This window comes from Lampetra planeri, chromosome 4 (genome assembly GCF_965212315.1).
Source record: "Lampetra planeri chromosome 4, kcLamPlan1.2.h2, whole genome shotgun sequence".
In the NCBI taxonomy this organism is placed as follows: domain Eukaryota; kingdom Metazoa; phylum Chordata; class Hyperoartia; order Petromyzontiformes; family Petromyzontidae; genus Lampetra; species Lampetra planeri.
In genome coordinates, this window is record NC_136110.1 from 6,693,772 (window position 1) to 6,982,129 (window position 288,358).

At 47.0% G+C, this 288,358-nt stretch overlaps 2 protein-coding genes across 4 annotated transcripts; one reads left to right on the forward strand and one right to left on the reverse strand.

The window, feature by feature from the left end:
* Nucleotides 1–88,288: 88,288 nt before the first annotated feature.
* LOC144717639 (uncharacterized) lies at nucleotides 88,289–191,484 on the reverse strand. 2 transcript variants are annotated; one of them, XM_078593160.1, is made up of 24 exons: nucleotides 191,451–191,484; nucleotides 190,374–190,419; nucleotides 179,953–180,069; nucleotides 177,050–177,196; nucleotides 161,986–162,088; nucleotides 160,116–160,166; nucleotides 154,756–154,890; nucleotides 147,195–147,352; nucleotides 145,843–145,931; nucleotides 144,252–144,330; nucleotides 140,552–140,670; nucleotides 136,392–136,517; nucleotides 134,231–134,291; nucleotides 131,952–132,121; nucleotides 124,270–124,388; nucleotides 119,991–120,144; nucleotides 117,039–117,119; nucleotides 111,782–111,874; nucleotides 109,585–109,689; nucleotides 108,122–108,274; nucleotides 103,678–103,803; nucleotides 97,049–97,226; nucleotides 93,313–93,508; nucleotides 88,289–88,548 (listed from the first exon to the last, which is right to left on the reverse strand). In XM_078593160.1, exons 3-24 carry the CDS (start codon nucleotides 180,020–180,022, stop codon nucleotides 88,524–88,526), a joined length of 2,538 nt encoding a protein of 845 aa, XP_078449286.1. In that variant the 5' UTR covers nucleotides 180,023–180,069; nucleotides 190,374–190,419; nucleotides 191,451–191,484; the 3' UTR covers nucleotides 88,289–88,523. The 2 variants fall into 2 exon arrangements, with proteins under 2 accessions (XP_078449286.1, XP_078449287.1); XM_078593161.1 differs by lacking the exon at nucleotides 191,451–191,484 and having other exon boundaries at nucleotides 190,374–191,437.
* Nucleotides 191,485–192,959: 1,475 nt separating this feature from the next.
* Nucleotides 192,960–221,961, forward strand: LOC144717628 (rab11 family-interacting protein 1-like). 2 transcript variants are annotated; one of them, XM_078593139.1, is made up of 8 exons: nucleotides 192,960–194,145; nucleotides 205,824–206,132; nucleotides 207,406–207,593; nucleotides 210,250–210,567; nucleotides 213,102–213,423; nucleotides 214,124–216,895; nucleotides 218,296–218,440; nucleotides 220,688–221,961. In XM_078593139.1, the coding sequence occupies exons 1-8, from the start codon at nucleotides 193,799–193,801 to the stop codon at nucleotides 220,931–220,933; spliced, it is 4,647 nt and encodes a 1,548-aa protein (XP_078449265.1). In that variant the 5' UTR covers nucleotides 192,960–193,798; the 3' UTR covers nucleotides 220,934–221,961. The 2 variants fall into 2 exon arrangements, with proteins under 2 accessions (XP_078449265.1, XP_078449267.1); XM_078593141.1 differs by lacking the exon at nucleotides 214,124–216,895 and having other exon boundaries at nucleotides 220,688–221,066.
* The last annotated feature ends 66,397 nt before the right edge of the window (nucleotides 221,962–288,358 follow it).

Below are 288,358 nucleotides of genomic sequence, written 5' to 3' on the forward strand. Positions count from 1 at the left end.
GGACAATACATATACAAAAATGCGTCTCAATTAGCAAATAACCTAACAGGAATCCTGCCATACTTTGCACGTCAAGATGACATCGCTCTTGCAAACATTCTCCACACAGCCCTGTGATGGCCACTAACCAGCAGCAGGACGAGGGAACTGTATAGTTGTTCTCTTGTTATTAGAACTCATCAGCACATCGCAGTACAGTCCAGGCACCATTGTTCACTGTTACCATGCGCCTGAGGAACTTATGTTGATCAGCTCCCCCCACCCCGCTCCCATCTTCACTGTGAGGACCAAGTAATCGCGTCGGCCAAGCCTTTTAAATACAAGACACTGCTGTGAAACGAGTCTTGAGACTCGCTGAAGCTTTCCTGGACGAAGGCATTTTTGTTGTTGTTGCAGTGCGGATTGAAGCAACGGTTACTTTGTGAACTTTTGTCGCTTGCTTAAGCGTGGAGAGGTGGGCCCCAGTGGTTATAAGGGGCCGTCCATAAATGACATCACGCGATTTTGGATGATTATTGACCCCCCCCCCCTCATCACACGGGGTCACAAAAAGTCAGACCCCCCCCTCAAATATGACGTCACAAAGATCTGCCCCCCCCCAAAAAACAACATATTTTCATTTTGAAAATAAAACATGCTTCAAATCGCTTTAAACTATTGCCATTGTAGTGCGTATTTTTTGTGGCGCTGCACTCTGATGTTGTAGGAGAAAACATTTATTAAAAAGTATATCTAATTAAGTAGAACGTGTTGTCTAGATTTATTTAAAGTTGCGCATTTTGATGTGACGTCACATTTCTCAACCCCCCCCCCCCCTCGTCACACATCGTCACAAATGTCTGACCCCCCCACCCCTCCCCCTAGGTGCGTGACGTTATTTATGGACGGTCCCTAAGCGGACCGCGTTGTCAAACGCAGCGCGCACAGTTGGATTCGCAACCGCGGCTGGAACGTCGGTGGTTCCTTTGATGCGCAACTTTGGTCATAGCATCCGTGGCGGGGTAATAGTTGAACGCAGAACCGGCCCTAGACCTTTGGGGGCCCTAAGCAAAATTTGGTTGGAGGCCCCTTTGATGTATGATTGTTTTCACCCACTAGCTAGCAGTGACTCTAGGGGGCCCTCTGCTGGCCACGGGGCCCTTTGCAATTGCAAGGGTCGCTTAGTGGCTGGGCCGGCTCTGCTTGAACGGGTCCAGGCTTGCCCACCATCCCATCAAACTTCACCACCACACACTGACCAGCATGGTGAAATATGGGGAAACGACCCCCCATGACCCACGCGACATCGAGAGGCCTGCAACAGGAGCGCGTGCTAATCACGCTAATCCGACATGAGGAAGCCGCTGGGAGCTCTTGCACTTTTACATCTGGATTGAAAACTCTTTGCTTTAGAACCGCGTCTTGTCTTTAGTTTGTTGCCCTTCCCCCAACACCTCCGATTAGCACACGGTTGGCAACGTACGGTGGTAATGAAGTTCAACATACATCAGTGTACATTATTGAGAAAGGGCATTATTAAGTGATAATTTTACAATCACTACACTAGCTTTGCATACTCTTTGATTCTTTCGGTAAAGTCACGTAGCTATAAAATAAATTAAATCAAGCAATCATCATCAGGTGGGAAAACCACAGCAAGATTTTTTTTTTTGCTGAAGTGGGAGAGAGATGCCGTGGTAAGAGGTTATATAGGTAAGAGAGGGAGGTAGTTCTAGCCATCAGGGTGGTGGACGGGCTGCCTGAAAAGTACAACCAACTTTCGTCAAAGTGCTCACAGAATTGAATTTCCATACAACTTGAGTACAGAGTTACTCTCGTTCTCATAAACACGGGAGCGCTGCCACGTCTCTACGTGTGGGAGCATCTCAATCCAACACAGACACGCGCCCTTCCATATAGGGTTTTAATTTTATTGCTTGAAGCTCTGGCAGTAGTGCACCGCAAGAGAGACAATAAAAACACGCACGCACACAAGTGACGAGTTCCATTACAATACTGTAACAGCAAAGCGTGTTCCAACAGCGCCACCCAAATGTCCCTCTCCACTCTTTAAGCTCCCTCCACCCTTCCCTCTCGCTCTACACTCTCAATGCAAACTCTACTTTCATGTGAATGTACATTGCCTTTGGATCGATGGGCACAGCGTGATTAGCACGGGCCCTGGTGGAATGGATGCTTTGAGGCCCCATGTTCTATTTTTACGTATTTTTTTTTTATTTTACCAGCTAAGGCCCACTGAGCCACATAGCTCCTTGTCAGAGACGGCCTGGCTGCCACAAATGATAGCTCAACGAAGTGGCTTATCATCGCGTGGAAATTTATAGCAGCCAAAATACTCTCAACTCGTGATGTTGATTCTAAATGTGGAGAGGGAAAAACCGGACGACCCCTCTAAGTAACCCCAGCGCCTTGGCCCCTATGGCCCGTGAGCCCTGGTGCAATTGCACTGCCTGCACGACATATATAATTAATAGTTGCTCCACAATGACCAGAGCTCTAATGCAAACAAAAATCCAGAAAACATTTGCACTGTATGGTGGTGGAAAGAGGATTGTTATTCTTTGTGTGCGAGATCTGTTTTTTAAATTAAGTACCAAAGCTGCTACGGTTCTGCAGGGAGCAGTATATTTTTATTGAGTTTGTTTTATTCTATATTGTTGATACAGAACAGAGACGCGTGGACCTGTTGTACCAATACTTTATACAGTACAATATTCCAGCTCACCTTTTAGTGCACTTCCAAAACAGTTATGTTTAATACCAAACGCATTATAAATGAAACGTGACCTTTATATTTGGCCGAATAAATGTATTTGTGTCTAAGTGAATACATTTTATTTAAAGAGTAAGCCACGTGTCATGGATTATATCAAATTACAGATAGAGTATAATCAGGACGGTACTATGAAACACAACACAAATAACATTTGTACGACACCAGTAGTGGCTGTTGCAGACAAACGATTTGCAAAAGGGTGCGATTCTCAGCTGAGCTATTTTCCCTAACTCTCAATGCAAATTGTCTGGAGGTGTTCGTGGTCATTTCACTGAACGTACTGGGACTGTGGCGATACCGATTGTAATCACACTAATCACTCAGGATACAGTGGACAACATTGTTTGTGCGCCAAGCAATACGGTCTATAGAATCATCATCATCTTTCGTAATGCCGGCTCAAAAAAAAAACTCTGCGGATTTCTCTTGGACGCTGGGATTTCATGGGAGGTTTTAGCGATGACACAAAAAGTAATCTAACGTGATTTTCTATACTTTACAGGATTTAACGGTGTAATTCATCTTCATTCATTTTTTTTTACATACACCAGCAACTTGAAGTTACTTGGCCAGCACAACAACTCCTACTCAAATAAAAATGTCCACACACACTCTTTGCATTGTTGAATTGGATTCACACTATTCTTGCCACGATTATGTAGACTAAAGAAGCCCGGTTTGGTATCCAAAGTTATCTTTCATAACCCGCCTTCCCCGCTCCTTGACGCTCAACCGTCATGAGGATTAAATGACAAGGTCTTTTAACCCCAGGGCAGAGGTCGGAAACGGGTTTTGATTCCTTACCTGTACCCGTACCCGGCCGCACCAGGGTCGCAAATGGGTACCCGTACCCGTACCCGGCCGGGTACGGGTAGCCGTTCCCTACCCGTACCCGTACCCTACCTGAAATGAGTGACAAACGGCTACTCACCAGTGAGACTCACGGCCTACCTTTACCCGTACCCGGCCGCACCAGGGTCGCAAACGGCTCATCGCAGGGCCCTCTGCTGGAATCGAGTGGAAAAATAATCTCCACAGCCCCACCTCTGCAGCCCATTTAACCTATACTCGTGACCATGATTCAAAGCAATTTGTCAACATATTGATATGTTTTGCACAAGTAGCAGAAAATGATATTATCAGAATGGAAACAGGCTCTTGCACTCGCACACTGAAAGCATATGGAAATATTTCCGTTTTCACAAAACACACACACATATATATAGGCAGGAGGTAAAATCACGTTGAGACGTTGAAACTGAGCAGATAGGTTTCTGCACGTCAGGTTTGGTGCCAGACTTCAACAGCAAGTGGTCCACGTGCACCAAATCATCGCGGTAATTAGGGCATTGAACAGATCACCTACAATTATAAAAACAGTGTGACCCCGGGATGAACACCCGCCGATGCCTTCCTTACTTGTCATGAGTAGCTATGAAAGTTCACAGTCATCAGAGAGAGAGAGAGTGAGTCCAGCACACCTCCTGTGCACCGCAATGCTTGGCATGAAGTGAATGCCCTCTCCAGGACCTACCCGAGGTCAACCCGGCCTGAAATGAGCGTGCTATTAATGATTAATTGAACATTGGGGTAGCTGTTTCATTGGCCTTTCTATTTTTTTCCTTGACGAGAGTCTGGAGTTCATCATGACATTGTTTCGCTTTTTTGAATCGCAATGAGAACAAGAGAGAACAGTTGCTTGACGTCTTGCTCAGACTAATTTATTTTTCCCCATCTTGGCACCGCTCAAACATTCGGTCGCACGAGCTGACGTCAACCCCCAAATAGAATGTCTGCAAGAATAAAGCATTCTTTAACGCAAAAAAAACAACACTCCTTGCGCCGAAGGGCAAACGCTCTATTTGCATCCTTTGAAATGAGTAGACACATTAAAAATAATACCCAAAGGCACATGGGCACGCACCTTGCGGGCTCTTTTTACAGGCACGGTGCCAGTTGGATATATTTCCTTGCACTCCGTGAGTGAGTAATGGTCGCTCATCCCCTTCATTACAAATCATTAGCGCTGCTCCTGCCAAATGCAAATGTGCAGCGCTGTTGGCTGGATGTATCGGGAGTCTTAGGGGGGGGGGGGCAACCCTCATTGATTGCGGCTAGATCTGTACATTCTCTACGAAATGACTGTGCAAAGCGAAACATTTGATAATCGAGGTCTAAATAATAGAACTGTTACAGACGCGGAGCCATTACGTGGAGAACGTGGGAGAACATAGGCGACGGGGCTGTAATCTTTTGTTTACGAAAAAAAGCTTCAATGAGATGGACATCTGTGGGTACAAATATATTCACCTTTGTCATCATCATCATCATCGTCAGACATGTTCTTTCCACTGCTGGATGAAGGCCTCCCCAAGTTGTCGCCAACCTTAATGATCTTACGATGCACTAATCCCTCAAGCCGATCTCTTTGCTCCATCTCCGTGGTGGTCACATCACCATTTCACGTTTGCGAGACGGGATTTTATCATTTTGCGACGTAATTTGAAGCAGATCTCCATAGCAAACATTATACATGCCCCAGCGTTAAAGCGGTTCAAATCCTAATCAGTGAAGCTTCCAGATGTCACACTTGACAAAGGAAACAAGCAGCCCTTTTGCTCTGTGAGTGAGATGGGAACTCTCTTGGACCGGAGGGGAATAACCGTCGACAACGGTGGAACAAAATAAGGCGCCCTATATTTTTGTTCACCATCACCGACGTGAAATACTACAGCACAATCAGAGAGGATTTCTCAATCATTAACCTCGTAAAAAAAGGGAGACAAGTCTGACTTGAAGAATCATGCGCTATGACGAAGGGCCATTGAACAAAACATCGCCAATTATATATATTCTCTTTCTAGTATTAGGTTTTAACCCTTTAAGCTGGTACAAAACTGACACTTTTATACAAGGCATCATGTTTGCAATAACCACAACACAAGCAGTCAAAATGCAAACAAAAAGAAATAACTCTGATAATGGTAATGATATGCACTGTCCTTGAAGTTGATTGGTCCACACCCGTGACAGCTTTTCTTAGAGCCTAGTCTCCATTGGTGTTGGACCAGATGACGCCAAAAGGCGTACAACTCAAAAACAGCGCACTATCAGAGTATTGAGAGCTCGGGGTAAGCATTTACACCATGAGACCTCCTTTACCAGTGGCAAATTATAGTATTAGGTTTTACCCTTTAAACTGGTACAAAACTGACACCTCTATACAAGGAATCATGTTTGCAAAGTCAGTTTTGTACCAGTCTAAAGGGTAAAAACCTAATACTATATTTTGCCACTGGTAAAGGAGGTCTCATAGTTTTCTCCTTCTGTTAATCAATTGTTATTGAAGATCATTTTAAGTATTTGTTGTTAAAGAGGCACAGGTCCATTGGCCTCCAATCGCACGTACATAAGAGTTGTCGTCTGTCATTCACGGAGGTCACGTGTCGACTGTGCAGCAGCCGCGGTCGGTAAAGTCACGTGGGTAGAAAAAATAAAATGAATTTAATCACGACGTTTCGGGCGCAACACAAGCGCCCGTCATCACGTGGGACAACCTCTAATAGCCTCTTGTTACAGCAGCCCTTTTGCCCACTTCAACAATTGTTTCCTGCTGTGGTTGTCCCACTTGATGACATACGCTTGTGTTGCGCCCGAAACGTCGTGATTACATTTATTTTATTTTTTATATCGACGTGACTTTACCGAAAGAACCAAAGAGTTTCTCGTGCCACGTTTGAATCGCCAGGAAAGGTTCATTGAATTTCAAGAACCTTGTTTTAGGAAAACTCTGTCCCTGCAATTTCACAATTGCCTATTATATTCGTACACGTCTGTCGCATATTCAATGTAATGAGCAATGTACAATGAATACATTTTTTTAAATTTCCGTGCGCAGAATAATGATTTCGAAAGGTAATTTTCCCAAGCTCTACACTGAACAATTGCTCACATGTGTCGTATAGTATTACCCTCTTTCGTGCGAGACGTTCCGATTGTGTTCCGCGCCAGAACCTAGGTGACCAGGGATTTCTTAAAGGCTGCTTCACGGTATAAATATTTTTCCAGTATAAATTAAACCCGGCGAATGGAAAACACATCTGACACAGGACAATTGTACGCACTTTTTTTGTTGCGCAATCTCAGCATTTCCTTCACCGAGGGGCCATGTGAAGAAAGGGGCTTTTTTGTGGCGTTTTACAGCCAGTAACACTGCCTACCTGACTCTTAATAAGCAAGAATTCCGCACCATCGTGATGTGCATAATAGGCATTGTGGGGTGTGTGGTGGGGAATGTTTGCTGTTGTTTTATGCCACGTTGTGCTCCTTTCCTGTTACCAAATCACCCGGAATGGGCACGGTCTCGTCAGTTCTCAGAAGATAGGTGGGGTTGAGCCGCCACTTAAATGAATGATCTTCTTGGTTCTTTCGGTAAAGTCACGTAGAAGGGAAATAATAAAATTATAAAAATAAAACATATAAAATAATTCTCACGACGTTTCGGCCACAACGCAAGCAGCCGTCCTCAGGTGAAGAACAGGTCTGTCGGAAAGACAGCGTCTGAAGACAGACCTGTTCTTCACCTGAGGACGGCTGCTTGCGTTGTGGCCGAAACGTCGTGAGAATTATTTTATTATGTTTTATTTTATTATTTCCCTTCTACGTGACTTTACCGAAAGAACCAAGAAGATGAATCCCTGCAGTCACGAAAGCTTTAAATCGAAATTTAAATGAATTACTTTCTCCGTTGTGATCACTTTTTGTTGCTGTTTGTGCCCCTTTTTTGTTTTCGTCCCAATTCTTCATTTGTTCATTCATTTTTATCTTCCGAGGGTTTTCTTTTGCTTGGTAGTTGCTATAAATAGGATTTGCCCCCATATATAATGAATGTACGGCGTTGTGGGATGCAATTTGCATGAATGACGCTATATACAATTGAATTATTATTAAATCAGGTGCTGTAGGCTCCTGCTGCTGTTGTGTTACGTTGTCAGCAGACGGAAGTGGAGAAAACGACATTGCCGTACTTTGCTATGTTCCAACATCTTTGCGCCCCCCACACCATCGCCTGCGCCTTCATAAACCCTCTCTGCCAAGCAGCAGAGTCAAGGAATGGTCAAATAACCTCATGACTCGTCCGTCGTGGGGAGGCCCTCATCCAGCAGTAGACTGACAAAAAATGTATGTACACATTACAGGTGCTACTTATTTTTCCTCTCTCCCTCCATCTAAATAAGCCCTAGTCCTGCTCAGCTGGTAACGTCCAACAAATATGTAGGAAATAGTTAATTGACCAAGTGAAAATATTTTTTTTTATCTGAAAAGAGCAAGTTATGGCCATAAAGTAAATGGTTTGCACACGTGTAGGAATCTTTTTTTAAGAAACCCACATTTTTTGTCAAGAAACCCACTTTTTTTTTTAAAGAAACCCACATTTATGGAAATAAATTAGACTTGAAGAATACTGTGTGAAAAATTCGGGTTAGTGGTTCACGTGAAATTGGAGCCCTTTCATCATCAGAAAATCCTTGGCTTGGCTAACAAACACCCTCTCACCAAGTTCGCATGCTCAATTGGCCATCAGTGAGCTCATAGGGCTAAACACAGAGGGCAGATTGTCTGCCACATGCTTCAGTCAGGTAAGAAGCTTACGGGAGGTGGGAGGTGGAATGAGAGCCGGTATACGTTTAAGCTCCAAAAGCCCGTGTTAAAGCACATCTATTTTAATTTGTTCTTTGAACTAAATCTGTATTGATACGTAGACCCATAGTGACATTGCAAGTTTCACCCCTCTCACAATTAAGGAATAGCTTGTCTTAAATCGCTTTCATTAGCGGTACATTTAATATATGTGTGTTAAGGGTCAGTGCGTTGGTTGACAGACTGCACTGTGATCGTGGTGACCTGAGTTTTATTCTCCTTTGTGGCGAAAGTGTTTAGCCCACTCTTCACAATCCTGCACTGACCAGAATGGTGAAGTATGTCTGGCTGAGCAGCCCCCATGACTGACGTTGCATCGGGTGGCCTTCATCTCGAAGTGAATTGACAAAGCAATGTAATTTTCGATTTAAAGCTTTCGTGACTGCAGGGATTCATCTTCTTGGTTCTTTCGGTAAAGTCACGTAGAAGGAAAATAATAAAATAATAAAAATAAAACATAATAAAATAATTCTCACGACGTTTCGGCCACAACGCAAGCAGCCGTCTTCAGGTGGAGAACTGGTCTGTCGAGAAGGCAGACTCTGCCTTCTCGTTATGGCCGAAACGTCGTGAGAATTATTTTATTGTTTTATTTTTATTATTTTATTATTTTCCTTCTACGTGACTTTGCCAAAAGAACCAAGAAGAAAAAAGCGATGTAAATTATTATAAATATTATACTGCGCGTATTGGAACGGGTGAGGGCTTATTAACTGCAATCTGTAAACCAGGATTTGTTCTTTATATATCTACGTAAGTCACACATACCAAAGGCAACATTTCACGTGTGATTCTGATGATGATCATCATAATATTCCCACATGAAGGTTGCCTTGATGTTCTCAGTCAAACTGCATTCCGTGGCTTTTCCTTGTCTGCGTCTTCTTTCTATAGGATGGGGCGGATGGGGAAGCAACAGTTTGTATCGATGATGTCACAGTTGAATGTTGAGGTCCTTCGACCAATTCAATGTGGCACGAGACGCTGTATGGATTGCAGCGATACCGCCGTCAGGGTACGCGTGGATGGCGCACTCGTCGGTAATGCGTTTTATGGTTTTCGGCTTCACCATAGTTGCAGTTGAGCGATTCTTTTAGTTTCCGTTTTCCATCTGTTGCCACCATGGTGTGGAATGCCCTTTTCCCAGCCAAAAGTGCCGTCAGCTCCCTGCCGCTGATCAAGTCCAAGCGCACGGTCGTCCCCCCCCCCACCCTTTCTTTTTTTCTATGACTGTCTCTTTCCGTCTATTAAACACATTTATTTCGCCATCACCTTTCCCTTGGACGCCCATGTTCCCCCACTGCTTTGTAGAGTCTTGGGATAAAGGGTGCACTTTGGATGTCATATGAACACAAATTGTATTCTAAGTGTCCCTTGCAAAGGATATATGATGCTGTGTGTCAATGCCAATTAGCCAAACAATGGCACCCAAATAAGACAAGATAATAGGCCATTGCAACATGGTATATCATTGAATCCCTGTCTACAAGCTGCGTTTTCATTAATGATCTAAAAATGCATAGATGTACAATCCATTTTAAGCTCATTTGCACGCTTTGAACCACGTGTAATAAGAATCAATGTTTTATATTCGCATTCGAGTTGTTAGTTCATTGCGTAATGAACCCAGTGACTGGAGTTTTATTTTTGGCCTTGGAAAAGCATCAGTGGTGAGAAATGGGAACCGGTCCTGTCCCCTCCCACTCTTAACAAATCCGCACTGACTATCTTGGTGAAGTATGGTCAAACACCCTCTATGATTGACACGCCATTTGCAGACTTTCATCCAGTATTGGATTGAAAGTTCTGTACATTATTTTGTTATTTATATATACAGAACTATACTTGTATTATGCCATGGGTGTATGTGACCTCTGCACCACTAGAGGTCACTACATTCACCGCAATGTTGAAAAACATATAAATCATTCAATTGTTACTGCGACCATGAATCGTGATAATTCATAGAAACACCGGTCCAAAGTCGAGCAGTGTACGAATCATAACACCCCTAAATGTAATATTGTTGGCTGGTGCGTAACTCTGCATAGAGATATATAATGCCGTAAGCACGAGCTCACATTTAACCTCTGAGCTCAGGAGCTCCAGCATGTTCACTCGATAACGATTATAATTAATTTTACTGATCCAGCCTATGATCAAATCAATCGGAGAGAGCCCCACCTAGCCAGATCTCAGAAGCTAAGCAGGCTTGAGAATGGAGAGTGCTTGGATGGGTTGACCACCAAGCACAAACGGGTTGCCAAAACGGCTTGTGTCGCAAGATGACGTAGTGGACATCAGAGGGCAGTTCAGCAAAACTAATTCCTGTACTGTGCTTCTAAGCATCTGCACTGACCAGCGTGGTGAAGTATGGTCAAATGGCCCTCACGTATGGCGTGGTGAAAGTCCTCATCCCGCAGCGGATTGAAAAAAAAATTGGCTGTACATGTATATCACCGATCAAAATGATGAGAGTACCCATTTCACAAATGACGACATTTTATATAAATAGCAACGTCTAACACACACACCCCAATTCCTCAAGAGGCACCGTTGACATGTGTATGCAATGCTCATTTGTTCTCGGTAGAGGGCATTGCTGTACGGGATTTCCAATCAACAGCCCCGGGGTTGACAAATTTCACCTGGAACTCGTCCAGAGCACGGCAGTCGACGTCAGCATAGGAATATCTCGTTCGCCCCCTCATACCATCATACTTTTTGCACAATAATACGAACGAGACCAACACTCGGGGCAATGGAGTATTGATTGCGGCCCAGAAACATCTGGCCCATTAGCACAAAGGGCCGAACGCTTAAAGTGCCCGCATTATGTTACCGGTGCAAATTAAAAGACAGCCTGATATAATAATAATAACACGCTTAATTACGTGGTAAAACAGAGTAAGGTTATCTTGGAAAATCCTGGACATGAGAAGGGGCTATTAGGCAGCAGCTGTCATTAAAAAGGGTTTACCGCGACCGTGTGTGTACTACACGAGATGGATCGCCACACAATCAAGCTCGATGAGGCACCGTTATCCCCGATACCATTTTCCCTAAACATTATCACAGAGGGCCCACTTGCCCACAGCATTCCGAAGTGAAATGGGCTCGTGTAACAAGGCACGGAAAAGTGGAAACTTGAGTCTAATCTGCGCTTTTGAGTTTTTTTTCGGAGACCGAAAATAAATATTAAAATTATTAAACGTAAAGATGTATATATATTTTTTAAACATGGCCCATTAAAAAGGCACTTGACCCACATTAATACCACACTCTTATTACTGCATTTCAAATTAAGTGAGTCTATGGTTAATGAGCAACAGCATAAGGAGCTGCCATCGGCAATAGTGCAAAGGTGCAAATGGCAACGCTTTGTCCGCCATGAACGCTGCCTCGTGAATCATGAAGGAATAGAAAAAAAAACATTTATTTGGCTGATGTTTTAGAAAATGGTCCATCTTCAGAAAGAGAAAGAAGTCACACAGGCGGATTGACTTATGCGCAATAATAATAATGGTGCCAAAATATTCCTCGCCGAGTCTCTAGGCTGTTTGTCAGAAAGCGTTCTACTTTGGGATGTTTGGCCTTTTCCAATTAGCGTCATTCGGGAGGAAAACAGAGAACCAGGAGAATTCCCACGACACGTTATACGAGGGGGTGACACTCAGCAACTACCATCGCCTGGCCAAGCGTACGGATCGCACCTCCAATCAGCACGATGGGCTACGTACATCTCGAAAGTTCAACAGACATAAATAAGTACGCATCTTGCAGCCCCATGCCGACAACACATGGAAAGCCGTGTGGTGGTCACCCATTCAAGTATTAACCAGGTTTAAACGCTGCTTAGCGTCCGAGATTTGACAAAATCAGGGAGGTTTAGGGGTGATTTGGTCGTAGGCGTGCTTAGACTTATAGTTGAAGTTAACTTTTCTGCTCTTTGTCCACTATGAATATCGAAACTGGCCTGACACAGTAGCCTGTGACGAGACAGTATTATTAATGATGTGGTGATACTTGTTTTACCCTCGGTGTTTGCATGGTCACTAATGGGAGAAAAAAAAACACATTCTTAGCTTAAAGGCCTTTACGACCAATATTCCACTCGACCAGATCTTTGTGGAGCTTGGCACTTGAGCACGAACCACAAAGCCGGGCGACACCACCGCCAAACTGCACACACAAATACAGCATTTCAGGCAAGAGACGGCACCAATACCACGGGGAGCAGCTAAAAGCAGAGCAAATTGGCCAACCGGTAAATCTAACACAATTGCCGGTGAAAAAACAGGTTCGTTTCGCACCCAGTCACATGCTAATGATTTCCAATAAAGTTTTGGATTCACACACAAAACAGCTCATTTAAGATAATGGGTCCTTGCCTTGATACTGTCATTAATTTATTTTCTTCTCATTGCAGTTCTACGCTCAATTTAATGACATTATTTTAATATAAATACGTTTATATGATGATCCCATTTAGCCAGTTGCCCGGCCACTTTGCTTGGGAGATCTGTGGTGCCGTGGGTTCAGCAACAACAAAAACCATTCTGGTTATCGCCTGATGAAGCTGGTTGCAATCACCAGTGAAGTATGGTACTCAAATTGTAAATGTTGTGGGTGTACTCTCCAACACACCGGTGTGCTGAAATTGTAACTAATTGGCACGTTTTGTTTACGTGACGAACCTTACCATTTGGCTGTGTCGGGTTTAATGACACGTCTAAATTTATGCGATATAACCCCACATTCTTTTTGGTAGAAAAATAAAATACCTCAATAATGCAGAGTACGAGTATAGGGTCCGTAATGAATATTGCACAACTAACAAATGAGGTATTTAAAGGTCTTAAACGAAACACATGTGACTCAGAACACAGTAAAAAAATGTAATACGAGAGCAAGAAATTCCAGAAAAAGGTTAGGTTCTGGTGTGCAAGTAACGCTCCATATTTTAGTCTAACAGCGACATAAACGCACGAAAAGCGAAACAGTCAGTGCAAACCTGTGGGAGCAAGATGGGCCAGAAAAACCTTAGGTACATGTGTAAGTAAGCGCTGTGTTTTGATGTAATAAGGACATAACTGGGGGGGGGGGGGGGGTCAAGGATATTCCAGAAACGTGGAGCAGCAATTCGTAACGACTTTTTGTGAACACAGTTTTAGCAAACGGAATATTTAGTAGTAATAAGGAGGCATTTCTGAGGCTATTTGAAGGCGATAGAGGAACAGAGTGGCCCTATCGGTTAATTGGCGGATTCGTTAAAGAGGACCTTAAGGATGAAGACATCCCAGTGGTGGTCTCTTAAAATATCCAGGGGGTGGGGGGGGGGGGGACACATTTGAGTTAATGTACAGGTTGAGATAACGTACGGGTTGAGTTACTTTACTTCATGTACAGGTTGCAAGTATGAGTTATACAGGGAGTGTCAAGAGGACAATGGAGAGCAGAGCGGTATAACGAAATGAGACGTTTTAAGGTATATTCAGAAGCTAGGTGGTAGATGGTCTCAAAATAATGAAATATGGGCAGGATGGTGGCTTTATATTCAGATGGAGTAGAGGTGGATTATAGTGTTTCTTTCTGCGTAGCAACATATGCTCTCAATATGTGCTAAAATAAAACATTTTGTGGGTTAATAAAAAACACGTGGTTCATTTATCAATGAATATTTTTTTGAGTTGTTTTCAGGGCCTTGCAGTGTAAAGTACGATTTGCAATTGCAAAGTGAGTCTTTCGTAGTACTTAAAATCGTAAGCCTTAGTATTGGAGTGGCCATACTTCACCACGGAGGTGGGGGGAGCGGGGATGGAATGGTTCAGATATCACTCGCCGCCGATGTTACCCATAGCCAGTCACCATTGTACTACCCTATTAGACATCTCCTTTACCAGTGGCAAAATATAGTAATAGGTTTTGACCCTTTCAACTGGTACACAACTGACACCTTTATACAAGTTCAAGTTCAAGTTCATTTATTAGGTATAGCCCTGTGAGCCATTCAGCTCTTGAATCGGGTGCAACCGCAACAAACAAAAAACAAAAACATGAACAAAAAAACATCTTAAAGTGAATATGTGACTAAGTGCAAACAGAAAATCCAAGAAAAGACAGCAAAATATTGCAGAAAAAACACCGTACACCAACGCTGTGTGCAAAAATCCCAGTGGGATGCAAGTCAAACAACAACAACAACAACCACAAGACAGCTTAAATTAAGGCCATCAGTCTAACTCTGTACTACAACAAACAAACATGGCTAAATTTCGATTTAAAGCTTTCGTGACTGCAGGGATTCATCTTCTTGGTTCTTTCGGTAAAGTCACGTAGAAGGGAAGTAATAAAATAATAAAAATAAAACATAATAAAACAATTCTCACGACGAAGGCATCATGTTTGCAATAACCACAACACAAGCAGTCAAAATGCAACACCAATGGAGACTAGGCTCTAAGAAAAGCTGTCTCGGGTGTGGATCAATCAACTTCAAGGACAGTGCATATCATAATCATCATCAGAGTTGTATCTTTTTGTTTGCATTTTGACTGCTTGTGAAGTGGTTATTGCACACATGATGCCTTGTATAAAGGTGTCAGTTGTGTACCAGTTGAAAGGGTAAAAACCTATTACTACATTGTACTACCGTTCCATTGTTCAAAATATAGACGTCAGTCGTCGAATACACGACTTGTTCATCAGGTGTACAGACGTTCATTCAATGAAGTCACAGCTTTATCTGGGCCCTGCTTGCAACTCAACTTAAAAGGCCTCTCGGACTGAAGAAACAGATTCTGTCGAAGGGCGTCACCAACTTTTCGTGGCCAATCCCCTCCTTTGGGCAACTGATGAACTTGAGCGTGCACCTGCGACAAACACCTCCTGTAGAACATTGTGTCACAACACGTACCGCATACCTTCCAAAATAGCCCGTGTCATTGGAATATGGGTGGTGGAAATTATTCAAGTCTCCAACCCATTCAATTCATGCCACATTCCGAACACGTAATAATAGTAATGGTCGTAACTTATAGCCCAGTGTCACTCCACTGTTGGCTGATGGCCACCCAACGCCGTGTCTGCTGTGGGGGCGGCTGTAACCATTCTGCAGGTAGCACGACGTGTAAACAACCCGCGCACCCACCGCTCCCCCTCCTTATCCGTGCAGGTGTCGTATTTACAAAAGTCATACCTTATGTTGCGTGCATCATGGGAATGGCATTTGTTCCAACGTTACGGCCTTGTAATTATACATATCCTGCAGCATGGGAGGCAACGTGCTCTGCATGTGTGCAATCCATTGATCTGGTTACAATAAAATAAATGTGACGTTTCACGAAATAATCTCATACTTGGGGAGCAACGTTTAAAGATCTAAGAATTGTCGTCTGCTCCTGTTGCCTGACCAGTAATGAGTGCTCAGCCCACACTTGTCGGTCTTGTGCGAAGCTCTTTTCACGTGACACCTTTTTGCCCTGCTTGATGCCAGCTCATCGGTGTCTCAAGACTCACACGAAGTCCCGCGTGCGTGTCCTTCTCTCTGGTGCCACGTGGCATGGGTAAAGGAAGAGCCCTGCAGATACTGGTGGAAGGACCTCCACGAGAGGGGCCGGTTGCAGTGGCGTCACGAGGGTTGGTGTCACCCAGTGCGGTAACTCGTGGTGTCACCCCTCATGGACCTCCGCCCGTACCAGAACATACAGAATCATCAGTAATGTTTCTTGTACTAATGTTACTCGTAAATCGTAATTCCCGGCAATCACTGACTGTAATGGCAATAGTAGGGACGTAAACAACTAGCACAATTAAAATGAAACCTTTAAATTACAATATTTCCTTTAATTACTAAATAATTATCAAAAAAGGCATTGATATAGGTTCGCAAATACTAATTACCACCATATTGTAGCTAAAACACCAGAAAATTTGACAAAATCAGCGACTATAAAGACACGAGCAGCGATAAACACAGCAGCGCGTGCTCGGAGCGCGTGCAGACGAGACCACGTGACTCGAAGCGTCACTGTAGTTTGGTAACAATGGCGGCTTTGACCGGAGCCCATTAAAAGGTTCAAAAAGTAAATTATCACAGAGTTTTAGCCCTGTAGGTATATTTATACAGTACATGTAAGCTGGGCTTACGAAAAATGTTTTTGTTGTTATAACCAACTACAGGTATATATTTTTTTTTTTACAAAAAATGATACATTTCTGCCGAAACACTGCACAAAAATTGCATAGACAATCTGGATTTGAAGCTTTGTGACTGCAGGAATCCATACTTTTTGGTTCTTTCGGTAAAGTCACGTAGGTAGAAATAAAATAATAATAGATCACGACGTTTCGATCGCAACACAGCCTGTTTCAGCGGTTTCCCTGCTGTGATTGTCTCACCTGATGAAGGTCACTTATGTTGCGATCGAAACGTCGTGATCTATTATTATTTTCTCTGCCTACGTGACTTTACCGAAAGAACCAAATAGTATTATTGTTTCGACAGTCAGTTTGGTGTCACCCCCCTCTGCTGGTGTCACACGCGGAACCGCCAATCGGCCGTTCGGATGAGGTTGAGAAAAGCCACTTGGGGGCTGTCCATAAATGACATCACGCGATTTTGGACGATTTTTGACCTCCCCCCCTCCCTTCGTCACACGGCATCACAAAAAGTTAGACCCCCCCCTAAAATATGACATCACAAAGCTCTGCCCCCCCCCACCCCAAATAACTATTGTCATTGTAGTGCGTATTTAATGTGGCGCTGCACTCTGATGTTGTAGGAGAAAACACTTATTAAAAAGTCTATCTAATTAAGTAGAACGTGTTGTCTATATTTATTTAAAGTCGCGCATTTTGATGTGACGTCACATTTCTCAAACCCCCCCCCCCCCCCTCGTCACACATCGTCACAAATGTCTGACTCCCCCCCCCCCCTTCCTAGGTGCGTGACGTCATTTATGGACGGTCCCTTGCCCGTGCTGCCGCGCCGGGTGAGCGAAACAGGCCACGTCCTTGTCCCCCAGCACAATCAGATGAGCACGATTGGCTACGTACGGTGCAGAAGACGTTCGGCATACATCCTTGCAGGCCACCTCGGGATTGCAAATCGAATGTGCTCACCGTTTCACCACGGCAGCTTCCAACGAACTACTGTGTATGTAATTGTTTTTACCCCGCAGACGCAAGACTAATAAAGCAAACACTGAATCACATTGACAGGTTTGTTTAATTACATTCTATGGGGGATTTCGTGAGATCACATGTTCCGCCACATACGTCGTCGTCATGGAAACTGATTGAACATAACAAAACATAGGCGCGTGTCTGCTAATTAAGGAACTATATGCGCACTAATGTGCACCAAATGTAAGCAAATACGAGCTCATTGCAGGGTTGACGTCACGTGTTGACAAAGCTGTAGAGGTTTATGGGGGTTATTATGTCAGGTTTTTTTTTTGGTTTTTTCTCAAATTCAGTCCCCTGGTGTCCTGTTGATGCCTTGCCCGTAAGATAAATTTTGATGCATTTGGAAATCTCACAGAGCAGTGACCCCCCCCCCCCCCCCAATTGTCCAAGAGTGGCTGTGCAAGAGGTTTTCAGAGGACTTCAGAGAAGACCTTTCAAGCTGCCTCTTAATCCTTCGTGGGGGGCGGGGCGGGAGGCACTTCGTCACGTGCTCTGCGATGAGATTGGTATTTGTGGCTTGCAAGTCGAGACAATGTAGGAGACTCGATTATCCGCGTGTGGTTTATCCGATTTGGGGATTAACCTCGCACCTGAGATTTTTACATAAATTAACAACTCAGTGATTTTTCCCTTCAGGCCAAATTAAAAATCTATAAAGTTTTACATTGTTATTCTTAGAAAATGCTTATGACAAGTCACGTGCATAGACTGAACAAATATTTTGCTCCGGTTAATCCGAAATCCACGTGATCGCCTCTACAGTCGAGTAGTTGCCATATCTTTACAACAGTGGCCGGAGTTTCACTGATGTTGGCGTGTGCTCTGCTTTCCACGTCGTGGGCCGAGTCTTCTGCGCGGGAGCAGGAAAGCGTTCTTTACTACACGTGTGTTTTCATTAACAAACTCTATTTTCTTAACTTAAACGTTAGTGTTTTTTTTTTTTTGGCATACAGATCCGCGGAAAAAGGATAATTCTGGATTATCCTCGATTTTGTCTTGTCTCAGGCCGTCCTCCCCGTCATGAGCGCGGATAATCGAGAGTCTACAGTATTTTTATTCCTCAGAGATGGAATCTAGCCAATTAAGTGGGGGGGGCCCTCCCAATTTGAATACATTTGAATAATGCACCCGCTTTTGTACTTAAACATTAATGTGAACTATAAACACGAGGCCTTTGCTTTTCCTGGGTATGCTTGGGGCAGTCTGTTGGGAGGGTTATAATTAGACACGTAACAATTCTATCCCAGGAATTCTATGCAATGTCACGAATCGGGTGTTGCGGTTTGATTTCAATAATCTAATGTTTTTCATGAAATGTTTTTACCGCCTCCTTTTCTGTCTCATTTGTGCAGTTTTTTTATTCCATCGTGTCCGTATATTGAACTTCTTTCACATCATACGCAGCCAATCACGCTAACCAGATGTGCGGGGGAAGGACAACAAAATAAATACAAAAAGCAGTTTTGAAGAAATTAGTTTTTCCATCGAGATTTAAAAGTGTATAGCTCCAGTGACTTCCTAATATTGGAAGGCAAAGCGTTCCAAACGCCGGCGGAAACGCATCTGAAAGCGTGCAACGTAGTGATCAACTTTGTTCAACTTTGTTCAATGGCTCGCCAAAATCCGCTGCGAGGATGACCGGAGTTAACGTAATGGTTTGTACTCCTTGACGATATCAGCAAGGTATTGTGATTCATTTCCACTTTGTGTGTAAACAGTGCGACCTTAAAATGTATTCGTTTGGCAACCGGAAGCCATTGCATCTCAGCGAGCACTGGACAGACATAGTCAGATCTTGCATTAGCTTCAATCTTATATTTACATAGCACAGATAGAATTAATGAAAAATGTATTTTCTGATCCACAATTCTACGCATGAGCAATTTGAAATCTATGAAACGATACATCGCTATTTTGCCTACAATGTAATCATCTACCAAAATATGTGTGTTGCCATATGGACAAAGTTTTTTTTTTATTCTTAAGTGATGGAGAATGTTTCAACTTCACTGTGATTAGTAGATGCACCAAAGGGAATTGTATTAAAATGAACACTTACTCCACTGATCACTGAAAGTAGAAACATGACTGTTCTGCCTCACGGTAGGTGTTTATCACCATGCGGTAGTGGGGGTGTGAGTACACAGGAATTTCCTGTTTTGAGGGTGCGTTTGGTCACGTGAACAGGAAGTTACGATTTGACAGCCTTTCAACCACGAGGCTGGGGTTCCGCCATTACACAGAATTCAAGATGGCGGCACACATTGCATCTCAGTGAAACCAGCTGTAATTGTCCATTGTGGGACTTTAAGAAGCATTGTCTTTTTACCTCGTTCAATTCAACAAATGACGTTTGGAGTCGGATGTTCACCCTGGCTCCGAGGGATTATTGGTTGCGAGGTTAATTACTCAGCTAGCGGTGCAACACAGCGCACAGCGAGGCCGAGACAATGACGTCAAATGTCAAGGGCACATCATGTCCAATGCTGGTGATGCCACCACACACCTCCATGTGCTAGACCTTAAGGTTCTTGTGAAGTCAACATCCGACCCTCAAGAAGCACTCTCACAAGTGTCATATCCTGGCTCACCAGGGGCATACAGTACAGCAAGGTGTGGACTAATATCATGTCCCTTCTGGATGGGATAGAGAGTTTTCCCCCTGGCATGCATGGGTTTTCTCCAGATGCCTGAGTTTGTACAAAAAAAATTATCCCCCGTACAGCCTGACCAGACTGTTGGGGTAAGTCCTATTAGCGAGCATCTATGAAGGCCGGAACGGCACACGAGGGGGTGGGTGGCCAGCACCACGCCCAGCCGCCTTTGTGTCACCAGTAGCGATGTTTACACACCGCACCAGGTACTCATTTTAGGCTGAGTCGATCTAAGCGGGGCCAGGACCAGTTCAGGTAATCGTCACTTGTGTTGGCCGTGAGCGGGAATCTAACTCGGGTCGTCAGGTTACTAGCGCAGTGCGCTAATCGCTACACCACTGCTCCCTACACACACACACGTATGAAAACGCATTCATTGGCTAAACATATCTTAAGATTTCGATTTAAAGCTTTCGTGACTGCAGGGATTCATATTCTTGGTTCTTTCGGTAAAGTCACGTAGAAGGGAAATAATAAAATAATAGAAATAATAAACAATAAAATTCTCACGACGTTTCGACTGCAACACAAGCAATCATCATCAGGTGTGAAAAAAACATAGCAAGAAAATGTTCTTGCTATGTTTTATATTTTTATTATTTTATTGTTTCCCTTCTACGTAACTTTACCGAAAGAACCAAGAATACATATCTTAAGAAGTCGACTCACCGCCTGGATGCTGCCCTCCAGCTTGTCCGTCTCGTTTGTCAGCGATTGTGAGTCGCAACGTGAACGAAAACAACTTTTAATAACTCAATCATTGTTTATTATTAGTATGTACGTGACAGAGGGGCAGGGGGGGCGGTCATTGGTGATCGGAGTTTTGAGACCATCAACTCACTTGCACCGGCTGGCTGCCTCTCTTGCCTGCGTGGATTCGGACTCAGGGAACTCAGCGGTGCCAGCTCAATGCTCTGCCCGCTGAGCCACGGTGGGCACCTCGCGACCCTGACGGGGAAATGTGCTCGTACGGCAGAGCACCGGGGGCCTGCGCGTCGCAACAGACATTGGAGCAACCCTAAACCCCCCGGGGGGGAGGGGGTAGTTGTGGCTCATCCACGGCCCTGCTAAACGGGTCTCTTCGTACAACAAATGACGTCGCCCCAGCTCGCGAGGGTGCAACCGCTGGAAATAGAGAAGAGCAGACAGCGTTGGGAGGAAAGGGACCTCGCGTGTCCGGATGGGGTAGGGCGTCTGGCCAATGTAACACCGCTGAAGTGACAGGGGATCTCCACGGCATTGGTTTTTGCAGCTTCAAGTGGAAAAAAAAGGTGGACAGTAATAACACCTGACCCGTACACTTGCAAATGAGAAGTAAAAATCGGCCAAAGTGGAGGCCCTCGCTTCCTCTCTCTCCAAAAAGCCTGCATCGATAATAGATCTTCGAGACAATCGTGAAAACCGCGCGTGGTGCACGTGGTTAATTGTTTGTTTCTTAACATAGGTCGGTTTTTTGTTCACAATTATACTCCAATTGCAAAATGTACACGTTGTGAGGAGTACTCCGATGTACTCGCGCTTAACTATTTCAGTTTAATTCTAGATTTGAAGCTTTCGTGACTGCAAGGATTCATACTCTTAGTTCTTTCGGTAAAGTCACGTAGGTAAAAAAAATGAAATAAAAATTAATAAAAATAAAACAATAAAAATCACGACGTTTCGGAGGCAACACAAGCTTGTTCTTTCGGTAAAGTCACGTAGAAGGCTTGTGTTGCCTCCGAAACGTCGTGATTTTTATTGTTTTATTTTTATTAATTTTAATTTCATTTTTTTACCTACGTGACTTTACCGAAAGAACTAAGAGTATATTTCAGTTTACTCCCCGTCCGCTGTCACGAATCGTGTTTTCTACGTTGTGCGTAACATTTGCCGTCTCCCCGCCTAGATGATGCGGGTAAAGGTGAACAAAAGGTGTTCTTGACTGCAATATGAATCCCGCAACCTGTTTTCCCGCATCCCCAAGTCCAAATAATCGCGGTCTCCGTTCGCAAAAATAACGATGACAAAACAATAGATCAGCGCGAAATACAACTTCGAGCGTAAAGCGGGACAGAGACGGCTCGTGCCGATAGCTCGTTGCCGAGACAAACACCCTCCGCCAATCGAGGCGGTGGCGACTATCCTTGACCAAAGCCCGCAGCGCCACGATGTTGCACGGCTTGCGTGGATTTTCGTTTTTCTTCCGCACGCGAATAGACCACCTCGCGGCACGAGCGCGAGTTGTTGTGTTTAAAGTTTAAAGTTCATTTATTAGGTATAGCCCTGTGAGTCATTCGGCTCTTGAATCGGGTGCAACCGCAACAAACAAAAAACAAAAACATGAACAAGAAAACACGTTAAAGTGACTATGTGCAAACAGAAAATTCAAGAAAAGACAGCAAAATATTGCAGAAAAAAATCACCGCACAACAACCCTGTGCAAATATCCCAGTGGGATGCAAGTCAAACAACAACAACAACCACAAGACAACATAGATTAAGGCCTTCAGTCTAACTCTGTACTACAACAAACAAACATGGCCAAACCAAAAAACTTTTCGAAAATCACCAAAATAAAACCATAAAAGTAGTGTGTAACAAATCTGCCCCGAGGCTTGGGGGCGAGCTCGATAACGGGGGCGATTTTTCAAGATCGCTTTTCAGACTGCCAACCCCGTGGAAGGGCACACGTGTGCGGCCACTTCATTATTATCGGAGCCCCCCCTGTTCCGGGCGGAGATCGCGTTCCCCTAGCTTTGTGCAAAAGCGGAGGGCGCTTTGGCCCAAGGAAACCAGATAAATGATCACGTGTTTTAATTACAGGGACCATTCTCCTACGTGCCCCCCCCCCCCCAGTCTCCGGTCCACTTCTGTGTCTAAGCCCCACCATGCCTGCACTTTCTTGGCATTACACTTGACATTGCTGGTCATCATTATATGGGTAATTCACTCCACATTTACGGCTCATGTTATAATACTCTTTTTTTATTCTTTGGGATTTTTTTTTTTTTACAAATTTCGTGATTTTTTTTTTACTGTTAATGTGAATCGTTTACAAAACGGTTGCTAATTGAAAAAAAAATACGTTCCTGTTGACAAAAACAGGACATTTTTTACTGGCATGGCCATAATACTGAACAGATAAATGTTGTGTGTTCTCGAACCTTAAAAAAAAGAACATGAATGTAGTTTTCATGTAGGCTTTTTGGATTTTTTGCTTTTAAAACATTCTGCCAAAAAAACATTTCAGAATGAGCAATCACCAGGATACAGACACTCTTACTTGTATTCACGAATGATTACTTGACATTACTTTTTCATAATGTGTATATTTGCGGTACACTTCGTGTATTCACTTCATGTGCACACATGCGGCTTCCAAATAAGTCTCCCAAATCGTTAGTGTGGTTTGCGGCACTGGTACATTTTCAACATCTTTTTGGTCACCCTTTACGTGTCTGTACCCATGTTTTGCACGCAACAAAGATCTCCCGTATTACCGTATAGAACAGACTTTGGGGGCAAGTGCTGTTTGCGAGCACCTATGAAGGCAGGCACAGCACACGATGGGGTGGGTGGCCACCATCACGCCCGGCCCAGTGCTAATGTTTATGCACCGCACCGGGTACCCATTTAAGGCTGAGTCAACCTAGGGGAGGCCCAGGACTGGTTCATATAATCATCATTGGTGTTGGCTCTGAGCAGGAATCGAACTCGGTAGCCGATTTCTTAGCGCAGCACTATAGACACCGCATCACCCCGACAAATAAATATATACCCCATATACCCTTTAATATGTGCTTGTACATATGCAGTATCGATGTACAACGACAAAGACCCCCCGTGTAGCCTGATGAGACTGTTGGGGCAGATGCTGTTAGTGAATAGCAGCTATGAAGGCCGGCAAGGCACACGAGGGGTTGGGTGGCGGGCACCACGCCCGACCGCCTTTGTCTCCCCAGCGGCGATGTTTACACACCGCGCCAGGTACTCATTTGAGGCTGAGTCGACCTAGGGGAGGCCCGGGACCGATTCAGACAATCGTCACTGGTGTTGGCCGTTAGCGGGAATCGAACCCGGTTCGCCTGGTTTATAGCGCAGCGTAGCGCTAACCGCTACACCACCGCTCCCCCACACACACGCGCACACAGACGCCCGCAAAATGACAAAACTTCACACAACGATGATAGACACCGCCGGCCTGACAAAGTCTGTCCGTGTGCAACGATTACAAAGCGCTCAGCTCTCGGGGGTGGGCGGTTTGAAGAGTGGTTCGGTGGGGGGTCGAATCTTAAAAGGGGGACGTCAAGTCTAAATTAGAAACCAAAGTCCTTGTCGGGGCGTTGGGTTCGGTGCAAAAAAAAAAAACCCCGCCTCTGTGTTGGCGCAGTCATCCTTAACTCCCTCCGAGACCGCGGCCGTGATTGCGCCCGGCCACTGGCGGATCAAACCGAGCGCGACGGGGCGAAGGGGGCCCCCCCAGCGGAGCTTGGAAACCCAAGACGCGGCTCGCATTTCCGATCGTAGCGGAGCGATACGCGACGAGCCACTTCCTGTGCACGCCACCTGGAACCTGGGGGTGGGGTGGTTGGTGGTGGTGGTTGGTGGTGGGTTTCTCGCTAAAAAGAAAAGGAGTCGTAAAGAAAAAGGGCCACGGTTTTGTTTTATTCTTATTATTGTTGCAGCGTTGAAGTGAGCGATGGAGGAAAACGACAACACGGGATCCCCCCCCCCCCGCCCGCCCCCTACAATGTGAACGCCAAAGCGATGCCTTTTGCTTCGGCGTTTAATTCAGCCACCGCTGCCGCGTGAACTTGAGGGTTTCACGCAGTCTCGCTGTTGACATTGAACGGCGCGATGATCTGGCCGAGCGAAAGGCGAATGCAATTTAGGGGCGGGGGGCGTGTTAACAGTTCGATGCAGCAGGAATCGTGATTTGCATATGTATAAGATGCTATCATCAGCAGTCGTGGTCAATCCACTGCTGGATGAATGCCACCGAATCAGCCGCCACCGATCACGAATCCTGTGTCGTAATAAGCTGCTGAGAACCTGCACGTGACCAGATTTCACCGCTCCATCTCCTCGGTGGACATGATTCCAAATGCATTACATTCCTTGGCTGCCACTCCAATATTGTTCTTGACCATCGGCCGTCATTCCTTTGAGAGGCATGTCTTGCCCAAGGGCCTCTTGCCCTTTGTTATTTCATGTGTACACGTATTTGTGTTGTTGTAGCTCTACTCATCATTATAATCTGCCGTGCTCATTCCACTGCCGGGTGGATGTCGATTGCTGGCACAAATGGGTACTTCTTTGGGAGAAAGATGGAACCAAGCCACGTGATGGAGATACAATCCTACTGTGAGTGGAGCAATTTGATCAAAATCTCTAAAGCAACAAATATATATATTGCAACCATCAATACATTTCTCGGAATGAAGTTCTAGATGTGACATTTGAAGACGTAGTTGTTGCTAAATGTTTTTTTAACGACTCTTGGTCAATTTTTTTGCGGCTGGGGTGGCACAGTGCTCGAGTGGTTGGCTCGTAGTTGGAAGGTCACGAGTTCAAATCTCGGTCAGCAGTCGACTCACTCGTTCCATCAAATCCGCCAAAGTTGATAAACTACTTAAACTAAACTATAGTTAGCTCAACGACAGTAAAATATTTTATTCCACCAGATAAGGCCCACTGAGCTATATACAGTAGCTATTTTGCAGAAGCGACCTGGCCACAAATGATAGCCCAATAAAGTGACTTATCACGTGGACATTTATATAAGCAGTCAAATAGTTGAAACGCGTGATGTTGATTATGCATGTGGAGGGAAAAACCGGAGGACCCGGAGAAAAATCCACACGACCACAGGGAGAGAGAGACAGAGAGACACGTAAACTCCAAATATACAGCAAGCGCCAGGGTCGGGATCGAACCCACGAACCTCCTGTATACCAGGCGAGGTAGTTAACATCTCCTAGCCACCGCGGCACTCCACCCCCCAGCTTGCCTACCTACCTACGACACACAATATTTTCCAACCTACCTTCCTACCTACATCCAAGGCTACCTGCCTATCAGCTACAATTGCTCTCTTGTGTCACTTGTGCCATGTAGTTACATTAAAATATGATTTAAAACACACGGTGCATATCTGTCGCGTCTATAGGACACCTATTTATCGAGCTAAAGCTGTTTCAAGGACACACAGACACGTGTCAGATTTTTAACATTCAATCCATTGTCCGAGGAAGTCATCAGTGGATTCATCTTCTTGGTTCTTTCGGTAAAGTCACGTAGAAGGGAAATAATAAAATAATAAAAATTAAACATAATAAAATACAATTCTCACGACGTTTCGGCCACAACGCAAGCAGCCGTCCTCAGGTGAAGAACAGGTCTGTCGGAAAGACAGCGTCTGAATGAACACCACCAAGCCTGGCAGCATATATTTGAGCTGGAAACGTCGTGAGAATTGTATTTTTATTATTATTTCCCTTCTACGTGACTTTACCGAAAGAACCAAGAAGATGAATCCCTGCGGTCACGAAAGCTTTAAATCGAAATTCATCCGTGGATTTCGTGTGAAAAGACTTTCTACTTGCCATAGCAATGTTGAATTTCCACCACTGGCTCGAGGCTGTAGACAAGAGATTAGCGCCACCCCACACACAATTGAGCAGCAGGAAACCTCTCGGACTTAACACTCGGTCCTTTTCACACGCTTGGAACTTAAAGGCGTCATGCCCGTTCTGCAAACACCATAACAAAGATGCCCCGCATAGCCTTTAAGAAGTGCAGTTCGCGAGCACCTATGAAGGCCGGCACAGCACACGAAGTGGGCGGGTGGCCAACATCACACCCGGCGGCCTTTGTCTCCCGAGTGGCGATGTTTACACGCCGCACCAGGTACTCATTTGAGGCTGAGTCGCCCTAGGGGAGGCCCAGAACCCGTTTGAGATATTTGTCGATAATGTTGGCCGTGAACCGGGAATCATACTCGGGTTGCCGGGTTCGTAGTGCAGCTCACGAACCACCGTGCCACCCATCAAATACACGCACGCACCCAGTCGCGTTTTGGTCTAAACTCTAGAGCCCTCTGCTGCAAATCTTTACTGGCTAAACAAACTTGACGCGTGTTTAGTTTGTTGTCCTTCCCCGCACCTCCGATTCGCGCGGTTGACTACGTACGGTGCGTAAGAAAGTTCAACACGCATACACGCAATTAACTCTCACAGCACCATCCTTCTTCACACGTGTCACCAACACGACCCTAAAAGGGAAGTATATATACATAATAAGCGGCATTTTGTACAATGGCCTTTCTTCAGAGGAGAGAGATCATCATTCTTCACGTTTTAAGATTATTTTGTTGAACCAGATGAGAACTCAAGAGGCCAAAATGAGTCATATTTGCAAGAGTGACCTGGGTCACTAAATTGCAGTAAGCAAAACAGATTAAAATACAAAAGTACATAGCAATGAAGCAAATGGAAATCGGCGCAAAAACAATTGCGTCATATGAGAAATCGAAAACATTACACACACATCTTCTTGGTTCTTTCGGTAAAGTCACGTAGAAGGGAAATAATAAAATAATAAAAATAAAACATAATAAAATAATTCTCACGACGTTTCGGCCACAACGCAAGCAGCCATCCTCAGGTGAAGAACAGGTCTGTCGAGAAGACAGAGTCTGAATGACACAACCCAGACTGAATGACACAACCCAGACTCTGTCTTCTCGACAGACCTGTTCTTCACCTGAGGACGGCTGCTTGCGTTGTGGCCGAAACGTCGTGAGAATTATTTTATTATGTAATTTTTTTTTATTATTTTATTATTTCCCTTCTACGTGACTTTACCGAAAGAACCAAGAAGATGAATCCCTGCAGTCACGAAAGCTTTACATCGAAATTTACACACACACACAGACGTAAATGAGTGTTCCTGGTCGCGCGAGTTTGGCTTGAGTAGATTATTTTTAGACCCACGCTTGCTCACACACGCCAAGGGTCCCGCTCTCCCGAGGTTCCTCGCAAAGATGTCCGGCAACGCTTGATTGGCCCCACGAGCCCGTCATCATGTGCGGCACAGTTTTGATTTGCGATCACCGGCACAGTTTGATTTGCGATCAACAGTTCGCGCAAATCAGGCCTCCCGTTTATCGAGTCATTACCACCACAATACAGGCGCGACTTTTCGGCAAACTGGCACCGCTACATACTTGCCACATCACGAGTGCCTGCTAATGGAAAGGGTCACCCAAGGTCAATTGACCATCAGACTTTGGTGAGACAATTCCTCCCTCGCACTTCTCATCGTGCTGGCAGCAGCAGAACAAAACAGATTCCCATGGCCCGTTGCTTTTAAAGTGAAATGACACTGAATCATTGGTTGTTGCCACACGGGGCTGTGTTTACTTTTCGTTTTCTGGTAGATATTTCTCTTTGGACTGACTTACAAGACTGGCCATAGGATGTAGGCAAACAGATGTAAGTCTTGGAATTGCCCTGCCCTCGGTGTGAATTGTTTCCACTTATAATCCACCTTCAGTTACAGGACGACTGTACCGTCCCTTCACGCACGCTGCACACAGCCTCCACGAGATTAATGACCCAGTCCAGCCCGTGCAGCATTTTCTGGGTGCTTTGTGTTCACACACAGGTAACACGAGTAAATAGAGAGAAGCCTAAATACTTGAACGAGTCAATAAGTGCTTATGGATAATTCGACCTCAATTACATATGCTCTAACCACTGGACCATCTGGCCGCCTCCTGTGAAATATTTCTTCAAACCAAGCCAGTAGATTTTGACAAGATTTAGCATCTGCCGTAGTCATCATCGTCAGCCATGAGCTATCCACTCCTGGATGAAGTTGCCGCCATCCTTCATAGTAACTTGATACAAACATTAATCTGTATTGTGGATTAATCTGGCTCCTCCACACTTGAGCCGATTTCATAGCCCCACCCTCTTAGTGAACGCACTCGCTCTCACAGTTTGCCGTCTCTTCTATGTGCCCCTCTCTCTGTCCGTGAGTGTTATTTTAAAGATGCACCTGCTTATGCTTATTTGTTCAATTTTGTTGAACGATGTTGTATCTTTTCAGTATTAACTAAGCCAATGAAGGTGAGAAATTAAACCAGAGGTTTGCACTCTCAAAGCTCTACAATCAGGGATTGATTGTCACTCGTTATTTAATGGAACGCTGCTAGGCTGGTTCAGAGTAGGGATTGCCGGCATATGGCACCACCAAAAGAGTGCAAGTTACTTCCATCCATAATAATGCAATATTTTTGTACCCCATATTCATATAATCCTATGAACATGAGGTTTCATCAAATTTTGATGCGTTGACTCACAGAATAAGGCGAGATGGATGCGGCGTGCCAACACATTCTGGAGTGTTCCGCCTAAAATGCAGCGCTGTGCAAGAGCCAAGCCTGAGCTTGAGGTTAGCAAAAGCCCCCTTTCGACCTCATACCATGAGCAGTCATCGTCTGTGGGGGTCCCAACCCCCACTCACCACCCACCTTGCTTTATAACCTTGAAGATCACTTGACAAGGCCACACTACTCCCATTGTGGCAAAAACAACTGCCCTTTGAACTCTCGCCAGCCACCGCAATGGAGACCGTAAAAAAAACATCCCACCACATCCTCTTGCAGCTGCGAGCCGGCTCTACAAGTGCAAAACAAATGAAGATTGCGCCGGTTATACGTACGTATGATGAAACATACGGACGTGTCTAATTGGTATGATAAAAATAACAATCGTTCCCGTTAGCGTGCCCTTTTATCAACGCGGTAGGGGGGGGGGGGCATACAAAAATCAGGGGGGGGGCAGGGGTGGGGGCAATACACAGACAATTTTTAAAAAAATACTTTGAACAAAAGTTCAACGCTTAAACAGACTGAGCAACGACATGATCTGCGTTTCTCTTGTCACGCATTTGGCTCTGGCTCTATGTTGTTCTTTATTCTGTCCAGCCCCCTCCAACTACTGCACAGATCTTGAATTTTCAAATCACTTGATTATAAGAATATAAGGGGGGGGGGGGGTGGGACGAAGGGGGGGGGGGGGCGCGCTAAAGTTTCAGCAGAGTGTGGTGCTCAGCCCGATTTTCCTACAATCAAACACCCCCAAACGCTACGGACCTGATAATAATGTAATCTCATTTCATAGCGGGGTTTTGTTCTTCCCAAACAGATAACAATAATCTTCTTGGTTCTTTCGGTAAAGTCACGTAGAAGGGAAATAATAAAATAATAAAAATAAAACATAATTAAATAATTCTCACGACGTTTCGGCCACAACGCAAGCAGCCGTCCTCAGGTGAAGACCAGGTCAGACGCTGTCTCCCCGACATACCTGGTCTTCACCTGAGGACGGCTGCTTGTGTTGTGGCCGAAACGTCGTGAGAATTATTTTATTATGTTTTATTTTTATTATTTTATTATTTCCCTTCTACGTGACTTTACCGAAAGAACCAAGAAGATGAATCCCTGCAGTCACGAAAGCTTTAAATCGAAAGATAACAATAAATCGAAATGAGCGTTGAGCTATCGTTGAAAGCGCACGCCGCGACCGTGAATCTGTGTCCAGCACGGCCGCGCGTGTGGCCACACACAGCAGGCGTCACGTCGGCAGTTAATTCGAGTCACTAATCGAACTCCAGACAAGGCACCAACAAGCAAACAACACTTTGGCACCTGCAGAATTGCAAGCTGACCTCACACGAAGAAGAATAAGTTACTCCAAACAGGCACACGCTTTTTACAAGACTTCCCCTTTCAACAAGACGAATTGGACTTCACAGAAACCCGCCCCGTTGAATTTCGCCCACTAAAGCCGGCGTTTCACGAGTCAATTTTGATCCTCCCATCCGAGTTTGTTTAACAGCGACGGATAGATATATAACGTCGATGTAAAACACAGCTGGGAGCGTGTGCACACTGCCAAGCTGTTGGGCAATTCTGGGCAGCACGTGACTGTGGCTGACGTCACTGAGCTTGTAAAACCGAGTGGGCTGAAAATGCTCAATCCGCGGGGACTTAATCGAGGTCTACAAAGTTTGCGAAATAATATCGACCAAGTTGATGCGGACTATGTCTTTACGTAGCCAACCGTGATAATCAGGCGTGTGGGGGAAGGGCAACAAACTAAATACAAAAAAGCAGTTTTAAAGAAATCAGTTTTCAATCAGCATCATCGGGCGAATTGCATGTTGATGCTGGATTACCAGCAAAACGTCTTACTCAAAAACTGTAAATGTTGTGGATCCACTCTTCAACACACCGGTGGGCTAAAGGAGTGCACTATTTGTCTTTTGTCAACGTGACACTTTTTTGCTGATTGGCCGTGTCGGGTGGTGGAGGGTTACGACACATTTATAAATAACGCGATCTAACCCAAAAACGTTTATTATGAATAATATTGGTCGCGAAAGCTTACGTGTTAAAATGTAGACAACAGTCGGTAGTTATTTGTTCCTGTAACTACACAGCACAACGCTGACATATACAATTCAACTGTGAGGCTTTTTTGCACTGTTCTTGACTCAGTGTCATTCTTTATCACGTCTTACAGGCTCAACATGTGAATCAAATGCTCATAATAAAATCAATTACATGTCCTGTATAAAGAAACAAATTAGTGCAATATCCCATCATCATTCATCATCAAATGTGACCTCATACACTGCAATGCTATCACGGACCACTTTAAATAAATTATTAACACGTGCGTGTGATTGAATATTCTGGAGGTCATTTCGTTGACCAGTTCTGTATATTACGTTTTTTTAATTGACTGCATTTAATAAAAAAAAAAGAAACACGTACCGATAACATTTCACGACGTGTATAAAGTCGCACACATTATAAACGTAGATGTGAAGTCCCACGAAAATGAACACAGTTCGTTAATTTATCAGGTCGACAATGTTTTTATCGATATATATACAATAATTATTTTACGAACGTAACCACAACAACACCATCATCGTCGTCGTCGTCATCATAAGCCATGTTCAATCCACCGCTGAATTAAGGCCTCCAAAGCCACCGAGATCTCCCGAGATTCTGCAATGTTATAATAACCGCTTGTATTGCCGCAGCACGATGTGGCTTTAACTTGGGAAACTCTTTAAAACATTTGCCTAAAATAATACAAACACCGTGTTGCATAAAAAAAACTGTTCATGCACTGCTGTAGAAGGGTAAACGTGACATCTCAACGTGCCGGGAATTTAAACGTCTCAAACAAAAAAACATTCCACCAAAAGGTGACAGAGAGAAAGTCCCGCCACGGAATGGATGAATGGAGGCCACACTGATCAAAGCTGCCGAGTTAATGTGCCCATTCTCACCCAGGAGCTTGGGGCTGCTCGAAGTTGGTGGGGTGTGGGGGGCGAAGGGCGTCTACGGCATTCTAATCGGTTTAAAGTAGAGTAATTTGTCCACTTTACTGGATTGTTCTCTGCTCAAACACAGCTGTGTAAAGGGGGAGCTGGCACGGCGCAGATTATACACCAGGAAATGGCCTCTCCTCCCTCTCTCTTTTTTTCCTCTCTCCCCCCCCCCCCGGCAAAACTTCAAAAACACAACAGGGGAGCGAGACGGCGGCCCTAATCGCTGTAAACAGGGGACAAAAGGACGACTTCGCTGCGGTGCACATGATGAAACGTCACCACCCAGTCGCTCTACGTTTGCCACCTGTCCCGGGCTTTCTAACTAGAGAGTTGTCCTCTTTTTGAGGTAGCTTCTCTTGGGGGGGGGGGACAGCAATATTATGCAGAGCCGTTCATAGGATACGGCGAAACGGGGCGAACGCCCCAGGCCCTGCGCTTTGGGGGTCCCCCGCGCTTTGATGCCACGGTGTCAGTTGTAGGTCGGGGAGACGGGGGCAGTGGGATTTACCCCGGGCCCCGCATCCGCCTCGGGACGGCCCTGCTTCCGAGAACATTAAAAGTCCGAGTTTTTGTAAGTTGTGTAAAAATACTAATAATTCTAATTATTAGTATTCTTAATCCCAATACTGTACACCACGATGTGTTTACATGTGATTCTGCCGTATTCGTCTTCCCATAATAAGTTTCCGTTTTTTTTTTACTCCGGGGGTGGCATCCTGATAACGGCACATTCACCCATCATCCCTGACACGGCCACCCAGGCTTGTCAATGTGGCCATCGAACCACCCACCCTGTGCACTGATGGTGGCATACGCGCAGACCGCTCCCATCTGCTCATCATGTAGACAATGCGTCCGTGCGCATATGCTCGCTACTCCCGCAGAGAAAGAAGACATACGCTGCTGCTGCTGCTGCTACCACATGTTGCACTCGATTGTGTGACCCTAATTTACGGGCATGTACTTTGTCTTGCTTTTAAAGGACCCGATGGCTCAAGATTCAGCACGCGGAGCCAGCAAACTCCGAGTATCCTGGGTTCGAATCTGGGCCTCCACTCGCAATGACAAAACAAGCGTCGTGTGAACTTGGCTTCTCGCTTCCATCGACAAAAATCCTGCTCGCGATTGAAAATACTCGGCTTGAACATCGCCGCAGCAGCGCGGATTGAAAAATGACAGAGCCCCGAGAATGTGAATAAGATGTCACTCGTGTGGACGTCATTTGTTGACCCATGTTTCCCTTGCAAAAAAGAGACAATGTCTCAATGTGTCCTCATCACGTTCAATAAAGCCTGCAACTCCTACTACCACTACTCATTGAGGGGAGCTCAGAAATAATCCAATGCTCTCACCTTTCACAGGCCCGATGTCTCACTCGGACGATACACTTGCTGTGAGAGCTGCGAAATTGACCTTCCTTCGTCCCATGATACGAAGCCGACAGCACAATAGGAATACAATTTGGGTAAAGGCAAAAAAAAAACCGTAAACATGCCAGGCCTACCCACGCCATGTCAGTTATAAGCGTCGTTCGACCATACTTCCCCCATTTTGCTCAGTGCGTGTTGGCGAAGAGCACAAACGTGGGAGCCCAGATCGAATTAAACAAAAAATCACCAACCTACTGGTGGTTATAGCCTTGGCCGCCAATGAAACTCAGATGCCCAGCTTCATATCGCAGTTCATAACAACTGCACCACAGCGCCCGCTGTTACTTGCTCAAGCATCAGTGCAGAAATGCAGTGATGAAACGTGTAACGTGGCTTCATTTGTGCGAAAAAGCTGTAGATCAGCGCTTCACATTTTACAAAACTGTACTGTATTGAGACTCGGAGATGTGTTACGGCCTAAAATTGTTATTACTCTATTATTACGTATGATGTAAAACACCCCATTGAATTGCCATTATCCAATAATGATATTGAATTGAATGCTCCGGGCGAGTAATTACCACTCACACGAATAATATACTACAATTGTAGAATTGATTCATAAGTTACACTTATCGTACCACGGTTTCTTTCCCCCGTTCATTATCAAATTACCCTTGAACGTGCCCGATCTTGTCAAAAAAAGCAAAACAGCGTTGAGGCCGATTCGTACTTGAACGCGAAACTGCCTGGAAATACCAGATGCTGTAGGCTGAGGGCTGCGAGGTGAACAAGAGATGGGAGCACAAGCAATGGGTTGTTGACAGTAGATGTAATACCCCTCAATGTGTTGTAGGCGTTCTCTGGGAACATCGTCTCCTGCCGCGAGATAAGCACTCGCAAACGTCCCGATCAAGGACCCCCCCCCTGCAACAGAGATATGGAGACTCAGTAAGGGCATCTCCGGTTGGCAGGGTTGGCTATGTACAGTGTGACAAAAGTTCAACATAGATACATACAGGGGGGGATTTGGCTAACGGCGTTTTTTTGTTTCGTTCTTTTTCCAGTACGGAGAGGGCTGCATCGGTAATCATCACGTGATAATTACCGTGTTTTTTCTGGTACAATGCCAAGAACAAAAATTATTTGTATGGAAACCGTACAAAGAAACACGGAGGGATGCATGATTGTAATTATACTGAGGAACATATATAGGAACAACATTTTCGCGAGTTCATGCAATGTTAGAGGGATCATATTGACCGTTCAGAAAAGTGAGCGGGCTTGGACCGGACACGTCACTCGAAGGGGACTTCGGCCGATGGTCGAGATTGACGAAGGAGCGACAGCCAAAGGAGGGAAAAACACGCTCCGTGAAATCATCCACCGAGGGGATGGAGCGATGAAATCAGCTGTGTGTGCAGGAGCTGCATTGATTGGTGTCCTTTCCCCGCACCTCCGATTAGCACGGTTGGCTACGTACGGTGCGAAAGAAGTTCAACGTCCATACATACATCGCAGGATTGAGAGATGGCAACATCTTGGGGTTGCCTCCACCCAGCCGCTGATCATGATGACGGTGCAACACTCAGGCTATAATAGGTGGGTGCGCCAAAATCAGAACAGTTAAGCAGTTTGCTGTTACACCATTGGAACCTCATTTGCCAGTAAAAAATATGATAATTGGTTTTTTACCCTTCCATCTGGCAACAAAACTGACACCTTTTTTTTTACAAGGAGTCATGTTTGCATAGACCACAATACCTGCAGTCATAATGCAAAAAAAAACATAACTCTGATCATGTATGCACTGTCCTTGAAGTTGATTGATGGCGTCATCTGGTCCAACCCATGTGAGACTAGGCTCTAAGGAAAGCTGTCTCGGGTGTGGACCAATCAACTTCAAGGACAGTGCGCACATTATCAGAGTTATGTTTTTTGTTTGCATTATGACTGCAGGTATTGTGGTCTATGCAAACATGACTCCTTGTAAAAAAGGTGTCAGCTTTGTTGCCAGATGGAAGGGTAAAAAAACAATTATCAGTTTGCTGTTGTGATTTTTTTTTGTTTTAACAAATATATATCACAGGAGGTGCAATTCCCCAAATATACACAAGAGCCCATGGGAAGTAGCCCCCGACACACCACCCCCCTCCCCCTTCACCTTGGCTTCCACCTGGGAATTGAGCTCGCGTTGTGCTCCTGCAACTCGAGTCGCCTTGGATTAGTTTCACCCGTAAAGGCCTCCGGTAAAAAGCAAATTGTCCCTTTTGGGGGCACTTGATGCCAGATACGGCGATCGTTAAGGGGGTGGGAGCTCTGCTTTGCGATTCCCATCCCCCCCCCACACACACACACCGCCCAGTGTCACGACGCGCGCCCCGCGTGTGCACCCCAGGCAATCGAGGTCCACATCGTGTCAACCACTTTCCCCTACGGTGTATCCCCACTCCCCTTCAACCCCCCCCCCCTCCCCCAACTACCGTGCTCCAACCTTCCCCGTTCTTCCCCCTTTTTAAATCCTTTATATTAAGTTCACTTGCTTGCTTGCTTAGGACCGTGCAAATCTTTCGGTCGTTTTTTAACCCACTTCCCGTGATCCAATCGAGCTGACATTTTCCACACAGACTCGTTGTGCGTGACAATTAATGTTCGTGAAAATTTATTTCCAAAATGTTACACTTTTTAGGACAAAAATATTATATTTAATTACCAATTGCTTAATGCTGCCATGCAATCATCTGACCCATAGGTGGCAGCCATCTCAAGCCAGAGGACGAGAGGACTCTAGCCGCCACGCATATAAAGGATTTATAGTGAAAAACTTTGTTTTTACGGCTTATACTTATTATCGGACTGATTTAGTAATTATACTGCGAGCGATGTTTGCACAGACGCGTGGTGGTGTTGACAATTGTTGCGTACGAAATAAATAATACTCACGATAAACACGATGTATTACGCTCACATATTTCGCGAATCAGATGCAATGATCGATCGAGAACACGGAGGCATGGAGTCAGCGCTCAAAGTATCTCGTACGTCAACAGCCTGGACAGGTGAGAGCCCGGACAGGTGAGAGCCCCAACAGGTGAAAATCGAGCTGCTGATCGAAGGTGGATTGTGCTTGGAAATCAGAATTATAATATTTATAAATACTGGCGGAATCCGATGAGCCGTAAAGCTCTTTTAGGTAGCTCTCCAGTTTGGGGCACGTCAGAAAGTTACAACAACACTATAAAAACACGATTGGAGTGCAAACCACAGGAACGGTAAACGAATCCCTATAAAAAAACGATACACGTAAAAATAAAACAATGTTGTATCTTACCAAGTAAGGCCCACTGAGCTATTAGCTTCCTTTTCAGAAGCAACCGGGCCACAAATGAAAGCTCAACAAAGTGGCTTATCATGTGGAACTTGATATGTTCCAGCGTATGCACCACTGCCATCACAGTATCACAACAACAGTAAAAACAATACGATATCTGGATATATTCCGCACCGTAAAGCTGCCTTCGCAGTTTAACAAAATAAATCCGTGGTTATTTCCCCCCTACTTATAATAAAAAAGGATTGCAAAATATCACGTGTACTTTAATCGTTTCGGTTGTTTTTGGTAATTTGTTGACGCAGATAACAATGCACAAAGTCTTGTAGAAGCTGTCGGAGTGAATGGGCGTTCACAAGGGTCGCTAATTGTCATAACATCTCAAATTTGACCATTTACGAACAAGTGATACGTTGTAAAAACAAGCATCCCCTTAGGATCTTGTATAACATAAACCTCTTCCAGTATCAGCCGGCTTGTCATAACATAACGGTGGAACTGGTCCCATCACGTGCTCGCTAAACGCAATGCCATTCACAATAAACGTGACGCCATTCTTATACTTTGGGATCTCAGCAGAATAATAATAAGAAGGCAAAAAAGAGCCGATCAAAGGTTTTCGCAAAGTCATCAAATTATGTGTGTTGTTGTTTGCTTGTTGCGTGTGTGGCCCACGCGAGAGACCGCACAAGACAAAGTCGTTGAACGACACACACACAAAAGGCTCGCCGCTAAAACGAATCCAATCTTGGGAGAGAAACGCGATCGAACCCACGTGGGCTCTAGCCCGGGCCGCCCTTGATCACTCCCCCTCCTCCTCCACTGGAGTTTCACAGGAATCTTCACGCTCAGTTGGAGCTAAACAAACTAATAAATTAATAAATGAACGAGGGTGCTACCACACGGGGGAAATGGGGGAGGCAGACGCGGGGGGGGGGGGGGGGCTTTGGGTGAGGGTGGTGGGGTTGGTGGGGGGGGCCTTTGGGGGAGGGTGGTGAGGTTGGTGGGGGGGGAGGCCTTTGGGGGAGGGTGGTGGGGTTGGTTTGGGGGGCCCTTTGGGGGAGGGTGGTGGGGTTGGTGGTGGGGGGCTCTGGTTACCGTGACGTTGGGCAGGTGAGCTGGTGACACTTTCTCTGACTCGGCAAAGCCTCTGCCGCTGTGGGCATCCTTGACGAGCCCTCTCCAGCACTTAACGAATGCTTCGTCCATCGATGTGGTGCGGATGGGGCCGATTTGTGTACATTGCACTATCACGACCGCACGTTGATACGTGCCTACTTTAAAACAATAAGGGGTCGTCCATAAATGACGTCACGCGATTTTGGACGATTTTTTACCCCCCGCCCCCTCGTCACACGGCGTCACAAATATAACATCACAAAGCTCTGCCCCCTCCCCCCAAATAAAACATGCTTCAAATCGCTTTAAACTAGTGTCATTGTAGTGCGTATTTAATGTGGCGCTGCACTCTGATGTTGTAGGAGAAAACATTTATTTAAAAGTCTATTTAATTAAGTAGAACGTATTGTCTATATTTATGTGAAGTTGCGCATTTTTATGTGACGTCACATTTCTCACCCCGCCCCCTCGTCACACATCGTCACAAATTTTTGACCCCCCCCCCCAGGTGCGTGACGTCATTTATGGACGGCCCCTAACCCCAGACACGAGACCGCGCACCGCATGCACACAATGGACATTTCTCTAAGGCAGCGCTTCTGAACCCGGGGTGCAGGCACCACCTGGGATGCGAGATGCCCCTTTCCGGGAACCAAAGGGGTGCAGTCTGCAAGGTTAATAAAATATTTTAAAAAATATATTTTTTAAAAACTCGCTTTAATGAAATGTACTGTCCGAGCTGCCCCTCCCCCTGCCCCCTTCCCCCACAGCCCCTCCCCTCCTTCCACATCCCCCGCCCCTGGGCGTGGCTCCCCGAGGCTTGCCGTGACGTAAAGGACCGTGATGATTTACAGGCAACGTCAGTTGTGTCGATAATTATAGCCATTAAACATAAAAAATAAATGTTATTTTTTTTATTTTTAATGATAGAATATAGTATTGTCATCAGTATGAAATACCTATACGAAATTTATTTTTTATTTTTTATAAAATTAAATATTTTTAATTTTTAATTTTTAATGATAGAATATAGTATTGTCATCAGTATGACATACCTATACGAAATTTATTTTTTATTTTTTATAAAATTAAATATTTTTTTAATTTTTTATTTTTAATGATAGAATATAGTATTGTCATCATTATGACATACCTATACGAAGTTTTCAGTCGATACGACATTGGGAATACGGTTGAAATTGAGTGACAATATTTTTGGATACGAAAACACACAGTAAGTGAAATAAAAGCGTGTAAAAAGTTTTAAAATATGTTTTGGATTTTTTTATGATAGAATATAGTGTTGTCATCAGTATGACATAACTATTTCAAGTTTGCAATCGATATCACATTGGAAAGTGTGTAAAAATTGAGTTACAAGATTTTCTTTTTTGAGGATACAACAAACGAAGTGAGTTAAATAAAAGCGTGTAATTAAAAAGCGACTGCTCTCACGTCTGATACAGTTACCAAAAGTAAAACGTACGTCATGCAAGTCGTAATTTACGATCCAATGTCAACTCAATGCCTCATCGCCATGCTGTGTGTAGGTGTGACTTTATTAAGCCACGCCACTCATTGCGGATTGTTGAATGTCATTTAGACCCAGGGACCGGTTGCAGATATCACATGGAATCGAACTCGAGTCGCTGGGTTCATCGTGAAGTGTTATAACCACTGTGCCACCACTCTCCCCACCACCCTCTGTAATACAACAATGTGTTTATTTTTGTTAAATAGGGAACCTCAATGAAATGTTCAAACACACGGCCTCTTAAGGGAGAATACATTTTGCTCTGCAAAAAAAAAACCCCATCGGACTCCCTTCATACATATGCAAAAGAGTTTGGTTAAAGGTGCATTAATCGTCTTCATCTTTGGGGCGGCAGTGAGCAAACCTCGGGGCAATCATCTTTTTGACCTCTGCTCATCACGAGAACGATGTGTACCCACGTACGTGGCTATCTCTCTCTGGGCAGTTTGAAAAAAGAACCCACCCACCACACAGTCTCTCGTGTAAAACGCATTAAATAATAATAGAACCCGTTTGCTAAATAAATAAATAAGCAGCGTCGAGAGTCGTCTTGCCTTGTAAATCTAAAAGTAAAGTCAACACGTAGAAGGGAAATAATAAAATAATAAAAAGAAAACATAATAAAATAATTCTCACGACGTTTCGGCCACAACGCAAGCAGCCGTCCTAAGGTGAAGAACAGGTCTGTCGGGAAGACAGCGTCTGTTTTATTTTTATTATTTTATTATGTTTTATTTTTATTATTTTATTATTTCCCTTCTACGTGACTTTACCGAAAGAACCAAGAAGATGAATCCCTGCAGTCACGAAAGCTTTAAATCGAAATTTAATCTAATAGTATTTAAGAGGAACGGGGGGGGGGAGAGAGAGGCGGGGAATTCAAAGTGTGTTTGAATAAAAAAAAACACCGAAAGACGCAATTTGTCGCTTCACTACAAACACAGCTGACACGAACTGTTAAGTGTCACAAATTATTTTTATAAACCGCCAGTTAAATTTCACAACGTGGGTCCCCCCCCACCCCCCCCGGTAGAGGTTAAGAAAAGGGGGGCAAAGGGCGATTAGCATAAAGATTGCGGTGCGGATGCGGAGAAGCAGCTGTTTGAAGATTTTTTTTTTGGTGCGCGTGCGTGAACGCGCGCGCACGGCTATGAATGTTGAGAAGATGACAAGAGGCAAGGGGGGGGGGCTTATCTGAGTGCATTAGGCAACGTCTAATCCACGAGCCGAGCCGGAACCTTTATCCCCGGAACACTCTCATTCCAAAATCCGCTCGCTCGGATAATCTGCACAGAAAAAAAATAATTTGCATCCCATCCAAACACGGAACGAAATGTAAATGGGCGATAAAAGGTGAACGGGGGGGGGCTAGGGGAGGGCGTTTACATTTTAATTCGAAGCCCCGGCCAGCCCACGTGCCCGTGTCGTGTGTGTGTGTGTACCCGTGTGCTTTAATGCCTTTAAGTGCACATAGCCTGGCACAAGCGCCGTGGTGACATCACCGCGACTTGTGGTTGTTGTGGCCGTGTTAAAATTGTTGTGCGGAGGGGGAGGGGTGGGGAAGAGAACAACAGGCATAGAAGTGTTTATTTTGTAAACAATTGTGTTTTATAAAGTTGCTACGTGGTGCTCCGCGGACTCATAGAGACGTCGTTTTTTTTTGTAAAGAGTCACCGTGGACCGTGTGGGCCTTATTCTTATTATTTGGGTCTTTAGGTAAAGTCACGTAGATAGGTTCAAAGAAAATAACAAAAAAACACGACGTCATCAGGATGACGACCGCTTGTCTTGCGATCGAAACGTCGTAGTTTTTTTTGTTATTTTTGTTATTTTCTTTGAACCTATCTACGTGACTTTACCGAAATACCCAAAGAATATGAATTCCTGCAGTCACGAAAGCTTTAAGTCAAGATTCAGTGTGGGCCTTACCGTTGACACTGTGGTGATGGCATTTATCCGAAATTACCGAGTTAACACAAAGGACCTCCCCCCCTCGTTGTATTAAAAGCTCCATTGAGTCACTTAATGAGTGTTAACCATGTGCCATTAAGCAGATGAATCATGGACACATTCACGCATTAAAGGGAAAAAATATATTAACACCGGACAATAACCAAACACTGCTTCTTGTTCCACTTCGTTAAGCAAATAGAGAGTTTAAAATTAAGTAAAACTATAAAAAGTGGAGCACACATCGGGCTCATGTTTTATTAATGACTCACCTCTCCACTCCAGAAATTCGGTGAATTTTCTCAATTTGTTGTTACGACTCGATCACGAATCGATCACGAATTTTCTTTTGGAAGTCATAGCCGTCTCCTTTGTGTCGTAGAGCATTCCATTGTAGTCATTTGCACACATTGTAAAATGATTGATGATCACGCGTAAGATTAGATCGGTTATTTTGTTAACATGCCTACATTGGCAATACTCTCTCTCCGGTGCCCAATTCGCATTTCTTATTTGCTCATCCGGAGTTCTCTGCTCAGGAGCGCGTCCGAGACGACGCGGTGACATCGTCTCGGCGCTGTGACATCAGCTCGTCGTGGTGTGTCGGTGCTCGGTGGCTAGTGGCGTCGCACATTAGCGAGACGTGGCGACTGACCTTTGGGGAAGCTTCCATCCAGCAGCAGATTGGTCGTTGTTGTTGTTGGTGGTGGTGGTGATGATGACGATTCTCTTCTGCCCACAGTGTGGCTGCTTTGACAACTTTGCACGTGCATGATATATTATTTTTTTTATCTTATTTGTCTACCTACGTGACTTTACCGAAAGAACCAAAGAGTATGGATTCCTGCAGTCACGAAAGCTTCAAATCAAGATCGTATATTACTGTCAGTGTTTTCTTCGAATGTACAACATTGGATCGCATTCATTCACGTTGGCTCAGACGTGATTTAATCGAGAGGTGATCTATTGGTGCCAGCAGTGTCTCACAACAAAGCCGGGAGATTTCAGGTGGACAGATTCGTTTCACTTACATATCTGCTCATGTAAGCGTATCAACCAGAGTTGAGTCTTCAAGATAGTCGGAGCATTGTCCGTGCCAATGGTGAAATTAAGAAGGCAACCTGTTCCTACCCAGCGATTCCGAACAGCGCTTTACACCTACATCTGCATTAATGAAAGCAGGTCATATCCTTTTGTAAGTAAAGGAACACATTTTTTCACGGAGCGAATAAAGGATTCCATGCGATACCGAATATCCAAGTAGGGAAACGCTTTCACTCAAAACACGGTGCAGCATTTGAAAATGCGTTCAGAGTCCAAAGATTTTCGTGAAAACGAATAATGAAGTATTGATGATCACAGAACTTGTGTAACCTGTCCTATTATGCTTAATTTGAGACGCGTTAATGTGAGCCCTTCATTAAAACAAAATACCGAATAACTTACCTAGAGGCAAATATGCAAAATTGTCCTGTGTTAAAAAAATGCAATAAAACACTGCAAATATTCACCTGGGCAGTGCCTAAGGTGACCCGAGGCAGTGTGTTTATTGCGTTGTGAATACAGGACAATTTTGCATATCTGCCCCTAGGTAGCTATTAGGTGTTTATTCAATAAAGGGCTCACGTAAATATAATCTCCCGAGAAGGGATGATGGACCAGGTTCAAGAAGAGTAATGGAGTGACAGCCGAGAAATGGACGTCCCCCACCGTGGAGATGGAGCCGTGAAATCAGTTCGTGTGTAGGTACTCGGTGGAGTATTACATCGCAGTATCATTAGAGATGGCAATGGCTTAATGAGGGCAGGCCTCCATCCAGCAGTGGATCGGCCGACGCTGACAATAATGAACGTTACCCTGTACAACCTTTTTTTTTTCAATTAATAAAAATAAATAAGGGATACATTTCCATAAATAGGGAGGATACATTGGATGTTGTAATTTACAATATCTGATGACATTGCATATAACCGCTTACATTTGGAGCATCACTGTCTTGGCTAAATATAGAAACAAATTGGTGTTTGGTAAACAAGGCAACCCCTACCTCTATCTACCACGATGCCCATCCACTGTTTTCACACTGCCAGCCACCATCAACATCACCGTCATCCACGAATCAACTGCTGGACGAAGGACTCCCAAAGCCAGTCCCTTCCCTCGAGATCCTACGGTGCGATGATCCACCTAGTACATTCACACGAACTGATTTCATTATTCCATCTCCCTGGCGGGCGTAACATCGTTGCACTGTAATGCAATGCTCCCGCGTCTGCGCTCCACCGCCTTCGCCGATCCGCACTACTGATTAGCCAGTGTGGTGAAGTATGGTCACTCCGAACCTAGCCCCATGACCGCTACACCTAAACCAACATAGTCCGTGAACGTCATCAACCAAGACCTGAACGATGTACATTGCCACCGGCACACGTCTTGTTCTCCCTACTGGAATCACGCTGTCACCATCGTAGGGCTTCACCCATATTCAAAAGAACGTTGGTGAACAGAGTCCAGAATCAACGCCTTGTGCCAGACCCAAACATCACACCTCCTGGCTTCGACATTCCCTGAAGGCACCGGTGGAACGATCAGCGGCATCGGAATATCGACAGGACGATGTGCACATCTCCTTCATGCATGGAAAATTAAAAACAAGCCACAGTGGTGCGATTGTGGCCATGAAACCCAACCTCTGGACCATATAGTGAACCACTGTAGTCTGCACTCCTTCTACGGAGGAGGAGGAGGGGGAATAATAAAATTACACGAACTCTGTTTCCTGAAGCCCTCTTGTCGTGGCAAGGAGACCTCGACATTGGCATTTAGTGCCTGAACATCTTGCTGCCATCACGCGCAAGAACAGAATTAAATTAAATGGCATGCACACACACACCGCCCTTCAGCACAGCAATTCAAATCTACTCAAAAATGATGGCTTAAAACCATCATGAGAGTTATTCCTCTCACTCCCGGCCATCGTTCAGAAAGCAAACAGTAAGGATAGAGTGTTTGCAGATGGCAGGGCAATGACCGTCCCATTTGCTGATCTTTTTTTCCTGGAACGGGTCCTTGTGGGGGGAAGCGAAAGGAATTGCTCACAAGATAAATTCAGCACGAGTGCAGCTTCTTTCTTTAATCAAAGCAAGATGTGACATCTCATATTCGCAGTGCGGTATCCATCATGGTGTAGCCAAAGTCATTCTCTTGCATTTTTTCCATATGCACGCACGCCACTGTGAACCGTTAATGCGAAGACTTGAAAATAAAATGAACGACGCGCCACATTGAACACAATCAAACTCTGGACCGGTTTCAACATTCAGCATCGCGTCAGCAGAGTAAGGCTTTCTTAAAGCGATGGTACAACATAACCAAACAACACCTCCTTATAGCAGAAACATATTTCGTGAGGCTGACGTTTCAGGCAACGGCCCTTGCAGAAACAAGAGCCATTGCTAGAAGCGTCAGCCTGGGACCTATTTTCCAGATAATAAAAACGAAGCACATTTCCTGATGTATAATAAATATAGTTGGGGGTGCGTTTCAGAATCCAGATATGTGAGCAGACTTGGATAACTTTATTGACACTGGACGCGAGTTATGGGTGCGTTTTACTTTCTGGAGCTACTTATAACTCAGAGAATACGGCGCTGTATATACACATATTCTGCCATGAGGCCACGTTAATAGCAAATCTGCTGGGATTATTTAAATTCACGCTTGCACACCATTGCCAGCGCAGTCCAATATTTATTTGATAAATGACAGAGGCCGTGTTATCTAACGAACGGTGCCGAACGAATACACTAACTACATTTGGAAGCGGGAAGTGTAAATGTTATAACGGCGAGTAAACGACACAATCCTGTGACTTGTCGGCCGGAATGCTCCCGATCTCGTCTGATCTCGGAAGCTCAGCAGGGTTTTTCAGCCTGGATTGTGCTGGGATTTGGTGACCACACAGTGCATAATGACAGGTGCTATAGGCTGCTGCGGGGCTACGTGATGGGCAACAGAGGGCAGTGCACAAACGCCACTGTTGTCCTGTACGTCTATGCTCCCCGCCTTCGCCAGTCCGCACTGACCAGGGTGGTTGAAGTGTGGTTAAATAATCACCACGATCCGCAACGGCGTCGGGAACAGTCCTCATCCAGCCGTGGATTGATATCGGGGGCTGTACGTGTCCATGTACCTTCAATAACAGACAACACGGCCATCTTCTTGGTTCTTTCGGTAAAGTCACGTAGAAGGGAAGTAATAAAATAAAAAAAATAAAACATAATAAAATAATTCTCACGACGTTTCGGCCACAACGCAAGCAGCCGTCTTCAGGTGAAAACCAGGTCTGTCGAGGCGACAGCGTCTGAATGAAACAGCACACGTGCTTGGAGCATATATATAAGCTGGGTTGGAAGGGGGGGGGGAAGGGCGCCTTGACAAAATAATTTGCATATCAAGAGGAATTCAGCATATTTATGGGAAATGCAGGTATATGATTAGTACTACGTATGCCCGTGCATTATGCAGGATTAGCAGCATCAACACGACCATGCCAAGGGCACACCAGTCCTCTCACGTGTGAGTAGAGCAGAAAACCACTAGAGGGCGAACGAGACCAAGTAATGAGCAATGGCGTAGCAGGCGCAAGGGGTTTGCTGTTACTCATCGTTACGTAGTTCCAGTGCTCTGGAAGTAAATGCATGGACAGGTATTTTGTCAATCCACTGCTGGATGAGGGCTTCCCGACGCCTTACGGATTTGTGGGGGTTATTTGACAGTACTTCACCACTCCGGACAATGCGGATCTTTGCTGTCGGCAAGGAATGTTTTTTTTTATGTGAATGACCCATGCTCCCATTCTCAAACTAACATTGTGTGATGTGTATCTCCAGTGCGAGTGTAAGTCTTGAATTAGTGGTGGAAATTCCATATTTCTATGGCAAAGCATAGTCTACCCTGATCAGAACCGGCAATGTCACCATCATGCTTGTGCCAGGCTAGGTGCACTTTGAAGCCTTAAGGAATTTTGAAGTCTTGCTTGGCACAACAACTGACTGCCTTTCGCCAATAATTTGTGGTATTCTCACCACGGTGTTGTGCCAGGCTAGGTGCACCTTGAGACCACGTCAAATTCTGAAGGTTCACTGACAGGGTGTCATCGGAGAGGCCTATGTGTTGTGGGATAACTGACTTAATGTTTTGACAGATGCTGGCACACACGCAAACAATTATATAACATGGTAATATGAATTCATGTTAATAGTGTCAGTCCATTGAAGCCAGATTAAGTTCAGCAATGTTACAATGCAACCAATTATAGACTTTAAAACCATTCACAAATAAGCACGTGGTCAATTCTATGGTAAAGGAAGGGCAGCATGAGACAACTCACGTGATAATCACAGAATTAAATGTAATCGTGATTTCGGCTTTAAGGAGACTCTAAATGTTTTGAGACAGCAAGATGGTGCTGTACATGCAACAAACCCCATTACATGGCTCTGCCTGATAGTTCAACATTGTTCTTGTCATTCCGTTACCGTGGAACAGACCATATATGTACAATATATTACAGCACGGTATGGATATATGGTTCAACTTCAACAGGGTTTGAGCGGGCGAATCTAAAAAAAATCCAAAACAAAATCTTGAATTCATTGAAAACCCATTAGAAAATTATATCTTGCCGTAAAAGGCCTATGTATTACAGACAACTATGCATCATAGTGCCCCCACGTAATCATTCCCAGGTCTCTGAAAAATCAATGCCTGATTAAGTGAAATGATCGTGCGGTGAAGTCACTGCAAGAGAGTTCCAGCATCCTTCTTCTCATCCACACAGCGAGCTACCTTGACGTGCGACACGTGCGACACGGACTTCGCATGGCATTGATCTGCATGGAGAGGCCCCCATTCAGCAGTGGATTCGTAAAAAGGGCTTACATTGCAGTTCACACCAGGTCACCTCTGTGCAAGGCTGTGTTCATGTTTGGCCGCCACGGTGGCTAGATGACACCTCGGCTTGGTGTACAGGAAGTTGTGGGCTCGATCCCAACTCTGACGCCTGCTGTGTATTTGGAGTTTGCATGTCTCTCCCCGTGGTCGCATCGATTTTTCTCTGGCTCCTCCGGTTTTTTTCCTCCACATTGAGAATCATGCGTTGAGAGTATTTGGCTGCTATGAATGTCCACTTGATAAGCCAATTTTGTTGGGCCATTATTTGTGGCCAGGTCGCTTCTGGGAAAGAGCGGTAAGGCTCAGCGGACCTTACCTGGTAAAATAAACTAAAACATTTTTTATCCCAGGTAAGGCCCACTGAGCTGCATAGCTCTTTTTCCATAACGTGGTGCTCTTCAGGAACGCAACTACCGCGTTATAGGAGAACAGGCTGCTGTTCTTTACCATGCTGGTCAGTGCTGGATGGAGGAGGGCAGCTGAGAGAGGATTGGTTCGGATATCACTTACCGCTGATACTAGCTGTGGCCGAGGAAACGATTGCATTACTTGCAACAGGAATGGAGGACATACGCAGACCATGTGTTCACACCAATGAATTAACAAAAATCTTGTAATACTACTAGTTATCATATTTGCGGGTGATTTGAGATGGCTCGCTGCCATAGAACGACGGATTACAATCTGCCTGCACGGCATTGCAGGATTGTGCGGTCCTAAATTAAAATCCACTTTTATCTTTGAGGCGCTCAGCAATTAAAGATATAAGCAAATCAATGAAGATATGCTCAGTGTGAGTGCAACCACGTCATAGGGTGAGTGGGCATCCTCTGAAGAGACTGGACTCAGGTTACCAGGTTTATAGCACAGTGGTGACCACCGTGCCGCACCTCTCCATCCTCGCTTGTCGTCGCTTGGGTCAATTAAGAATTGGCACTTCTTTTGGTTATTTGAAGAGGCGAGGAATATTGCACTGGTTATCGTGAATGTGTCACAATCTGCCAGATTACCAAATTTTGACAATGGACACGTACGGTGGATGTACTGTACCTTGAACTTCTTTCGCACCGTACATAGTTAACCGTGCTAATCGGCGGTGCGGGGGGGAAGGATAACAAACTAAACACACAAAGCAGTTCTAAAGCAATGAGTTTGTCAATCTAGATGATGATTACAACGTGCACAGCTCCAGCGGCTTCCTAATATCGGAAGGAAGAGCGCGTTCCAGACGGCCGCAGAAGCGCAATCTGAAAGCGCGCGATGGCCCACAGCCAGAAGCCACCGCTGCGAGGACGACCGAGGATGTGCCTGGCGGCGGTCGGCTTGGACCGACGAGGGCTTAGCCCCGTCCGACCCTTTACACGAGCCACCGCCCCCCCCCCCCCCCCGCTGCTCAAACCCGGCCCACGCTGGAGCACCCCCCCCCCCCCACTCTACGCCAGACTTCGACGTGAAGTCGCAAGGCCACCGCCAGCAGAGCGCGTTGCCCGAGACGATCGGTGGAAATCCCGTGCCCATGGGTGCCTTAAGTCGATGGCGCGCTCTTCGAACGGTGACCTGGCACTCCTGCCTAGAAATTAGACGGCAACCGATTGCGTCGTTGCACTGCGCGCTGCCTCGCCAGGACACTACTGAAGGTGGTGACAATAGTGGCGAGATGTGAACTACCTCGCCTGGTATACAGGAGGTTGTGGGTTCGATCCCAACCCTGACGCCTGCTGTATATTTAGAGTTTGCACGTTATCCCCGTGATCGCGTGGCTGTTTATCCGGATCCTCTGGTTTCTTCCCTCCACATTTAGAAGCATGCCTTTAGAATATTTGGCTGCTATGAATTGCTTCAAAACAAATCATGAATTAAAATATTTATCGTTTAAATTCAATATAATTTTTCTATCAGCCGCTTGGTCAATACACACATTCAGGGACGTTGAGGGCACGAAGCACGACATGGAGAGAGAGAGAGCTGGTGATCGCGGGTGGGCTAACAGCATCACGTATTAATTACCAGTAAACTTTCCCCCTATTGGCTGCATGAGTGTCATGTAATTAAGCCAATCTCACCTGATCAATGCCATGAGAAGTCCCAAAACTGTTTCTCTGAACGAAGTCATTAAGACAACCTATCAACCCTCCGGCACGCCAGCAAATGTAATATTCACAATGAGCATTTGTGTGTTTTTTTTTATTTTAATATACATACAAAACTGCATTCTTGTGATGTCAAATGTATCTTTGTCACCTGATTTGTTTGGCAATGATGCACTGTTTAGGGGTGGAACGACGATGCATTGCTTCGCTCAACGCAAGATAAACCCAGTGCCCTGAGTTCGATTTCCCAGACATGGAGAGGCCTTCATCCAGAAGTGGATGAACATTGGCTGATGATGATGATGATGATAAGAAGGAAAACGAGAAAATACAATTAGATACATGTGTTGTTGCTTGACTAAGGGTAGTTAAATCGTGTTCAAGTCAGATTGTGTGTCCGCCTCAAACGAGCAATAGGGCAATGTTCGTCTCTGTTGTCAGTCCTGAGCCAGTGTTGAACGACCTTTGCGATTGTACTACTTATTGATTTATTGACAGATGCTTGTTCGTCATTCCGTGTATAACTCGACAACCAAACTAACTACGAGGGTGAGCATTACAATTCACCAAAAAAAAGAATAATCTGAAATTAAATTCCCCTTTCCAGATTACCACGGTTGGCTACGTACGGTGCGAAAGAAGTTCAACATCCATGCTAACGTAAGAGAAGCGAGCAAAACTAATGTAATGGGGCGATTGTTTGGCGGTGGTTGCTGCTGTTCGCTAGAGACACGTCGAGACAGATGGCAGAATTACATGATTTTGAAAGTCCTCAATATACTTCATGTCCGATTTCAGGGCGTGCGTCCACAAACACAATTCTCTTTCAACACACGAAGCTCCCACGTGCGCGGTCTGGCGCACCGCACTTCAACTGCACAACAACAACAACAACATAGCGACACAAAACTTGAACAAAACGCGACTGAAGGCCCTTGAAGCTAAAACCACACGGCATCACGGTGCAAGCCATTACAGCCGACAAAAAAGGCCCCCCATCCCCCGCCCACAATTCTTTTAAAAAACAATTTCGAACCTTAAACAAACAAGCATGAGAGACAACTAAATTTCAAAAGCCGTGTCCGGAATGCCCCACTGTTATTTGCACTCGCGTTTAAGGTTATTTGTTTGAAAAGTGTCTTAAACGCCATGAGATTATTGCTCGCCGCTGTTGCGCCTGTCTGCAGACGACGGATTAAATATAAAAAAGCTGACTTATGCGTGTGCGTGTGTCCTGGAAACAGCTTTAGGTCGATAAATAGGTGCCCCATAGACGCACTTGACAGCGATGGATAAGGCACTGTGCGTTTTTACATCTTATTTTAATGTAGCTACATGGTGCAAGTGACACAAGAGAGCAATTGTAGCTGATAGGCAGGAAGCCTTGGATGTCGTAGGTAGGCTGGGGGGGAGGGGGGTAAAGTGCCATGGTGGCGAGATGTTAACTACCTCGCCTGGTATACAGGAAGTCGTGGGTTCGAACTCCGACCACTGACGCCTGCTGTATATTTGGAGTTTGCATGTTCTCCCCGTGGTCACGTGGATTTTTCTCCGGGTCCCTCCGTTTTTTTTCAGAAATATGAGTTTAGAGCATTTACCTGCTATGAAACTGGTGAAGCGTACTACGGCCGAACATCGGTGCTGATAAGTAAACTGGAGCTGACCAGCGTGGTGAAGTATGGTCAAACAACACGCATGAGCGACGCAGTAAGGGGAAGGCCTTCATTCAGTCGTGGATTGGGAAATGGGCTGTGCGTGAGGCATTATCATAATCAATGTGGGCAGGAATGTCGACGAGCAGACAGACTGCGATGTGGAGGTGAATTGGTTGATATATGTTTTGGTGTGCTGAGACATCGCCTCGAGGTATACATTACTTACAACAGGGTTAGAGGCTGACAGCCTAATGAGATGGGTCTATTTTGACGAATTTGGGAAATATAGCATAAAATATATATTTTTTAAAAACCTGTTTTTCGCGTTCACTCCCTGATGAAGCTCAAGGCGGTTTGAGTAAAACGTCGCCGTGTGTTGACGTTCACTTCAGCCGTGAAGAGTCTTTACGCCTCCAGTGAGCGGCAGCTTTATTGGTCAGAACTTGATCGATACATTGGTGTGTGTGTGTGTGCATATAAACACATTCCTGCGGAGGGAGCTGGTAGAAACGCTGGGTTGCTCGGTCAATGGGCAGGGTCAACGGCGGCGTGGTGTATTCCGCAAATATGCCCAACTGTGAGGGCAGGCACAAGCCGGCGTGAGTAGGTTAAACGTTGAGTTTTATAAGGGCACCACGGGGTGACCAGCCCTTCCCCACCCAGCCCCACCCCTCCCACTCCCCAACCAGCCCCACCCTCCCCATCCAGCCTCTCCCCACCCTCCCCTCCCCACCCAGCCCCACCCTCCCTCCCCAGCCCCTCCCCACCCTCCCCTCCCCACCCAGCCCCTCCCCACCCAGCCCCTCCCTCCCCACCCAGCCCCTCCCTGCACGACGGGCGGACGGACACAATAATCCCCTGTGGGCTGGTGTAACCAGGAGGTTCCTACCAGTATTAATATCTCTGTGAACGATATCATCTTGTCGGGTGGTGGCGTAAATCTGTGGCCCAAGAATACCGTGCGGTAAATAGAAACACGCGCTGTGGGCGATGGTAGAGAAACATTCCCTTCACTTCATCTTGCTCGTGAGATTGGTTGTCCTCTAATGTTGTTGTTGTTATTCTGTCTTCAATAATAATGTTGTTGTTGTTGTTATTCTGTCCTCAATGATCTTCGCGAACAGCCTCTAACCTTGTGATTGGAGCTGAACAGAAATACAGGGTGCTTCTGAAAAACATTAACACTTTTATGGGACTATCGTTTTTAATAGAAAAATAACGGATAATACACTGTAACATGAGCATAAGTGTATGTTAATAGCTGAAAATAGTCTCCACTTGTTCGCCATCCTCGTCATCACATGCCTGGAATCTTCTCCAGGTGATCTCCAGAGCCCAAAGGCACATTTCTCGTGTTATTGTTGCAAATTCTCGGAAGTGTTCACATCTTTTTGAAGCACCCTGTATTGGCAGGTGCTTACTTTATGGGCGCCACACTGGCGAGATGTTAACTACCTCACATCGTATACAGGGTCCTGGGTTCGATCCCGACGCTATTTGTAGTTTGCATGTTCTCCCCGTGGTCGCGTGGATTGTTCTCCAGTTCCTCCGGGGTTTTCCCTCCACATTTAAAATCAACGTGTGTTTAGAGTACGTGGCTGCCGTACATTTTTCCACATGATAAACCACTTTGTTGAGCTCGCATTTGACACCAATTTGCTTTCTGAAAAAAAAGTTAATAGCTCAGTTGGCCTTACCTGGTAAAATAAAATAAAACATGCTTGAGTTTAGTTTGGGAATGACACCGAGAGACGGAGTGACACGCGGATTAGAAAACAGGCAGAAATTAGAGACGTCATGAAAAGTAAGTGAAGTCTGACAGGACACGTTGCGAGAAGGGATTATGGCTATGGTTGAGACTAATGATGGAGTGGCAGCCAGACGAGGTAACACTTCTAAGATAGCGTTGACCGTGGAGATGACTTCGATGTCAGCTTGTGTGCAGGCGCTAGAAGGATTATTCCATCACGTGACCGTGATAAAAATGAAGTTGCAGCCTCGGCATGGAACGGATACGAGGTCACGTGTGCTAAGGAGATGGAGCTATTAAATATGTACATGCACAGGTGTTCCGTGGTTTATGACATCGAATGATTGTGACAGGCGGTGGCGACTTGGGGAGGACTTCATCCATCAGTGGATTGACCATGGCAGAGGATGATGAAAAAAGCAGTGACAATATATTTGTATTAAAAAACTAAAATTGAAAAAAGTCCAAATCAACCAATAAGGAATACTTTGAGTTTTGCCACACTTTATCAGTGCTGTAAGATGCCACTGTATACTTATCAATAGTATCATCTACAAATGAATAGGTCTTCACCTGTTGGTTCAGGCTCTCACCTGGTCCAGTCTCTCACCTGGTTCAGGCTCTCACCTGGTTCAGAGCCTCACCTGGTTTAGTCTCTCACCTGGTTCAGTCTCTCACTTGGTTCAGACTCTCACCTGGTTCAGACTCTCACCTGGTTCAGTCTCTCACCTGGTTCAGTCTCTCACCTGGATCAGGCTCTCACCTGGTTCAGACTCTCACCTGGTTCAGTCTCTCACCTGGTTCAGACTCTCACCTGGTTCAGTCTCTCACCTGGTTCAGACTCTCACCTGGTTCAGTCTCTCGCCTGGTTCAGGCTCTCACCTGGTTCAGTCTCTCACCTGGTTCAGACTCTCACCTGGTTCAGTCTCTCACCTGGTTCAGGCTCTCACCTGGTTCAGGCTCTCACCTGGTTCAGAGCCTCACCTGGTTCAGACTCTTACCTGGTTCAGACTCTCACCTGGTTCAGACTCTCACCTGGTTCAGTCTCTCACCTGGTTCAGGCTCTCACCTGGTTCAGGCTCACATGCTGGCTAACGAGGCACTTCGATCTTTGGCTGGACGCCTCCAAGTTCTCCATCAAATTGTGTTCATCATCATCATCGTCGTCACTGCATACTTTGTTTTAATGAACCAAAGTGGGGATTCAGAGACTTTGTCCTCTGATAAGAGTCGAGCCAAATTGCTGTGACCCAATTAACGGGTGGTGTTGTCGCCAGAGTGAACTAAACCCCGCCAATGGGCTAATGCGGTGTCGAATGACCCACTTTTCGTTTCGCTCTCTCTCTCTCTTTCTCTCTCACCTTATTTAACGCTTTAACTTCGACGAGGCGAAAATGGACAAAAGGCGGCTATGGTATATACACGGGGCTTGCGCAAGCCAATTACGCCGGTATGAATGCGCGCCGTCGAATTAGGCAGCTATAAATAGACATTCGAGTTTGTGCGGCAGCCAGCCCCATCTTAATCAGTGTGAGACTTTTTTTTGTACATGTAAATATATAAAGTGCTCGGTGTAAAAGAAATAAAAAAGACGCCTCGCCAACGTCACAACAAACGAACACAGGTGTTTAATTACGCGCACGCCGAAATACACCATCGCCACGTGTTAATTTCCATTTTACACCAGCCCCCACATGGATATGCAAACACGTCCTCAACTGCAAAACGCGAAAACAACAGCATCACAAAGTTGGGAAAAGTCACCTTCGGCCGCGAACAGACGTTAATAATAGCAACTGAAACCTCCTCCCTCCACGCAAATTTTCCACGAGCTGACGGAGACGATCAGAATCGGAATTGTTAATTTATACCGGAGAAATCCGGTAATCTATGAAGCTTTTTTCTCACATGTCCAGCAGTTAGCGGATACGGTACATTGGGGTGGGGGTTTGGGTTAGATCGCGTAAATATAAATGTGTCGTTAAACCCGCCACCACCCGACAATTAGTAAGGTTTGTCACGTAAACAAAACGTGTGAATTCGTTACTAGCACAGTCGCGAAAGCCTACCTGTTGAGCAGTAAATTTGTATTGTTTTAGAAAACCAGCGATGGTTTTACGGCCCCCTTTTGTTAAAAACGCCGATCCCTCCCAACAATGATTTGCCGTGGTTCAGTGAACCGTGATGTACGTCACTTATTGTCAGGCTCGCTTTTATATGTATCTCGGGCCCAACGTTGCAAACCTGTATCATTCATATATAAAAAGGGGTTTACGCTTCATGGCATAAATACAGGAAGTGTTAAGACGTTCAAACACCAATAAGACACCAATTACAAGGCATCAATTTTGCATTAGCTACACGGACTCGTGGTGAAACATGCAAACGAAATATATGCACTGATGCGCTTTGCATTGTTCTCGAAACTGATTGTGCCTAACCCGAGCTTTTCATGATTTGAGCGTTTGCATCGCCCGTCCACTGTTCGCCCTTTGGTGGCCTTTGGCCAATCAGTTTCAAGGACAATGCACACATATTGCCGTAGAATTGTTTTTCTTGCATGTTTGTTATAGTGTGTCAATCGTTTCCTGTACATTAGTCAATTTACGCTGGAGTGTAATAATGAGTGGATGTTTGAGAGGTAATTATAATCATTATTTAAGTCCTCTGTCAAACATAACTGGAATTGTTTGGTTACATAATTAGAGGCGCTAAAATGTAAATACTATTAGTGTCAATTTTGAATACATTTATGTACATAAGGTGCTTTCGAAGATGTCAATCTAAAACGTTTCGACTATTGTGCATATATCACAAACCTGTCAACCCACACGTTTTAACCCGTATTCTTGTGCAGGGAAATTGAGTTTTCAGGTCCATACGGCGTACGTCCGTTTCAATACGGGCAAAACTTAGTTTTTGTCTATTTGTTTGTGTTTTTCCCTTGTGATGGGACTTTGTAGGATGAACGTTGAGATTTATAAGGGCACGGGGTGACCAATAAGGTCTGAATTTGTCTGTAATAAGGTAGGGCACTGATAAGGGGTTGACAGGTATGATATATAAGTTCAAAATGTTAGTTTGATTTACACGTGTGAATACAATGTAATGCATTGTGCGGTAAAACATACTAGTTTGAAATACCATTGTTTAAGTGCGGATTTTTTTTTATAAATTTCACACCTTTGTAATTATCTCACATTATCGTGCCGTGATTAGCACACTTGTGATTCAAGGTGCATGTTGGCTACACTTGCTAATGGTTACCGCGAGCCGTTCTTGGCACGCATGCGGCAAAATGTTTTTTTTTGTTTAACCAAATAACCAAAAGTTTACCTGGGGTAAAACAGACTTCTGTTCGAGCGGTGGCGCAGTGATTAGCGCGTTGCGCCATCGTGAGCCCGGCAACCCGGGTTCAATTGAATGCAACGGCGAACATCAGCGGCGAGTGACATCTGAACTTCTCCGATGCAGTCCGCACTGACCAGCGCAGGTGAACGACCCCGATTACTGACCAGCACGCCGCGTACGGGGAGGCCTTCATCCAGCAGTGGATTGACTTTAAACAATTATACAAGGAACGAAACGGGTGGACTTCTCCGCAAATCTGGCTGTCGCCTGATGAAGCTGGTTGTAATTACTGGCGAAACGTCGTACTCAGATTGTAAATGTTGTGGCTTGGCTCTCCAACACACCGGTGTGCTGTACTAGTGACGAATTGCCACGTTCTGTTTACGTGACAACTCTTACTAGTTGGCTGTGTCGGGTGGTGGCGGATTTAACGACACACTTATATACTTATGCGATCTAACCCAAAAACAAAACCTCTATTATGAATTATATGTACTTAAAAACAGACTTGGAGGACAATCAATGATGAACTAACCCGAGCCCAATGGTCAAAACAAATGAAATGTACAATTGTTCGACATTCGAACCGACCACATAATTTAAGCGGATTGCTTGCAGGTGATGAAACACAGACTTGTGTTGGACGATTTACTTAGACCCATCCAGCGGTAAAATCAACACCCGCATAGGCCATCAACTTAACATCAGCATCTACTGTACCCGAGTCCCCCAGTGATCCAACACTCGGCAGTGAGAACCAGGCATGTTCTTTTTTTACTTACCCTGCCACGTACAGTAAATGTGACAGCCCCTTTTTTGTTGTTGTAAAATCCACTGCTGGATGAGGGCCTTCCCCCACACATCCTGCAGGTCGTGCGGCTGATCGGACCCACGCTACCCCACGCTCGACATCGCGAGTTGGTCAAGGCGGGGAGCAAAGATGCGCGGCACATGTGATGGCTGTTGCCAGAGGTGGGACAAAGTCATTGTTATGCAAGTCCAAGTCGAGTCGCAAGTCATCAAATTCATGACTCGAGTCTGACTCGAGTCCAAGTCACATGACTCGAGTCCACATCTCATAGGTGGGACAAAGTCATTGTTATGCAAGTCCAAGTCGAGTCGCAAGTCATCAAATTCATGACTCGAGTCTGACTCGAGTCCAAGTCACATGACTCGAGTCCACACCTCTGGCTGTTGCTGCCCCACCACTCAAGTGACACGTCAGCATCCTACGCCGCACGTGCGTTATGCGCGGCGGTTCTCCCCATAAGAGCCACTATCCAGGCTCAACCCCGCTTATCTTCTTCCGAGATCTAACGAGATCGGCAGCATTGTGGGTGAATTGGTCATAGGCCTATGGGCGTGCAATCACTGCCAAACGGCCTGCTCGATAAGTGGGTTATGTTTTCAGTAAATATCTGTTTATTTTCCATTTCCGTGCACACCTGCATTACTGGCAAAGTGGAACCCTAACCTCCCCGCCTCGTTCCCTCCCTCGCTCCGTCTGTCCAGTCTGTCTGTCTGTCTGTTCCAACTTGTCGCACTTTGCATGAAAGGCTAAACCTAGCAAACAAGGAAACCCTATACAAGAGGTCACTGGGCAGGTGAAAAGAGGTTGAGCTCTTAAACCTCGCCCAAGGAAGGACAAGGTAAGTGAATCCTTCGCAGATTTGCGACCGACACGGAAGTGAGATGAACGAAGATTACGTCGGATTCAGCACCGGGCTGTCAGCATGTACAACAAAGCGGCAGGCGCAATACATATTCTTAGGTTTTTTTCGGTAAAGTCACGTAGGTAAAAAAATTAAATTAATAAAAGTAAAATAATATAAAAATCACGACGTTTCCACCTGAAGACGGAAGCTTGTGTTGCCTCCGAAACGTCGTGATTTTTATTTTACTTTCATTAATTAATTTTTTTTACCTACGTGACTTTACCGAAAAAACCTAAGAATATGAATCCTTGCAGTCACGAAAGCTTCAAATCTAGAAGCACAATACACACGCACGCAGAAAAGACAAAGACCACCCCCCCCCCCCAAATGGCCATAAACACTTTTGGGGCTAGTGCTGTTAGCGAACACCTATTAAGGGCAACACGGCGCATGGTGGGTCAGCACCACGTCCGGCCACCTTTGTCTCCCCAGGTCCTCGTTTAAGGGACTCATATGAGGCTGAGTCGACGTAGAGGAGACCCAGGACCAGCTCAGACAATCACCACTAATTTTAGTTGTGGCGAGGAATCCAAGTCGGGTTTGCTGGAAATGTGTAGAGGAGTGCACTGACCCACTGCGTAACGTGCATGCAATTTTATCATCCGCTCAAACGGACAAAGTATCCCATCAGGAAAATATCCCATCGTTTTACACCGTTTCGCACTCACATAATCGTGTCATCATAACGCTTCTTCTTGGTTCTTTCGGTAAAGTCACGTAGAAGGGAAATAATAAAATAATAAAAGTAAAACATAATACAATAATTCTCACGACGTTTCGGCCACAACGCAAGCAGCCGTCCTCAGGTGAAGAACAGGTCTGTCGGAAAGACAGCGTCTACGTGACTTTACCGAAAGAACCAAGAAGATGAATCCCTGCAGTCACGAAAGCTTTAAATCGAACTCATAACGCTTGTTTACGCAGGGTCCTGCTAGGTTGCCACACAAGGGGGCGATGTTGCCATGTGTAATCGCATTCGAGAAATTTTCAGGTGCTGTAATTATTCAGCAACATTCGGTCATTACTACCCACAATGTTTATATTTTATTTAGCGATTGGACGACAGGGGGGAAATCCACGAGGAAACCGGCTGGGAGAACATCAAGTTCAAGTTCATTTATTAGGTATAGCCCTGTGAGCCATTCGGCTCTTGAATCGGGTGCAACCGCAACAAACAAAAAACATCTTAAAGTGAATATGTAACTGAGTGCAAACAGAAAATCCAAGAAAAGACAGCAAAATATTGCAGAAAAAAACACCATACACCAACGCTGTGTGCAAAAATCCCAGTGGGATGCAAGTCAAACAACCAACAACAACCACAAGACAACTTACATTAAGGCCATCAGTCTAACTCTGTACTACAACAAACAAACATGGCCAAACCAATACACTTTTCGAAATCACCAAAATAAAGCCATGGAACCAATGAAACAGTGGTCATAACATACAAAGTCCACGCAAGAAAGACGCCCGAGTCGGGAATCCAACCGAGGCTGCTTGTTGGTGTGAGGCATGAGTGTTAGTACCACTGAGCCATGCACCCTGTCTCATTAGCGAATGCGAAAGCTGCGCTGCATTAAAGGGTTCACACTGCCACGCGCGCGGTATCAAACGGCACGTTTGGTTAATTGTTACGATTCGTGTTGCGCTGGCATGTAAGTATTCCAGGCTTTAGTCAGACCTGCATGAGAAGAGATGTCTGCCCGACAGACCTGGTCTTCACCTGAGGACGGCTGCTTGCGTTGTGGCCGAAACGTCGTGAGAATTATTTTATTATGTTTTATTTTTTATTATTTTATTACTTCCCTTCTACGTGACTTTACCGAAAGAACCAAGAAGATGGTTGGAAGGGGGAGAAAGCCTTGACAAAAGAATTTGCATATCAAGAGGAATTTTGCATATTTATGGGAAATGCAGATATGTGATTAGTACTACTTGTGAAATGCGTAGGAGGTGGGCGGGGGGTTTCAAAGTCATATTATGCCCGTGCATTATGCAGGATTAGCAGCATCAAAGGGAGGGGATAGGGGTAGCATTAATAAAGGGAAGGAATGTTAATAGTATGTAGCTGCAGTAACTAAACAACCACGTAAAAAACTGAAGTATAAACTACATAGCATCATCAGCATACTAAATCTACTCTCCAATAAGCTGAGCTACTAACAGTAAGTAATACATTACAATTCTACGTCGCAAAAAATATAATATGCTTCCAGCTAAACTTTTTTCCCTTTAGAGAGTTAGAGAAACTCTAAAGTTGCCTCTGTATAGTCCTGCCGAATCCACTTCCCACGTTCAAGTTCGGTCAAATCCTCTCGCCAGCCGTTATTTAAACCGCTTGTTCGCAGCCAGGATGAGTGATGACACAATATGCTTTGTATCGTGCATTCTGCTCCAGCTCGCATCCCCTGTGTATATGAGGAAAGGCAGAAATGCCCATTGCCTAATTGTATTCAGTTACGCACCATTTGTTTTCCTTTTTGGCAAGAAGTATTTCAAGGAGGCTAAGCCTCTTCCAGCTAGGACTTATTCATGGGAATAAGATCATCTCACAATACCTGAATAGACGATGTAAGGGTGTCGCGGTGGCGAAATGTTAACTACCTCGCCTGGTACACAGGAGGCCGTGGGTTCGAACCCGACCCTGACGCCTGTATAATTGAAGTGTTCATGTCTCTCTCTCCCCGTGGTCGTGTGGGTTTTTCCTCCGGGTCCTCCGGTTTTTCCCTCCACATTTAGAATGAACGTGCGATTAGAGAATTTGGCTGCTGTACATTTCCAAAACGATGAACCACTTCGTTGAGCTATAATTTGTGGTCAGGTAGCTTCTAAAAAAGAGCCTCATAGCTCAGTGGGCCTTAACTGGTAACAAAAAGCAAAATGTTTAAGTTTAAAATGCATTGCCACGAGTGGTGCAAAAATTACACAACTGACATATTAGGCAACCATACTTACGGTAGGCCCAATCTCTGAATAATGAGCGTCCGTCAGACGTGAGCCTGTTCGTCTGTGAATGCCGCTCACAGAGACGAAGTAGCAACCCCAATCTGACCCCGCGGTGTGACCTTGTTTGAAGTGGGCGTGGGGGTGGGGGATACACAACTCACGGGGGCACAACACAGCAATGGTCAACAAACGTTAAACAAATGTTAAACGCTACATTGAATGAGTAATGACACAATCGGCGTTTGTCTATCGTGCAAGTCTGCCCTAGCTCACGCTCACTCCCTGTGCATATGATGAAAGACAGCGACTCCCGTGGGTTTAATTGCACTAATTTTTGTACCAATGCTATTTGATTTGTCTATAAGTCTATATATATATATTTAATGGGGGGGCCTGAACCTTTGACAGCCAATACCCCACCCCACCCTCGATCAGTGGAAGAATTAGAAAAGCCCTGAAACCATACCCGGAGAACCTTGGCATAGTTCAACGAGGGAAGAGCAGAGGTTAACATTGCTTCCACTCACCTCGCGGAAAAATGGGGTGAAGGGCCCTCTTGGCTCGCTTAAGCCAGGGACTCAGGAAGGTATTAAACCAAAGCAAAGCTTAGAGAAAGGAGGTCTGGAGAAGAAGAAGAGAAAAAAAAGAGAGAGAAAAACAAAACATAAAAACATGCCGCTCCTTTTTTTCTGTTTTTCGCAGGTGCGTGAAACTGTAGAAGCTCTGGCTTTAACTGCCGCTGGGAATTTGTGGAATTTTTTTTATTCGTCTTCTTCTTCCCTCCTTTCCTTTCGACCGGGACAAAAATACAGCTGTGTGTGTGTGGGGGGGTGGGGGTGATGAAGACCAGCAAATGAACTTTCCATGCCGAATTACCTAGAGAGTGCTTTAATTTATATTTCCTTCTTAATTCGTACCATCTGATCATAATTGCGTCACATCTGAGATGCGTTAGGCCGGCTATTCAGTTTTGACAGCAGATGCCGTAATTCTTTTTTTAATGATTTTGCACCGCGTCCCACCGAGCGAGCTGAAGAAAATATTAACAGAATAACAACACCGTGACAGCACAGTCGCAGGAAAGATTGCATTGATACAAATGCTGCCACGATATAAGAGCTGGGTGCCAGCTATAAACAACTGGGCAGGGTGCGGATGGTTTCGTGTTGTATTTTGTATGCCTCTGGGTGATTTGTTTACCTTTCTTGTACTTTGCACGACTATCATGGCGTTGTACTGTTTGTTGTTGTAACGTTCTTACCCGCCCCTAGAGGACATCTGTGATGAAGAGCTTTGTTGCTCATCGGATTCCTCCGGTATAAATGCATATCGTGATTCTGAACAGTGCCACCGCTGTCATCTATGAAATGAAGTGGTTCCTCTGGACGTTCATAAATCAGTGGCGTGCCCTCTTGTCCTTTCGTTTGGCATGAAGCTCCGTTGCAGATGTGATAGAAGAGAACGCGTTTGTGTGTGTGTGTGCTGCCGTGCCGCTCTCCCTGGCAGCATTCCTTTGCCTTCGTGACGTCGCTGGGTCTGAACTCTCTCCAGCTAAAGGGAGAGCTGCGGGGATGTTCGCAGGTGCGCTTCGCTTTAGGATTCTTCAGCGTTCGCTGGAAATGCCCCCCCCCCGCCCCCGAGGCTTAAGGAGAATCAAACGAAGGCATCTTTGACAGCGACGACGAGTGATAAGGCTTCGGCTTGAAGGAACACGACTGATTATTTATAATAATAAAAAACGAGCCTTAAAAGGGTCTCCCCCCCCCCTACCCCTTTGTCCTGCTTGCAAAAGGTGGAGTTTTACAACGGGGGACAGGTGTGTTCTAACAAAAAAATGGGACCTTTTTTTTGGGCCAGTATCAAAGTATGGCAATTAAACTTTTGTCGGAGCGTGATGATTGCACGTTCACCACAAGCACCGCCTGTGCGGTTAACGCAGGGAATATTTCTTTGCAAAAGGTTTCTATTTGGTGTTTGAAGATCTTAACGCCTGTTTTATTCACCAGCTAGGGCACAATCTATTCCTATTTTGTCAGGTGTGTTCTTAGATTATTCAGAAAATCGTGTAACAACCCAACGTTCGTTTTGCTTCGTTTAATAGTAATCTTGAACTTGTTTGTGTCACCGAGCGATGCTTTTTAACTCGTTTGTTTACATAACTCGCCACAAACATCAATGCCCCATTGTCAGCGGACGGCACGGGCTAATGCAAGGCGCGCTGCGGATATTTATTGCCTAATCGGGAGGGCGAATCGAAGATTTAAATTCATCTTCACGGGGGCTGGCGGGGGGGGGGGGGCAGCAGCAAAAGCAAGGCTCGAGGATGGGCGAGGCGAGCCAGGTTTGGGTGTTCTCCATCAAGATTACCATCGGATGGCATTTTTACACCAAGCGTTTTAAACGCTCTTTCTCTTTTCTTCTTCTTACAAGGGTAGAAAATAATTGCTCGGGGGGGGTGGGGGGGGGTGATGAGGGGCGTGGGGCTGGGGGAGGTTAGCGGCAGGACAACGGCGGTTGAATGGACCTCGTGATTTGAGGTGTCGCTGAACGGGAAGCCCCATCTTGACGCGGCCGTTGTCAAAACCGAAAGCCAAATCTGCTCCGCTTCTCTCCATGCCTTCTCTCGGTCAGTTGCTTCGGCGATTTGGTGGATGGTCGCGGAAAGAGTCGCCTATAATTTAAATGCTCACAATGGCCCTGTTTGCCCCTAGCGACTCGCTCGCTTCGCCGTCTGTACGAGCGGCGCGCTGACAGCACTGAGTAAAGAGCCGCCCCCCCTCCTTTGTAACCATAAACGTCAAGACCATTTTGCAGCTAAGTGCCCAGGAGGGCACACAGGTGTTTGGGTGAGCTGGGGTGCAGGGCGAGTTGGGGGGGGGGAACGGTGAGGCTGAGTGGCCTGTAGGCTTGTTGGGGGTAGATCTGGGTTGTTGCACTGAAGACGGCTGTGATGGTGGTGTCTGCAGGAGAGGGGGGGGTTGATGGGATTTAAGGCAGGGAGGGCTTTATTTTGTGCATATGTGACACGCTTAATGAGGGATGCGTGACTCACCCAAGGCAGCTTATCTTAGCGAAGGTATTCAACCGAACCCAGCTCGCTTCCAGTCATGAATCTTTCCAAGAAATAGATTCCCGCGACTTACACCGTCAAGCTGTGAATTTTTCTTCGTGACATTTATTTGTTGGCCTTTCGGGAGGCGGGGGGGGCTGCGGGGGTTGAGATAATGTGTATAGCAGCTTGACAGATTGATGAAATTAGTTTCAATGTTGCAAAGGGGGTACTCTTTTTTCGTTAAAAGGTCTCGCTGGAGTTGTAGAGAAGCACACGGATGCAGATATGCGGGCGTGTGCAGACACACAGATGCACAGGCGTGCACGCGCATACACACAAAGATCCCCCGTATAGCCTTAACAGACTGTAGGGGCAAGTGCTGTTAGCGAGCACCTATGAAGGCCGGAACGGTACACGAGGGGGTGGGTGGCCAGCACCACGCCCGACCGCCTTTGTCTCCCCAGTGGTTATGTTTACACACCGCACCAGGTACTCATTTAAGGCTGAGTCGACCTAGGGGAGGCCCAGGACCGGTTCAGATAATCGTCACTGGTGTTAGCCGTGAGCGGGAATCGAACCCGGGTCGCCAGGTTCATAGCGCAGCGCGCTAACCGCTACACTACCGCTCCCCACAGGCGTGCACGCGCATACACACACACAGGCACGCACATGCGGGAGGATGTCGCTGTGTGGGAAAAGCTGCGCTCATTCGGCGGCGATTTCCTCTCTGCGACTGGATGTTTCCTCATTAGGAGTACAACTTCGCGTTTCCTAATTGGCGGGCTCTACCCCTGTCGACAGCAAAACCTACGAAATGGATTTAGACGGACAACACCGTGGAGATGATGAAACTGCAGTACGCACCGATGATTATCATTCTTCTTCTTCTAAGAGTTATAGTTCCCCCCAACAGAAATATATTTCGTGAAAATTATCTCGTTTCAAGGTACCCTCCCTGAATATGATTACGTTTTTATCAACGTTGAAAGGTTCATAATGCAGCATTAAAACAATGGGGGGGGGGGGGGGGGCAGCAGTGGTGCAGTACGGTCCAGATGTATTGTGACCGCCAAACAATTGGCCCCTATATTTTTGTTTATCCTTTGCATATTCATTTAAGTGTTTTTATTTAATAAACGCTACTTGCACTCTGCACCTTCTTGCTGCGTGAGTGCAAGTGAAGAGCGTTTTCGGAACCACTCCAGTCTGCCCCCTAATTCAAACAAACGCGCCATGACCGGCACGGTGAAGTATAGTCAAACAACCCCCATTACTGACGCGCATGGAGGGAGACGCCTTCATCCGGGCAATCGCTCAACAAAGAGCTGCATGGAATGATTACGAATTGCATATAAAACACATTCAAGGGATTTTAAAGGCTGGAGAACTAACATACGGACGACCCTCATATATTCTACAAAGTCGGTGAGATATGCATTCATGTTCTGTGTGATTTGCAGAAGATTGACAATCTAAGTAAAACAATGGGCTTTGAAAGTGATCAAAAAGGCAATTTACAGTTCTGCAGATAAAGCCTTTCGCCTTGAGCCCTTTCGGTCGCATTTACATTTGACATCCCTCAATGGCACTTACAGCTCCATAAAATGTCCCAGAAACAACCCAACCCCCTGGTAAGGGTCGGATTGGGTCAATAAAAAACCCTCTTAATTAAAGGAGCACGCGGCTGATGATCTGTTTGTGACAATTCCTGCATTTTATGCCGCTGCTTTGGTTGCGCTCCAAATCTCACGATCTCCCAAGTTGTTTCATCGCGATTGCAAATGGGAGCGTGTGTGCACGCGTGTGCGTTCATTATTATAGCGAGCGGGCACAGGTGCTGTCATTGTTGATAGGCTAATTGATGTTTACATTTCAGAATTTTTTTTTACCCGTCAATTAATGTTGATTATAGTTACCAACACAGGTTTTCAAGATATAAAAAAATGCATATATAAATACATTTATATATTTACGCGATCTAAACCAAAAAAAAACTGTATTATGGATGATATTGCTCGCTAAAGCCTACGTGTTCAATTGATTATAGTTGTTTGCTGTCCACTACGTTTGGGAAGGAATACACTCAATTTTCTTCTAGATTTCCACTGGAGCAGCGAAGCATGTTTGTATAATGAAAACCACCGCTCTTAAAATAAGAGCACATCCCAGTTGATATAGCCGACATTATTACTAGACCATCACATAGTCTTGACAATGCATTCATCATCTTCTTCAGGCATGAGCTATCCACTGCTGGATTAAGACCTCCGCAGGTCGCCACCTTTCCACGGCCTTGTGATGCGACAATCCATCGAGCTCCTGCGCATGAGTTCACGTTGTCGCTCGAGCTCACAGGTTGATGTCCTCTCAGATGTTTTAGTGCAAAGTTTGGCCGTACATTTTATGTATATCATATTCTTGGTTCTTTCGGTAAAGTCACGTAGAAGGGATATAATGTAAAATAATTATATAATAATATTATTTCCCTTCTACGTGACTTTACCGAAAGAACCAAGAATATGAATCCCTGCAGTCACGAAAGTTTTAAATCGAAAAATGTCACGTATATCGTTTATTGTTAAATTTGAATCACAGTTCCTATGATCACTGTTACATTGTTTTTGTAGCTTTATTTTGTTTATTTTAAAAAGTTTTGGTTTAGCCATGTTTGTTTGTTATAGTACAGAGTTAGACTGATAACTTTAATCTAAATTATCTCATGGTTGTTATTGTTTGACTTGCATCCCGCTGGGATTTTTGCACACAGCGTTGATATACGGTGCTTTTTCTGGAAGATTTTGCTGTTTTTTCCTGGATTTTTCTGTCTGCGTGTAGTCACTTTAAGATGTTCCTTGTTCGTGTTTTTGTTTGTTGCGGTTGCACCCGATTCAAGAGCCGAATGGCTCACAGGGATGTGCCTAACACATGAAACTGAAACCTTCCTTTTGGCTGCTACGGCATCGTCAGTCTCGACCACTGGCCCAGCGACCTGCCTGAGCTCACTCACTTTTCTTAACGGCGAATATGGTGTCTATAGAATTGGCATATGCTCTCTGATATGTGTGTTTTGTTTCTGTAATTCCAAGCCTGCACCTTTCTATCAACATGCTTCCTGTATTTAAGGAAGTATTTGTTGTTTATTTATTTATTTACCAGGTAAGGTCCACTGAGCTATACAGCTCTTTTTCAGAAGCCACTTGGCCACAAATGATAGCTCAACGAAGTGGCTTATCACGTGGCAATGTATAGCAGCCAAGTCCTCTAACCGCACCTTTCTAGATGTGGAGGGAAAAACCGGATGATCCGGAGAAAAATCCACGCGACCACGAGGAGAACACGCAAACTCCAAATACACAGCAGGCGTCAGGGTCGGGATCGAGCCCACGACCTCCTGTATACGAGGCGAGTTAGTGAACATCTCACCACCGCAACGCCACAGAGGCGATGCATTCTCTGCCGCTTCCCATCCCACCAACAAAGCAACTCAGTTTAATTGTAGAATTGATTAATATACAGTGTATTGCTGCAATTGGCCAAACTCCGATCAACATCAACGTTCGCGCTGCACGGCTTGCGGAGTGAACACTAGGAGGTGCTTTGGCTCCACGGCTGACGCGCGGCAGGTCTCGGTGGCATTTCCCACCAGACAGAGTAAGCCCGAGCCCGTCCCCGCCTCGGCAAGGAATGCCCGTTGCCTTGCCGCAATGTGCATCGCGACCACAGGCGTGCAACGCAAGAGCTCGCCCGTCCAATGCGACCTCTCGGCGCGGCAGCTGAAACGATGGCCAAGTAGAAATCCCCGCCCACGGCCTCCGTCCACGCAGCAATATGAATGGTGCGTTGTGGGTGAGATCGCGTAAATGTATAAATGCGTCGTTAAACCCGCCACTGCCCGACGCAGCCAATCTGTAAGGTTTGTCACCCAAACAAAACGTGGCAATTCGTCACGAGTACAGCACTCTGTCGGGTGGTGGCGGGTTTAAAGACAGATTCATATTTACGCGATCTAACCTAACAAAACCTCCATTTTCTTGGTTCTTTCTACGTGACTTTACCGAAAGAACCAATAAGATGAATCCCTGCAGTCACGAAAGCTTTAAATCGAAATAAAACCTCCATTACGAAGAATATTGGTCGCGAAAGCCGACTGCGTGTTAACCTGGGCACACCACAGTTAGCCGACCGTTTGGTCGTGTGCAATCGGGAGAAGTGTGGTTCACGCACAAGCGTGGAAGAGCAGGCCAAATACCGTTCAGAGGGGTTCTTCAGAGCCCCCTCGAGCGGAGACGCGCTTCAAGCAGTGGCGTAGAGGAGGAGAAACACTGCCGAGGCTGCATCTTAAAAAAAATTGTTACCACCACCTTTCGAAACAACGCCAGATTTGCCGTCGCGCCTGAGTCGGAGCGACGAGATTGCGCAGAACCCACCACGGTGCCGTTCTAGCCAAAGCGTCCCGGTCAAATAACATCGGCGCCGCGCTCAATGTATCGCTTTTCAAAACAGGTCACCTGCCTGCCATGCTGCGTGTGAAGAGGGAGGCGCGCGGGGCCTTCCATTCGCACGGAATCCCACCGCGCGCGTTCTTTTTGTGCGTGGACAGAAGCCGCCGCTCGCAAAAAGGTACTGTTTTGTTGTTGTTGTAGTTGTTGCTGCAGCGATTGGATTATTTACGCCGCAGCATTGTTAGAGGTGGCGGGGTGGCTTTGGAGAGGCCCCCGCTCAGCAGCGGATTAACGACGGCTGATGAGGATCATCATAATGATGATGAAAATATATTCGGGGGATGGGGGGCAGTGGTGTAGCAGTGGACTGCAACGTCAGCTGATCTTGTCGCTCCGGGTACGAATCCCTGGATTGGCTGCCGTTCCGTCCCTTAGTCCAGATCACTGGCCAATGTCCCTTCTAGCAACGCACCCTGCTACCCAAGCCCCCCTTGCTTTGACGTCAAAACGACCGCTTTTTGTATTTAGTTTTGTCGGTTGGCTACGTAGGGTGCGAAAGAAGTTCAACATACGCACGCACATCTCTAGTTTGCATTTGTTCTCCCGTCTCTGCGTTCCACTTCCTGCGAATGCAGTTCCCAGCGTGCCCCTCTCACGAGCCTCTTGTTCACCTTCCTCGTTAGCGTCCGTGCTTCTCATCCGTGTGTCATGAGTAAATGTGTAGTACAGTGCATTAGGTTTTTTTTGTGTACCAGCCTTTTGGCGTCCTCTGGTCTAGCACCGTTTGAGACGAGGCTCAAATGGAAGCTGTCTCTGGTGTGGACTAATCAGTTTCAAGGACAATGCATATATTATCAGTGTGTTTTTTGTTTGCATTCTGACCACAAGCATTGTGGTTAATGCAGACGAGATTCCTTGTAAAAAGGTTTCAGTTTTGTTGCCAGAACAAAGGGGAAACCCCTATTCTTATAGCTTTATCAATATTTGTTGAAAATTTCTCGTGATTTTTCTTTTAACGTCAACGCTGCTTTGTTGATGTTTACAAAACAACAAAATTCCTGAGCTTTCCGACACTGCAAGTTCCCAGCTTACACCTCGGATCTCACTGGCAACAAGGGAGTCGCGTTAATGGGCAGTCTCCCCATTGCACGCACAGTTATTTGTGTATTCATTCAAGGCGCAGGGTGAGAATATAACGTGTCGTACAACGTCGCCTGCCCGACATGCTGGGCACCGAGATCGAGGCGTTTTTGTGGAAAAGGTCGGATATGAGAACATCTTTTTTTAGATTATGACAGCTACACCACGCACTGTCGCGGTACCGATCAACAAAACAAAATATAAAGTTGTTAATTGTTTTTTTTACCCTTCTATCTGGCAACAAAACTGACACCCAGATGACGCCAAAAGGCGTTTTGGCGTCATCTGGTCCAACACCATGTGAGACTAGGCTCTAAGGAAAGCTGTCTCGGGTGTGGACCAATCAACTTCAAGGACAGTGCACATTATCAGAGTTATGTTTTTTGTTTGCATTATGACTGCAGGTATTGTGGTCTTTGCAAACATGACTCCTTGTAAAAAGGTGTCAGTTTTGTTGCCAGATAGAAGGGTAAAAAAAAACAATTATCATATTTTTACTGGCAAATGAGGTTCCAATGGTGTAAAATTTAAAGTTGCCAAACTTCCTTCGACCGCCGGCGAACAATCATCGCCGTGCTCGAGACGCGAGCGCGTTGTACGACGCCAGATTTCTGAAGAGCGCATTGGCCGCGCGCGAGCATTTCTGTTGTTGTTCGGACATGAGAACGCTTGAAGCGGACGGCGGTCATCAACATTCGCGAAACAAACACGCTTGCTGTAACGACTGCGCAACTGCATCGCTCTTCATCCTCCGCACACACAACCCCCCAACGGCTCACCTCTCTCCCATACGAAACCCCCCCCCCCCCCAAAAATGTCGCGCGTTAAATAAACGAGCGGACAAGCAGTGACAGGAATGCACGCTCCATCTGCTTTCGCGTTGCGGTTTCAATGGCATGAAAAATGTCCGTCACCACCTCACTGCAGGCACTCTTCCTCGCTGTCACCTGTGGCTCTGTGCTCCCTAAACTGTTATTAAATGACTGTTTTATTGCAGCAGCAGCAGAGGGAGAGGCTGGGTGTGGAGCGGAGCCGGGGGGAATCGAGCATGCAAGGGGTTGAGATTTATGCCGAGGCGTTTCGGACAAAAAACTGACAAGGTGATTAATGGCAGATGTCTACTTAAAAAAAAGAAGACAAAAATGACCCGGTCTCGAAGAAACTTAAGATCGTTATCGCCCGTCGCAAACACAAAGGCCGGCATTGTTCCATCACCCGACCCCCCCTTCAAACCCCCCACCGAGCGCTCTGCTGAAGCAGCCGCGGCGAAACCACAGAGCGCATTAATCACTCAGAGCGGGGCCTTAAACCCTGCCCGATGCTTCAGCACCTTTGGAGTCCGCTAATGTGACAGCGCAGACAAATTATTGCAATTACGCCGCTCTTAAGGGCCACGTTCGGGCACGTGGACCCGAAAGTGCCGCGTGACAAGAGGACATGCTCCGTTTAAGGCGTGGTCGTCGAAGGGTTAGGGTTGAGATAGGTGGAGCGAGAGTTGGGGAGCGCGGTGGGGGGGGGTTACCGCCATCACTCCCATCATCACTCATCATCCCACCAGGAAAACCACCAGCCCCAATTCCCTGTCTCTAACACCATCACTGACCAGGAACCCGCACAGACGCTGCTCCTGCTGCCCAGCGCCCACCACGAGGAGCACGCGGAGTCGTGACGATGGCAAATGACTTCCGATTCGCACGGTTGACCACGTACGGTGCGAAAGAAGTTCAACACAATACACACAGAGACAAACGGACGCTCGCGCGAGGGGTTCAACAACTGAGATCTGGTTTCGTGGGATCCTCCCTCTTGTGGAATGTACAGAGATATGTCGTTGTCCACCCGCCCCCACCGCCCGCCCGCCCACAACACAGATGCGGTATTTAACTTTGCAATGCGCCTTGCAAAGGCCATGTTATGAGTCCAACTTCTAAGCTCAGACAAGTCCGTAGGCCGGCCGCACAACTCAGCGTGCACAAGTACTGAGCTGCTACAAAGTAATATCGGTATGCACGTGTGTACGTGTGCACGTGTGCACGTGTGCACGTGTGCACGTGTGTACGTGTGTACGTGTGTACGTGTGCACGTGTGTACGTGTGTACGTGTGTACGTGTGTACGTGTGCACGTGTGCACGTTTGCACGTGTGCACGTGTGCACGTGTGTATGTGTGTACGTGTGCACGTGTGCACGTGTGCACATTTGCACGTTTGCACGTGTGCACGTGTGCACGTGTGTACGCACGTACGGGTGGTGAACGTCTTTCGCTCCGTGCGTAGCCAACCGTGCTCATCGGAGGTGGACAAATGTGAACAGTTTCTTTCGAATAATGATATAAATGAGCTCCTTGATATTACCCAGGAAAGATTCGTGATTTGTTTTCGATTTAAAGCTTTCGTGACTGCAGGGATTCATCTTCTTGGTTCTTTCGGTAAAGTCACGTAGAAGGGAAATAATAAAATAATAAAAATAAAACATAATAAAATAATTATCACGACGTTTCGGCCACAACGCAAGCAGCCGTCCTCAGGTGAAGAACAGGTCTGTCGGAAAGACAGCGTCTGAAGACAGACCTGTTCTTCACCTGAGGACGGCTGCTTGCGTTGTGGCCGAAACGTCGTGATAATTATTTTATTATGTTTTATTTTTATTATTTTATTATTTCCCTTCTACGTGACTTTACCGAAAGAACCAAGAAGAAGATTGGTGATGTTCGTGCAAATTCCATTAATGAGTGGAATAAGAAGTAACTGTAAAAAAAACCAGAGAAAGCCCATGCACACGAGGGGATTAACATTCAAAGGTCCACCAACACAATTTCAATTCACGAATAGACTGTATACATATAAAATCAGGTGTAGAAAAACCCATTGTTTGTCGTTTGACCATACTTCACAATGCTGGCCATTGTGGGTTGCTGGAGGGTAGGGACCAGTTTCAGACGTCACACGCCTCTGATGTCTGCCGAGAATTGAACTCAGGTTCGCCAGCTTCAGAGCACCGTGCGTGAACCACTGCACCCCCCCCCTTAACATCATCGCCAGCCATGACCTTAATGAATGAAGGCCTCCCCCAATATGTCCCCATCTCTCAATGGCCTCGCAATTCAACACTCGTTCCAGCGCCTGCACATTCGCCGAATTCACCGCTCCATCTCCACGCTCGCATGCCCTCCTCCCGAGCTCTCGAGTGTTTTTTTCCCTCCTTTGGCTGCCACTCCGTTGTTAGTCTCGACCACTGGCCGTCACTCCTTTCTCGCTACGTGTCCTGGCCAAACTCCCGGAGCCATACAAATATACAAACACAGACATAATTTCAACCGTGATGATGGTTACAAACTGAGTAATCATTGGAAAGATGTGATTAACCATGCAAAAAAGATTTAACTACACTTATTTGACCAATCTTATTTATTATTTGACAGACAACTATTACAGGTTTACCATGTTTACCATGTTCACCATGTTTAGTTGTCACAAACCATAACAAAGGCTCACCCTCTTAAGCCTCACGTTACCATATGAATAAAAAGTGTGCTGTACTTGGCCCTTCCCCCCTCTCCAACCATTATATATACGGAGTGGTATCTCCTGCAATCTCTCATTTACTTGATACAGCTGTCGTGGCTGTGACGGTTCCACCTGAAGACGGAAGCTTGTGTTGCCTCCGAAACGTCGTGATTTTTATTTTATTTTACTTTTATTAATTTTAATGTTTTTCCTACGTGACTTTACCGAAAAAACCTAAGAATATGAATCCTTGCAGTCACGAAAGCTTCAAATCTAGAATTCAAATCTAGAGCTTGATGAGCAGTCGACACGATGCCTCCAGCTCGCACATGTTCTCCGATCCGGAGTGTTTCCCCCTTTCGTCTCAACGAATCTCAATGAACTTGGCCGCAGTGTGGTTTTCTAAGTATAAATCACCGGCACTGTGGGTGAAGGCACTAAGTGAGGCTTTATTCTCAGCGGGGTGGGGGGGGTGTGGAGGAAACCCCCATTCCCCTGACAAATTGAGACCCATTGTTCCATGTAGTGTTCCTCGCAGCCACTCCTTTGTAGCTGCTGTTGCGGCAGTGACATGGCAAGACATGTTGACTGTTGTAAAAGTGACACGTGACCGTATAGATTTACACGTCAACATTGCTCTAAGGTGAGCTTTTTTAACGGGCATTTATTTAAAATTGACACTTTGCCAAGGAGTATTTACAAAAGTGACGCATGGGGAGGGTTTCAGACAAGGGGAGGATGGTGAATCGCCACTTATATGTGTAAATACGTTTAGCCAACTGTGTATTTGTGCTGGAAACAAAAAAAATACCAGCGTCAATGCAACGTGGATCATTTACGTCTCATAGATAAGAAGGTTAACTGTTACGCGGACACGCATGTTCAACAATGAATCACTTCTGTCTTCAATGCATCTCAACGAGGTGATTAGTCTGAATTGCACAGATTGTCTGACTATATTCAAGATGATAGATTCCTACTTGGTTGGGGAAAAAAGGCACACAACATTTTACAACTTCTTCTGTTTCAGCCACACATTCCATTACTCCGTGGGGTAAGCTGCTCCGAGTGTCTATCTTCATGCGCTCTGTTGACATCCACTGTGCTCATATCTGCTGGACATCTCTGAAAACTACTGGACATCTTTGAAAAAGAGGCGTATAGTTAATCGGATTCCTCCAGTAAAAATACATATTCTGATTCTAATATCATTTCACTGCATCTTTAAATTTCACCCTCGGTCTCCCTCTACCCTTTCTGCCCTGCACCAGTGTCATCTCTGTGTGAGTCTATGGGTTTTTCTGTGAGTCTATGGGTCGCTGTGTGGGTCTATGGGGTTCTCTCTGAGTCTAAGGGTCTCTCCGTGAGTCTATAGATCACTGTGTGAGTCTATGGGTTTATCTGTGAGTCTATGGGTCGCTGTGTGGGTCTATGGGTTTCTCTGTGAGTCTAAGGGTCTCTCCGTGAGTCTATAGATCACTGTGTGAGTCTATGGGTTTATCTGTGAGTCTATGGGTCGCTGTGTGGGTCTATGGGTTTCTCTGTGAGTCTATGGGTCTCTCCGTGAGTCTATAGATCACTGTGTGAGTCTATGGGTTTATCTGTGAGTCTATGGGTCGCTGTGTGGGTCTATGGGGTTATCTCTGAGTCTATGGGTCTCTCCGTGAGTCTATAGACCACTGTGTGAGTCTATGGGTTTCTCTGTGAGTCTATGGGTTTCTCTGTGAGTCTATGGATCACTGTGTGGGTCTATATGTGTATCTGTAGGTCTCTAATCTCCATTGCCCTTCTCATGCTATCTTCTTTATCGCTTCTCAACATGTGCCCAAACCATCCCAGTCTCCAGAATATCAAAGGCCCCCCCACAAAGGCAGTAGTAGTAATGTCTTCATTCTACCTCTCCGCTCCCTCGGAGGAATTTTAAAACAAACGTGACTCTTTTTTTTCAATCCAGCGTTGTGTATTTCCCACATTTAATAACCATCACATTGTACGCAATGCCTTTGAAATGCTGCAGCAAATGCTCTAATGATATCATACAAAAAAGTAATTATCACACATCTGTCTTTTTTCGCGACTACTAATATGTTTATGCATGCACACTATTAATACACACAATGCCCACGATGACGTTTCACCCCCCCCCACCCCCCCCCCCCGAGTGACTGGATTTGATTGGAACGATTCGGGGACACGATTGGATTGAGCAAAATTATAATCGCTCGTTTTTTTTAATCCTTTATATTAAGTTCACTTGCTTGCGCGCTTACGACCGTGCAAATCTTTCGGTCGTTTTTTAACCCACTTCCCGTGATCCAATCGAGCTGACATTTTGCACACAGACTCGTTGTGCGTGACAATTTATTTTCGTGAAAAAAGAATTCCTAAATTTTCCACTTTTTAGGATTTTTTTTTTATATTTTATTTAAAATACCAATGTGATAAAAATGAAACTCTTACTCAAGAAAAACAGAAATGAATAATAAAATAAAACCGATGCCACGCATATAAAGGATTTATAGTGAAAAACGTAGTTTTTACGGGTTAATTTTTTACCCTCTCGTTCGTATTGTTTCTCTAGCACATCATCTGCGTACGGTGTCACGAATTGATTGTCACGCGCGCGATTTGTGCGTGTATTGCGTGCATCACAGTTGATCGCATTGATTTGATTAATTGTGCTTCGTTGTGCCTATTAATCAACGCGAACTGCGTTTTCACTGAACATATCCAAAACTGGGTAACGAACAGAGAACCCCTCGAAATCTCTGTGTACTTGCACACGACAGTTTGAATAAACTCACGCAAATTAGCGAGTAACAAAACCTTAATACATTGGATGTGACTTCTTTGGATATAATTAAGGAGTTTAAAAGGCCCCAGGGTGGAGCAGTTTATTTTAATTTTTTACAATTTTCTTTTTTACAAAACACGTCAATCTTTTCTGTTTGTAACGAGAAACAGAAATCGGGTCGCTCACAGCAGACCACGAGGCATTAACCTGGCAGGAGGACGTAATAACGTGCAATTACCAAAGGATGGGATTAATGCCTGACCTCTCGTTGATAGCTGAGCGCCGTGGCTCTATTTTGTTTTGAGAGCACATTGTGGCATCAGTCGTATGAAATATGAAGAGCAATTACAATCTTCTTGGTTCTTTCGGTAAAGTCACGTAGAAGGGAAATAATAAAATAATACAAATAAAACATAATAAAATAATTCTCACGACGTCTCGGCCACAACGCAAGCAGCGGCCCGTTATTATTTCCCTTCTACGTGACTTTACCGAAAGAACCAAGAAGATGAATCCCTGCAGTCACGAAAGCTTTAAATAGCAATAACAATCACGGTTTCTCACACACTAAAAAAACACAACGTATTTCTATAAAACGCCAACATGTGCACAAATTATTGAATGTTTCCCCCCCCCTTCTTCTTAAACCGTAAAAAGAACGCGTGTATAAGCAGCAGAGCGTTACGTGGGAGTCATACGACAGTGGCAGAGCTGTCGTGCGTTGCAAGCTGTACAGGGGCCACACGGAGCTGGAGGGACTGCACATCCACTGGTATATACAAATACAAAGACAAAGACCCCCCGTATAGCCTTAAAGTAATGTAGGGGCAAGTGCTGTTAGCGTGCACCGATGAAGGCCAGAACGCTACACGAGGGGGTGGGTGGCCAGCACCACGCCCGGCCGCCTTTGTCTCCCCAGTGGCGATGTTTACACGCCGCACCAGGTATACTCATTTGAGGCTGAGTCGACCTAGGGGAGGCCCAGGACCGGTTCAGATAATCGTCATCGGTGTTGGCCGTGAGCGGGAATCGAACTCGGGTCGCCGGGTTCGTAGTGCAGCGTGCTAACCGCTACACCACCGCTCCCCACACTTGTACACACACACACACGTTACATTAGACAACACAACAGTTAAACAGCTCTTATGTTGTAGCCACACGCATCGAGTGTGTGTGTGTGCCCTGTCTGAACTGTCTGAAGTGAGGCTGAAGCTTAATTATTGAGGGGCGGGGGAAATAATTTTAAAATACATTGAAGTCCATAATACAGGTTTTTTGGGGTTAGATCTCGTAAGTATATAATTGTGACGTTAAACCCAGCCAATTAGTAATGTGTGTCAGGTCAACAGAACGTGCCAATTCGTCACGAGTACAGCACACCGGTGTGTTGGAGAGCCAAGCCACAACATTTACAATCTGAGTACGACGTTCCACCGGTAAATCAGGCGACAGCCAGATTTGCGGAGAAGTCCTCCCGTTTCGTTCCTTAAATAGAAGAGGGCTAGATGCGATGACATCACTTGTGCGCTCTTCTCGCTCGAGGTGCAATGCCACAGCACCGCCGTGACGTGCCGACACGGACCTATTGTGACGTACGCGAGTGACGTCTCGATGGCACAGCTAGAGCGACGTTGTAAGGATGGTGCGTCTGGGTGTAACGCGAGTGTGCCGGGTGGGGTAGACCGCATTCAAACATCTCCTAACTCGTGCCAGACAGCGTGGAACACACCGCCCAGATGATCGGAGTGAAGAGACGCGAGACTGCCTGAGAGACACCGACGGATTTGAGGTGACATCGTTCCAGCAGTGGACAGATCTTTGCGCGCGATTATACGCTTGCAGATGTTGCGTTGCAATACGTTACGATCGATGCACAATTTGTCTCGGATCAGAGTCGGGGCGTCGTGGTTTACGCACCGCAGTATAAACCCGGAGCAGCCGAGTTCGAATCGCGGACACGGCTAACATCGATGGTGACAATTGTCTGGACCGGTCATGGGCAGTCCCGCTTTACCGACGCGCACGCGCCAGCTTGGTGAAGTATGGTCAAACAACCCCCGTGACTGACGTGACACGGAGAGGCCCTTATCCGGCAGGTGGATTAACCTCGGCGAGACCACACCGTATAAATAGCGTACACCTTCTTAATTTTGGAGCTTTCGTGACTGCAGGAATTATTCTTTGGTTATTTCGGTAAAGTCACGTATAAAGATAAAATAATAAATTAAATATCTTTATACGTGGCTTTACCGAAAGAACCAAAGAATAATCGTACACCTTGATTTGAAGCGATGGATTTGGTTGGGATTCGGTATCAGGATGTGTTTCGAATACAATTCCCTTTAACACGTAGGCTTTCACGACCAATATTACCCATAATAGAGGGGGTTTTTTGGGGGGTTAGATCGAGTAAATATATAAATGTGTCGTTAAAACCCGCCAGAGTGTAAATGTTGTGGCTTGGCTCTCCAACACACCGGTGTGCTGTACTAGTGACGAATTGTGGTACGTTCTGTTTACGTGACAACCCTTGCAAGTTGGCTGTGTCGGGTGGTGGCGGGTTTTAACGACACAGTTGTATATTTACGCGATCTAACCCACAAAAAAAAACTCTTATGGACCATTCCCTTTGTTTACGCTGCTTCGCGAATGTAGCAAGTGAGGGGCTCTGCAGTGGTGAGGTGACCCCAACGGCAGCACGTGCACCATAGACGAATCAAGAGGTCAACTCTCACACGCGCGCACGTGACTCCACGTGGGTATCGCGAGATGAAGAATCGCTATTGATTTGAAGCACTGTTACACCCCCTAGCATGGCCAAAAGCGGTTGTGATTTCGTGGTACGCAGATTTACTGAAGCAAACGTCATAAGTAAACAAGACTAAGTTAGAGTTTCAAAAGGCATGGATTTGGTGGGGGGGGGGTGTGACTTGAAAAGAATGAACACCGATTTGCAGCACTGTGAGACAATCTATGCAGATACCTCCAAATTAAACTCCACGTCACTACTTTACCTAAACACAGTTCATTGAACCGCAAAAACATTTTAACCGATGATACGCATGGATATGTTTGTAAACCAAAAAAAAACTACATTATTTTAATTCAACCTTCATTCGTGAAGAAAAAAAAAAACTCCGCAGCCATTAAAATAGATTTGCAAAACAGCATTTACCCAATTATCGTACTGCATCATTACTTGATTACATATAATGCGGTAATACATGGCCCTCCACCGCTGACTGAGTGCAATTGTGGCTAATCGTACATCACTTGTGTGGCCGCTTGCATTCAATCCGTGGTGAAATTTTTTTTTTCTCTTCGGATTACCGCCTTCCAATCGACGATTGCTGTTATTAGGCTCTCACGTAATCTCTTCAGACGTATCGCTGTGTCCCGTGGAATGTTTTCAACGACGGTCTTTTTAAATCCTTTATATTAAGTTCACTTGCTTGCTTGCTTGCGCGCTTACGACCGTGCAAATCTTTCGGTCGTTTTTTGAACCCACTTCCCGTGATCCAATCGAGCGGACATTTTGCACACAGACTCGTTGTGCGTGACAATTTATTTTCGTGAAATTTTTTCCCCCAAAATTGTACACTTTTTAGGGAAAAAATAAATTATATTTAATTACCAATTGCTTAATGGTGGCAAGCAATCATCTGACCCATAGGTGGCAGCCATCTCAAGCCAGAGGACGAGAGGACTCTAGCCGCAACGCATATAAAGGATTTATAGTGAAAAACTTTGTTTTTACGGGTTAATTTTTTTTAATGGGGAGGTGGGGGGGACGGGGGTTGTTCCCTATGTCGCATGCCTCTGGCTTTGCGCGCGCGCGCCGTGGTGTACGCACGCGCGCGCGCGAGTGGACGGTCCCTCGTCGTGAGCACGTGCGCGTCCCCAGCTCTTCTTGGGTGTCGGCTCGTGCAGCGAGCGCCACGCGCCACGTGGGATCGTCGCGAGCCAGCCAGCCGAGAGGCGCGGATGGACTTGAGGTGGCACATCTTTCCTTGGAGTGGACGGATCGTGGCGCGCGATTATTTGCTTAGTGCGTCGCGTTCGTGCGTGCACATGTTGCGTGCAATACGTTACGGTTGACGCATACTTTGTGTCGGAGCGTAGTGGTTTACGCACCGCAGTAGAAACCGGCGGCAGCCGAGTTCGATGCCCAGACACGACTAACTTCGGTGACGAGAAATATCTGAACCGGGCATGGGCAGTCCCGCTTTTACCGACGCACACGAACTAGCTTGGTGAAGTATGGTCAAACAACCCCCACGACTGACATGACATGAAGAGGACGTTATCCAGCGGTGGATTAACCCTCAGCGAGACTACACCATGTACATCCAGCTCAACTGCCCGCAAGTTATGTATCTGTACTCGGAAAACTCTGTGTGCCCCGTACGTTTAATTCGTACCGTTATTTTGCGCAAACAAGTCCATTTCGCCACGGAAGTCATCATTATAATTCAGCAATGCTCCATCGATTGATTGATGAAGGCCTCCCCAAGATGCCCGCCAGCATTCAATGGTATCGCCAACCACCTCCGTGAACACATGCGCGCACACCCCTTGCGATGGGATGACGCGCAGCTCCGCTCCAGGAGTCCAGTCCATCTCCGTGGGCTCCACGTCCGGCTTTGGTGGCAGCACGCCGACACATTTTATTTGTCATGCACAAATTCATAACAGTCATTTTCACTCGCTTCCAAATTAGCACTATTTTTTTTTCCTCTCTTCCCCCACCACCCACCACCCCCCCCCCCCCCCTATTAAAAAAAACCCTAAGAGATAAGTGGCTTACCAGCTGTGTGTATCAGCATGGGACAAGTGCGTGATAGAGGCCAGACAGCATTCTAACCGTTCTTTTGAGGCATGTTTATGGCTGTCAAAATGCGGGGGGCTATGAGGCGTTTCAATGCCAGAAAACTGTGGAGTTTTTTGTTTCTCCCACAGCACAATTTGAGGTGATTAATAAAGAATGGGCCACCAGGGTCCCTAAACTGTAATTAAACACCTTCTTAATTGATCTTAAACATAGCATATTGTTTAAAATGACACGGTTGTAACTTGTAACGATTTTTTTACGTGTTTACTTGATAGATTACTGCAACGAATGGATAAGTACGTTTAAAACGCTTAAGACATCGCGCCAAAACTGGATAGAGAGAAGAAAAAAGAATCCCTTCATGATTTGAACACAAACACACTCATCGTCAAGTAGCCAGCCGGCTACTGCGCACTGCCACTTGAACACACCGCCACCACACCCATCATTGCCTCGCAAGAATAGAAGCGAGAAGGACCACTCAAGTGCGTGTGTCGGTGTGCTCGCACAAACGTTGTTGTCATATGTCTCACTTAACGACGTCAAATCAACCTGAACTCGGTCGCGATCATCTCCCCGTGCATCGGTGGTCAATTCAGGCAACAGGGACGGCACAGGACCAGAGCGACCGCGATTGGGATTGGGCGCACACGCCACCCGACTCGAGCATGATTATTCCTTTATACTGCCATCCACTGCCTCTCTCTTTCTCTCTCGAGAGAGAATTTAGAAATCCGCAGAAGCTCAAAAGTCCACTTTGCCCAGGATTCTAATCTTACCGCGCGAGCCCCAACAGATCTGCCGCCCACATCCAAGACTTAAGCTTAACCGTGTTTCATGTTTCTTTTTTGTAAATCATAAACTAGGTCATACATGGAGGCATCGCTGGGTGATTTGGTTTGTTTGTTTAGTTGGTTTGCTAGGCACATACACTTAAGTGTTGTAAATATCACGCCTGTTTTCGGGTCGCATTATTGTTCCCCAAGACGTGGGAAGAGACTGCAGGATTATTTACGAATATATTCCAACTCGAATTCCACAACTAAATCACAAAAGATACGTTGGTCCAGTAGAATTTCTGAAGGGAGAAAAAAATAGCAATAACGTAGCTTGTTAGATCTTATTTTTAACAAAACTCTTATTTTAACGTGGCAAGGAAATATTCATTTTAATTGGCTGCAATTATGGACATCGGGTGTTAGTGTTTAAAATGTAATAGACCGTCAGCAGATGTCAAAATATGCCAACAAATATGATTGCATAGATAAACAATGATATATTTTCAATAAGCACTGATCCTATTAAAGTGGGTTTCGGCTAAGGTTCCATATTATAATCATTAGTTTCAACGTCCACCATGGATTTTAATTCTGAGGTTGGGGGGGGTCGGTGTTTTTTTGTAGTTGTTAATTGTTCGTTGAGGCCACGCTTTTGAGACAGATGCCTTCAGACGTGCAGACGTGGTGGGAAACGCGTAGTAATGTGAGAAGTGAGAAACAGATCGAGACGAATGTGGCGAGTGATTAGGCAGGCAGGGGGGGTCGACCCAAGTATTTGCCTCACCGCGGTCGATCAGATTGATTGTGAATGGATGCGTCAATTAAACCTCGTGCCCTTTCTTGTTACTGTATTAGTGGGTGCCACATCACAGCGTTAAAAATCAATACGCAATACCGTGGTGGGCCGTGTTGGAGCGGTGTTTGATTCACGACCGCGGCTAACATCAGCGGTGAGTGATATTTGAACCGGTCCAGAGCTTCCCACTTCACCAACTCAGACTGACCAGTGTGGTGAAGTATGGTAAGAAAAAAAAACTAAAAATGAAGGCAGTGCAGGGAGGCCTTCATACAGCAGTTTTTTGTTTTGTTTTACAAAAGGCTGTGAATATTTGTAAGACCATAGCACTCTCATAGCAGTGAACGAGCACACCTTAACGTGCAGATGATGGCAGGCCAATTTATGTACTTCCCTTGACATGATGACAGCACAGCATTTTGGAATTAAATGGAATTCCTACATGCTGTATGTAATTGGTTAACAATACCGCTGCAGCCATGAGCGCTGTCACCACAATGTCGACGAAAATTATAATCCGTTGCAAATTATGAGCCCATTATTTCATCAAATCCTGAACCCATGATTTGTTTTTTCGCTATCAAATCCAATCGAATTATTTTACATATCATATCCAATGCATTTATCAAACAGAGAAATTGACCCAAAGAATATAAAAATTTGCAGTACCTTGCAAATTCTGTCCGATTCTCTCTTTGGAAGAAAAACCGAAGTAATGGGATTTCACACGGTTTTCAACAAAGGACTCATCTATCATCTGGCAGTGGATGGAGCACGGATGCTGCTGATTGTGATGATGCTGATGACGAAACTCCTGTGGATTTCAGCAAAACTGCCGGCCAACAGCATCGCAAGACAGCCACATTCCGCTTCGCGTCCCCCGCCGTTCATAGCCCCGCGTCTCTCTCTCCATCGCTCTCTCTCCATCGCTCTCTCTTCATCGCACTCTCTCCATCGCTCTCTCTCCATCGCTCTCTCTTCATCGCACTCTCTCCATCGCTCTCTCTCCATCGCTCTCTCTTCATCGCTTTCTCTCCATCGCTCTCTCACCATCGTTCTCTCTCCATCGCTCTCTCTCCATCGCTCTCTCGCGCGCGCGCATTAACAGCCTCGTCGTACAACAAGGGATTAGGGAGCGCGCACATGCCGTTCACGGCACGCCGCTCGGATGCTTTCATTATGACAGCAGTAAATCCTCCACACCAAAGCATTGACAAATCAAACTTGAAACAACATCAAAGGATTCTGGCCAGATAAGGCACCTCTTCCGTGGCAGCGGCCAACAAAGGAATGCATTGATAACGTAGTGAGGAAAATGGATGGAACAGATTAAAGCCCGCTCGGTGCACGTTACCAAAAACATGGTATTTGCGGGAAACTGTGGGGAAAATGACAAACGCTGACGGTGCGTGGCGCATGCATCTGGCTCACGTCAAAGGATCAACATCGCAAAGCTGATCCGACAACCCAAGGAAGACACCGCCGAATGGTAACAATGAGAATCGCTGTGGTGATTACCATCGGTCGATAATTATCGATATTATGATTGATTATAATCATAATATCCATTGATCATTAATCAAATAAATGTCAGAACGGAAGATGTGTTTGATTTCGCATTCAAGGGTGCCACGGATAATGACTCGTTCGCTCCGATCTGTTGTGTGTATTGTCTGTATTCTATTGTTTTTAAACGATAAAATGCATTGCGTTCGGTTTATCCGAAGTAATTATCTCGAGTGCAGTAACCTTTTTTGTTCTGCCGCTTTAGGATGTGCTGCACGGGTGGTACGGTGCACATTAAATGACGATGGTGATATGGTTATCGCAAACAACACTCGAGAGTTTCGCTCAAACGATAATGATGACTAATGGACATTCGCTCCTCCTGCACATGTTTTTGTTAAGTATCGTGCACGATTCAGTGTCATGTGATTCATTTCGATAATCTATCATCTTTCGTCTTGCTTTGTACCATCTCGTTTGGATCGTTTTGTTTCATTTCCATTTGCTCCGTTGGCATAAAGGTAACGTTCGCAAATTATCTGCAGGAAAGTTGAATGAATTGCAAGAAATACATTTTCGCCTTGTACGCATTGATCTCAACGATCGATTTCTAACCGACGAATCGAAGCAATTGAATACTTGCCTCGTGGCTAGCGCAAGACAGGCGTGTGCGTGCGTGCGTGCTTGCCACCATGATTCGTACTTAATTTACACTACTTTTAAACAACAAGCGGGTGTTGATGGCATCTGGTGCCTGCAAGAATGGGGGTGGAGAAAGGAGTGGAGAGTGAGCAGACACGGGGAGGAGGGGGAGGAGGGGGGGGAGGTTCGGTAGTTCTCGCTGGGCGTTAGAACACGCAGCGGAAACACCTTGTACAAGACGAGACACCTCCACCCGTCAGTCAGGATTGCTGGAATTAACGTCCAAATGACATAATTAAAACCATTTTGACAAGAGACGGCGTCGGAACGCCCATTATGCCCCGTTCGGTCTCTGCTCAAATGAAGGGCGAATGTGTGCGTCACGTACATCTTGCTGCCAGCCAGACGGCCGGACTGCTTCCTCAAGAGGGCTTTTTTTTTTCAAACTGCCGGGTGATTAATACCCATTCCCTCCTGGTTTCAACACATAGCTTTAAGTGGCGATGTGTTTAATTAAAGTGCCAGCACTTTTTTCCCCCTTCTTCTGAACAGCATTTTGTTTTTAATTCCCTTCCTGAAATACGGATGCTTTGAAAAGTGGGGACGCGCTTTCGTAGAGATCTGAAGGTTTGTCGCGAAGTTATCGTGCCCTGTGGACACCGTTTTTCATATTCATTGAACTCCGTTTTAAAAATGGCAAACATAACATAACATAAATTATCCCTGGAAATTAATAACGCTCTATATTGGCCCGCAATTTAAATCCTTAATTTTATCTTTTTTAAACTTTTTCCTCCCAATTTTTTTCTTCCGATTGTGCTATTGTTGTCGGGTCGCGAGACCAAGTATCCGCGGGGAACTCTGACACTGAGCCGTCTAAGAGAGTGGCCCACGGAAGAATATGTTACAGACTTACTTCTGAAATTCCATCAAGTGGCATTTTTTGTTGTATCCACAAGCTAGGGAGCACATGTCCCCACATGCACCGCTGCAGATGTGTTTGTCATGTGACAGACAATGAAATATTTGATTAATTTTCAGAGATGTAATTTTGCTCGTGTGAAAAATCTAATTTAATTTGATGGCGATATTTTTTTGAATGTGTGTGTGCAGTCACTTGGTAGCTGGGCTGAGATCATGCATTCACTGCATTGGTGGCTGAAACCTGGATTTCAACCCAGGGCTTTCGTGGTGCCAACTCAGTGCCTCTGACCTTTGAAGCACCCAGCCACATTAATGCAAAATAATAATTTTAACATTTGTTTACATAATCATTTCCCGGAGAGATTGCAAAATGTCCTGTTTTAATGTTAAATGTTCATGACAATGTTTGACTTTCATGTTTAATTCAGATCTGCTCGCACCATTAAACCGACATAACACACGCACAGAAATAACAGCGCACAATATTATTAGGGAATTCGGTGACTGCCACGGATTTATTCTAAGACCCGTGGCAGGTTCCACTCGCCACTGATTCTAACCACGGCTGGCAAACTCGGGTGGCTGGGTTTACAACGCAGTGGATAAGGTACGTATGCTTAACTTATTTCGCGCAAAGCCAATCGTGCTAAACCACTGTGCGACCGCTCACCCATGCTAAGGTTAGGGACGAGAGGAATCGATGTAAAAGTCGTCGGTGCTGATTTACCGGGTACAGAAGAGACCCCCTCCTACTCGCCCCCCTTCCCCCAACTCCCCTCCCAAGAAAGAGTGAGTGGGAGAGCCGGCACAGGATTAAGACTGGACAAATCGCTCGCACCTGGGGTTCGTTTGTCAGCGAACCCACGAAGGCTTGTAAATGCCTCGTGGTGTTAATCACACGGACAACTCGGCCACAGGGGGCAAACGCTTGCTTCTTAAGCAAGAGAGGCGATTATTTTTGTATATTTGAAAAGACGAGATTAGCAGGTTTTCTCCACGTGTCTTTTTCGTGCGCGTTTATTAAAATGCATCCTTCAAAAGGCTGACAGTTTAATGTCCATAAACGTCCCCGGGCTGACTTGCATGTAAAGGTATCTACTCAGAGCGGTGACAGCCTGTGCCTGCAATCCTCTTCAGTCTTAGACGGCCCTGAAAACAGCAAATTAGACATCTACACACACACAGCGTGTTTGTTTGGAAACAAAATAAAATTGTGTCCTTTTCATCGATGTTAATTAGTTTTCGTTCGGCAAAAACAACTGTTTGCATGCAGTCATGTAACGTGGCATTGTGATGTCGCCGTGGCCGCTTATTTTGTGATAATATTCTGCTCGCCAACTGCAGTCATAAATCACGAACACTTTTACTGGCACGAACAAAATGCTACATATTTCGGCAGGGCTTTACAGAAATAGCAAATAGGCCATTGTCAACCCATCCATTACTGCTTATCCGAATCGCTACTAAGTCAAAGGGGAACAGGGTCAGGTTTGTCATCTCCGACCCTATTTTTAGCAAAACATCCTGAGAATGCTATAACGATGACACAGCAATGACACTCATCATCCAAAGTACAAATTGGGCAACTCCACCACCACGTGCAAGGAGCGGCCATTAGCGTGGTTGGCACAGGCGCTGGTGCAAGGTATGAAATGGGCAGCCCCCCCCCCTCCCCCCAAATAAAATACTTTCCCCCTCTATCCATAGTCCCGTGCCTGTGCCCCTCCATCCTGTGGACCTCCAGCGCAGTTGCACCGCCTGCACACTCGATGGCTGAGCCACCCGAACGTCAAATAGCTTGACCGCGCGTACGCGTTTACGGTTACAACTCGGATAAGTGCACGAGGCTGAAGCGAAACGGGAGCGCGTGGAGTTTGAGCGGGGTGGGTGGGTGGGTGGGTCGGGCTAACGAACTGTGTTCACCCAAAAAACTTTTGGGAGATTATTACAAAAGCGACTGTATACGTGAGCGCATGTTTGCGCTCGTGCGTGTGTGTGCGTGCACTCGAGCAAGCTTGCGTGCGCGTGGCTGGAAGGACACACAAACACAAAGACAAAGATCCACGGTATAGCCTTACAGACTGTAGGGGCAAGTGCTGTTAGTGAGCACCTATGAAGGCCGGAACGGTACACGAGGGGGTGGGTGGCCAGCACCATGCCCTACCGCCTTTGTCTCCCCAGTGGCGATGTTTACACACCTCACCAGGTTCTTATTTAAGGCTGAGTCGAACTAGGGGAGGCCCAGAACCTGTTCAGATAATCGTCACTGGTGTTGGCCGTGAGCGGGAATCGAACCCGGGTCGCCAGGTTCATAGCGCAGCGTGCTAACCGCTACACTACCGCTCTGCACAAACACACACACGCGCTCGCACACACACGGGCGAACAAAACGTCTTCAAATATCTTGAAATCTTTATTAATTAATCAAAATTATGTATTTTCCTCTGCACGGCAAATGTAAACACCCACCTCCCCAGATCCATCACTTGATAGAATGTGTGTTTACAGACAATCTTCCTGGCACGTTACATGGCGAAAACACGATCGTTGTTTTTATTTGCATCTCCGTAATTTCGTTTTTTTCTCTTGAACGTGTGTGTTCGGTGCAGCCATTCGTTCGGTAATCCTCCTACGTCTGGATAGCTTCCCTTTGCCTGATTAGGATTAGGGTGGGGAACCAAGGGAGGGGGTGAGGGGGGCAGGGACAGTGAATAAGAGAGAGATGCAAAAAAACACAAAGACATCAATGCAGAAAATTTTATCAAAAATGTAAAAGAAAATTGTGCAAATAAGCTTTCTCGCGTAAATAACGAAATATATATTTTTTGTTTTATTATATTTAAGCATGGGCAATCACACAATCATAATCAACCCCACTTCGTACGTGCAACGCCTTTTTTAAAATCACTTGCATGAAAAGTTCACACAGACGGCATGGGAAGACGCAGGGTTGGAATTACACCGAGACAAAAAAGAAGAACACGCGGATTAAGAGAATGGACGCAGGAGGGTTAGAGACATCATTTTCACTGTCAAAAAAAAGAAATACGTGGGCTTTGGCAAGGCGTGACAGGTGGTCGCGAGAGGGGACATGAGCCGGTGATCGAGACTAACGATGGAGTGTCAGCCAAGGGAGGAACAACGAGCCCCAAAGAGGACATCCATCGTGGAGATTGAGCGATGAAACCGGCGAGTGGGCAGGTGCTAAGCGGATTGCGGTGCTGGCTAAACCACCTCTTCGTGTGCCGTACCGCCCTTAATAGGTGCTCGCTAACCGTCTGGTGGAGGGGGGGGGCATATTTGCCTTTGTTATATCGCTGAACGGTGACAAATGGCAATTGTTTTCAACCAGCAGTGGGTAGATCACGGCTTACGATAACGATGATCATCATGACGCATAAAAAAAGCATCGAGCTTTAAACCAAGCAACAGGTGTGACCCGGCCTCACTGGGTTTTTATTGCTTTGTTAGGCTGGAGATGGGCACTTAGCGAGATTCGCCCTCAGGGCCTCAATAAATCAGGCTAATGGCCCCGTTAATGGCTTGCCCGCACCCAGCACACAGGCGCATACTTGTACGGGAGAAGAAGGGGGGGGAAAAACTTAGAAGAAATGGGGGAGAGAGAAAAAAAACCCGCAGAGAAGTGTAATTTTCTTCCTAAAACGTCAGCGTACACGATGAGATAATTGGCAGGCCTCATTAAGGTCAGATTATTGCAAGGTAATAATGGTCGAGGTTATGACTTTGAAGCGCACAATGCAGCCCTCTCCACGTTTCCAACGGGTTTCGATGAATCTGGTCCATTCCGTTTCGTTTTTTGCAGATGTGGAATGCGAAAGTCTATCTGTAACAGTAGTCCCCCCCCTCGCCCCCCCCCCCCCCCCCCGGAGCCTGGAGGCTTGAGTTACACAACTGCCATCTGGGAAGTCGGTTATCAAAATTGGTGCGGTAATTACGGTATTTATAATGTCAACGTGATGGCCTGGCTGAGACCTCCCTGGTTAACTTTCAGCAATTTTGACGACTACAAACAACAACAGGTAAAGCCTATCTATTGTACACGTAACATGCGCAGTCATATTTTGGCAATCCACTGCTGGATGATGCCCCCCCCAACCCCCCTCAACTTACTGATAGTAGGGGGGGGGGTTTGTTTGACCATACTTCCCCCTCGCTGGTCATTTGCGGGTTTGTGGAGACAGAGAGTGAAGAGACGTGGGAGCATAGAAGTACAGCTGAACGATGGATTTTTTTTTTACACACGGCCCAGCACATAGCCCTGCAAGCCCTATCATAACCTTTTCGGGTGCGTCGTGGTCGCACATCCAAGCACTATCCAGGCTCAATATCTGCTTAGCTTCCGAGATCGAATGTGATCGATCGGGTGCATACCAGGTGATTTGGTCATAGGCAGGGCCGGATCAACCCATAGGCTTATAAGCCTTAGGCCCTCGTATTTTATAGACCCTGCTATCGTGCCTCCATTCCACAATGAGCGATGGTCGCGTGGCCATCGGAACATTCTTTGTCTTTGAATTACGATGACAGCATTCATGACGTGTGCCACAGCTAAAGCTAAGAAAAAAAACAAGTAGCTGCATTTGTTTTTTTTCTTCTTGGTTCTTTCCGTAAAGTCACGTAGAAGGGAAATAATAAAATAAAAACATAGTAAAATAATTCTCACGACGTGTCAAGGCGCTCTTCCCCCTCCAACCCAGCTTAAATAAATGCTCCAAGCCTGGTGGTGTTCATTCAGACGCTGTCTTTCAGACAGACATGTTCTTCACCTGAGGACGGCTGCTTGCGTTGTGGCCGAAACTTCGTGAGAATTATATTTTATTATGTTGTATTTTTATCATTTTATTATTTCCCTTCTACGTGACTTTACCGAAAGAACCAATAAGATGAATCCCTGCAGTCACGAAAGCTTTAAATCGAAAAAATGCATTTGTTTTAAGAAAAGAGTGCGGTGAGTGATTTACGTTTCATGAATTTACCTTGAGTCGAATGCATTTGTCAATTTTCCATAGGAAAGTAAATACATATCGTTGATGACTTCATCATTTTTGTTTGCAATATTTACTACAAACGTATGCCCTTACTTCCTATTAGCCTTTGGGCACTCGTAACCTTATGTTCTCTCAGTGGTCACGTGGATTTTTCTCCGGGTCCTCCAGTTTTTCCCTCCACATTTAGAAACGTGCGTTTACCGTATTTGGCTGCTATAAATTTGCACACGATAAGCCACTTCGTTGAGCTATCATTTGTGGCCAGGTCACTTCTTAAAAAGAGCTGTATAGCTCAGTGGGCTTTACCTGGGAAAAAAAAATCCAGTTTAGTTACATTTTTAATCCGGCCCTGGTCATACGTAAGACTTAATCATTTGATTCAAATTCCTCTCTAATGGAGCTACTTTAATGGATAGCAACAGACGTTACGTGAGCATACTGAACTCTTTGTCACCACGCCTTGCCCTCTTAGCTGCTGCCGAGGCATTTCCCCAAAAAGTTTGGAGGCTCACAAAAGGTGGCTCTGTTGACCGCGGCGCTGGCAACGACGAGGAGTCACTCTCGTGCACATCGGAGCCCCGATTACGAGAGGCTTGAGCAGTATCGCGTTACACGATTGGCTGACGGAGCAGACACAATTGTTTATTAACTCCTCGAACATTCGCCATTGGGTTTTTTTTTGTAATCCCCCCAATTATTCGCATTTTATTAAGTGACCAACCTGTCCAATGTTACGCGCTGGCGAAGTGGTGGACTTACGGACGGAATGAAATGCAATTTACCACTTATCCCAACACATTGCATGTAAACATTGGTGTAAATCCCCAAAGGCAAGCCTGTGATGGCTTTTAAGGTTACAAACTGCAACAACAACAACAACTATATTTACATTGCCAAGGAATCTAAATGGGAATGGGCGGGACGCATCGTCAGATGCAATGATGGCCGATTGGACAAGACTGGTGGCAGACTGGCAAGCCACAGGATGGAGGTGGACAACCACCGTGGAGATGAAGCGGTGAGATCAGTGCAGACGCGAGACGGATGGTCGGGCCGGAGTGTGAGTTCCCGGCCACAGCTAATATCGGTGGAAAGTGATATCTGAAGCAGTCCGGCCGAGCCCACCTCCTCCCCCTTGACAAACTCGCATGAACCAGCATGGTGAAGTTTCGATTTAAAGCTTTCGTGACTGCAGGGATTCATCTTCTTGGTGCTTTCGGTAAAGTCGTCACGTAGAAGGGAAATAATAAAATAATAAAAATAAAACATAATAAAATAATTCTCACGACGTTTGACAGCGTCTGTCTTCCCGACAGACCTGTTCTTCACCTGAGAACGGCTGCTTGCGTTGTGGCCGAAACGTCGTGAGAATTATTTTATTATGTTTTATTTTTATTATTTTATTATTTCCCTTCTACGTGACTTTACCGAAAGAACCAAGAAGACAGCATGGTGAAGTCTGGCTAAACAACCCTGATGAAACGTCATCAGGAGCAGTGCCGGATTATCCGATTAGCAAAAGTAGCTACATGTGTAGCTACATGTGTAGTAGCTACATGTGTAGTAGCTACTACATATGTAGTAGCTACGGGCCCCGCACTTTCAAGGGGCCCGCGCTAAATGTTTTCAAGCTATCAATTCCGGTTCAATGATTCTGCACTTGCTCGATTACTATAGTACTATACCACCTTCAACTTTTATGAACGACTGGGTGTTTAAGGTGATCGATTTGTCGTATTATCTGGCTGTATATGAAATGAAAAAAATACAATTACTTTACTATGCAAGTGAAAAATTGGTGTTTTAATATTTACGTGTTTTTTTATTTAGGGCCCCTTTATAGCACATGCTACAGGCCCCGGCACTAGCTTCATCCGGCACTGATTGACAGGGAGTCGGAGATTCATTAATTCCCCCCCCCCCCCCCCCCAATTTTCGCAAGAAAAGCGCACAAGTGTTGTCACCACCACTACACCTCTATTTAAGGAACGAAACAGGTGGACTTCTCTGTATATGAAATGAAAAAAATACAATTACTTTACTATGCAAGTTACAAATTTGTGTTTTAATGTTTGTTTTAATTTAGGTTCCCCTTTATAACATATCCTACAGGCCCCGCACTAGCTTCATCCGGCACTGATCAGGAGGCCTCCATCCAGCAGTGGACTGACAAAAGAGTTGTAAATTATTGCATTAATCAGCAGCATCGCATGGCTGGCGCGGGGTCCCTTGCCCAATTCTCTTTTCCCTCCACCTGGGCCCTCCTCTGGCCCATGCCCGCACATGCCCCCCTACCCCCAGTGCAGTTGCACCGCCTGTACACTTCACGGCTGCGCCACCGACGCGGACACACATCTGTGACAGCACCCAGCAATATGCAACTCGTGAGGTGTCATACGATGCGCTGACCTGGCCAGGTGAAGCCCGATACGCCGAAGGCGAGAATAGGTCATAGGATGACCCCTGTCTTGTTCCAAGGAAAACAGGGTCGCCTTTTCACCTTCCACCGTCCTCTCCGCCTCCACCCCGGCACCAGGGTGTTGCTGCTTAAACCTCCCTCTCAGCGTCGGGATTTCTTGCAGCAGGGAGAGATACGTCATGATTTCTGGCGAACGCTTGTCAAGGGAACGCCCTTGCCGAGGCCACGGAGCGCGACAGCAAACGAAAGTTCGCGACGGCGGCGCTGTCGAAGGTTCTCGGCGACAAGAATCGTCGGTGAACGAGAGGCCCATTCACATCGAATCCGTGTCCTCGTTGTAATAACAGGGCACCACGGTGGCGAGATGTTAACTACCTCTCCTGGTATACAGGAGGTTGTGGGTTCGATCCCGACTCTGACGCCTGCTGCTGTATATTTGGAGTTTGCATGTCTCCCTGTGGTAGCATGGATTTTTCTCCGGGTCTTCTGGTTTTTCCCTCCCCATTTAGAATCAACATCACGCGTCCAGAGCAGTGGTTCTTAACCAGGGGTGCACGCACCCCTTGGGGATGCGAATTGCCCTTTCTGAGAAGCAAAGAGGTGCGTGCCGGTTGCAGTAAAGGTCAAGAAACATGCGTTTAAAAGTATTTGGCTGCTATACATTTCCACATGATAAGCCACTTCGTTGGCCAGGACGCTTCTGAAAAAGAGCCATACAGCTCAGTGGGCCTTTCCTGGTAAAATAAAAATAGTTTAGTTTCGGTCGCACATTGTACTTGCAATGTCGACGGTTTAATGTTCCGGCGGAACAGTAGTGAGGTGAAGTGTGGACACTCCCACCTCTTCCAAGACGTCTGGCCAGTCGTGGAAGAGTAGGCCAAATAACCTTTCGAGGGGCTCTCTAAATCTCTCTCTGTAGCGGAGGCCATTCTGCTAGCCAAGTACTTTCAGGGCTACACCCTTGTCATTTTGAGCCACTTACTGCGCACGCATGTAAATTGCTCAAGAAGATCATTCGGAACAAAATAATGGGCATATTTTGGGTTAACCACCCACACGATTGTGCTGGGTTTAGGAAAGGTTAATCTACCTTTGGACACACATCAATACTATAAATTGTATTCTGGAAAGGACTAATAGTGAATTAAAATGCGATTATGGCGGGTCTTTGTCGACATTGAAGAGGCGTTTGATGTGGTGGAAAGTCTTCCCTGACCTCACAAAGCAAATTAATAGCCTAAATACTAAATTTATTTTAAAAAATTTAAGTAACGACGCAGCACAATGGAAGGGGAGTCGGACCTGCAGATGCTTCGTTGCCAAAAGTGTTTTTCACAGCGACATCATAACATGATATTAGAATATATGATCGGAGGGGAAAAAATAATATACAAACATAAACAAGTAAAATGTTAACCATCTCAGGTTTGATGATGATATAGTCATTATGAAAACAAGCAGGCCACATTCATATATATATAGCTCAGTGGGCCTTACCTGGTGAAATAAAAAAAACAAGTTTAGTTTAGTAAATGCTAAATACTACCTCACTAGCACCAGTATGACGCTGAAAATATACGTGCCCACTTATTTCCTTACATTTCATCATCATCAAAATAAGAAAACCAGAAAGCTGCTTGCCTCACTAGGCTGACGAGTTTTATTCTCAAAACTTTTCGACAGCTCCTCCCGATGTATACTGATTGTTATACCGTTTACAAGAAAAAGTTGACGCTTGGATGTTTTCATCGTCGTATCAATTGTTGTCTAAAATTAGTCTGGACGCGCTGTCTTATTCGCTTCGCTGCGTGCTGCAGGACTTGCGCTTGTGAGTGAAAATACGCGCGCCGTTTAATTTGCCACGATAATAATGCGGTGCGTTTTCATGCCGGAGCCCAACCCTCTCTCTTTTGCTGTTTACTTCTGCCGGGATCGACGCAGCTCTTCACACCTCCTCCGGCAGACGGAGGGTTTTGTCACCACATTCGCACCTCCTCTCAGGCGGCGGCCTAACGATTACATCCGTGCGGATTCTACGGCCCGCTTTTGCAACTGGCGTGCAAAATATGTAAAAGCAATAACAAAAAAAACAATACACCGGCCGAGGCAATAAGCCACAAAACAAAGTAGCCACAACAATTCTAGATTTGAAGCTTTCGTGACTGCAAGGATTCATACTCTTAAGTTTTTTCGGTAAAGTCACGTAGGTAAAAAATGAAATTAAAATTAATAAAAAGAATAATAATAAATTATAAATTTATTTTAGTTTATTTTAATTTAATTTTTTACCTACGTGATTTTACCGAAAAAACTAAGAGTATATAGCCACAACAAGCCGCGTTTGCTGTCTAACTTGTGCCGAGCGACTGTCAAAAAACATTCCGGGAAGGAAATTAAAGGTGTATGAAACCTCGCACTTGTTATACATTTTTTTCAATACACTCACCGGTCAACATCAACGCGTGCGCGTTCGATTATATCATTACCACGTATATTTGGGGCTTCAAAATAAAGCAAACGTTATATTGGTGTCGACCTGTTTATAGACCTCGCGCTAAAACCGTGTTCATTGCTCTGCCGTCAAACTCAACAACGCCGCTCGCGCAGTCCTACCATTCGCGAACTCTGCTGCGGAAAAACCTTTCAGAGAAAAAAAAGGCAGTTAAGTGTTGGTGGCATATTTATGAATTGTTTAGCAATTGGAATAAAGCTGGTAGAGAAACCTACACCAGCTTGTTTTGCTTTTGAGAAGCTGAATCTGATCACGAATTGTGGCGTAGCAATGTGCTCGAGGGAGAAAGGTTTCAATCAGTGCATATAGCCAACCTATTAAATATGGATCAGAGCACATGGTACAACTCGACATGGGAAAGGGAACAAAGCGTATGAATGTTGAACGTCTTTTGCACCTACATAGCCAACCGTGCTAATAAAAAAAAGGCTCGTAGAGATACGTACCGTGGGCGCCATGGTGGTGAGATGTTAACTACCTCACCCGGTATACATGAGGTTGCAGGTTTCATCCCAACCCTGACGCCTGTATATTTGGACTTTCCATGTTCTCCCCGTCATAGCGTGGAATTTTTTCTGGGTCCTCCGGTTTTTCCCTCCGCATTTAGAAACATGCGTTTAGAGAATTCGACTGCGATATATTTCCACGTGATAAGCCACTTTGTTGAGCTATCATTTGAAATAAAACTACATAACTCAGTGGGCCTTACCTGGTAGCATATATATTTTTTAATAGTTTAAATACACCGAGAGGCATAAAGAGGAACATGTGGGCTAGTTTGTTGTCCTTCCCCCGCACCTCCGATTAGCACAGTTGGCTTTGTACGGTGTGAAAGAAGTTGAACATACAAACATATATATCGGAGATGGTAAGTGGGCTTGAGCAAGACACACGACGCGGACACACGTGTCTCCCGAGCACCAATGTCTGCACACCCTGCCCCAGGTACTTTTCATTTTGTCACCGCAGTGGGGATGAAGATGACGGTGACGATGGCGGTGATTACGATGATGTTTTTTATTCATTCCAATGACGGTGGCAATGGTGAAAATGACAGGGAAATAACGACGGTGTTTGTTGTAAAAACGATTCTCATAATGGTGACGATTCGGGTTATTGTAATGATGATGACAGTGACGATGACAACGATAAGAATATCAAGGTTACCGTTCGCGCACGTGTGTACGCGTGATTATAATCTGCGGCCAGGATACGAGCCACGTTCTGCAGGGGGATGTTCCCGCTGTGCAGCCGGGCGGCCGTCTGCTGCATCAGGTGGCGCCACAGCTCTTCCCCGCCAGCCAATGGGGAGCCCTCCAGGGCACCTGCCAGCTCCGCCACCGTCATGTGACCCACCCCCTTCCCAGCATGCACCGCAAGCCTGGACTCCCACTGGGAGGCGCTCACACACAGACGGGCGACAGGTCGCACAGATTAAATCAACTTACATCGACCCAATTAAAGCAATCATCCGTCCCTTACAGCAGCTCATTAGTGATGACGGCTCCAAACAAATGTCCGCCTTTGTCCTCTTTCTTTAGCCGTATTACGGCTTCATTCAGTCTCAATCCTCTCTTTTCTAGGCGTTCTGCCGCTGCATTTATCCACTTAGTTTGGTTTTGTCTTCCCCCTTACACTCCTCTTTCCCTTCCACTCATGTGTGCATCGCCAGGTCAGGGGGTCCTGTCTGGGCTCGTGACGCAGGATGCTGTTTGCACGCGGAAGCATCTGAAGCAACGCACGAGCACAATAAGACGTTTTGGAGGGAAGTGTTCATCTTAAAGCCCAAGAGCGAGCAGGCGCACTGCTCTGCAATGAAGTCAAATTTTAAACGCAATCACATTGTCAAATTAACACGTAGGCTTTCGCGACCAACATCATCCAGAATATAGGTGTTTTGGGTTAGGTCGCGTAAATGTGTCGTTAAACCCGCCACCACCCGACACAGCCAATTAGTAAGGTTTGTCAAGTAAACAGAACGTGACAATTCGTTACTAGTACAGCACACCGGTAGTGTGTTCGGGAGCAAAACCACAACATTTACAATCTGAGTACGACGTTTCGCCAGGAATTACCACAAGGATCATCATGAGGCGGACAGCCAGATTTGTGGAGAAATCCTATTTCGTTTCTTAAATAGAGGGATATATGTGATGACGTCACTTGTGAGCCCTTCACATGCGAATGGGGGGGGGGGATTAGTGAATGCATATGAATGACAATGGATATACATTGCTGGTTGGGTTATTCATATGGTAATCAGCGTGCATTATGCAATCATATTGTGCTCGCCAATTTCTCAAGTCTGAAGCCACTTTCTGCAATGAGTGAACACAGGATTGTCAAGGGGTTCCTGGATCGTCGATGCTGCAAGTATTTGGGTGCAAAATCATCATGCACTTGGCAAGCAAGAGGGGGGCAGCGGTTAGCCTTGCTGAGTATCATAAAACGTCAGGAGGGAGAAAATAGAATGATATGTTTATTATATAATATATTCCTACACCTCCGATTCGCACGGTTGGCTACGTACGGTGCGAAAGAAGTTCAACATACGTTAATAATATAATGTTCTAAATATATCATGACGTTATGTATCGACAAATGATTGTATCTTCTGATGAAGCGAGCTACTCAACGCCGTGCTCAACTATAGGCTGTACGACCAGGAAATGCATCGCAGAGCTCGATTAAATTATAATAAGAATAAAAATAATATACTAATAGGGTTTTTCCCCTTTTTTCTGGCAACAAAAACTGACACCTTTTGCAAGGAATCATGCTTACCTTAACCACAATACTTGCAGTCAAATGCAAACAAAAAACAATACTCTGATAATTTATGCATTGTCTTTGAAACACACCAGAGACAGCTTTATTTAGAGCCTAGTCTCATATGGTGTTCGACCAGATGACGCCAAAAGGCGCCTTTTGGCGTCATCTGGTCGAACACCATATGAGACTAGGCTCTAAAGAAAGCTGTCTCTGGTGTGGACCAATCCGTTTCAAAGACAATGCGTACATTATCAGAGTAATGTTTTTTGTTTGCATTTGACTGCAAGTATTGTGGTTAATGTAAGCATGATTCCTTGCAAACGGTGTCAGTTTTTGTTGCCAGAAAAAAGGGGAAAAACCCTATTAGTATATTTTGATACTGGCAAAGGAGGTCCCATGATGAAATAAAAATAATAGTTAAGACACCGAACAGAAGTGAGAAACACTGGCGGGTACAATCCAGCTGTGCGTAAAAGTGACCCAGCGACTCACAGGTGCTGGGATGTTTGTTGGTCATGCGTACGGCGGGGTATTATATTCCTGCACTCGCTCGAATTATAAGGTGTGGCGGAGAACGAATGGGAGGGGACGGTGGAATATTTATTTTGTTGCCGCACTTATTAAACAGGTGAAAAACAAATTTTAGGTCAAATAAACTTAAACGCGCGGTTTTGTATTTCATCGTTTTGTGGTGTTCATAAGAGAGAAGCGGATACGGAGAAAAGGGGGCGGCTTTGAAATGTAAGAGCCGCTGTACTGATTCAAACAAAACAAACACAAATTGGCCACGATAAATAACAAAGCAATCATACGGTGTTACACAACAATAGCGGCGGGGGAGGAGGGGGTGGCACCCTGCACATTTCAAACCGTATCGTCTTTAAGAGATCGCTTTCACACCGCTGCCTGTTAACCGCACAATACTCCGAGTGACGGCCACGCACACTCGACCGCCGTACGATTGCGGAGAGCATCCTGACCAACGCCCTCGTCCGTGCGACGTGGACGCGATATGCCATTTGGTGCGATGAACGGTGCAATCCCTGATTCGCCGGTTGAATCAACCCATCATTGCTTCCCGGTTGATACAATGACAACCACTATGTCGGGAAGTCAACAGTGGGCCGTCCTATGGATATACTGGCCCCGCCATAGCAATGCGGAATTTCAACACTGGCTCAGGGATGGTAAAAAAAAAAACCTCAATGCTCATTTGAGTAAGAAAATAATTATAATGCAATATAATTCACGTCAATCAACTACTGGCTGAAGGCCACCCACACCGTGTCCGTGTCTGCTGTGGGAATCATTTCACCCATACTTCACCACGCTGGTAAGTTCAGGTTGGTGAAGCTGAGTGGGGGGGGGGGGGGGCAGAGGGGGGTCCTATACTGTTAGGCAGAGGTGGGACAAAGTCATTGTTATGCAAGTCCAAGTCGAGTCGCAAGTCATCAAATTCATGACTCGAGTCTGACTCGAGTCCAAGTCACATGACTCGAGTCCACATCTCATAGGTGGGACAAAGTCATTGTTATGCAAGTCCAAGTCGAGTCGCAAGTCATCAAATTCATGACTCGAGTCTGACTCGAGTCCAAGTCACATGACTCGAGTCCACACCTCTGCTGTTAGGTATCACTCGACGCTGATGTTATCCCTGGCCGGGAATTGGAATTCAGGTGGAAAGGTCGATTGCATCCATGCGCTAACCACCACACCGCCTGCTCGTAACGTGAGGAATGTCACGACTATGAATATGCAACGAGCGTGGTCAATCGCAGAAAGGAGCTCTGCGTGAAGAAGACAAACGTTTCAACCAAAAATGCATCGTGAAGTTATAACAATTACTCTCCACGTTTGCAACTTTTGGATGACAATTCAATAAATGGGACCTCGGTTGCCAGTACCAAAATATGATAATAGGTTTTTCCCCTTTTTTCTGCCAACAAAACAGGTGTTAAGATGTTAAAACACCAAACTGAAACCTTTTACAAGGAAACTGATTGGTCCACACCAGAGACAGCATTCTTTGAGCCTCGTCTCAAACAGTGTTAGACCTTTTGGCTGTCTCTGGTGTGGACCAATCAGTTTCAAAGACAATGCATATATTATCAGAGTATGTTTCTAGATTTGAAGCTGATGACGGAGACTTGTGTTGCCTCCGAAACGTCGTGATTTTTATTTTATTTTATTAATTTTAATTTCATTTTTTACCTACGTGACTTTACCGAAAGAACTAAGAGTATATCAGAGTATGTGTTTTTGTTTGCATTCTGACCACAAGCATTGTGGTCAATGCAGACATGATTCCTTGTAAAAAGGTTTCAGTTTGGTGTTTCAACATCTTAACACCTGTTTTGTTGCCAGAAAAAGGGGAAAACCCATTATCAACTTCAATAAATGTTTTGGAAATTCCCCACCACCACCGCCACCACCGACAACCACGGTATACAAAACAACGTGCTTGTAATGAGATAGGACAAAGCATGACAATTAGAAATACGTTAGGCCGAAGATTTCAACGTCTGCTTCTGTGGAGCTCGATATGTGTTCGTTCAGTCTATTAAATTGTTATCGTCTTGAGTTCTAAACAAACAAACAAAACTTATGCCATTTTGTCAAATAATTTACGCGAGCATCCTGGACAAACGCAGCCGGCTCAACAACAGCGGAGTGTCGTTATACATTCTCAGACCAGGAACACATAAACCTTGGTCTTGTTACGTAAACATTTAAGAAAGGTAGCATTTCCAGCTGCTCCCCCTTGTTTTTTTTCATCCGCCGACCTCCTGTGTGTTTAGTAAAGTGTCACGCGTGATTAATATTAAGCCTTCTGTCTTTACACCGTAACTAACACCCGCGTATTATTTTGTCCCTGGCGCGGTCGTTTATTGTTACGCTGTTTATACAGTGTGTCCACAAGGCGCCAACTGATATCAAAAGCCAAGTGTCTTTTCGGCAGAGTCAATATCGAGAATAGTGTAATTACAATCAAAGGTTTGCCTGATTTTTAACACTTCATCACATACATACAAGGTTGTCTGTGGCCCCCGCCTGAACGATGTAAATTGTAAACAGTCATAAGCCATTTAGTTTCGCGCAGTAGACAAAGCTCGAAGCTCTCTCACTGCATGGTCCTTGATCCATTTGCCCAGAAGTGCCTTATGGGTACCCCATGGGGTGGCAAATACGAACTATTATTTCTCTAGAACCTTGTTTTATCTTATTCTTGGGTCTTTCGGTAAAGTCACGTAGATACGCTTGCGTTGCGATCGAAACGCTCGTGTTGCGATCGAAACGTCGTAGTTTTCTGTTATTTTTTAAATTAATTTATTTGAACCTATCTACGTGACTTTACCGAAAGATCCAAGAATAAGAATTCCTGCAGTCACGAAATCTTTAAGTCATGTTTTATCTTCATCACAATTATCTATGAGAGCAAGGTCCCCATGGTAGCGTTATAACAGATAACGTTTATTAAATTAAATCATGTGTTTGATAGAGAATGTTGTTTTAACAAGCTAAACAACGTGATATGAAATGTCCACGGATTTTGAAAATAAACAGAATGAATTCTAGATTTGAAGATTTCGTGACTGCAAGTATTCATATTTTTAGGTTTTTTCGGTAAAGTCACGTAGGTAAAACATAAAAATTAATAAAAGTAAAATAAAAATAAAATAAAAATCACGACGTTTCAGAGGCAACACAAGCTTCCGTCTTCAGGTGGAAGACGGAAGCTTGTGTTGCCTCCGAAACGTCGTGATTTTTATTTCATTTTAATTTTACTTTTATTAATTTTAATTTTAATTTTTTACCTACGTGACTTTACCGAAAAAACCTAAGAATAAGACAGCATGAAAACGTACTAAATGTCATGCCCAGAGTGGACAGTGCCAAGGGTGGACACTTACCATGGCGGATATTTGCCACCCCAGGTGTCACGAGCACTGTGCGTAAAGAACCACATCTGCACCCGCGGTCTGCTCACCCATACGAGAGGGTTTCGCATTCATATCTCAATGGATAGAATTTCAAGTTTGGCCGGGAGTGATCTCTGGCTCGGAATTCAACAGAGACGATTGTGAGTGGGAAGCACTGCTGCCAGACCAGTCGTGCTACATTGCAGCGTTGACCTATTTCGCCTCCAAATTCATGCTCACACGATGATCCGATGTGAACTTTCTCAGCTGCTCTTGCTCGGCTTGACTGCTGAAGGACATTGCACTTTGGTCATCTGCCAATCAACGCAGCACCGTACAAGGTGCACAAACTGTAAGAAGCTGAACAAATGTGCATCATTTGTTTACAAGGTAAAGTACTCTAAATAGCAATTACAACGTTCATAGCCCGTTGTCATTCCAATGCTGGATGAAGACCTTCCCAACGCCATATCAGTTATAGGGGTTCTTTGACCATACTTCACCATAGTGCCCAGTGTGGTCCGGAAAAGGGGGGACCCTGGACCCATGCGTATGCCACTCGCCACTGATGTTAGTCGTGGCCATAAATCGAACTCGGGTCTCCGAGTTCGCAGTGCATTGTGGTAATCACTGCACCACCGCTGCACCTCCACAGTTATAAATGACCCTTATGTCATCATCATCATCATCGTCATCAGCCATGATCTATCCACTGCTGTATTAAGGCCTTGGGACAGGGGACCCTAATGTGTTAATTCCCCTATTAAGATTGCCCTGGTGCCTGTTTGATTAGGCAGGAATGGATTCACACATCCAGATTTTTGATGGATTATCACGATTCTATTAAAAACAAATGGATACTTTTGAGTAAAGAAATTTACATCTCACAGCGACAGTTGTATTCGGTGCATTAGTCGATACGTACACATCGCATATAACGTGCATACCAGTTCGAGGAACTCAGAAATAAACCATTCTCGTGCGGATGATTTTACGTGCGGCACATCGAAACAATTTATCCGCGGGAACCGACGTCCCGGTCGTAGTCGTATCGCCAAAGTCGATATCCGCGCATCGCATCGTGAAACACGATGTCGCGGCCAACCCCCGTGTCTGCAGAGGCGGTGTTGGTTTGGGTTTGCGAACGCTACCTCCGCGAAGGCCGGATCCGCGTTCCCAATGACGCGCTGCAGCAGGAACTCCAGCACGAGCCGCTCGGTGAAGGAGTTTTCGCTGAACGCGGCAAATCCCATCGCCAGCTCGTCCAAATCCTCCTCCTGCGGGAGGGTCGACGGGAATAACGGCGGACGCACGCTCATGGAACGTTCATCCATCCAAACGCGCCCCACTCATTCTTTCATTCATCTCCGCATCGCGAACGTAGTACACTTGCGATGTACGGTCACGCGCGTTACCTGCTGCGTAACACGTACCCCCACACCCCCCCCCCCCCATCGCCAGCGATTCCACATCCTCCTCCTGCTGAGCGAGCATCGGCGCACGCGCTCGTAACGCCGTGTCCCCTCGCGTTCGTTAGAGCACGGCGAACGAAGGCGGCGCTCCACCGGTACTTGTTTGCGAGCGGTTTAAAGCGGCGTTGCAGTCGGCTTCACCGCTCGGGCAATTGTGGCCACGAGTGGCATGGCAACGAGCGTCCGCTACGCGTGTGTAACTACCTTGCTCGAATTGCGCAAAATAGCGCGCCGTCACTTAACCCATTTTGGCAATTTAACTACCAAACGGCCTTGGCCACGTGATTGACCCGCACCTCTGTTGAGCACGGTTGGCTACGTACGGCGGGAGAGAAGTTCAACGGTACACGCAAAAAATTTCGATTTAAAGCTTTCGTGACTGCAGGGATTCATCTTCTTGGTTATTTCCGTAAAGTCCCCGACAGACCTGGTCTTCACCTGAGGACGGCTGCTTGCTTTGTGGCCGAAACGTCGTGAGAATTATTTTATTATGTTTTATTTTTATTATTTTATTACTTCCCTTCTACGTGACTTTACCGAAAGAACCAAGAAGGTACATGCATACACATGTCGTTTTATTCTTTTGTGACAGATTTTTGGTTTTCGATTTTTGGATCTTAGGTTGTGGCTAAATATGAACGCTGCCGAGATGCTGGGCTTGCATGCGCATTTCAGCCACCCATGCTTAACCCGGGTTCTCAGGCGTGGCGGACTGATGATGGTCGTACTAAATTAGTTTGTTCACTTAATCTGGTAAATCCTCAATTCTCAGAATGAACGCGTTTCAGTTTGACTGCCACGTGGCAAACACCGGCATAGCATTGCACAACCCTTGGCGATTTGATGATTTCTCACAATTCAGGTGTTTTATGTTACAGAAATTTAAATGGTGGTGAATGTAGCAACCTCTAGCAGTAGCAGGGGTTACACGATCTGGTTACGTACAAAGTACGTAAGTAAAAAGTAATCCATTTGTCCTATGCAAGGTTCAATTCACACGTCGGAAAGTGCAAAGATCGATTTCATTGATGTTTTTGCCTTCGTAAGTTGTGTGACCCAGGTCACTCTTGCAAATGAGACTTAGCCTGGTCTCTTCGAGTTCTCACCTGATTAAACAAATAAATTGAAGAATCGATGTAACGGCACACCCACATTCATCAGTGTGCGCTTACGCACGTAACAAAAAAAACACTTAGTTCGCTCTGTTAATTCTCTCTACATTTGAATGACCGATTTACGGACCGACATTCGGGTCTCTAGATTTTAACTCCGCTGTTGAAAACAATGCACGAGGCTGCGAACGCGCACCTCCTGCGTAAAGCCTCGCTACAGCGATAACAACGACGCAAATTAATATCGCGATAAAACAGATGGCCGCAAGCATCATCGAGTGAATAGCAGCTGCATTGCTTCAAATACACCGCGTGAGAAACGCAAAATATAACTATGGCAAGAGTGATATTGACAAAATGCGAAACGCCAATTTAGCATTGTATCCCTGTACACACAAAAGCACAGCTGACACGTAGCTGTGCTGGCACAACAAGCTCTTCCAAGGAGAGCGCACACAGCACAGGGCAGTGTACACACCAGGTGATGGCGAGTGCGCGACAACGCCTCGGTGAATTTCGATTTAAAGCTTTCGTGACTGCAGGGATTCATCTTCTTGGTTCTTTCGGTAAAGTCACGTAGAAGGGAAATAATGAAATAATTAAAATAAAACATAATAAAATAATTATCACGGCCACAACGCAAGCAGCCGTCCTCAGGTGAAGAACAGGTCTGTCTTTCCGACAGACAAAATAAAACATAATAAAATAATTCTCACGTCTGTCTTTCCGACAGACCTGTTCTTCACCTGAGGACGGCTGCTTGCGTTGTGGCCGAAACGTCGTGAGAATGATTTTATTATGTTTTACTTTTATTATTTTATTATTTCCCTTCTACGTGACTTTATCGAAAGAACCAAGAAGATGAACGCCTCGGTGGACAAATAATTATCACCCCCGCGATGAAGGGACCCAACCTCTTCGCTCGTTCACTCGTTCATCCCAGCTGGTGAAAAAATATATCGACACGTGACTCGCGAGGGGTTGGTGGCCGTCGGAACGGACCGCCTATGTGCTGGATCGCTGCGATTCAGGGGTTGCCATCCGATGCAAGGCTCCGTTCTACCCTTTAAAAGCACAGCGGCGGAATTAGCGGCCTCCAGCGAGTGCGTGGGTCACGTGAACCCATTCCACACAGCATGTACGAATATTGCGAGCTCAAAGAATCGATGTCAATCGATTATTAGACGCATCCTTACACCACCGAAGTTACATTTCCTCCGAGTAGTTTGTCTGAGCAGTTAACCTGTCGTAATAAATGTGAATGAGGTGGCACGCTGTGGCAAGAACGTGGTGGCCTCAGTTTGATTCCTAGTCAAAGCAAAGTCAAATATTAGGCGATCACTGGGTTAGACTCTTCACCAACCCACACCGATTGGTGTGGTGAAGTATTTTTATCGGTAAAAAATAACCTCTACCCAAATCACAAGCGTCGAGGCTTTCCACCAGCAGTGGATTTACTTGGCACCCTGGTGTCTTTCTCTCGCAGACACGGCCACTCGCCATCGTACGCGGTGAGACTACGAACGGAGTCGGAGCCGACGCCAAGAAGTGTTAAGGGGGGGGGGGGGGGAATGAGGAAAAAAAAGGGAGAAAAAAAACTGGTGCAAATTTTCTAAATCAAATTGGTCTGGCACCAATGAGCAGGTGATGTGAAGACTCCGTGTCAGCTCAGGCTCACCAGCAGTTGGCGTAAACAAGCGCCGCTCCCCGCTCGCGATAATTGAGGAACAGTTTCTGTTTGCCGTGCCTTGGTGTGGCCGCAGGGACCGCGGGCTTCGCAATTTTAACGATGAGATCTGCGTCCGCACAATTAACAGGATGCGGATTCCTATTTCAGGAGACGGAGTCCGCGGATCGCCTCGCGCTGCGCTTTGTTCTGCCGACAAGCGGCGGGCGGGCGAGCGAGTGAGCGTTGTCGCGTTCGCTTTGCGATGATTGTATTGCTTTCTGGGTAATTGCACGGCTGGTCACGTGACATAAGTGACAATTGCACCGTGCTTACGACCGTGGGCACCGGAGTTCAATTCCCAACCATGGCTAACATCGGCGGCATGCAGTCATATCTACACTGAGCAGCGTGGTGAAGTGTGGTTTAAAGAACAATACATGATCAACACAGAATGAGACCTTCATCTAGCAGTGGATTGGCAAGGCACTGTACACGTGAGCACACGTGCACATGTACGCAACGCAGTTTGAGATTCAGGTCAATGCGAGACAAGACAATTTTTGCATTGTGACCGGAACATACATCAGTTCAGCGTGTAGATGAATTAACTTAAACAAATATATATGTCATACATCCAGAAGCCATGTGAAGAACAAAACCTTCGGTAAATCGAAATGATGATGTCATACAAAATGATTCACATACAAAGCAATGCATTGCGCCGTAACAATGCTTCCAATATACGACACACATTGTAAACTTTGTTGGGCTCACGCATGTGTACGTGTGTGTACAGCCCTCTGTCATTCCTGCTGGAAGAGTGCCTCCTCCATGCCAAGAGGATCGTGGGGTTTATTCGACCAAATGGACGTGGGGACCATGGACGTGGGGACAAAGAAGTTGAGGACAACAATTGATTTTGCTTCACTGCTCTCCGTGGCTCGTGACGCAGCGCCGTAGCCGCACGTGCGACGTCATCCTGGTCGCATCTTTAAAAAATCGTAAAACGCCTGCCTTCCATCCCCATGATGCGGACGCTCCGGCTTATAGAAGCGTGTGTTTTCGAGTATTTGGCAGCTGTACATTTCCACGTGATGAGCCATTTCGTCCGACTATCATTTGTGGCCAGGAAAAAGAAGTAAAGCGGTGGGCTTTACCTGGTATGATAAAAAAAATATTTTTATAGTTTCAATAGTAATGGTAAAAAAAAAAAATTTCTGTGCAGTGCCTCGAGCTGCTGACCTGATGCTCCTTTTTGGCGCTGCCACGCAAATTCCGAACCGTGCCGCACTGCAACCGATGCTCGCGCGGCGTGCGCGGCGTGCGCGACGCGCGGCCGTACCTGCAGGAAGGGGTAGAGCTCGGACGCGAGCTCGTAGAAATCCACGACGCCGCCCCACGTCACGCAGCCCGCCGCCTCGGCGAGGAGGCTCGCGTAGCGCACGGCGGCTCCGTCCAGAGCGCCGCTCAGCGTCAGCGCGAAAACCCTGCACAGCTGCGACGACGGCCACCGCGGTTTGCCAAGTTCCGACACAACGGCGACGATCGCTTAGGCGCTCAGCCACGGGCACCAGGAACGGCACAACGATGGCACGACTCTTTGCCTGGGACCAGGCTGCGTGGTGGTCGGACGATGGCGGAACAGCAATGGATCGTGTTGAATCTATCGGCGCTCTGGAGATTGATCTCCTCGTACGTGCTGCGGGCTTTCTCTGGGGCTCTCCGGTTTCGGCCCACACGCCGAACGCTCGTTTACGCTGTTGGTCAATCACCCTGATGCATGGCCGTCCTCCCGTTAAGCATTGAGGCTCAGTGAGGCTTTCCTGGATAATTATTAAATGGCATTATTATTCTTAGTTCTGTGCATCTCATTTTGTTGTTTCATACCCAGCCACTTGACAGTTACGAACAGGACACAGCAAAACAAACCGGGATTTGTTTCTCACTGCGGGCGATTGAGTGCTCATGCATGCGTGTGCGTGCATGTGTGTGCGTGCGTTTGGAAGTATTTGCTTGCGTTTTTGCAGCCTGGGGAGGGGTTGTGTCATGGTTAGTGTGCTGCGCTACAAACCAGGTGACCCGAGTTCGATTCCCACTCATGGCCAATACCATTGACGATTATCTGAACCGGTCCTGAGCCTCCCCTAGGTCGACTCGGCTTCAAATGAGGAGACAAAGGCGGCCTGGCGTGGTGTTGGCCACCCACCGCCCTCGTGTGCCGTGCCAGCCTTCATAGGTGCTACTCGCTAACAGCACTTGCCCCAACAGTCTGTTGAGGCCAATGGCGGAGCCAGGATTTTCAGGTAGGGGGGGGCAACCCCTCCAGCAATGAAAAATGATAGAGTTGTTAGTAAGTAAGGACTTGTACTTTACTTTTTATTCGACGCGTGTGCGGTGTTGGCGCAGCCATCGATCGAGGGTCAAATTCGAACCGCGTTGTGTGATCGGCATCGCGCTCGCTGAAGGTGTTTGCCTTCAGGGAAGTCGTGTCCTGTATACGCAACTGCGCACAATTCTCTGTGAGTCACTGACAACTGCTTTACCGTTACTTATTGCCGATTATGGACTCAGACTATTGTCCTATCATCTCATAGAGTCCCTGGCACGTAATAATATGCTTCACAGTGGCAGTGGGCGTCGCAAAATGCCGATTTATTACAAATAAACCCCAATGATCCGATCGAAATTAGGGATTTCGATCAGATCATTGGGGGGGGGGGGCACGTGCCACACCCCCCCCCCCACTTGCCCCGCCAGTGGTTAAGGCTAGACGGGGGATCTTTGTCTTTGTTGTTGTTGTGGTACCTTGTTGGATGCGCCGTGCTTCGTAACCGCGCTGAGGAAATGGTGGGCGGCCTCTCCCTCCAACTCGTCCGTGTAGCGCTCAGCGATGAACTTCCACAGGCAGCCCTGGAGCAGCCACACGAGGGGAGAGCACCCGGCAATGGTCACGACACTACCACTGCACCCCGAGTGTGCTCAATCTCGCAAGCTAAGCAGGGTTTGAGCCTGCTTCGTGCTTGGTGTATGTGCGGCGCCCGTGAGATGTTGCTAAGGAGATGGTAGCAGCAGCAGCGGTGGCAGCAGCGATGGATTAAATCCATCAGCAAAACAATTATTAAAATTGCAAGAGAAAATATTAAACAAATTTAATGTCAATTTTACATGGCCGGGAGATGTAAATGCGGCAATAGATTCTGGAATCTTTCAGCAAAGAGCTCTCAGTGTTATCCCCGTTCACGTGTAGTTATTATTTGGGTAGTCTGGTTTCTGACAAGACGAAGGCAAATAATGATGAATTAAATTGGTCATCCCAATGCAGGACCCTCCGGAAAAGTTACTCGGTGAGGCTTTTGCTGGTGCACTCTTCATATGCACATTCTTTTTTGTTAAGGCGCTCTTCCACCTCCAACCCAGTTTATATATAAGCTCCTAGCTTGGTAGTGTCTCATTCTTCACCTGAAGATGGCTGCTTGCGTTGTAGCCGAAACGTCGTGAGAATTATTTCATTTTATTATGTTTTATTTTTATTATTTTATTACTTCCCTTCTACGTGACTTTACCGAAAGAACCAAGAAGATGAATCCCTGCAGTCACACAAAGGTTGTTATTAAAATAATTCTTACAGCATTTCTAGTTTTCTAATTCATTTTTTGAGTGGGAAGAAACCGCAGTACCAAGGACAAAGCCACACGTTGCCGGTCTCGAGCACTCCCAACATCCATGTGGATAGGTCAACGCCTTTCTGAGCCCATTGTTCAGGCCACGTCATAGATATGGAAGTTTGTGTCACGTGCAGATGAGTGGTCAAATAACGATGCCGCTAAAGGCTATAGGCATGTGGCACTATGCAAGCAGTAGTCTGATTATAAATATGCCTGTGCCACTATGCCCGGATAGTATTAGTGTGAGTATTAAACATGCAAATAAGAATCATGCATCAAGTTTATACAGCAGCTTAGCTGAATGAGACTTCAATGTCAATTTCACAAACACAGTTTTGCTTCCAATTACCAGTTTGTTTGTTACAAATTGCTTGTGATTTTTTTTTGCTGCCAATAAAGAAAGTGTTGCATTGATGTATCCAGTGTTCTCATTTGCCTTGCTTTCTGGGTAACACACGATCACGTGACTTGGCAATAACATCCGTGACTCCAACTTCGCACAAAGGCAATTTGAGCTTTAATTAAATTAGTATTCATTAAGCAGTTGAATTCGCTCACTTAAAATGTATTTAACATCCAGCATGACATGAACAAACACTGCTTTAACCAGAAATAATGTCGCAAAAACAACAAAACTGCGTCCAAAGTCGCGATGCGTTGCTGCGGGACATGATAGAAACTATAACATTCTAAATTTCTACCTTGTAAATGAAAATACGATTTATTTCACCAGCAAATGGGCTTTGCGGACGTAATATTATCCAGCAGAATTCGTTTTCGCGAACAAAGTCTGCTCCGACAAAACGGGTGGATATCGAGTCAATGCGTCGGGATGGATAGCTGTGTGTACGCATTATATATTCTTGGGTTTTTTCGGTAAAGTCACGCTCAGTCCTTTGTTATGTAGACTAACCGTAGTTTTAGCCGCACCAACCTTACCATAATAATAAAAAAAGGGGGCCTGTCCTGGCTCCTTCCCCCTCAACCAGTATATATACGGGGTTGGATCTCTTGGAATTTCTCATTTACTTGATACAGCAAGCGTGCTGTGACGGTTCCACCTGAAGACGGAAGCTTGTGTTGCCTCCGAAATGTCGTGATTTTTATTTTATTTTTATTTTATTTTACTTTTTTAAATTTTAATTTTTTTATCTACGTGACTTTACCGAAAAAACCCAAGAATATGAATCCTTGCAGTGACGAAAGCTTCAATCTAGAATACGCATTATATGTTGAGCGTCTTTCACATCGTACGTAGCCGACCGTGCTAATCGGAGGTGCGGGACAAAAAGATGCCTCCGTTGCGCACGTTGCTCTGCAAGGGCCCGGTGACTCACCAGGACAGACGGACTGGGAGCACAGGCCCGGCCCGCGTCGTCATTCCACAGCAACGTGGCCACAAACTGCTCCACCAGAAACAAGCAGCGCTCCTGAGCAAAACAAACAAAAACAACGCTCAGAAAACAACGACGAAAGACTCAAGCCACAGGGGTCTGGGAACCCGCCGCTGCGGAGTCACATTGCGGCTCTTTAAGGCCCGTTCAAGTTCAAGTTCAAGTTAATTTATTAGGTATAGCCCTGTGAGCCATTCGGCTCTTGAATCGGGTGCAACCGCAACAAACAAAAAACAAAAACATGAACAAAAAACATCTTAAAGTGAAATTGTGACTGAGTGCAAACAGAAAATCCAAGCAAAGACATCAAAATATTGCAGAAAAAAACACCGTACACCAACGCTGTGTGCAAAAATCCCAGTGGGATGCAAGTCAAACAACAACAACCACAAGACAACTTAGATTGGCCTCGTGACGTCGTTTATTCAGGACCCCCGCCGTCTCGTGTTCACGTGCATTGCGGCTCTCGAAATATTGTTTACCGAATTCGAAAAAAAATGTGTCTCTGCTTGTTATTTTTGGTTGCCGACCCCTGAATCGGGTCAACACATTATCCTTACGCCAAGGATGCAAGCAAAATATATGAAAACGCTCTGTATTTAAGCATTTAACAACAAAAAAATCACAGCCCTTTGTCAATCCACTGATGGATGAAGAAATCCCCCATGCCATGTCAGTCATGGGGGTTTAATTGGCCATACTTCACCATGCTGGTGAGTATAGGTTCGTGAAGGAGGGGACGGCCCAGTACTGGTTCAGACATCACCCGTTCGCCACTAATGTTAGCAGTGGCTGGAATTCGAAAAGTCACTGGTTTTGTAGAGCAGTGCGCTAACCACTGTGCCACCACTCCCCCCCCACCCCACCTGCCACCTCCATTATGCCTTTTACAAAAAATTAAATGTAATCATCCTCCAAGTCATTTGGAACAAAACCAAAATGCACGTGGTGAAGATGATTATTAATAACATCCAAACATTCGTGAACATCAAGGTACTGTATCGTCTTAAAATGTTTTGCCCTGAGGGGATTATTACCCCCACGCATGTGTAAGTCTTAATTTGTGTAATTGCCCACATTATTAATGTGCCGTATTGGGTTATCCGTGGTGATGGAGGGGAGGGGTGGAGCGGATTAATAAAAAAAAACATTCATAAAGCAAGACATCTACTTGAGGATATAAACACGAGTATTTATTCATCCCACGCACCAAGACATCAAGATACGGCCCCCCGCAGTCTTGCAGTGTCCGGCCCATCTACTCACCTACCTACTCATCCCCTCGCTCACCTACTCACACACCCACTTGCTCACATTAGCAGTGTCCGGCCCTTCTCGCCTACCCACTCACTCACCCAATCAATCAAATCACGTTCGTAGTGTCCAGCCCATCTACTCACCTACCGACTCACTCACCCACGTGCACATGTCAGTCGTTTGCCGGCCATCTCCTCCCATGTTTTACTCACCCATTCAATCACCCACTGACTCCCTCACCCACTCACGCATGTCAGTAGTGTCCGGGCCCTCTCCGTGAAACTCAATGCTGGTCACCGTTCGCGATTTGTCTGCAAGTCCCAACCAGTTCTGCAGTATCGTCAAGTCAAGACAGAACTCTTCAGTAAAGCTTATAATCAAAATGAGAATCTGTATTCATCCTGGAGAAATCCAATGAGCTTTGAAGGCCCCTTTCACAGCTTACGAATACCACACGTATTGATTCATCATGTACTTTCTTTACCTACGCGTGACGGGGGAGGGAGGTGACGATGTAGAATGTGTAATCTTAAATTGGTTTACTTGCCAATTCGTTTGTGGTCACGTGGACAAATGAGTCACTGTCTGCAACCGGTGTTAATTCACAGCCCAGATAATCCCCCCGCAGTTGATCGACAGTGACCTGCACTCTATTCCCATGTTTGCCAGTTTTTTGTTGTTGTTGCTCAAATTGGACTAAAGTGCTGATTGTGCGGAAGGAATTTCGGTCGGATGGCAGTAAAGATTTACAGGCGTAGCCCTGCTTTCATAATCAACGTTTTTGGGTTTAGATCGCGTTATTTATAAATGTGTCGTAACCCTCCACCACCCGACACGGCCAATCAGTAAAAAAGTGTCACGTTGACAAAAGACAAATAGTTCACTGCAATTGCCCGATGATGCTGGATGCAATTACCAGCGAAACGTTGTACTCAAATTGTAAATGTTGTGGTTTCACGCTTCAACACACCGGTGGGCTAAAGCAGTGAACTATTTGTCTTTTGTCAACGTGACACTTTTTTACTGATTGGCCGTGTCGGGTGGTGGAGGGTTACGACACATTTATAAATAACGCGATCTAAACCCAAAAACGTTGATTATGAATAATATTGGTCGCGAAAGCCTACGTGTTAAGTAGCCCTGCTCATTCCTCGACTGTGGCGCCTTCAGTGAGCTTCTAACGACAGACGGAACGGACACACCTGAGCACGGCATTGCGCTCCGCGACTTCTTACGTGTCACCGAAAACGCCGTGGCCGACATCGTGATCGCTTATTCACATTCCGGCGTGTGCGAAATCAGTCGTGTGACATTTTTAATAAACCGTCATCACGGACAGCTCTTTCTCAATGTCCCTGCTGGATGAAGGTATCCAAGCATCGTGTCGGCCACGCGGAATGTTTGACCATACTTCACCATGCTGGTGAGCGCGGGTTGTTGGGGGGGGGGGGGAGGGTGTCACTGACGTTTGCCACGGCCGGAAATCGAACTCCGTTCCCCAGGTTCGTAGCACAAGGGATGCTAAGGCACTGTCCCACTGACTTTTGAGCCACTACAAATGGTTGTAGTGATATTAAAACAAAGCCCGAAGGGTACGTCACTCCGCGGAGACGGAGCGATGGAATTGACTCGTGTGCAGGAGCCAGATTAACACATGGTGACGGCCGGCCGTGGGAGGGGGGTGAGACGTTAATCCAATGGTGGATAGATCACAACGGAGTTTGGTCATGGTGAGACCTATGACACCGCAGCAAGGATCATGATGACACTGATTGCTGCGTCCTTTCCAGCGCGGTTTGCTTCTCCCATCCCCTCCAAACGCAATTCGATGCTCGGGACACTTGAAGGCAGCGGGTGACCTTCGCGTTGCACCTGTAATTGGATCAATTACGTGCACACCCTTCTCTGCAAGCAACATTTGCCTCGTGTGTGCCCCCTTTTGTGCAGTAAACGGGCAACAACACACGGGCGATGGAGACTGTTTGAGCTCTAAATAGAAGCATCCCCAATGGCAAATCAATGGTGCCTCTCATCCACCAGCGCCACCGCAGAATGTATCCTATCCAGTGAATCTTGCCCTCTGCTGCTACAGCTACGCGACTGATCCCGAAATACGTAAGTCGGGAATCAAACTCAGGTCTCGCAAATCATTGTTCCACCCACTCCCCCCGCTGCCGTCATTGGCATTAAATCAGTCCCATTTACACGCACCTTTACATCCGCCGCACCTTAACAACTCTTGGAACCTCCGAGTTCAACGAGTCTACACAACAAAGGCCCATTCCTAACAGCGTGCTTCAACCGCACCGAACCTCACAATAATAATATCCAAGGCCTACCTTGGCTCCTCCCACCCTCAACCAGTATATATACAAGGACTGTTTTCTTGGAATTTCTCTCACTTGATACAGCTATCGTGCTGTGACGGTTCCACCTGAAGACGGAAGCTTGTGTTGCCTCCGAAACGTCGTGATTTTTATTTTATTTTACTTTCATTAATTAAAATTTAATTTTTTTTACCTACGTGACTTTACCGAAAAAACCTAAGAATACGAATATTAAATCATCGTTTGTTACGCGCAACGGCGATTGGATGTGCTGCATCGCGAGCGGCAATAATCACGATAATCAATCGACGCGTCGCTCGCTCGCTCGCCGGCTCGCGCCGAGACTCCAGCTCACGATGATCACCTCTAGACTTTAATTCTATCGAATCAAGTAATGTGCAAATAATATTTTTAAGCGTTAATTGAGTCTCGGAGGCACGTCTATAATGGGTTTTCGGCAAACAAAACTATAAAGTTAATTTCCTCTAATGGAAAGGCCCCCCGCGGTTTCCCAAAGACTGTGGGAGATGAGCTGTCACGCCACAAAGTGACGGCGGTATTTATAAACACAACAGAGCGAAACGTCACCGGCAGACTCGCACATGCAGGAAGCGGGTTAATCAAGAGGGTTTCATGGAGGCGTGTGGTTTCTTTTTTTGTTACTGGCATAATAATAATAATAAACAGCACGTCAACGCATGTGTTCGAGAATATTCGCAGCAGGTTAAATAACACCATCGATCTGTTAGGAAGAACCGAGAAACAAGCCGATGCCACAAACAAAATCTGTTGACTTTTTTTTTTGGGTCCAAAGTGTGAATCAAGCTCAGCTGGAAACAAACCGCAATAAATGATTCCGCGGAAATTACCGTGTAATGACTGCAACGCGCAACTAATATGTGCCAATTGAAAAGTACGAAGGTATTTTTGTCGCTTGCGATGATTACAAAGACGGTCCCACAAACTGGCTTCTTTGCGAGCGCAATTTCTTAAATTATTTTTTCATCTGCGAGGCAATAAAAATAAAAATGGTCGCGCGACGACATGTCTCGCGGGAGAGTTTGGGCCGACCGTCTGCGCGCGTTCAGGTGTCTGACCGTGGGGGTTCGTTCAACGCAGCAACACTTCATTCTGTCGCGCGCTACCCCACGGTGAAATTACCTCCTTTGCATTGCTCACACAAACAAACAAACCACAAAGATCTCCCCCCCCCCCCCCCGTGTGGCCTTTGAATAGACTGTTGGGGCAATTGCTGTTCGCGAGCACCTATGAAGGCCGGCACGCCGCACGAGGGGGTGGGTGACCAACACCACGCCCGGCCGCCTTTGTTTCCCCAGTGGCAATAATTATACACCGCACCAGGTACTCATTTGAGGCTGAGTCAACCTCGGCGAAGCCCAGGACTGGCTCCGATAATCATCACTGGTGTTGGTGGCCGTGAGCGGGAATCGAACTCGGGTCGCCAGGTTCGTTGTGCAGCGCACGATCCGCTGCACTACCGCTCTCCTTACTAGCAGAAACACACACATGCACGCACGCACACGTGCACGCTGGATACGTAAAAGGAACTGACGTGCTTGAATGACGGTGGAAACAGGACAGATCACGGTACGTACCAAAGTTATGTTTCTTGGAAGCTCGTTAATTTCTTCGTGCCTTTTCTTGAATTCCTTCCAGATACACTCAAACGATTCATCCTGTTTGGGAAAGGAAATGTTAGAATCGTATGAAAACACGAATGAAAATCTAATTGGGCTAAACCTAAACCGTCATCGCCATATCCTGTGGAGTAGCTAACGGGTTTGCAGGCGGTGCAACTGCACTGATGGCCCATGGTTCGGAGAGGCCCAGGTGGCGGGCGACAGGACCCATGCCAACCACGCTACGCCGCTGGTTCCGTCACCCGGCAACCCTTGGTCCCAAGCGCAAGTTCAGTTGAGGAGGAAACCTATGGGAATTATTATAATCCTCCACAGGACAATACACTGATTTTGTTGCACATTTTTCCATTGCCAGCCGAGACACATTTAAGTCTTGCACGCATTCTCAAGTGAACTGTGCCCAGACTCCAGTTCACCCGATTGCGGTGGAGTTTTTAAAAGATCGAGCAAAAGTCGTAGCGGGAGGACACCTTCTGCAGTTCGGTATTGGGGAAGGAGAGTGCCGTGGTAGCAACGCAAAATCTAAACGAGCCTCCTTCCCCTCGTACATATGGCTATTCTCCCGGGCACTCACTCCAGTTTCCTCGCAGGCGTAATCAAAAATAAAATCCTCAACAACGGTGCTCAGCTTCTTGGTTCTTTCGGTAAAGTCACGTAGAATGGAAATAATAAAATAATCAAAATAAAACATAATAAAATAATTCTCACGACGTTTCGGCCACAACGCAAGTAGCCGTCCTCAGGTGGAGAACAGGTCTGTCGAGGAGACAGAGTCTGAACAGGTCTGTCTATTATTTCCATTCTACGTGACTTTACCGAAAGAACCAAGAAGATGAATCCCTGCAGTCACGAAAGCTTTAAATCGAAACGGTGCTCAGCGACCACTGGCCGAGGTTTTTTGCGGTTGTGCTGCTGCTGTTGCTGCTGCTGCTGCATCTCTCCGGTGTGTTTTCGGGTCGTGCCGCGTGGTATGCGGCATGGTGTCCGACCTTCCTCTCCGTCGGACATCATGTCGAACAACACGCGGCAACTCGAGAAACAAAACGGATTTTATTTATTTATGAACATATATACATGAATATTGAACTTCTTACATAGCCAACCAGCTGATTGGAGGTGCGAAATATATCACGGTTGCTTTAACAGAGACTCAAAGTGCAAAGCCGCCAGCAATAATAACATTATGAAAGTTATCATAGACGAGACTTCACACAATAAGGGATTACTTCTTGAATCATTGCCTCACTTGATGCAGCTAATTCGGCTGTGACGGTCCCACCTGATGACGGAGACTTGTGTTGCCTCCGAAACGTCGTGATTTTTGTTTTTATTTTATTTTATTTTCATTAATTTTGATGTTTTACCTACGTGACTTTACCGAAAAACCCTAAGAATATGACCCCTAGCAAGACCATCCAGAAAGAAACAAGAATCCTGCGATTCGCCTCAATAAATCCAGCCTTCCCGTATAAATGACGGGATAATGAAAACACCGTTATTACAAGACGCCGGCGCGGGTGAAATGTGCGGATTTGCATTTCCGACGAGCGCAAAAGACTCTGAGCGCAATCGTGCCCCGTGGCACCGCACGGCCTGGGAAACGGGCACCACACTGTCAGAACCAAAACAGCCACTGCGCTTGCGCTCCAGTGGGCATCAGAGAGCAGGGGTTAAGCATACCCTTCCCGGGTGGTTAACTACACAGATTTTGGCACAACGGGGGACATGGGGTGGAGGGGGGGGAGTGAGCGGCTGGAGAAGCAGCCGTTGCGACCGTAGGACGCAGGGGAGGAGATGGTAAATGAGAGTGCGTGGAGAGAAGAGCGGGCGGCGGGGGGATAGGCAGAGGTCAAGACTCCGTGGGGGTGCGTTATTCTGGCTCCCAGACGCGCTCTTCCGAACGGATCAAAGTGGCTACAACGGGTGAGTGGCCAGGGACACTGTGTGGAAAAACGATGCCGTCCCCGCGGACAGACCCCTTGCCACGCTGCAGACAATTGTCCCGTTCCGCGACCCACCCCCCTCCCCCACGCCGCCCCCCGCCCATCACCCCCCCCCCTCTCCGCTACCCCCCCCCGCCTCTCCTCTCTCGCCTTCAGCCAACGCTCAAGGGATAATGTATGTCGTAATGAGACGACCAGATTACGCTGAAAGTATGCGCGTTTTCGTTGTTGTGAATATATTATTATTAATGAAATCTAATTTGCCGCTCTGAACTAATGAAATGTTCACGCGAGCTCACGCGCGCGGAGATAAATACCAAAAAACCTGAGCGAGCCGTCGCGAGTATATTATTTGTGCGCGCGTGCGTGGGTGTGTGCCGTAGCTGACGGCGTGACGATGGCGAGAATTCAATGAAACATTTGGTCCACGAGAGCAGGAGTGCAGGTTGTGATCGCCGTGCCGTGCGACTAACCCAGACCGCAGCCGGGTGGCATCCGATCTGGTCCCGGGCATCGTTTGCCACCCGCCCGGTTGACCCAGCACGCACTGAGCTCTGTGCGGTAAAAGCACGGGAACGAAATGAGCGCGTAATTTCAGTTCCAGCGTCATTTGAACCTTATGGCGGGACCTCGGGGTCCCGAATAAACAGAAGTCAAAATCGTAATAAATTCTTTTAGGCGACTCCGTCCCACCGCGCACATAAACGCCGTGACCCACCTGCCGCGGATCATTCTGTTGTCGTGTCGTCCAAGCGCAACTAGGATGAATGCCGTAGTCATAAACAAAACTTTGAAACTTTGATTAGCGTATCGTGTAGAGCTCATCGAGAGGAAAAGATTGCCGTATCGTTCGCCTTCAACAGACATAAAATGACGTCGCAACGCAGTTTATGAAAGAGCCGGGGGCTTATGTGACCCCGGGGTCCTGCCATGAGGTTCATGTCACCGACCACGTGATTGCTACCTGGTGGTCTTCCAAGGGGCAGTGCGTGAGGCCAGGTACCGGCGGTCGATCTTCGGAGGGCGCTGCCACATCAGCGGTGGCAAGGCCTGCGCCTTGGCCTGGCAGCGACCGACCGGTGGGAGACCCGTCTCTCTTGCCGCCACCGCCACCACCACTTTTGTCAGAGGAGGAAAACAAGGAGAACAATATTAATAAAAAATAAAATCTAAATTTTTTTTAAATAAAAATAAACACGTTATTTGGTTTGCAAGTCTTGTCTGCACAACACGTATTTCTGGTGTTGTTGTTCGCACGCATGTTTAGTACATTCCTCGTCCTATTTGCCATCAGATTAACACAACAAAGAACACGCATGTTAACAGGATCATTGAGTGAATCGGTTTTTTTTTTATGAACTCCACCAAATGTCCCGCTGAATTATTTTTTCTAATTGACTTGACTACCGCCACCGCACATCTGCGGGATGCAACACAGGCGCGCGCTAAAACGTAATAAAATGGTTTTAAGGATGCGTCAATTCTTGCACAACGCTGGCACGGGAATACTTGTGGTTGCCGTGTGCCTCGACAGATTAATGGTGATGTCGCGTGCAGGTGTCGGGAATGCTTGAGACGCGTTGGGGAGGGGAGAGGAGTTTGCCGAGGAGGAAGAAGTGGGGTGGGGGTGGAGTATTTTACGTCGGCAGGAGGCCAAGCCAGAGAGCCAGAGGGTGGTAACTGTCGAAACACCAGAAGGGAAATAGGTGAGACCCATGCACAGGTGCTAAAAGTGGAAGAATCCAGAGCACGCTGCCGCTCAAATGAGCATCAATACAGTGGGACATGTCTACAGCCCTGAGCCATCGGTGAAAATGTCACGTTTCTGGCGAGTCTAGCTGTTGCACAACAAACCGTGTGTTTATGTAAGTATGTTGAACTTCTTTTGCGCCGTACGTGGCCAAACCGTGCTAACCGGAGGTGAGACTACCGACTTATTGGGAGCATGGGCTCAATCAACGGCCCACGCAACCCCACGACCATGAGCTGATCTCGCAACCTTCTGATTGCGAGCTTCTCGCTCTACAGCCGAGCCACCTGGCCGGATTAAAATATAATGATATACTTATATTATTTATATATCTCACGGCACCTGAACGTGCCTCGGCGCGCGCGCGCGCGTGTGTGTGCGTGTGTGCGTCGCGGTGGAAGAACCGCTGGCGGGGGCCTCGGGGAAATTATCCGCTTAATAAGCGGCGGTTTTTTACTCCCGGCGCAGCGGGCCCTAAGAGCAGAGCATGTCACCTACGGCGTAGTCGTCTGCACAAAGACAAAATCCCCCCGCCCGTATGTAGCCTCAACAGGCTGATGGGGCAAGTGCTGTGAGTAGCGCCAATGAAAGCCGGCACGGCACACGAGGGGATTTATATTCTTAGGTTTTTTCGATAAAGTCACGTAGGTAAAAAAATTAAAATTAATAAAGTAAAATAAAAATAAAATAAAAGTGATTTTTTTATTAATAAAAGTAAAATTAAAATAAAATAAAAAGTGATTTTTATTTTATTTTTATTTTACTTTTATTAATTTTAATTTTTTTACCTACGTGACTTTACCGAAAAAACCTAAGAATCTGAATCCTTGCAGTCACGAAAGCTTCAAATCTAGAAGAGGGGATTGGGTGGCCAGGACTAAGCCCGGCCACCTTTATGACTCGCACATTGTTTACACGTTGCACCAGGTGTCCTCATTTGAGGCCGAGTCGACTCAGGGGAGGCCCAGGAGCGGTTCAGATAATCTTTATTGGTGTTGGCTGTGAGCGGGAATCGAACTCGGGTTGCCAGATTCCCAGCACAGCGTGCAAAACCGCAAAACCACCGCTCCCCACGTCTGCACGCACACTCCCGCACGCACGCACGCGCACTGTATGCAGGAAATTCGCTATTTAGTGCCGGTCACACGAAAAACAAACGTAGCCCTGATGGGACGCTTCCACGAGGGTGTAAAACTTCTGGCCAAGATTTTGGCGCGACGGTTTGCGTGGACGGGTTTAACGGAATCTTTTATCGTAATATTTCGGGGCAGAATTATCGTCGTTAATATATATGCATATATACGATTCGATGTGTATCCGTGTGTTTGGTGTTGCGTCAGTTACGTTTGGGCTACCAGGGCACCTCGCGTTAGCCGTTTTCAGTGCACTGCTAGATGAAAGCCTCTGCAAGCCGATGTCACAGTCTGCTACGCAAAATATTTTGTGATGCTGCATTGGTAGTGGTACACAAGTATTGCAAACAAAAAAAGAATCAACACAATCATCCATACCACTATATTAAAATAAAATAAAAATATAAAATAGGTGATGTTGCAGGCAATAGCCCTTCTTCATAGCACATAACTAGCCCAGAGAGAGTGAATTAGGTTTGGTACTACACTTAACAACACCATGAGGGCCTGTTGAGATTTACATTTTAAATATGCTCTCTGATGACCAGTTTTTTAATTCGCATATCAAGAAACCTCATAGTAGCTACTGAGTACCATAAAACCCTTCAATAATAAAAAAAATATTCCGGAATAAACTCATTTGTAATCAAAGTAAAATGACAAAATGTTGCTGGCACATTGCATTGTCATGAAGAGCCATTGCCCTAAACATTGCCTGTTATATAAACTCAACTATTTTTTTTTATTTGACCAGGTAAGGCCCACTGAGCTACATAGCTCTTTTTCAGTAGCGACCTGCACACAAATGATAGCTCACAGAAGTGGCTTATCGTGTGGCTCGAAATAAATTTCCCTTTCAAGGCCACACATGCGATGTTGTTATTTTCGCGGAACGTGTCGAGTGGTTTCGTTGGCTGTGCCTGTGCACCACTGCCAACGTTGCGTCACCCAATAAAATCTTGCCGTTGGATCAGCAACCGATTTGCCGCCGCCACCGCCACCACCACAATATTAATACAAATATATAGTTTATTTTTTATATTTAAAGAAACACGTTATTTAGTTTGCCACAATGTCTTGTCTAGACAACAAGTATTTCTGGTGTTGTTGTTCGCACGCATGTTTTGTAAATTCCTCGTCCTACTTGCCATCAGATTAACACAACAAAGAACACGCGTGTTAACAGGATCATTGCGTGAATCGTTTAATTTATGAACTCCACCAAATGTCCCGCTGCATTATTTGTTTTAATTTATTGGACTGCCACCACCGCACATCTGCGGAATGCAACACAGGCGCGCGCTAGAATGTGGGATACCTATTAGCCCCCGCAGGTGCATATATTTGTGTGTGAGGAGCGGTAGCGTAGTGGTTAGCGCACTGCGCTACGAACCTCAGCGACCCGAGTTCGATTCACCGTCAACACCGGTGACGATTATCTGAACCGGTTCTGGACTTCTCCTAGGTCGACTTAGCCTCAAATGAGTACCTGGTGTAGTTTGTAAAAATCGCCACTACGGAGACAAAGGCGGCCGGGCGTGGTGCTGGCAACCCACTTGTCACAACAGTCTATTACGGCTCTACAAGGGGATATTAATGTGTGTGACACACATACGTCTAAACATCACTCAATTACCGGCGCATAGCCGCCACACGCTCCATACGTGCGCGTGTGCATACAAAAAAAACACACGGACGAGCGCACGTATGAAAACATAATTACCGTTGATGGCTTACGAAACACCGCCACTTAATTTTAATACGAGCGCTAAATACTCAACGCCGAAGGGGCACGAATGGCGCAGGCTGGCCCAAAACTGATTTCGAGCATGGCGCAGAGATGATAACAATAATACAAACCACAGATGAGCTCTTTATCTGTGCCGACTCCACCCCCTCTGCTGCTTTTGCAAAGTGGGGGGCGGGTTTTTAAAGGGCGGGATTAGCGGGGGGCCCCGTGAAAGGGCCTAATTAATCCCCCTTCACGCACGCACAAATCGGCCGGCTAGGGGGACGAAAGCGAGCAGTCAACCGGAAGGGCGGTGGGGCGTGTCGTCTGCTCGAGAACGACTGTTGTGACAACAAAGGATGCAAAGCAGATGTCTGGGGGGCGGGGGGTGCCCATCGGGGCAATCAATGTGCCCTCCTCCTCCATCCCCACCCACCCACCCCGCCGCGCCCGTTCTCTCAGCCGCTCCTCACTCCGCTGGGGCCTTCTCAGCCGCCGCCGTCGCCGTCATAATCATCTCCGGGGATTTGTAATCAGCGGGGAGAGTGTAGAAACGACTCCCAGGCAGCCCCCCCACACCCCACCCAACGCCCCCGCCCATCATCTCCGCCGTAGGACCCCGTCAACTCACGCGGTCGAGCGGGCCGCAGGGATGAGGGCGGACGGTCGAGCTATCATGATGCAGCGGCAGTTTTCAGGTAGCTGGATGACGCGGTGGTCGGGCATCAGTTTGTGCGGGCAGAAGAGTGTCTGTGGGTAGAAGAGGCGAGCGTGAGGTCGTCAATTGCTTTGTTTGCTCCATTTGAGCCGCAAGCCTCTTTTATTCGGCACGCAGGCAAGCTTCGATGTGGGATGTTCAGACAGTTATATGATTGGGCGTTTAAAAAATAATCGTACAACTAACCCAACCGATAATAGGTACTGCATATTCTCAGATTAACATCATCCATTGTTGTACGATCTAGGTCTCCGCACCTCACAGTGATGACATCACCTTTACTCTGTTTCATACCGGAGCAGGAGGACTTCTTCACAATTCTGGCAAATCGCCTGATGAAGGTGGTTGTAATCACCAGCGAAACGTCGTAATCAAATTGTCAATCTTGTGCGTTTACTATCCAACACAACGGTTTTTTTCGACGTGACAAACCTTACTAATTGGCTGCGTCGGGTGGTGATGGATTAACGACACATTTATATTTACGCGATCTAACCGAAAAAACCTTTATTATGGGGAATCTTACAAATTGGTCGAAATATATATTTATTCACATGAGCGTTATTCAAAAATGACTTTGCCTAAGAGACGTGTTACAGTACATAATTGGGGCTTACACAGAAGGTTGAGATGATGGTGTATTTAGATGTTTAATGTTCAATTGTATTGTGGCAAGATGCATTATAATAATATCTACTTAAGAGCTGTGAAACTTTGTATGTCAATTAAACAATATACGTGTTTGGAGTGTGTACGACCGTGCACTGTTTGGTGTATTTATTAGGCAGCACTTAGCAAAAAATTGCAATTATCAAACACAGCTCTCGGTGAAAGCCACCTCACCGTGTCGGTGACAAGAGTTGCTTCACCATACTTCACCACAATGTCCAGTGCGGCCTGGTGATGCTCATTTTGCAATTCATGTGAAAACGAACGAAGACTCAAATTTAGATTTAAAGCTTTCGTGACTGCAGGGATTCATATTCTTGGTTCTTTCGGTAAAGTCACGTAGAAGGTAAATAATAAAATAATATAAATATAAAACAATAAAAAAAATTCACATCAAGTACATTTACTTGCTGTGGATTTCACACCTTCTGATGATTGCTTGTGTTGCAGTCGAAACGTTATGAGAATTTGTATTGTTTTATATTTATATAATTTTATTATTTACCTTGTCCGTGACTTTACCGAAAGAACCAAGAATATGAAGACTCAAATGTTTCACAATCAACTCCAATGCAAATACAGTGTTGGTACTTACTCAATACTACATCAGCGTTGGCACGAACAAGCCTGCAGTGAAAATGTCACCTCATCCCTGCATCATCAACCATACGTTATCCTGCCACTCAAAAGACAACCTCACGTACGTCTGTTGAACTTCTTTCACACCATACGTAGCCAACCGTGCTAATCGGAGATGTGCAGTGGGAAGGACAACAGACTCAAATTTCGATTTAAAGCTTTCGTGACTGCAGGGATTCATCTTCTTGGTTCTTTCGGTAAAGTCACGTAGAAGGGAAGTAATAAAATAATAAAAATAAAACATTTTTATGTTTCGATTTAAAGCTTTCGTGACTGCAGGGATTCATCTTCTTGGTTCTTTCGGTAAAGTCACGTAGAAGGGAAGAAATAAAATAATAAAAATAAAACATAATAAAATAATTCTCATGACGTTTCGGCCACAACGCAAGCAGCCGTCCTCAGGTGAAAACCAGGTCTATCGAGGCGACAGCGTCTGTCCTGGTTTTCACCTGAGGACGGCTGCTTGCGTTGTGGCCGAAACGTCGTGAGAATGATTTTATTATGTTTTATTTTTATTATTTAATTACTTCCCTTCTACGTGACTTTACCGAAAGAACCAAGAAGACAACGGACTCAACACAAAAATCAGTTAGAAAAAAATGCGTTTTCAATCAAGATCCAAAAGACGGCCGCACAGGCGCATCTGAAAGTTCGCGATGCATTGGCCATCAATGTTCGAAGGATAGCCAAAAGCCGCCGCTGCTGCTGCTGCTGCTGCGACGGTGACCGGAGGATTGCGTGATGGTTTATGCTCCTTGACAAGATCGGAAAGGTATTGTGGTTCATTTGTGGCGAGCGCTTTGTGTGTAATGAGTGCCACCTCATGCTGGAATCTAAAGAATCCATCAAACTTCGTAAAAACACTCGCACCCAGAAAGCGCCGCTTAATACACCCCAACACCATATTAGCGGCGGAGAATGTTTATGCACACACACACACGCGCGCGCGCGCGCATGGGAAAGGAATTAAAACGCCGTAATAAAAAGGGGGGGGGGGAGGTAAAACGCGCGGACAAAGGCGCTAATCTGATCACCAGTGGTGGGGAGCGGCGGCACACAAAGCGTGTAATGGAGTGAGACCGCACGCGGATCAACGCGAGCGCCGGGGAGACAAAGGCAACGCGAGCGGGACACGAAAGCGCGGACAAAACCGGGAGATCAAAAAGCACTTGGCTGTGGCAAGGGGGGCGAGGGGGGGCGGGTGGAGGACTCCACTGGCAGGTTCGGCTCGTTCACGTGCGTGCGTGAGAAGCGCAGACATCGCCCGTGCCAATGATCCACAATGCAATGGGCGAGCACACGTTGCTTTAGGAGCCATGGGCCCAAAGCCAGTGGTTCTCAAACGTTTCGGTAAGGCCCCCCCCCCACCACCCCACCCCTCTCCCAAGATTAAGACGACTTGTTCTCTGGCCACAACACCACAACTGAGGTCGCCGTCTTCCTTCCCATATGGATATCAACCGAGGAGCAAGTAGCGCGGCTGGTTTGCGAGGACAGCGAATGTGGGTCAGAATCATGACCATCATTTACACTGGGAGGAATCCGATGAGCTACGGAGCTCTTTCTCGCAGATGTCGCCACCCGTGGCAGTGCACACGAGTGCGCGAAGCGTCCCGCCGTGGTTTGTTGCGCGACGCGGTCGCAATCTGGTCGGAGCAGAGGTGATTATTATCGGCTTAACGCACGACCGCTGGAGTACAAAGCGGCGCCTATCCATAAGCAAACCGATATTCTTATCGCGATTACTTAATGGGCGCGGGAGCATGTGGACACTGCGGTTACGTTTACGCAGGTCACAGCACAGAGACAGCAACGAGTCGACGCCTCGAAGTCAACGCCGTGGTGGGAAGGTGTCGCTGGGCTTGTCGTGGGTGCGCGGTGTTGTCGCCGAAACGTGGTGCCGACGTTTCACACCCACATCCGAAATTGCTCCCTCGCGGAATCCATTCCGCAGCACGAGCCAAACCTCTCGCCACCTCCAACAAAGGTGACCCGTGGGTTAGGAACCGCTGGCCTTACTGATCACTCACCTGGAAAGGCAGCGCTCTTGGCATTTATTGTGTTTCCCATGGGCAAATGTGCAGCCCTTCGCCAGTGCAAGGCTGGATGAGGGCCTCCCCACGCTGTCCAGGTCGCAATATGACCGTATTTCACGACGACGCTGGTGAGGGCTTGTCGGTGACTTTCGATCATACAGTCATTGGGAGATGCATATCAGTGCGATACAACAACGGAATTGTTTCGTTTAAGATCCACCCTCCCCCCCCAGGTTTTGTGTCGATCGTGCTTTTTAACATTTTGCTCTTAATGTTGGTGATGGTTGTGGATTACTGAAATTTCGGTAGCTGCAAAGCGACTGAAATTAAAATTGGTACATTTACGACTCCCAAACACGTGCTGCCTCATCATGATGTTGTGTTTGCGAGTTGCCTAAATGTGGGTATAACTGGGCCTGTGACACTGTTTCCATGTTGAGAATTGGCCTGTTTTATTTTGATATTTCACGAAATGTTAATGACATAACTGAAATGTTTATTATTCAAAGTGAAAATAAATATGCATTTGACTTGTTCCATTTAAACAAACAGGCAAAATCTGTTTTGAAGCCATGTAATAAATGGCGTTTTACAGTGAACATTAATTAAGGGGAATATTAATTGACTATTAGCTGTAATTACTCTATTTATATAATTATTTCACAAATTAGTGAGGCTTTTGAGTAGCAACGCTTACAGTAAAAGGTAATCAATTCAAGCTGTCAATCACGCAAGGAAATAAATAACAATTTTGTAAACAGGAGAAATTACGAGTGCACTGACAAATACGGCACCGTAATTAGGGGTAAATTTGTCCATTAAAATGTGGCGGATTTACGACAAAATCACATCGATAGAATTCACTACAGATCTCCAAACGGCTCCGATCGAAACACGGAATTACTTTGCACTTTGCCAAGGATTGCAGAAATGACAGTTTTTATAAGCCGTTTCACACAATTATCAAATGGGAATTAAATAAACATTGTCGACGAATGTACAGCGGCTTCATCTGGTTTCACACATTTTCTTTAAATGTGAAACCTTCATTTTCAGTTCAACGTGGCGGTAATAACGCTCGCCCAAGCTCCAAGCTCAGCAGTCGACGATACGACGAGAGAATTAATCCCAACAAACCACTGCCTTTCGTAAGGGAAGAGGAATGCAAACGTGCGGCTTTCTTTGTCATGAAACAACGTCCCAGGTTTAATCCGACCGATTTTGTGGTAATCCGTGAGCGAGGTTGAAAATTATATTGCTCATAGCGATGATAATAATAAACAAAACAGATTTAAAATATTTGCTGGCTTTCAGCGTTCAGCCACTTGACGTGTTCAGTCACTCGATTGCAAGTCGAAGTTGCGTTCGAGAGGTCGAGCGTGAGCAAATCAACACCGTGGTTACACGGGAAAACGAGAACTAATGGTGCAACACCACGTGAATTTTATACCAAGAATGTTTTTCAAAGTCAAATAAAAGTCAAAGTGGTTTCCTACTTACGCGAGCATCAAGGTGGCGCTTATCTCCTCGTTACAGCCCTGAACCAGTAGGGGAAACTCCTCATTCATATGGCGGGGGCAATCTCTCTGTGGGGCAACCGACTGTTGACCACGCCACAAAGTGGCACTTAATTTATCGACCCCAGAGAGATGATGGGCTGATTCAAACCCAGATCTAGATTTGAACTCGCAACCTTCCAGTATGCAAGCCGGCTTGCACTACCACTGGGCGACCGTCTGAAAAGTGAGAATTGGCCTATTTCCCTGGCATAAGGTATTCCAACGGTCTTAAGGTAAGTTTGGGGTGCTGATTCCAAATCTGGCATCAGTTTTTGTCTATCACATGAGGTTTTTGAGAAATCAAATTTTGCATTTTCAAAAAAACTGCAGAAGAAAAATATTAAATAAATGTGGATATCTACATAAAATTATATTATAAACACACTATCCTAAAAATACAGCACCATATTTTAACACTAAAGCAGTCACTGACTCGCAACAACTTGCAATCATAAGTGACAGAGTTTAATTCTGGTAAAATCAATGAAAATGGGGTATGCCGATAGCATAAAAATGATGTGATAGAGCAAATCTGAGATCAAATTTGGAATCAGCACCTTGAAATTAGTCTAAAACAGCTGCAAAAGTCCAGGCCAGAAAAAGTGTTTTTTTTTTGTTGACCAGTGTATTAAATCTGTAGGCGTTACGCTTTCATGCCGACTCAAGTTAACGTCTACTCCGATATTTGTATGACGTGATAAAAAATACAAACGACGACAACAACAACAACGACAACCGTGCGTTGTTAACGAGCGCTGGTTTGCCGATTAGCACTGCAGCCGAAATGCGGGGAATATGCGTGCATACGTGAGTGTATCGTGTGAGTGGAATTAACAGTGGACACGAGTGGCAGCTCCAATGGACAGCATGCCAGACATGTAATGGGAAATAAAACGATACGGGAAACACATCCAACATATCGTGATGTTACGGTAAAAAAACGTGAATAGACACGGACACTAATTATGGAGATGCGTAAGTGATCCCGTTTTTTGCTGCCAAGCGCTCTCAAGCACTTTCGTTCATAAACCGGTGATCATGCTGTGTGCACAATCATCAGGATCGGCAATTAATGCATTGTCCGTTTCAGAGTAGTCGATACGTTTACAGCACACGCATTGCAGCTGTGCCACTTCTCACTGCGGCAGCTTAATAGTCACAATTAATCATTCTATTCTGTGCTGATGTATCACTGCAGCCCCCCCCACCCCATTCCTTGTCAACGATGAAGGTCGTTTGACCATAATTCACCATGCCGGTCAATGTGGGTTGGTGAAAAGTTGTGCCCAGGATTGATTCACCCATCACTCGTGGCTGACACGTATATGTATATGTCTCATGGCTTCGTATCGAACTCAGCACGCTAACCCCTGTTTCACCGACGACAAAGACTGTAAGCGCCAGCAATTACTTCTTGCTGGGCACCTGGAAAGGAGGGTTGGGTGACCATCACTCGATCCAGCTGCAAAGCCCTGGGATTTTTATTCCCCAAGTTCTTCCAGCTCAAGATGCACATTCCATGACACAAATCCCATGATGCGCGCATCACCAATTGACCTCGAGCTGGCATCTCTCCTTCTTTAATCCACCGATGGATGAAGGCCTCTGCACGTCGCGTCGGTCATGGGGGTTGGTTCGCCGTATAGAATCAGAATGAGAATATTTATTTATTCATACTGGAGGCATCCGGTGAGCTATAAAGCTGTTTTTTCATAAATGTCTAGTAGGGGCAGGTCAGAAAGTTACAACAACAAACAATACGAAACACGATAGGAGTGCAAAGTATAGAAACGTTAAGCAAATCACACAACAAATTTAAGTAAATTTGTTGAATAAACTGTGTTTATTTTACCAGGTAAACCTTCCTGAGCAATACACTTCTTTCTTCAGAAGCGACCTTGCCACAAATGATAGCTCAACGAAGTGGCTTATCATGTGGGAATTTATGGCAACCAAATAATTTAAATAATCAAAATAATATAATATAACCTCACTATGCTGACCAGTGCAGGTTGGTGAAGAGAGGGCCCGAAGATCAGTTCAGACATCACTCGCCACTGATGTAATCCACAACGGGAAATCAAACTCAGGTCGCACACTTGCAGAACGCAGTGACCTAACTACTGATGACACTGCTCCCCGGTGGTCATGAACCCACTGGAATTGAGAAGCACCTCCTCACACCCAGTCACCTCCCTCCACTCACACATCACTACGGGACGGACGGAGATACTGACAAAACGTATACACACAATGGGCTGATGGACGAACAAACTTACAGATGGACAGAGTCCACTGACTGATGGACAGAATCAGGGACAGACACTGAGGGACTGATGGATGGAGTGTCAGACTGACGAACTGACACACAGAGTTGATGGACAGATACACTGATGGACTGACCGATCGGCCCACATACTGCACGTACTAAATTTTGATTTAAAGCTTTCGTGACTGCAGGGATTCATATTCTTGGTTCTTTCAATAAAGTCACTTTTTTTTTTATTTTCTTTCCGTGGATTGCACACCTAATGACGATTGCTTGTGTTGCAGTCGAAACGTCGTGAGAATTTTTATTGTTTTATATTTACATTATTTTATTATTTCCCTTCTACGTGACTTTACCGAAAGAACCAAGAATATACTGCACCTACTGATTAACAGACGGACGGATGGACGAGCGCGCGCGTACCCGTTGAGCACAGGAGCGGCAGTGCGTCGCCTGGGGCAGCTCGCGGAAGGTGAGCCCTCCATCCGGCGACACGAGCACAGTGCCGGCGTATCGACTCAGCGGCCGCTCCTCGGCGCACAGCGGGTCGGCAAACAGCTCCACGGGGCTTCCCGTCTCCACCACGCCAGCGCCTAAGGTCATCACGAGCACGCCAGGGGCGAGCGAGCACGGCTGACATCGTCGGGCTTGGAGCCGCAGGACGCGACTTGCTGACCCGCCCACACTGGACGTATGTGAAGAAGAGATTCGTAGCTCATCGGATTCCTCCTAGTATAAATAAAGATTCTGATGTTTGTTGTTGTTGTTTTCGGGGCCGTACCGCGGGGTTGGGCACGATGTCTGAAGTTTCGCTGTGCGTGCTGGGAGCTTCTTCAGGAACCGAACAATACGGTCGAATAATTCAGAACTCAAGAAGCTCCCGGAGCGAAACGTCGCGACATCGTGCTGAACAGCACGCGGCACGAGCCGGGAACGCGTCGGAGAGCTAACGCAGCAGCGCAACCTCGAAAACCTACGTCGTAGCCACTAGATGTCACCGGAGATCTTATCGTGAGCTCCGCTTGATGGGAGCCGTGAGCGGGGGGGGGGCATCTAGTCAGTGGCGCTTGCGCTGGGATTTTAAAACATTTCTCTAATTTCCACAAGCCGCGCTTCGCTCTGCACACCAATAATCGAGCGCTTCCGAGGCTGGGTTGGTGAATCGAGCAAACATAGCCACGTGCAGGACAGCAAGCCGGCCATCGACCTTTCTGTTCTGATTTTTGAGAGTTATCGCTGATTATCTTTGGGCACGACTTTTTTTTTCTTTGCGCGAGCAAAACAGCGCATGTTTGTCTGGAAACACATTTGAAAATGTGTCTTAATTTAATAATTTCACTTGAACTCATCCGAGCGTATCATGTTTGTTTTGTTTTTGTGCATGAAGCCCTGACAGCGAGGCAACCCTCATGGATGCCACGGCAGCGAGATGTTAACTACCTCGCCTCGTATGCAGGGGGTCGAGGGTTCAATCCCGACCCTGACACCTGTATATTTGGAGTTTGCATGTTCTTCCCCTGGTCGCGTGGATTTTTCTCCGGGTCCTCCGGTTTTTCCCCTTCACATTTAGAATCAACATTCATTTGGAGTGTATGGATGCTATACATTTCTACGTGACAAGATAATTCATTGAGCTATCATTTGTGACAAGGTCGCTTCTGAAAAAGAGCTATGTAGCCCAGTGGTCCTTACCTGAAAAAATAAAAAGTTTAAGCTTAGTTTTAGTTTAATGTCATTCAGGTTACACGCGTCACCCACTGTGCTTATTATCACACTAAACGTGACATCTGGAAATGATCCTTTGTTGAATAAACACCGTCTCATGTTGCTGGCGTGCGGCAGTGTTGCGCACTTATGTCATCCTAGCAGACTCCGATTCGGGAACTGTGTACGATTAGGGGGTGGAATTCACAGATTACTGGTTTATTTGTCTATACATCAAGTATAGTGACATTTAAATTGAAATAATAACATGTTTTCGAAAGTGTGCTTTAACCACACCCATCATATATTTTCTCTTATTCATTCGTAACTACGCGATGCATTTGGCTTTCGCCTACAAATATAACGACTATGCATGTCCGGTTACACTTGTTAAAAGGATGGGCCATCGACTAAATTCTCAAGAGCGTGGGGACATTTTTAACTTTAATAATCCGAGCGAGCAGTCAGTGGGGAGTTCTGCCCTGGGTTTTGAGATTTTATTCAGTGGGAATTTATCCAGGAGGCAGGGGTCAATGCTCCAGGCCTTTATCAAAGAGCCCCGCAGAATCTCCAAGGTCCATATGGTTGAGAGGGCTTAGATTTACCATCTCATCCCATAAAGCAGCTAAAGCACGTTCAGCGAATGTTCTGAGTAGGCATTACGATTTAAGTTGATGTTAAAATTAATTTGCTTAATGCCGTATTTGAGATTTATATTTTCTGTTATGTGGTCTTTTTTTTGTACTACAAAAGATTGCGCTGAGAGAATTGTTCGTCAAATGCTGACAGCTGAATGTCACAAAAACTAGCTCCATCGCACACGCCTGTGACAATAACGCCGGCACCAATCACGGTAATGCATCACGGTACAACGCTTTAATTATTCATTTTCGTTTTAATTGTAATTATCCTCATTTTCAAAGACCGCCCCCCCCCCCAATAAATCTTATTAAAAGTAATGAGTAACAATTTAAAAAAAATGAAGCCGTGCAACTTACCTGGGTTTAAATTTCCAACGCTGTCAGTTGCCCTCAGCTTCATAATGTGTTTCTGTCGTTCCTGAAAAGTTATTTAAAAAGCTGTCAATTCTGAGACACTCGAATTCGGGATGAGGCAGTGATTAATTTGTTGCGGTGAAATTAAAATCCATTGCACATGGAAAGGTTGTTATAGCCGCTAATTCGCGAGGCGTGTTTGCCGAAAATGATTTTAGCGCACGCCAAAAAAGTGACTGAGTATGCCACTTTGGACTTTTGTCACATCTTCAGCGGGCCATTTTAAAATAAACATTTGAAAGTGTGATCCTTTTCATTAAGTGAGAATATTCAAATTACGCAAATGGAACGTGTGATCGAACAAAGAGCAGTAACGGCAGAGAGAAAGAGCTGTCCTTGTGATATTAAAATATTCTTGAGGGTCCCATTAGAGGCGTAAGGATTCAGTGGAAATCTTTACATCTCTAAGAGAGAAAACGACGTTTTAAATAAGATAAATCAACGGCTAAGGGCCACGAAAAGCAGGAAACACATTCCACGGTGAACTCATTTTTCCAAAATCAACCTCTCTTACAATTCACATTAAATATCCTGTAAAAAAGTGATTTCTAGAACTATTAACAGTGGTGGCGATATGCGGTTAGTATGTGTAATGTAAATTATATTTTAAAGCTTGAACCTTCATGTTAAAGGTCATGTGCTGCATCGAGGCTACAATCTACTTTAACAGCGGGACTACATCTCAATTACACCTACGATCGCTGATCATGTACTTTGTATTTTTTTATGGCAGTGTTATTGAGATATTCTTAGGTTTTTTCGGTAAAGTCACGTAAGTAAAAAAAAATTAATAAAAGTAAAATAAAAATAAAATATTTTACTTTTATTAATTTGAATTTTTTTACCTACGTGACTTTATCGAAAAAACCTAAGAATATGAATCCTTGCAGTCACGAAAGCTTCAAATCTAGAATTATTGAAATATGTGTTGCGTTTGTTCAAATCCCCATCGGAGGGGGGGGGGGGTGGTTGGTCCAATCAGACCTTCAGCGTCACTCCAGGGTCGATAAAACGAGTACCACAATGGGGGAAGTCAGCAAGTGGTTGCTCTAAAGAGTGGATCACCCCTGCCACCGAAATGTGGTGTTTCCAACGCTGGCTCAGGGCTGTAATAGCGGGAGACGGGGACCGCCAACGCCCACCCGAGCAGCAAACCATCTTTGACTTTCACTTGACTTTTCCCGCCGGTAAATAAATCAGCCTGAATGCGCCCGATCGTGTGAGCCAAGCAGGTGTGAGCCTGGTTATGAATGTACATGTGCAGGAGGATGCCTGGGAATGGCCAGGTGGTGATCTAAACTTGGACTTGGCAGTACCGCAGTGGATTATTGAAGCTCTGTACGAGTTTGAGCGTTTTGCCCTCCCCCCCACCCTGATGTGGGATTTCTCCGGTTGATCCAGTTTCTTTGCACAAGCCAAACATTCTCAAGACGGAATTGGCCGAGCATCCTCAGGCAGGACTGTCCTGAAAGAGTTTTACATCCCAGTTCGGCATTCCCAGGTAAATAAAGGCTATTGTTAAACTGCTAAAGCCATTCGCAAAAGCGCAGCTGAACCAACCTCATCCCAACATCCGGATGGCGGCACGCAGTGGCCTAGCTTTCGAGTGTGCAGGCCGGTGCAACTGCACGAGGCCTACGGGCCACAGGGGCCAAGGAAGCAGCTGGGCTACAAATAGACGGGAGGGAAAAAAATATAAACGAAATTCTATTTTATTTTACAAGGTAAGGCCCACTGAGCCTAATAGCTCTTTTTCAGAAGCGACCTCGCCACAAATGATAGCCCAACGAAGTGGCTTATCACGTGGAAATGTATAGCAGCCAAATACTCTAAACGCACGTTTCTAAATGTGGTGCGAAAAACCGGAGGACTTGGAGAAAAATCCACGCGAGCGCGGGGAGAACGTGCAAACTCCAAATATACAGCAGGCGTCAGGGTTGGGATCGAACCCACGACTTCCTGTATACCAGGCGAGGTAGTTCACATCTCGCCACCGTGGACACGTGGTGGCCCCACCATTTCATTACCAGCACCGTGATGCACGCCAGCCCACGGCTAAGCCACTGGCGGCGGTGGTCGTGGTGGAGTGAGCGTGGATCGTCACCTGCTCCGCGCAATCCTCCAGGATGCTCAGCTCCTGCTCCAGGCTCTCGCGGTGCCGCCTCAGGAGGCTGCGCTCCAGGCTCAGTTCCGCCGCCGTGCCGCGGAACGCGCCGCGTTTGCGTGCGCCCTGCACGCCGCACGCACCAGGGTTTCACTCGGGCAGTTTGTCCGGGGTTGGTGAACCAGAAAAGATTTCGCGTACCACAACACAACCAACACAACCACCACATCCAGGGCATACTTTCTCATGGAATATTTTTCTGGGGCCACGGCAATACCCCCCCCCCCCACTCCCCCTCCACCACACTACGACCCGCGCGGACGATGGTGCAGAGAAATATTTTCCTGAGCTTAGCCCCGGGACAGCTCCGGACTGAAATGAAGCCCTGCCTCGAGCATTGACCGTGGCTACTAGACAATGTGCCACCTACTCAAGAATTGTTCTGCATCCCCGCACGCCACATCCAGTACACTTCTCGCTACGGCACGTGGCTACTCTTAGCCACGTGCCTACTCTTAGCCACGTGCCACCTCGTGAACTCCCGACAGTCTACCAGCGACTGAAAATATTCAATGAGAAATGAAGAGCCCTGGCAAGAACGCGCGCACGCACGGGCGCACGTGGCAGCACCTGCGATGAGCACGGTTTGCTAAGCACGATGCCGAAGAAGTTGGACATCGGCGCATTAGCATGACCGGTGAGGCTCTGCCTCTCTCTCGCCTGCAGCACCATGTGCGTTGCGTGATGGCAGTGAGTCCGGACTCATGCGCCCGTTGGTTCTGTTATGGAAAATTGTGTGCGGGTTTTGTTTTTTTGGTGTTTGGGTGGGTGGCGTTCAATACTGACCCGCCCATACTGGGGGTCAAGTGTGACAAAGCGCTTCACAGCTCATTGGATTCCTCCAGTCTACAATAACGATTCTGATTACGAATGTACAGGGTACATTCAAGTGTTACTCCTGCGTCGGTTTTGACCGTTGTGCCGTGCTGCGCTTTCGGGTTGTTCGGCACGACGATTTCCATGAGCATTCATTTTAGGGCAGCTTCCTCGGGACGAATAACTTCTTGCCGCGCGCTATTTGCTTTTGCGAGCGATGTGGAACGCTTGCTCAGATGCTGTGAAAGTTTAAATAGCAATTTAAAAAAAAAAAAATTCCCATTTCACCAGAAAAGCATTTGTAAGTAGGGCCGTACGTTGGAGCGTTTGACCAGTTCCTCAAACGAGCGTTTGGCATCCGAGAGAAAACTGAGCTGCTGCCCAGAGAAATCCGAATGCACACGAGGGGGTGATGCTCGGAGCTCCGATTCAATACTCCATTGCTCCACTGTCATTTCCTGCCCAACTCGAATAGAAACCGCAAAAAAACCCTGCAGTTTAGTTTAATTGTCCTTCCCCCGCACTTCCGATTAGCACGGTTGGCTACGTACGGTGCGAAACAAGTTCAACATTCATACATACAGCGGTATTTACAAATATGGTCATTTACAACCCGCTTTGTCAACCCGCTGCTGGATGGCATCCCGTGTCAGGCGTCGAGGGTTTTTCTTATTGAGATTACATCTATTTTATTACATTGGGTGCAATTGTGAACAACAGCCGTATCAGATATTAGTACATCTAATCGGCGTGACCATTGGTTCACTGCAGCTCAAAGACTCGGTCCTACACGGCGTGCGGCGAAGTCAGGAGATGTCCAGGTGCTCAGCATTTGAAGGCCCGAAAACCAGAATCGGTGATCTCGCCGACAATGTGTCGGAGGAGGTAGTAGCAGACTAAAGGGAGCTTCCGTGCAGGGAGCATTGTTTGACCAAACCTCAGCCATGCCGGTCAGTGTGGGTTGACGTAGGGGCAGACACCCAGAACGGGGTCGGACATCACCCGCCGCTGGTGTTTAGCCGCGGTCGGGAATGGGAGCGTGGCGGTCGGATTTGCAGGCGCGGTGCTCAAACCACCGCACCACCATTCCTCCCAGCGTGAGCAGGTTTAACATTTACAATTACCCTTGTGTACAACAAAAGGCAGCGCCGAGCACCGATCGCTAATTTGACAGTAAACATCGTGGAGCAGATTAAAAATTACGTTAATTGTGTTTCTGACACGCGCAATAAATATCGATTATCGAGAATATCACCGCACCACCAATTAAGCCAAATGCATGAGATTATTTTTTCTCCATATAAATGCTAACGGCACTATTACATGAAATATGTTGCACAGTCAATTTAGATAATACATGATTTCCTCCTTTAAAAGTATATTTAAAAGTCCCATTTATTAAAAATCACACTTTGGCAGCGACATAGGCCCAATAATGAACAAAAACCATCTCATTTATTATAAATGAGGTAATTCAATACAAATGTCGAAACACAGTAACGTGTTTGAATGAAGAAAATGAATAAACCTTCCACCGAACAGTAAGAATATTATACAGGGTGTTCATACGAAAATGTACGTTTTGCTTATAGCCTGTACTCATAAAGGTGAAATAACAGCGACCACTCGGAGCTCATCTCCTCCCCTCGTGCTTTTCCCCCCACTTTTATCCTTCACGACCCCCCTTTCTCGAATCTTCCATCGCTGTTTTTTTTCTTCCCCGCAGCCAATCCCCGTCCCTTCACCGCCAACGGTCCCCAAACCGTCGCCTCCTGGTTCCGCTCCGTTTCCCCGCTTTTTCCCCCTTTCATATTTTCCTCCAGTCACTCCGAACCCTGCCAATCATCGTGGAGGCCTCTTTCCGCCAACGGGACGCCTTGGCCTACGTTTTGAATAACAGTTTGGCTGCACATCGGCTTGGGGCGAGTGCCTCTTAATTTCGGCCATCACAAAGGTATTGCTCATCATTAGATAATGAGTTTATCATCGCACAGCAGGGTTGAACCCGATGGTCGAATGTTGGATGCGCGTGCGCGGTAAAGCACGTTGCCAAAGGAATTAAAATCTTGAGTGACCTTCATCGGTACAATTGAAAACGGAAGCATTTGAGTGACAGTCGCACAGCTGGGATGGTGGCCAACACCTGGGACTCGCTCCCTCTCGCTCCCTCCCTCTCAAAGCTCGACGTGACGCGCGTCGCCAACGCCCTGGTCGACACGTGGAGGTTGAGAGAGGAATGGGACTCATACGATGAGATATTTCACCACGACTGCCGGTGTGTGTGGGCATGCATAGCTCTATTGATCTAGCTCCAACTGGTGGGGAGCGGTGGTGTAGCGGTTAGCACGCTGCACTCCGGACAAGGTCACCTGGGTTTGATTCCCACTCACGGCCAACACCGGTGACAATTATCTGAACCGGTCCTGGGCCTCCCCTCGGTAGACTCAGTCTCAAATGAGTACCTGCTTGCAGTGTGCAAACATCGCCACTGGGGAGACAAAGGCGGCCAGGCGTGGTGCTGGCCACCCAATTCCTCGTGTGCTGTTCCGGCCTTCATAGGTGCTCGCAAACAGCACTCGCCCCAACATTCTGTTAAGGCTTCACAAGGGATCTCCGCATAGCTCTATCGACCAAGCTCATACTGTTGTTGAATTCGAATTCTTTAATAAACGATAATAACTTCATGGCGGAGAAGGGGGGGGGGAAATCCCATGTGGGTCACATACAGTCACGTTATTTAATTTCTCGAGGCTCTGACACGTTTAGGCCTTCCGTTTCGACCGGCTCCACAAAATTGATATTCATACTCTTAGTTTTTTTCGGAAAAGTTACGTAGGTAAAAAAATGAAATTAAAATTAATAAAAATAAAATAGTAATAATTATTATTTTATTTTGATTAATTTCATTTGTTTACCTACGTGACTTTACCGAAAAAACTAAGAGTATGAATCCTTGCGGTCACGAAAGCTTCAAATCTAGAATTGATATTTATCTTCTGCCACTGCGAGCATCTTAGCTGCACCAATCGTACACTTTGACCCAGCGGGGCTATGCTTCTCATCTTAGCACGCTCATTCACATGTAAAAGAGGACCATCGTTATTTGTTGTGACGTTATTGATAACGCTAAGCCGCGTGTTAAAGTGTGGTGGCCCGCCCCAAAGGTATCCGAAAGTCACCACTCTGCCCTTGGTATGTTAAAGGGTCACTTCGGCCCCGCTTTATGAATGCCCTGTATATGGATCATGAGAAGCGTGTGTGTGTGTCTTTGCTCTTTACCCAACCTCATCATCGTCGGGCAACGGAGGAAGAACTTTGGCCAGATTTTCTGGGAGCGCTTCCACGTCTTGAGCTCCCGGCATCAGCCACTGTCGAAGTCGACTGTCCAGGTATTCTTCGTATTCTAGTAGACATTCCACGCAGCCTTAGAAAGAGTTTACACCATTGGAACCTCATTTGCCAGTAAAAAATATGATAATTGTTTTTTTACCCTTCTATCTGGCAACAAAACTGACACATTTTTTTTACAAGGAGTCATGTTTGCATAGACCACAATACCTGCAGTCATAATGCAAACAAAAAACATAACTCTGATAATGTATGCACTGTCCTTGAAGTTGATTGGTCCACACCCGAGACAGCTTTCCTTAGAGCCTAGTCTCATCTGGTCCAACCCATGTGAGACTAGGCACGAAGGAAAGCTGTCTCAGGTGTGGACCAATCAACTTCAAGGACAGTGCATACATTATCAGAGTTATGTTTTTTGTTTGCATTATGACTGCAGGTATTGTGGTCTATGCAAACATGACTCCTCGTAAAAAAGGTGTCAGTTTTGTTGCTAGATAGAAGGGTAAAAAAAACAAATTATCTTAAAAAGAGTTGTTGATGTGCTATGCAAACACAAGCCTTCTGGGGAGACAAAAGCAGCCGGGTGGCGTGGTGCTGGCCACGCTACCGCCTCGCGCGAGGTGCCGGCCTAAATTGAGTGCTCACCAAAAGCCCTTGCACTCCCGCGCGACCAGCCTGTGAAAGGCTACACGGGGGGTCGCTGTCTTTGTGCGTACGACAGCCTAACGGCGTGCTAACAAGGGGGCTCGTATTTGGACCTTTCGAAAAGGCTTTGTCTGTCACACAAAACGCCTCGCGGTGTGAGAGCGTCGCAAGATGTTTTAGGCGTCCGCGGACCAATTCGCTTACCGCTGTGCACGGGGAGGGGTGGTGGAGGGGTTGCAGCCTCGCCGTGCAAGTTGGGCGGGTGTCCTGCCAGTGAACGGCTCCCGGCGGCTTTTATAATCATTATTACTCAGGACAGCCTCAGCGAGTCTCATAGCTCTTTTTCAGGAGGGTCCTGCCAAGTTTGCCGCGCGAAGCGGGCGACGATTGCTATGTATGACCCTCGAATGAGTCAATATGTACGTATACGTATGTTGAACTTCTTTCGCGCCATACATAGCCAACCGTGCTAAGTGGAGGTGGGTTAGGCGACAGATACGATCCGCAAAGTTCGCCTCGCACTTCGTCGCAGATCGAAGAGGGAGTTCTATTGCACCACGATTATGTTACATTTACGCAACCGCTGGCTAAGCACGCTGTGCCGAACCGGCTGCGCGAGTGCCACTGCGCACTTAAAGGTTCCGTCGTCAGCACAGTCAGCATTTACGTCGCCTCGTCGGATGCAGAGAAGAAAAAAAAATACGGCATTTTTTTTTTTGGTCAAAAAATGCTGTGGGTGACCTTTTGCAAGATCCAAAACAATTTTGGAGGCATCCGAACGCCCCGAGAGACCAAGACCAATAGCGACTGTGCACGCTGCTTTATAAATACGACGACGGAGATGGTGGGGGGGGGGGGCTCGAGACTAAGGGGGAGGGGGGCGTTGGTGGGGGTTAAAACACAGGAACCCCGAACCCGGAGGGACACAACTCACTTGAGAACCGCGCAATCTGACAACCTCATTACATGAGAGACCAACACTCCTTGGGGCAAAAAACCCCTTCGGCAAATACCTGGCCGAGTTGCAAGCACCGTCGGGCATTACTTGACGAGGAAGTTGAGGGATGGAGGGGATAGGTTACCTGCGAGGTAGCTCAGCAAAAAATATAGAACAATTGGCCGTCGGCATTCACACGCCCCTTGCAGCAAGGCCTCTGATTTAGTGGAGTCCATTGCTCAACGTTAAGAAATCGTCGGTCTTGCAAGGCCGCACGCTAAAGCTAGCCGTCCCAAATAATAATTATTCACGTGGCACATGCGCCAAAAGGTACCCGTCTCGGGACGAATTTTGCCAACCTCATCCGCCACGAGCAAATACGTCTCTGCAAATGACTTCTAGGCTCCCTTTGAACCCGGTGGAAGATCTGGGCCAAGCCATGAATAACTCTTCAGCCGCTAATCTAAAGCACTTGCAAAGACCTGAGAAGCACGTGTGAGCACACATCGACGGTCGCGACGACGATGATGAATCGGGCGGTCGCGACGCAGAGAACTGTTTTCGCTTTCCACGCATTCCCAAAAGTATGCGGCTTTCAAACGAAGTAATTGTTGCGCCATTGATCTCGGAGGCAGACCCCCCTTAAAGTGTAAATGTTTCTCATATTAGTACGGGTGATATTAATGGCCTGCCCAATTGTATTTGAGAATAACAACATATTTTGTGGATGAATAATACATTGAACAATTCGGTTTATTTTATTTTACATTCTTCTAGCCGTCTACGATCGACACGTCCATATATCACGTAATTGATTATTTAACCAATATATATTTAAACGGGAATGACAAAATGCATTACAGATGTCATGCCTTACTTTAAGACAATGCGGCAATTGTTCACGAAGCGTAATTATTGCTCCCGGCTTCGCGTGCCAAAAAACGTGTACACAATAGCAACAAAACATCATGGGAGAGCTCCACAATTTGCGCATAGCGCATTTCTTGTGTGTGTTTCGTTTGTTGTCCTTCACCCGCACCTCCCATGAGCACGGTTCGCTATGTACGGTGCGAAAGAAGTTCAACAACTGGAAATGTGCACAGCATGTGCGCCATGTCTATTATGTGAACCCCAAGACTAATTCAATTATTCAACACGTGTGGCTTGGCTGCACATTTATAACATAATAAAAAAAAACTAGATGTCCTCTTACGCAGCGGAATATAGATTCATGAAATGTACGTATGGTATTTGAAGACGCTAGGGGAAAAGGAAAAAAAACATTAACTTCAATACGTAATTAAAACAATATGAAAATAAACGCAACAGGACTAAAAGTTAGGGTTGTCCAAGGACACTCTGGGTCATTGGATGAGAGGGTGAGGTTCAGCAATGTGCCAGTGCATATGTGGTACACATGTGGTCATCATTCACAAATGTTACCAAGACGTTGTGTTCATCACATTAGCTATTATCTTAGACGCAGCAGCTAATGGACTGGAGTACGCCTCTTACGGTCACGATGCCTGCACTGCGCTGCGTCACGTGCGTGTAAGAATCGATTAAGAATTCACAGTTTAATGCAGACGTTGCGCTGAGCAAACGGACCGAACAAAACTGTGCAAACAAGACAGAGAAACAAGAAAAGCGATACAAAACGAGACAGATAACAAATAATGCGACAGCAAATTATTGTTGAATTGAATCGCGAGCCCTGAATCATGATGGTCTCTCTAATCACTGGAGTAATGAAGTGTTACATGCCTATTCGTCACAATAATCATCATCATCATCATAGCGACACTCTTGAGAACCAAACATCAATGTCCGTCGAGCCATTGACTCATTGATTGATCTAATTTCTGGGAGAAGTGGGAAAGTGACAGCTGGATTATCGCATTCTTACATCGTACAAACTTTACGTGCTCTCGGTGAACATTCACCAACTGGCACAATTGCATTGAAATTTGGGTTTCCATGAATGCCTAAAACACAGCCGCCTCTGCAGGACCAACACGTTCAGACCCGCACACAAACGCACGGCTTACACTCACCGTCCATAAGTTGGTGATGAGTTGATAATATTTGATGTTCCAACTGCCGGTTCATCTCAATATCACTCAGCAGATGGTTCTGACGGTCGGAAAAGAGTAGTGGGAAAAAAACAACACCAAACCTGTGATGTATTACTGCTCCGAGTCTTTTGATTCATTGCCTGTTCCAATGTGCAACGGACATCGTTTTGCGCTTTGCATTCACGTTACTTTTATGTAAACGTTTTGATAAAGCTTGAAAGCATAACTGGACGTCTAAGCCATATGTCATTGTAGTAATCTTCACAGAGCAGCATAACCAGCTGCAGAAGCTTACACAATGTGCATTAGACATTTGAGAAGCACCAACGTATTTTGTATGCAGTAACGTGGCAGATTAAGCGTTGAGAGAAAATATTACATGAAGAGCCAGGCATTGACAGAGGAGTTAGAATAGAATAATCGTGCGTGCGTGCATGCATGCGTGCGCGGGCATGTATGTAAAAATGAGTTTGCAAAGCCCCTCTCGGCACGGTGTATAAATCGCACGACGCACATTAAAAATTATACAACTTCCTTCCCTTGCGCAGAACCGGTGTGGTGTAAGAGGATCAACAGCGATGGCAGTGTTGTTGGCCGGCCCCATAATGGGGACCTGTACACAGTCTGCTAAAGCTGTGTAGTTGGGTGTTAGGGCAGTGGCGGTGGGGTGTGGGAGCTGTACAATTGAACCCAGAAAAATGCCCCCCAACCCTAACGCAACCTGCACCATCCCCCCCCCCCACCCCACACGTAAAAAATCCGCCCACACTCAAGGGATCCCCAGACGATGCGTCGTGCAGTAATCCACTGGCTAAGGTTATGTTGAACTTCTTTCGCACCATACGTAACCCAACCATTATAATCAGAGGTGCCGGCGAAGGGCAAGGCTAGGACACGCCACGCTCGGCACACCACATCTTTAATAACTCTCCCAATGGCGAGGATCGATTAAGCTCCTTAATCGCCTAAAAATATAAATGGGCCGATTTTTTGTTGTCAGTTACTCGGGCCCATTTAAAAACGGGGGGGGGGGGGGGTCACTCCCAAAAGGCAGGAAACCCCCGGTAAGCCACGCCCAGCGTGATGCAGGCGATGACATCGCCAGACTGCGCCCATCACCTCCCATCCAGCGGCACACGTGGGAACAGAGGTGAAACCGTATTTCCAGCTATTTTCTTGCTATCCGTTTCGTCAAGTAATTCAACCTGTGGTATAATCGGTCGGGTAATTGGTTACTAATATGAATCGGATAGCCCGGCTCTAAAAACACTATTACCGATCCGTGCATAATTTTGGTCGACACAAGCTAAGAGGGCAATGAACGCACGCTCCCCCCAATCCCCCCCCCCCGCCCGCCATCTCACAAACAGATTTGCTATAATTGCCCGCACTTATACACGGAGCGAGGGTGCAATTGTCAAATGTGAAGAATTTATATATGTATATAAAAAAAAACTCCCGTAGGCAATTCACCAGAGCACGGTTGGCTGTACACGGTTCGACATACACCCACGTGCACACAACTCGGGAGTGGGAGCACGCTGGATGGTGACGGACGCGCTGACTCTACCTTCTTAGACGCCAGCACAGCTTGTCTGCTGCTGGTGGGCTGCTCGCAGCTTGAGCTCCCATTGTTCTCTTCTGCAGGAAATTGAAATGCTGAAACCGACACGATGATTAAAGTCAATTATCTGAATGCTTGCGAGGGTAAACAACGACACTAATTACATTACTTAATAGGCAAACAGCAACGTGGCCAATTTAGCCTGCGTTTATTATCAGTTAATGCCTATTAATTCCACATTGCGTCTTAGGAGGATGGCTCCATTCCAAAGTCATAAACACGGTAAAGCTGACGCTTTTCGAGTACCTCTTACCAGGTGGAGCAATTAATTGGAACAAAAACGTCTTCGGCGATCAGCCAATTAATTACAACCTTCATCTGGACAAACTTGGCATGAGTAATGCTGCTTTCCCTTTGGGGGAGATTGTTTCATGTACGTAAGTCGAACTTCTTTTGCGCCGTACGTAGCCAACTGCACTAGTCGGAGGTGTGGGGGGGAAGGGCAACAAACGAATTGAGATTTAAAATGCAGATCTCCAATGACTTCTGAATATCGTAAGGAAGAGTGTTCCAGACGGCCGCAGAAGCGCATCTGAACGCGCGTGATGCGGTGACCGCCTTTGCTCGAAGGCTAGCCCAAAAGCTGCTGCGTGCTCGTGCGATGGTTTATTTGTGGCATGGGAATGTGGAACTGCCACCACTGGCTCGGGACCATGAGCGCGGCTCATTTGAGCTGGGGGAAGCGTTCGCGTGAACTCGGACAACAATCGTGGGACTGTAAAAGTGCGTCGAGGCTGGAAACAAATAAGGACACAATAATTCAGTACTCACAAAATGTGAATTATAGACAGCAAAAGGCGAACATGTGACCGTAGGATTATTCTTCCCAGCGTGCTCTCCCATTGTTACAGATTCTAGGGACACAGTCGCATTTTAGCCATCTAGAAATAACTTTTTACATGCATTAATATTCTTTTTATCCGTGTCGAACCTACAATCTTTTTTTCTGACACGCAACGCATGATGGAAGGGCTGCTCCTACGGCGGTGACCAGATTGTACAGGAGCCAACTGGACCCGTGGATTGCAGTTTCTTGCATTTGCGATTTACAAAGTCAAGTAGTACAGAAAAAAAGCCATGGCACCTATTGCTGTCGAAAATCGCCTTCTCCTCTAAATCATCAGACTATCCAACGAAGGCGGACTGACAGACTGATACAGAGCACAGAAGTGTCAGTGCAAACACACGCAAGTGAATTTAAAAGCAACAAGACGCGACCAGGCTGGCCTAGGAAGGCAAACCACGGAAGGTCCTGTGCCGTGTGTGTGTGCAGCGCGTCACCGCGGACAGCCGCTGACCGGCTTCCAGCTTGCTGAAGCCCTCCCGGTACTGCAGAAGCGACCGTCTCTCTCCCAGCAGCCTCTGCATCTGCCCGTTGGCCTCACGCAGGAAATCGCGGCACTGCCCAGTGTCGGCCCTGCTCTCCTCCAGCTCCGACTCGAAGCGCTCACGTGAGCTGTACGACAACAGAGAGAGCGAGAGAGAAAGGGAAAACAAACGGGGAAATGCAAGGCTTCAAATTTTTTTTTTTTACACCACCAAGGAAAGGAAGGAAGCTGCCCGGAGTCTCTGGAACAAACGCCAGGGCAGTGCGTTTGCCGCATAAACCTCGCGAGCGCTGGAGACACGGCGCCTGTGCAAACACGCCCGCTCGCAGTCCCGTGCAAGCCCGAGATGAACGCACGCGCGCGCACGCACGCACACACACAGCGAGCACAGCTGTACGCGCGTGATAATGGGCGTGCAGGTATAGCTTTATCGCGGATTTGCAAACCCGGTCGGCTGATTGAAGTTGCCGGAGCGGCATCCCCTACGAGGGGTGTTAGCCGGATAAGAACCCGGCCCCTGTTCTCTGGCACCGCGAGCGCTGAGCTGCCCCCAATTCCCTTTACTCTTTATAATGGGGGGGGGGGGGGGGGGGGAGAGTTCTGCCGCTTTTCTCTTTGGCACTTTGGCTTTGCCCCGAGAGTTCAAACCCACGAGTTTTCCTATTCTGTGCTCTTTAATCAGCTGATTAAGCCATAATTAAAGGGAAATCCAAGTCTTTTTGGTGTAATGCAGCCACATTTTTTTTTCTAACAATATCCTTTTAAAGAAAGCCACCAAAGGAATATGCCCTCATTAAAATTACCCTGGGCGCGCGCGCTTATGTTTGCGTGTGCGCGCGCATGCAGCAATTCGAGATCCATTAGAGCAATTCGCAGACAATCATTTGTAAAGGTCATCGGTAAGATAAGTGAGCACGGATGGTCCGCTTAGTTGTTGGGGGCGGTCATGCTGTTGCTCTGTATTGTGGTAATTTCAATCGGCATTCACCCATGCATAGACAAATACGTTGTATAATGTCTGGTATCAACGTGCAGAATACACACGTGCAATAAGACAAAGATCCCGGTATAGCCTTAACAGACTGTTGGAGCAAATGCTGTTAGCGAGCACCAATACACATGTTACCGCACTTGTACACACATACACACCCCTCGTCCAGAAGTGCAAATGTCAAAAGGGCTCCACATGTGCACATACACGTGTAGTGTAATAGCCAGGGCTGGTGGCCAGCAGCGGCAACTGTGGTGGACAGACAGGACTCACGCCGGTGAGCGCGTGCACGGTGTGTTGGCAGGGCGGAGGAACTGGGGCAAGGGTCATTGAGGACCCCATCTGGAAGCCCCTGGAACCTGCTAGCGGGTTCGAGAAGGGAGGCGCGGCCAGGGCGGAGCCAGTCCACGCTGGGAGCATAAAAGGAGCTGAGAGCGGGGGCTCGAGGCTGCCGGTTCTGGGATTGGATTCGTCTCGTCGTCGCTGTCGTCTCGTCGCCGTCGTCACTGCCGTCTTCGCTGGATATTGCGCTGCTAGACAGTTGTTGGCCGTCTCCGTCAGCGCCGTCGGCGTTAGACGGCTCGTGTTGTGTACAGGCTAAGCGACTGTAGAGAGTGTGCAGACGAGACCGTGAATGTTCAAATAAAAGAAGGTGTTTCCTACAAACCTCGTCTCCAAAACACTGACATCTACATATGCCGTAAACGCACGTGCTCGTGTATGAAGAGCAAACAATCGCATACGTTATGGGGAGTGATAGGGTAGTGGTTTCCGAACTGCGTTACAAACCCAGCGATCCGCTGTCAGAATAATGGTGACAGCGGATATTTGAACCGGTCCTCAGCCTCCCCTAGGTCAACTCAGACTTAAATGCGTATCTCATACAAGTGTGTTAACATCAGCACTGGAAAGACAAAAGCAGCTAGGCGTGGTGTTGGCCACCCACCCCCTCGTGCTCTGTGCCGTCCTTCATAAGTTCTCGCTAAAAGCACTTTCCTCAAAAGGCTGTTCAAGGCTATACGGGGAATATTTGTATTTTGCGGTAAACATAATGACCCATCTGTTAATTAGCATGCCTGCACATAGAGTTATCGTCAGATAATAAAACACCAATCAGTCCCAATGAAGCCCTATTTTGCTCTCGTGTGAGTAATTCTTGGGTTGTTACCAAATCGACGTGAGCACCTGGTTCGAGAGTAAAAGGTCCAGGAAATTTCTGTCTGGGAATTATTTGTTTTCCATGCACCCAGGATGAACGATAACTTTTCATAATTTTTGTTTGCTCACAGGGTTTATAGATATATATCTCAGTAGATGTATGTGTACTGGGGTCCGTGACTCTGCAGACATATACTCATCACAGACTTGGGTTTCGATAACCGTGTCATCCGTCGACCCCGAAACAAACGTTTTTTTTTAAACAATCAACAAAGGGGAGCGCCTCCCCGCGTGTGCCAGAGCCTTCGTCTAACGGCAGACAATTAACGCAAATTACCACTGGGTAAAAAATCCCGTTAATTTCATCTCTTTGGCGTAATTAACAAAAACAGCCACTGTGCGAGGCAATTATCATAAATAAACAAAAGCTTGGAGCGGTTAGCAAATACAGCGCCCGGCTTGGATGTAATTATCACATTAATGCACTGGGGATTGTTTACATCTTTACTCATCTTCCCCCCCACCCCCAACATCCAGCCTTAACAACAGCACAACTTCAAAATTGCACACTCCATATCTTTAGCGCGCACAGCGCTTACGGAAAAGCAAATAATACTCTTCACAAACAGATGGACGCTTTATGATGTTATACATATAATTTTTATATGTTGTGTTTTTTTCTTCAGAAACCCGATTCTCACATCATTATTCAATAATTTTGAAAGAGAAAGGCGGGAAGTGGGGGGCAAATCGAGGCGGGCATTGCTTTTACAACAGGGGCCCCAATGAGAGTTTGCTTAATCCATCCGTGCAGAAGGCTCTGAGCACGTGGTCTACACATTACTTTGTCATCTTCGGAACAAAACCTTCAAGTGGCTTCACTTCTGGTCAAGGTTGTAGGGGACATAGTGAAGAAGCTGTTTGCTGTTTTGAACTCGTTGCCAAAACACATTTTTCGTCTCGCACAAACGGGGCACTATGTTCCTCGTGACTCTGAGATAAGCATTTTAAATATATATATAAATATACGCCTATTACAGCAACTAACCGTACCAATGTACCAAAAACACACACAATTGATTTATACAGCATCTAGATGCAGTGGCGTCTCAAGATGCTGTCCAGAAACAGTGGACATGTGTGCTTTGACACGTGTCGTGACGGGTACTGCAAGATCTGACTATGTCTGTCAATTGGCTTCCAGTTTCCGAAAGAATACATACGATCGCACTCATTACACACTGCAACGTGCTTGCCACAAATGAACCACAATACCTTGCGGATCTCATCAAGGAACATAAACCATCACGCGAACTCCGGTCATCCTCACAGCAGTGGCTTGTGGCTGGCCATCGAACAAAGACGGTCACTGCATCGCGCTCTCGCAGATGTGCTTCTGTTTCCGTCTGGAACGCTCTTCCTTACGATATTAGGAAGCCACTGGACCTATACACTTTAAAATCTAGATTGAAAACTAATTTCTTTAGAACTGATTTTTGTGTTTAGTTTGTTATCCTTCGCCCACACTTCGGATTAGCAAGGTTAGCTATGTATGGTGCGAAAGTTCAACATACATACATACGTGAGGTTGTCTTTTGAGTGGCAAGATAATGTATGGTTGATGATACAGCATTGAGGTGAAATATTCACTGCAGGCTCTTCGTTCCAGCGGTAATTGTAATATTGACTAAGTACCTTTCTTTACATTTGAGTTGATTATGAAACATTCGAGTCTATGTTCGTTTTCACATGAATTGCAAAATACAATCGTCACCAGACCACACTGACCATCGTGGTGAAGTATGGTGAAGCAACCCCCATGACCGACACGGTGTGGTAGGTCTTACCGTTTCGCACGGTTGGCTACGTACGGTGCGAAAGAGTTCAACGCACGTACACACAAGTGCGTGCGTACAGAGGGGGAGAGAAATGTGTGGAGCATTGGCCTGAACAAGGGCTAGGCATCGAAGCGTGGACTGTTGGTAGGAGGGAGTTCTAGAACGCATGGATAGCAGAGGAGAGTGGAGCTTGATTCGGGCTTCGACGCAAGGCCTAGGATGCCCGAGTGGTGATCCATGTCAAGTGAGTTCTAGGCCAAGAATGGTTGAGATTGAATGAACAAAGCAACTCTTTTCGTTGGAGTACGGAGAGCGCCCAGCCATTGAGCGGATATGTCTGATGGTGTTATTATGCTGCCAAATGATCAAGTGTTCAAGTTAATTTTTTTTAAACCAAACTGAGAACTCAAGAGTTCGAGGACAGTCTAAATTGCCGTCCAAAGTGAGTGTTAACCGGGGTCCTGAACACAACAAGAGTTCAACTTTTCACCACACTCAAAAGACGCGAGGCCTAAACATCGTGGCTCACCTCCAAAATCAATCACACATCACCATATAAGATCATTTTTCACAACAAGAACCATGACCAAAGAGGGTGATCCATTTGAATTTAATGCCTCCTTTGTGTTCTCTTAATTACATTTTCATTGAACTGACACGCATCTTTAAATGTTAATTGATGGGAATCGTCAGGAGCGCTATAATCATAATCGCAGCAGATTTTGCTGTCGTGTCTGAGACCCCTGCAGTTTCTAAGACAATCAACGGTGATTAGCCACCAAACATCCAGGGGGCCTAAATTATTTACGTCCATTTGTCAGATGGCAGGGGCTCCCTCCTCTGATACGACATCGCCAGACCACGCACAAGCCTAAGGACATCAGAGGTCATTGTCGAGTTCAGGTGAACTGTGCTGCCCCCATCCACCGCGCCTGTATATTTTGAGTTTGCATGTCCCTCTCCCCGTGGTCGCGTGGATTTTTCTCCAGATCTTCCGGTTTTTCCCTCCACATTTATAATCAGCGTGCGTTTAGAGTATTTGCCTGCAATAGTTTCCACGTGATAAGCCACTTTGTTCAACTACCATTTGTAGCCAGGTCGCTTCTGATAAAGAGCTGTAAAATAAAATTGCTCAGTGGGCCTTACCTGGTAAAATAAAAATAGCTTTTAGTATTTATAGCCCAGATCTGGCACGCCTCATGTCTCATCGTACCCTATTTTAATTTATATCGCACCTTCACCAAGGTGCTGAACAAAGAATTAAGCTATTTGTACAGCGGAATAGTGTGATGAGATGAGTTGATGAGAAGGATGGTTGGACATGGATATGACGATGCGTGAAATAAACGGTGATGAAAGTGGCAATGAGTGGTCAATGATGAGAGAGTGTGATGAATGGGAAGGGAAATTGGGAAGACGGATGGTGTTCGCGATGGGGAAGGGAGGGGGACGAGGAGTTTGGGTAAGCGAGGGAAAATAAGTGAGTTTTAAGGGAAGAATGAAAAACAAAGAGTGAGCTGATTATTTGACGTGTAGGGGCAGCTTGTTCCAGTGTAAGGGGGCCAGAGGTGAGATAGAGTGGAACAGTGATGAGGCACAGACAGAGAGACAAGCTGGGATTGTGAACAGAGAGGACGAGCAAGTGGATAGAATGAAACGCGGGAGGCCAGACACTTTGGGGTAAGACCATGGACAGACTTTTAAACTAGGGTTCACCTGATTTAAAGCTTTCGTGACTGCAGGGATTCATATTCTTGGTTCTTTCGGTAAAGTCATGTAGAAGGGAAACAATAAAATAATACAAACATAAAACAATAAAATTCTCACGACGTTTCGACTGCAGCACAACCTGATGATGATTGCTTGTGTTGCAGTCGAAACGTCGTGAGAATTTTATTGTTTTATATGTTTTTATTTTATTGTTTCCCTTCTACGTGATGATTGCGTGTGTTGCAGTCGAAACGTCGTGATAATTTTATTGTTTTATAATTTTTTATTTTATTGTTTCCCTTCTACGTGACTTTACCGAAAGAACCAAGAATATAGGGGTCACCTGTTCGCCCTATTGAATAAGTATAACCCGTAAAAACAAAGTTTTTCCAATATAAATCCTTTATATGCGTGGCAGCGAACTTAATATAAAGGATTTAAAAATATATTCGCCTGTGGAGGACGCGGGGATCGATCCCGCGACCTTTGGCATGGGAAGCGAGGGCGCTACCAACTGCGCTACTCCGCCACAGCCTGTGGAGGGGTTACGCTCGGGGCTCTTACACTGTGCGTTCTATTTGAATATATGTAAAATATTTTTTTTTGCCTAAAAAGTGTAAAATGTTGGAAAAAATTTTTCACGAACATTAATTGTCTCGCACAACGAGTCTGTGTGGAAAATGTCAGCTCGATTGGATCACGGGAAGTGGGTTAAAAAACGACCGAAAGATTTGCACGGTCGTAAGCAAGCAAGCAAGCACGCAAGCAAGCACGCAAGCAAGCAAGCGAACTTAATATAAAGGATTTAAACAATTAACCCGTAAAAACAAAGTTTTTCACTCTAAATCCTTTATATGCGTAGCGGCTAGAGTCCTCTCGTCCTCTGGCTTGAGATGGCTGCCACCTATGGGTCAGATGATTGTCTGCCAGCATTAAGCAATTGGTAATTACATATTAAAAAAATTTCCCTAAACAGTGTAAAATTTTGGGAAAAATTTTTTCACTAAAATTAATTGTCACGCACAACGAGTCTGTGTGGAAAATGTCAGCTCGATTGGATCACGGGAAGTGGGTTCAAAAACGACCGAAAGATTTGCACGGTCGTAAGCAAGCAAGCAAGCACGCAAGCACGCAAGCAAGCAAGCGAACTTAATATAAAGGATTTAAAAAATTAACCCGTAAAAACAAAGTTTTTCACTATAAATCCTTTATATGCGTGGCGGCTAGAGTCCTCTCGTCCTCTGGCTTGAGATGGCTGCCACCTATGGGTCAGATGATTGTCTGCCAGCATTAAGCAATTGGTAATTAAATATTTTAAAAAAAAATCCTAAAAAGTGTTACATTTTGGAAAAAAATGTTCACGAAAATTAATTGTCACGCACAACGAGTCTGTGTGGAAAATGTCAGCTCGATTGGGTCACGGGAAGTGGGTTAAAAAACGACCGAAAGATTTGCACGGTCGTAAGCAAGCAAGCAAGCACACAAGCACGCAAGCAAGCAAGCAAGCGAACTTAATATAAAGGATTTTAAAATGGCCTCCGCGGGGCGGAAGTTTAAAAATCACACTGCTGTATACAACAACAGGACGCTGTTCACTCGTGGTCACGTGACTCTGATAGAATGGCAGCCGTGGCTGCACAAAAAAGTAAGGTGATTTCACCTTCACGGAATTCCTATGAATGAATATGTAACATGCTGTATCAGCTAAACATAGAGTTATCGAGAGCAGACAAACGGGAGGAAATACTTTAGCGGTGTCCCTCGTAGTAAATGCCCCTGCTGCACTTGCGTTCGCTGTGTCGCCGTGTGGCGCAAGGCACCAGGTACCACTCACCTCCGCATGCACTTCTCTCTTTCCGCCAGCTCGCCCTCCAGTTGCGTAATCCTTGCTGTCAAACACTCCTCCTTCTTTGCGAAATCCCCAACCACAAGCTGCAGATTTCTGATTTCATTGCATTTCTCTCCAAGTCTGCGAGAGAGATATTAAAAAAGAGCTTTCATTGTACGGTAGCGACACGGTGGCAAGATGTTAACTCCCTCGCCTGGTATCCAGGAGGTCGCGGGTTCGATCCTGACCCTGACGCCTGTATATATGGAGCTTGCATGTCTTTCTCCCACTGGTTCACGTGTATATTTTTCTCCGGGTCCCTCCGGTTTTTTCCTCCACATTTAGAAACATGCGTTTCGAGTATTTGGCTGCGATAAATATCCACACGATGATATGCCACTTCGTTGAGCTATCATTTGTGGCCAGGTCACTTCTATAAAAGAGCTGTAAAATAAAATAAAAGTTTAGTTTTAGTATAAAGAAATCAATAGGTCGCCAGTTCCATCTCCTGTCATTTCAGTTGCGACAATGGTGCACGTTTCTTAAATCCTTCCTACCACTAGGCTTGCCAAGCCTGACTAAAGCTATTCTGGGAGATAGAACGTATCTTCTTATTCTCTTAAAATATCCTCTTCTTAAAACTCCCGGATTGCTTTTAATAATTAACAGGAGATCGATACTAATTCCGGGAGGGTTGGCAACCCTACCCACCTCCTCTGACCACCGAGCAGCGTCAATGGGTAACACCCGCGGGCAAGTCACGTGTGGTGCAGCAAGGTGTTGTCTGGCCAGTGTGGTAGTAGGCCAAGCTGTCCCCCACTAGCAGAGGTCGCAACCGGGTACCCGATACCCGTACCCTACCCGGTACCCGGCTACCCGTACCCGGCCGGGTACGGGTACCCATTTGCGACCCTGGTGCAGCCGGGTACGGGTACGGGTAGGCCGTGAGTCACTGGTGAGTAGCCGTTTGTCACTCATTTCGGGTAGGGTACGGGTACGGGTAGGGAACGGCTACCCGTACCCGGCCGGGTACGGGTATGGGTACCCATTTGCGACCCTGGTGCGGCCGGGTACGGGTAAGGAATCAAACCCCGTTTGCGACCTCTGCCCACTAGAGAGGCCTCTAGTCGAGAGCTCCCTCGAGTGCAGGCACTTGCACCAGCAGGCCTGCGCATTTTCCATGTTTGTTATCATAGCGGCAGATGTTTACGTGATTTCGGAGACTCCTGCGGCTTGAAAATAGTGAAAAGTGAGAGACCACCAAACATCCAGAGACCTAAACTATTGTAATAAAAAAAAGTCAAACGAGCATTAGGCAGTGCTTATCTCTGTGCAAACAGTCATCACAACAGCAGGCATATGACGCTACCCACGGCAGATTAAAATGTGGTCAGCCTCAGTCACAATTGCTAAAATCATCCTAATAATGCGTATGGAGTGTAATTTCGAAGGTAATTATCTACAGTTTTATAAACTGGCTGATTTTTGGAAAAAGTGAGGGGTGACCACAGTCGCACACGGGAGAGTTTTTTTTTTATGGAAAATTAGAAGATTAACAGACCACGTGATGTATAACAGACTCAATGGCCGATTCACAAATACAAATGAGGCATCGCCACAGCGATACGCTCCGCTACTCTTGATGCAACCATCTGGGTCAACCACCTCAAAGTACAATTATGATTGTTGATCTGTATGTATGTTGAACTTCTTTCGCACAGTACATAGCCAACTGTGCTAATCGGAGGCGCGGTGAAAGGTCAACAAATCAAGCACAAAAAAGCAGTTCTAAAGAAATTAGTTGTCAATCTAGAAACATCCGTACGAAGAAGAAGACAAAGGCTTGACATATTCTTAGTTTTTTCGGTAAAGTCACGTAGGTAAAAAAATGAAATTAAAATTAATACAAATAAAATAATAAAAAATCACGACGTTTCGGAGGCAACACAAGTCTCCGTCATCAGGTGGGACCGTCACAGCCAGATTTGCTGTATCAAGTGATATCAAGTGATACAGCAAATCTGGCTGTGACGGTCCCACCTGATGACGGAGACTTGTGTTGCCTCCGAAACGTCATGATTGTTATTCTTTATTTTTATTAATTTCATTTTTTTACATACGTGACTTTACCAAAAAAACTAAGAGTATGAATCCTTGCAGTCACGAAAGCTTCAAATCTAGAAAGGCTTGACAAATGAAACTTAGTGCACCACCAACTGCCGATCCCAGCGTGGATAAAAACAAAAGTTTATCTGAGTACATCGGACACCGTGGAATTTTACGAGCAAGATCGGCGGACAATTGATCTCCATCCCAATGGTTGGTGCACTGTTGCCAAAGTGAAATGCCACCTCACGATTACATCAATGGTTTACCCAACATCTTTGAAGTGTCTGCAATGCACGTCCCAAAACTTCGGAACTACCCATGCCATTCTATTTGCGCTGTGTTGGACTAGTTTATAAGACCTACACGTTATTGGCTGCGTGAGAAGCATACGTTCATCAGGCACACACTGACCGACTGATGCTGCTAATGCATTGTAGGGAATACATTCCTACCATGTACCATACGTACAGTTAAAAAGTTCAAATGCAGAAGATACGTTCATTTTATCATCAACATCAGCAGCAGTAGCCATGCTCAATCCATTGCTGGATAGAGGCCTTCCCCAACCATCGCCCATCTCTCACGACCATGTGACATAACAATCCAGAGGACGCATGCATGTGCTCAATACCCCTATACGTTTGAACGCACATTTTTTTTCAACCTAAGCCACGGAAGTTGAGTCGAAAGAACTTGTCCAAAAATCCACCTCGCCCAAGGGAAACGCATCTCTTGACGAACGAAACTTTTCACAAAGGGCCCATTGTGCATCCTATCACGATCGGCCAAACGGACATTCTCCGCCCGTCGTTGACAAAGCCTCGTGCCCTTCTGATACATTGCTCACACAAGTTTAATTTGCAGGTGTTTTGATCCGAGAAAAGTGGAGATGAGAGCATCGTTGCAATACACTGATGAGCTATATTTATTTATCTTCCATAAGGCCTCAAAACCCCTGGTGTGATTATGACAAAAATTCCCACCCAATAGAGCCCATTATTTCCTCCATCCAATTAAAGCAGCTTAATAGAAGCTCTCCTTCCCATGCCTTCCCAATATTAATTCTTCATTAACATGCATCTATCCCAACAGGGACCTCAATCTATCTGATCTGCACCATTTCCTGGCATCATGGCCGGCCCTGAATAATTTAAACCTGTTTAGAATTTAATAATTGGAGAGAAATCCCGCTGGAGCAAGAGACAAACAGAGGTGTAATGGAGTGTCGAGTCACGGTAATGCTGCAGTAATTGGAACAAGCTGGCTCCTCCTTTAGCCTTCTCCTGGCAGCAGAAGTTCAGGAGAGAATATGTACAAATACAAAGAGGCCCCTTATAGCCTGCTCAAGCCGCTGGGGGCAAGTGCTGTTGGCGAGAACCTACGAAGGCCGGTGCAAGGCACAAGGAGGTGATGAGGCCAATTCCACGACCCTGCTGCCCCTGTGCTGATATGCACACACCGTCACCAGGTACTCATTTAAGACTGAGTCGAGAATATAAACACACACACACACGGGATGCTCTGCTGTAACGGCTAGCAGCACATTGGACATTGCAATGCAGAGGTTTCCGGTTCAATTCCATCTGCCGATGCGGTAGTTCAAAGAAAGGTGCAAGTTTCTTAAATCCCCTCTGTCCACCCAGCAGTATAAATGGGTACAGGGCAAGTTATTCGATTGACAGGGTGGCATGTGGTGGAAAAAAGTGTCGGTATATTTCCACTTCTTCCAACACATCTGGCCGGCGTGGAATAGTCGGGCAAAATACTGTCCCGTGGAAGCCCTTTCTTCCAGCAATGGCATGAGCAAGGAATTGCAGGGCTGCGCTTTTACCATTCACCTTGACACACACACACACGCTCGCGTCCACAGACGCGCGCGCGCGAGCGTGTCACTGTTTGGAGGGAAGCGGCTTTGCCACCAGCTGCCGCACCTGCTGAGTTGCAAGCGCTGCCACTCCGCTTGAAGACACGATGTGCGACCGTGGAGGTGCTAAGCAAAGCAAAAAAAAATCCGGCACCCCCCCCCCCTGTTCACCCACCGACTCCCCGCTTCCACACGCCCCGCTCTCGACGGAAGTGAGTTTCCGCGAGCGTTATCGGAATGCTGACTGCGTGGGTGCCCCCCCCCATCCCCCCTACCCCTGCCCCCCCAGCACCACAGACGGATCCTACGCCACCGGAGTTATTCTTTCTGCAAGATGCCAACGCTCATTAAGAATGTGCGCACGTAGAGCACATGGCAAGAACGACAAAACAAATCAAAAAAAGCCGTCACCCAAACACACACCGACGAGTGATGCGATGAAAAGAGACCGCGAAAAGCAGGAACGGATCTCTTGTCGCTCGCTGCAACGTCCGTCCGGCAGTGTCGCCCCTTCAAGTGGAGCTGCGTCGACCAATAAAAAAAAACCGAGGATCTCTCGAAAAACATCTCCCATCTCCCCTAGCCGGAAAGATTTTCATCGTCATGATCATCATGATCAGCCATGGTCAACCCACTGCCAGATGAATGCTCCCCCAAGCTGCCGCTGCCTCTCACCATCCCGCGCTGTAATAATCCACCCAGAACCTGCACATTCACCGATTTCATCGCTCCATCACCCTCGGTCAACGTCCTCTTGGATGCATCCCAGCCCTTGGTGGCCACTCCGTCGTTATTCCTGAGCATTGCCAATTGTCCCTTCTAGCGATGGCAAGTCCACTTATTTTTTCTCCATAGCTTGAATGATGTCATGACCTTTATATGGTCTCCAAACGATTCGTTCCTCTTCCCCTCTCTGTAATTCCAAGCGTGCACCAATCCACGCTTCTGTGAGCAAACATGTCAACGTGCTCACGCTGAGCCAGCTGGCGTGACCGACTGCGTTCAAATTCAACAACCGACAGACTTTCCATTGCTTCACGGTCCTGAAATGAAGTGTTGTTTAAACCGAATGGCTAAATACAGTCGACTCTAGATTAATCCGTGGGCAGCTATTAAGAGCTGCTCCTCACTCGTTGAGGTCAGAGACTCAGTGCCACGTGAGTGCAATAAAGAAAGAAAAAACGATATTTGTGACAGCCCCTGCATGATAGAGTTATTACCCAGAAATAGGAAGAAAAATATATAATTTGATGCATAACAGGCCCTCATCCAGCAGTGGATTGAAAAGGGGGTCTACAGTAATACTGTTACTACTGAATGCAATGTAGGATATGGCGGTGCTCAGCTGAGGTGGGGTAAGCTGGAGAGCATGCGATGCGGTGGCAGCACTCACTCGCCCGTGACTCGATCCAGTTGTCCTTGAATCTCTTCTGCCTCGATGTTTCTGGTGAAAAGAATCGGACATCAGCGCAGCGCGTTAGCGGACGCACCGCTGACGCGCTGCGTTGCAGACGCGCGGCTTCAACTGCGACGTAGCGAACGACTCCATCGCACCATTGGAAACCTCATTTGCCAGTAAAAAATATGATAATTGTTTTTTTACCCTTTTATTTAGCAACAAAACTGACACCTTTTTTAGTGCTCCTTTTGGCGTCATCTGGTCCAACACCATGTGAGACTAGGCTCTAAGGAAAGCTGTCTCGGGTGTGGACCAATCAACTTCAAGGACAGTGCATACATTATCAGAGTTATGTTTTTTATCAGAGTTATGTTATGTTTTTTGTTTGCATTATGACTGCAGGTATTGTGGTCTATGCAAACATGACTCCTTGTAAAAAAAAGAAAGTGTCAGTTTTGTTGCCAGAATGGGACGGTCAGATATCACAACCAACCATCGTCACCATCGCTACTGCTGAGTGCACCTTGCTTGAAGCACAAGATTAGTGGCGGATACAGCAGTCACATCTGCAAATGTGGTTTGTAATTTTCATCATTACCTGTAGTATCGATAGTTCAATGTTAATGTGTCAATCTTGATTTGCTGTTCCATTGCTGGATTATTTTTTCCGCCTGAGGACGACCGCTTGTGTTGCGATCAAAACGTCGTGATTTTTTATTTTGTATTTTGTTTAATTTTTCTACCTACGTCACTTTACCGAAAGAACCAAAGAGTATGTTAATGTGTCATTTTGTTGAGGGACGACTGCTGTATGGTGTTATCTTGGTGTGGTCTGGGACTGTTGTTGTTGTTGTTTGCTGACTTGCCCAATCTTGATTAATCTGACTTATATAATTAATGAATGTTTCTCTATTTTGCACTCCTATCGTTTTTTTGGTATCTTTGTTGTTGTAACTTGCTGACACCGTGCCCGTACCGGACAGCTTTGCAAAAGAGCTTCATAGCTCATCGGATTTCTCCTGCAGTCGAAATAAAGACTCTGATTCTTGCTCTGCACAAGAGCGACTGTGCAAGACATAAGCTTCGGGTGAGGCTAACAAGAATGCATCTGTTCATTGATCAAAATCGATTCCACACTCGCGATTGCACGCATTCAGTCTGGGTGTTGGTGGATTATTTTTTATTTGCCTACGTTATTCATGACAATAATTGTACATTTGATGAGTCCACGAGAACTTTGCAGATGCATGAACCTACTTTCCAATTGTCACGTTCCTACTTATCTTAAAGTAATATAAATATGTTTTACCCAATTAACCCTCACCGAGTCGAAACACTTTTTAAGGTGGGTCCTGCAATGGCATTTTTGGTAACTTCTACTTGACAGTAATGAGTATTTGGCATGTGGGCAGGAAAAGGGGAATACCCTGAGAAATGTACCACACTCTAAACCCTGCACAGACATACTCATGAATAGTTGTGTTGTTGTTGTAACTTTCTGACCCACCCCTGCTGCACGTCTGTGATAAAGAGCTTTATAGATCATCGGATTCATCCAGAATAAAGATTCTGATTCTGATTAATCGATTGCTGTCCTGCCATCTCCTGGCCACGTCGCAGCTCAAGCCTAAAAACATATTTTGTATTCCTAGGCAAACCTCACTTCCAAGTAATAACCAAGCTCAACATTTGCTTAGCTTCTGAGATCCGACAATTTCCACGGTAATTTGATCATAGTTACTGTGTTAATGACGACGGAGTCAACATACTTCTCAAACGTATATTTTTGCTCATGTGTAGATGCTGTCAAGAAAGAAAAGCCGACCGTTATCCGTTTGCGCACGCGGGCACAAGGCAAGCTCACCTGTTAGCGAGCAGTCTGCTGTACAGGATGAAGTAAGGGATCCTTGAGTATGCGCTGCTACTGTCGGACTCATCGCACGTGAACTGTGGGCTGTAGACGTCATCTGCATGGCAACCGGAGACATCGCCACCAATGAGCTGTGTTTGCCGCATGAAACATGATTCCAAAATAGCCTGGAGGACGCTATTGCTGTCAGTGATGCCGAGTATCCTGGTAGGTCTACAAAGTCCTTTTCAATGACCCCAATGTCCTCAATATTCTCAACATCATCTCGTAGCCTTACTTTTTATTTAGTTATTACCACAGTCACCGAGCACAGGCCCAAAGGCCCAAAACAGCAAGCGAACAGATATAAACTACACTGTTAAAGTCGTCACAGCTAAGAGTTAAAGCGTTTTCTTGAATTTCGCAAGGTCACAAGGGCTTGAGGTGAGAGACGATGGGAAGGGATTCCTAGGTCAAGCCGTGCGAGGAGGGAAGCAGATAGATAAGCGTGTTGACTTGCAGTGTGGCGAGTGAGTAGGTGGGTGAGTGAGTGAATGTGTGAGTGGGTGGTTGAGTGTGTTGTTGTAAACCTGCTGTGTGGTGGATGAACACAGCATGGATGGGACAAAACAGTCAGCCGAGTAGACCGAGTCCACGGCATTGCCGGAGAAATCAACGAGTGAAGTTCACAGGAAGAGTAACAAAGGTGTAATAAAGGACTCGATCCTGGGTCTGTCTCCGTTGTCCTTTATTCGGGTTCTTACACTTTTCCCACACGGCCCTCGCTCAGAGCTCTCCTCTTGGCAGCTCCATAGCCGCTCTCGCTCCCGTAGCCTCCACACCTCTGCAGCTCCGCTGCAGATCCCCTGTGCAGTCCTCCGGCTGCCCTCACTGCAGCTCCACCGCTGCCCTCACTGCAGCTCCACCGCTGCCCGTCGTTCCTCCGCGCTTGGTCACCGCTGGCCGACGGTGCCAAGTCTTACTCCCCCGTGTGTGTGGCGATCTCGCCACTCCTCGACCTCCGCCCTGCGTGGCCTCACTCTAACTCTGTCTCCCACACTCTCCCGCCTCTTCCGGTATCTCTCCCTTAAGACCTCACCCCTCTCTCACACGTCACCTAACTCCTCCCCCCACGACGTCATATCCGCGAAGCCGTTTATGCCCGCATTACACCACCCTCCCCCGTAGAAAAAATCCAGCCGACCTCGGCTGAACAATAACGAGACAAGTAATGCGAGCGAACACAACCATCACACATTCAAGGACAACAAAGCATACAATAAATATAACAACAACAACAAAACACAACAGTAAAATTTAACGAAATGTAAGGGACTTTGAGCGCATTCGGGTCGCCGGTCCGTCCCGGACGGGCGGCGGGCCTCCTGCAGACCGGGAACTGACGGGGTTTTAGGAGCGACAGGATGAAGTCCTCCTGTCGCTATTGGAGGCCCGTCAACGTCCCGGTCCCGTGTCCCTGAAGGCCCAGCGTCGGGGGTGCGTCGCGATCGTGTCTGTGACAGGGTCGGAAGGGCGGCGGGGCTCGGAGTCCCCGCAGCCGTGGTAGGCACACCAAGAGCAGAGTCTCCTGTCTCCAGCAATGTCACGGCCGGCTTGTCTGTAAAAGGCACGACAGGCGCTCTTGCAAGGTCAACAGGCACAGGCAAGGATGAGTCGGCAGCCACAGACCCCGGCAAGGCAACATCGGGAGATGACGCATCGTCTCGAGGGGCCACATATGGTTTCAAGCGCGACGTGTGAACGAACCAACGCCGAGATCCAAACCGAACACGTGCAGACTGTGGGTTGGGAACCTCGATGAGGCGGACCGGCCCTTGCCATGGTTTGTGTAATTTAGGAGAGGTACCTGGCCGCACCTGCGGGCAATGGAGCCAGGCCATGTCCCCCACCTTCCAGGGGCACTCCCCCTTCGAGCGTCGAGCACACCGCTCGTTCCGGGCCTGGGCTTTGGCAGTAGCCATGTGGGCCCCCTCCCGTGCCTCAGTAACCCGGCGAACGGTATCCCGAATGTAATCAGGAAGAGGCTTAGCAGGTCCCCTCACTCCAGTTCCCAACTGCACATCCATTGGCGGCACGTTCTCGCGACCGTACATAAGGAAAAACGGCGAATATCCTGTAGCTGCATGCGGCGTCATTCGGTATGCCGAAAGTACCCCAGGGATATGCAAATCCCAATCCGATTGTTTTTCACTCACGGTGTGACACAACATTGCGGACAATGTCCGATTCAGCCGTTCGACCATACCATCCGTTTGCGGATGGTAGGGAGATGTCCGTATCTTTTTAGTTCCAAGAGCCGCGCACACCTCCCCCAACAATTTAGAAGAAAAATTACGGCCTTGGTCTGTGAGGAGCCTCTCCGGCGCCCCCTTGTCCATAACGTACCCGAATAGAAAGGCGTCTGTGATAGACGCCGCTGACTGGTCAGGCAAAGGCCAGGCCATCGGCCAGCGGGAGAGGTACTCCACCCCAACTAGCAAGTATTTATTTCCCTTAGCGGATGGCGGGAAGGGTCCCAAAATGTCCAACGCCACCAATTCGTTAACTCTAGACACCTGAATAGACTGTATGGGCGGCACATATGGTTGTTTAGGTGGTTTTCGCCGGGCACAATCGGGACACGCGCGAACGTGACCGACGACATCCGTTGTCATGCCGTGCCAAAAATAGTCTCGCTGCAGCGTCAATAGGGTCTTCTGCACCCCCAGATGTAAAAGTGTGTCCCCATGCAGAGTCCTAATTAATTCGTACCGCAAGGATGCCGGTACAACCAGACGCCAGCGTTCCTGTAACCCTTCCCTCCACATCAGCAGACCATCGCAGAGAGCGGTTTCCGGCATACCCAGTCCCCCACTCTTCTTCGCAGTCCGATTCCGTAACGAGACCAATGAACCATCCAACATTTGTTCCCGTATCCACACAGCCCTTGGAAGATTCAGAATCCCATCAGCCGGTCCAGGCTCCTTTGGAGCTTCAGGCACGTCAACCGCCAACGCAACAGGCTGAGGGGGTTGCTGAATCGGCGCACATCTATGCGTCCCCGACGCGCACGCGCAAGGGGATCGCTGCGGCAACCTAGAAAGCGCGTCCGCATTCGTGTGACGCACCCCCTTCCGATGGTGAATTTGGAAGGAAAATTCTTGCAGCGTGTCCAACCACCGCCCCAACTGGCCGGATGGTTGGTCCATCTTAAGAGCATACTGCAAGGCCGCATGATCCGTGCGAACAATAAACGAACGACCGTAGAGATACGGTCGAAATTGGCGGAGAAAGAAAACAATAGCCAAAAGTTCCCTGCATGTGACGCAGTAGCGAGTTTCTGCGGGAGACAAAACCCGGCTACCATACGCCACCACGCGTTCCACACCACCTTTTGATTGAGACAACACGGCCCCAATGCCCGTGTCACTCGCATCCGTATTCAGAATGAAGGGGTGATTGAAATCAGGATAATCTAACGTCGGTGCCGTAGCCAGTCGATTGCGCAGGCCCTGAAACGCCGCCTCTTCCGGCGGTCCCCAAGCAAATTTCCTTCCTTTACCCGTAAGGAGGTGCAAGGGCCTCGCGATCGTCGCGAAATCTGGAACAAACCTCCGATAGTATGAGGCAAACCCCAAAAAGCGACGTACATCCCCCACCGTGGCCGGGGTTGGCCAGTCACGGACACATGCTGTCTTGTCCGGATCCGTGGCCACCCCGTCCGCACTTACGATGTGCCCCAAATAGCGCACGGACCGTTGCAGTAGGTGACATTTCTTAGGCTTAAATTTCAAATTTGCGGAACGCATCCTGGCGAACACCGCCTCCAACCGCAGTAAATGCTCATCGAATGTGCGGCTGAAGACGATAATATCACCTAAATATATCAGACAGGTCTCCCACTGCAACCCCGTTAACACCAACTCCATCAACCTTTGAAATTTGGCAGGGGCAGCATTCAGCCCCATCGGAAGACAATTAAATTGGAATAACCCCTGCGGCGTACGGAAAGCAGTCTTCTCCCGCGAGGGCTCGTCAAGGGGAAGCTGCCAGAATCCCGAAGAGAGATCTAGCGTTGAAAAGAACTTCGCCCCCGACAAGGCATCGAGGGAGTCGTCCATACGCGGCAGGGGGTACGCATCTGCCACAGACACTTTATTCAATTTTCGAAAGTCGACACAAAATCGCAATTTGCCATCCTTCTTTTTAACCAAAACAACAGGCGCGCCCCATGGGCTGTTAGATGGAGATATTATGTCCGCAGCCAACATGTCATCCACTGCCCCAAAGAACCTGATCTCGCTCCGCCGGACTCATCCGATGCGAGTTCAACCGAATAGGGGCAGCGTCCCCTGTGTCAATATGATGGTAAAGCAACGAGGTGCGTCCCAAGTCCAAATCGTCGGAGCTAAACACATCAGAATAACTCAATAATAATTTACGAAGCGCACAACGTTGTTCACCGGAAAGGGAAGAATTTTCCCCACACAATTCGGCGATCCAGCGATTATCAGCGGCACCAGGACCTGAAACACCACCAACCACGACCTGGCTGCCCAGATGATCTTGTGCCGTAAACGCCGTAGTGGCATGTGCCACAACCGTACCAGCCGGCACACACACATTTTCGGTACTTGCATTAAGCACCTGCAGAAACGGCTGCTGGTCAGGCCGGACAATAGTTTGCGCCCCAACGAGCGCCGCTCCGCCCGTTATAGTGGCGGACGGTGACAACAAAATCCCAATTGCACCCTGACGACCAGGTACAGGCTTCCGATATCGCAAGGGGATAAGCATCTGTGAGCCAGGTGGAATATCAACAGATACCTCGGACAGCGCCTGCACCTGAGCGACCGGAGCAGGTCGCCCCCAGGGCGACGGTAGAAATGTAATTTTTCGCCCACCCGGTAATTCAATGCAGTTTTGATTAATTCGAATTAGAATGGGCATCTTGGCCAGGAAGTCAGTTCCCAACAAGCAAGGAACCGCGAGGGACCTCGAAATTAACACAATTCCCGAGGCCGACACTCCCCCGATAGATATTGCAGCATCCACCTGGCGCACAATGCCCATGCTACCCCCGTTGGCAGTGACGCAGGAATCGTAAACCGGACGCACAGCCTCAGGTGGGATGTTCAACAGATGGAAAATGACATCCGATATAATGGTCGCGGACGCCCCGGAATCCACTAACACACGTACGTCCACCCCTTGTATAGAACCAGGTACAGTGGACGAACCAGTAGCGGCCGCGACGACCCGCCGTGCCAATTTACGCCACTGCGTTACCGAGCGACGTGGCCCAGTCGATGGCCTCCCCCCGTTATTAACAACACCCGGATCGCACGACAGCGGTGATGAGTGAGGTGTCAAGCCTTGCCGGGTGTCTGGTGCGCACCGACTTGCCTGTCCTGGAGGATCCTTCCGTGGCACGTCCGCTGACGAGGCCTCCTGCTGGGGCGGACCCGGGACGCGGGCCCAGCAGTCCCTGGCGTAATGGCCTTTACGGCCGCAGCGGAAGCAGTCGATGTTGTTGCGCCGCGCCGCAGGCACCCCGTCCCGACGCTCCCGTGGCGGTGGCACAGATCGCGGCCCCGGCGTACTGCGGGCTGACCACTGAGCAGAGGCGGCTGTCAGCTCCTGCGGGCCCCCCCCGTCAGGAACGTACACCGCCTTCTTGGGATCCCAACCCGCGGCACCTCCCTCGACGATGGGCCCCCCCGTCCACGCCGTGACTTGCTTCCAACGGCGCAGGTTGAACTGGGCATCAAGACATTTAGCGGCCGCCCGGGACATGAGCTTTTCGTGGCCACACACCGGCATAGGAATCCCCAAATCCCGGGACAGCTCGAGCATCTTACCCAAGATGAGAGGTTCGAGCAGGTCAGGCTCCGTCTCCGGGTATGTAGCTATGGCCAACTCCAATACCGCACCCCTGTATGCCACCGGCGACTCTTCGGGTGCTCGCTGACGTTGAACAAACCGGCGATGCATCTGCCATCTCTCAATGTTTTCTTCTTCTCACCGACTCGTCATCGAGAAGAGTCGGTAAAACCTCCAATGCCTCAGCGTCCGTCCACCTTGCTGAGCGTACTGCCGCCAGAAATCTGCAGGCAAAAGCACTCCAATTGCCCCCGATGGAGAATTCTTCGACGGTCGTGAGATGACGACTTCGACTCTTTGTTGCACCGTCCTCAGCCGATGACTCACCAGGCGGCATATTCAAAATGGCGTCGCATCGCAACGTGTTCAAGATGGCGGCCTCTCGCCGCGGAGAGAGCAAGATGGCGGCTTCCCGCCGTTCTTCTCCTGCCACGCCCAAGATGGCGTCTTCTTGCCGCGTGGCCAATGGCGCCGACAGCGGAGGCAAGGCAGCGACCTGCGGACCTCCATCGGCTCTCCCCAACGCCGTCCTCGGCGTGACGAGCTCGCACAATTGCGCGAGCACGATTTTTAGCGTCTCCAGCTGCGCCGCCATCTGCCTCCATCGCCAATCCGCGTCCTCTGGTGCAGACGGGTCCACCGACGCGGCGACATCTTGGACTCCCGGACCCGCACTTGTTCCCGCACGGATCTCCTCCTCCATCGCAGGCAGGTCGACCGCCCGAGGAAGGTCGTCGTCGTCGGATGATGTAGCAGATGATGGCGCAGGAATATTCTTTCTTCTGAGCTGTTTTGACATGCCGTTTCACTTCTGACACCAGTGTAATAAAGGACTCGATCCTGGGTCTGTCTCCGTTGTCCTTTATTTGGGTTCTTACACTTTTCCCACACGGCCCTCGCTCAGAGCTCTCCTCTTGGCAGCTCCATAGCCGCTCTCGCTCCCGTAGCCTCCACACCTCTGCAGCTCCGCTGCAGATCCCCTGTGCATTCCTCCGGCTGCCCTCACTGCAGCTCCACTGCTGCCCTCACTGCAGCTCCACCGCTGCCCGTCATTCCTCCGCGCTTGGTCACCGCTGGCCGACGGTGCCAAGTCTTACTCCCCCGTGTGTGTGGCGATCTCGCCACTCCTCGACCTCCGCCCTGCGTGGCCTCACTCTAACTCTGTCTCCCACACTCTCCCGTCTCTTCCGGTATCTCTCCCTTAAGACCTCACCCCTCTCTCACACGTCACCTAACTCCTCCCCCCCACGACGTCATATCCGCGAAGCCGTTTACGCCCGCATTACAAAGGTAACAGCGATAGAAGATTAACAAGGAAGCAAGTGACCGCCACCGATGAGTGGGCGACCGAGTGAATTGGCGAGTTCTGGATGATCAATCAACCTTGACTGCTTTAAATGTACGAAGGAGAAGTGTACAAAGTGTAGCCAAGAAGAAGGGAAATAATAAAATAATAAAAATAAAACATAATAAACTACAATTCTCACGACGTTCCGGCCACAACGCAAACAGCCGTCCTCAGGTGAAGAACATGTCTGTCGGAAAGAATTCAGATGCTGTCTTTCCGACAGCCCTGTTCTTCACCTGAGGACGGCTGCTTGCGTTGTGGCCGAAACGTCGTGAGAATTGTATTTTTATTATGTTTGATTTTTATTATTTTATTATTTCCCTTCTACGTGACTTTACCGAAAGAACCAAGAGGATGAATCGCTGCAGTCACGAAAGCTTTAAATCGAAATGTAGCCAAGAAACTTGGAAGAGCACATGGGAAAGTCACTGAAGAAGCATTGCAAAAAATTGGGTGAAACTTTCAAGACAGACGATGAAACTGTGATAGGATTAATACACTGCATCCGAACAACCCTCGCTGCGTTCCAAACGTCTCACACGTGAAACCAATGTGCTCGTGCGACCCCATTGGGTGTGATGGGTACACGTGCAGAATCAAAAAGAAGGGGGTCAAGTTGAAGTGTCAAGGGCGGAGAACACAAGTGGATTCACTTGCTGCGTTACCCTACATTTAAGGCGTATTTCAAATTAAGAAACAGTTGTGAAGATACGCTCCGTATGTATGTATGTATGTTGAACTTCTTTCGCACCGAAAGTAGCCAACCGTGCTAATCAGAGGTGCGGGGGAAGGACATCAAACTAAAAACCAGGATTGGACTTTACAAAAAGGCCGTAAAAATATAAAGCCTGTTATAATTTCGATACCATTTTATTTTTATTTAGCTCACGTGGGAGAAGGCAACGACTTGGCTAAGTAGGCCTTGCTCATTGGTGATGATGATTAAGACTTTTAAAACACGTGAAGTAGCTAATTCTAGATTTGAAGCTTTGGTGACTGCAAGGATTCATACCCTCAGGTTTTGTCGGTAAAGTCACGTAGGTAAAAAATAAAATTTAAATTAATAAAAGTAATAATAGAAATAAAATAGAATAATAAATCACGACGTTTCGGAGGCAACACAAATCTCCGTCATCAGGTGGGACCGTCACAGCTATATTTACTATTATTACTTTTATGAGTTTTAATTTAATTTTTTACCTACGTGACTTTACCGACAAAACCTAAGAGTACATGAAGTAGCGGCACAGTGGTTTGCACACACTTTGCTCTGAACCTGATGGCCTGCGAACCACAGGCCACAGCTACCTTCAGTGGGGAGCAGTAGCGTTACTGGTGTGATGGCAGTTGGTGCCTTTCCCCCCCCCCCCTCAAGCTACGAGTTAGGGCCCCCTTGACAACAACCACGAGATATGTTTTGAACAACAGTGTAAAAGAACAACAATGTACCTAAATTTCCATGTAAAGCTTTCGTGACTGCAGGGATTCATCTTCTTGGTTCTTTCGGTAAAGTCACGTAGACTTTACCGAAAGAATATATAAAAAAAATAAAGCTTAATAAAATAATTGTATTATGTTTTATTTTTATTATTTTATTATTTCCATTCTACGGGACTTTACCGAAAGAACCAAGAAGAACAATGTACCTAACGATGTGATCAGGCAAGAGGAGCCGTGATATACAGCGAGACAAATGAAATATTGGGTCCCCCCACGTGACCGACTGCCGCACCCCCTGAGCTGATGGTGTCGTTACGACGCCACTGGTGAGGAGTGAGATCTGAATTCCTTCAAGGCCCCCACCTTCACCAAACCTGCCCTGGTCTGCACGGTCGAAGATTCACATGGCTAACAATATGGCATGGGGAGGTGGCCTGTATTCAGCAGTGGAATGGCAAAGGGTCCCAACATTATTGTTTACTTCGTATTTAATATTGTGAAACAAAAAATCGTGTTCGGTTTAACACGTAGAGTTTTGCGACGGAATATCATCCATAATACAGGGTTTTTTTGTGGGTTAGATCGCGTAAATATGAAGCTAGTTGTAATTACTGACGAAACGTCGTACTCAATTCGTTACTAGTGTGCTGCGCTAGTAACGAATTGGCATGTTCTGTTTACGTGACAAACCTCAATAATTGGCTGTGTCGGGTGGTGGCGGGTTTAACGGCACATTTATATATTTACGCGATATAACCCGCAAAAACTGCATTATGGACAACCGTATTAGTTTATTCATCACGTCCCACCCACGACGTCACGCACGACTCAACAACACAAACCTTATAGTGATAGGTTTTTACCCTTTAAACTGGTACAAAAAACTGACACCTTTATACAAGGCATCATGTTTGCAATAACCATAACACAAGCAGTCAAATTGCAAACAAAAATAAACAACTCTGATAATGATAATGATATGCACTGTCCTTGAAGTCGATTGGTCCACACCCGAGACAGCTTTTCTTAGAGCCTAGTCTCCATTGGTGTTGGACCAGATAACGCCAAAAGGCGTACAACTCAAAAACAGCGCACTATCAGAGTATTGAGAGCTCGGGGTAAGCATTTACACTATGAGACCTCCTTTACCAGTGGCAAAATATAGTGATAGGTTTTTACCCTTTAAACTGGTACAAGCAGTCAAATTGCAATTTGACTGCTTGTGTTGTGGTTATTGCAAACATGATGCCTTGTATAAAGGTGTCCGTTTTTTGTACCAGTTTAAAGGGTAAAAACCTAGCACTATATTTTGCACTGGTAAAAGAGGTCTCATAGTGTGAACACAAACCTTACTTGTACATAGAAAAAAAACAAAACCTTAAGAGCATCTCATTTGAGAGATGAAAAACAAAAACGCACAATAATTATAAGCACGTGTGGTTGCGCATAATTACCCATAATTAGAACACATAACAGATCGGGCGATGTGTTTATTGCCCAGCTGCTGCCGTTTGCGTGTTTTCTTGTTTTGATGTTTGGTAACACCCATGATGGTGATGTGCCAGGGACCACGAATGTGTGTGAGTGTACCTCATGCTGATTGTTTTAACAAGCACACAGCACCAGGGAGGGAGATGAGAATAGCTTGGCATCTTACGAAATATAATTTATGGATCTTCATATAAAATATACTCCTGGGAGGAGGAGCAGTGGCCCAGTGGTTAGCGCACTGTGCTACAAACCTGATCAACCGAGTTCAATTCCTGCACCCACTGCCTCCCCCACTCCGCTCCACCCCTCCCCTCCTTATATCAACTGGCACTAACCAGCATGGTCATATAGTACTAACCAGCATGGTCATATAGTATCAACCTGCACGACTACCACATGCAGAAGTGGATTGATTATAGCTGCTGGTGCTGATGATGACTACTATCTGAATTATTAAAAAATATATTGTTCTGGTCATTGTTTTTCATACGTAGACAGGAAACAACAGTGGGTCACACGGTTTCTTACAGCAGGCACGTAACCACGCAGCGACTTGTCAATTCATAAAGATTCTTACACTCACAACACATACCATGAAATCACGCGTGCAAGAATCGAGTATTCGCTATTCACGAACATGAGATGATCGTGTCGCATTTAGGGCATCGAATTACGCAAATGGAACAGAAATAAAACACGAGAAAATATAAAAACACAAAAGTATTTGGTTCTCGAATCTAACTCCAACCCAGGATTGTCACAGTGCTTGATTTTCAAGGAATCTGAATCGTTACGCATCACGGCGGCTCTCTCGCCCTCTCTCTCTCTATTGGGGGTCTCTCTCGGTCTCTGCCAGAAAATGTAGCTGCCTAAATCGCCTATTTGTTTCGTCACTTAAATGACTTGTAAAATGTTTTCTTGGTTCTTTAGGTAAAGTCACGTAGAATGGAAACCTGAGGACGGCTGCTTGCGTTGTTGTTAATTATTTTATAATGTTTTATTTTTATTATTTTATTATTTCCATTCTACGTGACTTTACCGAAAGAACCAAGAAGATGAATCCCTGCAGTCACGAAAGCTTTAAATCGAAATTTGTAAAATGTTTTTTTATTTTGCAAAGCACGCCCTAGCCATGAACTAATGTATGAAGAAAGATCGTAAAATACCCTCATGCGAATACAAAATACATGACTGCTCTTTGAATTGAAACAAAAATGTATCGCATTGATAATTTCATCGTTGCAAGTCTTTGGGCATCATAATTCTATTTCTGCTTTCGTTCGCGAATGACATGACGAGGACTTTGAGTGTCCTGAGTGGAATGTAGCACTTTGAGTGGAATGTGGCACGTGTTTGGGGTGCGACGATGCATCAATTAGTATCGATTAGTATTGATTCTTAAATTCACGATGCATGATCATCAACGTCATCACATCCAACCGTGAGTTCATTTGGTATTCATGCAATTCTTTTTCGTGCAAGTCTACCACAGAGTTGCTGCGTTTCACAGACATAATCTGCGAAAGTTTCACAGAAGGGAGTAACGCTGCATGTGATGTGCCTCCCCCCCACCCCCCCAATTGTGTAATTTGGCAGCATTGCATTTTTTTGTTCAGCAAATTTGGACCAACAATACCAGCAAATATTGTCTCCTACACCCTTTCGAATAACACTGCATATTCAATGTCCACTGTGAAGTAGACGACGCGTAGTGTTAGTCGATACCGTACATAGACCCACAGTATATATTCAACATCTATATTTTACCAGGTAAGGCCCACTGAGCTATACAGCTCTTTTTCAGAAGCGACCGAACCCCAAATGACAGCCCAACGAAGTGGCTTATCACGCGGAAATATACAGCAGCCAGATAGCATGCTGCGCTACGATCCCGGCCGCCCGAGTTCGATTCCCGCTCACGGCCAACACAAGTGACGAACATCAGAGCTGCTCCTGGGGCTCCCCTAGGTCGACTCGGGCTTAATTTCGCGCCTGGTGCAGCGTGTAAACCATCAGCACTGGGGAGACAGCACACTAATGCCGACCGCACCAGCATTCTCGTATGCCGTGGCGGCCTGAAATGGGTGCTCGCTAACAGCCCCCAACAGTCCGTTAAAGGCCACACAAGGCGAATGGAGAGCAACATTGGATCGTGCGACTCGTGACGTTGCTTTCAATAGGGATTATACTGATGTGCGACCACTGCTAAGGCTGTTAAATGACAACATTGGGAATGAAATGCTTTCACATTTCAAAGATTAGTATGGGAGCTGCAGACAAGAGGTGACAGAGCTGCCAAAGGGCAAGCTTACTGCTGCACAAAAGCGGCAGCTTCTCCTGACATTCCATAACGACCACCGCCAATATTTGCTCCATGTCTTTAAGGTGAGGTTCTTGAATTAACCTATATTTTTAAGGTCTGCTGCGGCGACACGTCAAGGAACTTTGTACGGCGGCGAAGAAATAAAAAAAAATCGCCGCGGCGTTTGCCACCTTAAAAAAAAAAAGAATGTGCTCTCAATTTTGTCGCCTTGACAGTACAACTTTAAACATCTTAGCGCCTACAATGCAGCACTAATCTGCTTTATATTTTCTATGAGCGGCCTAACGCTAAGTCTATTTTATTTTATATCCAGATTATTCGCGTTTTATTATTAGCGCCGTATGCGCGAGGGGAATATTGGGAGGGGGGGGGGGAGAAATGTGATATCGAAAAGCAAACGGACGAAATTAAAAATCGAGGCCCTCCTTCTCACTTTCAAATGAACCTGACGTGATTATACCCATCGCCTACGGCGTGACCCGAGCGCTTACCGCAGGGTTAAGCTGGGCAAGCAGGTATGACAGGGAGTCGGTCTAATTCCTTATTTATTAACCTTGTACGGAGGGAGCCAACCGGGCGGATGGGCAACCGCCGGTTTCGGAACGCGCAGCGAGCGCAGGGGGAGATGTGTGAGGTGACGTGGGGGGGGTGGGGGGGGGGGGTCCCAGCGTCGGCACGTGCGGACTGACGGACGGACGGGGAGCCGAGGCCAGATCAGGGCGTCCCCCCTTGCCCCTGTCCAACAAATGAGAACGCGACCCCTATTCCTCGACAGTGTTTGCTCAGTTCCCGTGGCCGCTCCAATCAACTGTGAAAACAGTGCCCCCCCCCCCCCCCCCCGAGCTGAGAGATCACTCTGCTTCGTCCGTGCGTGCGGACGCGTGCCCAGCCCGGCTGCCCCCCCCCCCCCCCGCAGAAAAGTGAGAGGTCTGTGCCGGGATTTGAGAAGCGCTTCTGCGTATTTGCACAATTTTATTACCTCCGGGAAATTGGGAGGGTGGGGGGGGTCTTCAACTGGGAGCTAAAAAAAAACTTGTCGCCGGTGTGGGACAACTTGTTCTGTGCAATGACAAAAAAAACTAAATTTCGCGCGGCCCGTTTTTTAGTCGATCCACTGTTCCATTTGGGGCTCCCCACGCCGTCTCTGGGGTCGTAGGGAGTAATTTGACCTCACTTCACCACCTTGGTGAGTGCGGGCTGGTCGAGGCAGGGAGTGTACGCCTGGGGGAATAGAAGGGCAGCACAACAATGGATTATTCTTTGGGTCTTTTGGTAAAGTCACCTAGATAGGTTCAAATTTAGAAGAAAAAAAATGAACAAAAAACGACTTTACCGAAAGACCCAAAGAATATGAATTCCTGCAGTCACGAAAGCTTTAAGTGAAGATACAACCATGGATTGTTGCTGGCGCCACGCTCTGCTGCCCACCTCCCTTTGCCTCGCAGCCCCATGGCAACCTGTTTGGGCACGGTGATGTCAGCCATTCGCTTTGACCAATTTGGGCAATTTTCTTCTGATATTAGTCCCCTAATAGCAACACGTTTGTTCTGTAATGTTTGTTTATATTGGGTCGAGCTCTATCGAGGGTTATTTAACGAGATGGGCGCATATTCCGGGTGATTTGACCACACACATGACGTGCCACTTAATGCGCATTGTCTCGTTAATTGAGTTAAATAAGTAGCTCCTTGAATACATTATATATTATAAACAGCAAAGTGTATCAGCATGCATGTAATTCAACCCTCCAAAAGAAATGTGCCGGTGTTAGCAGCAGCAACATCGTCAGCAGCAGCTTTCGACTAAGATGTTTCAGGAATCCAGCATTTGGCATGTGCAGCTGTGAACGTGAATGTGGAGAGTTGTTCACTTAGGGCCTCCTAATTCAGTCATTAAAGCCAATTATCCGCACCTGGCGAATTCGCCCCGAAAAATCCCACGCTCCCCTTTGGCACCGTCTCTTGACTGGCTCTTTCATCCTTTGCCAAGAATGCCGTGAACACTTTGGTGCTCTTTGCTGCCATTTAAAAACAGCAAAAACAACAGTCGTAATGAGTTAGGGCCTTCTGCGATCCACTTCTGCGTTTAGGCCACCGCACGCCGTGTCGATCGATGGGGGCTGTTTGACCATACTTCTCCAATCTGGTCAGTGCGGGATCGTGAAGGGACGGGCCACTTAATTGGACGATAATTAGTAATCGCCAGGTCGTTTCTGAAAAAGAGCTACATAGCTCAGTGGGCCTTACCTTGTAACATAAAATAAAGTGTATTTTAAAATTTCGATTTAAAGCTTTCGTGACTGCAGGGATTCATCTTCTTGGTTCTTTCGGTAAAGTCACGTAGAAGGGAAGTAATAAAATAATAAAAATAAAACATAATAAAATAATTCCCACGACGTTTCGGCCACAACGCAAGCAGCCGTCCTCAGGTGAAGACCAGGTCTGTCGGGGAGACAGCGTCTGAATGAAACACCACCAAGCTTGGCAGCGTATATTTAAGCTGGGTTGGAAGGGGAGGAATTTAGCATATTTATGGGAAATGCAGGTATGTGATTAGTACTACTTGCGAAATGCGTAGGAGGTATTTTAGCTTACCGTGCAGCTTGTCTCGCACGAGGCGCAGCACGGGGCCGTAGACTCCGAACCGGGGAAGCAGCTCCTCCAAGATCTGGAAGGACAACGCCGTGCTACCCTCGCTCGGCTCCTGCGGCAAGCCGGCCTGCTTCACCAACAGCTGCGTGGCTGAGCGACACAGCCACGGGTGGAGTCACAGTTCACCGTCATTATCATCATTGTCACCATCGTCATCAATGTCCTCATCGCTATCATCACGGTCATCATCATCGTTATTGTAATTGTCATTGTCGTCATCGTCACCTTTGCAATCATCGTCACCATCAGCACCATCTTTGTCATCACCGTCCTCATGGTCATCATCACCATGATTATTATTATTTTCATATCATCAGCCATCATCAACGCCATTGCCATCATCGTCTTCATCCCCATCATTATAACCATCGTGAGTCTCGACAATCGGCCATCAGCTATTCTCATGTGACGTGTCCTGCTCAAGCCGACTCACACTTCTGAACAGTCAATGTCTCTAAACTTGCATACGTTCTCTTATCCACGTGTTCCTCTTCCTGTCTGACAACGTAATTCCAAGCATGTTCCGCATGATAACCTCTAACGATATGCACATTTTCTCCACGTACTCCAACTTACTCTCACGCTCAAAAATAATTATCAACAAAGAAATTGGCCAAATTGGCCAAATACTTCACTGATTAAAAGAGACTGCTACGCACAAACATTTAATCCCACGGGATGTGAATCCATGCCAATTTGGTACACAAGTGGTGAGTATGTATCTTTGGGAAAACAGAAACTAAACGGGACAGATCGGACGAGACGATACAAACGAGACGGTACAAATGGCGAACAAAGCGATTTAATTTCTTGCATCGAATCGTCACCGAGAATCATAGAAATTAATTATGTGCTCCACAAAGATGCAGTTGGAAGCATTGCTGTGATCCGCTTCCACAGCCCAATGTGGCATAAAAGCAATGTGTGTCATTGGCAGGCTGGATCGATGTTAAGCCACACCGCAAGTGACAAATCCTCTGTGTTTCCGAGGAGCAGAGCAGGCAGGACTTGTCAACACTTTTAAAAATAGGCTGATACCTCATTTATCCTGCAGTTTCACAGGCAACTCACATTTTTGTCAAGGAGGATATTTACCAAACCTGTGGTGTGTTTTTCCCTCCAACGAGACGGCGTATACACTTTAAGAACTGTGAAAATAGGATAAGCCTCACCACTTCATGCTAAACTGTATCAAAGGATATGACAGCATCTAATGACTTGCACCTGGGTGAAAAATTGTCAATTACAGACTGCACGTAAATATTTCTCCAAGCATAGCCAAGTGGAAACGTTTGCTGAATTATGCTTTGCAGTGCATAATACGACTATGAGTTTTGCAACGTGGCTTCATTTCAAAGGAGTCTCCCTTCTGCACCGGTACATCAAGTTCAAGTGTATTTGCTTAAAAAACAGGCGTGGACATCAAGAGACCAGCATCGTCTCATTTGCAATAGTGACCTGGAAAAGGGTACAGGCCACCATGAGGATTGAACTCGCGAGGCCCCCTGGCTTCACGATACCGGTGCTCTCTAATCGCTGAGCTACACAGCCGGTGATTTCGTGGCTCCTGGAAGCCATCCGTGGAATTTCCTCTGCTGAGAAGAAATCTCACAGTTGACCCCCATTGCATTTGGTGTAACGCCTTCAGGTGACTTCCTCTTTAAAGCAAAATTTGAACGTCATGTTTTGATGCGGGATGTTACAACACTGCAAGAGTTTCACGAGGAAGACAACTTCCCCAATGAAGACGACACTTGATGCATTTTATTTCCCTTTTTTCCCCACGACAATTCACGAAATCCCAGACTCATTCTGACGGGGGCCTGCTTGCCCAGTCGTCGTTGCGGAACTACGCGACTAGGTATACGGGAGGGGGACAAGGACGAGAGAAAAGTCGGTTTCACACAAAGCTCATGCCATTTACAACATCCCCCTCAACTGTAAACTAAAAATATAATGACGCAAACCTCTTGACTGGACTTCGCACGTGACAGGAAAATTACCAAACGTGAATCCAAGTTAAGAACATGTCACGGGAAGTGGCACGCTCCACTCTAGGTGCTATGAAACTGAAAAACATCAACGGTATTAGAGCAGTGTTTCTTGACTCCGGTCCTTGCAATGCCCCACCGAGAACCACGTTTTTGTGATTACCGATCTTGACTATTCGGATACAAATTAAGCCGCACTGCATGCACCGGGTGGTGAGCAATCACGGAAAGCTGTACCGTGGGAGGTTGCGAGGACTGGAGACGAGCATCACTGTGTGTTAGAGGTTGCGTTGCTGTATAAAATGTCCCAAACCCTTGGAAAATTGTCACGATTCTGGGTCACGATCCAATTCATTAACAGATTATTTTGTCTGGTTGGTACTACCTCGTTTGTATTCTGTCTTGTACCTTTTCTTTTGCGTGTTCTCTTTCGCTCGTTCTATTGGCCTAAAGGTATGTTGGAGTTTTTATTTGCATAAATGTAAAATCATAATTTCCTAGACATGTGATCTTACGCATGCATTATGAGCAAAATAATACATCCATTGAAAAATGGATGCATCATTACACTTTTAGTTGTAGGCACAAGCGGTGTCCTACTGTGCACAGCTTCATTTTCTGCTGTAGTTTTGAGGTTCATTTTTTTTCATGTATTCATTAATTTTGTGTAGCCCTTCCGGCTGACTTCAAATTCTGGCGAATCCAGCTTCGAGAGGTGTTGCTGTACTCTGTCACGCTGGTTAGCGCAGATTCGTGATGGTGGGGGAGCAGAGAAGTGGAAGCACAGATGCACAAAAACATTGTATGGCTCTCGTTAAAATGATGGGTTGTATCGTCGATTATTCATGGAAGCACCTGGTGATCTGGAGTCCAGGATAGACAGGACACTCTGAATATCAGAGCTTGAGCACTCCTCATTCTCCATGGCTCAAGATTCTCACTCGCACCTTCCAAGTGTGCGTTGTTTATAACCTGCCAGCAACACAGAACAGAAAAAAAAACTCAGTCTCAATACCTCTAATAACGTGAACTCGGCACATCAGCTTTCGTAGCTACTCGTAATAAAGATGCTCGCAGTAGTGCATGGCAAAATCTCGAGAGATAAAAATGCTCAACACGTGTCCTAACCGAGAAGACCACACCTGGATTCGTTTTTGTGAAGGCCATTTCTGTACATGTTCGAGTGGATATAGAGCCCTCTTTGTCAATCCACTGCTGGATGAGGACATCGCCACAATAATGCACGTCATTTGGGGTTATTTGACCACACTTCACAAGCCGGTCAGTTTAAGTTCATTTCAAGTTAATTTATTAGGTATAGCCCTGTGAGCCATTCGGCTCTTGAATCGGGTGCAACCGCAACAAATAAAAAACAAAAACATGAACAAAAAAACATCTTAAAGTGAATATGTGACTGAGTGCAAACAGAAAATCCAAGAAAAGACCGTAAAATATAGCAGATAAAGCACCGTACACCAAAATGTGCAAAAATCCCAGAGGGATGCAAGTCAAACAACAACAACCACAAGACAACTTAGATTAAGGCCATCAGTCTAACTCTGTACTACAACAAACAAACATGGCCAAACCAAAAAACTTTTCGAAAATCACCAAAATTAAGCCATAAAAGCAATGAAACAGTGGTCATAGGAACTGTGACCGAATTTTCACAATAAACGACGTAAACAACATGTACTACCAAACTCTGCAGCCAGAGCTGGCTGCATGAGTCACTCCACAACAGCAGGAGCATCAGTCGGAGAATCAACATTTTTCAATGCACCTTTAAGATCAGCACACTAAATCAAAACACAGATCATACTTTGCAGCGATCATCCGGAGCGAAACATTGTATTTTAGGCCACTAAATTGCAGTGGCAGTGCGGGGTTGCTGAAGGCGGAAAGCCTAGATATTATGGCATATACAGGAGAACAGTGAATTTTACTGCACTCAGCCTTGCTGTTCTTCACACAGACCCCGCCGTCTATAACCCCTAACACACCCACCGTGCATGGTGGTCAAACATCCACGCACTATCCTGCCTCAAACCTGATTGGCTCCCCAAGATTTGATGAGATGTTTGTCATCAGGCATACTCACGGTTGTATCACTTGGGAAGGAATCAAACATCGGTTTGAAAAATGGATATGTATTGTTAAAGGGTCCCCCCCTCTCAAAATTCACAAGCTGATTACAAGCCAAAGTATCCTTAAATCGAGACATTGTTGGAAAATTGTATCTGCTCAGGGTGGGCAGAGTGAAACAAACAATGGACAATAATATTTGCGTCTAAATCTCAACTCTCCTTTCTAAAACACGCAAACGCACAAACTCCGTTCTGTGTTTCCACATATAAATAAGTGTACAGTATATATATTTTTTTCTGTCATCCTATTGACTCTCCAAATCAATATTATCCAGCACAACTCCGGGCTGGTATAACCTCCTGAGTCTCAAAAGCAGGGGCATGCTTCTTGAGACAAATGCTACTGACTAATAAATGTTGTTGGCAAAAGCCCTCCCTCTAGAAGACGGGGCCCTGTTCAAACCCAATTTTGTGTACGGGCATTTTCTCAAGCATGCGCGCCGTCGCTGCTCGCTAACGCACTGATCGAATGTGCCAAACCCACCCCCACGGCTTTAATTTCGCCCGTTGGGTTAAAGCAACGTCATGCACGAGGAAACCGGGGGGAATGTTTTGAATTACGATAATCATTCGAGTATGCCCGAAGCCCATATCCACTCGGCGTGACATGGAATTTTGTGTATTATTATTTTTTTAACTGGTTGGAGAAATGCTCAGATTTTCCGTACGGTAGTAATATTTTCAGAAACCCACGTGGCGTTTACCAGGAAGTCCCCTTCGAAGGAACGCTTCTGTTGTTTTCCACCGCGGTGGGGAAACGGAAGGCGTTTACAACACGCGCATTGGTCTGCATTTGCATCAGAGCCAGAGTTTCTCAGCCAAAACGACGAAAAAACGGCTAAGTACGACATGTTTCTACTGCGAAACCCATTCTCATTTGTGCTGTAAAACTCATGAACGTGTACTGCACTATCCCCACGCTCGTGCGCTGGTCCAAATTGGGCTTATTTCAATCCATCGTGCGAGGGAGTGATGGAATAGGCATTCATCTAGCGGTGGATTGATCATGGCTGATTGATGATGATGATAATGATGATGATGACGACAATTGTCACTGCAGTCTAATAAATGCAAAGCACTCAACAAGTGAATACGAAGAGGAATTCAGTGAGACACTCGGAACTTTTATGTAAATTCCAAAAAAAGATGTCATATTAATTACACAATTATGTACAAATATTTGAATAACTCACAATAAACAGTTTACAGCCCTCTCTTTCAGTGTACTGCTGGATGAGGGCCTGCCCATGCCAAGTCGACTATAAGGGGTTGATTGACAACGCTTCAACACCCCGATCAGTGCGGGCTGGTGAAAGGAAGGTGGGAGGTCAACGACTCGTTTAGATATCACTTGTCACTGAAGTTAGCTATGGCTGGGGTTTGACCTCTGGTTTCTGGCTCAAGGTGTTGTGTGATTACACTGGTCAACACACTTTTTCTGGCATAAGGTTTTCCAAAGGTTGTAAGGTAATTTTGGGGTGCTGATTCCAAATCTGGCATCAGTTTTTGTCTATCACATCAGGTTTTTGAGAAATTAAATATTGCATTTTCAATAAAAGCTGCAGAAGAAAAATATTAAATAAATGTGGATATCTACATAAATTATATTATAAACACACTATACTAAAAATACAGCACCATATTTTAACACTAAAGCAGTCACTGACTCGCAACAACTTGCAATCATAAGTGACGGAGTTAATTTCGGCTAAAATCAATGAAAATGGGGTATGCCGATAGCATAAAAATGAGATGTGATAGAGCAAATCTGAGATCAGATTTGGAATCAGCACCCTGAAATTAGTCTAAAACAGCTGCAAAAGTCCAGGCCAGAAAAAAATGTTTTTTTTTGTTGACCAGTGTTATCAAATGAACGTTTGTATAATGCATTTTTTCCATCAGTGTATATTTATAGAAAACTCCCCGATGAGTTAACACAATAACTGTAGTGAATATTAAATGAGTTGTTATTTTTAAGGATAATACAGAAACACTTAACTGCACCAACACAAACACATTAACTAGCGTAGCATTTTGACTTTGCCATAAACAAATTTCAGAGAAATCATACAATTAAAATGTAAACGCACCGTGTTGTGGATTCTGAATTTTTCTTTTTAAGAATCCTGATTTTGTTAATTCACTGCCACGTAATTTTCCGGCTCACAGATTCGTAAGTGGCAATGTGTGTGATGGTAAGTCGGCAGATTACAGGACCCTGCATCGCAGGCCACGTTTCCACCACTGAATACAACAACATAGAGGCACGTAAACTAACGATGATAAAAAAGCGAGATGCAATGAAGAGGAATTGGGCGCAAACGGAAATGTAAAAAGAAAAATACGTCATCGTTGTGTTAGCTTTTAAGTAGAAATGTAACTACAGTGCTGGATCGAGATTAGGATGTGCTGTCGGACCAGGGCTTAATTTCTCACTCAATATTTTCCTGGTTGTTGGAAGCATGTGACAAGTAAACACAGCCGCAGCACTATATATACTGGACGTGGTGTGCCGGTTGCGTGAATATCTTCAGGATTTGAGACCTGGACAGACTCAGCTGGAATTAAGCCCTGTGTAGAAGACCATTCCATACCCAAGACAGGGGGTAAGATGGATTTTTTTTATAGGCGAAACCAGGATTCTCTATAAAAGAACACTGTGACCAGAGTTTACAGGCATTTGATGGTCCCTTAAATATATTGCAGACGAGTTCCTTATGACATTTTTGATTCGAAATATTTAACTCTGCCGATTGTGCTGCTTGTTGCTTTGCATAATCGTGGGAGGAAATCGCGACGTCTTTGGGAGGCCTTCATCCAGCAGTGGGTCAATCACGGCTGCAACGTTTCACTCGGTAAATTGTCACAAGTTGGTTTAACACGTAGGCTTTCGCGACCAATATTGTTCATAATCAACGATTTTTGGGTTTAGATCGCGTTATTTATAAATGTGTCGTAACCCTCCACCACCCGACACGGCGAATTGCCCGATGATGCTGGATGCAATTACCAGCGAAACGTCGTACTCAAACTGTAAATGTTATGGTTTCACGCTTCAACACACCGGTGGGCTAAAGCAGTGAACTATTTGTCTTTTGTCAACGTGACACTTTTTTACTGATTGGCCGTGTCGGGTGGTGGAGGGTTACGACACATTTATAAATAACGCGATCTAAACCCAAAAATCGTTGATTATGTCACAAGTTGATTCGATTTGATAACGGATATCTTTTTTGTTTAAACATTTATTTTGCCCTGTTGTTTGCATCGCTTCTCAATTTTTTATGCCCATTTCTACAATCTCGTTTTCTCTTTGAGCTTAAATTTAACATCAGTGTAACATTCTCACGTAATGTGCACACGCGGTAAATGATCAAGTGTTACACGCACCGTTTATCTTGAGCGTGAGACTCTATTTCAATTGATGAATCGACGCATCATCGCATGCCTATGAACAGCAGTCATAGCCTTGAGGCATGGCAATCGTGCCGTGTATTTAAAACTGACAAAAAAAAATGGGAAACCAATCTGATTATGAACACTGGTGTTCTGTGCTCAGTATTTATACGCCCTAAATATGCTTAGGATTCAACACGGTTTTTTTTCCCCTTCCCCTGGCTCTTTGAAGCTTTTCAGCACTGTATTTATCCAGGATTTTGAGAATCCCTGTACCGTAATGTCAGCGGCACTGCGAAGCCAATTGTGAATCCTCCAGCAGCTGCTGAGCTCGTACGTGTGCGTCCACAGCTGGACAGGGCTAGATATAGTGGAGAATAGCAAAACCCCAACCGCATTTGTCAATAACGCTGCCCCTAAAAGGGAAAATATATATATACATATGAGACAGCGACGTTTCAGGCAGTGGGCCTTCTGCATAGCAGTTGATCTCTCTGCTGTGGCCAAAATATCATCCGTTAAATATATATTCCTCGTTTGAGGCATTATTGACGAATGTGTGGAGATCCGTTATACGTGCGCTTGTTCACCAATGCAAATTCAGTATAACATGTTTTTTTGTTAGATACCACAAAAAGGTTATCATTGTGGGTGACTGCGTAAAACAAAAATAACCAATAGACGTTAACATCAATTAACTCACTTACAGGGTCCCCAACACAACGGTGCTCTTAAAGTCGGACATCACACGTCCCAAGCATCCAGAATGGACCCAATCTCGTCAGATCTCTGTAAGCTAAGCAGGTTTGAGGCTGGACAATTCTTGCGGATGTGCGACCGCCATGCGTGTGTAGCAGGTTGTATGGGTAACAGTCTTCAGGGCCAAAGTGGGCAGCAGATGGTAGTGCAACAAAACCCACTATTGTACTGCACTTATATGCGCCCATGTCTAGGGTTCCCTGCCCTTCACAAACCCGCGCTGACAAGCATGGTAAGGTACGGTCATAAAACCCCCAAGACTTGCACGGCGTGGGGAGGCCCTCATCCAGCAGTGGATAGACGAAGGGCTGCACACGTACGCGTTCACACTAGTCAGACAGCGTGCACCATCGAATTATGTTTTCTGGCCGCGCCTGCCTTGGGAAATTAAAAAAAATCTGAAACGTCTGTACAGTGTGGCTCCATTGCCTGGAGGAAAACCTTCAGCCTTCCTGCTCTTGCGCAAACCGTAACGTATAAGTAACTTTCGCAATACAATGCTACTTGGATTTGTGTGACAGCTTCTATGCGTCATCACATCTCAACATGCCTGACACAAAACAGTGGGCTTGTCTCTTTCATCGCGAGAGAAAATCATTGGTGCCTATGCGAGTCTATAGGTCTCTATGTTTCACCATGATTACGCTTGGTTTTACCCACGACGCCTCGCTGAGTCTCATGACTCTCTTTCTGAGTCTATGGGTCTCTATCCGAGTCTATAAACTGTGATCTCAAAGGAGTCCTTAAGAGACACCTCAAGACAGTCAATATCAATGTGAACGCATGGGAGGAAATGGCAGCCAACTGTAAGCAGTGGCACAACTTCAATCCCATCCAGCAGATGAACAAGTCTTGCCCACAGTGCGGCCGATGCTTCCACTCAAGGGCTGGTCTCTCATCCCACCAGTGGGCAGGCAAATGCTGCTTGCTGTTCTCCGCAGTCAACTATCATTCGCGATGGACAGCCGCAGTTAGCACGGTTGGCTACGTACGGTGCGAAAGAAGTTCAACATACATAAGTGCAATACAATCTGGATTTATGTAGCACCTAAATACAAGCGCATCTCAACAAGCTGCACAGAAGCAGTGGGAATATTCATTTTCTCGAGGCAGCAGATAAAAGGAAAGGTATTGAGCGGGGACATGAAGAGGGGCAGGAAGCCGACAGCATTGATAGCTATGGGATGGAAGTTCTGTACTATGCAGGGAGCAGAGAAGAATGAGCTGTGATAAAAGGGCCCAAGTGACAGTCAGTTTATTTCAACCTTCGAAGCTCTTATTCAATGGCGAACCAGCGAAAACGGCAAGCATGTTACATGTGAAGGGAGAGACACATCACACAAGGCGACAAATAAGAGGAGTTCCACTATGCAATCACTGCTGGTGGTGTCACAGGCTGAACCAAACCATATCCCATTTCATGAGCATGCATCACGGCTCACTTTACGCAGCCAACAAGGAATGTGCAGCATCAGCAGGTGCAACACACGAAACCAGGGGCATTACTAATTTGGTCACACTGGGTTGCTGCCGTGACTAAAAGCCAGCTATAATTATATGGGTAAGGGGCAATGCATAATCTGTTTTAATGTAACTATGTTTGGTATTTAAGAATAATTTGCAGTCCGGACACGATATGGGGTTTCCAGATAAATACTATCCAGTAGCGGGCTGAGCAGTGGTGCAGTGGTTGGCACACTGCACTGTGAACCCAACAACCTGAGTTTGATTCTAAGCCACGGCTAACGTCAGGGGGTGAGCGATGTCCGAATCGATCTTGGGTGCCCCTGAACGCTTCAGCAATCTGCACCGACCAGCATGGTACTGTACGTCAATGTCCCGTCCCCCCCCCGTCCCCCCCCATTATTATGAACACATATGGGGGCCTTTATCCAGCAGTTGAGTGAAAAAGGATGGTACATATATGGACACACGATCCAGTGGAATTTGTTTAGTACAAGCGAATCCTGAACTGGATTCCACCTCTAGGGTATTATCAGCACAGTCAGGCTTGGTTTACAAATACAAATAATCAATTGTTAATCATGAGCCCGGCTTTGCTGATGAGACCAAGCAAGTTGAAACCAGCCCAGAGTTTGGCTTGTTTCAACAAATGTTACTGGATAATAAATATTGCCCTGGAAAGAGATTGACAGAGTTGAATTGATTCCATTAAACCATGATCCTCCACTATAGCACAGAATCAATTCGTAAAATACATTTGGTAAAAATCCAGCGTAATGTTTTCAGACGCGTGGGTATTTAGCGTGACTAGCACATACATGCCATATAGCTGGTTTACACTCCACTGAGTGCGACACAGTGCTACTCTTCTGTTTACATCCCTGAGCGTAGTGGAAATTCCACATTCTTATGGAGGGGGTGGGGGGTTCTTAGCAGTTAGCACGCTGCGCTATGAACCCGGTTACCCAAATAAGATTGCCGCTCATGGCCAACACCAGTGATGATTATTTGAATCGGTCCTAGGCCTTCCCTAGGTCGACTAAGCCTCAAATGAGTACCTGGTGCGGTGTGTAAACATTGTCACTGGGGAGACAAAGGCAGCCAGGCGTGGTGCTGGCCACCCACCCCCTCGTGTGAATCACCGGCCTTTATAGGTGCTCGCTAACAGCACTTGCGCCCACCGTCTACATAGAACAACCAATTATTAACTTCCCCAAAAATCAGTACTTATTTTATCGTCCCAGAAAGGGCTGATTCGACCTCTCAACCTTCCCATTGCGAGCCACGCACTCTACCAGCAAGTCACTTAGTAGAGATAGAACTCCGGTTATCCGTGAACAAAATAACCCGCAACTCCTATTATCTGTGGTACCTGTAAGGTACATGCACACTCCCTTTGTACATACCCCAATGCTTCTATTATCCTCCATTATCTGCGATATTTGTTTTTTCCCGCGGATAAATGAAGTCACATTCGCGCATATCCTATCGATAATAGGTTCCGCTATATTCATCCCCCACATCACTGCAGACATAAGACGTTGTCTTATTATCAATTATATGCATGCGACGACGTACGACTTTGTCTCGTGTGTGTTATATCTTTCTGGATGAGCTCAAACTTGTCCCATAATAAGTTTTCAATACTTCTTCCGTAACAAAGTAAGGGTGCTTATTCATGTTTTACACAAAGGAAAGCTGCTTAATTATCACGTCAATAATGCCGTGCCAGTTTGTGACCTCTCCCACTTCCTGTAATGGAAGTCTTCGAAACCACCCCTATTAATTGTACAAAACTAGTATCAAATTTGTATATTTTCCCCCCATCTCATATTATAAAGACAGTAAAATAGTATTACTTCTTTACCATGAGCCATAATCTATCCACCACTGGATGAAGGCCTCCCAAAGTCATCTCACAAGGCTGTGCGTAATAGATAATTAATTTAAGTTCTATTCCATGGAGCCGATTTCATTGCTCCAATATGCTCTTGGGTTTTTTTCCGATGGCTGCCACTTCTACGTTGCGTCTCGACTAATGCGCCCTGCCAAAGTCCACTTATCTGACATACAAGTTATTTTAAAAATTTCAATATCATATGAGATAACCTAAAAATGTGAAAACACAGTGGTGACTCATGCTATGATATGCAGTCATGGCAGTGATGCCTTCATCCAACAGTAGATTGACCATGGCTGATGATGAATGGCTAAGTTGTGTGCCATAAATATAATTTAATCATATTTCATACAATACTATAGTTTTTTGACGTATTCTAAACGTCTTTACACTTGAAGATTAATCTAATTCATTCGTATTGTTGGAATGCTAATTGGAATGAATGGACATGTAAACCCTTGTGAAGTCTACTTTCACAAGGGTAGAACAATCTTGTGCCACTGGTATCAATATCCTAAATTCCACAAATCAATCACTTAACTACAATTATACGAATTGTTTACGACACTTTGTCAAGCCACTGCTGGATTAAAGCCTCCCAATGCAATGTTAGTCACGGGTTTTGTTTGAGCATACTGCACCATCCTGGGCAGTTGGTGAAGAAGCAGGGTGCCCAAGACTGGTTACGATATCGCTTGCCACTCATGCCATGACTGGTAATCATAAACATGTTTTAGATGCTTTAGCTGCTATACATTTACACGTGATAAGCCGCTTCGTTGAGGTATCGTTTGTGGCCAGGTCGCTTCTGAAAAAGAAGCTAATAGCTCAGTGGTCTTTACCTGGTGAAATAAAATAAAATAGCTTTATTCGGATATATTTTGTAGTGATTTTATAACCTTTCCTATACTTTGCATTCCTATCGTGTTTTTGTATTGTTTGACTTTGCAACGTTCTGATCCACCACGATTGGATATCTGGGAAAAATAGTGTTATAGTTCAACGGATTCCTTCAGTATAAAAACACATTCCTGCGGAGGGAGCTGGTAGGAACGTTGGGTTGCTCGGTCAATGGCCAGGGTCAACGGCGACGTGGTGTATTCCGCAAATATGCCCGACTGTGAGGGCGGGCACAAGCCGGCGTGAGTAGGTTAAACGTTGAGTTTTATAAGGGCACCACGGGGTGACCAGCCCCTCCCCACCCAGCCCCACCCTCCCCACCCTCCCCACCCAGCCCCTCTCCTCCCCACCCAGTCCCACCCTCCCCACCCAGTCCCTCCCCACTCAGCCCCTCCCTCCCTCCCCACCCAGCCCCTCCCTGCACGACGGACGGACGGACACAATAATCCCCTGTGGGCTGGTGTAACCAGAGGTTCCTACCAGTATAAATATTCTGATTCTGAAACTCAGTGTGCTAATCCGCTGCACCACCACTTCCCGTCCACCACCCCCACCCCCACCCCACCCTCAATCAATTAACCACGAGGGGAATTACAATCATGTAACAGTTTTAAAACAGTTTTCCCTCAAAAATGCAACCAAGGTAACCACAGTACTGCTAGCAGCGTGAACATTTACAAACGAGGTAATGATTCTCTATAGACTCTCACCTGGTTCAATAAAGGACATCAGTCAAGCAACTAATTTCCCACCAACCTGAAAAACAGCAAATTGTGGCTTAGTCAGACATCGCCTTGCAAATGAGTTGAACTTCAACGGGGTTCACGCTCACATTTCTAAATAGAAGACGTGCAATCAATCGAGAAAGGGACTTCCATTCCAAGCCCAGCAAAGTGAAAAATGTGATTTGGCCAGAAAACCCCCATTACTCAGCAGTGACTGAATTATGATTCTGGACCTATATATACCACAGCTAAAAATAACGCATTACATCTCAACCTGTAGCGTACAGAGGACTGCAGTCCAAATGTGAACGTCACCAGGTAATTCAAGAATTCATTTAAGTAGGCCACAAAGTTGGGCTCAAGATGAATGACACAAAACAACTAAAAGTCACGCACGATGGTGAAACACATCTGAACACGTCATATATCGAGAGAGGTTTTGTAACTCATTGTGGGTGGATGTCAAACTCATCAAATAAGTGGACAAGAGCAGATTGAAGATCTTCTGCAAAACACAACTTAATAATAAAAAGGCAACATACTGCACCAATTAATGTATTGTACCTAACGAATACAGTTTTACTCAGTATACTTTCTGCTATAACGGTACACAATATACCAGCACCATACATAGTACTGTACATACATGACACTTTGTACGATACATACGATGTACAGGATACACATTATACATATTAGTCTCGGGACATTGACTTATATACCAGACATAGAATGTATATACATCACACCGACTTTAAGTTTACTATCCTGGTTTGTAGCATAGTCTACCTGCACTATATATGACTGTATAAAACACAGACTTACAGCACATAACCTGCACACAGTGTACTCAGCTTTAAGACATTACACTGACTCTTATCACCTGCACTGCACAGTATACAGCATAATACAATTGTACAGGACTTAAACAATGGCACAACGCGAATTAATTACAATCGACGTATTGCCACGACCATAATCATTACCACCGCTACAACAACGAAGACAATATAACATTAACAAAGACCAAAAAAAAAATCAAAACTCGTGTGTAAAGTCAACCTCGGGGTGATGTTGCAATGCATCAACACAAACTGAAGGTCTCCCTGGAGACACACGTGGTGAGTGGGTGGGTGGGTAGGGGGGGAAGGGCTTTAGGGCTCGGGTATTTAAAAGGAGTGGTTGTGGAAAGCGGATGGAGTGGGTTTAGGAGTATGGGGCACGTAAAGCGAGGGATGGGAGGAGATCGATTAATTTTGGCAACGGAGATGAGTCGGTGGAATTCTGTCGACCCACGCCGCAGCTGGGTTAACCCAGTACCAGGCTAGGTGCGCTTTGAGGCCACGTGAAATGTGTCGAAATGCTTGCTGCTAGACGGGAGGTCTCGGGACAGACCCAGCAGGTGCGATGGGGTGGCTGAGATGACTGGTAAGATGCGCCAGCTGTACCACCACCAATAACCCCGTCATTCGCCACGAAGTGACGGTCACGTCACCACGGCGCCTGTGCCAGGCTAGGTGCACTTTGAGGCCACGTGAAGTGTCGACGGCTCGCGGACAAGGAGGTCACGGGACAGACCCAAGGTGCCCATGAGTTGACTGACTGGGATGCCTTGACAGGGCTGTACATAATGCAACGTGGCAGCATTTGCAACTTTAATCGTCATAGAAAAATGTTAGTGTAGTCGTGTAATACCATTTAAATGAACTATATGACAATTGGAAAAAAACTGTTAATCAGGAAAGATATTTCGTAAGTAGGGGAGTCTCTGTCTTGCGGTATTTGCAAATCAGTTTGGCAACGGATGGAACCGGGAATCCGCTCAATGTCCCTAAGATCTGGGGATGAAGATCTCTGTATTCCCAGGTCGAGGTTTCGGTCTATGGGTGACCGAGATGGCAGAGGGACCTCTGAGTCTGTGGACATTTTTAAAATGCCCCTTAAAACCGATTTATACGCTTCGGCTCATTCAACCTTTAGTGAATCTAGAAAGTTATTCTTAAAATGTATTTATACTATTACTTTTACGCTGAGTGTGTGCTGCTGCTGTGTCCTGCACAGCACTTTGAGATCCTTGGTGAAAAGCGCTAAATAAATGTATATTTTTCTTTTTGGTTTTTTCGGTAAAGTCATGTAGAATGGAAATAATAAAATAATAAAAATAAAACATAATAAAATAATTCTCTACGTGACTTTACCGAAAAAACCAAGAATATGAATCCCTGCAGTCACGAAAGCTTTAAATCGAAATTTAAATGTATATTCTTATTTATAGCAAAGACGTCACCCATAGCATGAGGGTGTTCAGAGGGGTGGGGTGAGAGCGAGGAGGGCGGGGCTAGAGGTTAGAGGGCGTGGCTAGAGAGAGGGGAGGCGGAGTCAGCCATCTGGAGGCGTGGCTATATACGCGGCGGTTTGGAAATCGTAAAGCGGATACGTGCCGCCTGCGGGAGTGAAGTCGCCACGCGATTGGCCCAGGCGCGTTACGCGTCATCGTCGACGGTCGCGTGCGCGCCGCTAGCCAATGGGCGACGCCGCGAGCCCACCCCAAGCGCGCTATGGAATTAAACGGGGGCGCTCTTATGGCAACAAGGAAGCGTAAAGGGAGGCAGGAGAGAGGACGGACCGCGAACGCCTTTAACAACAAATTGTAGTTCTCTAATTGTACATACTTTAGTGATGCAAGTCGGGTATTCTCTTTACAAGATTGTTCTCGAAATTATCGACTCTTTTCCCGAAGTGTGTTGGGGTTTTATTTTTGGCGGCGGGTTCTCGTGTTGAGTGAAAGATTAAGTGGCTATTTGGTCACGATTTTTTTTTCTTGAGTTACATTTGTGTTTATTTTTTGTTAAGTGGTTTGGTTTATTTTACGTGTTGTGATTAAGAGTTTTGGTTTATTTGTAGGGTTCGGTTAGAGATGTAGAGGTCTTTTCATTCACACAGTACAGTACAAACATACAACGCACATACGTGACATACAGTACATTACACGTACAGTGGAAGTGGATATTTGAATAACTGAGCTCACGCTTGTATCCAACACATTAATATACAACTCATTAAGTTGTATACCGCACACTTGGCGTAACATACACACAATACATAGCACACGCATACTGTACGTGTAACTTTAATATACTTGTGAAATATAGTATACATCAAATACAGTAATACAAGATATACAAAACGTACATTCTTCCCAAAAAATACAACTACACACGTAAATCCTTACTTGAAACTATACAGGCTATTTTACAAACATTGTTCATAATATATAGTGGCACAAATACACACCAAACACATTACACGTCTTCAGCCCATAAACTTACCACATCCACACACAAACAAAACGCCACGCACGGGCAAGACAACTCATATAGTTTAGCCCCAGGGTGAGACGATCATCCAGCATGGCCCTGTCAGATCAGTCTCAGGTGTGGTTCCCCACACACGTGCAGGTCACCGTGATCCAGTCTCGAGGTCTTAGAATCAAGGGCAAACAGGGCCTCAATGACGCCTACACCCTCATCCAGCTGGGCAAGGAGAAGTACTCCACCTCGGTGGCCGAGAAGACTCTGTGCCCACGCTGGCAGGAAGACTGCACATTCGAGGTGCCTGCGGACGCCTCTTCGGCCAAGAAGAGCACCCTGGTGCTCACGGTGATGCACCGGGCCCTGGTGGGTGGTGACAAGTTCCTGGGCCAAGTCACCCTGCCGCTCCGTGACATCTACCAGGACAGCACACGCAAGAAGACCCAGTGAGTGCCTTCGTGTGTAAGGGGTTTTGCACTCTTGCGGCGTTGTTGGCGAACGTGGTGGTTGTGTTGTTGATTGTGTTGTCCTTTCGATTGGCTCACCTGGAGGTGCAGTTCCAACCGCACGCTCCTCTGTAGTGTGAAACCATGTTCTCGTTTTACATTACGCATCGGCTGGGCGTCATATTGTGTTCTTGCCAGAACATCAACCACAAGGATGCTCACGGGGGTAACCCATTACTGTTTAAGTTGTGTTGGTATTTGTTGAACATTGTGTAAGGCTGAGTTGCCCCACTAGGTTAGTTCTCTTGCTGCTGTGAGCATGGATTCAAACGTATTCTGTAGTCTTAACAGCACATCGCCCATAATAAGACTTCACTGGGTGCTTTCCCATGGGGTCATTGTTATCTTTGTATTTGAGTGGGTCATTGTTCAGAGGTCAGGATGTTGCTGCTCTATGGTATGTCATAATGGATGGCAAAATGTTTTTTTTTACCAGGACAGTGTCCACAAGAAAACCTATTGGGTGTCCTCTCGAAGGGTCAACTATTGTTGGTGGTGTTGCCAGTATATGTGGTGGTGTTTGGGGATATCTGAGGACAAAATAGCTCAAGGGGGCATCTTGCTTTGCCACTAGGACACATGGGTTTTCACTCTGCTTTTGTTGAACTTTGTCAATCTTACCAGCATATTGTCTCTAAGAAGACACACTCTAGAGTGTGTTCCCAAAAGGGGCCACTGTTGTAATCGTTGGTGTTTGGTGGATAATATTCCAGAGCTCATCATGCCATACTGCCACTTGACTGGAAGTCAAACTGGGAGTCAAAATGTATTTTTGATGGGACATTGTCCACATTAATACCACATGAATTCCCTCTCAAAGAGTCGACTAGGCCCTTGTTCTTGTTCATATTGCAATGTTTAGTTTGACGACCTCGGTAGGGGCCAGTGCACACACGGGCAGTGGCATAACTAAGAAAAAAAATGAAATTGGCCATACAAATTTTAATGTAAGAATTATTAACTGCCACGATACAAGCACAATTGTGAAAGATGTCCTTGCAAAAGATGGGTGATGACTCTCATTGGCGTGATTTAACAAGGGCATATTCATTATTTTTTTGGCAGAAGCACATCCCAGTAGGATTTGTCACTGGCTGGCACGAAGGCATCTTGTGCAGCTGCTGTCCCGTTGGCAAATCATACCCACACACAAATCCCCCCCCCCCCCTATCGTGCGTGTTAACTATTATAAGAATGTTGGCACAAAGGAAATCATGGTAACTGCTGCCTATAGACAAATCAGCCTTGCCACTAGTCTAATCCCAGATTGTTGCCACTAAGGCAGTCAAATGTAGCTTTTGTCAGCAAAAAAACTTCACGGTCTGAACCCTAACATAACAAGCTAATCTATGAATATTTGTGACAAGTTCTGGAGTAAATTTGCACATTATATGATTGAGTCTGTAGCTCAATGATGCTCTTGAAATGACTAACTTTAACTCTGTTCCTTAAATCATTTGTTCGTCACTTTTGAATATCACGACGTGGGGCAAAATTAGAAATAAATGTTACAATTAAAACTAGGGTAACATCTTCTTAGGTTTTTTTCGGTAAAGTCACGTAGAAAGTAAAATAAAATAAAAACAAAAATCACGACGTTTCGGAGGCAACACAAGCCTCCGAAACGTCGTGATTTTTGTTTTTATTTTATTTTACTTTCTTCGTGACTTTACCGAAAAAACCTAAGAAGATGATTCCTTGCAGTCACGAAAGCTTCAAATCTAGAACTAGGGTAACAGGTGTAATCTATAAAGTGAAAACAATTTAAACGTAGTTGGTCTGGACGTCCATTATGTATTTTGAACCTCTTTTGCACTGTACGTAGCCAACCGTGGTCATCGGAGGTGCAAATGGTTTGAACTTCAGATGACAAATCGGCAAAATGAACAATGGAAAAGCAGGCAGTGGAGGGAGGAAGAAGAAGCGCGCTCGATGGAGGTGGCGGGCGAACGTGAAGAGTGGAATGCGGGGGAATGGAGGAGTCCTTTGCCCAAACGTTGGATGTTAATGGCTGAGAAATATTGACAATGATGACATCGGGCATGTACATTGATGTGAGTTATTAATATTTGTGACATGATCTAATGGGAAGGTGGCAGGTGACCAAACAGTTTTTTGTCAGGAGTTTGTAATATTTTCTCTAACGATTGGTATTTGTAAATTTACAGTTACGGAATGTATGCTTTCATTCGAGAAGAAACATGTTGAAATAAGAGGCAGAAAGGACAGCTGTTAGTGTCTGAATGTGTGAATGTATCCATATTTACATGAGTTGTATTGAAGCAAAGAAATTCCATGCTTTGCCTAATTTCCCTTTCCGTGGATACAGCATTAGCAGTGGCATTGTCAGTGGCATTGGGCACGTGTTTAAATTGCATGTGTAATTATGTAGTGTTTTAAACACACATCGAAGGCGAAAGCTTTAGCCTGCATATCTGATGTATTTTAAATGTTAGGAGTTTCTTTGTAAAGCCCAGGTCTAATTAATGTAAACATCTGCTAACTCTGTCCGTAAAAATGCAAAGCTAATGCTGACGTAAGGCACTATCGTAATACCAAGGGCTAACTGTAATTATAAGGATAATTGCCTTATTTTATAAGCTATTTTATAGAAAATTCGGCTATTGAAATTGCTAATATTTCATCAAACGACTGCCAGTTCTCTAATGGTCAGAAGACCAACACATCTGCTTTCTTGTCTGTAGGTTACATATTTTGATAAAATCTCAGGCAATGTAGAGTGTAGATCATTGAAAGCAATGTCCAGCGTACAAAAAACAAAACCTGCACTGTGCCGGTGTTAGTTCTGTGCATGTTTGTGTATAGTGTTTCCGGCAATTCATTGCCTTTGCCTTATGACTTTGCAACGTTAACCGATGAGGCATTTTAACTTTGTAATTCATACACCAAGGCATTGTGATTTCATAAGAGGCAATGTACACTTATATGGCAGTTAGAGCATGTGCTAAAGCACTTCAAAGTGACATATTTTAGATGACTTACACTATGTAATAGATGAGTCTTTTTTTCTAGTTCAAGTTGTAAGCGATTAAACTGGAAAGCATTAAACACTTGTTGTAAATACCTTACTTTAAAGTTGTACTTATTCCTTTCAATTACAGCATCATGTATTATCTGCTTGGGTGCAATTCTAAATTTTAAACATCATATCTGTCCTTAACAGTGGTCCTTACATGTTGGTTTTTTAACTCAATGTTTTTTGAGGATTCTTTCAATGCAGCTAATACGTGAAATATCTTATATATCCACCACAGCTCACAGTGATGACATCACATGCTTTTGTTATTTCTTTTGTAGATTTCAATGTTCAATTGTATTGTGAGAATTCTAAAAAATTCTCATTCCCACATTTTTTGTATGCCAATGGAGACTATTATCACAAATTAATTAACACATTTATGGGAATAGATTCCAATTATAATTGAATGTCAGGTCGCTCATGCAGAAAATTAATTCTTAAGTTAACATCTCATTTCAAATGATGAACGGGGTGAAATAGGTTAGTCTAAATGTCATCGAGAAATGTTATTTAGGCTGCAAACAATTTACCAAACCAGTCTTTCAAGTTATTCGTCTATAGTGTTGTCGTCATATCACGTCATGGCCTGTTCAAAACACTGCAATCAATGTGGTGCAAATCATTCCCTTCAACAGATGTAATCCTCCCATCTCCTTTCTGCCACCATGACCTGTTAATAACATCCCACATATTTATTTGGCATCTACTTGTCGCTTGAATATCAGTTGATGCCACCATTCCAAGTTATAATCTTTTGTTAGCATTCTAATTAATTGCCTTGTGTGATTGAACCTTTTTTTATTAATAATGTGAAATAGTAGGAGAGAAAAAAAGTAAGCCAGCCAATTTAATAACCTTCACTAAAAATATAATGAAATCGGAAAAGTTGTTGGTTTACACATGATAGATTACTTTTTTTCTTCTATATTCTGGTGGCTTGTGAATGCAAAAATGGACTTCTCGGCAATTGGGCACCTGCGGATTTTATTAAAAAATCAAACGTACAGCCATAGAATTATGTGAAAATTACCGTTGGTAATGAGGCATAAAATTGGTGTAAAAGAAGCTGAGGGCCGGATCATGGGAAAATTTGACAGGGGTCACCTAACCCATGAAAACTGTTCTCAAACAAAGAACTTCATTAAGGTCACTTGCTGAGCACACACATCGACCTTCCAATAAGTCCACCCCTGGCATTTGTGGAATGCGGAGGAGGCTCTGCTCGCTTGCCTGAGCTTTAGACCGCATGGAACGCCGTGATAGGGCTATGTCTTGCCTCGTTCGAAAAATGGTCTTTGCGAGCCACTTGCACAGACACTGACCAGTATGCTGTTTCTTGCTTAAGCACTCATTCACTCCCACCAGCCTACTTGGTAAGGTTTTTTTTTTGCAACTGGCTGCCAGCCTGCTTAATGTGTTTACCAAAAAATCCACTCACACATGCGGTAAAACCTGCTTAACATCGTTCTCATTTATGGAAGCCTATGATTAGTCACATTCTGCACATGACAGGCATTTACAACTGCTACAATGGCATGTTTTCATGTTAAACATACCTGTGTAAAGATTAGTGATAACCAGCATGCAGTGCTCACTCTTTTTTGACATGTGTAATTTTAGGGTTTGCATAAGGTTAGCCAAACCTATGCAAACACAATAGTGTTGTGTTCTATAATTGTTTTAAATAAACAAAGGATACTGGCGCACATGCTTAAATCATCTTCCCATGGCTAACACTGGAGTGAACGATTCTTGTCTGGCATCCCCTGGCCCCTTCGCCAATCCGTACTGTCTAGCGCGGTAAAGTATGGTCACACAAACCCCTGAGTTGATATAGCATGGGGAGGCCTTTATCCAGCAGTGGACTGCAAAAGGGCTCTACATTATTATTAACAATTGATTGATATTTGGAATTTGGGCAGTGTCAATAAGAATTGAGCCATTGATTATATGAGTAATGTGTGTAAAACTAAACATCACAAGTCAGACATTGTGACCGAAGTAGCATGGGGAACCCTTCATCCAGCAGAGGATTCGCAAAGGGCCCCTAAACAGTTGTTATAATTAATACTGGAATAAGCATGATGACTTCACAACCTTTCAGCTGTTTACAATTTAAGCACGTACGACTTTTTAAAGCACACCACACAACCTGCCCTGGATGTTGTAGCAGCTCCGCAAAACGAGCAGCTACGCTAAAAAGGTCTTTCTTTGCACGTCTGAACTATCGAATTAAATAATAAAGCCATCATAGAATATTTATCCGAAAATGCTGTGTACGAAGTAAACAAGGTTTCTGTCTCCTCGCTTTTAATTCGTTTGGTTTTCCCGCTTTGAGGTGCAGATTGAGACCCAACAAAAGGTGTATTCTTTTTCTTCATTCGAAAACTTTCCAGCAGTCAATATCTCCGTGGCCTCTCTATGCGCTGTAAAGAAGGGCCGTTGTCCGAAACGTCACCAATTATGCACTTTTTTATGGTAGCGTTATTGATGACCTCGTCAATTTGTTTTTCAATTGTACTTGTACAACAATTCCAACGCAGTATCACCATATAATTTGTGCAATCCTGCCGGTTAAGATTTTCTAGCACATTGAAGATTATAGACCCCCAGCAGAAAACGTGCATGTGATTCTGTCCTAAAAATTTGTAAGAATATGTACATTAACATGAGTTCTTAAATACAAAATAATTTCACGTGCTCGTGATATTTTCATGAAATCATCGACGCTTCACGCAAATTATACATACAATGACATGCTAATGTTATGTTTGCACTCGTATAGTGAACAGAATACAAATGAGATGAACAAACTTAAAAACTATACGAATGGGTCTGTAAAAATGAGACTAAGAAGAATTTACTTGGAATCGATTTGTGATCACGAGTTATGGCAAATCGTCGAATTTGCGAGGAGGCTAGATCCGTGCATGTTTAGTGCATAGCCTGCAGCTTTCAACGCAGCACATCAACTGCAGTTGCACAAATAATAAACGCGAACACAGACGCAAAACTCAAGCTGGATGACATTGTCGTGTGTGTATTGGCGTTCTTGTGAAATGTTTAGGTTTCCAAGGGGGATTCCACGTTTATGCAAACACTCGCCTGATGACTTCGTGTGGTCACTGCCGTCCAGCCGTATGCTCTAAAGAGACGCTAAAACTCATTTACAGTCCCGCGTCTCTCGATGTTTCCAGATGTGACGATTCATTATCGCCCATGATGATCTTTTATTATGAGAACAAAATATTGGAACCTGATATTTTTACAATTACAATAAAAAACAACATACAATCACTTAATTAAATGCAATATTGTAATCGTACTCTTTGGTTCTTTCGGTAAGTCACGTAGGTAGAAAAAATAATAGAGCGCGACGTTTCGATCGCAACAACAAGCGACCGTCTTCATATTGCGATCGAAACGTCGCGATCTATTATGTTTTCTACCTACGTGACTTTACCGAAAAAACCAAAGAGTATGGATTCCTGCAGTCACGAAAGCTTCAAATTAAGACTGTAAAAGTAATAATATCCTTATTAGTTTACAGTTAAAATACCAAAATGAGTATTGGTAATTGAAGCGGCGATACTAATGATATCATTACTGCGTAGGCTTTCACGGTTGTGCTGCATAGCTCTCCGATGTGTTTTCGGCTTGTGCCCCGTGTTGTTCCTGACGAAGCTCCCAGCACGTTGAGCGAAACGTCGGACAACATGACGAACAACACGCGGTACAACCGGAAAACACATTGGGGAATGATGTTGTTATTATAATGGTCAAAGTGGTTCCCTGCTGGAACTCTTCTCCTGTTTACAGCCCTCAGCCAGTGATGCCAATTCCACATTCCTATGGCAGTGGGAAATCCTTTTTATTGGACAAGTGCGGTTGACTCTGCACAAAGTGGTGTTTAAGAGGGATGATAGACTCACTCAACCTCTGACCAGGAACTTGAGACCTTCCGATAGCAATTGGTGAACTCTATTGCTGTATCACCTGGTTGGTAATTGCAGTGCTAAAATACAGCGTGATACAATTCACTAATACGCTTAATTTTCATTTGTATACGTGCAGCCATATTGACTGTCGACTGTTGCTGTGTAGGTTGTGGAGGCGATTTGAACATACTTTGCCACGCTGGTAATTGCAGGTTGTTGAAAGCAAAAGGGACATAGATGTGTGAGCACAGTATGGCACGACAATATATTTTACCACGCTGCTCAAAACCTAGTCCTGCTGCAGTCTATGAATACAAATTCTATGCACATTCAAGCACGATTCAAACTCGTGCCTGCTTTACTTCCGAGATCAGATGAGCAGGTGCAATCGGTGTGATTTGGTCATCGGCTATGAATTACATTAATTTACAATAAAAAAAAATATTGACATTCATAATACAAAATTTGTATTGTAATTATATCGTTATTAAAATAGTGGTGTTGTATTATCCGATTACGAAGACGGGTCGTGAGGGGTGGTGATTTCATGGGAGGGGGGGGCCTTCATCCCACAGTGGGTAGATCAAGGATGATAACGGAAATGAATAAGTACACGTACAATTTTAGCATACATAGTTTTAGATTTGAAGCTTTCGTGACTGCAAGGATTCATATTCTTAGGTTTTTTCGGTAAAGTCACGTAGGTAAAAAATTTTAATTAATAAAAGTAACATAAAAATAAAAATCGTGCTGTGACGTAACCGTCACAGCAATTGTGCTGTGACGGTTCCACCTGAAGACGGAAGCTTGTGTTGCCTCCGAAACGTCGTCATTTTTATTTTACTTTTATTAATTTTAATTTTTTACCTACGTGACTTTACCGAAAAAACCTAAGAATATACATAGTTTTGTTTTCACGGAAATCTGGTTCTCTGAAATGGGTGAAAGTTAAGATTGTACAGCATGGGACCTCGGTTGCCTTGTGTGGCGTGCACTTGGTCCCGCAGCTTGTGCTGGCAGTGGAATGTTTTTGAGATTTATTTTTCTCCGCATTCGCCCTGGAAATTCTGTGCTGCAGAAACAGCAATGACACCATTTTCCAAAGAGGCTTACCCGTCAAGCTGTTTCCTTGCTTCGCTGCAGACGGTGGCGGTCGAGGCGGAGGAATTGGTACACGTTACTTAGTCATACTTTTCCACTCCGTTTAGAAGTAACAAATTATTATTCAGGTCATTGCTAATACAGTTGCTGGAGCTTATCTTTCTATGCAGTTTGTACTTATGGGGTTACGTATTTTATTTCCTACACTGAAATGGTGCAGTTGCTCGTAATAGGTCATTTCAGAATAGATGGAGTTAGATTGTCGATTAGTTATGCTCAGAGAGAGCTATGCAAACTTGAATGCACATACATTTTACTGGCAGGAACCTCCTGGTTACACCAGCCTATGGGGGATTATTGTGTCCGTCGTGCAGGGAGGGGCTGGGTGGGGAGGGAGGGGCTGGGTGGGGAGGGAGGGTGGGGCTGGGTGGGGAGGGGAGGGTGGGGAGGGTGGGGCTGGGTGGGGAGGGTGGGGCTGGGTGGGGAGGGTGGGGCTGGGTGGGGAGGGTGGGGAGGGTGGGGCTGGGTGGGGAGGGTGGGGCTGGGTGGGGAGGGTGGGGCTGGGTGGGGAGGGTCGGGCTGGGTGGGGAGGGTCGGGCTGGGTGGGGAGGGTGGGGCTGGGTGGGGAGGGTGGGGCTGGGTGGGGAGGGTGGGGCTGGGTGGGGAGGGTGGGGCTGGGTGGGGAGGGTGGGGCTGGGTGGGGAGGGGCTGGTCACCCCGTGGTGCCCTTATAAAACTCAACGTTTAACCTACTCACGCCGGCTTGTGCCCGCCCTCACAGTCAGACATATTTGCGGAATACACCACGCCGCCGTTGACCCTGGCCATTGACGGAGCAACTCAACGTTCCTACCAGCTCCCTCCGCAGGAATGTGTTAGGTTGTCCAAAAACACGAGAGTTTACGTTATGTTTCAGAGTCTCTGAATGTGCTGTAATGAAAGGAATGGAGGAATGTTCCTCGTTATTTGTGTTCTTTCTCCCTTGAAAAAGAGACTGCAATTTCAGTGGTCTCTTTACCGTTTCTAATTAAATGTTTAGAAATCAAGGAATCCTCCGTGCGAGTGAAAGAAAGCCCCCCCCCCCCCCACATTGAGATCGGGAGGTGGGATCAGAAGCGGAGCTCGCTTGACGTGTAGTTTATTTGCAGGACTGCGTGGAAACAATACTTTGCTTATGGATAATGAATAAATGGGAAAGAATTGGAACGTTTGCACAGCGGTTTCATTACACGAGAAATACCACAAGCTGGGAATATTAATGAGTGGGTGCTCACGCTACTACTGCATAACTGTACATTTGGGCACTGGACTGGCATGAAGAGCGAAGCAGGCACCGAGGTGCAATTAACCCGCCCGACAGCGCAACAAAAAAAATCCCATAATGAGGATTGAAAACTTGGCTGAAATGTAGCGCACCCCATCGTGTTTGACGAGAGCATTTGATGCTCATTTCTCCGAAATTCAAGCAGCCGAGCCAACAATGGATAGAATATTCATCGGCGTTGATAATCGGACCAAATGGCACCGAATCAGTCGAATGTAAATGTTAGCCTTGCTGCTTACTTAGCACAAGTGTTCTCTTTACGATTGCTGTTCATAATTAGATGAGCGGTGTTGTCTGTGTTGATTGAATGTTTTGTGTGTCCAGTTTATGTCCATATTTCAGCATCATTTGCGGACCTCGGTGTCCTATTTATAGTTCACGAATGCATTGCTTAACGTTTGATAAGCCTTGCCTCTTCATTCCGGCATTGCTCATTGGATTTATTATACTTTAACAGACAATGTAAGTGTCGGGGAAGGGGGGAGAGGAATCTTTGCACCTCTAATTTTGTTATGTCGACAGTGTCACATTTAAGGACAAAGGCCGTCAGCCTGTGCTATAAAAAGCAATCATTGACAATACGTTATGCCGCAATACATTGTGTTACTCATACACATGTGCACTCGTTATGCGCGTGCTATGTGACATTTTACTTAATCCGGTCTGTTTAAAAAAAAAACATTTGGTCGAACAGGTGTGAGAATATGTACGTATGTGTGTGAATGGGGTTGCAACAGTGGGGAGCGGAAGTGTAGCATTTCGCACGCTGTGCTACGAACCTGGTGACCCAAGTTCAATTCCCACTCTCGGCCAACACAAGTGACGATTATTTGAATCGGTCGTCGGCCTTCCCTTGGTCAACTCGGCCTCAAATTAGTACCTTGTGTGATGTGTAAACATCGCCACTGGGGAGACAAAATCGGCCACGCGTGGTGCTGGCCACCCACCCCATCGTGTGCTGTGCCGGCCTTCATAGGTGTTCACTAACAGTTTGTTAAGGCTAGAGGGGAGATCTTTTTCTTTATATTTTAGGGCAGCAATGGTGTAGTGGTTAGCACACTCTATTACAATTACAAAAACATTGTTTTTATTCCTGGCCACCTATAGCTATTGGAATATAAATTTGGCCTGTCCCTCAACCAAGTCAATTTAGCCTAAAATGTGTACTCCGTGCAATGTATCGACATCAGCACTGGGAAGACAGGCACCAAAGGTGGTGTTTGTTGATTCTACCACTCAACCCACTCCATTGTATGTAATTCTGTTTCTGATAGGTGCTCGCTGACAGGACTGATGCCGAAGTAAAGTCACCAATGCACTTAATATTGCATATTTAATTTAAAGTAAAACAGAATTATTTTTCACTTTAAGAAGTTTTTTTTTTACAACAATATCTATTGGGTAATGGTATCATGGTCCCAATGCTGTTTGTTTTGTTTAATTGTCAGCTGAATTAGTGTGTGTGTGTGTGCAATATACAACACATTGTCACAATTCACAATCATGGTTCAGTTGAAGTATTGATTCTCCTTTGTCTTGTTTTTGCCATTTTGTTGTATAGTTTCAGAATGTTTCTGTCTTCATAGATTTTTGTTCGTGCCATTTACTGAACATAATATGCATATAATTTGTATATAATTAGAATATATCCAGAATAAGTGGTACACACATGCGATATGATACATTTATTGCCATCATAATAATCGATCCTAATGGATGCATTTTTAATATGTCATAATCCACATTTCTCTTGATTGTGTGTGTCTATAGCAGTCACATTTATATGCGATATTAATCTAGTTGTTAAGAAATGAATCAAGACATCATTACAAACGTATTGAACATACGCGCATATTTGAATTGTTTTGGATTTTTGTGCATGCACCCATACAGCAACAAATCCCCTGATCTGAGTTCCATTCCCAGCCACGGCCAACATTAGTGGACAATGTTTGAACAGTTTTTGGAAGGGGGTGCTCCCTATGTCCACTCATCCTTACATGAGTACCTGCTGCTGTTTGTAAACATCAGCGCTGGGAAGACAAAGACAGCTGGGCGGATGCTCGCCACACTGCGCCCTCGTTCGCCATGCAAGCCTTTCGCCGGTGCTTGCTGTGACAGCACATGCCGCAACAGTCCGTAAAAAAAAAAAAGTCAACACGGGGAAATCGTGATCTCTGTTTTTGTTTTTTGTGCATTCGCCCGTGCCTTCAAGGTGGTACAAGTTGGAGTCGAAGCCCGGCAAGAAGGAGAAGGAGCGCGGCGAGCTCGAGGTCAACATCCAGTACATGCGCAACAACCTGACGGCCAGCATGTTCGACCTGTCGCTCAAGGACAAGAAGCGCACGCCGTTCGGCAAGCTGCGCGACAAGGTGTCCGGCAAGAAGAAGGAAGGCTCCAAGGCCGGCGAGTCCTCCTCGGCCGTCGTGTCGTCTTCGGCCGCGATGGACAGCGACGAGGAGGGGCATGCACCTGACGTTGAGCAGAAGAAGAAGAAGACCAAAACCCTGAGCCTGTTTTCCAAGTGGGTCTTCATGCCTCCTCCCTCTATGTTGTTCAGAAGGCACTTGCCTTGTAAATGGGAACATCTTAATGATTTACGAAACTTAATTAATCCTCTACTAGTTGAAAGCCTCCTCACTCCCTGGTGAGGGTTTGTTTGCGCATGCTTGTTTAGTGCGCGTTGAAGCAGGGGTCACTCTTGACTGGTTCCGATATCAGTCAATCGTCACTGATGCTAGCTTTCACCGAGAGTTGAACTCCGGTTATCGGATTCATAGCACGTTGCGAGAACCATTGTACCCCACCCCTAGCACACCCTGCTGCTGTTGGTTTACTAATAGGTTCGTGTTTGTCATTCTACTTATAACTCAAACTTAAATAAGTGTGATGGCCAGTGCAATGAAAACAAGAAAAACTCCTCTTTCTCGATGCAGGGGTTTGACCTGACCTCGAGATTGTGCAAAAACGTGCACCTCTTGACGTGTGGCCAAATTTCAATTAATAAAAAAATCATCATACTTCTATTAATTAAATAAAAGATCATTGTATTCTTTATCATCGTCATCTTACGGCTATTGCTGTACTTGAACGATGTTAGTCCATCATTCCACTTTTAACCAGAAAATGTTAAATTAGTAAAAGGATGAGCTGCCATGTACACATGACTGCACCAAAGGTAGCGTTGAAGCTCGTCATTTTTTATGCCGAATTGAGGTAGTCTTGTACTGTTGCTTCGTCCTTCACTTCCGTTAATTCATCATGTACCTCCTCTCAAATCCTGTGGGGAAAAAAAGTTACAGGTGTTCATTGCTATTATTTTGATGGGAGAGTAGATTTTTGGTACCAATATTGTATACTTTGGAAATCATCATTGAGCCTTAAGACTCATTTTAATAAGTTTTCTGCATTGAGATGTTTTCCTAATGCCCCTCTCGAGTATTCTTTGTGGTTAGAAAAACATCAATGCCTAGAGAATAACCCATGAATACAAGCAAAGAACACTCAAAGCCTGCGCAATACTCATCCAAAAAAACACTTGAAACAACGTAATTCCTACAGACACCTCACTGCCCTGCAGATGTGTGTTTCACAGACTTAATTGCTACGTTCTCATTAAGATCCACTATCCCTGTCACAGGCATTGATCCCAGCCACCACCCCCGCTTTTAAGTGAGACGAGTGGACGTGCAGGTTGTTAGTAATAGGAATGTGTTTGACGGCGCAGTGGTGTGGAACAGCACGAGTTTTGATGACCATTACCCGGGTGCGCACGTGTGTGTGTACGCGCACGACAGGTCAAGCATGCAGAAGGGCTCTGTGTCCCAGTCGATGCTTACTCTCCCCACGAGCAAGGGGCTCGGCAGCCTGGCCTCCCTCTCTCCGTTTCGCCCCCACGGCCGTCGGGAGAGCAGTGGCACTGCCTCCGTCAACTCTGACTCAGATTCTGTTGGAGGCAGCAACCCTAATCTGGCCGACAGCCCCGGTAAGCACGGGTTTCTTGTTTTTATTTCCTGTTTGGTTTTGTTGCCACGTTTTTAAGGAGTGGGTGTTGCTCTTTTGCTTCTGGATCGCCATGTGCAGCAGCTGCATGTGATTTATTTTACGAATGCATACCCCATTCTTCGCCTGAGGACGGCTGCTTGCGTTGTGGCCGAAACGTCGTGAGAATTGTTTTATTATGTTTTATTTTTATTATTTTATTACTTCCCTTCTACGTGACTTTACCGAAAGAACCAAGAAGATGCATACCCCTGTTGTGATGTCGCAATAGATAGCGGGTAACAGTCTGTCTTTAATACAGCTCCTTTTCAATCCACTGCTGGATGAAAGTGTCCCAGTGCCTGTTGTTAAAGTTATTTGACCATGCTTTTCCGCAATGGTCCATGCTGATTGGTCAAGAGTAAGGTACACCCTGGACCAATTCAGGTATCGCGTGCACCACTGATGTTAGCCATGGTGTGGAATCGAACTCAGGTCACCGAGTTTTTAGCCACAGTGGTCTAACCACTGCGCCTCTGCCACTTTCCCACTGACTACGGTTTATTCTTAAAAAATTGTTCTGGTGTTGCTTTCAGAGCCTGGATGAACTTCACTTTTTGGGCTTTTTGTGTTGTTTAAAGCCACCCCATTTGCAAGCAGCTTACCGGATGATGAGAAAATAGGCTTTTTGTGTTCACGAGATAACAACCCCCTTTGTGGAATTTTTTAACGTTCAAATTTTCTTTGGTGTTTAGAATAATTGATTAACTAAGCTCAATTATTAAACAAAGTTACTTTTTACGCGGGTTTATGTGGAACTTGCTTATGGCTCTAAACGTTGTATTATGGGTCTCAAGTCCCAGCTTCACAAGAAATCTTGACCCCTCAATTCATTGTCTTATTTTGGTAGCATTAAGAATAAACTCGTACATTGTGAACAATGAACAGCCTTGAAAATGTACCTGAAAGTTCGGCTTGTCTGGCCTTTATATAGTTTTATAATTGTAACTTTTTGAACCTTACTCATAAGTTCAGCTGAGGGTGATTTGTGCTCACTGCAACCCAAGTTGAGTGGCGATCCGATCGTTAAAAAAGTTTGTAAAAAAATATAAAACAATTTCAGTTTAATTGGTGATGTGTAATCTGTTATCAAATTCTTTTAATTTTTAATTATTCTGATGAGAAAAATGATCACTTCATTTGCTTCAGTTTTACAGCATAGTGGCCAGATTTAACTTAAAATGGCTTCAAAATTAATCACTATATTTAGGTCATATTTTTCTAACATTGCCCACATTGGTAGAACATTATAAAATAATTTATTGTTCATACGAAAAGACAAACGGAGCATTAACTAGCCTAGTTGACGTGTTTTACATTAATTGCTTAATTCATTACAGCCCACATGAAAACATCTACATTAAAAGAGAAATCCAATAACCTCCCTTGTAGCAGCGTGACAGTGTGTAATAGCGATAATTGATAAAAAGGAAAATCTTTTACCATTTCATAAATTGTGATACTGAGAACAATCATGATTAAACCAGAATTAAATTACAAACTTTAATCTGAGTTTTTAATATATAATTATTACTATTAAAATATGCCTTTCGATAGATTAAGTTTCCCTAATTAAGAGTGTGGTCTGAATCCTGATTGGTTCAACAGAGAGACTACAAAGTAGAGAAACACTGTTTGACGCATGCATTCATAGCTGAGAAAAATATACCCGTTAAAACTAATTTCAATAGCATAAAAAAAAATATCCCATAAACTTTTTTTTTATTGTTGTTCTGAAGTGCTAATTTGGATAAACGTCTTATTGCAAGCTAATCCTGCACAGCGCCTGAGTATTTGTAATTTGTTAAACTTTAAATTTAGCTCACAGTTAATGTGAAAATAAGATTATTACAATGTACTGTCTATGGTGCCCGTAGATTTTTGTATCCACTCAACCTAAGCTTGATCTTTTGGATTAGGCCTTGTCAAGTGCTTCTATCCACTACAAACTACCATGGGCATTTTCAGGAATTGAACATACCCACAATTAATTGTCTCATTTGAGTTGCATTAACAGATAACATTTTGAATAAGAAACATGCTCAAAACTAACCTGACCATTAATTTGGTGTGGGAGAACTAAAGATGCTCCTGGTTTGTGCATGGCAAAGCGAGGGCAAGAAGTCATGTGCACCAACAGGGACGCACAAACACGTCCACGTCGACACCTATGAGCACCTCGTGCTCTCTTTTAGCCCCCCCCCCCTCCCGATACGTTCCATTCATTGGCTACCACATTCTGATAAGTTCTCCCCCCCCCCTTCTCCTCCCCCTTAACTTGTATTTAAGAGCTTTTATCTTGGAATCCCTGCCTCACTTGATGCAGCAAATCTGGCTGTGACGGTCCCACCTGATGACGGAGACTTGTGTTGCCTCCGAAACGTCGTGATTTTATTATTTAATTTTTATTAATTTAAATTTAAATTTTTTACCTACGTGACTTTACCGAAAGAACTAAGAGTATGAATCCTTGCAGTCATGAAAGCTTCATTTTCTAGAAAGAATTGCTTAACACGTAATCTAACCCTGACGACCAGACTTGAATAAGTTCTGATGGCCTAGCATTACGAGTGCGTGCGTGTATCCGTGTGGCTCGTAAGATGGGTCCCCAGGCGCTTCCAAGTCTGACGCCGAACCGCACCCCGGGCTGAGCACTTCTCCCCTGGCCTCCGCCGAAGTGCAGTCTACTCACCGCCGGCACGTGTCGCTCACGGGCATCGAGGAGGAGGAGGGCAACCGAGAAGGCCTGCCGGGGAAAAGCAAGAAGAGCACCAGCAGCGGCGGCAGTAACCCGTTTGGGAGCGACGACCTGGGGGACGCGAACCCCTTCGCCAACAAGAAGGGCGCAGACGACCCGGCACACAAAAACCCCTTTCAGGAGAAGTCGCCCCCTTCAGGGTCTGCGTCTTCAGCCCCCGGTGATTGTTTAACTTTTTTTGTTGTGTGTGCTTTGTATTACCTGTGAGCAAATCGCCTGGAATGCACCCAAACTCGTGCTTGTCCATCCAAGCACTATCCCCCAATGGGATGGGTGACCACGGTTGTCATAGGCTGGCAGGCTATATGATGGGCAGTAGAGGGCAGTAGAGCGTAATCGGTTGTTGTGCTATACTTCTATGCTTCCGCATCTATGGAGCTCGCCTTCACCAACATGCACTGACCAGCGTGATGAATTAATGGTCAAATAATTTCCATAACCCCCATGGCATAGGGAAGCCCTCATTTAGAAGTGGATTGACAAAGTGCTGTACATGTACATATAATATAGGTGTACTCCAGATGGTAAATAATTTCATGGAGCTTAGAAGGAAGACATTTGTTAGCCGGTTAGTTAGTCGGAGAGAAAATATTTAAGCTGTTGCGATTTGATTAATTATCACAATACATAGCCACATTGATTCAAGTATTAAAAGAGTCAGTGTAGCGCCTCCAGTGGTTACAGGGGTCAAAAGCATTTGACGTGCAATGTCTACAAATCGAAAATCCATCATAAAGATTTTTAGGGTTAGATCGCATAAATATATAAATGTGTTAAACCCGCCACCACCCGCCACAGCCAATTAGTAAGGTTTGTCACGTAAACAGAACGTGCCAATTTGTTACTCGTACAGCACACCGGTTTGTTGGAGAGCCAAGCCACAACATTTACAATCTGAGTACGACGTTTCGCCAATAATTACAACTAGCTTCATCAGGCGACAGCCAGATTTGTGGAGAAGTCCACCTGTTTCGTTCCTTAAATAGAGGGGTAGATGTGATGACAACACTTGCGCGCTCCTCTTCTTGCGCGAAGTGGGGAAGGATTCATGAATCGACGCACATTGTCCGTGCGCATTATACGAGCCCTTTGATCTTGTTCTTCCTGTCCATTGTGTACTAAAATAGCCGATCCAACGGTAATCCCTCTTGAAGTATGGTTGGCCTGTATGGGCATGCATTTAAACATTTTATTTATTAAACCTTATGGCGGGATCCTAGGTTCCCGCAATAAACGGAAGTCAAAATCGTAGTTTATTTTTGGCGACTCCGTCCCACCGCGCACATAAACGCCGCGACTCACCTGGCGCGGATCATTCTGTTGTCATGTCGTCCAAGCGCAGCGAGGACGAATGCGCAGAAGAAACAAAACTTTGAAACTTTGATTATCGCATCGTGTAGAGCTCGTCGAGAGGAAGAGGTTGCCGTATTGTTCGCCTTCAACAGACTTAAAATGACGTCACAGCGCAGTTTATGCGAGAGCCGGGGGCTTATGGGACCCTGGTTAAGGTTAATTTGATGATTCGCTTCCAAGCAGCACTAAGTCTGTAGCGATCCGAACAGTCATAATAATTTTTCTATCTCTCAATTTCGATAGCTTCTCGAATTAGTCTTGCCCAGCAGTAACTAGTTTTGCACAGAACTTCAACATTATCAAAATTAATTGAGTGTCCTTCTTGGCACGTATGTTCTGCTACTGCTGGCAGTTGTATTTGGGAGTATTTAATATTTCGTAGGGGTTCTTTGGTCTCATGCTGATCATTGTTCTTGTTTGCCCAACATAGCATTTGCCACAAGTGCAAATAATCCGGTACACACCTTCTGTTGATAGATTCGGTAATACATCTTTTGTGCCATATCGTAATTTCTGTATTTTATTTACCAAGCCTCGGATGTTTTGTTTTTCCAAACATCTGGCTAGTTTATCAGTTATCCCCGCAATGTACGGTATTTTAATAGTTTGAATTACTTGGGCAGTTTCAATGCTCGTGTCATTTGATTTGGTTTTGACATTCAATGCCCTGTTGATTTGTGCATCATTGTAACCGTTCAATTGCAGCGCTTCTTTGACATGTTTAATTTCACTTCCGAGACTATCACCATCTGACACTTTCTTAGCCCAATGAATGAGCGTCTTGATGAGAGCGGATTTCTGCGTGGGGTCATGTTGTGACTGCGTTTAGATAGGCATTTAAATGCATGCCTATACAGGCCAACGATACTTCAATAGGGATTACTGTTGGTAAGGCTATTTTAGTACACACAATGGATAGGAAGTACAAGATAAATGGGCTCGCATAATGCGCATGCGTAATGTGAGTTGATTAATTAATCCCCCCCGACTTGGCACACGAAGAGCACACAAGTGTTGTCATCACATCTACCCCTCTATTTAGGGAACGAAACAGGTGGACTTCTCCACAAATCTGGCTGTCGCCTGATGAAGCTAGTTGTAATTACTGACGAAACGTCGTACTCCGATTGTACATTTTGTGGCTTGGCTCTCCATCGCACTGATGTGCAGTACGAGTAATTAATTGGCATGTTCTGTTTACGTGACAAACCTTACTAGTTGGCTGTTGGGTGGTGGTGGGTTTAACGACACATATATATATATATGCAATATAACCCAAAAAACCTGTATTATGGATGATATTGGTCGTGAAAGCCTTTGGGGCATCTGTTTCTCCCGCAGCAAAAAAATCGGAGGAAAAGAAAAGTCACTCTTCAGGGTTCTCCCTGCCGAGCCTCACCAAGTCGTCCAGCAAACCGCCCAAGGTGCCCGAGCAGTCCAAGCACGCGGATGCGGAACAGCCCAAGAAAGAGTCGGGCAAGAAGCTCAAGCTGCCTTTCTTCTCGACGCCAGACAGCAAGGCCGAGTCCGCCCCCGAGAGCTTGCCGGCCGCCACAAAGCACTCGGCAGAGGAAGTGGCGACGCGGGAAAGCCCAAGGCCCAGCGTGGCGGTTAACCCGTTCACCATGGAGGGCAATGACACGGAAACTGTGACGAAGCCAGGGTGAGTGCTGTCCCTGCGCCGTTGAAAGCTGTCCGGGGGGGCCCCACCACTACACTACACCACCACCACCACCCCCCCCCAGTTCCTCCATCTACCTCCCAAATTTTGTTGGTTTTACTGCTGCCATTTTTCAGGTCAACAACAAGCCGCTTTAAAATTAAGGATACGTTTTTCGGCGTGTTTTGATTTCGATGTAAAATGAGTTTATTCACACTCTGCGAAGTGTAAATTGGACTAAATCCGCCGTGCATGTCCTAAGGCGATTTTTGCCATGTGTCGCTCGCCGTTTTGGGCAGTCTGTCATCTTGACTGCGGCGGCGTTTATAATGTAAAATAATTACGCGCACCTTCGTGTAGCTCTGCATTTGATGAGCAACTGCTCTTGTTTTGTCATCCGTCTTGTGCAGCGTGACTTCTTCTCCCCCGGAAGCTTACGTCTTAACGAAACAAGTTTTGCTTTCCCAGAAGTCTGCCATTTGGACTTGAATACAATATAATACACTTTAAGGCAATTAGGAGATTACTTTTCCGATCATCTACACTGCATTTTACACAGCATGTAGAAGACAAGATGCATTTCCATTAAATTTAATTGCTTTGCAGTTCTAATTCGTGACGTGTAAGTTCAAGCGTACATTGCACGATTGTTGCGGCACAATCCGGTTAGACTAAGGCAGCGTCTCGTTTGTTCTCCCTGCAGACGGAACACGTCTCCTAAGGCTGAAATCAACCCAGTTCCCTCCCTCAGTGCCTCCTTTCCTACTTTCAGCTCCTCCTTATCATCTCCTCCTGCTGTCTTTGATAAGCTGCACCCTGCTCGCACCTCGCAAGCATCCGACAATGTAGGTCTAGATATGACGTCTGACGGGGAACAATCTCCTGGCAGTCTTGAACTTTCGGGGGAAGGGGCAGAACCGACTTTCAAACGCATTGATAGGTCAGCTTCTTCTCAACTGGTAAAGGCCCTTATGGGTTCTCGACGCGGTCAAGCAGATCAGTCGCCGCCATCCATTGTTGATGAAGAAGCTACTTCAATTCAAAGCATTGAGGTTGCGAAAGTTGAAGAGAAACATGTGGGACGGAAAGATCCTCCAAGGGACCCTTTTGTTGAGCCTGTGGCAGCTGAAGAGAAGTCTGGCAAGAGCTCACGTGTCGTGAAGGAAACTCCTCTGGTGGACTTGGAAGCTGAACAAGATGTGGAACCACCAAAACCAGTAGCAAGGAAACCACGAGCAAAGGAGCCGAAAAGCCACAGCACTCCGGACACGGTGGTTCCTCCTCCAGTTCCATCACGGAGGATCAAACCAGAGGACAAAACGGAAGTGATTCTGCCCCAGACATTCGAGGTGGTCACTCCAGCAGAAGCTGATCTTGGGCCACTTGTTAAACCTCCCTCTGATCGTGTGTTGAGAGGTGTTTTGCCTCTGCCAGAGAAGACTGCATTTGACGTTGAGCCCAAGAAGAGTGTAGACCTAAATGCAGATGCAGAATTTAAAACATTCAGCGAGTCTATTGATGATGATTTTAAAATGCCTTCTGTTTCAGTTGAATCACCCTTCCATATAGGAAAGAGCAGTGTAGGGTTCCCAGCTGTAGACGATCCCAGTGGTTTTGTAGACAAAGAAAATGATTACGTAAAAACTAGTCCTGTGGAATTATTTTCGAAGAAGTCACCTCCTAGCAGTAATACCAGCCCAACTCCTGCCAAAACAGAAGAGCCTTTTTCTTTCGAAAGCATATCTGCATCGGTGAAGTCCACAGGGCATATATTTGTAGCAGATGATGATGACGATAATGATGTAAAAACTATCCCTGTGGAGTTATTTTCAAAGTCATCACCTCCTAGCAGTAATACCAGCCCAACTCCTACAAAGACAGCAGAGCATTTTTCTTTGGGAAGCATGTCTGCAGACGACATGTCTTTAACCAAAACCTTAGGCTTTGGTGATCTTCAGGAGTCAGAAAGTCGATATGTAAAGGAACTGAGCGATGATGATGATGAAAAAAATTGTGATGACATTAAGATGTCAGAGCCTCAAGCAGAAACTGTAACTCTAAGCACAGAATCAATTTCATGTATTGAGGATGTATCTTATAAGCCTAAGTTTGATCGAGAGAGAAATAATCTGGTGGTGGAGCCCACCAAAACCATGAGTCAGGACCGAAGTGAACCTGTAAAATATGCAATTGAGGCATTGGATTCAAAAGTGAAAACACCTGGACACTTGGACAAAAGTGAAAAATCTCCCGTTAACAAGGTGGAAGATGAGTCCAGTGACTTGAGCGAAGGTTTTCAGCTGGAAAGTGTGAAGGATAGCCAACCCATAATTGAACAGAGTGTCACAAATGTGCCAGAGATCGCACAAAAGTCCTCTTCCACATCTGTAAAGCCTTCAGTCAAAGATAGTCAAATATTGGGTTTAAAAGAAACCAGCAACATAGCCAATTGGCAGACTGAACCTACAACAGATTCAATTGAATTGTCTAGTCATAAAGAAGAAATGCCAAAACCTTTGGCACAAAGTAAGACATCTGCTGCTAAGATGGTGCTTAAATTGAAACCAGAGGAGTGTGATGATTTAAAAGAAGGTCTGGATCCTTGGAGTGCCGAGCCAAGTCCACCATTCAGTGAGAAGAGCTTTACCAAAACACTGCCATCATCCTCTGTTGAAGTGATGTCATCTGTTCAGTCTTCTACAAAAAATCGCCCAAAAGAAGACCCTTCGCTCTCTCCTTTTGAAAGACCTGAAGATGATGTACAGCTGAAGAAGGCTCCCACTAAATCCCACCATGAAGAAGCTGAACCCAAGCCTAAGACCCTCCGCAATGTTGTTGAGGAAAGTAATAAACCCTCTGTGGCATCACGGCCTCCCATCGCTGAGGACAAGAGCCCAGCACAGTCACTGCCTACGCAGAAGGTAGAGGCCCTTGTCTGGAGCCCCACTCCTGAAGGAGGTAAAACAAAAGGCTTTCCACAGGCATCAGCCCGTGTGCCGCTGACGGATTCCAAACCCACGCAGCCACTAGTTGCCTCTTGCCCTCCAGTACCAAAGCAGAGCCCCGCAGATCCTGAAGCCAAGACCAAGAAAACGCTCAAGGTTCTGGTTCTTGATGAAGACGACATGGACGACGTGATTACAGCAACCTTTGGGGAAAAAACGGAGCCAGCTCCATCACCTGCTGGCCTTTTTTCTGCAAAGGATAATATGTGGGGCGGCACCAAAGACCAATTCGGCACAAGCAACAAATTACCTACAGCAGCCTCCAGCTCACCTTTGTCCAATACTGCCGCTTGCTTTAATGTCTCAACCTCCGGGTCCTCGGCTGACATTTTTTCTGCTTTGGACCACAAGTCTGCTCCTAAATCTGGTGCTGCTCCTGTAGCTTCTGAACCCCACTGTGAGTCCGAGGGTGAGGCCCAAGCAGCCAGCGTAGCACGAGTACACCTGGCAGACATCAACAGTCGGAACAGGTGAGACATATGGGTCTCCTAGGGACAAATCAGGTCATGTTACTAACAAGCAGGGCTTGGGTGCGCCTCTAAGCTGCTTGCTTTGCACGCCAGTGCTTCTGTGGTCATTGTATTTGTGAGCCCTTGGGGCTCAAGGCATTAATCAAGCATTTAATCAGCCAACTGCCTCGGTGTCGGCCGTCTATATGTAAATATAATTCAGAAACAGTTTACAAAACAAGAGCATGTTTACCAAACTCGTACGAGGCTACTCTGTCATTTTATGCACTCGGGAGTGCCAAAATAGTAATTATCATAACACTTAACCAGGTTATGTGGATTAATAACATTTTTAGGCAACAAGGCATTGTGCACCAGGTGGCAGACGCTGTATTAGTACACAATGACGTGCCGCATCAAAGAGCAATTGGAAACGGCACGTGGCAAACTCGTGTAAACTCACCCGGCAATCTCCCCGCCCTCGGGTGCAATTCGGGGACAGCCCTTTCAGAAAATAGGTAAAGCAGTAATTGAAGAAGCCAGTCGAACACTGTTCGGCTATTACCAAACTCAAGTCCCCTTGTGTCTCCAATCCACATGGCACGTGGCAATGAATGGAGGGGGACTTATTGTCTGTGGAATTGCAAATGACGAGCTCCCGGGTGTGGTGAGCAGGCACGTGCTCCCGCTGTTTTGACACTTACTCTTGGTGTTTTACAATAGCCGCAGCTGATAGGGAGGGGTGGGGGAGGCTTTTCGCTGGCCGGCTGTGGTGTGAAGTTGACACTGCACAAATCTCTGCATCGCTCCGCCTGTCATCGCCATCCTCCGCACACTCTTTCTCTCTGCTCCCTTGTTTTCATCTCTTGATTACTTCTTGGGTTTTACTAACATTCTTTCCCCCTGTCCAGAATATTGCTGTTTGTAGTTATTCGTTATTCCAACTGTTTTTCTTTACTTGTTTTGGGGGATTTTTTTGGGGGAAATCAAATGTGAAAGTAATCTTGGAGTGATATCAATATTTTTTTTATTCATGTAACGATTTTCTCCGTGCGATTCGATGAATTGTCACAATAATTTTGTCGTTGTGATTACATTCAACTATCAGTTATTTATTTGATTTATCTCTTGTACATTATTGTTTACAGTTATATTTGCTCTTTTAGCCTCAGGGTAACAATCGCATGCCATTGGCATGTAATATGCCTGAATGATAACATCGATTCTCACAACGTGATTCTCACACACACACGATTCGATGCATGTATTGTAATAATTTACTCAATGATTAATTGACGCATCATTACATGCCTGAGCCTTTTTCGTTGGGCTGCATTAAAGCATGATCACTTGGATTGTGTGCCCTGTGTTTGTTTCTCTTTAACGTTTTGTTGATTTCACCCACCCCGCTGCAAAACCAGCACACCACACCCCATCAAGCCCATGCGAATCAGGGCAGTGGAACTTCCCTCCAACTCCAGCCCTGTTGCAGCCCCGAGGGAGCCAAGAAATCAAGGCAAGCGGCCGGCACCGGTGGTGCCCGGCGGCTTACGGATGAACGACAAGGTGAGTGGGGCCAAGCACAGTGGTGCCATTCGGGCTGTGAACTCCTGATGGACAAGGGACTGTGTGTTCCAGGGTAACATACGGAGGTAGGGCCTGCGACTTAAATGCTTTACGGCCCATGGCCTTCGACATGGAAACGGTCCACAAACTATCCAACCTGCAAACATCGCAGCCACACTCATTGAGCAACAAGTGTGACTGAGGTCCGTGTTAATGCATGGCCCATCAAAGGTTTTTGAAAGTCCTATTTGGCCTTCGGCAATGAAAAGGTTTTCCGCCTCTAATGGGCAGACTGGGCAGTGGCCCAACAAGGCAGTCCTGCGTGTGGACTTGAATGCCCTGTGGCTGCAGGCTAGGAGTATAATGATTCATCACCACCCCCCTATTCCCAATGATTTTATGAATCATGATTCAGGGTCACAATCACATCAATGGGTATAGAGGTCATGCAAACCCATTATGTACAATGTGTACGAATCGTAACACGTTGATTATTGTGCACACAATTCAATGGGTGTATCATGAGCTTAAGAATCTGTATTAATCGATTCATAAATGGATGCATCGTTGTGTACATAGGCATGTTGAACTTCCTTCGCACCGTACGTAGCTAATCGTGATAATCGGAGGTGAGGTAGGACAACAAACTAAACACAAAAAACATTTCTAAAGAAATTAGTATTCAATCTATATTTAAAATTGCAGTCAATCTATTTCTCAACCCGTTGAGTGGCATTTGTATTTGTGCAACTCGGTACTAATTGCAGAAATACAATTGCCTTGACTGACAGGGAATGTCATCAATGTGGCATTTAATGGTTATTATTTGCAACTAAATTCCAACTGTGAAAAAAGCCTTACATTTTACTAAAGTACATAATAAGTCTTAGTTTTTTTGTGTTGGCTATATTTACTTGCAAAGGGTTTTGTTCATATTATCTACAGTTGTGTTAGTTTAATAATTCACTTTGAAATTCGTTCTTTTTACACCTTTGCGTGCAGTGAGAAAAGTAGGGGGGGCCCGCATTGCAATTTACCGGTCAGAACAGTTGTGAGAAAATTGCAATAATTCAAGTTATTATTCTCATAATGAGATGGTCCTTCTCTAGCTTTGCCTGCAGCTATTCTTTGGTGGCCAAATTGTACGGATATATATCTCACATGAGTGCCAGGAACGAGATAAATTGGTCGAATCGTTCAGAGGCATTTAGGCACATGCAGTAGTAGGTGAGAAGAGACAATGATACGTTTGGTGAGGGAGGCAAATGCCCCGTGGAATGTTCGTTTTAGCGAGGCATGGCTGGATTTGCTGTCCATGGCCCGATAAGCTGACAGACTTTGAGCCAACTGTGATGAGCTGCAAGTCCAATGCTGCTGTAATAAAAGCATGGGATTTTGTTACAATTTAAACATAATAGTAAACTATGCTAAACCGTTAATATGAGCGTTTTTTAACCTCGGGCTGTCTTTTAGCACGAGCGTCACATGGCTTAAAATATTTAAAGTGGCAGCAAAAAGGCTGATATTTTTGGCTTTGGCATTTGGAGCATTTAATTGCGTGTTTCAATGGCGATTCTTGTTGTGCCTTTGCTTTAAAGCTGACAATTTGTGCATCGTCTCTAATAAATAAATAAACACTTTTGAAGCATTTCATAAAACGGTGTTTACGCACACTACGTTGTTCGAATTAAAGTAACACATTAATGCTGCCTTTTGACAAACAAGCAATAATTACAAAGAGTGTTGATGCATGTTTTGTTTAGAAATTACTCCATCAGCACCTGACAATTTGTAAGCTAATTTGCCAGGACTACAGTTATAAAAAAAGGAAAATGGTCGTATCAAGCAGACTGGTGATCATGGGGGAAACAACACCATTTACACACTGCTTATTGTCATTAGATACACACTATTGTTTCATGGCATTTTCTTTCGCTGTTATTATGCAGTTTATAAAACTGACATTTGCAGCTGTCCGCTAAACACTTTTCATTTTTTCTGTTTTGAACTGCCTCTGGTGTAGCTGAGCCATAACTCTAAACTGATGGATTTTCATTGACCATTTCATTCCCGACCATAAAAGCGATTCGTCTTGGACATCGATCAATGCAATTCGTCGTGCTCCGTCTTATCAACAAAACTTGTTTCCCCCCCCCCCTACTCCATCCGCCTTACCCATTTCTCCCCTCCCCTATCTTCTCTCTCCCACGGCCGGCCGTGGCTTGAAATAAAAAAAAATGCATAAAGGACTTGGCGACGGAGATGCGCGAGAGCCAGGGAGGCCAGGACGAAGGGCCCTACGCGCACCTGACGCGTGCCGAGCTCGTGCAGCTGCTGACACGGCAGCAGGCGGAGCTGGTGGACCGCGAGCAGCGCATCCACGCCATGGAGGACTACATCGACAACCTGCTGGTGCGCGTCATCGAGGAAACCCCCGCCATCCTGCGGCAGCCAGAGCGCGGCGCGGGCCGCAAGGCCGGTCGGGTGTGGTGACCTTGCAGAGGTTCCCCTCTGACGCCATCCCATCCCACACGCGTCACCCTTCCTTATTTGTCCCACGTGAAAGAGACACGTGACGTCGGTGGACTACGTTGGCAGTGGTGTTACGAGCCCAGGCCGGTAAAAACCTCACCACCGTCACCATCAATGCTGTCTTTTTAACTAACAAGCAATAATTGTGTGTATCCAGAGCAGAGAGCCATTGCCCCAAAACGCTAGCTTACTGCACTGTAATTCTGTTGTAAGCAGTGCTAATGATGATGGTGGTGATTTTTTTTTTTTGTTCAGCCTAGGCTTAGAAATTCACAAATTCTCGGGCGAGCACCATCGAGGGCACGCTGAGCTCAACGGAGAAACTCCTCTTGGCATAATGCTCTCCCATTGCAATGTCGTAAAATTAGTAGTTCAAGAAGGAGCGTGGTTAAGTAGCAGGGGGCACCCCCCCCAAACCAATCCCTAATCCCCCTGCGAGCTGTGCAGGTGGTGCTGAGACGTACAGTGGAGACGGCGATAGGGTTGAGCGCTGCAGGTGCTGAGTTGAGCGGCTGTCCCTTGAAAGCCACCAGCCTCCTGCCCCTTCTCTTCCGCCACTCTTCAAACAGCTCCTGTTTTTCTCTCTCTTTCGTACCTTCCTTCCCTTTACCTCGGCTCCGCCGCGCCTTGGAAACCTCCTCTCTCTGTGAGATAATCTTCTGTGCCTGCCCCTGTGGTGACCACACGGCCGCTCCCGACTCTCTAATCGGCTGCGGGAGGATGCAGCCGCGAAGTTTCGCTGTGAAGCGTGCTGTGCGGAGCAGCGCGCCGCGTTGGCAATTATAAACGGTGCCTTCACAGCGCATGTCGCGAGACACTGGGTGGGGGCGGTGGTAGTTTTTAAAACGCTGGCGCGACCACTGACGATGAATGCTCACCGGGGAAATTGGTGCGCGGGTGTGCGGCATCCTTCCAAGATTCAAATACTGTATCCTGCTTCCTTGCACGTTTTGATTAAAACAATAATTTGTGGGTTTAAATCTCACGAAGATTAACGTATAAAAACTGTCGTTCTTTCAGCATTTAGTCTTAAAATTTGGCGTATCTGATGAAATGGAGGGGGGGGGTTTTCCTCTTTCCCAAAAATACAAATTGTGTAACTGTCGTGTAACAATGATGATGACATAGGGTGAACAGTGGTCTTCGTGCAGATGCAATTAATTTTTATCCTGGAATGTTATATACCAAAGGGCTCTCTTGATAATTATGCACTGTTAGTACAACGTCCAATATGCTGTTCTGTGAGTTCACCGAATGCTGATGGTGATTTGTTTTTGTTCAACTACTGTTTTGAGCGCCGGCTTGGTTCTGTTGTGCTACGGATTAACTGTTAGCACCCCATGCAATTTGTAAAGCATATGCTGAGATTTCCTCCAGTGCGTCTGATTGCGGTTGCTCTCCAACAACGGGGATCACGTTGGAATGTTTTTGCCTCATTACTAAGTAAAGTGGCCTCCTACACAAAAGCCTTGAAGAATGAAGTGCAAGATTTGTCGCACTAAAAATTATACACTGGCTCCACCTTACATTACTGCTATTTAAATGAATTCCATGAATAAAAAAAGATAACAACAGCCTTCTGTTACATGTATACGGTATATTACAGTGTAGGCTGACGATATGTCTGTAATTGGTGGCGTGGTTGAATGCAATTGTGCTGTTTTTGACATGTCAGAAAGACACTGGAGTGCTGGACTGGCATATGGGGCCAGTAGAAATCTCATAAAACACTAATAATAATTAGACATAGTTTTGTGTGTTCACTTTGTCTCACTACCTTACGGTTTTGTACTTTCAGTGTTCGGTTTTGTCTCACACTTGTAAGAGCAAAATGAACTTTGTTTGGCTGGTACAGACAAAAAGGTATGCGTCTACTGAGATTACATCTCCTCGACTATTGCCATCAGGTTCCTCATACAGCGTTGGCTTTTTTGGCAAAAAAAACATCGTGTCCCAACCCACGTGGCACGTGCATGTTCATGCTGCATAATGTCAGAGATTCTCTGTGTACGTGAGTCCGTGTTTGCTTACTTGAGGGATCTTTTTTTCAAAACCGTACAGGATATTGGTTTATATTTGTGGTTAAACCGGTGAAAATTATTATCCGTGGAAGCAGACTCGGTGCACCCTTCAGCAAAGTCATTTGAAAAACAAGTAGATTTTTGGCATGCAGACGGATGGGATTTTTTTCATCGATTGCCATTTCAATGTTTCGTACGGATGACATTTCAAATAAAGCCTTCACGTGATATACATGACTATAATGAGATTAATTACAAATCAAAGGAAGTGTGAGGCAAAATCAATCCTGACTTAATATTGTACAAACACTGGTTGTGTTTCTTGCTTGTTCATTAAACCAAAAATGAAATTCAATTTGAGTTCAACCAATGTAGTCCTTTGAGAGATTTCTATTGGCTCCCAATAATTTCCTTTGTTTAGTTCAAATGTTGGTTTCGAGCGTGGAGAACATTCCGTTGGTTTCTGAAGTAATTTCTGTATATTCTTATGTTCCTAAAATGCTTATAATTGTCGTTAGCACAAGTATCGTTTGCTTAGGAAATGTATCCTTTCACAGAAATTATATAAATATTTAAAATTCGATGGACGCGTAGTTTCTGCAAGTGCACAATATTAATGTACAACTCGATTTAAAAGTTGATTGTAGTCTTCCCTCTAATTGATGACTCACGCCAAATGACCTGCAATAACATGAAACGATTAAATAATTACTTGTATATTGAGTGCCTTCATATCGGACGTATGGCGTTTGTAACAACCTATGCATGGACAAATATCGATTGGATCTTAGTCACACAATATGGTGAAGGAGGTATGTTGGAAAGTGGTTTATTATTAATAAAGTATTTTATTCTGTAAAATGGCTGTTATGGGTCCTCGATTGTTGCGGATTTGCGCTGAGAGACAAATAGGAACATGTGGAGGTTATACATATTGTTAATAAAGTGTGCTTTGTCTGACACGTCACTAGATGGAGAGAGTGTCAAGAATAGCGACAGGGAGTGGCAACCAAGGGAGGGAACTCGCCCGAGAGGACGTCCACTGATGAGATGGAACCATGAAATCGGTTCGCGTACAGGTGCTAGGTGGACTGTTGTGACGCGCAATCACGAGGGGTGATTTTCGCACGACAAAACACATTCTTGCGGAGGGAGCTGGTAGGAACGTTGGGTTGCTCGGTCAATGGCCAGGGTCAACGGCGGCGTGATGTATTCCGCAAATATGGCCGACTGAGGGCGAGCACAAGCCGGCGTGAGTAGGTTAAACGTTGAGTTTTATAAGGGCACCACGGGGTGACCAGCCCCTCCCCACCCAGCCCCTCCCCACCCAGCCCCTCCCCTCCCCACCCAGCCCCTCTCCACCCAGCCCCACCCCTCCCATTTTTTGATGCACGACGGACGGACGGACGCAATAATCCCCTATGGGCTGGTGGAACCAGGTGGTTCCTACCAGTAAATCCAACGGCTGCAGTGCTGTAGTTTGTGCCATTGATAGCTGTAGCTGAATTGCCTGGAATACCCCCAATCTCATCCCTTCTCAAAAGCTAAAGAGAGCTGTGTCTGGATGGGTGACCGGGCTTATGCAACGCAGATGTAATATACTAATACTATTTTTTATTTTACCAAGTAAGGCCCATTGAGTTATATACGTCTCTTTCAGAAGCGACCTGGCCACATGATAGCTCAACGGAGTGGCTTATGTGGACATTTATAGCAGACAAATATTGTCCTCTCCAAACGCATGTTTCTAAATGTGAAGGGACAAACCGGAGGACCCATTGTACAATCTACGTGACCACGGGGAGAACATAAAAACTCAGAAATGTACAGGCGTCAGGGTCGGGATCGGGATCGAACCCACGACCTCCTGCATACCAGGCGAGGTAGTTAACATCTCCCCGCTTGGGCGCCCCGTGTTTGCTGCGAGGCTATGCTGTCATCAGCGCAGGGGCAGCAATATCCAATGCCCTGTGGCTCTGTCCATCTGTCTACGCTACCAATTTTCAGCAGTGCACAGTGACCATGGAGTGGCGATGTTCTGGTCATGAGAGACCCACGGGGACATGCGCGGCATGAGCATGCGGTGGGTTGATTCAAGGGTTGTGTAGATGCAGCCTATTAGAAATGTACGTTTCATACGTGACTGCTTCGTTCAGCACTGAAGTTTTATTATAGTGTAGGCCACGGAACAAATAGACTATTGTGAGCAGTCAACGTGTCTCCATGTTCAACAAATAGGGAGTGGCTCATTACCCTAAGCCAGTGGCTCTTAACCTGGGTTCGTTCGAACCCCAGGGGTTCGGTGAGTCAGTCTCAGGAGTTCGGCGGAGGTTAAGACACACACCCGACTCATATGATTGTGCACCAGTAAAACATATACCTATGTTTTGAATTTGAAAAAATCATATTTTATTTTTCCAATTAATAAGGGTTCGGTGAATGCGTATATGAAACTGGTGGGGTTCGGTACCTCCAAAAAGGCCTAAGCCCATGGTGTAAATTCCACATTGCCATGACATGTGTCCGTCCGATTGCGACAACGTAACGACACCGTTGTTTGACTCCGTGTATTCATATTTACAGCCCCTTAATACACCGATGGATGTCGGCCTCCCTACACCCATGTAGGTTGTGATGTTTGTTCGGCCATACTTCACCACGCTGGTCATGTGCCTTTTGATAAAGAGGGGAGAGGGGGTGGCTGGAACTAGTTCGGATATCACTCGCCATTTTTGTTAGTCGTGACCGAGACCTCGCAACTCGACTCACCAGAGTTCGCCGTGCAAGTGTGCTAACCACTGCACCCACCGCTCCATATATACACACGTGTATATTTGACTCGATGACTTTTGTAATATCATCCGTCGCTTTCACTCCGCCAATAGCCGAAAGCAAAGATGCGCGCGCGCGCATCACACAACCAGAACAATTGCGTCTGTGTATATTTAAACATCTTATTAAGCCTCGGCGAAGTTCATTAAAACACTAGATAGGGTTTCAGAGGCCGTTTAAATGTAATAGTATATGTGTTTGCACCGGAGGCGACGTTGTGGCGTCTTCCTCTGTCCTACGCACTCCCCCCTCATTCGTATCATATGTGCCCTGTATACATAACCTGTGCGTAAACGCGTCTCCCCTATAGTACACGGGGCCAGAGGACAGTGGATAGATACGCCACCCCATTAAGACTCAAACGATACGGGGGGGGGGGCTCCCTGCCATTGTCAATAACGGAGAAATCTCAGCTCTGAATGGCTTCTGATGTCCCGAGTTAACCAATACCCCCCCTCCCCAACTCCTCCCTCTTGTGTCGAGGTGTCAGCGCGTGTAGACGTCGGTCTGGCTCGATTCTCACTTCACCTCGGTTCGCTCTGACCAGGACGAGAGCACAACAGCGAGCGGAGCCACGTGACTCCGCTCACGATCACGCGCCAGCTGTGATGGTAGCGTCAGGGCCACAACCATCACCACCCCCACCAACACCACCACCACCCCCCACCACCCCCACCACCACAACCACCACAACCACCCCCACCACCACCACCACCCCCCCCCACCACCCCCCCCACCACCACAACCACCACCACCACCCCCACCCCCCACCACCACCCCCACCACCACCCCCACCACCATCACCCCCACCAACACCACCCCCACCACCACCCCCACCACCACCACCACCACCCCCCCCACCACCACCACCACCACCCCCACCCCCACCACCACCCCCACCACCACCCCCCACCACCACCACCACCACCCCCACCACCACCACCACCACCACCCCCACCACCACCCCCCCCCCACAACCACCCCCACCACCACCCCCACCACCACCACCCCCCACCACCACCCCCACCACCACCCCCACCACCATCACCCCCACCAACACCACCCCCACCACCACCCCCACAACCACCACAACCACCACCACCACCCCCCCCCACCACCACCACCACCCCCACCACCACCACCCCCACCACCACCACCACCACCCCCACAACCACCCCCACCACCACAACCACCACAACCACCACAACCACCCCCCCCCCACCACCCCCCCCACCACCACAACCACCCCCACCACCACCCCCACCACCACCCCCACCCCCCACCCCCACCACCACCACCCCCGCTGCTGCGATGGAAATTTCTGCCGCTCTTATTAAAGGGAACCAGGTGTCACTTCGTGTGTTCAAATACGAGGGGGGGGGGGGACGCATTCAGACCACCTGTCAGAGGCCCCTGGGGCTTTTAAACGGCACACGTGTGTGCATATATATTTACATCATGCATTATATATGCAGTACTAAAAACGCGGGCTGTGTGTGTTTGTGTGCTCGCTGACAGCACTTGCCCCAACAGTCTTGTCGAAGGCTATACGGGGGATCTTTGTCTCTTTACGTATAAATATATTCGCGGGGAGCTGTAGTGTAGCGGTTAGCGCGCTGCGTTACGAACCCGGCCGCCCGAGTTCGATTCAGGCTCACGACCCAACACCGGTGACGATTATATGAACCGGTCCTATGCATCCTTCCCTGGATCGACTTCGCCCCCAATGAGTACCTGGCGCGGTGTGTCAACATAGCCACAGGAGAGACAAAGGCGGTTGGGTGTGGTACTGGCCACCCACCCCCTCGTGTACCATGCCTGCCTGCATAGGTGCTCGCTAACAGCACTCTTTCCCCAAAGGTATGTTAAGGTTATACGGGGGATCTTTGTCTAGTGTGGTTTGTTGTCCTTCCCCGCACATCCGATTAGCACGGTTGGCTACGTACGGTGCGAAAGAAGTTCAAATATACATACATAGCCTTATTCTGGTCTGCACAGACCACTTTGCAAGCTTTCACGTTTTTAAATCCTTTATATTAAGTTCGCGTGCTTGCTTGCTTGCTTGCGTGCTTGCTTGCTTGCTTAAGACCGTGCAAATCTTTCGGTCGTTTTTTAACCCACTTCCCGTGATCCAATCGAGCTGACATTTTCCACACAGACTCGTTGTGCGTGACAATTATTGTTCGTGAAAAAACATTTCCAAAATGTTTTACACTGTTTAGGGATTTTTTTATATTTAATTACCAATTGCTTAATGCTGGCAGACAATCATCTGACCCATCGGTGGCAGCCATCTCAAGCCAGAGGACGAGAGGACTCTAGCCGCCACGCATATAAAGGATTTATAGTGAAAAACTTTGTTTTTACGGGTTAATTTTTTTTTCTATTTCAAATACGTTAAATGATAAGCGTGGTGGTTGACTCACAACCACGCTGAGCTCGTGATTGAACCCGGTTCGTACAGGGTATGGGAGATGTTGCCTGGCTTGGGCTGCGAAGTGAACCACAGCTGGCGGTGGCGAGATGTCGACTACCTCGCCTGGTATACAGGAAGGTCGTGGGTTCGATCTCCACGCTGACACCTGTATATTTGGAGTTTTCATGTTTTCCCCGTGGTCGCGTGGATTTTTCTCCAGGTCCTCTCGTGTTCCCCTCCACATTTAGACTCAGCATGCGTTTCGAGTGTCTGGCTGCTATGAATGTCCACATGCTAAGCCAATTCGTTGAGCTATCATTTGCCGGCCAGGTCGCATCTGACAAAAAGCCAATAGAGCTCAGCGGGCCGTAACTGTTCAAATAAAAATAGTTTAGCTTAGTTTTAGTTTTGGCGATACTGCCTTGTATTGAATCCATCTGTGCGGATTTTTCGGATGTCGCCCAGAGCTTGTCTGGAGTTGTCGACACGTGCTCGTGAGATGGCCATAAGATGCTGCGTGTCATCTGTGTGTCATCTCATCGTACGTGTGTTTACGTGGGGGGTTTTGCTCCAGCAAATGTCAGTTTCCTCCCAGATCGAGCCATACACTCATTCGTGGAATTGGCCGAACAACCCAATCAATGGATAAAAAAAACATAATTACGTGATTGTATTGTCATTTGCCCATTCCTTCGTGAGTGTGTTTGAGTTAGGAATCAATCACGGTGCACGCGGCAAAACCACGCTTTTACACGGGGGAGGTTCTCAGAAGTCCGTGCAGGTACAGGCCAACACCCTTCTTAGGACGTTGCCTTCTACAAGCCATCGTAATGCTGCAGTGTTTGTGTCTCACGCAAAGCTCTGTTACCACCCGCCTTCGGTCTTGGTGGGATTTCTCTAGGAACTCCCCCCCACCACCTTCCCACCAACGTGGTATTTTCATTGTTGATAACGGTTCACTTTGGTGAATTTTCTCGTGAAAGCAACTTTAACAGCGCCTTATGACAGAAGAAGACGAGGAGGAAGAGGAGGAGGATGAAGAAAAATGCACGTAGAGTTGGGAATTATTTAAGGAAACAAGCCCCAAAATACACCATTGGAACCTCATTTGCCAGTAAAAAATATGATAATTGTTTTATTACCCTTTTGTCTGGCAACAAAACTGACACCTTTTTAACAAGGAGTCATGTTTGCATAGACCACAATACCTGCAGTCATAATGCAAACAAAAAACATAACTCTGATAATGTATGCACTGTCCTTGAAGTTGATTGGCGTCATCTGGTCCAACACCATGTGAGACTAGGCTCTAAGGAAAGCTGTCTCGGGTGTGGACCAATCAACTTCAAGGACAGCGCATACATGATCAGAGTTATGTTTTTTGTTTGCATTATGACTGCTGGTATTGTGGTCTATGCAAACATGACTCCTTGTAAAAAAGGTGTCAGTTTTGTTGCCAGATAAAAGGGTAAAAAAACAATTATCAAGCCCCAGAATATCTACACCGTGGAGATGGAACAATGGATCTCAGTTCGTGTGCAGGCGCAAGGCAGATTGTTGCATCGCAAGGTGGTGACGGTTGGCAAACCTTCATCAAGCAGTAAATTGATCAAATCTGATGATAATAATGGTTACAAAATTTAATCAATGGCTGTTGTTCACCACATATAAAAGCTACATTGCAAATAAATCACAGTGACATTTTGACTGGCTCTAACCCCCACCCCCCGCACTGGAAGCTTACCCTGTGCATATAAATAAACGGCATTGTCATCATTGATATTATTAATTCGAATTGTTGATATTCTTTCTTTTGTATTCTTTTATTCAAACATTGGACGTTGTCAGAGCAGGTGAAACGAACCTCAAAACACACCGTGTGCTTGCCAATGTTGGCCGACACCGATGAATAGAGCCCCTCCTGAGTGGGAGTCTTGAGGCTCAACGAGGTTAACGCTGTGTCAATAAATGGCATTATTGTTATTTGCATAGAAGCCTTGCCGATTGCTAATAAATGACAGCAGACACATGCCGGCAATAGGCAGGTGTTGGATTGCAATGTGGGTTATATATGGCATTAAACCGCACGCCTTCTATTGTACATCACTTACCATGTTAAAACGCGTTTAATTATTGATGGCGCATTCAACCCAAGAAAATTGTATTTGTCTATAACCGAGAAGCCGTGTATATATTTGCACGCTAATTCAGGTCATTAAAATACATTGCGATTATCTTTTTTTTTTCTTTTTTTTAAACTTTGCTTACAAAAAGGCATATTCATAATTCGCTCTCACGTGAAGAAAGCTTTGAATTCTAAATGTTGTTTGTCTTTATAACTAAACGTCATTTTAATGTGCGCGCGCGCGCGTGTGTATATATATAGTTTAAATGCTATTAAAACAAAATCCCAGGAAAGGCGTACTGCATTTCAAGATTTTTCCAATGTAGGCCGCACGTGCAACGTTTGGCCAATCCGTTTAGAACGACGTTTGTTTTAAGCGTGTAGGATGGCAGCAGTTGGGGTGGAGTGGTGGCGCAGCGCTTAGCACACTACACTTTAAACCTGGTGACCTGAGTTACATTAAAATCCAACGACCAGCGTGGTGAAGCAAGTTCAGACAATCACCCCCCCCCCCCCCCTCCATGATTGATACGACGTGAGGAGCCCTCTATCCAGCAGTGAATTCACAACGGGATGACATCGTATACTTTTAATTGCTGTCTTGGAGTGGAGGGGTAGTGGGGTATGAACCTGGCAATGGCAGTTCAATTCCCGGCCACAGCCAACGACAGTGCTGACTGATATCTAAACCAATTCTGGGGCCCCTTTCACCAAACAGCGCTGACCAGCGTGGTCAAGTATGGTCAAACAAATCCACTTGCCCGGACACAGCTGGCAAATATTTGTTTGGCGAACCTGGCTCTGCTGATGAGGCCCAGAAGGTCAAAAACCAGTCGAGAGTTTGTTTGCTTAAGCAAATGCTGCTGTTTAACATACGTCTATAGAAGGTCAAATAGGCTGTTATACCCCCTCCCCTCCCCAAAAAAAAAATCTATTTTAATGCAGATATGAAACGGGGTTTTAATTATTTCGATTTATAACATAACCCACACATCATAGGGATGCCTTCATCCAGCAGTGGATTGGCAAATGTATTTGTATGATTATTATCATTGTTATTCATTTTTATTTTTAAGGACACTCATATGCATGTGAGCGGCAAGTTACTTTTGATGTGTTTGCTATATATTTAAATTGGCTTTCTTAGCTTGGCAATTATGAATATGAATGTTTTGAATAATAATGATATTTTTTTATTATACCATGGGCGCTGATGGCTATGCAAGTCTGTCACACAGCACTGCGAAGGCAACGCTTGGTGGATCGCACAAATATCTTTCGATTTAAAGCTTTCGTGACTGCAGGGATTCATCTTCTTGGTTCTTTCGGTAAAGTCACGTAGAATGGAAATAATAACATAATAAAAATAAAACATAATAAAATAATTCTCACGACGTTTCGGCCACAACCCAAGCAGCCGTCCTCAGGTGAAGAACAGGTCTGTCGGGAATTATTAAATTATGTTTTATTTTTATTATTTTATTATTTCCATTCTACGTGACTTTACCGAAAGAACCAAGAACACGCACACATATCGTGAAACTCCCTTGCCATGGGCATCAGGGAGCTGCCATGCCCTGGCTTGCCATAGGAGAAAGCGGCACAGCAAAGTGTGGACTCCACGTGTTCCATCTCTATGGGACAGAGCGGCGCTCTTCACTCATTTTCAGAGGGGGGGGGGGAGGGGGGCACTTTCGCCGATAAGACATCGTCAGTGTGAGGGCCGCCACACCGCCTGCAAGGGCTGTTGTCACGTGATGTGTACTGTCGGGGGCCGCACATCAGGAGCCGCACTAAAGGCCACCATGGCCGGCGGGCCTTGCTGCGATGAAGAACACTGGGCCAGAGTGTTGGTCCCTTCGAACGCGTGGGTCGTCTCTGGATGCTCCGGTTTCTTCCCACATGTCAACACCTATGACTTTGCCGATAACACCTGAATATAAAGAGGTTCGATAACCTAGCCATGGATATCAGTAGCAAGTAGCATCTGATTCCTTAACCCGACTGGCCCTCCTCTTCGCGGTCGACTCAGCCTTAAATTAGTCTCCAAAGCAGTGCGTTTAAAACCACAGCGGTTGGGAGATAAACGCGACCGGGTTAGTGTGGCGTTTTGTCACCCCCAAGACACACGTGCACAGTGCCGCCTTCATAATTGGTAGCCAACGGTGCTGTTTCCCAGCAGTCCGTATGGATCAATGGGGGGTTATGGTCTCGATGTGTATATGGGTAGGTGTTGGGAGAGTGGTGGTGTTAGTAAGTTCAGAATAATAATAAATATCTCTATTTATCCTGGAGGAATTCTATGAGCTGTGAAAGCCCCTCTTCACAGATGTCGAGTAGGTGCGGATCAGTAAGTTACAAGAACAAACAAAACGATTGGAGTGCAAAATAGAGCAAGGGTAAGCAAGTCAATAAATATTAGTATATACAACAAAAAATCATTAGACTCTATAAGTACAAAATTGCACAAATACATGAAGTCCTGCAGATTTTTCAACACTAAATGCAGGCCAGGGCAAGGCACCAAAACAAGTTCGGTTTCTATGATCCCAGCAACCTGGGCTTGATTTAAGTTCATGCTTTAAAATTGTTCAATAAACCTCACTCTCTTCCTCTCCTAGGTTGACGAAGCAAAAAATCCCGGTCAAGAACAGCAGTGGGTAGTGTGTGATATGTAAGCATTTAACAGGCGTTTGCAAACAGCACGTGACCTTAGCCTCTATCAAGTAATGCACGGTTGACATTATTTAATTGTGCGCCAACTATTTCTGAGTTGTCTATTCCAAATGTGTACGGTCGGTATCATAATTTAAAATTACGATATTCAACAAAAACTTACAGCCCTTTTTAAATTCACTGCCCATCGTTCGTGGGATTTGGTTCACCATACTTCACCACGATGGTCAGTGGAGGTCCAGGACCGGTTCAGATGTATCGCTCGCCACTGATGTGAGGCGTGACCGGTAATCGAACTCGTGTTTTTGTAGCCGTGTTCACAGCGCAGTCCGCTAACCCACCACCGCGCCACCCCGTCAATGATAATAATGATTGTTATATATCTCCCAACGATACCAACTTCTCTGGAGCAAATTTAAATGCAGATAACTCGAGGGGCCAATTATAAAACTGCGCCCTTTGTCTAGTACGTGTGTGTACACGTGCGCGCATGCATCGTTTTTATATTTTCTTTTAACCAAAAAAAAAGTGTCTCTCTCTCTCTGTCTGCCAGCCACACTCGACCAAACTTAAATTCGTCACGCTCTCGGAGCCCAAAGTAATGATTATACATTAAACCTCTAATTATGCCGTAATGAGATTGGCGTAATGGGTCCGCTAAGATGTTAGCGAGGCGCGCGCTTATCGGCCTCTCTCACGCCCGCTATTATCGCATTAAGGACTGCCTAATGTGCCGTGTTGAGAGCCTTATCTGCGGCCAGCCCCTGACGCCTCCCAGCGCTGTTGGTGCCGTTTTTTGGTAAGGTCTGATACGAGACGCGGGCTCTGTATTTCTCCGCTCCCCGCTAATAAAGCGTTTTAATGTGAGGACGGGAGAGCGACTCGCCGCTAAAGGGGCTGGTTCGACACGCTCCGTGGCGGTGCGCCTCAGAGAGGGTCTTTTCAACAGCGACTAAGCGCTAAAGAGATCGCAGCCAGCTATAAGCCCTCGCCGGCATCATCATCATCATGCACACCCCCCCCCCCAACTCCAGCCACCACCACCACTCACCAACAACAACCCCAGCAGCAGCAGCAGCAACTTCCATTGGACGCCTCCCTCCCCCGTCATCCCCATCTCTCCTCGCCTTCACTAGTCTCCCCGCGTCAAAACATGAAATGAAAAATGTCCTTTGTTCATAATCTTAAAACAGCTCACTCGCCACTGGTCACGCGGGGGCTTAAGTATGTATTCCATGTGTGTGTATGTACCACGTGTGTGTGTGTGTACAACGTGTGTGTGTGTACCGTGTGTGTGTACCACGTGTGTGCTTGTGTGTGTACCACGTGTGTGTGTGTGTGTGTACCACGTGTGCGTGTGTGTATCACGTGCGTGTGTGTCTGTACCACGTGCGTGTGTGCGTGTACCACGTGTGTGTGTATGTGTGTACCACGTGTGTGTATGTGTGTATACCACGTGTGTGCGTGTGTATGTGTGTACCACGTGCGTGTGTGCGTGTACCACGTGTGTGCGTGTACCACGTGTGTGTGTGTGATGGCTTTTGTTAATATTGAAAAGACTAATTAACTGCGGGTTTTGTCATTCTATTAAATAATTAATGCCCCCACCTCTCTCTCTGTTTTAGGATCTTGTGTTTGGTGTGGCACGGATGTGTCACAGTGTGTGCTGTGTGTCTGCGTGGTAGGCAGGCGTTATTGTGCGGGCTGCAAATACATGGATGACCCAATATAATGTTGAGCGCAAGTGCTGTTAGCGAGCACCAATTTGTTACGATTAGGGGCCGTCCATAAATGACGTCACGCGATTTTATACGATTTTTGACCCACCCCACCTCTTCGTCACACGGCGTCACAATAAGTCAGACCCCCCCTCAAATATGACGTCACAAAGCTCTGCCCCCCCCCCCCCCAAATAAAACATGCTTCAAATCGCTTTAAACTATTGTCATTGTAGTGCGTATTTAATGTGGCGCTGCACTCTGATGTTTTAGGAGAAAACATTTATTAAAAAGTCCCTTCAATTACGTAGAACGTACGTGTTATCTATATTTATTTAAAGTTGCGAATTTTGATGTGACGTCACATTTCTTAACCCCCCCCCCCCCTCGTCACACATCGTCACAAATGTCTGACCCCCCCCCCCCCTAGGTGCGTGACGTCATTTATGGACGGCCCCTAAGCACAGAACACGACGTGACTCGTTTTCGCCCGAGCCAAGTCGGGAGGGAACGGGACCATGCAGATGACGATACCAACCATGACTCGATATTGTTCATAGTCTCGAACCGAACCCGTTCACACTTCAATACGCACACGCACATACATGTTATGGCCAGTCACTTAAGATAATAGCACGACCCCATGCATGAGTAAGAATTGTATACAACTCTTTACCGATCCACCGCTGGATGACGGCATCCCAACGCTGCGTTGACGACGGGAGTTGTTTGAGCATACTTCACCACGCTGATCAGTGGCAGGGGACCACCACCACTTCTGATATCACGTTCCACGGATATTATCCGTGGCCAGGAGTCGAACTCGGCCAGCTGGGTTGGTTCATAGCACAACAGCGCTAACCACCGCGCGCATCTATAACAAGGCCGTAGCCATGGAGTCAACATTGGGGGGGACCAAATCTTCCACGGGGTCTGCCCCCCCCCAAGAAAAAAAAAATCTATATTTGAAAACAAATTTCCTGCCTTTTCTTGCCTAAAATATAAAAAAAATCACTAACTAATAGGATGGACTTTTTTTTACAATAATGTCTAATAGTGTATTGTATTACATTGCTGTGTTTTCTTATTTACATTATCTTGTTTCATTATATGTAATGGCAGAGATTAGGGATTAATAAAGTACAACCATAACCACAATCATATACACAGATATCTATTGTATAGCAATATATTGGGGGGAGGGGGAGCATTTTGAGCATATTTGGATAATTATAATTACGGCCTTGATCTATAACGCGTGTTTTATTTAAGGTGGTCGCCCATCCAGGCAATGTCCAGGCTCAAGTCCTGCTTAGCTTCGGCGATGCGACGAGCTTGTTTAATGTCTTCGCCTTACAACGTGCGTGGAAGTCCCCCCCCACCCACCCATGCACTTCGTACAGCGATGCAAGCGCGCAACATTACCGCAGTCCATCAGCATGCAAAATAAATGCGGCGGACATCACCACGTGACCGCGTGCAAGGTGTAGTGGCTGTACAAACTACACAGCGTGTATGATAATGCCACTCTGCAAGCTCAGTGCTTCTGACGGGGACCATTGCGAGAGGAGAGTTGGGGCATCAACGCATTATTCGGCGCCTTATCTCGCCCGGCAGATTGCTCTTGAGACATATGAAAGGCGTTTTTTTCCCTCCCTCCCTCTCTCTCTTTCTCGTGCCGAGATTAGTGCTCCAGATAAGCGCGCGCTTTTATTCAAACATATTAAATATATAGTCTTCCATTTTAAAGTAATGCCTTGGTAATGCTATATTTACACACACGCGCACACACACACACAGTATCTACTTTGTGAGTTTGCGCATAATGTAGCCCGTGGCTTTTCTCCGTGCGCCTCTCGTCGGCGTATTAAACCGCCACTCGGGGCCCCCCCCCCACGCCATAAAGAGGCGTGCTTAGTAAGTAAGCACTTGCATAGGCAGCGGGCGCATTGCGTGCAAACCCCAAAATGCGGCTTGCGTAATCTATAGGAACCATTATAAGCTAGGGGGCATGCTAATGGGGTGTGGGGGGGGGGCGGAGCGGGGAGGGTGGCGGTGGAACGAGGTAGGGGCTCGACAGAAGCGAACGTCACGGCGGGTTAACTCTAAACGCATTACAATATTATCAGACGCGACGCAAGGGCCACTCGTTTTCGAGCACGTGCGGAGTTTTACCCCGGCTTGCAAGCGAGGCGCGCCCTCGCCGTCGTCGCGCGGAGTGCGTGGGTGAGCCACTGCGTACTGCCTCGCCGGCATTGTCCCGGGATCGCGCGCGATCGTGCGCGAGAGGAGAGACGCACCCTCGAACTTGTGCCCGGATAGCGCTTACGGCTCAGCTCAGCTCCGCGCAGATGGATTAAATAATCCATTGGTTGCTGCTGTACTGCTGCATCGTTGCTCGTGAAAGAGTGAACAAATAAACGCGGTTTGATAATTGGTTTTTTACCCTTCCATCTGGCAACAAAACTGACACCTTTTTTTACAAGGAGTCATGTTTGCATAGACCACAATACCTGCAGTCATAATGCAAACAAAAAAAACACAACTCTGATAATGTATGCACTGTCCTTGAAGTTGTCAGTTTTGTTGCTAGATGGAAGGGTAAAAAACCAATTATCATATTTTTTACTGGCAAATGAGGTTCCAATGGTGTAAACGCGGTTGACGATTATCTGAACCGGTCCTGGGCCTCCCCTAGGTCGACTCCGCCTCAAATGAGTACCTGGTGCGGTGTGTAAACATCGCCACTAGGGAGACAAAGGCGGTCGGGCGTGGTGCTGGCCACCCACCCCCTCGTGTACCGTTCTGGCCTTCATAGGTGCTCGCTAACAGCACTTGCCCCTACAGTCTGTTGGGCTATACGGGGGATCTTTGATCTGTGTATGAGCTAAATAAAAGAACCAGAAAATTGACAAATATTATGATGAAACATGGTTGGAACCGTTGGACCAACGCTGCGGCCCAACGTTGGCCCGACGTTCCATGCTTGGTTAATCTTGGCCAAGTATAATTGTTGTATTCCCTCCTGAAAGGTATGGGTGCAAAACACGAAGTACAATTCTGGCAAATCGCCTGATGAAGCTGGTTGTAATCACCAGCGAAACGTCGTATTCTAATTGTCAATGTTGTGGGTTTACTATCCAACACACCGGTGTGCCGAAGTAGTAACGAATTGGCACGTTTAATTTCCATGAAATCCCTTGATAATTGGCCGTGTCGGGTTGTGGCGGGTTAACGACGCATTTATATTTCCACGATCTAAACAAAAAAACATGTATTAAAGGCATAGAAAGGTGAGCCCCGAGTGTAGATGAAGAGGCTATAGCAGGGAGTTTAGAAGTAGTTCTGTGTCATCTGCGGTTTCACCCAACTTGAATCATGAACACTCACTAAATTTAATGAAAACATTTCAAAATAAAAGCCCAATGCAGGACCCTCCTGAGCAGCAGCCCTACGACTCATTGTGGTTCTCCTGCAAAATAAAACAAAACGCGATGCCAATTTTGGTGGTGATTTTGTCGAAGGGCCATTCAGCTGAAAGTTGGCAAATATATTTCGTTGAGTCAATGTGTACAACCAGAAAATAAAAATAAATATTTTCAAATGTGGGCTGCCCGCCAGTTTAAAAAATGTAGATAAAAAACAACAACTCCTTTCATTTCTTTTTATCGTCGACCTATGAAAGTTTTTGGCTGCAGGTCTTAAAGTGAGCTGAATCCAAATACAATCTCAGACTTTCGTAGAACTCACATTTTCAGGAAATTCTTGAAGAGTGCACCGCTGATGCTGGTGGACAGAGCCTGCTTCAAGGTGCTCGCTGCAGCAGCAGCTGCAATAGTCATGATCGCTCCACAGCCGGATGAATGCCTCCCAAAGTCATTAGAATTTCTCACAATCCTGCAATGCAACAAATCCACCTCGCACCTCCACATCGCTCGAGCTGATTCCATCGCTCCATCTCCTCGGCACCCGTTCTCTTGGACGCGAATGAAAACCACGGAGTCACTCGTTCGCTTGCGAGGTGGAAGTTGTGGTGGCGAGAAGTGGCGAAGTGGTTGGGTGGGAGCGAGAAGGTGGTGTTTGTGGGTGGGTGAGAGGAAGGGAGAAGTTAAACTAACAACTATAACTAGTTTTTATTATATCAGGTAAGGCCCACTTAGATAGGTAGCTCTTTTTTCGGAAGCGACCTGGCCACAAATGATAGCCCAATGAAGTGGCTTACCACGTGGAAATGTATAGCAGACAAACACTCTCAACGAGTGATGTTGATTCTAAATGCGGAGGGAAAAACCCGGAGGACCTGGAGAAAACTCCATGCGACCGCTTGGAGCGAGAACTCACAAACTCCAAATATACGGGCATCGTCAGGGTCGGGATTCAAACCCACGATCCTCCTGTATACCAGGCGAGGTAGTTAACATCTCCTAGCCACCGTGGCGCAAGTAGGTAAGCGGACGTGTGGGTGACTGGTGGTCGCGAAAAGCGAGCAGGTGGATGTGCGGATGGGAGGGAGGAGGTGGTGGGTAGTGTGTGCTGGTGGTGGTGGTGCTGGTGGTGGTGCTGCTGGTGGTGCTGGTGTTGGTGGTGCTGGTGGTGGTGGTGCTGGTGGTGCTGGTGGTGCTGTTGCTGGTGGTGGTGGTGCTGGTGGTGGTGGTGGTGCTGGTGGTGCTGCTGGTGCTGCTGGTGGTGGTGGTGCTGGTGGTGGTGCTGGTGGTGGTGCTGGTGGTGGTGGTGCTGGTGGTGGTGGTGCTGGTGGTGGTGGTGGTGCTGCTGGTGGTGGTGCTGCTGGTGGTGCTGGTGCTGCTGGTGGTGGTGCTGGTGGTGCTGTTGCTGGTGCTGGTGGTGCTGGTGGTGCTGGTGGTGCTGGTGGTGGTGGTGCTGCTGGTGCTGCCGGTGGTGGTGGTGCTGGTGGTGCTGCTGGTGGTGCTGGTGCTGCTGGTGGTGTTGGCGGTGCTGGTGGTGCTGCTGGTGGTGGTGGTGCTGGTGGTGCTGGTGGTGGTGCTGGTGGTGCTGCTGCTGGTGCTGGTGGTGCTGGTGGTGGTGCTGGTGGTGCTGCTGGTGGTGCTGGTGCTGGTGGTGCTGGTGGTGGTGCTAGTGCTGGTGGTGCTGGTGGTGCTGGTGGTGGTGGTGGTGGTGCTGGTGGTGGTGCTGGTGGTGGTGCTGGTGGTGCTCGTGCTGCTGGTGGTGGTGCTGGTGCTACTGGTGGTGGTGCTGGTGGTGCTGGTGGTGGTGGTGCTGGTGGTGCTGGTGGTGGTGGTGCTGGTGGTGCTGGTGGTGCTGCTGGTGGTGGTGCTGGTGGTGGTGCTGGTGGTGCTGGTGGTGCTGGTGGTGGTGCTGGTGGTGCTGGTGGTGCTGGTGGTGATGCTGGTGGCGCTGGTGGTGGTGGTGCTGGTGGTGCTGGTGGTGGTGGTGGTGGTGCTGGTGCTGCTGCTGGTGGTGGTGCTGGTGGTGGTGCTGGTGGTGCTGGTGGTGGTGCTGGTGGTGCTGGTGGTGCTGGTGGTGGTGGTGGTGATGCTGGTGGTGGTGGTGAACAGGCTTGGCTGTTGGGGCCGTGCAAGGCCTTTAATCCATCGCGAAATGAACTCATAGCGCAAAGCTGCCCAGGGCCTCTGGGTTCCCAATCAGCGCGCCACAGCTTGCGCGCAGCAATTCGGTAAACAGCGTTAATCTGAGCAGACTATCTGAAATAGAGGATTAAAAGGGCTTCGAGTTTTTTTTTTTCCCCACTCGCGAATCTGCGCTACTGAGACTTGGAACCGTGCGTGCGCGACTTAAATTCATGTAATGTTTTCTCACGGAATTAGTATTGTTAATTATATTCATATTTAGTTTGTCCGCGACGCTCATTAATTCGTAATTTTTCTAGTAATTAACGGCAATCACGCGCGATTATAATATTAAATACGAGCCAGCAAGAGCGGAGCGCATTTTTTGGGGGGGGTTACGAGCATGTGTCATAGTGCTGCGTGTCAAGAATACAAAGACAATGACCAAGATCTCCCGTATAGCCTCGACGGACTTTTGGGTCAAGTGCTGTTGGCGAGTAGCACCTATGAAGACCGACACGGCACACGAGAGGGTGGTAGGCCGCACCGTGCTCAACCGCCTTTGTCTCCCCAGTGCTGTTTTTTATACACCCGCACCGGGTACTCATTCGAGGCTGAGTCGACCTAGAAGAGATCTAGAACTGGTTTAGATAATTGTCACTGGCGTTGGCCGTGAGCGGGAATCGAACTCTGATCACGAGGTTTCGTAGCGCAGTGGGCTAACCGCTGCGCTGCCGCTCCCCTGTCAATCTTTGCGTGTCAGAATAACACGGACACAGACACATTCACATATGCACGTGCACATGCTGCAGAATTGTGGCGGTGCGACGGAACGCATCCAGGAGGGGTACGTCCACCGAGGAGATGGAACGATGAAATCAGCTCGTGTGCAGGTCGCTGGGTGGAGTATTACTGCGCAGGACCGTGAGAGGTGGAGGCCACTGGAGGGAACCTTCATCGAGCAGTGGATCGACCGTTGCCCGTGACGACGTAGATGCTAGACAGAGTATGGCGTGCGTGTGTGTGTGTATATGCGTGTTTGTCTGTGCGCGCGGTGGGGAGCGGTAGTGTAGTGGTTAGCGTGCTGCGCTTCGAACCCGGCCACCCGAGTTCAATTCCCGTTCGTGACAATTACCAGTGGTGAATATTTGAACCGGTCCATGGGCACCCCCCCCTCCTCCCCCCATATGTCGACTCATCCTTAATGGAGTACCCGGTGCGGTATATAAAACATCGTCGCTGGGGCGACAAAAGTGGTCGGGCGTGGTGTTATGGCCGTCGACCCACCCATAGCACTCGTGTGCCGTTACGGGCCTCCATAGGTGCCCGATATGAGCACACGAGGGATCTTTGTGTTCGTGATGTGCACGCATCACGATGACTCTCGTCTCGCACCCGTCAATTCCTCAAAGTGGATAATGGTTCAGAGCGTGACAGCTTCAAGCCTCTCTCTCGCTCATCTCCGTGCCAGCGATGAGATGAGAGATAAAGCCACGAGTGTAAATGGATCGAGAAGACTTCTGACTCCCAGCCCTTCCGAGTGTCTCGGTCTAAGTTACTCCAAGGTGCTCCGATTACTCCGGACGCACGCGGGGACATCGTTTGCTCGACTGAGAACGGCATCCGACTCGACTGGCTCAACAATCATGATAAGATTTATCTCCGGTCGGGTTTTGTCTTCTTCTCATTCTTCTTCGCATCGCACTGACAATGCAACGGCACGGAGTCTGACGTTCCGCTCCGCGTGTTGTGAGCTTCTTCAGGGACTGGATTCGAGGAGAGCTATGTTTCCTCCCGGGATTATAATATAACGTTGCCATGTATTTATAGAGAAAGCGAGCCGGTGCACTTTCGGTTTCTGAAGAAGCTCCCCAGCACGTGGAGCGAAACGTCAGACATCGGGCTGAACGACACGCGGATACCACGCGAGAACACGCCGAGAACTCTACTACAGCACCACCACTACCAGCACCATCACTACCAGCACCATCCCTGCCAGCACCATCACCAAAGCACCACCACTACCATCACACCAGCACCACTACCAGCACCACCACTACCATCACACCAGCACCACCACTACCAGCACCATCACTACCAGCACCATCACCAAAGCACCACCATCACACCAGCACAACCACTACCAGCACCATCACCAAAGCACCACCATCACACCATCAACACCACTACCAGCACCAACACTAGCACCACTACCACCACCATCACACCAGCACCATCACCAAAGCACCACCCAGGGCCACTACCATCACAACAGCACCACCAGGATCATCATTGCCAACACCACCGGCACCACAAATCAACAACAACAACAGCAACACGAGCACCACCACCACGACCAACCATCTTTCCCCCCCCCCCAAAAACCTCTCTCCGATGGAGGCTCCCTCTCCCCGTCTCTTCGTCTCTCTCTGTCTCTGCCCCCCCTCCAACAACCCCCCCCTCCCCCCCGTTATCGTCCCCGCGTGGGCGCGCCCACAATTACACGCTCCCTGCACACCCTCGACGCACATGTAATGGCGTTCGAGAAAAAACTCAATTTTCTGGCGAGCCCTTTATCTGGGCGCAACAGCTGCGGAGTGTTTTTTGGAAGCCGGGGACCCTGCACCCGGGCAGGCTGAGCTAGACCCGGGGAGCCAGAGGGGGCATCAGGGTGGAGGAGGAGGGTGGGGGGGGCACGGGGGAGGAAGGGTTCTCGAAGGGGAGAGTTGAGTGGGGGTGGAGAGGGGTTATGTCGAGAGAAGAGGGGGTTTAAGGAGACCCGGGTTTAGCCAGTTTCATGCGTGTGTGTGTGTATTTTTTGTTGTTTTGTTGTTGTTATCAAACCACCCATAGGGTATGAGTGGAGATGGACCTAGCCCATTTAATAATAATAAACTAAATCCCAGTGGTCTCAAACACTTTCGGGTTGGCGCCTGCTCAGATTGAGTGCCCGCCCCCACCTCCCCGTTTCACGTAAAGCGCAAAGCGCTTTGCATTGCAAGACGTATAATGAGTTTGACCGGGTCGGTGTTTACGCGGTAAATGGGGTAAAATGGGGGGGGGGGGGGGTGACGGCGTTCAGTCTGCTTCGCGAGCCTCCCCGCTATTTTATTTCTCGAGACCACGACGTGGAGGGAAGATCGGTTCCTCCCATTGTGGCCAAGTGCGTCTCTCCCTCCCTCCCTCTCTCCCCCGCGCGGCCGTGTCCCACCCCCCGCCTCCCTCCCGCTGCGAGGCGATGTCAGTCGCCCGCTTCGCTCGATGTCTGACAAGGCGGGAGCGATGAACCGAGGTGACTGATGCGAAATTATAACGGCGGCCCTCTGGAAGGTGCTGGAACGCCCACACATTCGCCGCACGTCGACCGACGTGTCTGCGCGCTACTCCACCGTTGTCAATCCACTGCTGGATGAGGATCTCCCCACCCGGTGCGGGTTGTAAGGGAGGGAGGGGGGGGTCATCCGAAAGTGCTTCACCAATAAGGCTCGCGTGCGGGACGCGAAGGAGACGTGGGAGCGTAGACAAGCGCTTTGCAGCTCATCGGATTTCGCCAGGATAAATAAAGATTCTGATTTCGCTGCGTTGCCCCTTTTCTGCACAGCATGCAAACCCCACAGCCTATAACACCGGTCATGCATAGTGGTCACGCATTCCCATGCGCTGTCCAGGGTCACCCATGCTTAGTTTATGAAATCGGATATCGGGAGGACTGCAGGGTGATTTCATCACAGGCGGATTTATGTTTCTAAGTAGATACATCTCCAAAGATACATTTGAAATAATCAACGATTTTTGGGTTTAGATCGCGTTATTTATAAATGTGTCGTAACCCTCCACCACCCGACACGGCCAATCAGTAAAAAAAGTGTCACGTTGACAAAAGACAAATAGTTCACTGCTTTAGCCCACCGGTGTGTTGAAGCGTGAAACCACAACATTAACAATATGAGTACGACGTTTCGCTGGTAATTGCGGTTTTTAAATTTTATTCAGTATCTCGGCGGTGACAACAAACCGAAAAACAAACCGAATCCCGAGGGGGCGCCCCCTCACTCGTGCCCTAAAGGTCCCGCTCAGTCACCGACCCATCCTCTGGGCCGGGATCACCCGTGCCACAGCATCGGAGGGGAAGCCTCCCCTTCCAGCCACGCACACCTTCACCCCCCGGATGCCGGCGAGGACCTCCCACCCCCCCCCCGCCCTAGCCCACCCTGGGCAGCGGCCACTTCCATCGTTCCCTTGCGGCCTCGCGCCCCATTTTCCCTTGGTCCATCTCTACCACCCTTTCCAACAGTCTCCTCGCAGCATAACATGTCTCCAACGGGGACGTCAGGGACCCCTCCAGCCCCTTCTTTCGCGCTTTCCACAGCGCCTCTTTCGTCGCTCCTATTACAGCCCACACCCGGTCCCTGTCCTCCCTCCCCACCCCCCGCAGCTCTCCCCACATGACGTCCCGTGCCGTCACCCTTGATAGAGCGAAACGGGCCAGCAACGGCTTACTCCTCCTCCAGACTTCCTGGGCGAAAGGGCACGCCACCATCACATGCGCCGCAGTTTCATCCGCGTTGCAGCCCCTCGGGCACTTGGGGGTATGCGCCATTTGGCGGCTGTACAAGAAACCCCGCGTCTCCAACCTGTCTCGGACAGCCAGCCATGACAGGTCCCGCTGCTCCTTCGTGAGCACTGCCGACGCCACATTCCTCCAAATCTTCCCGTGCGTCTCCCTCCTCGCACCGGCCACCTCGTCACAGGCCTCCTCCTTCTCCGCCGCAGCCCGCACCTCCCTGGGGGCCCACCGACCCCCCCACCGGCTCAGGCCGTGCTGCCCGACGTAGCTCCCCACCACGTCGCTAACCCAGCCCCCCGGCCAGTCCAAAGGGGTGCTCCTTCCTGCCTCAGTCATCCCGAGCCCCCGCAACCGCCACGTCAGTCGGTACCTCATATACCACGCTGCCTTGCCCCGCGGCTCCGCAGAGAAGAACAGCCGCAGCGCATTGCAGACAAAGGTCGATTGCAGGGTATACCCCACATTTGGGGCACCCCTCCCCCCATTCTGGACCTGCAGACACACCACGGCCCTCCTCACCCTCTCCATCCCTCCCCCCCAGATAAACCTGAAAATCGCCGTGGTCAAGGCCTTAGCCTCCCTCCCACCTGGCGGGAACACCTGCGCCAAGTAGTTTAGGGGTGGTAATATTTCTGTTTTAACCACCATAATTCTACTGGCCATCGTGAGCCGCCTCCCAGCCCACTTACCTAGGCAGCCCTTTGCCTTCCTCACCCCCTTCTCCCAGTTACCTTCCCCCATCCTATCCCCACAGAAAAACACCCCCAGTATCTTTATCCCCTCTGTTTGTAGACTCAGCTCCGGCGGCCGACCCTCGAAAAGCCTCGGGTCTCCAAAAACCATGAGCTGACTTTTCCCCACACTGACCTTCAATCCGGAGGCCGCGCAGAACCTCCCCATCCCCTCCATTGCCCTCCATACCGATACCACGTCCCTGCATAGCACGGCCACGTCGTCCATGTACAGGGTCACCTTTCCCTGCTCCTTGCTCCCCGGTATTACCACCCCCCCCAATCCTCTGGTCATTCCTTATCATCTGCGCCAGCGGCTCCATGCACATGACAAATAGCACTGGGGACATCGGGCATCCCTGCCGCACCCCCGATCCCACTGGGATGATCCCGGAGCATTCCCCATTTATCAGGAGCCTGGCCCTGAGCCCCCCATAGAGTCGCTTCACCCACTCCACCAGGGGCCCGCACACCCCCATCCTCTCCATCACCGCCAGCATGAATTCATGAGAGAGGCGGTCGAAGGCCTTGTCCAGGTCCAGACTTAGGATCCCCAACGGACACCCCCTCTCTCTCTCGCCTTCAATCGCCTCCCTCAAGACCACCAAAGTGTCCGCGATCCTCCTCCCCGGGACCGCACACGTCTAGTCCGGCCCCACCACCTCACCCACCACCTTCCCCAGTCGCCCTGCCACCACCCTTGCCACGATCTTATAGTCCGCGTTCAGGAGGGTTATTGGCCTCCAACTTCCCAGGTCCCTACGCTCCCCCTTCCCTTTATAAATCAGTGTCACCAGGCCCTCCTGCATGTCGTCCGGTACCTGTCCCTCCTCCAACGTTTCCCTACAAATTTGCACAACATCCTCCTTCAGGAGTTCCCAGAATTTTATGTAAAAGTCCGCCGGGATCCCGTCCGGGCCTGGGGTCCTGTTCTTGTTCAGCCCCTTCACCGCCCCTTCCACTTCCTCCCATTGAATCCTCTCCCCTAGCGCCTCCGGGTTCTCAACCCTCTTCGCCAATGCTCCCAGCAGCTCCTCCCGCCGCCCCCCATCTATCCCTTTCCCTTTATACAACTCCCCATAAAAGTCCTCCGCTACACTAATCATCCCTTCCGTCGTCACCTGTCTACCCCTAGTAGGACTAACCAGCTCCCTCATTTCATTGTCTCCCTCCCTACCCGCCTTGAGGAAAAAACGTGTACACTGCTCCCTATCCTCTGTTGCCCTGACCCTCGCCCTATACACTAATTGCCTAGCCCTCTTTTCCAGGACTGAGGCTACCCTCCCCTTCATCTCCGCTATCCTTTCTCCCACCGGGAACCCTAGCCCTAGCAGCCCATACAGCCTTTCTAACCTAGCGTTCCATTGTCTCAAATCCCTACCCACCCCCTTTCTTCTACTGTAACACTGAAAGAACGTTCTGATCCTACACTTTACATGCCCCCACCACTCCACCCTCGTGGGGAAGCACACCTGCAGCGTCCTCCAGCTGGCATACGCTCGCTTGAAATCCTCCACCAACTCCTGCTCCGCCAGCAAGCCCACATTCATCTTCCACACGCCCTTCCCCCTCTTCACCCCCCCCGGGATCACAAGCTCTGCCACCACCATTCTGTGATCCGAGAGGGGAAAAGGTTCCACCCCCGCGCTGCCCACATTTACCTTGTCGGAAACGAAGATAAAGTCAATGCGTGACTGTGCTCCCCCACTCTTGTCCGCCCACGTGAACTCTGGCCGCGTGCCGTGCATCCTCCTGAACGTATCCACCATCCCAAAGGTCCCCATCAGCTCCCTCAGTTCCCTGGAAGAGGAATCTAACTTCCTCCTCCCCTTCACCGACACCAGGTCCGCCAGGCCTAACGGGCAATTAAAATCGCCCCCCACGATGACCTGCCTCCTGGTGGCCAGTAGGCCCGCCAGGCTCTCCCACACCTCCTTCCTTTCCATGCACCGTACCAGGGCGTACACGTTTATCAGCCGAAGCTGCACGCCCTGGTAAGTAGCGTCTAGACAGAGAAGCCGACCCGGTATTATTTCCTGGGTCCCTTCTACACTCATTCCCCGTCTTCCTATGAGGGTGACCACACCTGTGCACCTGCTCTCGTTGCTGCCAGACCAAAAGTACTGTCCCTTCCATCCGTCCAGCAGAACCTCCGACCCTAGGGTGTAGGGGAGGTGACATTCCTGGAGGAAGATTACATCGCTTCTGGTGAGCTGCAGCCACTGCATGATTGCCCCCCTCCTTCCCTTCCCCTTCATCCCTCTCACATTGACCGATGCTGCGGATATGTCCATGCCAGGGCGTGATTTATCCCGTGTCGGACTCCGGCGCGCGCTCCCTCCTCCTGCCTTTGCCCGCCTTCCCCTTAACCGTTTTCCTCCCCTTTGATTTACGGGGCTTTCCCCGGATCAAACGTTCCCCCCCTTCCCCCCACCTCCACCCCGACTCTCCCGAGTCCGGCGCGGATCCTGAAGGGCTCGTGTCTTCCTGGGGACTAGCTCCTATCAGGACTCTGTCCCGCTTCCTTTTCCTCCCCCCCACTTCCTCCCATGCTTCATCCGCCCCTTCCTCCACCCGCTGCCCCACCTCGCCCTCCTCTCCTGTCACCTCCGACCAGTTCCCCAGCGGCGTTCCCGAGTCCTCCATGCTGTCTCCCCTTCCCTCCTCCGCCCCCTCCAGTGGTGGTGGTGCTCCCTCCCCCGCCGATCCCCCTCCCTCCCCCTCCCTGCCGTCTCCCCTTCCCTCCTCCGCCCCCTCCAGTGGTGGTGGTGCTCCCTCCTCCGCCGATCCCCCTCCCTCACCTTCCTCGGGGGGCCGCGGTTCCTCCACCTCCCCTTTCCCTTCCCCTTCCCGCTCCCGGCCCGCTTCCCGTCCGGCAGCCTCCGTCGCCTCCTCCACCTGGCCACTCCGCCATGCCCGCGCCCTGTTAGCGTAGGATTCTGGGCAGGTCCTGTACAAATGCCCTCTGCTGCCGCACAGGTTGCAAAGGGCTGGCTCCCCGCACTCCTCCACCGTGTGGTCCAGCGCCCTGCACCTGTAGCAAACGCGCGCCACGCATGCTGCTGCCAGGTGCCCCCCCTCCCCCACACCTCCTGCACAGCTTGGGCTGTCCCGCGTACACCACATAGCCCCTGTTTCCGCCGATGTTCAGAGCACTCGGGACATTTTGTGTACTGTACCAAATTCAACAACTAGTAACGTGCACTAAAGACGAATTACCTAAATTATCAACAGAAGGTGTATATCGGATTAATTGTGTATGTGGCAGATGCTATATTGGACAGACAGGGCGTAACGTTAGTGTAAGACTAAAAGAACACCAGAGAAATATTAAACTATCGCAAACACAACTGTCGGCAGTGGCAGAACATGCTTGCCAACAGGGACACTCAATTGATTTTGACAACGTTGAAGTGTTGTGTAAAACTAGTTACTACTGGCAAAGACTAATTAGAGAATCCATTGAGATTGAGAGAAACAGAAATAACTTTAATCGCTCAGACAGCTACAGGCTAAGTGCGGCCTGGAAGCGTATTATTAAATAAGATGCATTACAATTCCTTATAAGGGAAACAAGCACTAACTGATTATTAATGTAGCATAATCACAATAGAACACATTCCAAATGATTACTAATCTACAACTCGCATCGTAACAATAGCCTTATTACTAATCAAGTATATAATTACAATAACCCCCCCCCCCCTCAAATCTTTGCACCTGATGAGTTAATGAGTTAATGATGACGTCACCCTGCTGCTGCTCTATATAAGAACGGGAGACACAGCAGAGCCTCACCATTCTGGCGAATTGCCCGATGATGCTGGATGCAATTACCAGCGAAACGTCGTACTCAAATTGTAAATGGTGTGGTTTCACGCTTCAACACACCGGTGGGCTAAAGCAGTGAACTATTTGTCTTTTGTCAACGTGACACTTTTTTTACTGATTGGCCGTGTCGGGTGGTGGAGGGTTACGACACATTTATAAATAACGCGATCTAAACCCAAAAATCGTTGATTATGAACAATATTGGTCGCGAAAGCCTACGTGTTATACATTTGAAATGTTTAGCCATGTTAAAAAAAAAAAACATTGTGCAGAGGTGAGTTGGATTTACTCATACGGTGTCGTCAGAGTAAAGTCCTACGTTGGTTTAAGTACCGTACGGAAAATACGAATAGTTTTTACCCTTTCTGGCAATAAAACAGGTGTTAATGTTCAAACACAAAATGCTCTGATATTATACGGCATTGCCTTTGAAACTGATTGGCCTACACCAGAGACAGCCTTCGTTGTGGCCTCGTCTCACTACCAGTGTCAGACCAGAGAACGCCAAAAGGGCGAACAGTACAAGGACAATGCACGTGCGAGAGTATTCATAGCTCGAGGTGAGCAGCAACATCATGGGACCTTTCGATTTAAAGCTTTCGTAACTGCAGGGATTCATCTTATTGGTTATTTCGGTAAAGTCACGTAGAAGGGAAATAAAAAAAAACATAATAAAATAATTCTCACGACGTTTCGGCCACAACGCAAGCAGCCGTCCTCAGGTGAAACCAGGTCTGTCGGGAAGACATTCAGACGCTGTCTTCCCGACAGACCTGTTCTTCACCTGAGGACGGCTGCTTGCGTTGTGGCCGAAAAGTCGTGAGAATTATTTTATTATGTTTTATTTTTATTATTTTATTATTTCCCTTCTACGTGACTTTACCGAAAGAACCAAGAAGATCATGGGACCTCTTTGCCAGTATCAAAGTATATGAAAAATAAGAAACATGTTTGACTCTTTCTGGCAATAAGTGCCGCGTGAAACAAGTGCAAATGAACGATGGCCATCATCGGTGAACCAAGCAATCCCAAGTACACTGAGTGGGTGAAGCCTGCTCTCCGAACTGCTGCTTGTGCTCGTTCTATTGTTCTTACCCGCACCTCCAATTAACACGGTTGGCTGCGTACGGTGCGAAAGAAGTTCAACGTACATAATGCTGCTTACGATGATACATATTTTCCCCTGCTATGAAGAAAGGCCACGTCGCCTGTTATATATATATATATATTTTTACTTTTGGGGCCACACTGAATAATAGTGTTGCGTTTTTACAAAATGATTTTTTAAAAATTTGTGCTAATGCGCTTTTAATGCAGTGTTACAACATTTACGTATGCCAGTACGTGTAGGGTTTCTACACGTACGTATTACAAAATGCAGATAATTATCTGATCGTAGATATAAATCACTTTCGTAGCATTTTTTACTGCGTTCAAACCTAGCGCATAACGCATTACTATTAAATGAAGACGTATCGTTACACGCGTGCTGTCTTCTCGTCGTTACGCGGCAATGTGTGCGATATCAATTGCGGCGAAACACCCTAATTCGCAAAGCTGAATCCTCTAAATTGATATATCCCAATTATATTATCATACGAACAATCACATTGACGCGCTGCCTCTCTACCGTGTGTGTCTGTGTGTCTGCGTGTGTTTCATTCTGTTGTGGGCGTGGTAGTTCAACAGCGCACCGCGCTATGAACGCGACAGGGACACCCGAGTTAGATTCCTGCTCACGGCCACCAACACCAGCAACGATTGTCTGAACCGGTCCTGGGCCTCCTCTAGATCGACTCAGACTTAAATGAGTACCCGGTGCGATGTGTAAATATCGGCACTAGAGAGACAAATAGGCCACCCTCGTGTGTGCCGTGCAGGTCTTGATAGGCGTTCGTTAACGTCACTTGTCCCAGAGGCCTATCAAGGCTATACGGGGGAACTTTGTTTTTGTGTGTTGAATTCCATCCAATATATTCCATCCATCAGTGGCCTGTATAACATGACATTTTAATTTGTTCATTCGTTTAATATCAAATAGTGCCATTTAAGCCCAGAGTTTGCAATACAAAATAGGAAACATTACTCCACTTGTGCAGACACAAATATTTATCTTTCTACTCATCCACTGCATACAAAAAAATAACATAACATGCATAGTATCTATGCACGCTACATTTTTCCGAAATGTATGAATTGAAAACAAACACATCACTTGGAATTGAACAGCAGAGGAATGCACTACGAAATCAATTCATTGCAGAAAGTGAGACGGATGGTGGGTTCAATGTTTCAAGTTTATTTTGATTAACCAGGTGGTTGAGAACCCAAGGGGACCAGGAATAGAGCCTCATTGGCAAGAGTGGCCTGGGCCACCAACATGACAGAAGAAAAACAAAGCCCAGCAATGAATAAAATATAAATCCGTTCTTCGAGAGCAGTAGCAGCACTGGACCATCGGTGATCACAAAATACGTCCTCGTCTTGAGTGCAACTATTATTGAAAACGAGGAATACACTTTTATTTTCATTTCATCGACGAACAAAAATCATTTTACTCAGATAAACAATTTGAATGATGGTCAAATAACCCCCGACGCCCCGCAGTGGATTGACAGGGGAGAGGGGAGCCGTACACATAACCGGCGAACGAAGAATAACGAAAACCAATGTAGTTAATGTAACATTCTACAACCCATAGGACTTTGGAGCATCACGTATATCAAATACACGACGTTATGGGGAGTATGGTCGGGTTGCCGTGATTGACAGTTGAACGATTCATGGGTTCACAAAGTCCCGCAGGTGCGAGCATGTGATGTGTACGCGCTCTATACTCTTCGTGTCGGGTTTTGCGGCTCACTATATGTATTCATTGCTATCATTCTATATATATTATCATTTTACATATATATTAAACGTGAAGCAAATGAGCCCGGCGTCCGCAGAGGTGTTGATCGCGTCTTGGTGTGTACCGCGTGGTCGACTCGTGCAGGAGAGCGGTGGTTAGCACACTGCGCTACGAACCCGCAGATGCGAGTTTGATTCCCGCTCACGGGGCAATATCAGCGGCGGATATTTGAACCGGTCCCGGGCCTCCACTAGGTCTACTCAGCGTTGAACGACGAGCACCCTGTACTGTTTCTAAAGCATTCGGCACTGGGGAGACAAAGGCAGTCGGGCGTTGTGCTGGCCACCAATCCCTTCGTGTGCCGTGCCGGCTTTCATAAGTTCTCAATAATAACAGCACTTGCCCTAATAGTCTTCGTAGGCTACACGGGGGATATTTGTCTTTGTGTACGCATGTGTGTGTATATATATAGTTCCTACGAAACGCTATGCTGCCAGGTTTCCATTTAGCGGATGTTTCGCTGCCTTTTAACGCAGTGGATAACGCAGTGGATGCACGGCGCATTAAGCGTGCTAGGGGACCTGAAAGGCACGGCTCTTCCATTCACGGACATCCAGAACATGCCTTGGACGTCTTGGGTAGCGGAGACCCCAGTACACGGGGTGGTGGTGGGTGGGTGTGAATTAGGGTTCGCAGCGGCAGCTGGGTTTGTGTGTGTGCTGAGTGCTCCATACACGGTGTGTGTGCTGGGTGTGTGTGTTGGGTGTGTGTGTGCGCGATGCACGGTGTGTGTGTTGGGTGTGTGTGCTCCATGCACGGTGTGTGTGTGTTGGATGTGTGTGTGTTGGGTGTGTGTGTGTGTGTATTGGGTGTGTGTGTGGGCTCCATGCACGGTGTGTGTGTGTTGGGTGTGTGTGTGTGTTGGGTGTGTGTGTGTGTTGGGTGTGTGTGTGTGTATTGGGTGTGTGTGTGGGCTCCATGCACGGTGTGTGTGTGTTGGGTGTGTGTGTGTATTGGGTGTGTGTGTGTGTGTGTGTTGGGTGTGTGTGTGTGTTGGGTGTGTGTGTGTATTGGGTGTGTGTGTGTGTGTGTATTGGGTGTGTGTGTGTGCTCCATGCACGGTGTGTGTGTTGGGTGTGTGTGTGTGTGTTGGGTGTGTGTGTGTGTGTATTGGGTGTGTGTGTGTGTTGGGTGTGTGTGTGTGTGTATTGGGTGTGTGTGTGGGCTCCATGTACGGTGTGTGTGTATTGGGTGTGTGTGTGGGCTCCATTCACGGTGTGTGTGTGTTGGGTGTGTGTGTGTGTGTGTGTTGGGTGTGTGTGTGTGCTGGGTGTGTGTGTGTGTGTTGGGTGTGTGTGTGTGTGGTGCTGGCCAACCCACCCCGCCGTGTTCATCAGTTCTCGCTTAGAACACTTGCCCCAACAGCCTGGTAAGGCTATATGGGGGGCCTTTGTACTGCGTGCTCCATGCGGGGAGCAGTCAGCGCGCTCCGCTTCGAACCCGGCGACTCGAGTTAGATTCCCGCTCACGACCAACCAACAGAGTGACGATCATCTGAACCGGTCCTAGGCCTCACCCAGGTCGGCTCAGTCTCAAGTGAGTACCAGGGGAAACAAAGGCGGCCGGGCGTGGTGTTAGCCCCCTTTGTGTGCCGCTCTGGCCTGAGTAGGTGCTTGCTAACAGCACTTGCCCCAGCAGTCTGATAAGGCTATACGGGAGATCTTTGCCATCGTGTGTGTATGTGTCGGTGACTCCAGGATGAGTTAGCGCGTTGAAACTGGAAACACAGCAGAGCCGCGTCGAAAAATGCGCCCTTCCATCGCTCGAAGCGTGTGGCTATTTTACTTGCAGCAATGGATGGACATCGTTTGCCGGCCGTTCTGCGAAAGCGTTCGGGGCTAATGTGGCCTGCGAGCTGGAATAAATTCATTTGAGGGCCGTTTGAAATGAAGTCACGGGCTATAGTATTCAGCCCGTCGTGTCATTCCCCCACCTCGTCCTACAAGACCTGGTCATGGTCTTTGCGTAATTGCGTGATAGAAGCCGCTGCGAGTCCGGTACCAGGCGCGTCATATGGGACGACGTGGAATGCACTGACATCTCCATTACTTGTAGCGCGAACGTGTTACGCAAAGGTTATCTGGATCGAATGAGTCGCCCGATATACAGCAGCAGCGGGTGTGGGACACGTGTGTGTGTGTATGTATATTCATTTTGCTTCCTCCGCGCAATTGAATGAGGTTACAAGGACCATTGCGTTGATATGAAAAGTGCTTGCGTGGCCTCCATTGGGTTGTAGAAATGAGAAGAGGGTGATGTTTGCCTGGCCTGCGTAAAAAAAAAAGTTTTGGAGAGATTCTGGTTTGCAGGTCTGAAGTGGCGCAAAGAGAATCACAGCTGGCGAAATTAAATTTGTTTTAATTCCGTAAATTTGAATGTCACACGTGGTAATGGGCTAACAGTGGCCTAAATGCGTTCAACAGTTCCTATCACCAATTGCGGAGCTATCAAACTGTAAGCGCTATGCGTGCTTGATATATACAGTGTAGTTTTAAACGTATTTAAGACAATGCAAACTCACTTTTTATATATTCTTCACATGCACCGAGATCACACGTGAACAAAATTAGGATTTATTTTTTAAAGACCGCTATTTGCAAATTCTGGCTATCGCCCAATGAAGCTGATCGTTGTAGCCACTCGTGAAACGGCGTTACTCAAATTGTGAATCTTGTGGGTTTACTCTCAAACACACGGGTGTGCTGAACTAGTAACTAATTGGCACATTCTGTTTACGTGACGCACTTCATTAATTGGCTGTGTCGGGTGGTGGTGGGTGAACGACGCATTTATATTTACGCGATCTAACTGAAAAAAAACCTCTATTCTGGAAAAGTATGATGGTTAACTTCGAAGGGGTACATTTTTTAGTCAATGTCCAGAAATAAAAAATAAATTGTCCACGTCAAATTAAAACTCTTCAATTTGCAAGTTTTTTTTTCTCTCTCAAGGTCCCAATGTGTTAAGTGTGATCTCCAATTACAAGTCCTTTCCACTGCCATGTCTCTGCTCTGGAGAATGGCCATTGGCCCGACATATATCATCCTGCTATATATGCGGAGTTGAATATCTCGCCGAATATTTGTTTTTCTTCTGGAATTGACACGTAACTCGCAGCCACAGCAGATATCGGTATCCTGGGCGTGGTGGGCCGGGTGTGGAAATATTTCCGGCTGATTGACCCGGCTGAAACTAAGCGCTGGTTATAAGTCAGTGATTGTGATACATTTTGCGTGATATTTATATTTATTTTAATAATGTGGTTTATTATATGTTAACTCTCATTAACTGTGTATGTCTTTGAATAGCATAGCAAATGTGTGTATCATGCGAATATAATGGCAAATGTGAATATTTGAGCAAATTTGTAAATAATGTGCATGTGTGTACCATAGCAAATATGTATATGCTGTACCAGCATTATGCGAATATAATGACAAGTGTTAATATAATTGCAAACATGAATATAACAGCAAATGTGATACAGTAGATAATGGAAAATGTGAATATAAGAGCAAATGTGAATACAAAATACAGCCCCCCTCGTGGCGGAGAGGGGCAGACGGTGAGCAACAGAGGATTGAGGATGGTGTCGATCACGAGACTGGCATGAACGAAGAGATCCGGGGAAGGAGGCGAGTGTGCCCGTCTCAGACAAGAAGGTGTGATAAAGTCGAATTGGATGAGTGGCACGCGTCGCGCCGACGAGAGAGAGAGAGACATCTTTGGACACCAAAAGGGCGACGGACCCCAACATCTTCAGGGGCTGGTCAACGTTCTCGTCGGCGATGCCAAGCTCGCCATTTACAGGGCGAGGAAGGTGGCCCTGGAGGGGAAACGTCCGGCCAGCAGCCTGGGCATCTTCCGCGCTCTGGTCGGAGCCAGGGTGTGTGGGCTGGAATTCCGCCATGCGCGGCTGACCCACGCCGTGCCGGCCTTCAAGGAGCAGTGGGCGATGGAGGAGGCGTGTGCTCGGTGGCAGATGACGGGGAGCTCTGCATGCTGATATGAGCTACCCGTCGGAGGCCGTCGGACTGCGACAGGGGCTGCGTGCAGAACGAGAGAGAGCGAGAGAGAGATAGAGCGAGAGAGAGAGCGACAGAGTGCGCGAGAGAGTGAGCGAGAGGTGGGGGTTTACATAAAGCAAAGTAAAAAAAAGAGAGAGAAAGAGAGGAAACCGCCAAATCGGACGAAGAAAAGCAACGAAAGTGGAAGGGCGCGGAGCGAGAGACCTAGGGAGGAAGTTCGCGGTGGTTCCACGTGGTGGACCGTGAGGATTGAGTAGAAGCGGAGGTGGGCAACAAGAAGGATGAGTGGAGAGAGAGGAGCAGGAACGGGAGACACCCCCACGTGAGTTCATATTGCCGAGAGCGTTTCCAAGAATGAGAAGAACAAATCACATGTTGGCTGAACGAACTCCCCACGTGAGCTGCGCTCGCGTGTTTGGGGTCCTGTCTGAATGCGTTGGATGGACGAATAAACGATTGCAGCATCGTGTACGTACGTATCTCGAATTTATTTCGCATCGTACGTAGCCATCCGTGGTTAATTAACCACAACACTGGCACACATCTCAATCAAGAGCCGAATGGCTCACAGGGCTATACCTAATAAATAAACTGAACTGAAATAAATAAATATTCTGCTATCTGCAAACGCAGCGGCGTGAATCTTGACCATATTTTCCACGTGTGCTTACGATCGTAAGATAAAATAACGGCAATAATACTGCGAATAAACTCGTACAGCCATCGATCAATGCAATGCTGGATAAAGGCACGCGACGTCGGTCACGAGAGTTGTTCGACCATACGTCACCACATTGGTCACAGCAGATCATCATTATTATTAAAAGGGACGCAACGACCAACAGCGGATTTAGACGTCGCTCGCCGCTGACCTTGAGCCACGGGGGCCTGGAATCAAAGTCCTGTGGCCAAGCTTCGCAGCGCAGTGCGCCGGTTAGAGCCGAGCTATTTCCGCAACACGACCACGCTGCAGGTGTCGGGAAGAGTCGTTCGCACACGCTGTTTCCGCATGAGCACGCGTGGGTGCCCGTTGATGCCACCGTACTCCTCGGTGAGCTGAGATATTGGGGGGCTAGTGGGGTAGGGTGTGGAGGAGGCAGCGGTTGGGGGGGGGGTGCTCACCATGTAGCCAGCACCACCGTCTGTGCCATCCCAATCCCACCACATCTGCAAAAGTGAGAATTGGCGATCTCGTTGTTTTGCCGACAACGGCTAATTGGCCTGCTGGGGGGGAGGGGGGGGCGGGGTGTGCATCGCGGTTCGCAAAAATCACCCAGTGGGTGGGCGATTGCCATGCGGATCTGTCCAACGGGAGGCTGTGTTGCACAGCCATTCGTCGTCATCATCATCACTATAATTATCACCAGCAGCAGCAGCAGATTCACCGCTGGTTGAAGGCCTCCCCAAAGTCACTGTTATCCCGCAGCATTCCGTCGAGCTACTCACACGCGGAGAGTTGATCTCATCGCTGGCGTCTGCGCGATGGTCATCACCCGGGGTGTGATTCCCCTCCTTGAACTGCCGTTCCGTCATTAGCCTCGGCCAAATCACGACAATTGCACGCGCTCAAAACGGAGAGCTGGCATCAAAAGCAAAACCAAAAACAAACAAATTGGTCCGACAGCTAATTGACTGCAGTGCAACCTCCATATATGTGTGTGTTTGCTCGACTTCTTTCTCACCGTACGTAGCCAACCGTGCTAATTGGAGGTGCGTGGGAAGGACACCAAACTAAACACAAAAAGCAGTTGTGAACGAATTCGTTTTTATTCCAGATTTAAAAGTACATCGCTCCATTGGCTTCCTAATGTCAGAAAGAAGAGGGTTCCAGACGGCCGCAGAAGCGCGCGATGCTGTGAGCGTCTTTGTCTGCAGACTCGGTGAGTCTTTCCTGGGGGGAAAAAAAAGCGGAATTGTTAATAAGGCTTTGCAGGGGACCAGCTCAAGCGAAGTGAATGTTACATGCGGAGAAATGTGTGCACATTGGAGAATAATGGGGATGTTTGTGTTATCTATTTTTTTTTAATTAAAAATAAAGTGGATGCTAGATGCAGAAAAGTTCACAAAAGCAAGAGTATTATAATGAGGTTTGTTCGCAATGGTAATGTAAATAAATAAATAAACTTTATCTGTCCTCGCAGTGAATTCCTGAGAAACTGAGCATGGGGTGGAACCCATCCCGTCTTTACAGCCGTACAAGCCAGTGGTGGAAACGCCAAATTCGTATGGCGGGGAAAGTATTTCTTATCTTATCTTAAAGGAGTTTATATTGCGCCTTAACCAAGGCGCTTTGCAAAGAATCAACAATGGCACAACATGCGAGTGGTAATGGTGGAGATGAGGCGAATTAAATTGATGGGGAGGACGCAACGGTGGGCGAATCTGTGATGCGTGAATTGGGTGAAGGCGAAATTGATGACAGTAAATTACGATAGATCGATTGAATGAATGGGGAATGAGTGATAGCCGTATCATGGGAATATGAAGAGGGAACAGTAACGGTGGTGTGGTTATGAGGTGGGGTGGGGGGGGTTAAGGGGTCGAGGGGTGATCTCCGGAACGAAAAGTGAGTTTTGAATGAGGAGCAGAAACTTGTGAACGAGGGTGACCGCTTAAAGGTGGAGGATACATTTTGACTTAAAACTTTTGTGACTGCAAAGATTCATATTCTTTGGTTCTTTCGGCAAAATCACATAGATAGAAAATTAAAATTAAATTAAAATTAAAAACAAAAAACCCACGATGTGGGTTGCGATCGGAACGTCAGGGGTTTTTTGCTTTTAATTTCAGTTTTTATCTACGTCATATTACCGAAAGAACCAAATAATATGAGGATAAGTGTGTTCCAGCGAAGGGAGGCAGGAAGAGAAAACGAGCGAAGGTGTGGCTTGAGCGCAAGGGGAAGGAACCCCGCTAATAGTTACTTCTCAACAAAGTGGTGCTCGATTTCACTACTCCGGAGGAGCAAAGGTCGAGCAGTGACCAGGATTGAAACTCTGCGACGCTCTGGTGGTGAGTGCCGCAACTCTGCCGCCTGCGTGCTTACTCAGCCGCTCTCCCCGTCGGCCAAAATCAAAATGACACCGGCGTTTGCAGTAAAAGTCAAACTCACGATATTTCACCATCGTGCATTTGCTGACACAAGGCGAAACTCTGGATGGGTTTCGACCTCTCTGAGACTCATCGGCAAAGGCGCAGCATCATTAAACAGCTATTTCTGGCTTCATACTCTTAGTTTTTTCGGTAAAGTCACGTAGGAATTTTTTTTATGAAAGTAAAATAAAAATCACGACGTTTCGGAGGCAACACAAGCTTCCGTCTTCAGGTGGAACCGTCACAGCACGATTGCTGTATCAAATAAAGAGCTGTTTCTGGGTTGCCTGAGGCTATGGGCAAGGACACTCCATGGACACTAGAGGGACCACGTGATATTCAGTGCCACGTAATTACCTTTCACAGTGAATGGTCGCGTGTCTGTTCATCAGTGTAGAGTATCACCTGCTGAGACGTACGTATCAGAAACGTGGACGCTGATAGAGAGAATGGATCAAAATAAATTCTAGAAAATAGCCTGAAGAAGCTGGTTGTAATCGCCAGCGAAACGGCATCCTCTTAGTTGTAAATGTTGTGGGTGCACTCTCCAGCACACTGGTGCGCTGATGTAGTAACGAATTGTCACGTTTTGTTTACTCGACAAAACCTCACTATGTATGGACCGTGTGCGTTCGTCACAAACACTGCGGGAGGAATACGCGAGCAGGCTGGGAGTTGTCTATAGGAATGTTGCCACCAAGTGGCTAAACAATCGGCACCTGCTGCTGCTGCTTGCCCACGTGTCGCCTTTGCAGACATGTGGGGCAGAGTGCTGTTCGGGCCGCCAAGGGGTTGGGATGACCAGCACACACACCCGGCCGCCTTTGTCTCTCCCGAGTGGCGATGTCTTACACACCGCGCCAGGTACTCGTCTGAGGCTGAGTCGACCTAGGGGAGGTCCGCGATCGGGATCATACGACCGTCACCGGTGTTGGTCGTGAACGGGAATCGAACTCGGGTGACTCGAGTTCGCGCGCTCACCGCTACACTACCGCTCCCCCCACATCTACTCTGCATATACAGAGACAAAGATCCCCCGTATCGCCTTAACAGGATGTTGGGTCAAGTGCTGTTAGCGAGCACCTATGAAGGCCGAAACGGTACACGAGGGGGTGGGTGGCCAGTACCACGCCCGGCCGCCTTTGTCTCCCCAATGGCGATGTATACACACCGAACAAGGTACTCATTTGAGGCAGAGTTGACCTAGGGGAGGCCCAGGACCGGTTCAGATAATCGTCACCGGTGTTGGCCGTGAGCGGGAATCGAATTCGGTTCGCCGGGTTTGTAGCGCAGCGTTAGCGCTAACCGCTACACCACCGCTCCCCACACCTACTCACTCACTCGCACACAAACACCCGTTATTTAAACCGCGTGAGAGCCCAATCAGAGGAGATCTGGGCCCCATAAGTCGTGAGAGCAAACATTGTAAACGGACGGACCAAAACAACATTGAACCGAAATGACCCACTCCACAACAATGCAGTGCAACGTTTAAAACGTGAGGATGAACAATTGCTACTAAGGTGGATTCTAGCGGCGTTCTGCAGCTCTGTGACTTACAATGTGGCACGCGTGGCTAGCGCAGTGAGTCCGCATTGCGGTCGATTCGCGGCCACGGCATACATCAGTGGCGAGCGATATCTGAGCCGGTCCTGTGCACCCCCCATACCCCCCCCCCCCCACCACCAAACTGACAAATATGGTGAAGTATGATTAAACACAATGGCCTGACATGGCGTTGGGAGGTCATCATCCAGCAGTGGATTGACAACGGTTTAGAGCAATTACAGAACACTGCATTCAAAATGGCCCAAAGCGATTAATCCGATTTCCATTTAAAACTGACCGCAGAAGGATCGAACAGCTGTTAAACGTAAGGGAGGTGCACTACAATTCCAATACTATTCCATGACAAATGTAAAGCGTGGCACGAGATCCTGCAAATAAATAAATGAAACCCCTACGCCAGAATGTTTATGCGGTAACAAAAATGTGTCAGCAAATTAACCCAACACCGCTGATAGCGTGTCTCTTTGTCAAAGCCATCGACGTTATCAGTGTTGGTACAGGACTCTTCAGGCGAAAGACTCTTAAACCGCATCGATTGACAATTCCCCCAGGACACGCCTCTGATTAATTACGACAGCTATTGTTGCACGCACGTACGTACGCATGTGCAAGTGTATTGTGCATGTATAAAGACACGCATTCAATACATGCGTACGCACATAGGCATGCTACTACAGCTGCGCGCACGTGTACAACTGAGAGACGTGTGTTTTTGTTGATGTATACGCGCACATTAGTACATAGCTGGCATGCGCACAGTGTACTGCGCATGTACATGCACACATCTACACAAATGTGCGTACATACACACGGGCATACCGAGTGTCATCCCGCACGCGAACACGTGTATGTACGTGTGCATGTTGAACTTCTTTCGCACCGTACGTAGCCGACCGTGCCAATCGGACTTGCGGCGGCGAAGGAGCTGGCTTAAATAAAGCTCGCGATTCTGTCTCGTGAAGCAAAGGCAACGCGTTTGGAAATCTCGCCGAGCTGCGCTTGATCTCGGAGTACTCAGAAGAATTTCGATTTAAAGCTTTCTTGGTTCTTTAGGTAAAGTCACGTAGAATGGAAATAATAAAATAATAAAAATAAAACATAATAAAATAATTCTCACGACGTTTCGGCCACAACGCAAGCAGCCGTCCTCAGGTGGAGAACAGGTCTGTCGGAAAGACAGTGTCTGAATGACACACCCCAGGCTTGGAGCGTCTATTTAAGCTGGGATGGAGAGGGGAAGAGCGCCTTGACAAAATAATTTGCATATCAAGAGGAATTTAGCATATTTATGGAAAATGCAGATATGCGATTAGTACTACTTGTGAAATGCGTAGGGGGTTTGGCGGGGGGTTTAAAGTCATATTATGCCCGTAATAGACGCTCCAAGCCTGGGGTGTGTCATTCAGACTCTAATTGTTGTTATTATTGTTATTGTGTCTGCCACAGGCAATTCGCATGCAATCCCGCCTCTGAATGAAACAGACATTTATATTCTATAACAACCTTCAGTCTGTATAGTCCTGTGGCTTGTGGTGGGGGGGGGCGGGCCTGTGTGAGAGAGGGCCGCGTGTGTAAGAGGAGTGCCGCTGTCTCATGCCACCTTTGATATCGCGAAGAGTTACGCTGCGAATGAGCTTTACGAGCTAAGAATATTGCTGCTGCCCTGGCAATTGAACCAGCGTGTCCTGTTGTATGTCCGTCATTCTCGTCCTGTTTCCTCCAGCCCCCGTCTGGCGCATAAGCTACAGCTGTTGTATTATTCTCTTGTTTTGTATTTATGTATTATTATTATTGTTGTTGTACAACCGTACACTCGCAGCCCTTTCACCTCCCTCCATCTCGTGCTGCACGAGAGGATCTCCAAGACGCGCGGGTCCGTGTGGGGCGCAGCAGCGGAGTCATCTGACCATATTCTTAGGTTTTTTCGGTAAAGTCACGTAGGTAAAAAAAATTTTTCTAATAAAAGTAAAATAAAAATAAAATAAAAATAACGACGTTTCGGAGGCACCACAAGCTTCCGTCTTCAGGTGGAACCGTCACAGCACGATAGCTGTATCAAGTGAGAGAAATTCCAAGAAACAGTATTTGTATATATACTGGTTGAGGGTGGGAGGAGCCAAGGTAGGTCCTGAATATTATTTTTGTGAGGTTCGGTGCGGCTGAAGCACGCTGTTAGGAATGAGCCTTTGTTGTGTAAACTAGGTGCGAAAAAACCTAAGAATATGAATCCTTGCAGTCACGAAAGCTTCAAATCTAGAATCATCTGACCATACTTCACCTTCGCGGTTTCGTGCCCGGTTCGTGAACTCGGCGAGCGATGACGTTGGAGCATAGAAGTAGAGTACAACAATGGATTTTGCTGCACCCCCCTCTGATGACGATGATGATGGCAATGCTCGCCCCGCAGCAACCTATAACACACCGTGCTATGCAGAGCGGTCGCCCATCCAAGCACGATGCAGGCTCCACCTCGCGTAGCTTCTCACACCTGCCGGGGTCGGACGCACTCCGTGTGATTTGGCTTTCGGCCCATGTGTAGTGGTGATACGCGCTGGGTGTATATGTCGTGTGCCAGCGCGTATGTACGGGTGTGTGTGTGGTGACGCGCGCTGACGGGGAGGAGCAGGCGTCAGTGCGCGGGTGGGGGTAGTGCTGCTGATTGGCTGTGTGCCGGTGACGCGCCCAGAGGGAGTGATCGGGTAGCAGCGCGGTGTGATTGGTCGGGGAGTGGAAACACGCGCTGAGCGGAACCGGATCGTAGGGATAGCGCGTGTGGATTGGGTAACTGAGGAGCGGTGCCGACGTTGAGGTCCGCATCCGCTCCGTCTCCCGGGAAGAAGGGGTATATAAGGTGATGCACAGAGGAGCAGGGGGCAGAAGTGGAACCATCTAAGAATGAAGACGAAGGTGCAGAGATAGAGCCAGTAGAGGAGAGTAATGGAGAGTAGAGGAGAGTAATGGAGAGTAGAGGAGAGTAATGGAGAGTAGCAGGGAGTAAGGTATAAGTGTGTAGCCAGCGAGAGAGAACGGTCTACACGAGCCGAGTAATGTATAGTGTGTAGCCAGCGAGAGAGAACGGTCTACACGAGCTGAGTAATGTATAGTGTGTAGCCAGCGAGAGAGAACGGTCTACACGAGCTGAGTAATGTATAGTGTGTAGCCAGCGAGAGAGAACGGTCTACACGAGCCGAGTATGCATACGGTGTAGCCAGCGAGAGAGGAAGGTCTACACGAGCCGAGTATGCATACGGTGTAGCCAGAGAGAGAGATGCAAAGTCTACACGAGGCGAGTGGAGAGTGTAGCAGAGGCGCAGAGTCTACACGAGGCGAGAGAGGAGTGTAGCCGAGGCGCGGAGTCTACACGAGGCACAGAGAGCCGGCAGCACAGAATCCAGAGTCAAGAGAAGCGCATTGTGAAGAAGAGAGGCCACGCGTTGTATTGTTACAAGTCAAGATTTAATAAAAGAAGTGTGTTCCCGTCAAGGAGTTTCCTGCCGTCATTTTCCAATACTTCATCTGGCGTCAGAAGTGAAACGGGCTTCCAAGCATGGAGACAAGGAAGACCCGTAGGACCCACGGGATTGACCGCGAGGAAAACCTGGACGACTCGGGGCCGCTGGTGGCGGGGGGCGAGGAGGAAGACTTGCCCACGCTACAGGATCCGTCGACGGCGCCGGCCGAGCGACCGGGGACCGAGGCCGTGCTTCGTGAGGCGCACTCCCGACTGGCGGAGCTGCTGCTCGCCGCCGCGTCCATCTTGGCGGAGATCAGCTCGTCGGGAGGAGCGGGGACGGTGGGGGACATTTTACAAGGTCGCCCCGCAGATTCCCGCCAAAACGAATGGGGGATTCCCGCCATTGCGCCTGGGCCTACTTTTGGCGGGAACGGCGAGCGCCACGTGGTGGTGGGTTCCCAAGCGCGCGCATCGACGTCATCAGCGCGCGAGGGGGTCCGCCATTTTACGTCTGCCGCTGGAGCCGCCATCTTACACACCGACGGAGAGGCGGAGAGGAACCACGAGGCGGATGACTTCATTTTTCAGCAGCGTCTGCCCACGTTGTCAGCCTTCAAGGCGGAAGGCGGAGACTGGGGCAAATTTCAGCGAAGGTTTTTGGCGCATCAAGAGATGTCAGCGTGGTCCGATGCTACGGCGCTGCGGGCGTTGCCTGCCCTGCTGGACGACGACGCGCTCGCGGCCTTCAGGTCTGCACGGAAGTCGGACCGCTCCACGCTGAAGGATGCGCTGGGTTTGTTGGCCAGGGTCTACGGACCTCCCTCGGCGTGCCGCCATCATTTCTACGCAAGACGGAAAGCGGCCACGGAGACCGCGCTGGCCTATCGCACGGCGTTGCTGGCTCTTGCTGATGCTGCGTTCCCTCGGATGGACGAGGAGGGCCAAGACGCGATGGTTTTGGAGCAGCTGCTTAAGTTGGCGCAGGACCTGGGGGTCCCTATCAACACAGCTGACGAGATTGATATTTCTTCTTTGAGAGTCGCCACGAGTATTCAAGCGCACGAGGCCCTACAACGGAAACAAGGAGTTGGTTGCAACGCTGCTGTCGTCGCAGCTCCGGGTTCGGTGGTCACCGAACCCCAAGTCGTCAGCCCACGAGAGGAGGCGTTCGCCACGGGACGACCAGGGGACTGGAGGCCGGGGGCTCGGTCGCCTCTGCGATCGGGCCGAAAGTCGGAGCATCCAAGATCTACTCCGACCCTCGTCACGTGCTATAACTGCGGCCTCCGGGGCCACGTGGCGTCCGGGTGCCGCGCTCCGCGTCAGCGCGCCATGGGTGCTCGGCTGGACGACGACCGAGATCCCAAGTCATCTCTACAATCCCCGGCAAGTCGCGGCACCTCACACGCTCGGCCTGTTTATTCGGCACACATGGGACGCCGCGTTGCGGCGGAGGAGGGCCGGTTAAGGTTCGGGGATTCGGTTCGGCGAGGGGGGTTCGGCCGGGACCAGGGAGACATCGAATGGGCGGAATTGGGGCATAGAATTGTGGCTGCTTCGGCGGGTTCGTCCGTTGTTACGGGATCTATTGATGGGGTCGAGATTAGGGTGTTAGTGGACACGGGGGCATCGGCAACTATTATATCGGACCTCATTTATGATATTCTCCCAGTCCAATGTCGTCCGCTGCTTCCAGTGGATGTGCCATTTTACGCCGCTAATGGGGGATCGTTGGGCATTATCGGTCAGATTAGGGCGTCCATTTGCATTGGAAATATCAAATTGTCGGGACCCGTTTTCGTTTCGTCTTCTTTGGCGGTTCCGTGTCTTTTGGGCACTGATTTTTTGGCTAAAATGCCCATTAAAATTCTTATCGATCAACGATGCATTGAACTGCCATCGGGTCGCCGGATTGCATTTTTGACGAGCCCTACTGACATTCGGACGGCGTGCGCTACGATACAAGCGGTGGCGACACAGACCGTGCATGTGCCCCCGGGTTCACAGATGTTGATTCCCCTCCGGTTGCGGAAACCATGGGTGAGGGAGGCTTCGGAACAAAGTATGCTTTTGGGTCCTTCTAACAAGGCTGTCGGGGGTCTTGATTTATCGGTGGCTCACACTTTGGTGCGGGCTGACAGGGATCCGTTTGTGATGGTTTTGAACGCGGGGTCGCGGCCAGCTGTCATTCCACAGGGCACCGTGCTGGCTCACGCGGCGCGGGTCCCTGTGGATGATGGGTTGGTTGCGCAGGTGGGCTCGAGCCCCGCGCGGAACGTTGAGCCAGGGGAAGACCTTGAGTGGGTCCATTCGCTATGCGCCGCCTCGGACGATTTGTCGGCGGCGCAGTTGCGTGCGCTGCGCGAGTTGCTCATAGAATTCTCTGATGTGTTCAGTAAACATGAGTATGACATTGGGTGCACAGATTTGTTGCACCACCACATTGAAACGGGCGATGCGGCGCCGGTCAAGCTAAATCCCTTCCGACTGAGTCCCGTGGAGAAGGAACATGTTCAGTCGGCTGTTAACGAAATGCTAGAAGCCGATATTATTTCGCCCTCCTCTAGCCCGTGGGGAGCGCCTATTGTGCTGGTTAAGAAGCAGGACGGGTCCCTGCGATTCTGCGTTGATTTCCGTCGCCTGAATAAGATCTCTGTGGCTGACGCGTATCCGCTCCCCAGGATGGATGAGTCCCTCGATGCATTGTCTGGTGCGCGATATTTTTCGACTCTTGATTTGTTATCGGGGTTTTGGCAGTTGCCGCTCGACGAAGAGTCGAAACCTAAGACAGCATTTCGGACTCCAGGGGGGCTGTTCCAGTTTAACCGGTTACCCAGGGGACTTCACTCCTCTCCAGCGACGTTTCAGCGACTTATGGAGTTGGTTTTGTCGGGCTTGCAGTGGGATACATGCTTGATTTATATGGACGATGTCATTGTTTTCAGTAAAACGTTTGAAGAACACCTCCAGCGATTGAGAGGGGTGTTCTTGCGAATGCAATCGGCTAAGCTGAAATTTAAACCGGCCAAATGTCACCTCCTTCGGAAGTCGGTTAGATACTTGGGTCACATTGTCGATTCTTCGGGGATCTCCACCGATCCCGCGAAGACGGATTGTGTCGGTTCGTGGCCGACACCTACGTCCGTTTCCGACGTGCGTAGTTTCATCGGGTTTGCTTCTTATTATCGGCGGTTCGTTGAGCACTTCGCCACTATTGCAAAACCCTTGCACGCTCTAACGGCGAAGGGAGTGAAGTTCAAATGGGGACCGGAGGAGGAGGCCGCGTTTCGCTCCCTCCGGGACGCCTTGGTGGGTGCCCCACCCTTGTGTTATCCCGATTTTGCCAGTCCCTTTTTGCTGGACACGGATGCTAGCAACACGGGCATTGGGGGGGTGCTATCCCAAGTCGTTGGGGGTGTCGAAAGAGTTGTCGCCTACGGTAGTAGGGTGTTGTCTCCGGCGGAGCAGCGCTACTGTGTCACCCGTCGCGAGCTGCTTGCCATTGTTTTTTTTGTGCAGCAGTTTAGGCCATATCTTTATGGTCGTCACTTTACAGTCCGAACGGACCACGCGGCGCTACAGTATTCATTGAGGGTCGCCCAGCCCTCGGGCCAGTTGTCGCGTTGGTTGGAAGTCCTCCAGGACTATCAGTTTACGACTACGTACCGTAAGGGGTTGCGACACACGAATGCCGATTGCTTGTCGCGGTTGTTGCCTTGTGATGAATGCGCGTGTTTGTCGGGATCGGCGCGCTGTAAACCGACGCTTGCGGGGGAGATGGGGGCACTGGCTGCGACAGCGGGCGCACCGATCAGGGATGATTCCACTGCCTCTCAGGGTCGGGACTCGCTGCTCTCGCTGTCGCTCAGCGAATGGGGCCGCCTCCAGATGGCGGACAGCTCGCTGCTAGCATTGCGCCGCAAGGTTGGGGGTCCCGAGGGGGACCAGGAGCGTACCGGCTCCTATGTACTTGAGCAGGGAGTGTTATTGAAATGGGACAGTTTGTCCCGGCGGAACGCACTCGTGGTGCCTTCCGCTGTGAGGGGGAGGGTTGTCTTGGCGGCACACGAACGCCTCTTGCACTTGGGAGTTAACAAGACGCTTGCCCTGCTTCAGCGTGACTATTACTGGCCGGGAATGGGAAGTGATGTGGTGCATATTCTGAAGGGGTGCGTTGAGTGCGCCAGGCGTAAACCACCGGCCGTGGCAGCTAATCCACCGCTGCAATCTATTCAGGTCTCGCGTACCAACGAGCTCGTTGCACTCGATATTTTGGGGCCCTTCCCAGTCACGCCGAGAGTGAATAAATATTTGTTAGTGGGGGTCGAATACTTTACCCGATGGCCTATGGCGTGGCCTCTCGCTAACCAGTCGGCAGCGGCTGTGACGGATGCCTTCGTCCAGGGCTATGTCCTGGACAAGGGGGCTCCCGAACGCCTGCTGACCGACCAAGGTAAAAATTTTTCGAGTAAATTGTTGCAAGAGGTGTGCGATCTGTTGGGTACCAAGAAGGTGCGTACCTCCCCGTACCACCCGCAGACTGACGGGATGGTGGAGAGACTCCACAAAACCTTGACTTCCATGCTGTGCCAGCAGGTGTGCGAGGCACATGTAGATTGGGACCTGCAGGTCCCGGGAGTCCTTGCCGCGTATAGAATGGCCCCCCATGCAGCTACGGGGTTTTCCCCATTCTATTTGATGTACGGTCGGGAAGCTGACCCGCCAATAGAAACGCAACTTGGCCTGTCCGCTCCACGAACTAATTTTAATTTGGCAGAACATATTAAGTTTAATATTCATAAGCTGACAGAGGCGAGGGAGGCCGCACGGCTTAATTCGCGGGCTCGCCAAATTGCTAATGAACGGTTGCGGGCACGGAAGGTGTCCATGCACGAATGGAAACCAGGTGACAGGGCCTGGCTGCATTGCCCTCAGGCACCCTTGGCTACGTCGCCTAAATTGTTGAGACCGTGGAGGGGACCCGTGGAGGTCGTGCGCGTTGCACGGCCCCAGTGCGTTCAGATAAAGTGGGGAAAGCGCCGTTGGTACGTTCACCCCTCCCGACTGAAACCGTTCTCGCCTCCATATGGCCTCCCCGTGTGTCGTGATGGCCGGGCGTGTGACGTGACCGGCGACCCAGAGGGGGAAATGTCTCTGCCTGATCCACACGTATTTTCGCCTGATCTGCTCCCAGGTGTCTCGGAACTGACAGCTGCCGATCACCGGCGGCCGGATCTCCGCGGCGGGGCCGGCCCCTTCAGGCCCGTTCCGCGCCGTCTGGAGCAACCGGAACCGCCGGACGGTCGTCAGTGTCCCGCCCCATATGATGGACCAGCCAGACGGACTCGCGCCAGGTCGTGCTACTTTGCATGACCTGCCTCGTGAGGAGTCGGGGCAGTTGGAGCGCCTCGTCACTGCGTGTAGTCGCAGGGACGTGGGGCGCGTTCGTTTCGAATTTGCTCGTATCGTGTTATTGTTGACTTTTCGTGTTCATTGTCAATCTGTACATAGTTATTCTTGTCGTTGTTGTTGTTGTGTTATGTTACGGGGCACACTCGGGGGGTTACGGGGTTTTTTTTTGTTGGTTGTCGTTTTATCATCGCGGTTGGTTGTTGTTAGCAGCCGGGCCGGCTGCGAGCTATGTGGGAGGGGGTGATGTAGTGGTGATACGCGCTGGGTGTATATGTCGTGTGCCAGCGCGTATGTACGGGTGTGTGTGTGGTGACGCGCGCTGACGGGGAGGAGCAGGCGTCAGTGCGCGGGTGGGGGTAGTGCTGCTGATTGGCTGTGTGCCGGTGACGCGCCCAGAGGGAGTGATCGGGTAGCAGCGCGGTGTGATTGGTCGGGGAGTGGAAACACGCGCTGAGCGGAACCGGATCGTAGGGATAGCGCGTGTGGATTGGGTAACTCAGGAGCGGTGCCGACGTTGAGGTCCGCATCCGCTCCGTCTCCCGGGAAGAAGGGGTATATAAGGTGATGCACAGAGGAGCAGGGGGCAGAAGTGGAACCATCTAAGAATGAAGACGAAGGTGCAGAGATAGAGCCAGTAGAGGAGAGTAATGGAGAGTAGAGGAGAGTAATGGAGAGTAGAGGAGAGTAATGGAGAGTAGAGGGGAGTAAGGTATAAGTGTGTAGCCAGCGAGAGAGAACGGTCTACACGAGCCGAGTAATGTATAGTGTGTAGCCAGCGAGAGAGAACGGTCTACACGAGCTGAGTAATGTATAGTGTGTAGCCAGCGAGAGAGAACGGTCTACACGAGCTGAGTAATGTATAGTGTGTAGCCAGCGAGAGAGAACGGTCTACACGAGCCGAGTATGCATACGGTGTAGCCAGCGAGAGAGGAAGGTCTACACGAGCCGAGTATGCATACGGTGTAGCCAGAGAGAGAGATGCAAAGTCTACACGAGGCGAGTGGAGAGTGTAGCAGAGGCGCAGAGTCTACACGAGGCGAGAGAGGAGTGTAGCCGAGGCGCGGAGTCTACACGAGGCACAGAGAGCCGGCAGCACAGAATCCAGAGTCAAGAGAAGCGCATTGTGAAGAAGAGAGGCCACGCGTTGTATTGTTACAAGTCAAGATTTAATAAAAGAAGTGTGTTCCCGTCAAGGAGTTTCCTGCCGTCATTTTCCAATACTTCACATGTACACGCATTTCATGTGAACGCATTGTACGTGCGGTGGGGTGGAGCGGTGGTGCAGTGCTTAGCGCACGCGCGCATCATGATCCCGGCAACCCGAGTTCGATTCCTTGGCCACGACTAACATCAGCGGAGAGTGATTGCTCAACCCCGTTAAGGGGGTCACCCACTTCGCCAGCCCGCACTGATCAGCGGCGGTGTAGTTATCGCCCATCCAAGCCCAGTTCAGGCTCAACCTTTTGCTTAGCTTCTGAGATCTGACGAGGTCGTGATGATTGCATTATTTCTCGCAAGTCCGTACACGCGACCGTCCATCTCTCCCTCCGTCCCTCCAGCCAGCCAGCCAGCAAAAAAAAAACACTTTCCTAACACTGCATGATTATTCATTCACATTGCCAAGGTATCACGACTCTAGGGAGACAAAGGCGGCCGGGCGTGGTTCCTGGCCACTGGCGTGCCCTGCCGACCTTAACAGGTGCTCGCTAACAGAGCTTGCCCTTCCCCAACGTCTGTCAAATACTCAGTGGAGCGTTCGCTGGCGATCATCCCGGCTCCTCATCTCCCCTTTATCTCGCGCTCATTGCTTATTAGATTCCTATAACGACACGGGAACAGCGAGAGCCCGGGTTGAGGCGGAGGAGGAGGAGGGAGGCTGTGGGAGAGGGCTTTGGGAAAACATCAACGATAAATGCTCAAGATAAATGATCATAAGTTGTTACGAGCCGAGCTCCTCGTGGATCTGGCGTGCGTGGGAGAGTTCTAAAAACACAACTTGGGACGCCGAGAAATACAATCGTTGGATTAATGAGCGGTTTAGCCGCGTCGGTTTCGCATCTGTGTTGTTTTAACACCCGCGCCCTCGGAGGGCAACTTTCGTGCCCCCTTTGGTGGCGATTATCGGAGAAATTAAGAGTCGTACAGGGTACATTAAAACAACAACCGGAATGCTTTATGCGGTTTTTTTTTGTATTATAAAGACAAAGATTACCCGTTTAGCCTTGAACAGACTGCTGGTGCCAAGTGCTCTTCGCGAGCACGTACTTTTCGCAGGCTTGGTATGGTGCTGAATGTGGCATGTCGAGCACACGACCACGGTGGTGAAGAGATTGGCGCGTTGCACTCTGAACCTGAGCGCTGATTCAGATGAATCGTTCTTCACTGTGTCGTGAGAATTTGTTTTAACCAATCATCGGCACGTGCAGCGTCTGAATACTTGAGTGCATTTACACAAATGTAAATTGCTCAATATGTGGTCATGTGCCGTGGCGTGTCTCGTAGTTTGAATCAGCGTTCCTTACACCACGTTGGATGCGTTTATCAATCATTGGGCTTGTAAAGCATGCAACGATTTAAAATATATACTGAATATGTAAAAAATACTAATTCGAGGGTGGAGTGGTGGCGTAGTGGTTAGCGCACTGCACTATGAACCCCGCCACCTGAGTTTGATCACCAGCCTCGGCTCCCCACGATTCCACTTCACCAATCCGCACTGAGAACCAGAGCGGTGAAGTATGGCAATAAGGACAACACCCACGACCCGTAACTGATACGGGCATAGGAGGCCTGCAACCAGCAATGGTTTGACAACGGGCTCTAAATTATCCTGAATAATAGTTTATTCATTCATTAAATGGACACATTATGAGCTTAATGAACAAAAGGAATTAATGGCTGCAGGGACAACGTTAACAATTAAAGAGAGCAGATTAATTTTCATCAGGCCCCAAGGTGCAAAGTGCAGTCTCCAACTTCCATTCACCCTGCCTCTCCGGCCACTATTTGTATGTGCTCTGAAAAAGCACTATTGCCCGAAACGTCTCCTATTATATACACACTCATTTAAAGCAACAGTCTTTTTGCCGAATGCGTCGAGTGTTGTTGTTTGTAATTGCGCTTGTGCACCACAGCCAACGCAGTATCACGAAGTCACGTGTGTGTACTAGAGGGTGAGCACAGGGTGACGAGCATGCATGTATGTATACTTTAGCATAAAGAAATACATGTTTATTTTGATTCACATGTTGTTTTTGTCTGACTTAATGTGTACGAAAAGACACAAATTCGCCCGTTTTCTCATTGAAAATATGTACATTTCAAAATATCACTGTCCTGGTTACAAAAGCAAAGTTTGTGGGGAATAATAGCCATTTTCTCTACTCTTTAGGCATAAGCAATTACGAAATGACACTTACTACTCAGCAACAAAAATTGTGTTACATAGTGTAATGATTCTGCGAAGCAGAAAGTGAGATACGCGTGTATTGGATAAATCATGCACATTAAGGACGTCGTTGACTCTTAATAAAGTAAGTGGGGGTTTTGTGGCGGAACCCATTATGGTGAGAAGGGATTAGAGCGCATGACAGAGACTGCTGACGGAATGGCAGCTCATGGAAGGAAGACGCCCGAGAAAGAGAGAGCGAGAGAGGAACTGCAACCAGCTTGGAGATGGAGTGATGAAATCAGTTCATTGCGTGGGGGCGAGATGAGTTGTGGTATTGCATGACCGTGTGGGCTGGTGGGTACGTGGGGGTGGATGCCTTTATCCAGCAGTGGATAAGGTCGTGGCTGCTGATGATGAGTGCGGTGCAAAGTGGCACAATCAATGACCGCTATCAACAACACGAATTCTGTACTGATTATCGATTTATCCGACGCATTATAATCAAGGTAGCGTTCTGCTCGTTGAGAAAACTGTTTAGGCGTGGAATACCGCGTGAGGCGGAGAGGAGTCAAGGATTGAATGAAACTAAGGGACGGGGAAAGGAAGGGATGGCGAGACGAAAGTCCCCAAGGCGGACAAAGAGAAAGACGAGGAGCAACAGGAATAAAAGGAGGAACGTCGGTACAGAAAGGCCAGGAGGAGGAGGAGGGGGTGGGGAGGGAATGACCGGGCCGAGATGTCGGAGATGAGAGAATGGCGATGATGGTGAGAGGGGAGGGAAGAGAGGAAGAGAGACGGAAGGAGCCGGCGGTAGTGAGCCGGACGGAGGAGCAGCGTCTGTTTCCAAAGGGGGCGGAGACAGAGGAGAGATTCCGAGTTGGGGTTTCCACACAGAAGTCACGTGATTTGAACTGATTTAAATAGATGAATACGTCCTTGATTAGCAACTATAAATAATGTAACGGTTTTTATTCATCAGTAATACGCAATTATTTTTTTGAATTGTATATGCCTCGAATAAAATGCTAAGATACTTCATGATAATCCTCCCGCTTTTAAGATGATAATAATTTACAGCCCTTTGTCAATCAGCTGCTGAATGAAAGAATCTCGACACCTTTTAGTTAAGGGGCTTGTTTGATTTTGACTTAAAACTTTCGTGACTGCAGGAATTCATATTCTTTGGTTCTTTCGGCAAAGTCACGTAGATAGAAAAATAAAAAAAAATTAAGTGAATAAAAAATTTATAATAAAAATGCTGATTGGTAAAGGGGGGGAGGGGCGGGGAGGACGTCCTGAACCGGTTCAGATACAGCCACTAATATCGGTTCACTGTGGCTGGCAATCGACCTCACGTGGGTGCTGAGTGCTAAAAACCACGTCGCAATCCTTACCCGTGATGTAGCCTGCACACGGTGCGGCCATTCTAGTGGCCCGTGGCTGAACGCATCACGACTTTCAGATTCGCGATTTCCAGTAAACCTGCGTGCGGTGCATTGCCAAACATCGCGATGAAAAATGATGTCGAGAATTGCGCAGCGGACGGCATGATTTGTTGTTACATTGATTGATAAATTAATAGCTTAACGCGTAATGAAATACCGCTCCCGCTCCTTTGATCGCCACCATCAAAGGAGGGGTCGCGTTCTTGATGCGCGTAATCACATTGGGGCGCTGTCATTTCTCAGGCGGGCTCGCTGGCCACCAATCATAGTCGCCAGTTGCCCGGGTGAGGGTGGAATTCCCTCCCCACAATCCCAGCCTCTCCCCGCGGCCCTGCGTCAATTCCAACTCTGAACGGACACGACCCCCACGGAAGGGGCTTGTGGCAGTCTAGGTGGTGATGGTGGTTGTGTTAGTGGGTGGTGATGGTGGTTGTGTTAGTGAGCGGTGATGGTGGCTGCGTGAGTGAGCGGTGATGGTGGTTGTGTGAGTGGGTGGTGATGGTGGTTGTGCGAGTGGGTGGTGATGGTGGTTGTGTTAGTGAGTGGTGATGGTGGTTGTGTTAGTGGGTGGTTGTGTTAGTGGGTGGTTGTGATAGGGAGTGGTGATGGTGGTTGTGTGAGTGGGTGGTTGTGTAGGGGGAGCGGTGATGGTGGTTATGTGAGTGGGCGGTGATGGTGGTTGTGTTAATGGGTGGTTGTGTTAGTGGGTGGTTGTGTTAGTGGGTGGTTGTGTTAGTGGGTGGTGATGGTGGTTGTGTTAGTGGGTGGTTGTGTAGGGGGAGCGGTGATGGTGGTTTTGTAGGGGGAGCGGTGATGGTGGTTGTGTTAGTGAGTGGCGATGGTGGTTGTGTGAGTGGGTGGTTGTGTTAATGGGTGGTTGTGTGAGTGGGTGGTTGTGCTAGTGGGTGGTTGTGTTAGTGGGTGGTGATGGTGGTTGTGTGAGTGGGTGGTGATGGTGGTTGTGTGAGTGGGTGGTGATGGTGGTTGTGTGAGTGGGTGGTGATTGTGGTTGTGTTAGTGGGTGGTGATGGTGGTTGTGTTAGTGGGTGGTGATGGTGGTTGTTTGAGTGGGTGGTGATGGTGGTTGTGTGAGTGGGTGGTGATGGTGGTTGTGTGAGTGGGTGGTGATTGTGGTTGTGTTAGTGGGTTGTGATGGTGGTTGTGTTAGTGGGTGGTGATGGTGGTTGTGTGAGTGGGTGGTGATGGTGGTTGTGTTAGTGGGTGGTTGTGTTAGTGGGTGGTGATGGTGGTTGTGTTAGTGGGTGGTGATGGTGGTTGTGTGAGTGAGTGGTGGTTGTAGTTGTGTAGGGGGAGCGGTGAGTGCAGCGGCTCGGGCACTGCACTACGAACCCGGCAGAGACCCAAGTTCAATTCCCACTCAACGACCACGAACGACGGTCCTGGGCCTCCCCTAGATCGACTCAGCCTCAAATTAGTGTATATTGTGCGATGTGTAAACATCGCCTCTCGAGAAGACAAAGGCGGCCGGGCGTGGTGCTGGCAACTCACCTCCTCGTGCGCCGTGCCGACATTCATATAGGTGCTCGTGCTAACAGCTCTTGCCCCCGAAATTTGCGAAGGCTACGCGGGGAATCTTTGTCTTGTGTGGTCGTGGCTGGTACGATGGTGGTGGTGGTGCAAGTGGTGGCAGTGATTTTGGTGACAGTGGAGGCGGTGGTGGTGGTGATCGTGTTGTTTCCATCTTTGAGATACACAAGAAAGTGGGACACGGCATGGCAAGATGTCACAAGAGCCGACGAGGTGTATTACTACGCAACTCACAACACCGGGGTGACTTTTTTCGATTTAAAGCTTTCGTGACTGCAGGGATTCATCTTCTTGGTTCTTTCGGTAAAGTCACGTAGAAGGAAAATAATAAAATCAGAGTCATTCAGACTCTGTCTCTCGACAGAACTGTTCTCCACCTGAAGACAGCTGCTTGCGTTGTGGCCGAAACGTCGTGAAAATTATTTTATTATGTTTTATTTTTATTATTTTATTATTTTCCTTCTACTTGACTTTACCGAAAGAACCAAGAAGACCGGGGTGACTCTTCACGTCGCGGGGCGACTTACAGGGGGGGGGGTTTCTTCTTCTGTTTACGGCAAAATAGGAGAAAGATCCTCATGGGGAAATCTAAGGGCACATCGTAACCCTAGTGGGCAATGGTGGTTGCGGCTGTGATGCGGTCGTGGTTGTGTCGGTGATATTGGCTGGGGAGGAGACGGGGGGGTAGAGGTGGGTGGGGAGGGGGAGCTATCAGAGGGCTCCGTGCGAGGGAGAAAGTTTTCCCATAAACCTGCGTGACCTCCGTGTGCAGGAAAGCAGGAAGGCGGGCGGCAGTTGCCTGCCTCGCACGAGTGAAGGATGCGCCACTGCTGAACGATCAAAGCCCGTGTCGTGATCCTACAGCGAACCTGCTCTGCCTTACAGCCGCTGCCACCCCAGCCACCCCCACCCACCCCTTCTTGCACTCAGCCAAAGGCAACGGTCGCCCGTATAGCCTTTAAGATACGTGTGGGGCAAGTGCCGTGGGCGAGGGTCTGTGTGGTCAGAACCACGCCCGGCCGCCTTCGTCTCCCCACGTGGCGATGGTTGAAGGCCGCGCCAGGCGCTCGCTAACGCGAAATTGAAGAGGCAATCACGGTATGAGCATGAGTACGTTGCAGACCCCCTTCCCGTTGTGCAACGTCGAATTCTGTCGTCCGCAGAGGAAATTTATGGACACTGCCAAGTGGCTATCATCTTATCATCACGCGTTCAAGCAATTGTAGGTTACACTATGGGAACCTCATTTGCCAGTAAAAATATGATAATTGGTTCTTTACCCTTCTATCCAATTATCATATTTTTACTGGCAAATGAGGTTCCCATAGTGTAGATGCTTGCCCCGAGCTCTCATACTCTGATGGTGCATTGTCTTTGAGTTGTGCGCCTTTTGGCGTCATCTGGTCCAACCCATATGAGACTAGGCTCTAAGGAAAGCTGTCTCGGGTGTGGATCAATCAACTTTAAGGACAATGCACATTATCAGAGTTATGTTCTTTTGTTTGTATTATGACTGCAGGTATTGCGGTCTATGCAAACATGACTCCTTGTAAAAAAGGTGTCAGTTTTGTTGCCAGATAGAAGGGTAAAGAACCAATTATCAATTGTAGGTTGTTCAGAGAATTTTCTTGGGGGGGAGAGGGGGAGGGGTGTTGCCGGGTTCCCAACTCGTGTTGTTATTAATTTATTTAATATACGAACACACGCAGACAAAGATCACCCTCATAGCCTTAGCAGACTGTTGGGGCAAGTGCTGTTAGCGAGCACCTATGATGGTCGAAACGGCACACGAAGGGATGGGTGGAAAGTACCACGCCCGGCCGCCTTTGTCTCCCTACCGGATATGTTGACGCATCGCACCAGGTACTCAGTCGACGCTGAGTCTACCTAGGGGATGGCCAGGACACACTCGCGCCAGTTCCCCCCAACGCTTTCCCCGTCTGGAGTACTCTCGGGTTACCCGCTCGCTCGCGCCTCTCAGACGGAGCCGCACAGATTTTTAAAAGCCAAGCAGGGGAGAGAACCTGCCAGGCGGTACAATTTATTGTCGGAGTCTCGAGGAACGTCGCAATCTGCCACCCCCTCCCTCCCCCTTCTCGACATATCTTAGAGCCAAATGCATCGGAGCCGTGAATACGAGCACCTATTGCCACGCCACCCGGGGCAAGGTATGTCCCGAGTGTAAGAGAAGTGGCTTTCGTGTGTCGTGCTCGATGTCTGCATGGACACGGCGCTTCACGTCAACAGAGAACGCGTTCCATGCACAATGTGGGTGGGTCGGTGGCGCGATGGGCAGTGCGCTACACCAGTGCCCGATTGTCCTAGTAGCTAAAGTAGCTACATGTGTAGTAGCTACTACACGTGTAGTAGCTACTACACGTGTAGTAGCTACATATGTAGCTACAGATGTAGTAGCTACATGTGTAGTAGCTACACGTGTAGTAGCTACACGTGTAGTAGCTACACGTGTAGTAGCTACTACACGTGTAGTAGCTACTACACGTGTAGTAGCTACTACATGTGTAGTAGCTACTACACGTGCGTGTAGTAGCTACTACATGTGTAGTAGCTACATATGTAGCTACAGATGTAGTAGCTACATGTGTAGTAGCTACACGTGTAGTAGCTACTACATGTGTAGTAGCTACATATGTAGCTACAGATGTAGTAGCTACATGTGTAGTAGCTACTACATGTGTAGTAGCTACTACATATGTAGCTACAGATGTAGTAGCTACATGTGTAGTAGCTACACGTGTAGTAGCTACTACATGTGTAGTAGCTACATATGTAGCTACAGATGTAGTAGCCACATGTGTAGTAGCTACACGTATAGTAGCTACTACATGTGTAGTAGCTACATATGTAGCTACTACAGATGTAGTAGCTACATGTGTAGTAGCTACACGTGTAGTATCTACATATGTAGCTACATGTGTAGTAGCTACAAGTGTAGTAGCTACACGTATAGTAGCTACTACATGTGTAGTAGCTACATATGTAGCTACTACAGATGTAGTAGCTACATGTGTAGTAGCTACACGTGTAGTAGCTACACGTGTAGTATCTGCATATGTAGCTACATGTGTAGTAGCTACATGTGTAGTAGCTACATGTGTTGTAGTTACATGTGTAGTAGCTACACGTATAGTAGCTACTACATGTGTAGTAGCTACATATGTACAGATGTAGTAGCTACATGTGTAGTAGCTACATGTGTAGTAGCTACACGTATAGTAGCTACTACATGTGTAGTAGCTACATATGTAGCTACTACAGATGTAGTAGCTACATGTGTAGTAGCTACACGTGTAGTATCTACATATGTAGCTACATGTGTAGTAGCTACATGTGTAGTAGCTACATGTGTTGTAGTTACATGTGTAGTAGCTGCACGTGTAGTAGCTACACGTGTAGTAGCTACATATGTAGCTACATGTGTAGTAGCTACTACATATGTAGTAGCTACGGGCCCCGCACTTTCACGGGCCCCGCGCTAAATGCTTTCAAGCTATCAATTCCGGTTCAGTGATTCTGCACTTGCTCTATTACTATAGTACTAAACCGCCTTAAACTTTTATGAACGACTGGGTGTTTCAGGTTAGCGATTTGTCGTATTATCTGGCTGTATAGCAAGGGAAAAAATACAATTACTTTACTACGCAAGTATAAAAAAATGGTGTTTTTATATTTTAGTGTTTTTTTTTTATATTTAGGGCCCCTTTATAACACCATGCTACAGGCCCCGCACTCGCTTCATCCGGCACTGCGCTCCCCTGCGCTACGCGCGAGTTTCATTCCCCGGCAAGCTAACATCAGCGCTCATTCGTAATCCCCCCGCTCCTCCGATTAGCACGGTTGGCTACGTACGGCGCGAAAGAAGTCCAACATGCATAATGTACGTTCACCAACCTGCATTGACCATCGTGGCGAAGTATGGTCAGACGCACTCCCCAATTGCAACGATTTTGGAGGCTTTCATTCAGCAGTGAATCGACAAACGAGTGTCGATCGCTTACCATAAAGTCTACATCTTTCTACGCACCTTTATTTCGTATATGCGTGTAGAGTTACGTGCCACGCCTGGAGAGAACCACAACGATCCGAGTGCAGGTCCCGCTCACGGCCAACATCAGTGACGAATATTTTCACCTGTCCTGGGCATCCCTTAGATCGACTCAGCCTTAAACGAGTACCTGCTGCGGTGTGTAAACATCAGCACTGGGGAGATAAAGGCGTCCGGGCGCGGTGCTGGTCACCCACTCCCGAACGTGCCGTGTTGCCCTTCATAGGGGCTCGCTCGCAGCACTTGCCCCAATAGTCTGTCAAGGCTATGGGGTGGGGGGGGTCATCTTTGTCTTGTCTATGCCGCGTGTATTGTCATTTTGACAATGTTTGCGGTGAAGACAGACGGAGGCGTCGCCATCGATGCGAACGCGTTCTTCACTGCTCTTGAGCTTGAAGAGAACAGCAGACGTGAACCATATGTAAAAGCTCTGGGAGTAAATAACATTAGCGGCCTGAATGCATGTTTTTTTTAAATCGGGTGCGGGTTAGCGAGAGAGAGAAGGGGGAGTGAGTGTGTGGTCCGTGTACACACGCCAATTCAGAATCTCTGAAAACGCTTCCTAAATCCCGCGTCTCGTATGCACGGTCACACACGCGAACTCGTGTGCACCCACACAATCAAAATCCCACACCCCCACCCCCCACCACCCCTCTCTTCAAATTCAATTCATCCCAAGTTCAGCCAACACCACCGCCACCCAACCGACCGACAGACCGACCCGGTCTCATTCTCTTGTTTGCGTATAGAATGGCCAAATCGCACGAAGACACACTCTTAACGCCTTTGCACCATCCGATGATGGTGATGAAGAAGATGATGGTGATGATGGTCGATGGTTAACAATAAACGACGTGGAAACAGCCAAGGAACGCAACGCGTCTGAGACGACGCCCAGCCACCGGGGAGAGGGAGCGATGAAATCAGCTCGTGCGCATGTGCTGGGTAGATTATCACCGTTTTTTTTTCTTCCGATTATAAGACGCGCGTTTTGTTCCACGTATTTGAAAAGCAATCGTTTCGACGATTCGCCTGAGAATGCGGGTCTCGATCTGCGTGAAATGCATTGACAACGGGCACCGGTTTGGGGTGCGTCTTACTTTCCGGGAGCGTCTTATAATCCGGGGAATTTACGATGCATTACGAGATCGTGAGAGAATGGTGACGGCTTGTGGGGGGGGGGGGGGGGGGGGGTAGCGCTTTCATCCAGCAGTGGATTGATCATGACTGATGATGTTGATGAATGTCCTTGGGTTTTTTCGGTAAAGTCACGTAGGTGAAAAAAAAAATTAATAAAAGTAAAATAAATATAAAATAAAAACCACGACGTTTCGGAGGCAACACAAGCTTCCGTCTTCAGGTGGAACCGTCACAGCACGACTGCTGTTTCACTTGATATCACTTGATACAGCTATCGTGCTGTGACGGTTCCACTTGAAGACGGAAACTTGTGTTGCCTCCGAAACGTCGTGATTTTGATTTAATATTTATTTTACTTTCATTAATTTAAATTTTTCACCTACGTGACTTTACCGAAAAAAACCTAAGAATATGACTCATTGCAGTCACGAAAGCTTCAAATCTAGAATTGATGAATGTCCTTGCTTTTGCACGTGGCCCTAGTTAAGAACGGCCCCTCGCATTCCAAACGCAATTTGTGCAGCAGCCCACGTGCCGTCATTAGGCTGACGCGATAGAGCGACACTGCGATGTTGCCATGTACCGGTGCGATTTCAGGCACCACGATGATCGTATCGTTCGTTTTGCAACATATCTTTAAATATATATTTTGCGGTCGATTTTGTTTCGCGTTTCACTTTCTGGCAAAATGTTTGCGAAATATCTCAGTTCACGATAATAATGTTGATAATAATAACATTTTCAAAGACAATGATTGCTTTTAACCGTAAAAATTCTGCTTTGACAAAGATTTTCCGAATGAATTGAAGGCGTGGCGATTGATCTATCATGACGCCATCACTTCCTGAGAGCACGTGCGTTGCCAGCGTACGCGATTGGGAAGTTGCAATCGATGATTGTAAAGACTTCCGGTGGGATTGTGTTGAGTGGCCTGCGGAAGAGGAGCTTTTGAAGCAAAATGTATTCGTCCTCAAAGTCACCGCATAGTGCACCAAAGCATAGTTTCAGTCTATTTTACTTACTCTTTGGTTTTTTCAATAAAGTCAAGTAGGTAGAAAAATAAAATAAAAATTATCACGACTTTTCGATCGCAACACAAGCGATCGTCATCAGGCGAAACAGAACCCAGCAGTAGACCTGCTGAACAACATCGCGAGAGCGCTGCTACAACAATGGGTTATATATATATGTTTTATTTTACTTGTGACGCGGATGATGACGTGCAGCCAGTTACCCGGCTATTTCACACGGGAGATCCGTGTTGGTGCGTGAGCAAAGCAGGAACAACAAAGCGACGACAACGTAAACATACAAAACATCACATTTGCAGAGTCTTGCACGACTATAGGAAACAAGACGATACAATTTCGATGTAAAGCTTTCGTGACTGCAGGGATTCATATTCTTGGTTCTTTCGGTAAAGTCACGTAGAAGGGAAGTAATAAAATAACCAGGTCTGTCGACAGTCTGAGGACGGCTGCTTACGTTGTGGCCGAAACGTCGTGAGAATTGTTTTATTATGTTTTATTTTTATTACTTTATTACTTCCCTTCTACGTGACTTTACCGAAAGAACCAAGAAGACGATACAATTTAAAAAAAAAAATTCGCGAAATCCAATTGCGATGGTTACTAAAAACGGATATCGCGATAATCGTCATATCGTACTTTTTTATATCGTATCGTGGACAACGATATCGTTTGTAGGAATAAAAAAACGTTCGTGCCGCGACGTGGGCAGCGGCGGGTCCGTGCGCGCCGCGAGGGGCAGCAGCAGCCGCCGCCGCACACGGAGCCGCCGTTATCCGACGGATTCAGGACGTGTGCTGTAATGCTGTCACATTAAAATGACAGGGTACATTAGCCCGCTGAGACACTGAATGAGGTGGCCTTCCGAATAGAAGAGAGAGAGAGAAAAAAAAAGTCACAGAGAAAGAGAGCGAGTCAGACAGACAGACAAGAAGGAGAGAGAGAGAGAGAGAGCGGATAGAGAGAGAGAGGGGAAAAAAAGCCAAACTATAATAGGCTTATTTATTGGACAGGGGTCTCCCTCTCTTTCTCTACCCGATATCCTGACTTTATTAATAGGGAGAGTGGCGGCTGACTGTTGGGACGGGATAGGCGCAGGGAGGAGGAGAGGGAAGAGGTAAAAGACTGACTTTGTGCTCGCTGGTAAAGATGATCCTGACTGCTGTCTGATGTGACAGAGTCGAAGCCCTCTCTCTCCCTGTCCGGCCAGCTGCCGCTCTGCGTATCTGTGCGTGACGGTGCTGGCTTATTATAATGCGGCCCTGCCACCAGACACACGTTCCCCCCCCCCCACCCCCCTTCGCTGCGCTTGTGATTTGTTATTTGGGAAACTTCCGTTAGATATTCCGTTACCGCTCTCTTAGATGTGGCGGTGGGGGTTGGGTGGGCAGGGTTGGTCTTAATGGGCGATATTTTTTTTGATGTTGCCGTGCCTCCACATTTATCCGAAGGGAAGGTGTCTGATTGCAAGCGGCCTTGTCACTGATGGCTTCTTAAAAGTGAGCAAAAGAGGGGGCAAATGATGGAAAACTGCTTGTGCCCACGACCGTATCTCCCTGAATGCGCCCATGCGTGTCGGACCTTGGGAAGCTCAGCGGGTTCAAGCTTGGTTTGCACTTGTGTGACCCACTTGCAGGGCTGACCGGGTGTTATAGGAATGGGCTTGCGAGAGGTGTGGCCAGGTGATGGAAGTGCTGAGTGTCGCCGGTTTCGTAAGCGTGGCCGGGTTTTTTTCGAGTAAGTATTCCGGTTTCTCCCACGTGGAGTCAAAACAAACAACAAAAAACCAACTCATTTATTGGAATTGGCCAAACATCACCGTGCAGGACCCTCATTCAAAAGAATGTTGAGACTCTTCGAGGCACCCACGACTAAACCGGGTTTTCAAGTGGAGTGAGATTTAGGCCCTGTCATCAATGATGGTAGTGGCTGTATATATAATTTGGTTCATGTAAAGTACAGCGTTATGGAACGCGAAATACAATTTGAGAATTATTAGAATTATTAGAAACCCAATCATATCAAACTCGCTTGTAGCACTTTCCAGCCGAGGTTCAACAACGCGATACCAACATGAATCGAACTGCGGTTTAAGGCGATGTTGCTGGAAGGGACTTGCCCTTTAAAAAAAATAGAAGCCCGACAAATTGATCAAAGAGTTGTCGAAAACTCGGAGACACAACCCAGAGCAATAAAGCTACTCATTAAAAATACGCAAACGCATTGTTGCCTTGACAGCAAACTGGTCAGTTCAGCCTCCAAACTGATCATTAAATTATGCCCGAAGATAACGGCGCGTTGAGATAAGGCGGCGTCAACAAAGCGTGCGCATTGTTCGTCCCCACTTGTTTCAGTGGCAACGAACGGAGCTGCTTAGCTCAGTGGGCCTTACCCCGACAGCAAACCGACTTCCCTTGACTCAACTCTGGCGGATTCCAACTGCGGCATATTTCGATGTTTTAGGCTTTGGCGGACGCGTTTCAAACACCCTTCGCCGCCGGCGTATGTATGGATGGAGACCTTTGAAGTGACTTCAGAAGTAGTCCTGTGACTTCTGGACTCAACGCTGCTGTTTACGTGCCCGACGTGGTGCACTGCTCACTGAAATGTTTATTTATTTCTTAGCGTGTTGTCCGTGTTTTATTTGATTTAATTCCACGTCCGCTGATAGCACAAGCGGAATACAATTTGGAGAATATAAAGCGTGACAAATAACTGAACCTGATGATCACCGGTCACACCTGATGATGATGATGATGGGGACGGTTGATGATTGTATGAGGACGGTTCTATGCAGTAGTATTCGGTGTTGTTATCAGTGGGGAGAGGTGGAGCAGTGGTTCGCGCACTGCGCTACGAACCCGGCGACCCGAGTTCGATTTCTGCTCACAACCAATATCAGTGACGATTACCCAAACCGGTTCTGGACCTTCCCTCGGCGAACTATGACCCTGGTGTGGCATGTAAACATCAGTATTGGGGAAAAGACAAAGGCGGCCGGCCGTGTATCGTGCCAACCCTAATAGTATTCGCTTCACAGCACTTGCACTTGCCCTAACAGCCGTTAAAGGCTATACGGGGAGACCTTCCGATGAATGTGTGGGAATGTCTTTGTCTCGTGTTAGGCCACCGACAGGACAATTTGAATCCCATTAGGAGAGGATAAAACATTCAAACTAAATATTGCACCACTTTCGAATAAATATCTGACAATTGCCAACATTTTAGCTCAACGTGAAGCCACTTAATTGAGCAATTTCCTACATTACTTGGGCAAAAAAAAGAAAAAGAGGGATTTTGTTTAAAACCTACGACTCAACGGACACATTACTCATAAAGAAAACATTGCGTCGATTGTTGGCAGAGGAGGCGCCTCTTGGCCGTTCACGTCGCCTTGAGCCTCGCGAGTTTAAACGGGTCCTCTGGCAACGGCCATGCGCTTCGCCCCGCGTGCACCTACACGGGATCTGTCAATTGACTTCACAAAGTGCGCCCACTTTGAGGCTACGGAGGCAGTGGTGGATGAATGGTTCGGCCCCTTTGTGTTGGCCGCCTTGATCGGGAATAAGAGCCCCGAGTGTGAGCATCTTCTTACTTTACATATGAATGGAAGTGTGTGTCCTTGCTGCCACGTGGATGGGGGTGATTGGCAGACAAGCAGAAGATGGACTGTGTCTGTGTGCGTCTGTGCGTGTGTCTGTGCGTGTGTCTGTGGGGTGTGGGAAGCGGCAGCGTAGCGGTTAGGGCGCTGCCCTACGAACTCGGTTTTACCCGAGTTCGATTCCTGCCCACGGCCAACACCAGTGACGATAATTATCTGAACCGGTCCTGGGTCTTCTCCGCACGGTCGACTCAGCCTCAACTGAGTACCTGGTGCGGTGTGTAAATGTCGCTACTGGTTCGTGGTGCTGTCCACCCACCTCCTTGTGTGCCGTGCCGGCCTTCACAGGTGCTCGCTAACAGCACTTGCCCCAACAGTCTGTTAAGAATGTACGGGGGGATCTTTGTTTGTGTCTCGTGTCAATGTGCGTGTGCAAAGAAATGCCACCCTGGCTACAACAGGCGCTGCTGTGTCTCTGTAAAGTGTAACTGGTTTGTGAGGTTTATTTGTTGAAGGCAAGGGAGAGCATAGACGAAGGAGCATAGTACAGCACAACCGTTTGGATGTTGCTGCATTGCCCTGTGCTCGTCACGTGGCCTCACAGCAGCCTCGAGCGCTTCCCAGGCTCAGATCTGCTTGGATGCCGAGGTCCGTCGAGATTGGGGGAATTCTTGGGTGATTTATTTCATAAACCACACACGCACAAAACTACTTGAGTGAACTGTAAAGACTTAACGTAATCCCACGATTGAGGCAATATTATGACGGGGATGTCTAATTTAATGACTTACACGCAAGGGCGAAAATCATCGGAAATGTTTTGTGAGGTGGGACCCGAACCCTCAGAGTAAACATTGGTCGTGGCACATTTGCTACACCCTTGCGGATCACGATGACGTACAAAAAAAAGTACATAATTGCCATTAACAAAGCACCTCACTCCGCATCTCCCCCACCCCCTTTTCCCGTGCCCTGCCCAGGTAATCCGGCATTGTCCGACTAAAGCACAGGAGCTAATCCCCGGCAGGTGACCTTCATTGCCTTGTCAAAAATGCAGGCCTGCTTAATGGGCACGATACATGCAAGGAGTGAAGAATTTTCAAGAGCGACACACACAAAAAAAAGGACTCGGAGACCCAAGCAAAAGGAATAAATAGCCACGCGCTCTGGCCTCGCTGCATCCCAGCGTGAAGATGCAGAGCCCGCTTAGCAGCGTTTCACTTTTGACGTTGTTTTATGTTGGCTAAGCCGCGTTGTCAAGTGCACAGGCTCTTCCCCCCCCCCCCCTCTGTTCCATTCTGTTAAGCGGTATAATTATGAGCACGTGAGCGCCCATTGAGACTATGTCATCACCACCGTCATTATCATCCACGTTTGATCCACTGCTGAATGATGGCCTCCCCAATCCGCCGCCACTCCTTGCTATCCCCGCGATACAACAATCCACCTACCAACTGTTTTCATAGCTCCATCTCCTCGACAGACGTGTGCGGGTGACCGGTGGTGCAGCGGTTAGCACGCTGCGCTACGAATCCGGAGACTCGAGTTCAATTCCCGCTCACGGAAAGCACCGGTGACGATTATTTGAACCGATCCTGGGCCCTCCCCTAGGTCGACTCCGCGTCAAATGGGTACCTGGTGCGGTGTGTACACATCGCCACGACAGAGACAAAGGCGGTCGGGCGTGATGTTGGCCACCCACCTCATCGTGTACCGTTACGGCCTTCATAGGTGCTCGCTAACAGCACTTTCCCCAACAGTCTGTTAAGGCTTTACGGGATAACGTTTGCATTACTTTGTTTTTGCCGTGGATTTAAAATGGTTGAGGGGCACTGCAGTGCTTCAGGACACACACACACGGTCATTGCAGGGCATCAACTTTCACTTTTCCATTACTTTTTTCTTTTGTACAGACTCTTGTCCAGTTGAAAAAAAAAGTATTTTACGCACAACTCAAACACACTTCTGTGTGAGAGGTACACACATCGCAGAACTGTGCGGATAACCTCCTGTAAATTTCATGCTGCTCTTGACATTTTCCTTTCTTCGAGAAACTTAATCGCACGACGCTGACTGTCCACCCCCCCCCCCCCCTCCTCGTGACGGGCCCACCGTTCCTTGCCAACCCCTCCAACTTGCGCAGCAGTTTGCCAAAGTTTGGCACTTTACCATTCCCGCAAACGGTCGTCATAGCAGCAGCCTGTCCGGGTTCACCTTGCACTGAGTTTCGCGGCACC

Excerpts from the sequence above, each read along its gene's own strand:
- LOC144717639 (XM_078593160.1), bottom strand. The coding sequence starts at position 180,022 with ATGGAGAATGAGGAGTGCTCAAGCTCTGATATTCAGAGTGTCCTGTCT. Across the intron at positions 162,089-177,049 it reads CGTGCGAGACAAGCTGCACG|ATGACGTCTACAGCCCACAG; the intron begins GTAAGCTAAAAT and ends GTTGCCATGCAG. Across the intron at positions 88,549-93,312 it reads ATCGGGCTTCACCTGGCCAG|GCAAAGGGAAGCTATCCAGA; the intron begins GTCAGCGCATCG and ends AATCCTAATCAG.
- LOC144717628 (XM_078593139.1), top strand. The coding sequence starts at position 193,799 with ATGGCCCTGTCAGATCAGTCTCAGGTGTGGTTCCCCACACACGTGCAG. Across the intron at positions 210,568-213,101 it reads GTCTGCGTCTTCAGCCCCCG|CAAAAAAATCGGAGGAAAAG; the intron begins GTGATTGTTTAA and ends TTTCTCCCGCAG. Across the intron at positions 218,441-220,687 it reads GCTTACGGATGAACGACAAG|GACTTGGCGACGGAGATGCG; the intron begins GTGAGTGGGGCC and ends AAATGCATAAAG.